At 34.3% G+C, this 212,057-nt stretch overlaps 5 protein-coding genes across 11 annotated transcripts; 3 read left to right on the forward strand and 2 right to left on the reverse strand.

The window, feature by feature from the left end:
- Positions 1 to 4,380: 4,380 nt before the first annotated feature.
- Positions 4,381 to 26,055, reverse strand: LOC111046220 (RNA-binding protein 45). Of its 2 annotated transcripts, none has more exons than XM_022331718.2 (11): positions 25,681 to 26,055; positions 21,599 to 21,713; positions 20,478 to 20,669; positions 19,165 to 19,346; positions 16,719 to 16,855; positions 15,933 to 16,114; positions 14,570 to 14,688; positions 12,498 to 12,594; positions 8,357 to 8,513; positions 7,386 to 7,505; positions 4,381 to 5,351 (listed from the first exon to the last, which is right to left on the reverse strand). In XM_022331718.2, the coding sequence occupies exons 1-10, from the start codon at positions 25,856 to 25,858 to the stop codon at positions 7,401 to 7,403; spliced, it is 1,464 nt and encodes a 487-aa protein (XP_022187410.1). In that variant the 5' UTR covers positions 25,859 to 26,055; the 3' UTR covers positions 4,381 to 5,351; positions 7,386 to 7,400. The 2 variants fall into 2 exon arrangements, with proteins under 2 accessions (XP_022187410.1, XP_039280984.1); XM_039425050.1 differs by having other exon boundaries at positions 4,381 to 5,353; positions 7,389 to 7,505; positions 25,681 to 26,042.
- A 1,874-nt stretch (positions 26,056 to 27,929) lies between these two features.
- Positions 27,930 to 35,295, forward strand: LOC111046211 (ribonuclease P protein subunit p30). Its single transcript, XM_022331707.2, has 8 exons — positions 27,930 to 28,123; positions 30,428 to 30,558; positions 31,108 to 31,182; positions 31,493 to 31,561; positions 32,858 to 33,061; positions 33,644 to 33,711; positions 34,789 to 34,868; positions 35,100 to 35,295. Exons 1-8 carry the CDS (start codon positions 28,039 to 28,041, stop codon positions 35,213 to 35,215), a joined length of 828 nt encoding a protein of 275 aa, XP_022187399.1. The 5' UTR covers positions 27,930 to 28,038; the 3' UTR covers positions 35,216 to 35,295.
- A 1,586-nt stretch (positions 35,296 to 36,881) lies between these two features.
- On the forward strand, positions 36,882 to 140,618 carry LOC111046209 (GTPase-activating protein skywalker). Of its 5 annotated transcripts, XM_039425051.1 has the most exons (11): positions 36,882 to 37,708; positions 101,998 to 102,186; positions 112,346 to 112,473; positions 113,613 to 113,723; positions 117,484 to 117,657; positions 122,328 to 122,549; positions 125,023 to 125,082; positions 128,373 to 128,465; positions 131,278 to 131,436; positions 133,377 to 133,594; positions 135,460 to 140,618. In XM_039425051.1, the coding sequence occupies exons 1-11, from the start codon at positions 37,393 to 37,395 to the stop codon at positions 135,599 to 135,601; spliced, it is 1,812 nt and encodes a 603-aa protein (XP_039280985.1). In that variant the 5' UTR covers positions 36,882 to 37,392; the 3' UTR covers positions 135,602 to 140,618. The 5 variants fall into 5 exon arrangements, with proteins under 5 accessions (XP_039280985.1, XP_039280988.1, XP_039280986.1 ...); XM_039425054.1 differs by lacking the exon at positions 128,373 to 128,465; XM_039425052.1 differs by lacking the exon at positions 125,023 to 125,082.
- Positions 140,619 to 143,921: 3,303 nt separating this feature from the next.
- LOC111055515 (uncharacterized protein C18orf19 homolog A) lies at positions 143,922 to 153,602 on the reverse strand. Of its 2 annotated transcripts, XM_022342732.2 has the most exons (5): positions 153,130 to 153,602; positions 150,860 to 151,115; positions 148,855 to 149,009; positions 146,485 to 146,662; positions 143,922 to 144,573 (listed from the first exon to the last, which is right to left on the reverse strand). In XM_022342732.2, the coding sequence occupies exons 1-5, from the start codon at positions 153,293 to 153,295 to the stop codon at positions 144,438 to 144,440; spliced, it is 891 nt and encodes a 296-aa protein (XP_022198424.2). In that variant the 5' UTR covers positions 153,296 to 153,602; the 3' UTR covers positions 143,922 to 144,437. The 2 variants fall into 2 exon arrangements, with proteins under 2 accessions (XP_022198424.2, XP_022198425.2); XM_022342733.2 differs by lacking the exon at positions 146,485 to 146,662.
- An 837-nt stretch (positions 153,603 to 154,439) lies between these two features.
- LOC111055522 (pre-mRNA-splicing factor ATP-dependent RNA helicase DHX16) lies at positions 154,440 to 191,897 on the forward strand. Its single transcript, XM_022342738.2, has 17 exons — positions 154,440 to 154,679; positions 157,002 to 157,132; positions 157,886 to 158,066; positions 159,623 to 159,749; positions 161,115 to 161,315; positions 162,653 to 162,769; positions 163,342 to 163,521; positions 165,540 to 165,655; positions 166,448 to 166,623; positions 168,516 to 168,802; positions 173,367 to 173,507; positions 174,587 to 174,805; positions 176,631 to 176,761; positions 184,474 to 184,692; positions 185,684 to 185,789; positions 187,175 to 187,351; positions 191,667 to 191,897. Exons 2-17 carry the CDS (start codon positions 157,009 to 157,011, stop codon positions 191,799 to 191,801), a joined length of 2,637 nt encoding a protein of 878 aa, XP_022198430.2. The 5' UTR covers positions 154,440 to 154,679; positions 157,002 to 157,008; the 3' UTR covers positions 191,802 to 191,897.
- Positions 191,898 to 212,057: the final 20,160 nt, after the last annotated feature.

A 212,057-nucleotide genomic window follows, 5' to 3' on the forward strand; every position in this document is an offset into this window, starting at 1 on the left:
AGCTGAGGGTCCAAGTGAAGCTGGAACATGAGTGCGATGAACTTGGGTACTTGCTGACGTATTTTTCTATGGTACATTTCCCGATCATGATTATATGGCGATTTGACATTGGTTTCCCTATGTCCCTCACCGTACTTGCTTTGGGGCCATGCAAGTGGTTGTGAGAGGATTATACTTCTTCAAAGAAGGTGGTAGATGGCCAATATCTGTTCAACTCATTTGTTCTTCCCGGAGGTCGGCTTCATAAACTTCAAGAAAAATACCAAATTCATGACCACTACACTAGGAGGCCACTCATGACTGGCCACATCAAACACCAGATACTCAATTCGTACCCTTGTGATATTCAACACGCTTCCACTGTATATTTGTGAATTGGAGGAAACCCCATTCAAAGTGATTTAAAAATTACACAACCTTCCAGTCTGATCCCTGTATGAGACAAGTGTCATCTGTCTCTTTGACTTGTAATGTTGATTTCTATGTAGATATTATAAACATTAGTGTTTTCTTGAATTCTATATGAAGAAATCCATCCAGTACAATGGATGACCATCCATGGCTGGTCATGGATTGAAATGAATTACGATCTTTGTCCAAGATCAGGAGCATGCTATTGTGCGTGTTGATGCTGAACACTCCCAGTCTTAGATGCGACAGTCTGAGAGTGTAAATTTATTGTAAGGTAATACTTTATCATAGCCAACTCCTTGCAACATAACAGTTGCATCTTGAGCACATTTCATGATAAAGATGAGCATTTGTTGAGATCTTGAGGCTATGCACAAGGAAGTGAATACCAAGAGACATTTTAGAAATGATACAAATCTAATCTGTAGATGTTGTTCGTTCTACCTCTAGTATGTGTACATATTCATTGAATTTTGTTTCTATTTATTGACATAATATAGCATTTATTGTAGCAGGAACAATACAATTACTTGATTACAAGTAACTTGAAATATTGCAAATTACTATCCTACAAAGATAGTCTGTACTCTATCTTACAATATTATTTTGCGTCTTAATATAATACATGGTTATGAATATGATTTCATATGATTATGTGTATAATTTACTTTTAAGAGTAAACGAGTTGGAAGTAATCAAGCAGAAAAATCTTCAACAAAGTCGACGATGCATTATTTTTTAAAAAAATAAAGCAAGATTAAAATAAAGCAACCAACTTGGTTGGTTTTAAAGACGAATGGTAGTTGGGTACTCAAAATTACAGATTCATTATTTGAGTTCTAGAATAAAGTGTTTGAAACTAACATTTTAAATGACAAAAATAAAAACAAAAACATGAACAAGGCAAGTCAATCTTAATAGAGTTAAGACTGTATTACGTTTGATTTAGTTTACAAAAATCACGGATGTAATTGACGTAGTAATTATTGATCAACAACAGATACTTGTATTTTCAAAATTAGACTTTGTTTATGAAAAAACAAGACTCAAATACGATCTTGGCAGAAGGTCAACTACAAAAAAAACAGAGATTTTCATAAAGTAGGTAGGTAGTCAGCTGGTTTCTGGCGCTATTTTTAAAAGAGAGTAGCCAGTTGTTCCAAGTACCGCGTTCTTTCAAGCTGAAGCTACTAAAACTAGTTTTAGCTTTTATTTCAGCATCTTAGCTTTATTACTATCTCATAGCATTTACATTCTCTCCAATTAATAAAACCAACTAGAATGCTTGTATTTGATCTCGGTAAATATGATTGTCTATAGAAAGAACTTTTACCACAGAACTCATAATGCCTGACCTCTGCACACATTCAGGTGCAATTACGGTATGTATATAGATACCTGTTGTTTCAATGTGATTGATAAGCGTCTCTATCTCTCTCTATCAATTCAATAATTAACTTTTTTCCAAGGACGCGGACTCCGTACGTCAGACCACTGTCTGTGTGTTCACTCACACACATGCCGCATCCACATGTTGGCCCAATAGAGGCCAATTTCGACCAGCGCCAGTGTGTGGATGGTTGGTTTGCTAACGTTCGCCTTCATTGGGTACTGTTTTATAAAAATTATTGCAGACTGGGCCAAAAAGTATATGCGACATAAGAAGTGTAGCAGTAGCGCAATTCCAATAGGACCTTCTATATAACTATACTTATGTCTTGAAGTTGATAATAGGATCAATAGTCACATCTATTAGCAGCATAATTCTGCCTTCAATGCAATAATTACTACTAGTTCTGTGAGCAGTGGACCTCACGTAGTTTTCTCATTCACAAGTAGTATCTGATGGCACCTGTTCTAGTTGATTCAGTTGAATCACAATTCACAGTTAAATCATAATTTACTCTTGAAAACTGTTATTTGTTTCCCCAAGATAAAAAAATTCACTTATGTTAATGAACTCAGTTCACGTTTGAATGTTTATCCCATAATATGATAATTTATCCAGTTCCGTGATAATCTTTCCATCTGATAAAAATATTTTTCAGATAGAATATAAAATAATGATAGAAATATTTTCAACTACTGAGGGGGTTAGCGTTGCCGTCTACAAACGGAGAGTGACCGGGTGGCTGCTCTGCATCGGTTCAGATGCTGCGGAGGCTCTTCTACATTCTCCATATAGATGAATATTTCTAGTTCTGAACACAGAATAACATTCAAATATTACACACAGTACCACGCTAATAAAGCTATATTACTCCCAACTCAGCCCTTTAAACGCCGTCGAGCTGACACTTTTATTTTATTTATTTATTGTTTTTTTCTATCTTTAGTTTTAAAATTTATTATTAAAATAAACTCTCTTATTATTCTTTCAAATTTATTTATTATTCATAGTTTGTAATTTATTTTATTATTGCTAGTGTTTGCTCTCTGTCTGATAATTTGCGACTCCTCCCTGCACACGGACAAATCATCCAGGCAGGGAGAATTTATTGATGTAATTTATAACACTTTTATATTTTGTGAATATGTAATATTTTATGAATAAAACAATTTGAATTTGAATTTGAATTTCTCAACTATTTTAAAATTAATTTTTTTCAATCAAGAATATTATAATTTCTCCAGCATTAAGTTCATTTAATCATTTTTTATTCTATTTTCAATCACCTATTAATTTTTTTAAATGTGAGATTATTGATACTGATGGGCACGCATCATAAAAAAAATATTGAAAACCTACCTTATAAAAATAGACACGGCCAGACATCTGTATAATGCAGGCAATGAATAATCCATTTGTCAGCTGATTGATTATGAATAATTCTAGAGTCTGATTGATCCTATCTTCAATGTAGATGATATATATAGTGATATCAAAGTATGGAGGAATTTCTTTTCTTTCCATATTATTCTTAAAATGCAAAATTGAAAAAAACCCTTGTGTATACATCGACGCGCAGTTGAAAAAGGAATATTCCTGCGAATAAATCTTATCGAATTCTATCAACGCGTTTGGCCGTAATCGCGTTACATACGGGCAGACAAAAGAAAATCCGAGTTAAAAAGATAAACCTTACTAGGTTCGGTCAATGAACTCGGCGACCCATACTAGGACTCACCATTACCACGTCGGTACTGAGACAAGCAGAACATCACGGTACACTTTTCTTTTAAATGTTTAAATATAGTCATCATATCAGTATTTGGTTCAGAAAAAATCCCATAATAGTTCTAATGGAACTATTCAGCTGTAATAAGATCCTATTATCTAGGTTTTCCGGGGTGATCCCTCTTGGGGGATACTTGGAATAAGATGAGCCTACTGAATAAGTACGGTACCTAAAATTTGTCCCTATCGTTTGGCCGGGCTGAGCCGCAGAGTGGGAATAGTTACATGTCCCATCAAAAATCATGAGAAGAATATCATTTTTACATAATCTCTAGACTCTGTATTCCAAATTAAGGTTAAAAGCAGTTTTGGGCGAATGTCTGTTGTTTTTACCTGAATAATTGTATTTATTGTCTATGAATAAATAAATAAAATATCTGTACTGAACCAGACACGGATACTGATAATGCTGGAATCCAGTTTTGATTAATAGCTTACAACTGAAACCAATTTACAAACTTGAAATATCGTTTTTGTCTATCAGTTTTGCTAATTGCAATCAGTTCAAATGATAGAACTTGTATTTCTAATGCATATGAACTATGGAAAGTGCAACGAAAACTGCAGTTGCAAAATGATACTGTGGACAAGATGGACCAGGTAATAGTTGACAATTAAATAATAATAAATTTGAATTTATTTCTGCGTAAAAATGGACGACTTTAAATTGAAAAGAAAAACATTTCAACAAGAGAGTGAGTTTTCGTCATTCTTTATATTTTACTAAATACTTGGGTCCAGGTAAACGGATGAATGAGTAATTGGTATAGAATGAATACTTCAAGGCATAAATTGTAAAGTAAATGTATTTAAAATCTGGCTTACAACAAATTGTAATAAACTATATTAAACAGAGAAAAACAGACAATTTCATTGTGATTTCAAAAATCAAAAATAAGGGACAAAAAATAAATTATAGACGAAATATTTCATATTTTGAACATTCTCAAGTAGAACATGGATAAAAAAACACATGCAAACACACATTTATAGAATATTCAAGTACAAATAATACAAATGAATAGGTACGTTAAATATTTTGAACGTAAGTACTGGACGTCTCACTAGTTGAACTGTTAGACCGTTGAGATGGTCTTCTCTTCAAGAGAATGATTAATACAAGATAAATAACGATTATAAAGAGAACATGAAAATGGAAGATAATTGATACCCTCATAGGTCTCATATCAATAAATAATAGGAATAGGATTTTCACCGCAGCTACCTACGTTTTCTTGAAGAAGGGATAGAAAACACGAATTTCAGACAAAGAAAGCAAATATTGATGAGAGGCCAATAGACTCAGTCATTAGTCATGGAGTCGTAACTGTATCAATGGTCAACTTACTTCTTGTCAAGGTATCGTATATATATTATAATAGTTTCAAGTTGTTAATAGTTGTTAGCTAAAAGTTTCAAGTTGTTAGCCCAGTAGTTGAAATACAAAGTTGATCTTGTAGTTTGAAGTCGAGTAGAATCGTAAAGTAATGAATGTTCTATGTGAAGTAACTTAATTTGAATAGAATATGCTTCGATCGATCTATGTTCAACAACGATAGTAAAACTTGTCTAGATAGTAAATAGTAAGAATATCATCTAGTCTTTTTTGTGATGTCACCTTTTAAAACTAGTAAAAAACTTGTCTAGATAGTAAACAGTAAAACTAGCATCTAGTCTTTTTGTAAAGTCACCTTTTTCGATATCGTCACACTGTATTATTAGTTTGTATCATTCGTTCTGTCACTGAAAGCAGTCAACGTCACTGTGAACAAAATTATAATTTGTCAGTTAATGAACAACAATCAAGTCAGTCAAAGTGATGATTGCCCAGTACCAGATGCTACTAAGAGTGTATAAGAAATAATGTGAATGAAGAGCTGCCAAATATCCAAAAGATCTACGAACATAACTCCTAATCAAGAGAAGAGAAATTGCTATTAGAATAAATAGAAATAGTGCAAGCAGTCGAAAAGAAGCAATATGACCGGACTATTCTGTGAATTAGTAGTGGAGTATTATTTTTTTATTGTTTTTAAAGGGTCGGATTCAAGGATCCAAAGGTTCAAAGAACCCCACACGTCAACCGAAGCTTATTGTGTTCCCAAGTAGTGTGTTAGTTAGGCAAACCAATACCTATATCCTTTACAAGAACCAGGAGTTTTTCACATTCCATTCATCACCTGGTTGCAATCCTTGTCGCAATACAGTGTGATATGCTTGGCAGTCTCTTCAGACTGAATGATACGTGAGTTCCACTCCTGGCCTTCTTTGTAGGTCCTTTGTAGGAAGGGGCGGCCAAGTTGCCTCTAGGGCGTCCGGCCACTCTTGACTCAGCCTCTTGACCCATATTTGTGCCTGGTTTTTCACCCATCACTGGTCTCTTGGGTTTTTCTTTTTGCCCCTCCGAAACTTCGCAGGGTCAAAAGCCTCACCTCTCCCAAGAATTTATGCCTAAATAACCACCCTTCTTTGAGCAGTGGTGAGTTTTGGCCTCTCCACCCACAAACTCGTGACCTACGTGAGTTCCACTCCTGGCTTTTTTGTAGATCCTTCTGCTGAGAGAGGGGACGCCAAACCGCCTCTAGGGCGCCCGGCCACCCTCGACTCAACCTCTTGACCCACATTTGTGCCTGGAGTTTCACTCATCTCTGGTCTCTTGAGTTTTCCTTTTTGCCCCTCCGAAACTGCCCTGGTGGGGCAGAGATCCCGTGGGTTTGAAGGCAAGGCAACTTCTGGAGTTGCCTTGAGGTCCATTTTAGTCGCAACCCACGACAAGCAAGGATACTGTGGGTGAATTCTGGTTTTCAACACATTCCTGAGTACGATGATCGACTCAAAGCTCCTCCCCCAATCTACAGGGGGCAGTAGTGGAGTAAGACCACTAAGCAAAAAAGGAAGCAGAATTAGTCGAACTAACCAATAATATTAGGTGCATAGCAATACACAATTTTGAAAAAAATTATAACGAGGGAAAACCACCGCTTCACAACATATCAAAACCAGCAACCATGTTCTTATTTACAAGCAAAAGCGTCCAACTTTCAGGTAAAGCCATTTACAAAGTTAAAAAAAATAATTGATGAGGTAAACTTGTGAGTAGATTAAGATCAGAGTAAACCTGGAAGAAAATCTATTAACAATCCAAAAATTATCGTAAAATAATCAATTGGAGAAATGAATACAGAACAAATTCATCAACAAAAGTGAGAACCATAGCATGACTAGAAACAAAGCATAGGTATCGATTTTACTACAGGGAGACTTCCAACCATTTTTACAATATTCTAAGCAATTATCCCTTGTAAATGACACCAATCTAAAAAGTCTACAAATATCACAATACCTAGCAAAGGAACAAGTTTATTCATTTATATGAAATTCTAAATGCGGAAGATAAATATCTCAAGGTTAAACTTTTTTTTCTCACAATCAAAATTATAAGTAGAATAATGATAAGTTTTGTTCGCGTAAAAAAATTATGAACCATTGAAACCTGTGACAGGTTTCTTCAACGGTCTCTGAAGATCTAAACAATACTTTTTCCAAAAATACGGAATGACAAGGAAAGAGAATTGAAGAGGTCTGGTATGACTTTCATCGATTGAAGAAGAAGACAAGTTACGGTATATTACAAGTATATAACATCAAACTCAATAAAACTTTCTTGCGCCAGTGGATCACTTTAATTGATCTATGATGAAAAGCAATGCTTGAAACTAATTTTAGTACTGTAGTAATCACCTCCGCTCTTTTGAATAACAAAGTATGTACAAGCACATGGGAAAAATGTACTTACCTAATTATAGTCTGCCTAGTTGTCATCAATCCTTTGCCGCTTTCTGCTTTCACGATTGGTAGGTGGATCAGCCAAAATCACTTTCAATCTTGAATTGCATAAAACTTGACCATGGAGGGTCTGGAAATAGTAAATAATTCATATTCAATTGAAAGAATAAATTATTCATGTCAAGAATATTAGAATTTACAATTATAATTTACTATCAGGTAACCCGTGCTCCGCAAGTTGTCAATTGAAAACTTGACCTACTGAAATCTTGGAGAATTTAAAATAAGCCTATAACCATCCTACAAAGTATCTATAGTATACAAAGTATCAATGTTATTGTATCCTTATTAAGTGACTTTTGCCAATGCAATTATTTTATTTGTGACAATAAAACATTCTTGATTCTTGATCCTCGGTAATTTAAAAATCTATATGCAAAATTTCAAGTTAATCAATTCAGTAGTTCAAACGTGATGATGCGTCATTCGTGAATTTCCTATCCCGTACGTGTATAAAAACTACAGTATAAAATTGAATAATACAATAAAAATAAGGAAGGTCCCCGCCAGGTTGAAAAACCTGTGCGCAGAGGCCGAGTGTTTAAAGAAGCTACAGTAGATATTTTAAAATTTCAGGTAAAAGATAGAATAATTCAATTCAGTGGAAGGAAAAATAAAACTGATAGAAAATTACTAAATTTGAAAAGAAACTTACTAAAACAATAAGCCAATTCTATCCTTTTTTATAATATTATAGATAATGTACTCACTGCTAGCGAACAAGCATACTTATGCCAGTAGTGTCATTTGTATGAGAATGTATTGTAAAGGCAATAACATAATTATCATTCTTATTACAACATTCTTTGCAGGCACTGTATTGGAAATTTTCAAGCATCAGAATAACCAAGAATATAATATACTGGTAGCTAACACACAAAAATACGACATTCAAGAGAAAACTTGAAAGATGGACCTTACATCAATAGCTTGTTGAGCGCTGGCTTTTGAAGCGTAGAGAACATAGCCGTAGTTTTTGCCATTGAGTACTGTGACGTCTATGAGGTCACCGAAGCGGCCAAATGCATCCCACAGAGCCTGAATGGGTGGCGCTGCTGGTTGACACACCACAAATAACCTGCGAAAAAAGCCAAAATTTTTCAAAAAACACAAAAATGTTTAATGATAAAAAGTTGTTCCAAGTTATTTTCACTTCAGCAATCATTGACTACCATTTGGGTTGAAACGAGATGGCAATCTAATAATTCAGCAAACATTGACTACCATTTGGGTTGAAACGAGATGGCGATCTAATAATTCAGCAAACATTGACTACCATTTGGTTGAAACGAGATGGTGATCTAATAATTCAGCAACCATTGACTACCATTGGCTTGAAACGAGATGGCAATCTAATAATTCAGCAACCATTGACTACCATTGGGTTGAAACGAGATGGTGATCTAATAATTCAGCAACAATTGACTACCATTTGGCTCGAAACGAGATGGCGATCTAATATTCAGCAAACATTGACTACCATTTGGCTTAAAACGAGATGGCGATCTAATAATTCAGCAAACATTGACTACCATTTGGTTGAAACGAGATGGTGATCTAATAATTCAGCAAACATTGACTACCATTTGGGTTGGAACTAGATGGCAATCTAATAATTCAGCAACAATTGACTACCATTTGGGTTGAAACGAGATGGCAATCTAATAATTCAGCAACCATTGACTACCATTTGGGTTGAAACGAGATGGCAATCTAATAATTCAGCAACCATTGACTACCATTTGGGTTGAAACGAGATGGCAATCTAATAATTCAGCAACCATTGACTACCATTTGGGTTGAAACGAGATGGCAATCTAATAATTCAGCAACCATTGACTACCATTTGGGTTGAAACGAGATGGAGATCTAATAATTCAGCAAACATTGACTACCATTTGGCTTGAAACGAGATGGCGATCTAATAATTCAGCAAACATTGACTACCATTTGGCTTGAAACGAGATGGCGATCTAATAATTCAGCAAACATTGACTACCATTTGGCTTGAAACGAGATGGCGATCTAATAATTCAGCAAACATTGACTACCATTTGGCTTGAAACGAGATGGCGATCTAATAATTCAGCAAACATTGACTACCATTTGGCTTGAAACGAGATGGCGATCTAATAATTCAGCAAACATTGACTACCATTTGGCTTGAAACGAGATGGCGATCTAATAATTCAGCAAACATTGACTACCATTTGGCTTGAAACGAGATGGCGATCTAATAATTCAGCAAACATTGACTACCATTTGGCTTGAAACGAGATGGTGATCTAATAATTCAGCAAACATTGACTACCATTTGGCTCGAAACGAGATGGCGATCTAATAATTCAGCAAACATTGACTACTATTTGGCTTGAAACAAGATGGCAAAATATGCTGTGAATATAGGCATTTACAGATCAAAAACGATTACAAGTTTTAATTTCAAAGTCTTGTGAAACATCCCAATGCTTTTTAAACAAGGAGAGTAACCAGAAGGCCGAACACCAAAGATGGACGAATTGAACAGTGAACCCATTTTTATAATTTATTTGTATGAAGGTGATAAGACTCAATTTATTTTTAATCTATTACAGAAGTCTCCCATGAATATTCACTATACCAAAGCGAGCAATCAAAGACACTGTCACTGTCAATATTGCAGCCACGATTTGGTGAAAATCGGTGAAATATAAATCAATAATCAGGATAGTTTGATGGAGGAAGAACAATTCGTTTCAATTATTCAATCAAAATATTTCAATTTCATTGGACTACTCCCTTAGAAGTGTTGAATGCTTGTTCAAAGATTGGAAGAATTCTAATACAAGTTATTCATGCTTGTAAAAATCTCTAAACAAGCATGAATAACTCGTATTGGAATTGAGAGTTTTTCATGCTTTGAAACGTGGAATGGAAAACATGAAATGCTTTAAAACAAGGGATTTATTTTAAAGATGAAAACATGAAATGCTTCGAAACATGGAATTTATTTTTCAAATTTTGCATGAGCAGTTTTAGGATGAAAGTTTACATGTATAATTATCAACAAAATTGACATATTATCCTACGAATTCTCGATAATATGGGAGTTCTCTAATATCCTCCCGATCCATTGTGTTCATATTCATGAAAGTAAACACCAGTTTACTGGTTTTGTATAAACCTAGTACATGGATTTGTATCTAGGGATTTTTACCGTGCTTTCCACATTTTTTCGATAGATTTGCAATGTTGCCAATGCAAATTAATCACCTTTTCAATTTTAATTGTGTGTTTGGCACAATGCGATTTTTCCCATTCCAGTTCAGTTGCCTGTCTGCATTGCCACGTTAAGCTAGTTACACACATATCGATTTTTGTTCGAACGATATTTTGCCGTCCTTATGAATTCTATCAGATTAAACGGAACTTGACAAGCAACATCTGTTTGAAATCATCTGTTTAATCTAATATAATTTATAAGGACGGTAAAATATCGTACGAACACAAATCGATGTGTGTGTAGCTAGCCTTAAGCCCTGCACACACACACACATCGATTTTTGTTCGTACAATATTTTGCCGTCCCTATAAATTCTATTAGATTAAACAGATGGTGTCAAACAGATTATGTTTGTCAAGCTCCATTTAATCTGCTGGAATTCATAAGAACGGCAAAATATCGTAAGAACAAAAATCGTTGTCTGTGTAGCTAGCATTACGGTTCGGGATTATGCTCGTGTGGAAATTTCTCATTACAGTGTTACAGTCTTATTAAACTGGTACAATTGTACCTTTCGGTGAATCCTCTTATGGATATTGGAGGTAAGCGAACGTTATCATGTATTTACTGCGAGACCTTCTTGTGTTGACTTGGACCAGGTCAAAACCCAGTGCAGAGCAAGCATGCAGTCAACGGTCAAAACTCATCGTGGTTAACATCCATTCAGGTCAGCTATTTCTATCCAGATCCAGTTCTCACAGATTTATCTTCCTTCAATCCAGCCGGCATTCCTGCTACAGCGATACAGTTCCTGCCACACTTCTAGTTGGGAAATAACGGTACATGCTTGAAACTAAAGTTAAGGACGAAGCCCGAATTTTAGGTCTAGAAATAAATGTGGAGAAGACCAAGTACATGAAAATGTCGACGAATGAGCGAAGAAGACAAGTGAACAACCTAAAAATATCTTATTGTGAAGTGGAAGGCGTCGGTGAATTCAAATACTTAGGTGTAACACTCACCAATGATAATAAAACCAGTCACGAAATATGCAATCGCATCATGATGGGCAACCGAGCTTATTTTGTCAACCAAAAAAATTTCAAGAGCAGACTTATCGCCCGTAAAACAAAAGAAAAAATAAACAAAACATTGGTAAAGCCGGTTTTAATATATGGGGCTGAAACTTTGGACGTTATTGAGCAAAGATGAAAGAGCACTGCGATGTTTCGAGAGAAAGATGTACAGAAGAATTTGGCGTCCAATATGTGACCAAGGTATATGGAGAGGCAGATATAATTCGATGAAAAAATTGGGAAAAAAATATTATACGCACCATAAAAGCAAGAAGAATCGAATGGCTGGGTCATGTAGTGAGAATGGCTGAAGAAAAAGAACCAGTTAGAATAATGGATGATATAGTGATTGGGACGAGAAGAGGAAGGCCAAGGAGAAGATGGATTAGTGACGTGATGGGTGATCTACGTGTGCTGGGAGTGACAAACTGGCGGCAGAGAGCACAATATAGAGAGCGACATGTTGAGGAGGCCAAAGTTCATCATGGACTGTAGAGCCACATAAAATAAGTAAGTAAGCTTGAAACTAAAACAAAAAATATTTAGGAACTTACAACTGCTAAAATTGTAGTTGCTTGGGCGTGTAGTCTCAACAATGAACCTGAGAAACCTTCTCATTGAATCTGTGATTGATGTGACGTAGCCTTACGTATACCTTCTGCTGAATACATTTATCCGATTTGATATTATCATAGATAAAGGATAAGCATAAGGTTATGCCTATATTTCTTGTCTCTACAGTCAACCTTCACGTATCTTATCAAATGCTGTGATGTAGGCCTACCTTTCATCAGCTTTGGTGTTGTGTGGGGTGACGGGCTTGGGTGATGGCAGCGCTACAGAGCAGTAGGGCGGGTCGCTGCTACTCTCCGCTCCCAAACCTGTCAAAATACAAAATTTCAACCATTCAATTACATTAAGAGGGTTACCTAAGAGATACAACAGTTCAAGTGTTGATTGAAACTTGATGATCGAAGAAAGAATAATATATTGAAATTTCATTGGAAAATATTATTGATGAGAATGAAAATTTCCTCCATTTGGTGATAGGCGAAAGCAAAAAAAAAAAAAAAAAAAAAAACATTTGTACACATAATTATATTTAAGGCTCAACTCACACTTACGCGACTCAGGTCGAGAAGAGACTCGACTCTAATCGAGAGCATTTGTTTCCAAATGGTGATACTCAGACCAGTCGGTTCAAGTCTCCACGACGTCACCATTTGAAAACACATGCTCTCAACTAGAGTCGAGTCTCTTCTCGACCTGAGTCGCGTAAGTGTGAGTATTCTTACGGTATTCTGTTATATTATACTGTATTGTAGTATTATGGTCTACTGTTAAAGAATTGCGAAAAAGTAAAATAAATAACATGATATTCGAATGATGTAGTGAAAAATTAGGTTATAAAATACCCCAGCATGTAATCAATAAGAATAAATAAATAATCATTTTATGAATACCTTAATATACTTAATTTTCCGTTAATTTTAATGCTATTGGTTTATTTATACTTTTGGCTTTAATTGCCTGAGAGATCCAAGGAAATGTTCAAGTTTAAGTTTCATTGTTTACATCAGCAATACAACAAAATACAAAACATCTCATCAGATACCTATACCCAACAATTTAAAGATACTAGATAGGAACTTCTGGCGGGTAAATTTGACACTATATTATAATGTATCAATAATACAGTAGAAATTAGCTTAATGTTGCGAGTTATATTATATATAGGCTTATAGTACTTTTATTGTAGCAGAAACTGTTTTTCCTAATGTCTATTAGTTTTAAAGCTTGATGAAATTTTTTTTGAACATGTAAAAATTGTTATCTGAAATTTTTGGATGGATATTGTAAGTTGTTTTTCCTACAGTTATGTTGAAAAGTGGCCATTGCTGCACTGATTACAGAACGCAAAGAATCACTTTTCCGCTCTAGTGCGGGAAAAATTTTTCTGCACTCCAGATTTGCAACATGGCAACGAAAAATACTTAGTAGGTTATATGGAGCAACAGTGCAGCAAAATCAAAATGAAGTTGGTAACAGTGACTGGGCTGCTATAGTGAGCAGAGGTGCAACGAAGCACAACGCGCTAATTATTACTATTATATATTATAACGAGGACAGCAACAGCACAGTGCCACCACAGCACACACCACACAGCCGCCTCGCCATTCAAACACTACTAAGTTATTTGATGGATTTCAGGCAATTTTACCCATAATTACCCACTTTTCATATTCAATGGTAACTGTAGGAAAAACTTAATGTGAAATACGTGCGCAAAGTTCCTCTGCTGCACTCAAGAAACCATTCCGCCCTCGCCTACGGCTCGGGCGTAAACGTTTCTTTCGGTGCAGCAAACTGTCACTTTGCGCACTAGTTGCACAAATAACTATTTAATGCTTTGTTTTTTTAATCAATAAAAAATATTTGATTTGAAATGTTCTGACTCGCCATAATACCAAATTTTACTTATTATAAACCCTCAAGTTTATATATTATATTGTGTAGTTATTCATAATATGTTAAAGTCAGTTCGTACGGCTTTTGTTGGTGGGGAGTCCCTTGCGGGAAGGTCCCATCGCTTGAATATATAATTTGCCGTCAATGGGCCTTACGGCTGTCATACCGACAGTTCAACGTGTCCATCCGATAACACGTTAATTATGTTATATTAATGCTATTAGTGGGGTTTGCTAAAATCAATACATGTTTGTATAATCTGCTTTTCAATTTCAAATTCCTTCTGAGCTTTTCAGCCCAGAAACAAACTGTTCAACTATCAACTAATCAAGTAAGATTAAATTTATTGGCAGTGAAAAACCAATAGGATTAAAGAAATATACTTGCCATTATTCAATAGACCAGCAGCTTTGATGATCTGGGTGGCTTCAGACAACGCCTTGGTCAGGGTAGCTATCTCACTGGACATTGGGCCACCAGGCGCACACTCATCACTCTTTACCAACCTGAAAAAAAACATATGCTAATATCACAATCTTATACTATTTATTGATTTATAATGGGCCGGTTTCTAGGACACTTATTAAATCCATATTAGATAAAAATTAAAAAGTTCACTCTCTTAAAATATTTTTTTATACAATGATATTTAGTTTCACAAGAAAGTGAACTTCAGATACAGTTTTTGATGAGATACAGTGATATTTATCCATAATAAAACACTAAAATATTGTCTAAAAATATCACGAATTTCGTAAAATAAATTCGTGAGATTTTTAAAAAATATTCTAGTGTTTTATGAAGAAAGTGAACATTGAAGATGGTGTATCATAATGAGATCAATACGTTTAATATTACAATATTACATATATTGTAATATATTACATTCGGGCCTTTAGTGAATAAGTCACTGGTTCAATTGTTATGACTTGTTTGCAACTTTAGAATAGGTTGCAGGGAGCGTCTCAGTCACATTATTTACTAAACATTTTTATTTGGAGCATTTTATTTTTCAAAATTCGGCGAGAAACAGTTTTGGACTGAGCCTGTCGTTCTCTCCCTTGATGCTTTTATTATTTTTTGCCTGTACAAAAAAAAATAAAGAAATAGATAAGCGAAGTAAATTTAAACAGAAATTGATACAAAAATTTAAAACTTGAAGAACATGCCGGCAGCATATTATGAAGATTAGGCAGAAAATGAAAAAAAATAATAAAACGCTTTGTTCTTCAAAGTGGATCGAGATAGAATGTTTGGAACTAGCTTAATTGAATGCAGAAAAATTATTATAAAGTACACACAAATGAATGGTTTAATAAAACGTTCTACGATATATTTTACATTACTACTTTATCATTTCAGTTCAATTGCCATACTGACACAAATTTGTCGAATTGAAATAACTTGTATTCGAAAAGCCTACCTACTTTTTGCTATATCATATTCATAGTTATATCATTTTCAAGTGTTCCATAAGTTACAATCTGCAATAAAATTTGACTCATAAGTACCAATTGAAAACAATATCACCAATATATTTTGCACTTCTTGTGAATTGCAATCTATCTACGGAGTGTTGTAGACCATCAGGTACACAATCATTTATCAGTAAACTATTCGACTTGTCAATAACGTGATTTCAAGGTAACGTTATTTGAAAAACATGCTTTTAAATAATAATTTTATGCGGTAACAATGTATTAAAACATATCTAAACTTTTAATTTTAATTTGGAAGTTGAAATACGAACATGCTATGATAAGGACCATGTGAGTCGGAATTGTAGAAAGGTGGTGAGCTATTGCAATCATTCTCAGGTTTGACCACCAGTGGATTGCCGGGAGGATACTCGAAGCCATTCAGCTTTTGCAGCGCATAAGCGGCAGATTGCGGACAACTGTATTGCACAACAAACAATTTTACTGAAGAGGCCTGTCAACAGAGAAAACATATTTTCAACTGTACATATTTTGCTCTGCAATCATTCAATAAATTCAACGCTTAGCTAAGCTAGAAAATCTATCATGACATGTTTAAGTGAACCCATAATCAAGTAAAGGATTTGAAGTATTATTACTAACTATTAAGAGATTCTGTAAATTATTCTTCCCACTTTAGCTCAATAGGCCTGTAAGGCCTGCCGCAAAGTAGACCCACGCTAATCCACGAAAAGCAACCCACGCCGTGGAATGTTTTGTAAACCATTGCTAGGATAGACATCTGTGTAATACATGCAATGAATAATACACTTGTCAGCTGATTGATTATGAATAAATTCTATAGCAATGGTTTACAAAACATCCCAAGGCGTGGGTTGCTTTTCGTGGATTAACGTGGGTCAACTTTTCGCTGGGCCTAATTTCGTTTTTATATAGTCTCTTCGTATTCTATTATTAGATGTCATTTGTAAAAATTACAGCTGTTCATGATGATTTTCTTTAAAAAAAAAATGTTGACATGCATAAAATATTCAAATTGATCTTTTTAAAATGGTTTAGGAATGCAAATAGTATCAGCCAGCAAAATTCTCAAATACCTTAACGTTGTAAATCCTTTCCATGCCTGGGACAGTGTTGAAAAGTTGTGAGATAAGATTTTGAGCAATATTAATTGGTGCAACCACTGATAGTTTCGTATATCCCTCAGGATTCGGGAAGTTGTTGATGATATCTCCTGTAAAGTAATGATTATGATATTAGTTACAAAATCAAAGTTCAATTAAAATTCACAGGAGCGAGAATCAAGTAGCTTACACTATTGTTGAATGTTCAAGTCATATCAAGAAAAATTGGAGAAACCTGGTATTATAAAATATTCAAATGTTATTCAGAGACCCTGAAATTGATCAGTTGAGATCTGAAAACTCTGACACCAGATCTGAGCCAGCCAGGTCACTCGATATTATTAATGATTATTGTACTTCTGCACTGCAAACTTGTTCCACGAACTAGATTATACTTTCTGAGTTCATTATCCAAATTATCGACTGAGATACTGCTGTGAAAAGCTTTCTTAATATTTGCATTAAGCATAGAACCCGCTGCACAATGGGAGACCACTAGACAAAACCGCCACTCAAGTTTTATCTATTGTCTCTTAGTGCAGGGGATCGGACGCGGAAACTGTAACTGCCCCCAGCAAGTTTTCTAGCCGCCACTAAAGATTATTATACAGTTGGAAATTACTGATATATTGCAATTATTCAAATGCTAATGAATAAATAATCATTATTAAACGAGAATCAAAATTAAATGCTGTAATTTGAATTTTCGTTTAATAATGATTATTTCAAGATAATCAGGTTTGTTTCTACTGGCCGCTAGGACGCCATTATGTGACAAGAGCAAGTGATCTAGTGGAAGCCATTAGAAGACGTTGCATATTCTCAAGTTATTCTTTACAATTTGCAAATGGTACAGTTTCTGATTCGGTTCACTTTTTATAATTTGTTGTAAATAGTTTCCAGTTTTTAGTTTTATTTCTAGTATCAAAGCATCGGTTTTTATAAATACTTTATCTTGGTTAGTTGTAAATGATCAGGAAATTAAAATACAGAGGGGTCCAAAAAATATATACACTCAGACAGTGAATATCTTGGTAAAGTACTAGCAGTTCTTTGCATGTGTACTACTACCTTTGATATTGTAGTTCGATGTCTTGTCAACAGGGTAGTGTGGCAGGAGTAGACCGCATGCAAACTGTAATAGCTGCCAGTGAATTACCTAGATATTCACTGTCAAAGAGTATATACATTTTTGGACCACTCTGTATGTTTAAAATCAAACCAAAAATAATAAAATATCAATATGAAAGCCATCCATTTCATATTTTCACTAACACATACATTTTCTTACGTTGAACTGAGCAGCGCTAGAAATACATAAAAAAATACACTGGCTGCCACTAATATCCTTGTATGATGGGGTTTTGTCCAAACACTAGCAGTGGCGGCAACTACTGGCGACTAGAAATATACACTATTTTCAATATATGAATATTTTTCTCGGGCCACTCCCGTGTTTCGGATGGACACTTTAAGCCGTAGGTCCCGGTTGCCTAAAAAACCAGTCGTTAAGCCATGTCAGAGGCCCTGAAATTGATTAGGTGCGACCTGAAAACTCTGACGCCAGGTCACTCTGCATTATTACTATATACGCTACTGTAGTAAACGGAAATTGGAGAGGCCAAGGTCTATAAAAATATTTTTATAGACCTTGGGACAGGCGGGTGATGGTGGAACCAGAGTGAAATTGGTAAATTTCAAGCTTTAAGGTGCGTACAGACTTTCGCTCTGCTCCGCAACCGAACGTCACTCCAGCAGAGCGATTGATGATCGACCGGCGAGCAAGAGTGGTTCGACCGGGGAACGCGAGAAGATCTTCCGTAACGTTCATGATGGGTGCGTGGGCGGAGCGACTGTGGTTCGATGGTGGTACGAGGGCGGTACGAGGGAGGAGCGTGCTCGGTGCGGGTTGGAAGCGCGAATATGTTTACGCAGCTTTAAATTGCATGTGTTATTTCAAATATTGGAAATGTGTCAATCATATAACAATTTTAAAATCAGGTTTTATTTATGTTTTAGAGAAAAACAAACAAATACTCGTCACTTGTCCAATTACAACGGTTCAGTGAAGGTTTGAATTGGTGCTACTTGTTTCTTATTTTTTGGTATATTCTTTTACTTAAATGTAAAATTTACAAAAATGTATGACTGAATTTGAAAAATCTTGAATAAACATATTTTTAATGAGAAGTCAGGTTATGATGAAATTTCAAATGTAAACAAACACAAAGCAGACGAACTTTTTTACTGCTTGAAATTTACCAATTTCACTCAGAGATGGTGCCACCATCACCCGCCTCTCCAATTTGCGTTTACTATAGTCCATTACAGTTTCCGTGTGCATGGAGCTTTGGAGATAATGGGACCAGGAGATCTGAGAATGCATACGAATACTATGGAAACCATTGCAATAATTCACCAGGTCGACTGGGGATTTGGTGGTGTTGGTATGCAGCAATGTGTCGGTCGTAGTAGGCTGACCCTGCAGGTGACTGGCTGTATCGCTCGTCAACCACTGACTTGTTCCACTCTTTGGGTCTGGCAAACACTGCTCGGAAACTGCGGTCACACTCTTCGAAGGCTTTTGCGGCAGAATACATTCTGTCAAAAATACACAAAAATTGTTAGTTTAAAAACTGTTAAGAATTCAACTAGATTTGACAAATCATAAATGAATTCACAATTAAAGATGTTCCTATTGAATTGAAGCACTTTTTTGCAAAACTTGTTTGAAATGCCATTTAAATAGAAGTAAAAAGTGTGAGGTCGTTTTTGCCACCTTCATCTTCACTAGAAGATTGGATACCAATGTTTATCAAACACAGCCATTATAACGTGTACCTCACTGTTGTGTGTCCTGTTTAAATTACTGTACCTACAAAGTACTGCCTTCATAATCAGCTATGTCCGGTTTCTAGGACACTCATTGAACTATTGAACGTAGAGGTTTAATGGTCCATTAGATTCAATAGGTATCCTAGAGACCAGGCCCAAGTTATTTATGTTATGACTAGCAGGTAACCCGTGCTCCGCAATGATCTAATTGAAGTCTTGACCTGCTGAAATCTTGAAGAATTCAAAATAGGGCTATAGCCATCCTCGGTAAATGAGAAATCTACAGTATTTGCAAAATTTCAAGTTAATCAGTTGAGTAGTTCAGACGTGGTGATGCGTCGTCATTCGTGAATTTCCTATCCCGTACCAGCCAGTTATTTTCTTTATTATTATACTATAGATTTATTTATTTATTTATACATTGGTACATACAATATCATTCTCAACTATGAATGATTGGGAAAGGACCGACAGGCTTAAAGCCCAAAACTGTTCCTTTCCCAAATTTAGATAGAAATTGTCCAAAAATAGGTTATGTTTACACTTCATGAATGGATTATAGTTGACATCGATCGACAGGTATGAGTGATGGAAGAAGAAGGTGTAAGGTATACAAAATAAACTTTCTGTGTTGTTATGGCGGTGATGTGGTAGATACCCTTATTGAATAGAGCCTAAAGCTGTATGTCTCACCTCTCATCATCAACCTCATTACTCAAGCACAAGCCTAGAGCTCATGTGAGCATGTGATAAAAAGACTTGTTATTGTCAAAGATATGCAGTTTTCACTCAGAATTGCCCTACGATTTGCTAATTCTTACCAACAGCTGATTCTCAGCCAATCAGATGACAATATGTGAGAGTGAAACTGTCATACATAAAGCCCGTGAAACATACCTGTGATATTTGACGTAGGCGAATCCTTTGCTCTCCCCGGTGGAATTATCTTTTACAAGTTTAACGTGAGCAATATCCCCAAACTTTACAAAATACTTTTTGATGTCCGCTTCGGTGTCCTTTTTCGGAACAACAATAAATAATCTCAGAAATCTGTCGTCATCATCATCTTTTTTCGAACCTTGTTCTCGGCTGGAATAAAAATAAATAATATGAATGAACAATTAAAATGAAACAATATCTACAATTTATCCATCAAGGTTTTTGAAATATCATTATTTCTTAATAAACTTCAACTTATTAATTCACGATCAGTTAACTTTCCTCACCACCACTTCCTTAAGTTCTGTGTACTTTACTTCAGATAATTTCTTACTAATAGTAATGATGTCGAAGAAAACAACATCTCTAACTAACAAGTTATTGCATCTAAAAAAATGACGATCACTTCATTTTTTCTACAATATCTCCCTGCCTTTACTCCTAGATTTTACACTAATCTAATAAAATACAGTTTACTATAATTCACACAACCTTTTCAATTTACTATTATTTCACGAATAAGTGGCCAATATTTTACATGGTAAAATATCTTTGACCAACGATTCAATTTCCTATAAGACTAACAAATGAGGCCTATTGACTCATCAAAGATAATTGGCCGAACATTTGCTCTTTGAGCATTAGGCTCAAATAACATGATATATGATACAAGTTTAATTCAAGAGAAACTGTTTAATAGTGCATGGCACAGCGTTTCGCTTCCCAGGATTTTTCAATTATGAGGCCCTAGTAAATTCTCCCAGAAATTAAAAATCACAATCCAACTCATAAGCTCTAGTTTTTCCAACATTTTACTACAGACTACATTTTTCAAGATTGTTGAAAGATTATAATAGGATTTTTACTGAAAAATTTACACTATTTTACTGACATAAGTTCGTATTCGAGTACAGAATTGCATGGGTCACCATAACAGCCAGTTATGATTGAAAAGTCTTACAAAATACCATCGTTTGTATCTGGTAACATCTGCTTATGAATGTTTCCAAAATCGACATAGAAGACTCACTTTTTTGTTAGACTGGATGAGGAAATAGAAAACTAAAAATTGAATTTACCTTGACGCAATCATGACTTTCAACGGTCGAGAACTACATGATAGAACTTCTCCATTCATATTTTCCCTAGCCAAGGCAGCTTCCGAAGTTTTGGAAAACTTGATGTAGGCGACACCTGGAAAAATAGTCACAATATAGAAAGAGTGGTGATAGCTTAATATGAAATATTTTTGTAGAGAATGCAAATAAATTAATAAGATACAAGTTTAATTCAAGAGAAACTGTTTCATCGTGCAGCGTTTCGCTTCCCTGGAATGCTTCTAATTATGATCCCCAGTGAGTATACACGACAAATGTTGAATGGTAAACAGATTTACAGTAAATATAGATCCACGCGAATGCAGCCAACATATTTTTTCTTTGAGACAAAAATTTGTCATGAGACAACGTTTTCATTTCCAAGGATGCTACCAATTATTACAGAAGTTTACAGGAGACTGTCAAGTGTAGAGGTAGGTAGCTGGAAGCTGAGACAAATCGCAAGCAGAGATTAGCTTATCAATCCCTTACAATATCACGATTCAGTAGCTGGACTGACCTTTCTGCAGCTTGATTCACTGGCAAGAAGTGTGGCAAAGAGAATGGAGCGATCGCTGTCAGGCAAGTCGTTGAGAACCCAACACAATCGAAATAAAGGATCACGCAGCTAAGAGGTTCAACTATTCAAGAAAGGCAAGGCCGGGTTCACAGCAAACTGGAGGAAGTTGATGACTTACTTGATTACTTTTTTCACTTCTTCGGTCCTCGCCAGCAGACCAAAAGCTGTGACTGGATCTTTGTATCAAGATTGGCCCCTGAAGTGACAAATGATGACCTACTTGATTTCCTGAAAAATCTTGAGTACAATGTTGAATGTGTGGAACTGAAAACTAACTTCAAGCACTACAAGTCGTTCAGGGTAGGTGTGTAGCAAAATAAAAAAGTCAATTATTGTCTTCTAAGTTATGGCCGGCTGGAACTTTTGTTAGGGAGTTTGTAAATAGAAAAGAGAAAAATAGGGAGTGTGAAATAGTGTCAAATCCTTCTGGCACTATTCAAGCAAATACCTCATCTTATAAATATGTTGAAATGGATGCTGGTAAGATTGGTATTGGCTACTTAAATGTTCAATGTTTGATGTCGAAACTTGGTCTGGTTGAACGTTTTTGTGCTGACACTAAACTAGACATTTTATGTATCAGCGAACACTGGTTAAGCAGTGAGGAATGTCCCCATTATTCCTTTATTTAGGAACTGGTGCTGTCTGCTTCCTATTGTAGAAAAGCTCATCGTGGGGGTGGTGTGTCAATCTATGTGCAGAGCAATATAAGGACTAAAGAAATAGACCTGGATGTTTTTTGTTTGGACTTGGATATTGAGGTGGCAGCTCTTGAACTGGTTGATGCATGTACTGTTGTTATTAGTGTCTACTGCTTTCCAAATGGAAACATTGAAAATTTCTTCTATAAGTTGGATGTGTGTCTGTCGAAATTCAGGTGTACGTCTGGGAATATTATTATTGGAGGTGACTTCAATGTAGCCTTGAACTGCAATGAACCGGCTACGAGAACTTTTGTGAATTTTCTGCGGACTCATGGACTCTATGTTGTATCTGAGGTGCCCACTAGAGGAGATCGCTGTTTAGATAGCATTGCAACAAATATGGATTCCTCGAGGTTCAGAGTACATGTTACAGATCCTCTTGTTGCTGATCATAGTGCAGTAATGATGACAGCCAACATCCATAAGGTGAGTGAATCTTTTCGGTTTCCCACTTGGTATTGCCATTATTCAAGAGGAGCTAGAAGGATTGATGAAGGTACCCTCCCTGGATTCAAAGATGCTGCTGTGTCTCAGGTCAACTGGGATAGAGAGTTCAACAAATTCTTGTGAGCTCCTGATGAGTTCAACAAATTTCTTATGTGGACTAATGAACAGATTGTTTCGGCTATACCAATTTGAGTCTAATAGAGAAATGATATATCGAGATATAATATCCAAAATGAGAATCTAATAGGTATTGTGAAGTCAAGAAGAGTGAGAAAACTTAATTGATAGGAAGTGACACCAACTGACATCATAAAAATTTTGTCCAACTTTAAAACTTCAAACAGCCAGAATATCTATGGAATAACTACTCTCATGTTGAAAGCCATTATTGATTTCATCGCCCGCCTTTTGTGTGAGATTATAAACAAGTGTTGGAGGACTGGAATTTTTCCTGATTTGTTGAAAACTGCGCGCACAGTATCTATCTATAACAAAGAAGATTCTTGCACCATGAATAGCTACAGACCTATCTGTCATTCCAGTGTTTACCAAGATCTTTGAGACGGTAATTTATTTATTTATTTATTTACAATAATGTGTGGAAGCAACAGATCAACAGAGATCCATTTTGCTTCCATTATACAAAATTAACAAACCAAAGTGAAATCAGAATAATAATAATAATACAATGAGAAAAAGAAATAAGAAAAGAATAAAAATATATCAATCGGAAAGAATAATATTATGATTACTTAATGTAGTTAATGTAGTTAAATATTATGTAATGTAGCTGGTAGTAATTTTTATGTAGCTGGTGGAGTTCTTTGAGACTAATGAGCTTTTCTCTGATCTGCAACATGGTTTCAGAAAGAATAGGTCGACCGTGGCAGCAGTTTCTGAGCTTGTCAAGAGGATTCAGGAAGCTTTCAAGGGAACCAACTGTCTGTCTCTGACATTATGTGATCTGAGTAAAGCGTTTGACTGAGTGTCTCATGAAATAGTGATTGGCAAGATCGAGCGATATGGTGTGAGTGGTGCTGTTCTTCGGGCTCTCAAATCGTACTTGAAGGATCGAAGACAGGTCATATCCATTGGAGGTGCAAATTCAAGGGCTCTGTCTATAAATCATGGTGTCCCTCAGGGCTCGGTTCTGGGACCTGTAGCCTATTATTCTTGATTACAATCAATGAATGACCTTGATATTGAGGGTAGGGCATTGAAGTTTGCTGATGATACCACATTGATTTCTTCTAGCCCAAATCTGGTCCAGGTACAGCAGGAGGCTGATTTGCGTTTTGATGCTGCTGGAGGGTGGTTGGAAGCAAATAAGTTGCAACTGAATGTGAAAAAAGACACAAAGATTAGTCTGTACACTGAGTCGCCGTCAGGCCATCAGTACTCACAGTGTGTCTCTCCTTGGATTCACCATTGATCCAAAGCTTACCTGGGAGGGCCATATTGAGGGCATCTGTAAGAGGTTGTCACGAGTCACCTATTTGCTTAGGAAGTTGACGCAGTTGGTGAGCAGGCCCTACATGCTGGTAGTGTACCATGCGCTTTTTCATAGCATCCTGAGCTATGTACTGCTGCTGTATGGTCATGCTTCTGCATGTGGAGATGTCTTCAAGGTTTAATGTCCATCTACAGTCATTACATTTACTTGTGTGTTGTGTATGTGCGAGCAAATCTTGAAAAGTTTAACACGGGGAGTGACTTCCATGGTCACGACACTAGAAGTCGAGGTCTCATAGATGTGCCATACCGCCGTTTGACAAAGAACTGTGATGCATTTTCTGCATTAGCCTTGCGGATCTTCAATAGGCTGCCGTAGGATTTGAAGAGGTTGAGCACACCAGCATTCAACCTGTTGGCTTAGAAGAAATCCGTTTTATTTCATTCAGGAATATTTTCTAAACGACTTGTTAGGCCTTGTCTGACCTGTACTGCCATCTCGATAGTTGCAAATAATGTGATAAATGATGGCTATATTTTCAACTCTTGACGTATTGGTAAAGAGGAAGGTAATAAAGGAAATTCATGACATAACGCCATCGATCATACTTGTGTGGGTAAAGACTAATGAATGAGGGAGAGGGTATAAGATGGCTATATCATTCGCAATAAAAAAGTAAAGATATGCAAGTATTGGCTGCAATCAACTAATTCCCAGTACCGTAATAGCCAAATGAAATAATACCTAACTTTCTTCACTCAAATTAAAGCAGTCATTGACAACAAAATACCTGCGGTGACGTTTGTCCATAATGTTTCGATCCTGTGTCTAATCTTTACATTTGCATCAGTAGTTTCTTCTTAAAATTACGGTAACTTACCTTTTGGATCTCCAGTTTGTTTGTCCTTAACAATCCATATTTCCTCAATATGTCCAAACTTTTCAAATGCTTCTTCAAAATGTTGTTTTGTAACATTTTTGCTACAAACTATAAACAATCTAGAATGAGGAGGTTCGTCTGATTTATATCGATTCTCGTTGGGGTCGTTATTTTTCATGTTCACTGTTATTTATTCAAATATAGCTCAACGAAACTGTTTATCCTAACAAACAACAAACTTTCAGTAAAAGGAACCAAATAAGGAATATGCAACAATTATAGATAGAATGGTATTCTTGTCGTCTGGTGATGACAACATAAAAAGTGAAAGTGAACAGTCAGTAAACGAGAAACCACAGAGTACAAGTGAGTGATAACCTTCGAAAAATGAAATTGGATTGAGACACACCTTTCAGAATTTCAGAAAGTTAAAATTGCTCGATCAGAGAGTGACAATTTTCTTACAGTTCTTCAATTTACTGAAGCCCAAGTCAGTGGAATAGATAGGAAACAGCAATGCAGATTTTTTGCCTTTTCACTGCCTTCCATAAAAAATAGCTGAAACTGACTGTTGAGAATACTTTTACTTATACCTATACTTTTACCAATACATTTTTATGAGAGATACAAAAGCATTTACTCAAATTAATAGACCTATATATATTTTTCAATTTTTTGGCGGTTCATTTTATCTTTTTTACATAGTCTTGAAACTATAAAGAGCTTGATAGAGCTGCTCTGTCTGTAGTCAACTACGCAATAATATTCAAAAGGAAAATAGTAATATTTGTGTTTAAAGGAAACTCCTTTTTCTTTTTTATTGAACGAGCGAAGTGAGGTCTAAGATTCAAGTCGACAGTTTACCATTTCTCTTAATGTTTATATGTTGCGCATTTACGGCGAAATGCAAAAATAGATTTTCATGAAATTTGACAGGTATGTTTCTTTTTAAATTGCGCGTCGACATAATATATACAAGGTTTTTGGAAATTTTATATATCAAGGATAATATAAAAGGAAAAAGGAGCCTCCTCCATACACCAATATTAAAGTAAAAATTAGACCATAGAATTATTCATCATAAATCAGCTGTCTAGTGGACTATAATACTACCCATTCAAAAACATTGAACATCTTGAAAATGTATCTTTCCATCAATGTTGTAGATATTTGCAGCCAGACCTGATAACAGTGCTCACACTCACATTCTGGGACGACATGTCACGGTACGATAGGACAGAGAGCTCTATATTTATTTAGGGATTTTTCTAGACATTTTAAATTGATTAATTATTTATTATTTCTTGAGAAAACATAACAACAGGTCATTGTAACCTACTGAGCGCGAGGTCTACTGTTCACAGAGCTACTAGTTATCCTTGAAATGAAAACTTTAAACATACATTGAGGCGCTATTTTAAAGGAACATACCTGCCAGATTTCATGAGAATCTATTGATGCGTTAATTGCGTTTCAACGTAAATGCGGGACATAAATATAAACATCCATACATAAAGAAAAATTGAAACCGTTGACTTGAATCTTATACCTCACTTCTCTCAGTCAATAATTAGACATCTTGGGAATTGGCAACGTCTATAGGTGTCATCAATTTCAATTTATTCCAGACAACTTATTTAACATAAGTATTTTAAGTCTATTATGAGCTGGATGATAATGATGATGGTGCTAGAGATGAAGAGTAAGTTATATTGCAATCAATATCACTGATGAAATTTAACATAAGTATTCTAATAAGTCTAGTATGAGCTGGTTGGTAATGACGATAGAATACATCTCTCCATACTTGGCTACGTTAAAATATGTCTATCTCCCAATATTAAATCCAGCAATGTATATGTCCCGTTCATATCAGTGCAGCATAGCTTTCAATATTTAGAGATAGGATGGCTACGTTTTCCAAAGACTTGATATATTTTTGTGAGTTAAGCATAGTCCAGTGTAAAGAGGTACTCAGCTATTCCAATATTTATTTTGAAATATCTTTGTTGGTTTGACGATTATGACATTCAAGGATAGCTAACCAATGTCAATAAGGTGCTGATTTTATAATGAGGAATGTATATCTCACTATAGTTGATATTATAGCTACCTACAGCTCTGCATGTAAATACACTTTCAAATATATTCATTTCTGTCTACCTCCATTTCGTAGGATTAACCAAACACTTCAACGAAGAATTTGCATGGATGATACAAAAGTGCTACTCATTGAAAATAATCGTGTTTGTTTATAAATGTAAGTTTGAGGTTATGTTAGCTTTTACGCACATGCTAGTTTGAATTTATTCGTCTCTTATTTTCTTTCATATAAAATTTATTTTATTATTAAAAAATATGAATACTTCCCCATTCCATGATCTGAATATATCTAGTGATGCGGTGGGTGATGGTATCAAGTTATTTAAACGATTATATGATTGTAAGTATGAACACAATTTTGTATGATGTATTATTTTGTGTAGAATACTTGCTATTATTTCATCTAAGTTATTCATATATATAAAGGATTTTTCGGCTCAACTTTGGACGTAGATGTATTAAATTCAAATAATCTTTACCTCGCAATTCTTTATCTATTCTCATTGGGTCTAACTAATGCTCAGCTCTGAAACTAAAACACAGGAGGATACCAGCAGAAAACATCGTTGACCAGCTTTCATGCTGTATATATTTTGTCCAAGTATTGAAAACATTCAATTAGTCAAGATGGCATTAGAACAGTTATAGTTTAAAATTACGCAAAGATACTGCCCATTTTGCAAACACTTGTGGAAACCCAAAAAGCTGAACTTCTTCACTTCAAAGATATGTGGATCATGCCTCTGTGTACCGTACATTAGTTCTGGATATTTTCAATATTTATGCACAGCTTGTTTAAAGAAAACAACAAGACGGCCTCCTCAAGCAACTAAGTAGATAGTCAACTGGGATTCTTATTTATTTTATGTTAAGTCCATAAGGTGGACACAAGACCCCCAGGGGCACGTCACGAAAGTACAAAAACAAGTAGGCCAGCTAACGTACTTGTAAAAAAACAAAAGCAAGCAAACAAAGAACAAAAGTAATAAAAAATAGGTGCTTACCAAGCTGGTGAGGCACACCACAGTTGACACAGTTCCTGATATGAGCCAGCTCATCATAAGCCAGTAACATCAACCTGTGACCCCCCCAGGTAGGATTGAATCAACTTAAGAGGGGATCCATTGACCCAATAGTGCTTGAGTTTAATCAAAAGGATTGCATGATCAAGCGTGTCAAAAACCTTGCTGAGCTCACATAATGTAAGCCCAGCAAGTCCATGCTTCTCTAAGCACTTATTAATATTACGCAGAAGGAAATCAACAGAATCAGCAGTCGATCTTCCTTTTCTAAAACAAAACTGCGTGGTCGCAAACTAGCTGCTCCGCTCACAATACTCAAGTACCTAACTGCTTAGCAATCACACTCTCAAGCCTTACGATACTGAAGGCAGAATAGAGATGGGTCTATAATTGAAAGTGTCAGGTTTGTCTCCCTTCTTGAAGACTAGTTCTGTGTTTGAAACCTTCAGCTCATCAGGAAATACATAGTGTAAGAGACACTGGTTAATACACACAGTTAATGGCTCAATAATAGACAATATGATATCCTTAATAAATAAGCCAGTCATATATTAAATGTCTTTACTTGTAGATTTGCTCAAGGTAGTCAAAATCCGCAAAACATTCTGACACATCCTCACAAGACACAAAGTCCGGAACTGATGAGTCCAGAGGCAGCCAGCAGATCAACTGCCTCTGAGGAGGAAGCTTGGATCCTTCCACGGATCCTATGAATAGAGTAAATTCAGGTAGGTGTCATGTAGATCATCCGCAAAAACAGGAATAGTAAATGGCACCAAAGAACCTTTAATTGCTCTGATGATACTCGAAGCAGCCTTGCACGTATTGGGAGACTGGTCAATAAGCGCCGAGTTGAACTACAATCTGGCCTTACTAACTACCTGCTGGTATGCCTTTTTTAGGCCAGAGTAAAAGATGGAATATTCTACTTGAAGATTAAAGTCTATCTGATCGAAATCTCTCATATACCACAAGCATCAGGTCACGCATATCAAGCAGTCCATCTGTGACCCAGGCCACCCCACGCCTCTTACTTTGCCCATGGACAACCCTCTTAAGAGGAAAACAGCCATTGGAGATGCACAGGAACTCATTGAAGAATACTGTAAAATTTAGCTCAGCACAGTGATAAACCAACAGGAGCTGGAGAAAACGTTGCTGTCCACACTGTGTAACGGGCCTCACCCAAATGTGCTGCTGATACCTAACAGGCTCAGACACCAGATTGAACAGTGCAACCAAGTGCAAGGTGGTCACTGAGTAAAGATTCAAGGGAGAGCACCTGGTGCAGTGATCAATCCTCAAGGTTGTAGTCACATTGTCCACACAAGCATCAAGTCTAGTGGGTTGCCAGTTGGCTAGATACATACGTCCAAAGATCAAAAGAGTTTGATAAAATCCTTAGCCCTATTGTCAGCCTTCTGAACATTTCCATTGAAGTCACCTCGAATCACAACCTCAAAGCCTGTGTTCACCCTGGTCAAGATTTCTCAGCAACTCCCTCCATTGTCTGCCTGCCTCTTATCACTTCATATCAAAATTTAAAAATCTGTAACTCTATTTGTTTTAGAACGAAATAATATTGATTCGAAACCAAAGTTATATGTATTAAACATTTTCAGTTGGCTACAGGACGATAGCAGTGAATCAGGTCGTAGATGAAGTTGCTACTGAACCGAAAGGAAAGAAAAGGAAAGGTGAAAAGAATGATGTAGATATTGTGCCGTTACCAGTCGTTGTAGATTTACCAGAGGTGAGACTCTCTTTATGTATTTTATCATTTTAACTGAATTCAATAATTTGGATCTTGATCAATATATCAAGCCGCAATCTCTGGGTTCCTGTCCATATGTGTTTCAAAAGTCATGACTAATTTACCGCAACTCCATGATAATGGAATTTCAATTTTTTAATAAAACTTCAACTCTGCAACTTTCGCCAGCATTGAAAGTATTCTGTTACATTGGCCGATTTCTCATACCGATTTCTTGCCAACACCACGCTCAGAATGCCCTCCAATTGGCTGAAAATCAGCAAAAAAATTGAAGTTCCTGAATTGAGATGATTATCTTTCTAATCGAAATTCATATCCTTATTTGATGACACGTCTTGGTGAGTTTTTCCAACCAAGCATTCTAACTATAGATATCTGAATTCTGATAATTACTTTAATCAAACCTGATTATTCATTGCAAAAAAGTAAGAGGCATCCTTTTCCTATCTATCTAGCAATATTTTACTGACATTTTTCTATTTATAAATAACTTATTATAATAGTAAGCTTTGTGTTTTTTTTCCACAGGAACTTGCTGGAAGATTAAAAGTACTGAATAGGCTAACTGTGAGGCTTTCTGATCCTTCACAATACGTTAAAGTGGTGAGTGTATTATTTGATACTAATTCATTACTATCATTTTACTTACTCATTTCTTATTCTCAACTTTTTTCCGTTGTAAAGAGGTTTGAAATATTAAAATTCATACTCATGTCTATTGTTCTCATCAAACTACTGTTTTGCATACAAAATACTCTCATGTAAAAAATATATCTATCAACGTCTAATGTATTGTGCTTTCATATTTCTACTACTGTTCAAATGCTTTCAAAACTACTGTTTTGCATACAAAATACTCTCATGTAAAAAATATATCTATCAACGACTAATGTATTGTGCTTTCATATTTCAGGCTCAGTCAGAAAATTTGAAAAAGTACCACTTATTAGCTGTTACGCCTTTAAATGAAAACACATTCCAGGTTAGTAATAGAATTTATTACATTGGTTGAAAAAAAAAGCAACCACTACAATTTGTAAATATGTTATTCTGATTAATGATACCACTTATTCATAAAATTAATACCACTTGAAATTGATTAGGCTAGAGAATTGCTTCAAAGGCAAGTGTTGAATAATCAGGAGGACATCACCAAAAGGATTACTTTTTAAAAATAATCTCACATTAGAGGAATTGTACTGACTAAAATAAATCTGACCATTTAAACTGGACATTGGATTATTATTTAATAAAGTAGTTCATTCCAAAGGTTATTATACAAGCAGGATCAATAATCAATATTATATACTTTTATACGGCTTTAACTATACCCATGAGCCACCATGATTTTCAAATAAGATTTAATATTGCAATCGAATGCAAGAAAATACTTTTGGATAGAATATTTTATAAAATAACCAGGTGCTCAGAAATTAGTTGAAATTTTGGTGGAGAGTGCAGAAAAGTCATTCATAACGCTCCCATTTCCCATATTACATATTAACTTATGTATCAGGGAAATAATTAAAGAATGTTTTCAATACTATGATGTAAATAAGTAACTGATAATTCAAGTAAAGGGTAAGAGAATGTTCTCAATACTTCTATTTAAATATACATAAACTCATGGGTTTAGTGGTTAGCACCCTCAACAAATAGAAAACTACCAAAGTTCCTAAGTTTATTATGAGAAAGTACTTTACATCGGAACAGATTTAAGGTCGGGATTGCTATGTTTATCTTGTATAACTGCTATTCATTCGGTATTTCTAATTTATTTATAATCTACATCAGCTCTATTTTCAAACAAATATTTTTTCAATAATTATCATGGAAATGCGAATAAAAGGATTTACTAAATATAAAAGTTAATGACTGATTTTTTGAAAATTTTTATTGGAATATAATTTTCGCACAGGCAGGGCAACCTCTAAACTTGATAAATGAATATCCTTATTGACATTAAAACGCCAGAGATGCAGGGAGTCTTCCAAGGCTGATGTCTCGTCATATTTTATATTAATTGATATAATACAATCGATTAATCATAATGATTAAGATAATATACAAATTATTTTAAAATGAATGTTTCAGGGCAACTTATTTTTATTTATTAGAAAATGATGTGGAACATCGAAACTAGTAGTTTTAATTTTTGTTTTTGATCTATTATTTTATATTAATTTCAAAAAAGGGTACTATAATGCTATTTTATTAAGTATTCAAATTATATAATAATATGTTTTTCACAAACTTATGTTGATCGTTTTTATTCCAGCATTTGTGTCATACTTTGGATGTCGACATAATTACATTGACCGCTGCAGAGAAAAATTTACGTTTCAATCGGAAGTTATACAACTTGGCAGTTTCGAAAAATATGTATTTCGAGTTGAGCTATGGACTGGCCTTGAACAGCTCAACAAATCGCAGGGATCTTATCCAGCTGAGTCACACTCTCCACGGAGTTGGCAAGTCCAAGGTAGCATAATTAAATTCTCAGAATGTTACTTGTAACTTCAACATGACACTGTTGAACTGCAGTTTGTTTGGATATTTTCAATTACTTGGAGGTTGCCTCTACCATTTCCAAGTTTATCGTATTACTGATTGCCAAAAATGTTACTAGATTCTGGAAAGTATGTTGATCACTTTGTGAATTTTAAATCCAGGATTTTTGTTAGTTGGATAATCATATCCAAGAGTATTTTTACGATTTCCAAGGGCACTCATTCATTTCCACTACAATATGGAAACATCTTAATTATAATTATGATTGAATAGTACAATAGATTTTGTATAATCAGATCAATTGATGAATATAAATATCCCCTTTGATCTTGGGCTCAATCCCAGTGTAGAGTTTCTTTGATCACACATGAGGAATTCCATAAACGCTTATTTCAATAGACTTATCCACTTCACAGTTTGAATACTTGCAGATAAATATATTTAAATCAATTTCTAATTTTCTTTTTGGTAGAACCATCTCTGAAATGTTTACTTTGCTGAAATTCTTCTATAAATGATGTAGGCCTAATTTAATTTGTTGATCTTTTTACAGAATATCATCATTACCAGCAGTGCTACCAGCTATTTACAGATTAGAGGACCTTATGAAGTGATGAACTTGTATCCTTTATCAATATTATTCTTTAATAATGATAATAATAATAATTTTTATCAATGGAGACAACAGGCTGAAACCCACTATCAGTATCTTATAAGATTTCTAATTCTACATTGATATGTCATAGAAATATTATCTATAAACCTATGACCATTTTAAATGGAAAAATAATTTGTGTTTTTAAGGAAATTGAAAATAAAAATGAATTTGATGATGTTTAAAACCCACCTAAAGCAGTAGATCCACTCATCTCTCATCATCATTAGTCTAATTAACCATGCACAAGCCTAGAGCTCGTATAGGTGAAAAAAATTAATACGTATCTCACAAACAAGTATTTATATGTAAGTATTTCATTTACTTAATTTGAGGCATAAAATATACAGGTGTACTGAGCATACAATTTCTAACAATAGTCAGAATCATTTTGACAAAAGTGTAGGGATGCGAGAAAGATTGGGAGAAAGAATTCCTGATTCTGGAGGTGGAGGAGTTTTTGTTGAGTACTAGATTGGAGGGATGATACGGGATGAAATAATGAGAAAAAATGAAGGTAGACTGTTATAGTAGAGATACCGTTCAATTAATCTAGATACCTCGTTTATTTGTATCTTGTTATAGTAATGAATGATTAGTAAGTAATGGGCTGGCAAAATGCTGATAGGAGCACTGAAAAGTTGGATTTCAAAAGATATTGGAGTGTGGCTTCCCCACACTGTGACGTTGTAGAGGAACAACGCTCAAAGGCCAACACAGCGAAAATACAGCATTTATCAGTATAAGGGCCAAGCCGCATGAGGCGTTTTTTCAGGCGTTTTTGCACTGGTGGCGGACGAGTCGGCAGGGCAGGAAGCTCTCCGATTGGCAGCTGATTCCCGAACGCTAACCCAATCAGCTGATATTCAGCCAATCGGAGAGCTTCCTGCCCTGCCGACTCGTCCGTCGCCATTGCAAAAACGCTTCAGGTGGCTTGACCCTTAGAGTTACAGTAATGAGCTAATGACTTACAGAAAGCCATTGCATACAGACAGTTTCAAGCTTGAAATATCAACATGTAAATTTCTTAATAATTTATTCAGAGGTTTACTTTTCGGATTAAGTCAGGATCAAGCAAAACGAGCAATTTCGAATCTACCTATGGATGTTATAAAAAAAAGAGGTGAGACAATTCTTGATAAATAGTTAATTTATACCGTACGGTTATTATTGATAATACGGTAATCAAATTCTGTTATATTTTTTTTCGGTCAACACTACTTATTTCTGCTAATTTATTTGTGAATTTATTACAATTAATTGAATTCGAATTTTTGTTATCCATAACGTAACCATTCATAAAAGTGCAAAATATTTCACCTTAGTTTATTTTTGAATTTTGTTTTTTTTTCAGATGGTCGAAGGTTCGGTAAGAATGTTGTTACTGTGATGAAAATAGACGATGATGGAAGTTTGGATGAGATCACTTCCAAAGCTAAGCGCTTGAAGAAAACTAATGAAATTTTTTAACCTAGAATAATTATAACTTGAGGTAAATTGTATGTTTTTGATGCTATTAAAATATATTGACCATTAATACGGATAGTGTATGCTTGTCCCTTACGATCTTAACTTGGACCATCTTAATTATTATTATTTATTTATTATTTTACAAAGGCGACTTTCTAGAAGTATTTTAAGCCTAGGTGATGATGATGGGATGAATGATAATACAATGAAGGTAGAGTTATGAATGAATAAAAATTATAGGTTATGCTATCCACTTGAATTGATATGAGTCCACTTTCCAGTCCATAAATAAATAAACTAGAAATTTTGAATTTCAGAACTTGAAAATATGACTCAATAGTGGCGTATCCAGGGGGTTGGCTCTGGGGATGTATACCTCCCCCCCCCCCTCCGAAATCAGACCTGAATATTTTTTGTGGCCAGATCAGCACTACCTCAAAGTTGGTCACTTTTATTACCTTTTATACCACATATTATTATGGAGAAATTCAATTTAGCTTTATATTGCTCAAGTAGATTATAGACTACTTAGTTTCATACATGTGACTAAAAAGTGTGACTGTCTATAATATAATAGTAGATCATATCCTTGAGCAATGCTCATGCAGCATTTTCTGGGGAGTAATCCCAAAATTCCCCAGTTGTAATCAACTGGCCTAGTTTTCAACGTGGACAGGTATTTTAAAAAAACGGTCTCTGAATTTATTGAAGTCCTTCGAAAACTTTAACCAATTTGAAAAAGAACTTGAAAACTTCCTTACAACAAGACCATATCATAGTTTACAAGAGTATTTAGAGGAAAGAATCTCACCACACTGAAACCAGGAAGCAAGATAATGAAATTGAGCTCTACTATGTTGAATAATCTGACGACCACGGCGCAAACGAGCTTCCAATGGGAGAATATCAAGTAAGTAAGTTACTTACTTACGTAAGTTTTTTACTCCGTTCTTACTTGTTACTTCTTTTGTCTTCTCCGTAGTCTGCTTGATCGGGGAATCGTCCTTTTTGTCCCATCGTGGGGGTGTCGGTGTTCACCTTTCAAGTATGAAGTAAGAGTTTTGTTCTTAATTCTTCTGTTGGAAGGGTGGCTGGACTTTTTTTAGGTGAACTCCATCATTGGATAGGAATAGAAAAAGTGATCACGACAAAATATTGCATATCGTTCTGAAGGAGATTACTCAGTAGGTACGGTTGTCAGTACATATGTTTTCTCTGCTATATGACTCCAATGTCACTACTTATGAGTTTTAATATCATTTCCTGTTAGTCCAGTATTTGAAAATACTAGGTAAATAATAAAGAAAATTGTAGGGAACAAAGTAATACGATGAAGGTTCTAAAACTCTAAACCAACAGAAAATGAAATACGAGTTTATGATTCACTCATTCACTAGTCTATGAAATCATATACTTTTAACGCTAGTTTTTTGTTGTAATCCATTTTTTTGAAAATTGCACAGTATTTTGATCCATACAAATATAAATTAACCGCCCTTAATCTTTATTTTTCTCATTTCATGAAAATTTCAAAAATCATGTTTAAATTTGGCGGCTAGTTACTAGTAGCGCTAGCATTGAGAATGGTGGTAAAGTGAACTATGATATTGCGCACGAAATTACGGTGGCACTGTAGTAAACAAATTATGCCAGAGAATACCCTTCCAGAAAAGATAGTCAGTCGTTCGATATCAGTACTTGAGATAGTATTTTGTGCGGTCAAATGGATGTTATGTGATTACAAACGATTAAAATTATTATCTTGAGTAGGCGTTATTGAATTTCTATAAATTCTAAACAGTTTTTCGTTTTTAATTTGGTTGAAAGAACTCCAGTTTTTGAGAAATACAAGTTTTATTTTGACAGCCTAGTTCATTGACATTTTCAGAGGAAGTGCAGCTCAAGTTTTTTGAAACTGTTGAACACTTGAGTTGAATTGTTAATGAAAACGTGTAATTTTTCAATTTCGTCAGTTAGTCATAGTTTTGGGTTGTGTTTAATCTGTGTGCGTGTGGTTGTCAATTTATTGTAGTTAATTTTTTATAGGTTATCAAACTAACCTAGTTCAGAGTATTTCATAATGCAGTTGATGCTACAGGATCAAACGTAATTCTTATTTATTTTGTATATTTGAGAAAATAATCATGATGCCAACAAGGAAAAAATAATCAGCAATAATGCTGTCAGTATTGGAAGAGGAAACTGACATCTACGAGGTATTCCCACCTCATGTTGACACCAGTGGAATCACAATTCACTGTGAGAGTCCCAGTGGGAAAAAGGTTCCGCTTAAAACTTACAACGAAATTCAAGTTCTACTTGAGTCTGGTAAGAAAAGAGAAGTGAAACAAATTTTGAGAGAGAATTGTTGGCCGACCAACAGCACCATTCGATCTCAATTGTGGCCGAGCCTTTGCCATCAACATGCTCTCGATAAGTCTATGCAGGAAGGATTCTACTGGGACCTCGTTAATCAACTATTTGGAACAACAGGTAAGAAGTTTGAATATTTAAATTACATTTAAGTTGTTTAGTAGGTAAATGGAATAGTCGTGAGAGTGTATAGAGGGTCTAGTGAATCTTTAGTAAATACTTGATCTTAGATAATACACAATAAGTTTTCAGGTCGCAACTGATTCAGGGCCCCTAACATAACCCAACAAATGCTTCTTAGGCAGACGGGACCGACGGTTACGGCTTAACGTGTCCATCCAAAAAATGGGAGTGGCCCGAGAAAAATATCTTGCCCCGGCCGGGATTTGAGCCCAGGCTTTTAAATTATAAAGCCAGAATCAAATCCACTTGACTACGACCACTTCACGGCCGTATATAAGATGATAAGAGGACATTTTTGAAAATAACAATAGGCTAGACAAGTTTTCATACGCTGTAATTTCTGCACATGTACCGTACTTAAATTCAAACGTCTCAAAATACCCTAAATCTAGTTTCCATCCAAGCTAGTTGAACTTGATAATTTTCTGACAAATTAATATCAATTTACTCCATAGAGTAAACCTATAAATTAACTTATAGAAATTCCTTGATTAGATATTTTTTAATAGTTAGACTGATCTTTATATAATCGATTTGAAATTGTACACAAATTGTGAAATATGCACAGCCACAACACAAGGAGGAGAAATGATATCAATTTGCTTTATGCCAGACTAATTCGATCGCTTAATAAAATCTTCTCTGTCCGAGCATTCAAGATTTTTAATATTATGATGCCTGTGATTTCCGTAAGCAGGAGGAGAAAGCACTTCGGGAGAGGCTTATGAGTCTGGCACTCTAATCCCTGGATGAAGAGGAAATACAATGTTTTCTGAGATCTATGACTAACCTCCCATCTCAATCTTAGATTTTGTTATCAAGTTTTACATTTTGACGCAATCTATCCAGCAATAATGGTTATGGATGGAAATTACTAAATTTTTGTGGAAATACGGTAGTTAATGAATGATGTTACCCACACAGGTTTTTGTAACCTTTGGGTTGAGTAGCCAAAAATGTGTATGTATTCTGTATGGAGAATTACAGTATTATCAGAAGCATAAGATATGTCAATGTCATCATATTTATGTTCAGATAATGGCCGTTTTATAATTACCCGATTCCTCGATGGCTCGACACGATAGGATGGGACAGGAAGCTCTCAGATTGGTTGATTCTCAATATATCAACCGAATCCGCCAATCAGAGAAATTCCTGTCGTGCCGAGCTATCGAGGAATCGGCCATTATATGAACATAAATAATGACATTGACATAATTCTTGAAACTTATATGATACTGTAATAATTTTTCATACAGAATACATAAACATTTTTGGCTACTAAACCCAAAGGTTACAAAAACCTGTGTGGTTAAGCATCACTCATTAGCTACCATATTTCCACACAAATTTATAAATCTCCATTCATGACCAGCATTTGCTGGATAGATTGCGTCAAAATGTAAAGCTTTCAAACAAAAACTTAGTTGGGAGGTCAGTCATAGATCTCAGAAAACATTGTATTTCCTCTTCATCCAGGGAGTAGAGTTCCATACTCACAAGCCTCTCCCGAGGTGCCCTCTCAAAGTCTCTCCTCCTGCTCACGGAAATCACAGGCATCATATTGAAAATCTTGAGTGCTCGGACAGGGAAGCTATTATGCGATTGAGTCAGTCTGGCATGAGGCACATTGATATCATTTCTCCTCCTTGTGTTGTGACTGTGTACATTTCACAGTTTCAAATCGATTATATATAGGCTAAAGATCAGTCTACCTTCAAAAATATTTCTAATCAAGAAATTTTTATAATTAATAGGTTTACTCTATGGAGTAAAAATGGATTCGGTAAATGTGAAAACGGGCAATATCAGAGATAGGATTCTTTGATAATAGTTTATAAGCTGAATATTATAGTAATAATAGGTAGGTACTAAAATACTAATAGTAATATTGAATTACTTATTGTGAACAGTTGTGGGCCAAGTCCTAATACTTCTCCAATGTACATTTACTGTGAAATGGATGATAAATTTAATATTGAATTTGAATTTAAAAGGCGGGTAAAGTTAGAAAAAAAATTAGCAGAAGTTGAAAATGAATTAGAAATTGAATTTGTTCAAATGCTAATTAATGAATAATTATTATTAAATGAAAATCCTAATTATATGCTGCAAATCACCCCAAAGAATTCTGCAACTGCAAATATTGACAACAGTGTTAACAGCTAGATGGCGTTTGGCTTGCCTTGTTTTGCAATTGCTCTTGATTCTAGATAGATAGCCTGCTTTGAATTGTATTACTTCCAGTATAGTAGTCAAGTTAGTCTTCTATTATCGAATAAATTAGATGATGAGGCTGTTGATGAAATTCTGAGTAATAAAATTATTCATGTGTTATATGTTGTGTCTTGTGACAAATATCAAATTGTAGTGTATAGCTAATTTGCCTTTTCCTACGGTACTGTAATTGGTTATTTATTCAACCTTGAGCAAAAGTATTCGTATTTGTAGTAAGATTAGCAATTTAATTACTAAAAATAATTCACATACTTCTGGAAATAGTTTTTCGGTTTCTTAATCCGTTTATAGGAAATTCTTATACAGCTATTACAAAAACCACAGACTGGAAGAGGAATAACGTAATTAATGAAGTTATTACTATACTGATTAATATTCTGCATATTGTGGAGCTTCAGTTATTTTCTTACCGTATTGGAAATGAAGGGTTTCAAATAAGGTCAGTAAATAGATGGTGCAGATATATTTTACAACTGGCGAATACTTGGATAATAATTTGTAATTTAGAGAAAAATTCGTCTGTATTGATTAAATGTTACATTATTACAAAAACCACAGACTGGAAGAGGAATAACGTAATTAATGAAGTTATTACTATACTGATTAATATTCTGCATATTGTGGAGCTTCAGTTATTTATCTTATTGGAAATGAAAGGTTTCATATCAGGTCAGTAAATAGATGTGCAGATAATTATATTTTACAACTGTGAATACTTGGATAATAATTTGTAATGCAGAGATATTCGTCTGTATTGATTAAATGTTGAATCGAAATGACTTTTTCCTTTTATGGGCCATCAGATTTTATGGGGTAAAACACTCTGGTCTGCCTTATTGGAGTGGGGACAAGTAGTATCAGGTCGGGTTTATAGCTACGTCAAATCTTTGACACGCAAGGGGTTAGACTGGGTCAATAACCAACAATAATTTCTTGCAATGTAGTACTATTCAAATCGTGAAATACTTGATGCTACTGTGTCATACCTGTAAGTGCCGTTTGCACAGTCACAGTTTAAACTAAATTTAATTTTAAACTTGATTAAATCCGTATCAAGTCTCGTTTGTTATAATGTGTTTAATTTTGAGTTAAAGCCACCAGCTGATTTATTTCGTTTAAGCTTTGACTGTGCAAACGGCCCTAAAAGTATAAAACCCCATCCCTGTGGCAGGAGCTGGCGAAAGGTCTTGTGTATCAAAATGCTTCATTATTGATTTATTTTGTTGAGGGTGGTGCCTACACATGCTACAGATTTGTGCATGGGTGATGATACGTATGATGCGATATGAACTCAAACCTTTTATTCAAATTTAAATATGATATATTTGTAATTTCTTATAACAAATAATCATTGTTATAGATTCGTGTAATTTTCCAATTGAGTATTGTACTCTATAGTGAGGTCCACGTTTTAATGACAGTATTTGATTAACATTGATGTTGTTATCCTTGTCTATCATTCCACAAAGCAGAAAGCGCTACCCTTTTTATAGTTCCGCAACGTTGCCAGCTCGTTTTTTAACAATGTAGAAATATAATTTACTGAATATTTATTTTATCTCATTATGAAATAATTTTATTCAATCATTGAAGAATTTTTTTCTGGACGAGTAAAATATGATTGATTAAGTTATTTTAAACAGGAATGAACATCTAGTATTACATCAGATATACCGGTATTAGCTATATATTTAAAACCGATATATATATATATATAAAAGCGAAATGGCACTCACTGACTGACTCACTCACTCACTCACTCGCAGAACTAAAAATCTACCGGACCAAAAACGTTCAAATTTGGTAGGTATGTTCAGTTGGCCCTTTAGAGACGCACTAAGAACGGATTTGGAAAAATTTCCAAAGATACGCCCAAAATCTGCGTTTTTCCAGCGTTTCTTAGCCTTTTCTCAGCTTTATCGAGAACAAATAAACAGAAAATGTTCAAATTTAGTACAGAAGCTCAGCTGGGGTGTAATAATGTTGTGTTAGAAGGAATTTGAAATAACGCCAAAGATACGCCCAAAATTAGCGTTTTTTTGCGTTTTCTCAGTTCTTTCATGAAGTAATAGACAGAAAATGTTCAAATTGCACTAAATAATTGAAATTAATCGGTGATTGAATCGAGCGAGGAAGTACTTTGTCTTTCTGATGGAATGAAGCATGCGTAAATGAAAAATGCAGGTGAGCGAAGCGAGCCCGCTGATCTCATTTTTGGACGATCCAGTCGGGGGTCCAGGGGGGCGGAGCCCTCTGGCTGCACGGATATTGCGAGCGAAGCGAGCCTGACGGCTAGTCCTATATAGAACAAGGCAGAGAATCGCTGTTCTTCTATCATTCTCCAGCTACTATCTACGTCTCCTTTCTTCAGCTCCACTAGTATTCTTTGAGTATTGAGTGTTATTGCTCTTTATTAACGGACATTGATGATTTTTGATGAATCTATATTATTGGTTTTGCTTCAATATATTTCATTACTAATTACTCAACATATTTATGTTTAACAGCATTGCTGTAAACTATAAACCAACTTAATACTAGCAGAGACAAGCAATATAGATGATGTCTTATCCTTGATAAGCTTATGCTTTTCCTTTATCTCTATGCTTATCCTTTGCTTACCCTAAATCTTTGATACTTGTTTTCAAATGGTTAAACTTATGAATTTATAAGAAATTCTTTGTTTTACACAACTACACAGGAGACAGTATATTTTCACCAATGATGTTTTCAGTATCTTTTAGAATTCAATATTCATTTCCAAGAACTTTTAAATATATCAATTAGAAGTTTGTCTCGATTATAATACCTACCGTATTCATTTGGATTTGTAGCTTTGATTGCATGATTGGATTTCCAACTATAGCCTAAAAAAATATCGATTGAATCTATTCGCCCCATCATCTTAGTCGTTGAAATAGACAGTAAATTGCTGACCTCATCGATTTGACTCATATAAAAAATTGAAAGCGTTATTCTATTTTTGGTGTTTGCGATCTATTTCTGGTTTGGATTCCATCAAATAGTAGTTGAGAAGTGATGGCAGGGCAGGCAGAGGGTCACTCAAACTATCGAGCGGTAAACGATTCATATAATGCTATCCTATGTTCAAACCTCAATTCAAGAATAAATGACAACCAATTCGCCCACTCGTGTGTCCAAGTCCAATGCTATTTTGCCTGAAACCGAAAAGTTTACAACATTTTAATCTTGAAGCTCTGTTTCCTTACATAATTTTTTTCCAACAGTAAGTTCAACATAATCACGTTTAAATTATAACATAGCCTTTTATTAGGCTATCACTGTTCAAAGGCACTACTCTTTGAGATTCATGGTTGAGGTTGAGAGGTTTTAATAACAGAGAACACTGTCGATTTATTACAGTAAATCACTTGTGCTTCAAGATGATATTCCTGCTGTAACCTGTAAGTTACGATTTAAAAAAAATACTATATTTCCAGGACTTTAATTTTAATAAAACACCAAGATAACTCTTCTATCTAAACTATAATGTGACTAACTTATATTTTCATCCTTGATGAAATATATTGATAAACATTCTCAAAATGAATTGTAACGACTCTTTCATTTCTCCAACTACAGAATCCTACAATACTAACCATTGTTGACCTCCGGAAATGCCATAAATTCCATTCAAAAACCGCTTATTTGCATTCTAGTGTTTTATTACACTGCGCACTTACAATCTTCATTGTTGATTGCATAATTTGTAGCTCACTAATTTGCATATTAAGTAGTATAATGTAATAATGATGATTACTGCTGTATTTGGAAATTCCCGTAAAGTTCCCCGATTTTTTCCCTGTTTTTTCTTCAAGTGGGATAAGAAATAAACTGTGAATGAACATAAAAATACTTGTATAAAGAAAAGTAATTCGAAAAAATAACTTCTCGTTTTATAATCTTGATTCACTTAATCAAAAGATTTAGTACGCTCTTGAAAAAAGTAATTGCAAAAGAATCAGTCCTTCAATTCATTTAAATATGATAATTTTGTCCCTAACATTGCCTCAACTTCAGAATCCGTTCTACAATTTATCCACATGGATAAGGAGTGAAAGATTTACAAATTTCAATTTTTCTCAAATATTTTTCCAATTAACTTGTTTAGAGCAAATTATTGTAAGGAATAATTTTTAAAGAATTGGTACAGTCCTGTTTTCAAATAGCCTACTGGACTCTAAACGTTATAACGATTGACATCGCGGGCCATAAAACCTGTTACATCATAATTTTATTTGCAAAATTCATTGAGTGAACCGAACTATTAATGCACATCCTAATTTTATTTGCAAAATTGGTTGAGTGAAACGAACTATCAATTAATTTTTCAAACAGAAAAGGTGATTTATTGAAACTTTCTATACTATTTTGTCTAATCCTTCGTAGGGGTTGGTGATTTCAATATTCATTTGACATTGACTTATCTTGAAAATGGTAAAATTTGACTTATTGTATTATTAATTTTCAACATTAGTCAGAAAGTACCTTACAGGATACTGGTTTATACTTCAAAGTTAATCTTCGTATAATAGATCCTGAAAATATTTTAGTTTTGTTTGTTCATCAAACAAGAAAGACAAATGATATCAGGGTAATCATCAATGTACAAAACTATTGTAATATTTGATAACGGAATTTCTTGCAAGTCATCTATGGAAATGGCTATCAGTGCTTACCATCCATTGCTATAAGGAAAATTGCTGAAAACACACCGAAAAGCAATTTTCACGCGCAATTAGAAGCTCTACTGAAGAATTGCATGTAATGAGCCGTCAATCTACAGCTCAGTTTTGACCTCACGTGATTTCATGTCACTGCTTTCTGTGGGTACTATGTACTTTGTAACTAAGAATAGATTGTCTTGTTTCACAATACAAACATATGCATTACTTACATATTTCATTCAAGGTCTCAACCGGACAATTGTTCTACGATTTGAGAATATTTTTTCTACACTCCACACTATTCAGAGTAGAGCTTGAAAATCTAATTCATGTGCTAATAACGGTTGTTTTTCAAAACTTGATTCCGTATTCGACTGATTTCATTCTCATTTGTATGAAATGAAACACACGAGTCTGACATATACTGTCTTGGAAATATTTTTCTGTGTATTTGAAAAATGATGTTTTCCAATCCAAGTCAAAGTAGAATTTTAAATTGGTTTATTACATTACTTATCTAATGCAGGATTATCACATACCAGTATCAGTGAACCTGTCCGGTATAGTGATAGTTTAATTCCCATGTATTCCAATAGAACTATTTCCACTCAGCCCGGCTAGTATGAAGAGTCTCATTAGAATGTATCGGAATAATAAATCATTCTCACTGTTGATACTTTCAGTGTCCATTGATATGTGGTAATCCGCATTTAAGATACTTTTATATAAGGATTACATCAAGTAATCCCTGTAGGTAATACATTTTAGTGAACCCAATGATCCTCATTTATTAGTTACTTGTAGCCATCTCATCCTAATAAGTAGTCAAATGTGATAGTCAATAGATGGTCTGACATTTTCTTACTTTCAATAATCATCAGATTTTAAACATCCTTGCTGGGGATTAAGGAGGAAAAATATGATTTAGGGGGAGACCAAGAAAAGGTCTGAAATTTTCTTACTGTCAATAATCAATAATCATCAGTTTTTAAACATCCTGTGGATTAAGGAGGAAAAATAGAATTTAGGGGGAGACCAACAAAAGGAAAACAAGGAAATAGGATGACCGTCCGACGAATGAATTGAATAAGTGGTGCCGCTCTGCAAACTATGGATAACCCAGTTCCAACGGAACAGCCATGCTTTAATAGGGAGAGTGGAAAATTATTTACAAGCCAGTAAGCTAAACGAATTTTGCAGACTAATGTGGGTTAAGAAAGGAAATTGACGAGTTTATTTATAATTATAGTGTTTTTAATGAATCTATTGACAATGTGTGGGTTGAAAAAGGGAATTGACGAGTTTATTCATATTTTATAGTGTTTTTAATGAGTCTATTGACAATGAGTTATGTTCCTGAAGATTACAATAAAAATTGTTCACTATTATCAAATAAAACAATAATAGCCTACGCATTTCCATTCTCTCATAACACTTCTACCTCTATAAAATTTTATTTGTGACTCAATTAGAAATTTCCCAAACAAGCACCAAATAATTGTACTATTTGTCAACTACAACATATCAATTTAATGTAGAATCTTTGAATATCTGGAATTAGATAGCCTACTGGAATCCATGGAATCCACTCCTCCCTCCCTATTAAAGCATGGCTGTTCCGTTGGAACTGGAATTATCCATATATCATGGAATTAGCTCTTGCGAGGTAGGATTTGGTTTGAGTTCCTTCTTATTTTTCCAAACCTTATCGAATTTTCGTTCAGAATTACTAGTTTGAGAGGTTCAATCGAAGAATGATATACTATTTTTCTTCCTTCGCCGAAGAAATCGGGGTTTTCTGCATCATGAGCAAGTTTATTGCTGCAAGTTTCTGATGATTAGGTTTCTTTGCGTTTAAAATTCTTCTGAGATAAGAGTGTTCAAATTAAATTCAACCATCAAACTTTAGATTTAGGGGTGAATTTTCAACCAATTAGAGTTCCTTGATTATTGAGGCGTGCTATGTTATTCATATTATTCTGTGACTGTAATGGATTTAGCATTAAATACAATTTTTATTGTTCATAGAAACAAGTTTGATAAATTTGCCTAAATAAGTCCTAGGAACGATTTTTAGTTGAACTATCAACTCTCCCAATTTCAAAGTTACTGACTGTGTGAGCTGTGAGAACCAACACTTGACGATTTGCCTATCATTTGAGCTGTTATCTCAAACTTCTGAAGTTTTTGAACCTTCAAGAGGAGATAAACCATAAAAGCACCTGCTCAATGATGGGCGTGACAAGCTCATCCAATACCTAAAAAATGAAGTGATCAAAAGTTATCGTTATATAATGAGTTTTATGTAATATTCAAACGAAGCTTCCAAATTACTTTTTTAATAAAATGCAAATCCCTAACCTATGCTTTATTAATGTATGACAGTCACAATAGAAATCAATGAAGTAATTGGAACTCAACTGTTCACCAGAAAGCAATATAAAATGAATTATGAAGCAAAATGGATCATTGATCTGTTGCTTCCACATATTCTTGTTTTTCAATAAATAAATAAATAAATACAAAAAAAACCATATTATAAACTAGCAGATAACCCGTGTTCCGCAAGATTCTAATCAAAAACTAGTCAAACTGAAAACATGACCTACTGAAATCTTGACGAATTTAAAATAGGCCTATAACCATGCCCGGTAAATTGAGAATCTATATGCAAAATTCCAAGTTAATCAGTCCAGTAGTTCAGACGTGATGATGCGTCGTCTTTCGTGAATTTCCCATCTCGTAAGTGTATAAGCCAATTCTTTCCTGTATTATATTATTATAGATGATTTGAAATTCACTTTCAGATTGTTGCTTTGCGCTTTTAGAATATGTTTTTTTTTTTTCGATGTACACGATTAGTAGACAGTAGGTTATTTAGACAGTAGAGAGTATAAGGCTTACTAGTAGCATCAATTTATAAAAATATAGTAGACAGTTGATCATTTAAATAATTCCGATAGTATATTGTGCTACTTTCAGGTATCATCATCACAAGCTAATTATCAAAAAGCTGAGAAAATTACTGATTCAGTATTCTATGAATTTTTAGCTAGGCTATAAACTATAGAATTATACAACTAGATGAAAAAATAATTTATACTAAAATATGGATGCAATATGATGATGATGGTGATATAATTTTTATATTGTTCCAAATAAAACGGCAAAGTTTATACAATTAAATATTGATGTTATTGTTAATGTCATCAAATAAATTTGTAATTCAAAATTTTGAGAAATGTAATTCGTCGAAATCCAAATCATGATTTGGTTAACCATGATTATTACCATTACCGTTAGAACCATTATTATTATTATTGAATGTCTGTTAGATGTATTACTATTATATTTTACGCTCTTATTTTATGTGACGTTTCCGATTGTGTAGATGTTATGCTTCAAGTAATAAAAATCTATTCTATCCTATTCTATTCTATTCATGAACACTCGTTGACCGTATGTGGTTAGGGCGAGTGAGAAGGAAAGAATTCTGAGAAGATTTTTCGATGGGATATTTTGGATTTTAATCTCGCAGACATGAATTTTAGTAGCAAACTTGACCAGTCTGTGACTGCGCATGCGCAGAGCTTGGAACCGCGCCAGTTTTCTCGGTTTTAATTAGAGCCAGTGAAAATTTTGACAAGTACAGTCGAAATCTATTTGCAGAGCTCGCTGTTGCGCTTGAAACTATCAGCAGTCCTTATGAATAACATCTACGTTTCCAATTCAACCAATGCTGACAGTATGGAGTGAATTCCTACCAATGCGAAAGTATTGTTGATAGAACTACGTTGAGCTGAAGAGCAGCGGCGGCCGCGGCGGGTCCCGACTTTTGAACGGTCACAGTTGACAGTTCAATGAGATTGACCGCTGAAAAACATTGCGATCTTGAATGTTATCCTGTTGACAGGAAAAAGGACGCGTAGATTTTCTCAACTCAATTGTATTCGGGAATCAATTTAGTCCAGTGCGAGATGGTCCAAAAATGAATAGAAAATTTTAAAAGTTTTGTTGAGATTTTTTTTTATTATTTATTATCTGTTCTGTTGATTATGTCTAATCTCTCACTACACCTAGTTTGTGATGATGGTCCTCGAAGTAATTGACTACAGAAGATCTATTTATAATGAGAGATAGTTCAAAGGTCAACAAAGACATAAATCTAACCCAGCGTTCTAAATCTATAACCAGTAGTTGGTTCCATAATACCCTGGGCTTGAAATGCTATATTTCTTGATTCAGGAAAAATGCAGTGTACTGCTATACTCGAATGTAGGAATGTAGGAATGTAGGAACGGAGAGCAGAAGGAAAGTTAGTTGTCTAGAACAAAACTATCCCTGAACAAAACTTTACAAAGAACAAGAACTCAACTTATCAAAAAACAAAACTTATCAAAATTTGTGTTGATTTTTGTGAAAATATAAATCTGTTTGAGTCGAAAAGGAAATTCGATTATAAGAATTAGGTTAAACGTCTTTCATGTTTTTCAATAAACTTCTGTGGTTTGATTTTCTTGGTTTTGAGAGGGTTTCCTCGATGGAAGACCATCTCATCGCACTGGTCGATGGAAGGGTGTGTGTGTTTGAGACCAAATTACCCAAGGCCCCTCCACTCGGAGTTTGGAGTTATGAGCTATGTAGTTATGAGCTCATATAGTTTTTATGACAGACAGCTATGAGCTGCAAAATACTTTCGGAACCCACCTAAGAAAATTAATTCTATTCCAGTCATCTTAACCTTCCCTCCATCTCTATCTGCAATCTTCCCTCTCATCTCAATCCCTCCCATCACCAGCCACAATCTGAGAGCTTATAATATATGCATCATCCTCAGCTAATAATAATAATAATTTGTTACTATTCTACTTAATTCAAATTACGTTTCTCATTGGATTTTTATGGTGTTTGATGAAATGAATCCTCAAATACAAAATCGTATCTGTTCTCTGTTTTGTGCTACAGAATAAGCTCATTATATCTTCAGTTATGTACAAGCAACTTGAACAACTGATGTGCTCAGTGTGAGCCGATGCATGTGTATTTGTTTTTTTAGAACAATTAGGTAGAAGCTGTTAATTGTAAGAACAGGGATACTGTAGGTCTATTGCATTTTCTCATCTGGTTTCGTATTGTTCTACCGCATTGTACTTTGAGGATTTGACATTTTGAAGTATTTCAAGTATTCAGTCCATCTTCAATTCGTAGAAATGATTATTGAATTTGGAAATCATTTCAATTTATTATCAAAATGGGTCATACTAAATGTGCTACATGCAGATCATTCCCAAAAACCGGGACACTTTTCATCTCCATCCCTCCCTGAAATTGTACTCCTACCTAATTGGAACAACCCGATTTTCCGGGACGTCAGGACACCCTATCAAATTTACATAATATAGAATAGACTCAAGAATTATCATTTTTCCATTCATCGGCTACTACAATAGTTGGTTTAAATCGTTAGGGAAAGCTCTATTTGTTGTTACATCATGCTCAGTTGGTACTTCACTTTTTGGTTTTTATTTTACAAAAAAAAGCTCACTAAATTATGAATTTACGACTTGTTGGTTCATGAACAGCCAGCAATAAATAAAGTGAAACGAGCAAGAAGCAATGAAACAAAAGAATTATGTGCCTCAGGAACAGACAGCGAGGCAAATCTAATTATAAAGTTGAGCTTTTCAAAGAGTTGCTCTTCTAAACAGTGGGAAACTACCTCAAAGGCAGTATGAAAATAAATCAATTTATTGTACACGCTAATGCGTTGAGACTTGAAAACATCTCTCTCAAAAGAACCAAACCAATCAATATTTCACACTCGAACAGCTCCGGCGGCGTCAGGCTATCTTTTACCAGAAATGTAAACAGAGTGTATATCTTGATTGTTCGACCCATTTTCAACAAGCAAAAATAGGTAATGTACTTCTATTTCCAATCTTCTCGGCAATAGAACTTTCCAGTCTAGCAGATATCAGAAGATCCCCAGCCAGTATTTTTATTTGAAGATTCTGTTTAATGTAGGCGAGAGGTTTGAGCAGCATGGAACCAGGTTTTTTATTGAGTCTGGATTTGAACACTTCTTTCATGTCGATTACTTTGTGGAAAATCTGCGGCTGTTTCAAAAGAAAACTTAATCTAAATTACCCTATTGAAATTTAAATGTAGGAGCATCTGTGAAATGAACTTTTCATCAATCACTGGTTGGCTTTTTTTTAATTTCTATTATTTATCAATGATGTTCAAAGTGAATTGATGAAAATAAGGTTTTTGCTGATAATTCATCAATAAAATGAAAAGAGTGCATTGCGATAGACTTAGGGTTTTTGGCGTTAGTGTGTCCGATGATAGATAGCTATCGAACGCTACGAACAATCAGGTGAATCAAGATACAGTATTTAATACACATTCTCGAAGCTTCTATACAGATCAAGCTCGTAGAACTATAAAAAATTGACTCACTCCTTCGTCCTTCTCAAGGAATGTCCATATTATAAGGTGGTTTAACACATTTTTTACTGGCATTCTTTTCCTTATCTCTTTTTGTATCCCTTCAGCATTTACTTGTGAAGTTTTTAGAGCTCACTCTATATATCTTGACAAACCACTGGCTGGTTAATTCACCAGTATCGATAATCACAGTATCGATAAACTTTCTTACCGTCTCTACTGCTAAATCATTTTAACTAGTTTTATGAGTAGCCTATTATTTTTGTCGAAGAACTTGATGCCATCGAACCGTTGAGCTAATCTTTTCTACAGCAACATAAGTTATGATATGTTTGTGAGTGCAGCTAAAAAAGCAAATTTTAGCTAGTAAACCAGACTGTTCAGCATACTTATTATTCACAATATAATACAGTAATTTTGAATAATGATTTTCCTGTCAATATGTTGTGAGTAACTTGACGCGTGGTCCCGTTTATCGATATTTTTGTCAAATTGCATTATTAACGTTTTCGGCAGTGATAAATGACTGAACATTAATAATTTAACTGCCAGTTGTCTGTCTGCATTTGTTTATGAAAAATTGACGATTGGACGATTTTAATGTGGTTTGAAAATTGATGGATTACTACGCACGCATAGGCTACGTTAGAACTGTTTTAGGTGGGATTGATTAGTGGTGAGTGGGGTGGGGGGTGGTGTAGTACAGCGTAAACGCATTACATTGGTTGCAGAAAACTGGGGCACAGTCGATACAAGGTCGTAGACCCCTGGCGGGGTTGTGAGGGGGGGGGGTGATTCGGCGGTCACCTGTTGTCGAATCAACATCGTCTCAAGACTACACCGCACTCACCATGCTTTCTAGGTTATTGTTTCTAGTTTTATCATTTTTTCGCTAAACCGTAGCTTTCCAAAAGATCGCTCATTACGGAGTCATGTGACAATAATTTCTTTCACACAAAAATTCCACTTTTCCTGTTAGTCCAGTTATTTGGTGTTTCTGTTTTATTTTGGGAGTGACACTTTTCCCACCGATGATTATCAAAATGTGTTCCAATATCAATGATTGAAACACTCCGGAAAACATCTAACAAAAATTTGGGTAGCTTAAAAACAATATTTGACGCTCTACAATCTCGAAGTATCGAAGTATGCTGTATCCAGAGAGTAGAGAATGTAACTAGTAGTTCTGTGAACAGTAGACCTCACGCAGTATTCTCATCCAAAAGTACCTGATGTCGACTGTTTTAAATGTTAACAAACTCAGTTCACGTTTGAATTTGTATTCCATATTATGATATAATTCATCCAGTTCCGTGATGATCTTTCTATCTGATGAGAATTATTTTTTTAGAATCAAAAATATTATAATTTCTCCAGCATTATTCAGTTCATTTGTTTATTTTTATTCACCTATTAAATTCGTTTTTTTTCGAATGTGAGAATATTGATACTGATGGGCACGCATAATAATACCATGACTGCAAAACAAAATATTGAAACCAAAGACCTTAAAGCTGCGATTAGACCAAATTTATTAAAAAAATGTTAATAACTCAATCCTTATAGATTATATTAGATTGAACATAACTTATCATACACATGATGAACATATGTGTTTGTCAACTTCCGTTCATCTAATAGAATCTATAAGGATTAAGTTATAACCATTTTGTTAATAACTTTGGTGTAAACCCAGCTTAAAGATGCATACCTCTTTAATGTCTTTGAAACTATAGACGTTGTACAAATACAGTAATAGACTGGCTTCTCCACACATCTGTGTAATCACTTGTCAGCTGATTTATGATGAATAATATTCTATAGTCTGATTTTTACTTTCCTTGCCCTACTACCATAGGTAAGGAAAGTATTGCTTTCCAAAAAAAATTAAGGTACCCCAATTTCAAGTTTTCTATACGTTTCAAGGTCCCCTGAGTCCAAAAACATGATTTTTGGGTATTGGTCTGTGTGTGTGTATGTGTGTATGTGTGTGTGTGTGTATGTCTGTGAACACGATAACTCCATTCCTAATTAACCGATCGACTTGAAATTTTAAACTTAAGGTCCCTATACCATGAGGACCCGACAATAAGAAATTCAATAAAATTCAATTCAAGATGGCGGAAAAAATGGCGGATAATTACTAAAAAACCATGTTTTTCACGGTTTTCTCGAAAACGGCTCCAACGATTTTCTTCAAATTTATACCATGGATAGCTATTTTTAAGCCCTATCAACTGGCATAAGTTTCATTCCTGGGAAAATTTCAGGAGCTCCGTAATATTCTTGAGAAAAATGGCGGATAATGACTAAAAATCCATGTTTTTCACGGTTTTCTCGAAAACGGCTCTAACGATTTTCTTCAAATTCAAGCCATGGGTAGCTATTCATAAGTCCTATCAAATGACATGAGTTTTTTCCTTGGAAAATTGCAGGAGCTCCGTAATATTCTTGAGAAAAATGGCGGATAATTACTAAAAAACCATGTTTTTCACGATTTTTTCAAAATAACTAGACCGATTTTTTTCAAAATTCATACTCTGTATAGTTATTTATCAGCTCTATTAACTGGCATGAGTCTCCTTTCTGGGAAACTAATGGGGGGTCCACCCCATCCTTGGGAAATGGACTTTGTAACCTCCTTCTCGTGCATGAGGTAGGTAGGTAGAGCAGTTCATAAAAAGAACACATAGTCGAGATATTTCATCTGTAGAACAGCTGTTTTGACGACTTTAAAAAAATGACGACTAGAAAAATCATTGAATTTCACAATTTACACAAAGGAAAAAGTACTCTGAAAACAATAATTATATATACACATATACAAAAGTCTGATCGTAGTTTCGAATATGAGCAAGGAAAGTTGTGTGAGTGTACCACACCAGATTTTTACTCTAATATTGGCGTATGAAGGAGGCTCCTTTTTCCTTTTATATTATCCTTGAAATGCAAAATTTCCAAAAACCTTGTATATGTCGACGCGCAATATAAAAAGGAACATACCTGTCAAATTTCATGAAAATCTATTACCGCGTTTCGCTGTAAATGCCCAACATATAAACATTTAAACATTAAGAGAAAAATCTGGTGTGGCGCACTCACACAACTTTCCTTGCCGTTATGAAAATTGATCACCTGACGCTAGTGTTCCCGCGCATCTCAAGTCTACTATTCAAAGATTTGAGCCAGCTGGTGACAGGGCAATAACGCTGGAGACACACATGAGGTCTGCTATCTCTTCATAGTGAATGATTTTAATAGAATCAACAATAAGTTGCAATTGAATAATCACATTTTCTCGAATTTAAAGCTTATTTTCAATTTTAGGTGAAAATGTTACTGAACATTAATTCTAGAGATTTCCATGCTCAATCTACTCCACTTGATTTTTTTTGTTTCAATTGTATCTAAAGCCTGATAATTGGGAATCTATCTGCATTGATGGGGCGGAGCTCCTGAAATTTTTACAGATATGGGACTTGTGGAAGTTGATAGAGCTTATCGATGACTATTGTAGGTATGAATTTGATCAAAATCGTTGGAGCCGTTTCCGAGAAAATCACGAAAAACCCTGTTTTTGACAACATTTTCGCCATTTTAGCCGCCATCTTGAATTGCATTTGATCGAAATTGTTCGTGTCGAATCCTTATAGTGAAAGGACCTTAAGTTCCAAAGTTCAAGTTATTCCGTTAATTGGGAAATGAGATATCGTTTACACACACACACACACACACACACACACACCACACACACAACACAACACACACACACACCACACACACACAACACACACACACACAACACACACACACACACACACCACACCACACACACACACAACACACACACACACACACACACACACACACACACACACACACACACACACAACACACACACACACACACACAACACACACACACACACACCACACACACACACACACACACACACACACACACACACACACACACACACACACACACACACACACACACACACACACACACACACACACACACACACACACACACACAGACCAATACCGAAAAACCAGTTTTTTGGACTCAGGGGACCTTGAAACGTATAGAAATTTAGAAATTGGGGTACCTTAATTTTTTTCGGAAAGCAATACTTTCCTTACCTATGGTAATAGGGCAAGAAAAGTAAAAATGCCAAACCGTCGACTTGAATCTTAGACCTCACTTCGTTCGGTCAATTATATATTCTGTATTATTATATTCAATGCTGGCTGTATCTGTGTATTTCTAGTGATTAACTTCTCGTTGATTGAGTCTAGGGTGTGCTTTATTTGATCAATATGATTTAATGTTCAATGTGACATGAATAGCTTTTGATCGAATTCCAGAACGACTGAGAATCCAAGCCGGGTTTGATTGTATCCAGGATAGGGAAAATAATAGAAGAAATTTATGGAAAAGTTTTATTAATTTGTTCAATTATTTTTGTGTACCACTCGTAAACGAATTGTTAGTACTTCATATTATTGTGATGCTTGTTAGTAAAGCTGAAAAGTGACGAATTTATGGCCATCACACACCAACCTGGCGCAGCTAAAAATACGACTTCGGGAGAGACGTAGCCGTCCTATCTCCTTATGTTAAATCTACGCTACGGTGGTTTGAGATAGACAGATTGATTAATATTGGGAGATACGTCGGCTAAGACGTTACGTCTTTCAAAGGACGTATTCCTACCTACGCCACGTTGGTATGTGATGGTCTTTAGAGTTAAGATGGTTGAAACATTGAAAAAATTAGAACTTCCGATTTTGTACAGTGCATCCTGAATGATTTCAAATTATCACGTTGTGAATTTATACACTTGCATAACATTCACTTTTTTCTTTTCTTTTCACAGGTATGTACATCCAGAGTTCAATCCATGTTCTGCTTGTTGCCGTTGGCAAATTTCTGACCTGGAGTGAGTATTATCAATCTACTTCTTGAATAAAATTCTTCAAATTCTTTGTAAATAATAGCTATTAAAAATAACTTAGTAACTGTAATCCTCTCATAAAAAATTTGGGTTTCAATTTATAAATCGACATTGGGACAAGATGATAAATTACAGAATGTGTGGTAAAGATTCTGAATTTTCTTGAAACAAATTATCTAAAAGAACAACCTTGTTATCACTGAAAAATGATTTATTTGCCATTTTTATAAGGAAATGTTGGGGTTTTCTCCAATAAAAAGTCTTTAAACTTAATAATAATAATAATATCGAGGGACCTGGCTGGCTCAGGTCTGCTGTCAGAGTTTTCAGGTCGCAGCTGATCAATTTCAGGGCCTCTGACATGACCTAACGACTGCTTTTTAGGCAGCCGGGACCGACGGCTTAACGTGTCCATCCGAAACACGGGAGTGGCCCGAGATAAATAATAAAAATAACATTTTATGCTTAAAGAAGCATTTAAACTTAATTATTTTATTATATTTGTTGACTGAAAAACTGCGAACAGGTTGTCGGACTTATGTCACACTTATATCATACAGTATTGAAAGAAATTCAATTTTTAGACTATATCAGAGAGAATCTGTACTCTCTGAGAATGACTTTAATGGTCCACTATTACTTTTCTTAGTGTTGTACTATATCTACTTCCATGCAGGCTCAAACTAGTTCAAGTGAGACAACCTTTTCAATTTTATGTTCTTGAAGACGTATCAAATAAAAGTTACCAAGGTTGTTGTGGGTGTAGCATTACCAACGTTACATCATTTCTATTCTTGCGTTTTTTAGAATTGACAATTTTATGCTCCAGTAATAGTATCGAAATCCAAATGAATCAAATTAATTTTCAGTAATATATCCCAGTTCCCTATTGATTCAAATTACTCTCAGTAATTGTTTACAATTCATCGCAACAAATTTCTATGGCCACTTGTTGACATAATTCAGTACCATTTGCCGTACATAGATTATCTTCTCACTTCAAAAACAATTTAATAATTTCCCATCTTCTCGATGATATTCTACTCTCAGTAACTGAGCCTCTTGTTATTTGAATTCTAGATTTAACAAAAACACTATACTAAGAAGCATAGATAATGTTGTCAATTGTGTTTTAAATCGTTGATACTTTCCTCATCTGATCTTTCACAAGACCTTGACTCAATCTAGATTTCTTTTGTTTCCACTTGATTGTTATTGACAGGAAACTTATGATAATAGAACACCTATTCAAAGAGCCCTTCCCAATTCAAGTAGTGTATACACTTGAGTTATTAATAACATAACAATAATCCAATAAGCAATTAGCTTAATCCTCTCAAAAAACCTCAGGCAACACTTGAATGCGAGCATTATGACCTCATGCATTCATCCATGGTCAATGAAAATTTTGTATACTTCTTTCAATGTAAATTTTTTACAGATCTTATATGAATTTTCTTCGATCCACAAATTATTTATTCTTACAAGTTCTATAGTCTCATTCCCAGTAATATGGCAATAAATGATTCCTCGTTTTTAGCATTAAATGAGCTTAAGATTCGATTTAGAATTCTATAGTGTTCATTTCACGACAACACGTTAAAAAAATAGGAAAACCATGACCTTCAAAAAAATCAATTTATTTGAGGCTGTGTTTGGATGATTTTATATCATTAATATTAGGGCTGTTCCCAGATTAGAGCCGACCATAGAGAGTCGATCTAGGAGATGCCGAAGTAGGAGAATCTATTATTGAATTATTAATCTTGAATAATTGAAATCACTAAATGAGGTCAGTAAGAATGAGAATATTTTTATGGAAAAAACAGTGCATTAGATTATCATACATTCAAATAACAAAATTAATAAATTAACTTAATTTATCACAGGTAAAGCTGTGACAGAATCTAGAATTAAGCTGTATATTTAGCAGCTGCAACCCTAGTAATTTTAATAAGTTTATCTCTCGTTCTGTAGTGTGAAGAACAGCATAACATTTTAGTAATTCTATTTTTCTTTACTTTTATGGAATATTCATTGAATATCATTATATACAAAAGATATCATTATATACGAAAGATATCATTATATACATTATAAGCCTCAATATAAGGACTAAGTCGAGTACATTGATCCAAACTTTTCGAGTTATCTTCAATATTTCTTTTGTTATGCTTGGCTAATAGAAAATCCGTGATCACTCGGATCTTGTTAAATGTCAGGAAGGCGCTGTCATGTAGTCTGTATGATATGGATCCTTCTTGACTCGTAAATTGAGTCAAGTTCCATGATCCCCTGGGAAATTACGATACAGAGACGTATAATAAAGCTGGAGCTCAAATCAAGCGACACTCTCCTTGGAGACGTCTCTACAGATGAAAATCTTTTATGAACTTTGCTGTCAAAATAACTGAGAACTCTTTGGAGAATTTATAGTGGTTGGTCGTTAATTATTAATGCAGATTATCAGGTCCTCATAATCTTGATAAGTAATCAACTCCTTTATCGTATCTCCTACTACAATCTGAAATATATCCTGAATTGTTATTATCATAAACATTTTCTCTCGCACGAGGAAGTTCCACCATTTGCAATAGGAATATTCAACTCAATAAATAATTACAACATGGTTTGAAACTCATTATGATTACGATCTTCGATAAATTTGTTTTTGTCTTTTTGATTGTTTGTAGGAGAGGAGCTTTGATGTTGTTTACAAAATTGCAGATGTCGATTGAATAAGTGAATAATATTATTATGACCACCAAAATAGAACATTGGCGGTAGGAGCATACGTAACATTAGATGCTAGTTGTCAAAATTGGCTGCTGACAATGAATTAATGGAGAACCTTAGATCTCAAACGATATATTATCATCGACCTTGCTATTATGAATATTTTTTTTTAAAATTTCGATATGACTAATAATATTGAGACTGAAGAGAATATTAGAAGGATTATAAATCATCATCTCTTGAATTGTCTTGAGTAATAATTGACGTTTAATAATATTCGAATATTTAGTTTTGAAAATTTAATACTTATTGCAGTATTGTAAATGGTTAGGTTTGTTTATGCTATTAGATTGATTGAATTATCGTAGTAGGTATTCAACTTGAAATACACAGGGGACTAGTTTTTCTAGTTTAGTGAAGCTTTTCATCTTTCAAAAATTTATTTGAATGAACGTTCCGATCCTCCATGCAAATTTTTCTATTCATAAGCATGAGGTATTTTTCAAGCTACTATTTCTATTTGCTTACCTTAAAACTTAATTTATTTCAAACAAACTAACATTCAAACACCCACATTCGTTAATGAAGTTGTATTCACCTCAATAAGTTCATGCGAGGTTTTTAGTCAATCCACTGAGTCTATATTTAAAGATACTGGTAAAGAAGTACTGTGCATAAATAGTAAATTGTACTAATTATCACTAATTGTGACGTTCCTACTCCAAAAGTTTTCTTCAACCGGTGATAGTTTCATGTTAGCTACGGACTGGGTTGATATGTCAATATGAAGTAGGCCTACTTATTGATTACTATGTGTGGAACATCGTTGATTACCCCTCCAGCCTATCTGTTTTGTACAAAATGTTGTTAACACATTCATCAAAATGATTTATCTGTTTGATCACCTGAACTTATTATTTTTATTCCCTGGTAATTATTACCAGATAGAGAATTTGTAATTAGCTTATTGTTAATTCTTTATAAAGTATATTCAAATTGTGTTTTTTTATTGGTTGGTTGTTTTGACGTTTTAACTCGTGTCACAATTCTATGTAATATTTCTTCAATACTTGTACGGTATAATATTTCAAACATTTGATATTTTTTATTAATTCAGTTGATCTACATATGGAAATAAATTGGAAAAGTCTTCGGGGTGATTTACAGCATTTAATTGGGATTTTCGTTTAATTCATTTAAACTAATTGATATAATATTGCGACACAAATACTCATACTTCTATTTACTGCTGAATGATAAATAACTAAAATATTCTTGATCACTCCCAATCTGAAAATACCAAATACAGTGAGAAATAATAATAATTCCATATTGTAAGATATTTGAAATTTTCATAGGATGAATGTAACCTATAGATTTGCAACCTGTAATATTCAGAAGATTTTTATAATTAAAAATGGGCACTAGCTAAGTTCAAAGGCATGTCGTGCCCTTTGGTTAGGTTCTGAATAGATGTAGCTGAGCTGAAAATTCCTTTGATGTTTTAAGGACTGAGAAGAACGCTAACATTTGGGAATTGCTCTGGCTTTATCGAAGTCTGTAGTTTGTATGCTGCAGCTCCTGGCTTCGTTGCTGAGAGCTGAATAGAAAGAAGTATGGCAGTGGTTGGATGGTTTGTTAGGGGGTGGGGGGGTATGAAGGAGCGGGTAAAAGGAAGGAAACGGGAAGAGAATCGCCATGATAACATGACTCGGCTGGTGGAATTTCAAGATCAGTGGGCAGACAACATTCCACCGCCTGTAATTTACGGCGAGTATGATTCTGAATCTCCTCTCCTCGACCCACACTTTCTCATCCTCCTCAACCATCTCGGCATCCAAATCTTCTTCCACTGTCGTTTGGAATCGCCAAGTATTATCGCATCCTCTTATTTATTGAATCATGATTCCTAGTGTACGAATATAGTTGTGACATCATAATTTTGTAGCTCCTCCAGTCATCTACTACAGTACTTCATAATCTTTTGGAATGTATGTCATGCTTTATATATTTCTTCTCGTGGAGAATTTGATATAATCTTACCGATTGCTACACATAGAGAAAATATAGCATAAGAAGATATCCCATGGTATAAGATAGTCGTCTATGTTCCAAATTACAAACATATTTTTGTTAAACTACCGATTACTGTTTTGCATAAGCCGATTACTGTTTTGGCCGAGTAAGGCCCGCCGCAAAGTAGACCCACGCTAATCCACGAAAAGCAACCCACGCCGTGGGATGTTGTGTAAACCATTGCTAGGATTCTCCAGACATCTGTGTAATGATAATAATACATGCAATGAATAATCCACTTGTCAGCTGATTGATTATGAATAATTCTATAGCAATGGTTTACAGAACATCCCACGGCGTGGGTTCCTTTTTGTGGATTAGCGTGGGTCTACTTTGCGGCGGGCCTAAGAATGTGTTAAGGTGCGTACAGATATACGCGCCGCGAACTTGAGCAATTCACTTTTAATCAGCTGACTATGTGGCGAATCATATGATTGCCACCGCCACCTGTGATGTTTTCAACTAGCATAGTTTGTTTATCACTTGTAACAGTTTTATTTTCATATTTATCAAAAGTTCAATTTTGTCATTCAACATTAAAATTAATTCCTCATTCATTTAGTTCCATTTAATCAATTTCAACATAGGACTCATCAAATTAAATTCCTTTATTGGTGACCCCGACGATTGGAAAGCAAGCATTTTTACAGATATTTCATGTGAGTAAAAGTTACCTAAAAATTACCTAGTTACTCAAGTTAAATTAAATTCCTTTAACTATATCTGTATTTTTACAGAAACGGTAAGATACAGATATAAAAAGCTTGGCATCAGCTGAATAAAAGTGAATTGCTCATGTTCGCGGCGCGGAAATCTGTACGCTCCTTAAGAATGGCACAGTATGAGCAGAGAGAAGTCAGTACTTCCCTTATCTCTTCAGATCTTCCCTTTATCTCTGGTATGAGACTACCAGTGTCACATAGCTACACGAGAAAGAAGTACTCGGACTATCGGCTTGAGTGAACAGAGAAATTTGAAACATAAACGAACCATTTGAACCATGGAATATCTTCTTATGCTATCTTTTCTCTATGTAAGTAGTATGAATTTCGAAGAGATAAGCCCTGAATTGCATCAGGCAGCATGCAATCCACAGCTCAGCTTATAATAGATGGACTGAAGTTCACATTTATAACTACACATATTTGTAGTGTTCACTGTTCTAGTTAGACGAATGATTTTCAGTTACAATATATCACACCATGAATTTCTCAAATGGGTTTTTCTAGGTGAGGGTGGGCTTCATGGTTTTTATTGTTTCATTCAACGCAAATATTGACATTTAGAGAAAGTAAATTAGATTATATTTCCATGAAAATACAAGCAAGCAAATTGATAAAATATACTTAATATTTAAAAATGCAATTTATAAAATTCACTACAAAATGTAGAGAAACATTTTTTTTTTTGAAATTAACCCACTCAACTATGGGAAACTAATGTATTAGAGCAGGTGTAGTTGTGGTAGATCCAGAGTGGGGGTGCAGATTAGGATTGATATTGACTGTATATGATTGTACTTATCCCGGAGTGCTCACACTGAATGCATACTTTGCTTTGTGACTAATTCTAGAATGAGATCTTCAAAAATACGAAATATACCCTTAATTATGAGTTATATACCGACACATAATACCAGCATTTTTCAATAATCACAGAAATTCCCCTATAAAATAATTTATTTCAAATTATTTGAGATATTACTATTGAACTCGATTTATCCAAATTGATGATCGTAATTTGAATGAGAAGATGGAGGAGGATGAGGAGGTTGGTGTACACTAGTCAATATGAATCGTTTCATTATTTTAGTCATCCATGAATGAGCACAACTCTCAATTAAATTACAGTAGATAATGATACTTTTACTGTAGCCTTAGTTAATGTCAATCTCGAATTGTTGTAAGGTACTCTTAGTCACTGGTACTTCGATATATATATATATATATATATATAATATATATATATATATATATATATATATATATATATATATATATATATATATATATAATATATATATATATATATATATATAAATCTGGGAAACTACGGGGAGATTCAATATTGTAAGTGTGCTGGAAATTTGAATTGGTAGATTGTGGACCGTAGTAAAGAAAGTTGGACCTGGTTGAATGTATTGTAGGAAAAAACATCTCGTAGTCTTATCTTATGTTGCCTCATCCATCATCAACATATAATTGATGATGACTGTCAGTGGATGAATCGAGTGGAAGGTGATGGAAGGTGGCTAGCTCATTTAGTTGAAAATATGGTCGTTCCCGAAGCATGGTTTAAGTCTACAAAAGTAAAAAGTTCACAGTCAAGTAGAGCCAAGTAAGTCTTGTATATTCCAGTTGATTTGAACCTGATATTATAAGAAAGATAAACTGGGATAGCACAATAAATAAACTATTAACCTATTACGAAGTTCAATTTTAATATTGACGGTAATATTAATAAGAGACCATCAGTACAATATGAATTTGAACATGAGTGTTATGAATTGAAAACTAAAATCTTGAAGACAAGTTTTTTTGAAGAAAATTCTGAAACTTAATGTGAATGGTAGAACTGTGATGAAAATTATTAGAGACTACAGTAGAACCACCACTGTTTGGTTTCAATGTTAATTTGAAGCAAAATTCATATTCGAATTAAGCTAATTGTTGTATTTGATGTTTGACAAAAATAGTGAGTCTCGGATTTTCAATGTTGTCAGAACTAAGAAGAAAGACAATCCTCACATTAATAAAAAAATGCGATTGCTGCGTTTATCTATCTTCAGGCTAGAAATTATACTTATCATTCCCATTCAATTTATTCAAGTTGAAGTGCAAACTAGGTCAAGATGACTGTATTTGATTCGAGTCGTTTATTGATGACAGGTATTCAACTAAAAAAGATGATTCTCATTATAACCTTTTTGCTGCTTACACTAATCATACATTATCTACTACTCAATTAAAATGTTTGCCACTTTGGTATTTGACGTAGGTTTTGCTGACTCAAATTCTTTTCAAATATATTTGGAAAATCTCCTTTGAAGGCCCTCTTTTTTTAAACAATTTTTTAAATGAGCAATATTATTTGTACTTACTGTTATTTTGTACTGTATTATTTGTATTTACTCCAGATGCGGTTTCGAATTATTGTATAAATTACTTTGACTTTCTCTAAAAGCTTCATAAACTATTTTAATCGTAATTCATCTACAGTGTTCATTTTGTTGAACGTTCCACTTCTGCTACATGCATACATAATTCAGTCGGGCAAAGTTTACAATTAAGTATACTCTCGTACAGAGCGAATACTATTGCGTCATAGTGTTTTAACGTCAATGTAAGAGAACCTTATTGGATTGAAGAATTGAATACTGATCACACAATTCATGTTAAAAATTTATGAAGCATATAATATTAATAAGTTGCGCAAATATTAGTGGATGTTTCATGCAAAGACAGACTGATGATTATGATGAATAATCGCTGAATACAATTTATTGATTGAGTAGAATCTCTGTTTAAAAAGGTTTGAATTTGCCATTACTTTGGACATCACCTATATAGAATCTCTTTGGAATAGGCTTGAATATGACATTACTTTGCACTCTATCGTCTATATAGAATCTCTGTGAAAAAGGCTTGAATATGACATTATTTTGGACTCTCTGTCGCCTATATGGAAATCTCTGTGAAAAAGTCTTCAACATGGCATTACTTTGAATGTCAATTGAAACTTTGGACTCTATTGCCTTTATTCTGTCCTATTATCGTTAAAGGTAGGCGCACACAGATCGTCATCGGACGGACGGCACGCATAGATTTGATACATTGTTTTCAATTGGAGTGCGCACTCCAATTGAAAACAATGCATCAAATCTAATCGTCCGATCCGTCCGATGCGTGCCGTCCGTCCGATGACGATCTGTGTGCGCCTCCTTAAGGGTCTATTAATGAGTAATGGGTAGTACATGAAAAGTTGTTAAGCCCTTCAAGTTCATTGCATTTCTCATCAATTTTAGAGAAATTATAACGTTTTAATAGCTACAGTGATTGCGATAGCTTTGTTATATTTCTTGTCGCATTTTTACTGATCTAGCTGCCATTTGATACTGATGTAAGGGGGCTTGCAACCAATAATTCTAGGCAGGAAGTTACAGCCTTTCTCTACTCACCAATATTTCTGGTCGACAGCTTTCACAAAGCAGTTCCTTCAGATCTTGTCAGCCGAAACGGCTTCTGTTACTAGGCAATACTAATTATACTCATTAAGAAGAGCTGAGGAACTGCTCACTATTTTTGGTTTAATAAGTCCTAATTATTAATTTCAAGTTATTTTGGAATTTGAAATACTGTTTATTCGAGTTATAGATGAAGATTTATTGAATTTGGGATATATTAGGTTGATTCGCCATCAAATTGTCGTTTTTTGTTAGGGCTACTCTTGAATAGAAATCAAAAATAAAAATCTAAGTACCCTTGTTTGCTCACGACATGTAAACAAAAATTGTTTACTTATGACATGTTTCGGCCATAATGCCATTATCAAGTCGACTGAGATGGCATCACGGCTGAAACATGTCGTAAGCAAACCATTTTTGTTTACATGTCGTAAGCAAACAAGGGTACTTAGATTTTTGATTTCTATTGAATTTGAGATATGATGGTACTTACTTGAAAACTGTCTAAGAAAACTCATATCCTAAAATTCTCTTTCATTGATATCATTGAGCTTGGGAAGAAGAAGAAGAAGAAAGAGATGTAGATTACAATATATACTGGCCTATACACTTATATAAAATAGCTTACAATACAGCAAAATTATAGATGAATTTACATAATATAGACTAAGAAAATAATTATTGAACTGTATATGATACGAAAAAAGCAATTTGTAATAATTAAAGAAAATATTGTTATGCATCTACATAAATTGGCGGAGCTTTGGACATATCAATGTCCACTCTTCGGAAAGAATATTCAAAATATCCTTCCCACTAACTCTCTACCAAAGAGAAGGAGAAAAAGAAGAAGAAGAAGAAGAAGAAGAAGAATTGGAGCTTTGAATTCATATTACTAGAATAATCATTCATTAATATTTGAAAAATTGTCTTTCACTAGAGCATTCTTGCTGTACAGTGAAGATAACAATGGTAATGATATACAAACTCGCTCATCAATTGTACTACCCTACTAACCTTGTAATTCTAGGAAGCATTGAAACAGTGGGAAAATCATTGTCACGGAACGAAGTATGTACACTTCTTGCTATTGCTATAAACTTTCAATATTTTCATACTATTCAATATCCAAACTGTCGGCCTTTGCTCTGAAAAACTATATTATTCAACAATTATGTGTCACTTGTGAAGGAAGACGATTTTTGTAAGTAAACAAAATATTCTGTGTCTCACAAACAGAGACAGAAACAATAAATCTCTCAATAAATCTTTATACTGTAATTTATTCCTTTTCACATAATTTTTGTGAATAAACATAGCTATATCGAGGCATCTCGTTGCCTATCTCGTTTTTGTCTTCATCGGTCATTCATTTAGACTCTTTACAGTTGTAGTTCTCCTTAAAGAACTCAACCTGTTCTAATTACTTGTTTAACTCTCGACTGGTGATGTGTCAAACTTGTAACATATCTGGTGATGTTGGGTCTGATAGACCCCTTTTGATAATTTCAATAAAACGATAATCCATTTGGAAAAACATGTTTTTTTGCAATTGTATGTTACAACAGACAACTGTAGGAAAGCAGCGTGATAGTTTTTGTAAGCTTAAACCCGTAATTGAATATTAATTTGTTTTTTGTTTTTATATCAACAATGCCCAATTTTAAAATAAGAAAAATGGATTCTTGTAAAAATTCATCATGATAATTGTTCAATTTCTCATTCTCATAAATGTATCAATCATTTAATTGGATGTATAAAGAATGAAAAAAAATGACATGGGCAATACAAACTCACGGAAATTTTCTGTGCAGGTTTGAACTTTGATGTTTCCTGAACATGTCTTCTAAGTTCTCGTAGTGCGCTGTCGAGCCCTCTTTGACCATTTGAAATCGCTTCTTCAGTGTTGAAGTGTTAATTTATTGTTCTTCAGGTGATTGGGAATCTTATCTTACTGCTCAGCATCTCCATTCAAAACTGCATCACCATTGTCATGTTCACTGATGTCGGAGTTTGTATGATAACTTAGTCACCGAGTACAAAATTCGGGCCATCAACAAAGTCAGAGTCGCTGTCATTTTCCTGTATAATATATCTAATAGTATCAGAGAAATGTGGATCATTTGTTGTTGTCAATTTTAGGAAAAATAACGAAATTTGTGACCATGGGTCTGTGAGACCCAAACAAAATTTTGATTTAGAATAAATGAAATCTGAAGAGAGGTAATAAATTGACAAGGCTTTTCAGGATACACTATCTTGAAGGTACTAGAATTAAGAAGATTGGGAAGAAGCAGGTTGCCGCTACAAGAAAACAAAAATTTCCATGGGTCTGTCAGACCCAGGGTCACCAGTTGAGGGTTAAGGCTACTACGGTACGAATTATTCTATAATATACTTGAGATGACTTGAATTACCGTTTCTACAAACTATAATTTATTGAAAATATACTATTATCGGATACATCCATTATGAGAGCTACTTATTGCCTTAGAGAGGGAAAAGGAAAGGAAAATCCTTTCTTCTCTGTTTCACTGCTTAGTTATTGTCAATAATCATAAGCTTTCGACTCTAAGAACATGGTGGTAGACTAATGGTTATTTATTCAGTTTTCTTCGATCCAAAGCCTGTTTAAACTTTTCGCTTGTTACATGCACTCTACGTCACAGCAATCAGTTTTTTCATAATACCAGTGATAGAGAAATTTGTAAATGATGAGTTTGCACAGACTTAGCCATTGGATTGACGTCAATCATATTGATCGGCCTGTATAATTTCTCTGTTCGAATGATCTTCATAGGCGAATCTCAGCGATAAAAAATTCATACACCGTAGGCTTATCATTCTGGAATAACAGGAAATAACGATGTGCTGACATCCTGATTTTCTTCATTTGTCTATAGTGTATTAAACGAAACTGAGGAGTTCTGTAAACAAAAGATTTAAATTTGATGATGAAATTATCAGGTGGCAGGTGGCGGTGGGCTTGATTACATTTGTTCAGATTTGTTGATTTCAATAATTGGACTCAAATACTCAAATTATAAAGTAACTTGATTGACAGTAGTATTTGAACAAATTTGAATCAACCCCAATAAATGGTAATCGTCTCTCAACATGGAGTGTCTAGATGTTTCCAGCAGCTTCTTATTCGATTAAGCTAGCTCGTCTCGTGACTGACTCCACGTAGCCAACTCAGTTTCAAAGGAAGTGGTCTGACTGACTCATTGCGGCCTTATAATGTAGTCGTAGAAGTAGTAAAGGTAGCTTTCTTGAGTCCAGTGCTCTCACTGCTACTAGGATACTAATAAGAATAGATTAGAATTAATCAATAATATAGAACAAAATAATATAGATATTATAAAATACATTCTGATGTGATTTATTCTAGTATCCGTGAGTGTGCTTCCATTGCTGAGTGCAATTTTCGTTCGAAACTCAATTCCTATCTTTTAAAACTGTTGATTACTGTTATTTGCCTGGTAAAAAATGAAACTCACTTCTGCCAATTTACTAATCTTTTAATGAATTTGATTTGATTTATAGAATTATTGTTCCGACGTACACTTCAATTTTTAAATTTACATTTATACTTGAAACTCGTTATTTGTTTGTAGAACAACCATTCAACTTGAACAATCCTACTAGTAAACTGAACAATTACATAAAACGTTACATTCAAAGTTTGAATGTTAACTTCATACTTCAACATTAAACTTTACAATTATTAAATAAAATTTGTTATTTGGTTGTAGAACAGCCATCCAACTTGAATTGAGATGAAGTTAGGTTTGAATCGACTGTACAATTTGCAATCTTCCAGTCCATCTATCAAACTGGAGAGCTTCCAGCGGCAATGCTGAAATTGAAAGCTCTTCAAACGTTGATTTCAATTTGCAAACCTATCAGTCGAGTGTGCATTTGACAGTTGATCGATGCCTATCTGTATGGAATCAATTGTAATCAAGGGGTTTCTGATTTATCTTTGGTGAAAAGTGATGTTTGCGTCCAGCGCCTGTCAGCTGCGGCGTCACTCTGTTATTTCCGACACTTTATGGCGACAGAAACTGAATGTGAGCGATTGAATTGAAGCTGTGCAGAACACAAGTTTTTGTTCAGCTGTCACTGAAGTCAATATTTCCGCCGTAAGCGGTGCAGTCAAACGCGCTTTTGAATAATATTGTCATACTGTCGTACAGTACATACTATATGTATATAGCTATCAACTTACCAACCAAATAGCTACTGGAATAAACATTACGCTTTACATTGAACACAAACAGAAGCTACTTCAGAAGTATGCGCAGGCGTTTTAATTACAATTAAACAGTTTTACCATGAGTGTAGTGGACTAACTCCAAATGGATTTCCAATCATGTCATTAATTTCTGCTTTAAAATTCATTACTAGTTGGCCGTATCTCAGGAAATTACTGACAGTTGGTGAACGGTGTTTCGATTGAAATTTCGATTTTGCAGATTGCATTTCACTTACGTCGCTACCCCTCTTGGTCTTCGAGAGTGTCTCTTTCTGTCACACATCAGTTATCGACTGAAAACTCAATTTACAACTCATTTAGTATCTGATGCTATCTTTGTACAAGTTGTTTTTATAGTTGAAGCTCTGAGTTTGTGTTTACAGAGAAGTTTGTGGGATTATATTTGGTTATAAAATTTGGAAATTACTCATCCTTTGTGATTGACTTCGAAGTTTTTGATTTAATTTATTCTCTCTTTGGTTAACTGCCGTTGGGCTGGTTGGCATCAATTCTCCATGCCTCTCTGCCATCCATCATCCTCTTGTGGTCTCTGTAGTTGGCACATCTCACATCCATCTTCAATTGTTCGGTGTAGTCCAGTCTTGGCCTTCCTCGCGAATTTTAATAAATTTAATTCCGTACATTTTCTAATTTCAAATCTATTTTTGAAACATACGTCCATATAACTTGTTATATCATTGGAAATTGGAATAGATGTTAATTTTACATAATTGAACACCATCTGATCTATTTCAAACTCATCATTCCGATTAATTTTTCTCCAGGTCAGTTTGACATAACAGTTTTGGGTTTAGCCGGTTTTCTTTTCTCGATCATATTATATTACTGATATTATGATTTGTGGCTCTGGTAACAAATGAATGAATAAACACATAAATAGGTTGGGCTGGAACCGAGGACTTACTCCATTCCTATGCTTCTCAAATCTCTACAATTTAATAATTGTCACAGACTTGAGTCCTCTTGCTCTTTTTTCTTTCCTCTTGTCCTCCTTTTTGTCCCCTTTGTCCCCTTCTTTTTTTTCCTCTGAGTCCTCTTGCTCTTTCTTTCCATTTGAGCACTCTTCACAAATGGGGACATAAACAGTGGTAGGGAAGTGCAATAGTCTGTAGATTGAACTCTATCATACTAGCATACATGTTAGTTTAACTTAGTATTATAAATATATTATTTTGCTTATAACTATTTCAAACTTACTTTTTGTTATTAGCTTGCTTATAGGAACTCTACCACATTCACAGACGTTAGTCTTCTTGGGGGATTCCACTTTTCAATAATGTTACAATTTTAAAGAAAATAGTAAAGTAATTTATCTTTATATTTATTAATTTATTGTCACTTAACTGTATTGTACAAATTTGTAATTTCATGTGGAAATAAACTGAATTGAATTGAAATACATCATATAATGTCTGATAAAGTTATTTCTATGAATTTTGTTCTAGTTTTGTTTGATATAATGCTAATTCTCACATTCTCAGTTGATGTAAACCTTCCTCATATTTCCTGTTGGGCGTTCTATTCGAGGAGGTATTGTTCGAGCGACCGTGAGTGCGATCAAACCGTTTTGTTGACAGACTGTGAGAATCTTCCTCTTCCACTGTCTATTCTGTACGCCTTGCCGCTATTATTTTGCACTCTTTGTTATGTAATTGGTAAAGTATGGGTCCACACTTCACTTCAGCGTCGCTTTTCTTTGCTCCGCTGGCCGGAGAGACTGCCTGCTTGCTCGTGGGAAACGCGCAACGTTCACTTTCAGCATTTCCACATTCCTGTTGCTTCGTATCGGTTCCACTTTCTTCCTTATTTACTTAATTTTTTCAGCAATAGATCAGATTTCCAGTTAGCGGAATGTCTCTATAGATCATGAGATTATTCTGTACTCTATTCTCTTGCAAGTTTCAGTTCGAAATACTAATATAAAATAAATTCTGAGTCGCACCAATGACACATTGAGCATTTGAAGACAACATGTCCTATTGTTCTGTAGTTGCACCAAACAAAATCACCTGTTGAATCAGGATTCTTTGTTTCTATTACTATAACTCAACCCTATCAATGTATGCTTTGAATCTGAATAAAATTTGAATGCTTTAATCCGAATAGTGAATTTGTCGTTACAGATTATTAAAGTCGTAACAGTAAGTAAAACAACCTATTTCATTTCCCTCCAGCAATCCATAAGTTTTATTTTATGTACTGGAGTTTATTTTCTCATAAGAATTGATATTATAGTGATATCATGAAAAAGTAATGCTTCAGTAACTATAGTCTGATGAAAAAATATATTACGTGATTTTCGAAGTATGTAATTCTATTGAATTTTACAATGAAATTAATATGCAAAGGATAAAAGTATAAAGTAGGTACTTCAAAAGTAAATCGTACTTCATTCATCAACTTAAGAATTATTTCAGAATGTGATTGGAATCTTCTCATCTATTTTTTCAAGTCCTTATTATTAGAATGAAACAGAAACAGGGAAAACAAATGCTTTATTCGCCTTCAATAATATTCATAATTTCATGTAGTATTTTAAATTTTACTAGATGTGATGATATTTCAGTATAATCATATCTTGTTCCATTTTTTTCATTTTTGAATTCCATTACCCAATATAGGAATTCGTGTCAGACAAAGCCTAGTTTTTGTAATTCATTACTTCGTATCTTAATGTTTTAATTGCTAGTGCTCTCAATTGATGAATTGCCTCTCCAACTACTTCAGAAAGTAGTAGAAACTTCTAGCTCAAAATTGTGAGTTTCGTCTAAAATCTCATGTTTTTATTGCTCTCATTTCCTTCAGCAAATATAAAATTAGATAAATATATATTAGATCAACTAAAGAACTTAACCTGATGTTAATTATGGCTCTTTTTTAAGTTTCAATAGGTAATTGATTGTTCTTGAAAATTTATTGATACACCATTTTTTATTGAACATTTCAATATTAGGGTCATGGCCTTTTTTTAGATTTCTGCTATTTGCTCTTCAACACTAAAATGACATTTGTTTATGCACTGATGCTAAGAAAAGTAGCTTGATAATTAGTTAGTCTCGATTTTAAACCTTCCATCGAAATTAAAAAATCTCGCCTCATTTACAAGCTCTGTTTTTTGTTTGGACTAACGTTTCTATTTTTGAACTGATAATTGAAGTGAGAGCATGAATGCAAATGAGAGAAGTGCTTCCTGCTACATTCATTTTGAAATCTTGATTATTTGCTTTTTCATGTTTTTCAACTGTGAGTTCCCTGAAAATAAAAATTTCAATAATGCTTTTAAGCTAATCAATCGCATCTTTATGAGAATAAAGACAAAAAATGTAAAATATTGAAGATTGTGTAAGAAGTTTAACCATTTTGAAATGTGTGTAAGAGAATAAAGACAAAAAATGTAAATTATTTAATATCATATAAGAAACTCAACCATTTTGAAATGTACTATTTTTAATAAAACGACAATTGCAATTGTCACAACCATTTTGGGTTATTTATTGATAAAATTCTCTTACTTTCGGTTGTTGAACGATTATCTAGTTAACTGAAAGCTTGAACATCGCGAGCAGCAGATAATTCAGTGTGAATGAAGCTGAAGCCATGTGATTGGTCGTTCGTCATTGGTTGACTTTTCAAGACGAAGCTCTGCCATTGGCCGAGTCCATTCTCTGAAAGGTCAGCCACTGCCCAATCATATGGCTTCTTCCTCTATTCTCTGCTCGATTCATTCACCGCCTAAGCTAGATGGTAGTAATAATAGTTTGTAGGTGTAACAGGCTGTCATCATTTCTTATGTTTATAAAACTGTTCATACAATTAGGTACAATTTCGTGGCTCTATATTTCAATTACGGTATTAGAATCAGTTCATTTGGAATTATTGTATTCAAAGGAGTTTACTATAAGTGCTTAGGCCTACATACTTAAGCGCCACGAACACGTGCATTTCGCTTTTCATCAGCTGATGCTATCCTGTTATATTAAGCGAGCAATTTCTGTATATATTTATTTGGGTATATGTTTATATGGGTATTTATGTCCAACAGATCTCGAAAACGGCTCTAACGATTTTGATGAAATATGGGAGGTTCTTGATATAAAAATTCGATTGCACATGTTCTCATTCCTGGGAAAACTCGTTGAAGGACATTAAAAGGATAATAATTATTCACCCTTGGAAAAACAGATGATTTCGTCGTCTGTTGATAACGGAAGATGCGAGTGCCTGTGTAGGACTACATAACTTACTTTTTGGACTACCGTATTTATAGTGTATACATAAAAATTCGGGGAAGAACAGTTTTGGGCTGTGCCTGTTGGTCCTTCCTCAATCAATTGAAAGAATTGTGTTCTTTGTATCAATAAATAAATGAATAAATATAAACTATGCTTCTATGCTTTTGTACTCCGGAGCGAAGCTCGGTGCCCCGATATTGAATATTATATATGTGTTTGTACAGTAAGATACAGATATAATAAACAGTTGATGAAAGGAGAAATGCTCTTGTTTGTGGCGCATAAGTTTGTACGCACCTTTTGATGTAATAGGGAAAATAGTAGCTTTGTATACGCAGACTGGGGACCTCAGTTTTCTGTCATTTTTTACTATCACACGCCAATCTTCGATTGGCTTGCATAACACTATCATTTTTCCCCAATAGCATTATGCATTTTATGATGTATTATGTATTGCGTTTGGGAGCATGTTGACTGCTTTCCATTGAGCTCGTTTGTTACTGTCGATGTGTTTTTGTGATGAATGGGGAAAGCCAGCAGCAATCCATCGCTGCGAAGCGTGAGGCATCGATCAACTAGAGCGGCAAGCTGTTTTTGCTCCGTGGAAAAACGCGGTCCGTTTATTTGTGGAAAGACAGAGACAGATATGCGGTAGATCAGCAGGTGGAAAATAGGCTACTCGTTGGCGACTAGGACGGAATATTAGAAGCGATGAACCGTGAGGTCAAGCACTATCGATCTTGCCTCCTCATTCAGGGCTGCGCTTGCCATTACAACTGATTCAACGCCCTTCAAAGAATAAGAGACAAATTTTATGTGGTCCACAGAACTACTCCGACAATTTCCACTAGTGTGAAATTGGGATAAGATGCTCACTTCTGAGAGGAGTAAATGGGCCAGTTCTGGGAACATAAAATGTGGTAAATTGTCTGATTCATAATTTACCCGGTAAAACGTTCCGCGTCCCATGGGAAGAATTTTGACAGATTCTGTACCAGGAACCAGTGCCAGTACCAAATTCCTGCCCCACAGTCGAAGCCTGGTAAGTTGTGGCAGTTCAAATTTGAAGAGCTCTCACTGGTCGATTGAATTGTAGTCTGCTTACTTCTTTGCGCATTCGCTGATAGCTTGTTTGTTGAGTTTGATTAACATAGCATAGCCATAGAATACATAACCAACAAAATTATGTTTGATAACCATTCGTTGAATGCATTTTTCTCTACAGAAAATTTGAGATTAATTAATGGAGTGAAAGAAATGCACACTTTTCTAGACGGTAAGTTTGTAAAGCAGCCTTTGTTCATTTACCCAGCTAGTAAACTACACATTTTGGTGTAAATCAATTTCATAAGTGCGCGCCAAAAGCTTTAACCAAAGATTTTGAAATGGTGTTCCATGGGAACATTTTGCACAAGTCACGTGATTTAACAATTTACCACTTTTTTGTGTTCCCAGACCGAGCCCAATAATTCTATGATAATGTGGAGTTACTTATTGACAAACTAGCTAAATTTATCGTTCAAAATCTCAAATTTAGGTGAAGATTTGTATTATTAATCAACGAAAAAGTACTGCCTCAATGTATCGGAGACAAACTATAGTGACATTTACTTCGAACTTTCAAATTGTTTGAATAGGTTTAGTGAGGTTTGGTGTTACTTATAAGGAATGCAGGTTTAGGGAGGTTTGGTGTTACTTATAAGGAATGCAGGTAGTTAATTTCACTATAAATAACTAAGTTTGAGGATTTTCACTGGACGCAAACGCCAACTAACTGACTGGCTTATGAGTCACAACACATTCCGTTTTTATCCAGTCATCTGATGTTCGCTTCCATACAACCGCAACGTTTCATTATGTTGGAATATCAAATTTTATATGAAACAAAGCCTGATAATCTTGGTTAAATTTATTGGAATTATTTCAAAATGTGAAATACTGGTATGTAGATTAATTTTTGGATTGGTTCTGAAATTGTGGGTGGTGTTTTTTTTTGTAAACAATTAGTTCCAACTTTTATACATCTTCCATTCAGTAATATCAATGCAAACCAGTTTCATAAAGCTGGTGAATCATTTTTTACATCTCATTGTTAAGAAACACTTTGAAAACCTGACCTTGACATTAGCTTCCCAAATCTTCTTTCAGCATTTGTTTTCCTCAAAGCTATGTGAAATAAATTTGGCTTAGAATCAAAGTTAGAAGCGTGTTTTCTGAAATTCTTGTAGATATTATATTAAGCTGGAGTATAGTTTTTGATAAATGTTCGAAGTACTATCTTAGTTGACTTTCTTGCAATAATTTTTGACACAATGCATTAAGACTTTGGAATTTGAAGAACGATTGTTTGGAAGAAAGTATATTTCTCATCTACAAACTTTATGTCTCAATTTTGCCAAGCTTTTGATATCTACTATAAAACTTGTCATATCATTCTATAAAACTTGTCATGGCATGAAAGTGAGAACTTCAAAATGTAAATAATTGTATGCTACTTGATGCTACCTTATTCGAGCATTTACATTATACTTATTGTTGTTTGGTACTCTGCTTCTCATAAAAATAGCCTAAAAATTGTGAAGTTATCTCTTGTCCTTTTGTGTCTTCTCCTTCTCTTAGTTATCTCTGTTGAGCTGCTTCATTCTATGCCTCATCAATCTATTTGCTGTGATAAAATGAGGAAGCACAGAAAATATTTCATTATTTTCTTTAAAATACATCTTCCCAATTTCAATTTCTCTGTTGAGTATTTCCTCATCCCTTTCTCCAATCATTTTTCTTTGAATCCTGTAATTCATTATCCAATTTTATTCAGTGTTAAATATAATAATAATACTCCTAAAGACCCGCGCTCACACATCAATTTTTGTTCGTACGATTTTTTTCCGTCCTTATAAATGCTATTAGATTAAACATATGATGTCAAACAGGTAATGTTTGTCAAGCTCCGTTTAATCTGATAGAATTCATAGGAACGGCAAAATATCGTACGACCAAATATCGATGTGTGTGTAACTGGCTCAACTATTTATAAAAGTACTTTTTGAAGTTCTTTTAAACGTTGGTAACAAAACAAACATTATTTTGTGAATAATCTTCGATCATTTTTATTGCGTCAATGCTCGACCCAAGATTGGAACTTTTTAGCCAAACTCCAAAGGACCTCATGGATTTATCTAGAACGTAAATACTTGTAGAGCTTGCCTAGCCTGCGATGCATGATAAATTGTTTTAAGGTCGAATAGAAGCTGTGGCTAGCTGAAGAGTGGTTTTTCTAGTCAGGCAACATTTTGGTGCTAGGAATGCAGCTCTACACGGTGTAATGCCCCCTGTGCTCTGCGTACTAGTTTTCGGAGAAAGAGTATTTAGGAAGTCGATGACCACTTTCTTCCGGTACTCTAGACTCTATTATTGAACTAGTTTCAATGATCTTTTCTAATATTACAGATTCACCCTCATTCTCCAAACGTTCTTGCTCGCAAAAGATGGGTTCTTCATACACTTTCTTCAACCTACTACTATTCGAACCTAATCAAATCGACATCTAAAAGATTTTTCAAATTTTGAAACTGATTCACGTCGAAAATCCATAGCTCTTATGAGTCTACCAGATTTGAGATTAAAGAAAGAAGATGTACAAGAATAAATAAGATTCATTCAGTTCACTACCAAACGAGATCAATAAACCTGTTTGGATTAGTTCTATCGTGCTTTAATAAAGTAGATTATGCTTGAAAACATCACTAATATCTTGTTTCTTAGACGGGTTAGTCATAACATTGACTCGTCCTGTGTTCGTTTGTATATCATTCACACATCGCAACTCACACCTACGTGTCAAGTATCAGAATGTGGTAATGTGGTTGCAATTGGATTCTCACACTTATTTTCTATTATCGTTACAAAAGTGTAGTAACTTTACAGCAAATAGTTTTAGATTGAAGAAGTGTCTCTCCTTTAAAACTCAAGCCTTGCAAACCTTCAGATTTTTAATAGTTATTAAAGGAAATCCAAATTAAATGCTGCCAATCGATTGGTTTTTCGTTTTTATGTTCAATCTCTCATTTCCATGTTTGGATTTCTAGTTTGTTATACTTTTAATTTTTCTGTTTTAATATTTCAAATAGGTTTTCACAATTTTATGTTCCGCTTTATCAGCCATTCGAATAGTGATGCAACTCAAACACGCCAAATAAATTTTAAATTACTTTACAAAGTACTTTTCGAATTGGTGTGGCCTGATGTGGCTTTTACGATTTTAGAAACCGGTTTATCCAATGCAACTGGACCATTCCTTAAAATGCTCCACCACTTGATCCGCATAAAGAGGTGTGTATCAACACACATTGCACCGATGTATTAATCGTTCGTTTTTATTAACTGTGCAATAAACTTGGACACATTGATAGTGTAGTTTGATTGGAAGTGGGCGTAATTTCAACTAATGAAGTCCGATACAAATTAGGAGTTATATCTCCTACATCGTTGGAACAATTAGGGAAAAATGTCTATAGTGTAATATGATAACAATCTGGATCTGGGTTGAAGTAATCCATGCTTGTTCCAAAGCAATTTGTCTAATCAGGGCCGACGGGACGTGACTGCAAACACTTCAATTGGTGAACTGCGTTCAACCAACAATGAATTCACCAGTGGGAGGGAGGATGACTGTCACCGTAGGCTACGTGTTACGCATTCCAAATACTCTTGTCCATCACCAAATCACAAAGTTGCATCCCATCTGAAGCTGGGAAAGCTCTGCTAATTATTTAAATTTCACTAATCCGGAACTTGGTCCTCAAGATCTGCATGAATAATCTACAGATTAGAACATATTAGAAAAATGCCGTGCATAAAATTTTTACTAGTAGTTCTGTGAACAGTAGACCTCGCGCACAGTAAGTTACATTGACCTGTTGTTATGTTTTCTCAAAAATTGATAAATAATTTATGAATTCAAAATGTCTAGAAAAAATCCTAAATAAACATAGAGCTTTTTGTTCTATCGTACCGTGACGTGTCGTCCCGGAATGTGTGTGTGAGACCTGTTATCAGGTCTGGCTGCAACTGTCTACAACGTTGATGGAAAGATAAATTTTCAAGATGTTCGATGTTTTTGAACGGGTAGTATTATAGTCCACTAGACAGCTGATTTATGATGAATAATTCTATAGTCTGATTTTTACTCTAATATTGGCGTATGAAGGAGGCTCCTTTTTCCTTTTATATTATCCTTGAAATGCAAAATTTCCAAAAACCTTGTATATACGTCGACGCGCAATTTAAAAAGGAACATACCTGTCAAATTTCATGAAAATCTATTACCGCGTTTCGCCGTAAATGCGCAACATAAAGACATAATCATTTAAACATTAAGAGAAATGCCAAACCGTCGACTTAAATCTTAGACCTCACTTCGCTCGGTCAATTTGGTTCTTCCTTTTCTTTCAAGCGCAGTTTTCTCTTAGCTGTGACAGACAAAATGATCTTGGTTAAACGGTATCATTACTCGATGGCTATGATCTCCTCACAAGCATGATGTTCGTGCAACGTACCTGACTTGACAAGGATTGGAAGTCTCCCATGATAAATGAATGAAAAATTCCTTATCAACTTATTGAAGTATATACTACGGTTAAATCACAAAAATGTAGATAGCTGGGTTCATAATAATAAAAAAACTACAGTAAGTCCGATTTTTGGACGTACGATTTTCTGCCGTCCTTATAAATTCTACCAGATTAAACGGAACTTGACAAAAATCTGTTCAATCTTATAGAATTCATAAGGACGGCAAAAAATCGTACGTCCAAAAATCGATGTGTGTGTAGCTAGCCATACGCTATCGATTTTTGGACGTACGTTTTTTGTCGTCCTTATAAATTCTATTAGATTGAACATAACTTGTCAAATATTATGTGTTTGTTAAATTCCATTCAATTCAGTAGAATTTACAATGACGGCGAAAAATCGTACGTCCAAAAATCGATGTGAGTGTAACTGGCTAAGAGCATTCAACTATTCAATACTTTTATAACATAATCACTATTTCTCCAACTTTGCAAGTGGTCCTATTGCGTTACCATGATACGATATTGCCTCCTTACTAAACATTGTGAGCCTTGGAAACGTTGGATTAATGATGTAATCTTTGTTGCAGGTGAATATAAAACGTTGTATCTCTACGTAAGAGTGCACCCTCGGTAAGCTTACTTCTATCTGATCATTCTACACGCATTCATGGATTCCAATTTCATATAGAAAAGACTAGAAATATATTGCTATTTTTTGGAATGAATTCAAAACTGTTGTTACAAGGTGCTTCCAATGACATGATATCTGTTTTCTCACCAGTTGAAACCATTTGTCTTTTGGGAAAAACCTCATGCATTGAAACTACTTGAAATATCATTATTGCTCTTTATATTTACTATCATATTACATTCACTCATAGTTCTCTTGGCAATTATTATCGTTCATTCCTTTTAATATAGTGAATTATAGGACCACTACCAGGCTCAAACATTCTAACTACATACTTTCAAACTCCATCCTTTACTATTTTTATCCATTATTTTCATTCTATCTTCCATGCACGACATTTTTTATTCGTAAGGGCTCAGGGTGATATACAAAGTTTTGCTATATTTACAAAATATTCTAAATTATCTAAATAAAAATGAATGTCTGTGTGTTTGTTTGTTCCCCTTGAGGAGCGTACAGATTTACGCGCCGCGAACATCAGCAATTCACTTTTAATCAGCTGATGCCAAGCTTTTTATATCTATATCTTACCGTTCCTGTAAAAATACAGATATAATCAGCTGATTAAAAGTGAATTGCTCATGTTCGCGGCGCGTGTATCTGTACGCACCTATAGACTTGAAAACTACTTGACAGAACGCCATGAAACTTTGGGAATATGTTGTAATAATATTTTAATTCTATAATATTTTATTATATATAGCTGGCCCGGCGAATTCCGTACCGCCAAAAAGTCAATGTATCACATGTCACGCTTGACTTTATTTGGTGAATTATGAAATTTATCTGACAATCAATAATTTCATTTACATCTCAATAAGGACTTCCTATGTGCTTAGTCATGCAAACGCCTCAAAAAAGGTGAATCTTTTCACTTTGCAGCTTTTCACTTTTGGTTCATAGTAAAATGGCTCAACTAATTCGTGTGAGGAAGAGGAAACTATACCAGATACGATCACAACCAATAGTTGAGAACTTTTGCTTTGTTATTTTGATTCTTTCAAGAAAGAGCAGATAGAACGCACAATATCTTGTACTTGAAGCTTTTTATAGCACGATTCGGTGGATTCCTTCAGTAGTACTGTATAGATCTCTGTGGACCATGCATTCCGATGTTAGCCAGTGTTGCATAAGCATGTGTAAGCATAGGCCCACTGGACCAGCGTCCGGCTATTCCTTTCACAACTTCTGCACACATCTTGATATAGTTTCATCACTCACTCAACCAGCTATTCAGTTTTCAACGTTTTAAAATTCTCATAACTATTATGAATCACGCATAGTCTTGTATAATGTCTTCCAGTGATTTTCTATAGGCTGATACCGTATTTCTGAATCAACTAGTCTGTCTATGAGCATGGGCAAACTAAATTTAATTAATTCTTGTAATTTTCGTGTGGACCACTTTTGACTTTCTGTAAAATGTCATTGGGTGTTCTAGATAACTTTCTACTGTCATAGTCATTAAAATTTATATACTCACTTTTATTCATTGAAAAATAACAAAATTAACAATCACTGTTGTTGGATTGGTCAAGTTCATCAACAATAAAACCACAAAATTCGATTCACTAATCGCATTTTTCACGAAGAAACGTCAGATCATGCATATCTACCATTTTATGGACTAACCTTATTGTTATTGTTGATAATTAGTTGAATAACAATGAAAAAATGTTGAAAGTGCTCCCGAATGCTTGTATCAGTAAAAAGCAGTTTACCATTTGCCCTTTGATCCTGGAAAGATTAGCCACCCGGTGGTAAATCTCGTTCTGAATGAAAACGACTGTCAAATTTCATTCATTCATAAAAAACCTACTCAGTGGATCAATATTCGTTTTATTTGCGTTCCGCCTGTGATAATGTATTAACTTGATTTTTGTGTTGACATTTTTCAAAAGTAAATATTAGTGATGAAGGATGGTTTCTTCCTCTTTCGATTAGCAGTATTGATGAATATATGCTTCAAGTTTTATTTTACTTTCTCCTATTCTGTCATATATGTTTTCTATCTTACATTCTATTGTTCAAGATACAAAGTAACTTCGATCTTACCGTCTGTAGTCAAGTTCAGTTTGAACTGGATTTTAATGAAAATTCTAGTTTAGTTTCTGATTTTGGGATTACTTTATTATATGAACTCATTGATAGATGAAATCTATTGAATATATTATAGTATAGTTCCTAATCTGATAGAATGTACACATTGATAGATTCTATTTATAAATATACTTCAAAAAATTTAATTCACTTGAATTTAATTTGGTTTTCTGAATCTTACGATTTTTTCAATGATTAATAGTGAAACATCGTGAAATGCAGTCTTTTGTTGATTTGGAATCATCTAGCGTCAATTAAACATTTATACGTCTTGTGTAGGAAATATAAAAAAATGGAAATAATTTAAATGATTAAAAATGTTTGGAAATCATCTCATCCCATCTCAAAAAATGATATAAATTCAAAGACCAACGACTAAAAATCCGACTCTTTTTCAGGCTTGTCATTCTCTGATATTTTTATAAACCTACATAGCTGAAACATTTCCGTATCAGATGCAATCTCACATGAAATTATAAAAAATGCCCCATTTATTTCAATTTCAATTTTTCAATTTATTCACAACACACAAAAATACAATTAGAAAAGGCAATATACAACAAAACAATAACAATATCAGTACCAATGATATTAACACATTAGAAGACAATATTGCTAAAATGATGTGTGCTGGAAGAAATAGGGGGAAAATACCTTGCCAACTAAGGTTTCCCATGTAATAGGCAGGTAAGGTATAACTGCAAGGGAAGGGTGTGTGATAGGGACGTGAAAGGAGGTAGTTAGATAGGCAGGGCTGAGGGAAGGGAAGATAGGATGTGAAATAAAAATACAGATAACGGTTACAATAATTTAAAGATTAAAAAATAATTGCTTTTTATCCAATTAATGATTTCTTGCTCCATTTTTTTGTAATTTTGGCATTGTTGAGATGATGATCCGGAATTTTATTAATTATTATAGTACTTGATAAATAAGTTGTCGTCTGATTGTTTCAATATTAGTATTATATATCAAATACTTATTTGAAGTAGGTCTCAAGCTGTAATGTCTATTTAATGAGTTGTTGGGGCATGGAAAATTGGTTCTATTTTTTATTTAAAATTTAATTACATTTTCAACATATAACTATCTAACTGTCAAAACCTTGAATTCATCAAATATAAGGTCAGTCGGGAAAAATCTGGGTTTGTTTTTTCATACTTCTTGGCATTCTTTCTTGAAAATATTGTTCAAATACTGTTTGTTTAAATGTCTGCTAGTTTCATTTTGCGCGGTAATTGAATGCCAATGTGAGTGGAAAACAGTTGGATTATTCAATACAGACCTTCAATTATTCAAACTCAGCTCTCCAATTCAAACTCAGGTGATTTATAGTCTGAACAATGAAGTAATGCTGCTATTATTCCCACATTTCCTTTCTATGTAGATCAGTACTCACAAGTAATCCTTAATTTATGTGTGGTACTGTATTTCTCTACTTGCCCTGTTACATTGTATTCATTCAGGTATAGTGCATTCGAAAATATGGAGGGGGAAATGGATATCAATGTTTTATCTAGAAAAGATTTTCTAAATTGATAACTTGAAAATCATTATTTAACTTGATTTCAAGTCCTAAACTCTCTTAATTCCCTACAATTTCTCTTATTTTGTCAAAAATCATATGAAAAGCAAACTGAATGATTCACGTACATCAATCAACCTCTGCTAATCATAAGACCTGGTGCTCAGTTGGGGTTTCTTGCAAGAGGAAGATTTCCCTTGCTAGACCATGGAGACAAATTCTCAATTAAAATCTTTCTAATGAACGGTTCCTGCTCCTCAATAACTCTGCTCCTTAACTCCACATTATTTCTCGTAGCAAAATTGTAGCCTATTACCATTGTATTAGAAGATTAATAATGATTAACTGTATATACAATCAAACCACTATGACTAAACGATATAGTGATGTCACTATAATAAAACTATTTAATTATTTTAAAATTTTTATATGAAACTATTTCATATCTCATTGAATTAGATTCAGTAATACTATCGAGAAAACATAACATAAAAAGATATCCCATGGCATTAGGCCGTTCATGTTCCAAATTTCAAGCCGATTTCTTGTAAAATCAAGCTGATTACTGTCGACTACTGTCTATTATTACTGTTTTGTTGGGCTGAGAATGTAAGAACGGCACAGTATGAGAGACTAAGTGTGGTCCACGTTATAATGACAGTATTTGATTAATATTGGTTTTGCTATCCTAATCTATCATTCGACAAAGCAGGTAGTACTATCCTTTTCTAGCTCCGCAACGATGCCAAATCTGTTTGTGACAATGTAGAAATATAATTAATAATGGCAGAGAATAGTCAACACTGTTCTTCTATCTTCATCCACTGCCATTATAATGTGGACCTCACTATACTAGCGTCTCATAGTTTCACGAAAAAGAACTACTAGGATTATAGGCTTGAGTTAACAGTGAAATTTGAAACATAAACGCCCTATACCATTGGATATCTTTTTGTTCTATCTTTTCTCTATGATAATCCCGTATACCTGAAATCTTTTTTAGATTCGTGATTATTTTTCAATTGAGAATTTTGGCAAATATGTGTGTTGTTCATACTTTTTATGAATGCTCAGAAATTATTAAAGGGAATCGCGTTGATGTGTATATGTTTGAGAAATTTCTTACATACAGAATAGTTTCTCTTCAAATATAGCTTGATGTGTTGGTATGAAAATATTCAATATGGAATTCAAAAAACAGATAGCAAATGTAGGTCGCAGGTCGTATACTTGTCAACAGTTGCTATTGTCAGCATAGTTGTTTTTCTTGCATTTTAATTGTGAGTTGTGTGCTGCAGAACCGCGGATGGCGATTGCCAACAAAACGTCGTTTCTTGTTTAGCGTCTAAATATGCCGATTGATAGTTCGGTCACTATTCTCGACATTAAGGTGCTTCAGAAGCGATGCGTGAGAAATCTGGCCACATGACAATAATAGCGATGGCCGGTTGATGGGGGGATTTATAGAGGGGGGGGTGTTCTAGCAACCCTCTCTCGGTCTGCTGATACACAGAACAGGGATCGTCTGCCAATCCACGATCAGTCTCTATCTCTTGTTTTCTCTCTTTCTCTCACTTCCATTTGAGAGTTGTGGCGGCTTTTCTCGCGCCTTGTTGCATGTGTCTGCCGAACCACATACATTCGAATATGACAGTGTGTTTTGGCAGTGTGCTGAGATGGGCGGTGGCTTTGACAATTATTGTGTTGTTCGGGCTACCGGCCAGTTTGGCCACTCTTCTGGCATTTCTTTTGTTATCTGTTTATTACTTAACGTCCCACGCGTACTTGATTGAAAGTTGTGTTATTTATTTAATCTATTTTTGAAGCAATCAGGTTCAGTAAAACTGTTGAACTTCCAAGCTTTCGACTAATGATATGACAAGTACCCTGACGTATCTGCATATCCATTTGTAATTAATTTAAAAGTATTATTCTAATTAAACTATTCGAAAAGTTCTGAATTGCTATTTGACAAAATTAGGAGAATTATTTTGCCATTATAGAACAGTGGATTTCGTTATCTAAAGGTTCCTTTTATACATTATTCAACATATGTATTACTATCTCTCCACTTGAATTTCTCAATAGAATGAGAATACATTCATTAAGTTATTTTTATTCATGGAATTCTCTTTTTCTTTCTTTCTCCTCCTCCTCCTCCTCCTCCTCCTTTTCCTCCTCCTCTTCAATGATTCTCCAGCTTCAATGCATGATTTCTTTAAATCAACTATTACATAGCAATGTAAGGGCGAGCTTATCTACAGGTGCGTACAGATATACGCGCCGCGAACATGAGCAAATCAGCTGACTATATCTCTATTTTTACAGTAGCTTTTTTATAAAAAGCTTGGCATCAGCTGATTAAAAGCGAATTGCTCATGTTCGCGGCGCGTATATCTGTACGCACCTTCAGAAGCACAATTTTTTCTACTTTTCCCAAAGGTATTAAAGACTCTCAATGAATTCACAAACCTATTCGAAATCCCTTTTAATTCAACTCATTACCCACCAATTGCTGCTCCCTGTTGAATTAGATAGAGAAATGATATATGAGTGTTGCAGAGTGTTGAATTAGATACAAACTGTCGACCAATCAGGTGAGAGGAGGCGGAGTTGAAAAGATTAGCTATCATTAGCTGCCATCTAGTGACTGAGTTAAGAGCTATGTTACAAACTGTCGCTCAATCAGAATAGAGTCCAGAATAAATGAGTTATCCAACAAGTGATGCCACCTATTAACAAAGTTTAATGATTCTTTGAATGAGAACGACTTGATATTATTAAAACCACTAATTTATTAAAACAATTTGAGAGACTTATTCCTGTTTTTACGTCATTATCAATCTCCAGTAAACAGAAATCTCTAACATTGAGAAGTAGAATGTATAGAGTGGTTGATGTTCTACGATTGGCCATTTGCTGTTGATCAATGAAGTTTGAGCTCTACTGTCATTGGCCGAGACTAGACACATATTATGTCCATAGATGGAATACTTGGGCGTGTCTAGTCTCAGGCCAATGACCGCAGAGCTCAACCTTCATTGGTTACCATCTAACGGCCAATCGTAAGATACTCACACTATTTATTCTGGTGCTCTGTTCAAGCTTTCAGTTTACTAGAAATTGATAATGGTTCATCAACTGACACTAGTATCTCAAATTGTTTCAATAAATCAGTGGTTTTCACAATATCAAGTCGATATGAATAATTCATTCAATATGGATATCTCATATCTATCTCAACATCACATTTTTAACAATATGGAGAGTTAATAATATTTTCTCTGGTGTATGGACTACACATCCAAAGGACTTTCTTATAAACTGCAAAGCATAACATATATAATTTCTTGAAGCACACTTTTACATTGCCTACCAATTTCTAGAAAAATAGCACCCCACTATTGAACCATGTGTCGGGGTGGTCAATGATGCTTATATCGGATTTTTTAAAATTCTTTTCAGTTTCAAATATCTCGTTTTTGCCATTATTTATTGAAATTAAATTTAGTTTCCTGAATTTTAGCGTTTATTCACTCCCATACTTTGTAGAACTCTTCCTTCTGCCTGTAATCACAAATTGGATTGGAACGAATCTAGAATTATGTGACTTACGGCTTATTCGGTGTTCTGTCAGGAGACTGAACGAGTCGCTAAATTAATGGCCAAAGCTATTAATTTTACAGAAAGTCAAGCGAGTATTCTGTCTCGAGCTGTGCACGAGGGCCAAAAGTAGGTTCTGAACTACTTATAGTATAAAGAGCAAAAGAGCTATTTTTATAATCACAATTACTCTATTTTATGTCTACGAAAATGTTGCAGTCCGTAAAATCTAAAGTGTAGAATTCCGAAGGACTTGCTTATATCAGATGCAAAAAGAGTAGAATTGAGATTAACAGTTTCTTGGATATTGTTAAAACATGAATAAACTTCATATTACAATAATTAAAACTAGGAAATCTAGTTCAGATTTATAATGGTTCTGGTCCAAAAGCGGACACCAATTCATGGTAGTTTCGAGTGCATCATTTTTTTTTAACTGAATGAGCATATAGATACAACGTTGATCAGTTAGTCAATATACTATACTTCACTATACTTGGTCAGCTATACTTTTCAATTCTAGGATTGGTTGAAGCTAGTTTACGCTGATACTGATGAGAGCATTGTAAACAGATCAATGCTTTCTGGTGTAAATAGTACATTTGAAAAGGCTTCATCCATCTCTAATGAGTTTTGACAGAATGGATTGCAGTCTTCAATTTAGAATGTCTAAACGACTTATAGCCTAATTGAAATATTCACACATTTGTCTTTAACTGCTCGAGGAATAACAGCTTTTTTGTCCATGGATTTGCTAAATGAAGTGTTGTCAATTATTTTGAAACAGTTCTCTCAATTACAATTGTGATAATTAAGATCAGCAGACGCGGTTCAAGTGAGCTATTCTGTTTTAATAATTACTAGTGATAACTAACTGTTTACAATGATAGGTTTTCAAGGTTACATTGTTGTTATCAGAGCCTGGCTTCAACCTATGAAGTTGAAAGAATAATCTATGCAGTTCTTCCTGGTTGAGTATTTCTTTCTCCAATATGTTTGATTTTTTTCAATGATTTACTTGTTTATTTGTTTACTCGTGTATGTAACTTTTGCATTAAATAAACACAATAAATGTTTCGTTTGGTTTTACTTTACTTATGAGAGGGGCTTTTATCTCTTCTTCCAATTCACGCTTACATGAATCTGTTTTCATAAAGCCCTCTCCCCGATGAATAATTCAGTGAAGATAATTGAAAAATATTCATAATAATTAATATATTTATGTTCTTGTGTGGTGTGTGTCTTCACCTCTACATTATTTGTGCCACTTATTGTGTTTCATATTCTTTCGTTGTGTTTCTTTCATATTGCTCTCTTGTGATCTTCTTTTGCTTGGCTGTATTGCTTGTGTCGACGTTTGATTTTGTTGTGACAAAAAATGATGTATGTCATAGAAATGACTTATTCATGAGAGATGGCTGTGTGACAAGTTAACCTTCAGCTGGAGTCTTTGGTCTGTCACTTGTCAGTGAGACAAATTTAATATCCTTATGAGTTCTCATCCTTTTCACCTGTTTCTTCTATCCTGTATTATATGTTCAAATCCAAATTCATTTGAAAATAAAAGTTATGTGTAAAATATAATTTCAAGATTACAAAACACACTACAACATCTTTGGAATTCTCATACCAAATGTATGTAATAGGACTGAACTACTTCTTCTTGTAACTTGGGGATTTGTACTTGTTACTTCAAGAGATGAAATAATATAAAACTACATGAACTATTTCGATCATGTGATTATATTTCATTTTCATTATACTAGTTCCATTTCAATACTCATAAAAGAACCTTTATTTGACAATTCTGTTTGAAAACTTCATGCATCTTGAAATATTATTAGTTACAAAAATTGGATGCAAAAGATCACTCAGCATAAATCGCTAGTTGTGATTGACAAATGAATCACTCATTTGTAATGCTTGTTTAGGATAGAATGTATTTGTTGCCCTTTGTTTCACATTTGAAGCGTCACGAATGCTAACGAGATTCAGAAACAACAATTTTTGAAATATTTTATCCATAAAATATTTGTTTTAAATCTATCATATTGTTCACACAATATTTTGTCATTTTCTCTAAAACAGCATCCTAAACTTTCTCCTCTCTCCAATTGCTGAACTTTGAACATGAGATACACGCATAGAATTGTGATCCAATTATCATATTCTGAACAGTTACATTTTCCTTAAATTTTCTGATACGTTTATGTTGCGTAATTAAATTTGAGGTGTTGGATGTACTAATGGATTGAAGTTGGAATTTTTGGAATTCTGCAATCGGAACTCTTCAGCTCGTGGTAGATAGGCAGTAACCGCAGTTTTTTAGCATGAGGTCAATGTCACAGCTTATTTGAAAATAAATAGTTTCTCAATATTTGTTTACACCGATCTATGTCATAATCAAACTATTCCACAATATCCGCAAAACTGAATTGGGGTTTTCTTGGTCTTTTGTTCGTATTCGAGTTAGCGGCTTGTTTGGAGGAGTAGGTCTGTCAGCATGTGTTAAATGGGGAGCGTTAGTGTGATTTTGAGACTGAACGAGTCGCTAAATTAATGGCCAAAGCTATTAATTTTACAGAAAGTCAAGCGAGTATTCTGTCTCGAGCTGTGCACGAGGGCCAAAAGTAGGTTCTGAACTACTTATAGTATAAAGAGCAAAAGAGCTATTTTTATAATCACAATTACTCTATTTTATGTCTACGAAAATGTTGCAGTCCGTAAAATCTAATAAAAGTGTAGAATTCCGAAGGACTTGCTTTTATCAGATGCAAAAAGAGTAGAGTTGAGATTAACAGTTTCTTGAATATTGTTAAAACATGAATAAACTTCATATTACAATAATTAAAACTAGGAAATCTAGTTCAGATTTATAATGGTTCTGGTCCAAAAGCGGACACCAATTCATGGTAGTTTCGAGTGCATCATTTTTTTTTAACTGAATGAGCAGATAGATACAACGTTGATCAGTTAGTCAATTATACTTCACTATACTTGGTCAGCTATACTTTTCAATTCTAGGATTGGTTGAAGCTAGTTTAAGCTGATACTGATGAGAGCATTGTAAACAGATGAATGCTTTCTGGTGTAAATAGTACATTTGAAAAGGCTTCATCCATCTCTAATGAGTTTTGACAGAATGGATTGCAGTCTTCAATTTAGAATGTCTAAACGACTTATAGCCTAATTGAAATATTCACACATTTGTCTTTAACTGCTCGAGGAACAACAGCTTTTTCGTCCATGGATTTGCTAAATGAAGTGTTGTCAATTATTTTGAAACAGTTCTCTCAATTACAATTGTGATAATTAAGATCAGCAGACGCGGTTCAAGTGAGCTATTCTGTTTTAATAATTACTAGTGATAACTAACTGTTTACAATGATAGGTTTTCAAGGTTACATTGTTGTTATCAGAGCCTGGCTTCAACCTATGAAGTTGAAAGAATAATCTATGCAGTTCTTCCTGGTTGAGTATTTCTTTCTCCAATATATTTGATTTTTTTTCAATGATTTACTTGTTTATTTGTTTACTCGTGTATGTGACTTTTGCATTAAATAAACACAATAAATGTTTCGTTTGGTTTTACTTTACTTATGAGAGGGGCTTTTATCTCTTCTTCCAATTCACGCTTACGTGAATCTGTTTTTATAAAGCCCTCTCCCCGATGAATAATTCAGTGAAGATAATTGAAAAATATTCATAATAATTAATATATTTATGTTCTTGTGTGGTGTGTGTCTTCACCTCTACATTATTTGTGCCACTTCTTGTGTTTCATATTCTTTCGTTGTGTTTCTTTCATATTGCTCTCTTGTGATCTTCTTTTGCTTGGCTGTATTGCTTGTGTCGACGTTTGATTTTGTTGTGACAAAAAATGATGTATGTGACATAGAAATGACTTATTCATGAGAGATGGCTGTGTGACAAGTTAACCTTCAGCTGGAGTCTTTGGTCTGTCACTTGTCAGTGAGACAAATTTAATATCCTTATGAGTTCTCATCCTTTTCACCTGTTTCTTCTATCCTGTATTATATGTTCAAATCCAAATTCATTTGAAAATAAAAGTTATGTGTAAAATATAATTTCAAGATTACAAAACACACAATACAACATCTTTGGAATTCTCATACCAAATGTATGTAATAGGACTGAACTACTTCTTCTTGTAACTTGGGGATTTGTACTTGTTACTTCAAGAGATGAAATAATATAAAACTACATGAACTATTTCGATCATGTGATTATATTTCATTTTCATTATACTAGTTCCATTTCAATACTCATAAAAGAACCTTTATTTGACAATTCTGTTTGAAAACTTCATGCATCTTGAAATATTATTAGTTACAAAAATTGGATGCAAAAGATCACTCAGCATAAATCGCTAGTTGTGATTGACAAATGAATCACTCATTTGTAATGCTTGTTTAGGATAGAATGTATTTGTTGCCCTTTGTTTCACATTTGAAGCGTCACGAATGCTAACGAGATTCAGAAACAACAATTTTTGAAATATTTTATCCATAAAATAGCTGTTTTAAATCTATCATATTGTTCACACATATTTTGTCATTTTCTCTAAAACAGCATCCTAAACTCTCTCCTCTCTCCAATTGCTGAACTTTGAACATGAGATACACGCATAGAATTATTGTGATCCAATTATTATATTCTGAACAGTTACATTTTCCTTAAATTTTCTGATACGTTTATGTTGCGTAATTAAATTTGAGGTGTTGGATGTACTAATGGATTGAAGGTGGAATTTTTGGAATTCTGCAATCGGAACTCTTCAGCTCGTGGTAGATAGGCAGTAACCGCAGTTTTTTAGCATGAGGTCAATGTCACAGCTTATTTGAAAATAAATAGTTTCCCAATATTTGTTTACACCGATCTATGTCATAATCAAACTATTCCACCATATCCGCAAAACTGAAATTGGGGTTTTCTTGGTCTTTTGTTCGTATTCGAGTTAGCGGCTTGGTTGGAGGAGTAGGTCTGTCAGCATGTGTTAAATGGGGAGCGTTAGTGTTATTTTGTAAAAAATGCTGACAGTTTGTGGTGAATTTCTCATTTAAGAAACGGATGTAGTAGCGGCTGGCTTGGATTGTCACTTTCGTCGGAGTTCACTTTTCACGCACGTTGCCGTATTACCGATCGTTCACGGTGTTGCGTCACTGCGTGAGTGAGAGAGAATTATTTTAGCCCGAGGTTGATTATGAGTCAGGTATTACCTGTTGGAACGTGCTGTCACCGGCGTAGACGCTTTTACGCGGGAAACGCGCCTTCCAAAGTAAATGACGACCAACCAATAGATGATGAACGATCACATCGCTTCGAGCAATCCGCGCACCTCAAACCGGTTCCCAATCCAACTGAAGGACTACCAACTCATTACTTGGCATTACTGGGCGATAACTCATTTCATTCACCCAATACCCACCCGCGCATCTTTCCTATTGTATTTAGTACCTATTGTACATACTTTTTTCATGTCTAAATCATCTAGTATTAAATAGTATTTCTCGTTATAAATTTTAGGAACGATGATGTAACAGTGTCAACCAATCTAATTAATTCATTCATGCCAGAATCACTTCAGACTGCACTGACTGTTGAAAAATGTCAAATTAAATTCAGTACTGAAATTCACAATAATAGATTCAATATACATCGAAGTGAAAACTTATTGGTAATAGAATATAAAAACTTGAAATAATAGAATGAGTACTGAAGTACAATAGACAATATTGTTTTAAACGTGAGCGATGATTAGTAAAGGATTACTATATTGCACTTATTAATTTATACTGCTTCTAAGATTAGTTTGAAAATGTGGTAACATTTTATTCATGTTTGGGAGCAAACACTTGTTTCAGGTGAAGTGACTCCACCTGGTATGTGGAGAATTTCTACTCATTCCACTCAAACTTAGTTTCATTTTATTATGAAGGAAGGATTAAATGAAATGGAACTTACGTGTGGGGTTTCCTTCGATACCCCAAACCTGGAATATGGTAATCCTCACCGTACCCCTCAAGAGGTGCTTGATGATATTATAGTGACTCGGAAGAGAGAAAATCAATAGCCAAAGACAAGGATTACGTGCTACGAGAATGCTACAGTGTGAACTATGCTACGGCTTACGGCGTCAATGTGAATTTATCACCTTCAGAAACTCGTGTGCTTGCTCTAGTGACAAAACATCAAGTATTAATGATACGCTATCATTCAAAATACTATGGTATTATCAGTCAAAATTACCCACCACATTATTAGAATTAACATCGGTCGAATATTAGTAACCAGAAAATCAACTGAGTTGTTATGAATTTATCATAAATATAAATACACCTGAATTTTAAATACATCGTTCCTGACTGTAGGGACGAGGATTTTGAATATCTGATCTATTTTTATAGTTTTTCATCGGTTCCATCACTATTTTCAAATCTGTTACTGATAATAATAATAATATCGAGTGACCTGGCTGGCTCAGGTCTGGTGTCAGAGTTTTCAGGTCGCAACTGATCAATTTCAGGGCTCTGGCATGACCTAACGACTGCTTTTTAGGCAGCCGGGACAGACGGTTTAACGTGTCCATCCGAAACGCGGGAGTGGCCCGAGATAAATATCTTTGCCCGGGGTGGTATTTGAACCCGGGCCTCTGATACTGATAATTTCTCCATATGATTGTTTATTTTCTTATTTAATCATCTTCATAGAGTTAGGCATTCCATGTCTCTCTACCCATCCCATTCATATACTCCACTGCAATAATTCAAGATCACTGAAAACATAATTTAGCATCTACTCTGAAATGAATGAAAATTCATTACATTGAGCCTAATGATGAATTGGTACACACACTTTCAACTAATCCTACCGTCTGGCCATGTGAAATAGTGCCTAAACGCCTCTGGACATGACATAGGTTGGCCTTGGTTTCAAATTTACGAGCACAGTGGCATAGCTGCAGACAACACAACATTGTTGTTTCCCTGTATACTCCAGGCGTGTCATACATTATTTGATGGTTAGCTGAAGTGTCCAGCTGACATGAGAAAAGCATCAGCTTAGCTTTTACAGTGCCCAAGCTCCATGGATCAATAACTGTAAAACAAGGAAAGCTCTTCGGATAATTTGAACATCCAATTTATTTTGATGAATTGAAGATTCCTACGACGTTTCCTATTCTCGAGCTTGAACATTTTCATTCTCCCTCTGGAAATAGTTTGTATTTCGTTTCAAGTTTTCAAAGAAAGATAAGTAACTTTCATATGAGCTTATTGTTAACTAGCAGGTAACCCGTGCTCCGCAAGGGTCCATTTTAAAACTTGACATACTGAAAATTTGACTTAATGAAATCTTGAAGAATTGAATAATAGGCCTATAACCATCCTCGGTTAATTAAGAATCTATATGCAAAATTTCAAGTTAATCAGTCCAATAGTTCAGACGTGATGATGCGTCAAACATAATGTTCCTATCCCGTACGTGAATAAGTCAGATCTTTTCTTTATTATAGTATCGATTAACAGTTTTTTTTTCAATGACGTGAAAGACTCAACAAACAATCGCCTATGTATGGAAATTAGTGAGAAATTGCATTCATTCAAAATGATAATCAATGAATTATTATTATTAAACGAAAATTGCCTATTTCTTGGGTGTGGCCTTTGAAGTCTTTTGAAAACAAAGGAAGAAGGTAATTATTTAGAGTGTGATCTATGTTTGATTTAAATTTTACAAACTTCTGATTTCTTATTTTACAAACTTATTGATTTCTAGTAATTAAGGGCAAATTCATTTCAATTCAATTTTAGCACGTTATGAACTTAATTGCGACATGTATCCTTGGCTATTCAAACACAGGATCTCATCAAATCAGAGGGTTTTGCAGCAAAGCTCTGACAACAAACTGTTGAAGACCAAACGTGCTCTTGGTCCGCGGTTTGGGATCCACATCAAGCTCTGTTTTCCTACAATGTGGTTATTCAGATTTGAGATTCAAATCACAGGCTTCAGCGTGAAACCATATTATGCAAATTCGTCGTTCAAACTAATTTCAAGAACATTTCATCATTTCATGTCATTCCTCTGTATATCTCACAGAACTATTCAGTATTGTCCATGACTATTGCCTATGACCTATGACTCTTGACTATTGCATGATTATTGACTTTAGTCTATGACTATTAACTATTAATTGTCGATGACTATTATTGACTATAGCCTATGATGATTGCCTATCGACTACAAATAATTATGATTCAGTGTATTGATGATTCAAGTATAGTATTACGATTGAAATATTAACAGTTATTGACTGTACTTACTATCTCACTATTGATTTACTGTAGTCAGCGTTTTCCACTAACACAAGCAGAAAGAATACGATATTTATTTATCCATTTTCATTACATACAAAGACTCACAGAAATCCAAGAAGAGCATTTTTTACTTTCCTTGCCCTATTACCATAGGTAAGGAAAGTATTGCTTTCCGAAAAAAATTAAGGTATCCCAATTTCTAAATTTCTATACGTTTTAAGGTCCCCTGAATCCAAAAAAGTGGTTTTTGGGTATTGGTCTGTATGTGTGTGTGTGTGTATATGAGTGTATGTGCGTCTGTGTACACGATATCTCATCTCCCAATTAACGGAATGACTTGAAATTAGGAACTTAAGGTCCTTACACTATAAGGATCCGACACGAACAATTTCGATCAAATGCGATTCAAGATGGCGGCTAAAATGGCGAAAATGTTGTCAAAAACAGGGTTTTTCGCGATTTTCTCGAAAATGGCTCCAACGATTTTGATCAAATTTATACCTAAAATAGTCATTGATAAGCTATATCAACTGGCGAAAATGTTGTCAAAAACAGGGTTTTTCGCGATTTTCTCGAAAATGGCTCCAACGATTTTGATCAAATTTATACCTAAAATAGTCATTGATAAGCTATATCAACTGCCACAAGTCCCATATCTGTAAAAATTTCAGGAGCTCCGCCCCATCTATGCAAAGTTTGATTTTAGATTTCCAATTATCAGATCTCAGATATAATTTAAACGAAAAATTTCGAGTGGAAAAGATTGAGCATGGAAATCTCTTCAATTAATGTCCAGTAAAATTTTCACCTAAAATTGAAAATAAGCTTGAAATTTGAGAAAATGTAATTATTCAATTGCAAACTGTTGGCAACTGTTGATTCTATTAAATCATTCACTATGAAGAGATAGCAGATCTCGTGTGTATCCAGCGTTATTGAACTGTCACCAGCTGGCTCAGATCTTTGACTTGAGATGCGCGTTTACACTAGCGTCAGGTGATCAATTTTCATAACGGCAAGGAAAGTTGTGTGAGTGAGCCACACCAGATTTTTACCCAAGTAACTGAAACAACAATTTTACTTATCTACATTATGAAATGAGGTAAAAAAAGAAAATCGACAATCAAAATGCATTTATATTCTATACTCTCTGATACAACTCTGATGTCCAAAGCTCCGCCAATTTATGTAGATGCATAACAATATTATCTATAGCTATTACCAATTGATTTTCATATCATATGCAGTTCAATAATTATTTTCTTAGTTTATATTATGTAAATTCATCTATAATTTTGCTGTATTGTAAGCTATTGTATATATAAGTGTAAAAGCCAGTATATATTGTAATCTACATAAATAAAGTACTCAATCAATCAATCAAGTCGCTTTTCATTATTTGCTCTCATTGCCTCAACTTTGCCCACAACACTTATAATATTTTAAATTGTAAAAAATAAAGGTGATTTATTCATCTATCTTTTCTGCATTGATAGACACTTCCCGCTTTTCTTTTAGTATTCCTGGCTGTTGAGAAGCTTGTAACACATCATCGTCTGTCGGGATTTCGGTGATATCAGAATAGATCTAGATGTTCACAAATTGAGTAGATGATTTAAGGATGATCGCGTGACGTGACTTATGTAAACTGCCAACAATAGAAGTTGTGCAATCGACTGAGGAAGAATAATTACGGAAACTTGCAACGAAGAATTCTGGCTTAGTTTGGATTGTTTACATTTTAGTGTGCTCATTCATCTTTGAAGCACTTCTTTTAATATTCAATCGTAAATACTCTCATAGATTATTGCTATAATACTCTATGAGAGTATTTACGATTGAAGAAGAAGAAGATTGCTATAATAGTCTATGAGAGTATTTACGATTGAATATTAAAAGAAGTGCTTCAAAGATGAATGAGCACACTAAAATGTAAACAATCTAAACTAAGCCAGAATTCTTCGTTGCAAGTTTCCGTAATTATTCTTCCTATAATATTAAAGGAGTATTAACTTTGTTGAATGTTTTGTTCAAAGAACTTCAATGTTCAAAGGATGAATAAAAACTAAAATTTTTTGATAAGTCTGGTTAATGCCATTGGGCATCCTATTGAACATAAATAACTACATAATAATTATGTATATCCCTAACAACTTGATACTGGATATTATTGGTACAGTACTCGGTAATCTTCTCAATTTTTAGCCTACCCTTTACTTATGTTTGTATTCATTTAATATGTTTGTATTTCTAAATAATAAATAATGCTGAAGTAGAACTCTGAATTATATTAATTTTTCTATCAAGATGATGATGCAATTAAAAAGTACAACTTTTTGTCTCAATCTCCAGTAAACTGAAAGTAGAATAAATGGTTTGAGTAAGGTAAGGTGTCCAAGGGCTCTAGGATGATCACCTATAATCACCCTTAATAAACAAAAACATTTTTTGTAATAATGACCACATCAAATAGTAACCTATTTGAAAAATATCATAGATACAGGATACAGATATTATAACGCTATATTGTACAATAACAAAATTTGGCAGAGGAACTGTTTTCGGATGAGCTTTTGTTCCTGCGGATAGTTGTATACTTATGAAGTTGTATCAACAAATAAATGAATTAATGAAATTTTAGTAAAGTTCAATTAAAAGTTCATTCTGAAACAATTCATAGCGTATTAACCAAATTTGGTAAGCAGTGATGAACAAATTTCGGCACAATAAGATGACGTTAGTGGATAAAAGTAATAATATTCGATGATGGAGAACATAAGGAATGTGAGTCATTGACTATTTTTAACCACTAACTCAGTTACGGAAATAATTCTATTAGTGTCTGACAAAATTTTATCACTTATCAACCTTCACGCATAATTTCCGACAATGCCATTGAATTCCTGTAAATTTTCTCTTAATTGAATTTTCATAAAAACTAAAATTTACAAGTAATTCGTGCTAGTATATCATAAACAGCAATCTTTCTAATAAACAGAACCGATTCACTGATTACATGGAGTAGAATTCCAGCACACTAGAAATAGATGGAACATAGGAAAACCATTATAAACTGAATACTGTATGAAGTATTTCTTTAGCTTTATACGTTTATACGTCGTTTATTCCTAAAAATTCCAGAGCTTCTATTCCAAATATCCTAAACTAGCGTTAAACTTTGAATGTGCATCTGGCCCTATGTCAATTTCTGCTCTTTGGACAAAAAAATTGTCATTTCTTCTTATAAAAGTCTTCACACAATTTTAATCAGTCATTGTGAAACACTATCATAAGATCCAATGGTATTCTTTAATTTCTGTACTGAGCAGAAATTCATTGGAAAGCAGGGCTCAAGAGTGTACCTTAGTTTTTCTTTGATTTTTCCAATGTATGTTGAGTGTATTCTATTTATTCTTTTTTATGAAATAATTTATTTACTCACATACAAATACAATCCAGGTAAAAACAACTGGCATTCGCCCAAAACTGCTCTAAACCTCAATTTGGAATACACAGTCTAGAGGTTATGTAAAAATGATAACTTAATTCACACACTATTTTGAGTCCAAAAAATGTATCTACTACAATTTTTAATTCATCAGATTAATTAGTTTCAGAATACAAATCAAAACAAGAATCTTCCTTCTCAATTGCCAAAAATATTAATAATTTCACTTGAATCTACAATTAATTATAATCATCTAAACATTGAAACATCTCTTAAGCTGGTTTTTCTCTGTGTAGACAGTGAATAAGTCAGTGCAAGAGCCACTACATGTTTATAGCAGTAGAATCCAAATAACATATATAGGTTCATTAATTTCAAAATAACCTATTTATAGTACTGTTAACATGTCCACCATTATTTGAAAGTTGAACTCAATTCCAGTTTTCCAATTTATCTAAAAGTTGGACTTAAGTGTACGAAGTCAAAGTGCTAGGTTACTCTGGGTTAACTACCCAGGAAGTAGTTAACTGGGAGTTATTACCGGAACTCTGGGTTTTTTATTCATTCCAAAATATTTCTTGTCATCTTATTTTATTTAGGGTGCGTGTCTCTGTTTAGGCGTTTAGAGTATCGCGTTCTTGAAAACTGAATACAACATGGAAACTGAAGTTTATTATTGAATTATTACGAGAGAGAGAGAGAGAGAGAGAGAGAGAGAGAGAGAGAGAGAGAGAGAGAGAGAGAGAGAGAGGGAGAGAGACGCTTATCAATATTATTAAATTGATTCTGAAGCTACAGATATTAGCTCTCTGTCTGATTGTAACTTGTATTTATTCAATTCATCTCCAATTATCGAGAAATTCAACTAGAACGCTTGTATTCGACCGCCACCATTTTGTCTACAGAAAGAATGTGGACCGCAGAACTCAGAACGCCTCACTGCTCTCTGTGTGCACACACCCTTGATGATTTATATAAAAGAATTCCCTATGTATTACCAAAGACAGTAGAAGAGCATTCGTTGTTGTTGAGCAGAGAGAGATAGTTCAGAATAAAGACATGTTGATTGCAAAAAGCATATAAGCACGATTATTTACAAAGTAATGATACAATAGATTGATTATGTGCTAATTTAAGAAAATTTGGCCCCCACTATATATGAATATGTGCTGGATGCCACTATTTTATAACAGTTGTTGTTTCAACTGTCATATTGAGGAATTATTCGTGGATCAAAAACTAATCATTAAAATTATTTTAAACAAACCTAGATTGTACCATACCGAGATGGTTCTTTTTAGTGACTTAAAGGTAATGATAAAACGACAATTATATATTAAAACCGTAATTGTATACTTCATAAAATATAAATCCCTTTTTCCTCGCACTTTAAGAGTAAAACCTATCTGGATGGAATGGTCAAGAGAGAACAATACCCCTCCTCCAACGCTGGTTGAATGGGAAACAATAACTGTCAACCCATGTCAATGCTCAACCAATATTAAACAATAGATCTCTTAATGCCCCCATCCAGATAGGTTTATCAGCATAAAATATATTTTGAAAACCTACTTCAAAATCCACCACTCTGGTCCGCAACTTACAACTCGACATAATTATGTACATCGTTTAAAAATATCAATTAGCACAAGGAAATTAGTTCTTTGATAATATTAGAATAGGCTCAAAATTGTGTTCCATAATGATGGAATTCAACTATTTTTCCAAATTTAATAAGGATGACTTGAAAATTCTGTTTTGAAACAATACCTATGTACATCTCCGATAACCTTATACGAGTTCTAAAATCGTTATATAATAAAATCATTTATTGCGTGAAACACACCATTTCATTGCAGGGTTTGTTTTTACCACACGACGAACATAATTGATTCGCAATTCGATGTAGATTTAGATATTTGTCGCATCTTGATAAGCTCTGCAGGAGCTCCATGTTGCACCAAAAGCTACAGAGTATAGACTGTCTAATAGTTGGAAATTATAACTTTGATGGACCTGTACAGAACACGGAAATGGAAATCCCAGAGTAAAATTCTGGAATAACGAGTAAAATTCTCGAGTAAAAGTGTGGAATAACGTCACTAAACTTAAAAGGATGGGGGCATACGCTTCATTGCACAATGGTCGAAAATGTGCTAAATCTACCTGCCAAAGGGTCACATATTTGTATTGTTCTAGCTTGACCGTCTCATGCCCCCATTGAGATAGGTTTTACCCCACTTTAAATTCAATTGTAAAAATTATCATTTAAGGCCCACTGCAAATAGATATGTCACATATCACACCAATATTGAATGTTTAAGGAAACAGTTGATCTATATAAGCACTAAACTAATAAACCTTCCGGACCACTTCCTCATAGACTTTAAGATTAGTAGAAAACTAAACTAGAAATAAAAACCTGGACATACAGTAACTTTTTCTTCCATATCGACGTATGAATCTCGGGATTACTGCTCAAACTACTGTTTGCAAGGCCAATTCTTTTAGATACATTAGTTGAAAGTGGACTCGCTTACAATTTTTGCACATTTTTTTCTCTTTTTTCCTACTTTCTTCTCCAATACTTCCCTTTTCTTCTCCTCTTCACCCTTCATTCTTTAATTTTATATCCTCTTACTGCCTATTACATGGGAAACCATAGTTGGCTAGGTATTTTTCCTCCTTTCTTTCTTTTCAGCACACCCCGCCATGAAGCCTGTTTTTGTATTTTATTAGAAATTTATTTTTGATTGTGGTTTTTTTGTGTTTTGATTTCTTTTATGTATATTGTATATTGTATTTTTATTCTTCTTCTTAGAAAGTACAAACAATACACAATATACAAATACAAAACTTGAAGAAGGTTCCTCACATAGGCAAAGCCTGTGTGCGAGGAACGAATTGATTAATTGATATATTTATGTGTTTCTGACAATAGAAAATTTACTGGTTTGAGAATCACTCATGTTCTCAGGGATACTTATTCGACTTTTTATTGGATAAACTAGTACCCTTCTTTCTGTTATTTTTTACTAAGGAGAATTATTACTTCTGTATGTGAGTAGTGTGAAGTATTAATTTGTGGTTTGAATTTGTTTGCAGAGCTGCCGGAAAAGCCGATCCTGCTGCCGCCTTTTGTGGACGCGACTCGCAAGCTGAGCTACCACCTGAACCGCAAGGGACGCAATGTCACCGACCGCGTCGTCTGTGTGTTGGGCTTCGCCTGCCCCGACATCACCTACTCGCCCGCCGTCTATCCCATTGCCGCACTCCTGCTCCACTTCATGTCAGGTAGGCCACTGCTCATCCACTTGCATGCATGCACCCTGCACTTGCTACACTACTAACAAATATTGACAGGACAACTAATAAACATGAATAGAATAGAATGAATAAAAATTAATAAAATGAAATAGATGAAATTAATAAAATGAATGAGTAAAGTAAATAAATAGAATAAATTAATAGTTAATATATAATCTAGGGTACTTTCTTACTAACACTAAAAATATTGGAAGTAGAACGAATGATGAAGTAAATGAATGTGTAATGTAAATAAATGAAATATATATTTAGCCCGCCGTCTATCCCATTGCCGCACTCCTGCTCCACTTCATGTCAGTTAGAACACTGCTCATCCACTTGCATGCATGCACCCTGCTCTTTGCAACACTACTAGCAGAAATACTGGCAGAGGAACTGATGACATGAATAGAATAGAATAAATAAAATTGATAAAATGAAATAGATGGAATGAATTGAATACTAAATGGAATAAATGAGTAAATAATAAAATGAATAGAATACTATTCATAAAATACTTATAAAATGGAATAAATGAGTAAATAATAAAGTGAAATAGATGGAATGAATTAAATACTAAATGGAATAACTAGAATGAATGATTAAAGTAAAGAAAAAATAGAATAAATTAATAGTTCATAAATAATTTAAGGTTAATAAAAACAATATAAAAACTTTTAGTACCCTTTACTATTAAAAACTTTAAAATATTTCAACGGCTAGTTTCGACCATAACTTAGGTCATTTTCAAGTTGAACTTCAATTTTCAAGTTGACCTAAGTTATGTTCGAAACTAGTCGTTGAAATATTTTAAAGTTTTTTAATATAAAGGGTACTAAAAGTTTTTATATTGTTTTATTAATTTGTACAAAAGTAGCCCATTTAAGTGAAGTGTTTTTATAATTTAAGGTACTTTCCTACTAACACTAAAAATATTGACAGTAGAGCGAATGATATAAATAAATAAATCAGTAAAATAAAATGAATGAGTAAACAGTAAAGTAAATAAATAAAATATGTAATATGAATAGATTTGGTTGATCCGCCGTCAAAGTTGGACTCAAGTGTACGAAGTGCACATTTTTTATTCATTCACTTGATAAAACGTAAGTAAACAATTTTCAAAGAAGGTACTTAGATTTTTAATTCTTAATAACATGAATAGAATAAAGAAAAAAAATTTTTTTCCTTGATTTTTATAGCACCTAGTTAAAGACTAATAAGCTATTCTATTTTGACATAAATTGATAAGAATATTGTTTGTGAAGGTAAAACCCATTGGTTAAGCCTTCTATATTGGTCAAGGATTAAATAAATATTATTTTTAGCATAAAATGATACAGTATTCTGCCTTTGCACTTCCAATTGAACACTTTAGCACTAAACTAATTTGTGTGGCTTTCTGCGTTGCAGTCTTCTTACTCCATGCACATTGAGCAGCTGGATTGCTTCCACGTTCACATGTTGATGAAGTCTTTTCTCATGTTTTTCTGCAAATCTTTGGATTTCACTGATGACTGTCGCCACTCCCAGGTCGCGGTGGAGATCAGAGTTCCTGATGTACCAAGGAGCGTCTACACAACTTCTGAGTACTTTGTTCTGGAAGCGCTGGATGATGTCGATATTGGATGGTCGGGTGCAGCCCCAGAGTTGAATTCCGTAGGTTCACACCGGCTTGAGAATCTGCTTGTAGAGAAGCAATTTGTTATAATTTGACAACTTTGATGTCCTCCCAAGTAGCCAGTACATTTTCTTGAATTTTATGCCAAGTTGTTCTCTTTTCTTCTTCACATGCTCCTTCCATCTAAGCTTGGCATCCAGTGTCATGCCTAGATACTTTGCAGTGTTGGAGTAGGGTACAATATTCCCATTGAGTGTTAAGGGGATATATTGAACTCTTCTGTTTGTAAAGTTGACTTGAACTGATTTTGCTTCATTCAATTTTATAAGCCAGTGTTTTGTCCAAACATTGATTCTGTTGACTGCCACCTGCAATTTCTCTGTAGAAGCTTCAACAGTTTCACCAACTGATAAAACTGCTGTGTCATCAGCAAATGTTGCTACTGTTACGTTTTTGGGTTGAGGTATATCAGATGTGTATAGGAGGTACAAGATGGGACCCAGCACACTTCCTTGAGGAACTCCAGCCCTGATTTCTCTGAGAGATGAAAAAGCATCATCTTGTTTTATCCTGAAATAACGGTCTTGAAGATATGATTTCAGTATCAGACTGTATTCTGTTGGTAAGAACTGGTTCATTTTGTAGCACAATCCTGAATGCCATACTTTGTCGAAAGCCTGTGCTACATCAAGGAAAATTGCAGAGCAAACTTTCTTTTCCTCAAATGTATTTTCAATAATATTTGTTATTCTGTGCACCTGATCTATTGTACTATGTTTATCTCGAAATCCGAATTGATGGGTTGGTATTAATCCATTATCGTCCAGATAAGGCTTTAATCTTTTCAGTAGAAGTTTCTCAAATAATTTTGATATTACTGGCAGTAGTGAAATTGGCCTATACGAGGTTACAACATGTGGTGGCTTTCCAGGTTTTGGTATCATGATGACATTGGCTACCTTCCAGAAACTTGGCACATATTTCAAACGGAATGAAGCGTTGAAGAGATGGCATAGCTTCACAATTGCTTTTCTTGGGAGCTCCTGTAGAATCTCTCCAGTTATTAAGTCGAAACCTGGCGTTTTCTTTCTGCTCAAATTTTTAATCTCATATTCTACCTCCCTTGGCGATGTTGGAGTGATAACTCCTGCTCCAAGATGATGAGGATTCTCATCTATAATTGTTTCCTCATGAGGTGAGAAAACCTTTTCCAGATGATCAGCAAACAAATCGGCTTTCTCTTTATTGCTCCTTGCCCAGCAATCTTGATTCTTCCTTATCGGTGTAACTTGTTCAAGAGGTCTCTTCAGTTTCCTGGTTGATCTCCATAATGAAAAATTTGTAGTAGACTCATTGGTTAACTCTTCTAAGTATTTATTGATATCATGTTGTTTTACATCCTGTATCATCTTTCTCAGTTCATTAGTAATTCTATTAAGTTCTGTTTTAATTCTTGGATTTCTTGTTGATTGCCATGATCTTCTTCTTTTTTCTATCAACTCTCTTACCGCTACAGGATAGCATTTACCTTTGAAAATCCTGCTTTGAAGTAGTGGTGTATTTTCCCAGGCACATTGTTGGAAAATAACAGAATAAATTAATAGCTCATAAATAAATTGGGTAATTTCCTACTACTACCTACTAATAAAATAGTGGCGGTAGAACGAATTGGATAAATAAAATAGAATAAATGGAAAATCAATGGAATAAAATAAATGGAATTAATGAAATACTTGATTGAATAAAATGGATTAGTAAAGTAAATAAATAAAATAACATGAATTGAATAAATAAAAATAATAGAATAAATTGATAGTTCATAAATAGATACTTTCCTCTCATGAAGAACTTCTATGAATGTCGACATTTTCATCAAAATATTGATATATTCTCTCTCTCGATAGTCGATACATCAAATATTGACAAATTAATAGATTAGTTGGTACGGTACGGTAACTAACTATGATAGAGGAAAATGGTACATGGTAAAAGGCAAGAGCTCGCCTTTTAAAGGGTACAGACTCATGCGCCACAAACAGGCGCATTTCATTTTTCATCAGCTCATCATCATCATCATCATCATCACTAGTGCTCTGCCCTTGGGCAGGTCCATACAAGATTCCTCCTTCTCCATTCTACTCTGTCCTGTGCTATTCTCTTCAGCATAAAGTATTTTCCCTCCTCCTCCCTAACATCATCCACTCTCCTCCGCCCCAGCACCCTCACACCCCCCACAGCCCTTCCATTGCCGTCAAAAGTAATCAGCTTATGCTATGTTTATTATATCTGTATTTGTAGAGAAACAGTTAGATACAGATATAATAAGTTCAGCATTAGCTAATGAAAAGTGAAATGGCGCATAAGTCTGTATGCAAATATTGTTTGCCTTCATTAATTATGTTTTGTTATCAAATTATCAATGCAGATTGAGCACAACCCCTTCTCACCATATTTACAATAACAAAACTAGTCCTCTTAATCTATACTTGTTGGGCTTGAGTGGGTTATTTTGAAGAGGGAGATATAATTACCTCAAGTTGGCTCACAGCACGTTTGTATCCTGTATCCTGCAAGGGGAGAAATAATAACTATTATTTATCTCTGAAAATGAAAATTAGTTCTATTCTGCCTACAACAAATTACAAATAATACAAAAACCATAATTCTCTTTTATTAGAATCATTATTACAGGAATTATCAATTGAGTCTCCCGTTTGATTTATCTAGATTATCTAATTTATCTACTGTTACAGTAGCAAATACTGCTACAATATTTTTATAAAAGATGAGAGCTTCTTGTTTTCTTGAAAATTTGGTTTGGTATAATTCCGGGAGTGTCAAGAATTTTTTTCATTAGTAAATCTAAAAAAAAGATAAATTATGATAATTAAATTTAACAAGATATCATTTAAAAAATTTTTTGTATCCAAAACTCATGATTTTACTACACTAACCACGGTTCCAAGTAGTAGTAGAAGTTGGTAAGTAGTCATCATCTGATAAAAGGGCTATTCTCAATTTTCAATAAATGTAAAGATAGAAACTCAAAATGTACAAAAAAATGGAGTTTCAAAACGTACATTTGCATATAATTAACATATAAACATATTGCATTTGTAGACGATACATGTAGCCTATAATCTAGTTGTACAAGAATGCTTTGTTGTCTATGTATTTTAAGAGCATGTCGATCTATATTTATATGCATAAATGTTTGAATTTTGCACTACGCATTTATCAACCAGTACAAACGATATAAGTACAATAAAAGTGGTTTTCGACAAATACGTGAGTTTCAAATGTAATTTTTCTCTATTTTTTCGAATTTCGTAGTTTTGCTTTTTTGAAAAAAACTGTAACATAATCACTCAAAGTTGGTCTCTTGTTGGATCTTTCGGTTTGATGTCCTTTCCATTCCAGTTCATTTTCTCTTCACGATCGATCATCATCATCATCTTTGCTCCTCTTTTTATTTTGCCAAGGTTCCAATCCAGGGCAAGAAATATTAATCATTCATGTTCTAGTATCTTTGGCTCAGCATACTTATTTAATGGAGACACAGGTCGTATTTTTAAATTCCCTGACGAAATTTTCCAATCTGGAACTGAGTGTGTATCTTATAAGAATAACAAATTCTGTTTTACAAATAAACGAAATAAACTTTTCTAGTTTATGTGCAAAGCCAAAATTGTTATAATGGTTTAGTTTTAGTTAGTTTATTTTGTAATACCTTTAGTTTAGTTTGTAATCTGGAACTGAGTATGTATCTTATATGAATAACAAATTTTGGTTTCACAAATAAACTCATGTTGTAATAGTGTTAATCTTGCGACTGATGAATGATTCATTTCCAACCTAGTAATTTGCTAATCAGTGACCTAGGATCACTTAGTTGAGTCTATGCTCACCTTTTTTGTGCGTGAATGTTAGATGTTAGTTTAGGAAAATTGAGTTCCATGTGATTATTGTGACTGTGGTTATTCATGAATGTTAAAATTTTCTTTTTTCGTAGTATGTCATTTTAAATTGACTATTTCAACTAGTTGAATGCTTCTAATAACGTTATTATTTGGCTCAATTCTAGTAGAATATAACAGCATCAAGAATTACGTCAACCAATATTCAGTAATGAAGCTATAATGATTGAAAAATAGCTGGTGACGAAAAATTTGATTTTACTTTATTTCCAATATCAAACTCATACAATAACAATATCAAACTCTTACCAAACAACAATATAATTTTATATGAGACTTGTACTTTGAATTGAAATTTCTCAACCATGAACAAACTTAACTTGACATAGCTTATCTAGTAAACCATTTAAAATTTGAAATCCATGAGCTAATTTTTCATTGAGAATAATAATGTTTGAACGTTCTCCGATTACTATCCTTGATGCGCTTCAATATTTCAACTTAAAGCTTGATTTTAAAATCAACTATACGCAATTGGTTATTTTGAAATCGTCATCTCTAGTTGCCTTTCAAAATCGATAGAATTGAAGATTCAGTTCAATCAAATAATGCATTTTTAATTCCGAGCGATATCTTTTCAAATTTTAGTGAATTCAATTATAGTTCCGATTCATAAAATGTATATATGGCTCTTCCAAGAAATCATGCACCATGTAGATTGCTTATGTAATATACTTTTTCTATCTCAAAATCCAAATTTCCTTAATCCGGATTTTTCTTGTGATTTGACATTGCTACATTTCTTCATTCAGATATTTTAAGAAGTTACACACACATGTGAAGTATGTATTTGCTTTTCAAATCTATAACCTCTTTCATTTCTGTCACGAAATTTCCCTCCTATCTATCCTTCCCGCTCCTGACAGCTGACAGATTATGAAGTCCCACTTGCTCCCTAATAATTTTTCGTTTTTTTTTGTGAACAGATCGACAATGTTCTCCGAACGTAATTATGGTCATGAACTTGAATCAGAATTATTTTAACGCTTTAATCTTGGATATTTATTATCCAGTACCTGCCTGAAGTTTTTATTTCATTTTAAACCAATTGCATGTTACTTTGATAGCTTTTCTATCCTTGTCCTTGAAATAATGTTATTGCACTATTTTCCTATTATATCTCCTGCTTTTTTATTCTTCATTATGTTTACTAACTTACTGTTACTATTCTACTCAATATGATTCCCAATTTATAGTTTGAAGTATTAGGAAGATGTAATTTTTGTTAATTGTTTTTTAGAACGTTTCCTACTATATTTATTTCAAGCGGAAGAACGTTTGAAATTATGCAGTATTTCCCAGGGCTTTTGTTTCCCCTCCCTATCCATTATCATTAGTATAATTTCATATTTTTGCATTTATGTGGATGTGACTATATTTCTAAAGCTGGCAGTGAATGTGAACGAGTGGTCTATTTATTAGATATAATTATTACTTATATTTAAAAGTGGTCTTTTTTAAATATACAGAGTGTCCCACGAAAAGCTCAACAGCCGAAGACCTGAAATTTACAGCAAATAATGACCAGTAAATTTTCTTATACCCACCTTAAGTTTCAAGATATATAGATTTTTCGATATTTTTTAAAAACCTCAGTAACTAGAAAACCATCAGTCAAAATCTAATTCTAAAGATATGTTAGGAATGAGGAAGAAATTTCCAATAAGATTCATATAATTTGTTCCTTTGTTTGACGTTTTTGAACTTTTTATTCTAAGGTCTTCAGCTGTTACACGTTACGTGGGACACCCTGTCCTTTATATAGTTGCATATAATTTTATCAAGTAGACAGCACCTTCAGAAATATAAGTCTTTTTGAAGATAAATCAACAACGGATCAGGTGTGTCTCTTACCTAAGTCAATGTCATATTTTGAAAATATATACAGTATCGTGATACGGTATCCTACAGGATTTGAACTTACAAATCAAAAATCTAATTCAGTGGTTCAATTGTAATAAATGTTTAATAATAATGATACTTATAAACAGAGGCTACTACCCCAAATATTGATACATTTTTTTAAATTATGCAAGTGTAAAGTACCGTAACTTGATTTTAAATGAAACCTATAATATTACTCAGCAATTGAGTTTGCAAAATACTCTGTAACTCAATAATGGGTAGAAAATATAAAATAAATTAGAATTTATTCAAATTGGGTAATAATAGGCTTCCACTGTTAACAGAGCAAGTTTGTATAAAGATTTTCATTTGTGATTTCAATCAGTTACTGAATTTACTGTACCTGTAATCGGGTAACTGTTATTAGCACTCCTGAATCTTGGACCCAGGCTTTTAAAAATGATGTATGATAAAGTATTATATCGCAGACTGTTGACTGATTCAATAGTGGTCAATGATCGATTGTGGTGAAGACTTGGGACCTGAGACCTTGCTGCGTGCTTTCCACGTTTACAGTGGAAGCCGAGATTAAGATACCACGAATAATTAATCATGCTAGTATGACCTACGACAAATTTTCCGCCAACTCCCCGACATGACCCTCTGGTTAGAAGTCACGTAGCAACCTCTAGACCGTAATCATTGACACAATATTTCAATTGTTAATAATGTGAAGATTTATCAGGGTCATACTCAAATTAAATAAGACAAGGAAGAGTGATTGAGCAAATACGTAATTACTCCACTAAAATTGTAATCTTGTATTAGCATACCACTTGCAGAGTTAATTGATGAATAACTTGAAAAGGTTATAATTCAAGTCATTAATCTCATTAATCTTTTCTCTACTGCAAATGGAATGAACTACTAGTACATTATTAAAGATTCTTATTAAAAATTGACTCATTATTAAAAATTCTATTTGAATTCTTATCATCTATTCACTTTCATAATTCCGTCTTTTTGAATCATCTCATATTTTATTTATTTTGTTTCACTCCAATTAGATGTAGAGCATTATTTTGTAAGACTACGTCCCATAAAAACTTACAAGCTCATTGAGTACTTCAATTTAATTTAATTGATATCCCACTATGACTCTACTCTCTCAAAGAATTGATGTATAAAAGTGGAATAGATTTGAAGATGTCATCTTCAATTTCTCGTTTGAGATTGGAATGACACATCTCTTTTTAGTGTGTTACTTGTACCAAAGTCTGTTGAGGCTGCTCACCTAGACTATTTATCTGACAGATTGGCTGAGGGAATTTAAATTATTTGTAGAATTTAGTGTTGTGGATGTTTCTGTATTGCTGAAAGTATATTTTACATTCATTCAAATTCTCATCGTGTATGGTTTCATTTTCTGGTAAAATAAATCCATAGAGCTAAATCCATCTAAATTCATTGAATTGTGAGAATCAAATCCATGAAGATAATTAATCAATAAAGCTAAATCCATAGAATCAATAATAGAATTAAATCCATGAAGCTAAATCCATAGAGCCAAATCCTCATCATGTATGGTATCGTTTTTTTGTGAAATATTGTAAGAGCTAAATCCATATTGTTTTTAAAAAGGCAACATGGATAGTTGGAAAAATTCGATTAAAGAAACATTAGTCAACTTAAAATTTTTAACTGTGTCTCGATATAAGCGTTTTATGTTTTGTGTGTGCAAATTAATTTAAAGAAGTATGATAGTAGTAGTAATTCTCACAATTCCAATTCAACAAAAATGCATTTTTATTTATTTATTCTTATGGGTTTTATCGGCAGAGAGATCCTTTCGGAATTTCTGCCTTTCCGTATTACCCAATGTCATTTCCTATCAACTCTCATATAGTTCATGTAGGTTATGTTTTGGGTTCTTCATGTTTCCTCACTAAAAATTTTTACTTTGACTTTCTGAGTTTTTAACAAAAATGTATATACTTAGTAGTGAACAATTTATCTATCCGTAATCTCAGAAAAATTTCCTTTACATTGACATTGTGCATTATTTCTCCTGAGCATTATTGATAGTATCTTATTCAATTTTATCACTTACTTTCAAGGCCAGCGCACAAAGCAACAGGCAGACGTATGCAGAAAGACATATGCATGCTGACAGATGTTTTTGTTCAACGCACATAACCGCATACGTCGGCGGACAAAATCAACGTTCAACCGAAAACAAATTTCAGATTTGTTCACATTTGTGAATAAATCGCTCAAGATCTATAGATGACCTTTATTTCTATAGAAAGCTCTTTATATAGACCTTGAAACCGTGTAATAAAACCCAGTGCCCCTTGCGATACTGTTGATAAAGAAGAGTTAGCGCATTTGCTATCTGAAACGTAGGTAGGCATGCAGACGTTAGAAAATCGCCCTTGGAGCAATTCAAAAAAAATACGCAGACAGACGGACGGCTGTGTGTGCTGCAACATTTGATAACCTGGGGATGGTTTTCCCTCCGTCTGTTGCTGTGTAACTCTAGGCTATTTTTTCAATTCCTTCAGTTCACGAGATATAAGAAATAATAAGGATAAACTCAATATTTTGTTCACTTTTCACCAGTGATGATCGTGCATTTTTCTCCAGTTAAATCTGACGGTTCCATATGATGTTGAATAATAATAGGTGATTGCGTTTGTTTCAGAGGAGGAATGCTACAACAGTTTGGCCACTCTTGTTGCTTCCAACAAAGACAAAGTCTTTGTTACTCAAACCAAACTACTATACGAAGTTACTTGGAAGACTGTCATGCATATTGCCAAAAAACATGTGGTGAGTCATTTATTTTCACTTGATTATCTAACATTATTACACAAATGTTTTGAATAATTCTTCTTTAAAATCTTTTCAATTCCTAAATTATAAATCAAATCAAATTGGTTTTTATTATCATGATTTCAGGGTACAAATATTCATATCATACAACAACGTTACATCTCCTGCAACCAAACAATCATAAATAAAACTTACAGTTGAACTAAAAAATTAATCATTATAACTAAATCTAGTTGCTATTATATCGTAGCTACAGAAAATACAACATTATATTTTAAAGAACTTCATGAAAACTCTCCACAAAGGCAAAGCCTGTGTGTGGAAGATGGTCTTGGCGATGATTGGCTAACGTCGGACTGTCCCCATACTTGCATCAATCACATTCTTGGGTAAACCAGGTATTAATATCAGAGAAAATTTGAAGTATTAGAAATAATTCCTTATTCCTTATTTCTTCGTTTATAGTATTAGTCATTTTTCTCAAACTGCGGATCGTTTTTCTATCTACTTTATTATTTTGTCAATAATCTTAATATTCATATTTTCATTAGTATTATCATTAATAATTTTTTTATTCAATTTTTTCTCACTGGACATAATATGACAGTTTACAAATTCGAGTGATCATAAAATAGTATTATCTTATATTTATTACATAGGTCGTGAGAATCTATTTATATCTCCATAATATAATAATAACAATAATAATGACAATTGTATGAACTGAAAGAATTAATGATTAATAATGATAATAATAATTTACATTTGTCTTATGTATCTTGTATTTTGACGAAATAAATATTCTATTTTATTATTATCTATAATACTTTAAATTTCTTACTTCTCAAGTCTCATTGATGAATTTTCACTGAAGGTCAAATTTACGATATAATATTTCCTTACAGTGTCTTATATATTATTGATAGACTTAATAGTTTAATACAAATAATCAGAATATGAATGATCACGGTCAATTTACAGTGCTAGTGCATGTGTTTCAGAGAATCATCTCGAAAGTGAAGTATTATAAATTATTTCCACTTTTATCTTTAAAGATAGCCTATGATACTCTCAAGCATAGTGGATGTTTCAATTTCAAATGTTGGTTGCAATAAATAATGTTGATATGATTACAGAAATCTGCAACCAATCACCTGCTGAGGTCCTGTTCCCCATCTTCCAAGGCTGAGAGAATTTTTTGTGATTGGATGTGGTGGATTCTTCAGGGCTTACCATTTACTCATCTAGTAAGTTGAATGCATCGTAACGATACATATAAAGTGTTATATCCCAAGAAACTGTAGTTTCTATTTATATTGCTATGAATATTCAACAAATCATTCCATCTAATCAAAGATTGAAACAGTGTTTCAATGCTTACGTAGAGGATTGAAACACTAGCAAAGAGTTTGAGAATTTGATAATTTGAAGCTATAACTATATTCATACAGAAGCTAAACCATGCAGTAAATTACTGAAAAAATGTTACTTATTCCCTCATAACAATATGAGTTTATGATCTAGTATCATATAATTCTCGAGTTAAGCAACAGTTAAATCAGAAAGACCGTTTTGTGGAAACTGAGTGTATCTTATGCCACAGTCAAGGCTCTTCACAAAAGTAGACTCTTCTATTATCTTTTAAATCATTGGAAAAATGATGATTGAACTGTCTTCTTCTTGTAAAATTCAACTAGGAAATATGCCAATGAACATAATGGATGAGCGTTTGACAACTAATGAAAATTCTTGCAAAGTTGCCAAGAAAAACCAATTATAGACTTGAGAATGCATTTTTCTCTTTTCTTGAAGTATTGTGTATAGACAAACTCAATTCAATTCAATTCGTTTATTTCCACTTGGTATACCATACATGTACATATTTATATTTGATATTCAACAAAATAAGAATCACATTTTTACAAAAACAGTAGAAAGAACATATTGATTGAGTGGAATTCCCCCAGTAAGACTATGCGTCTGAGATTGGGGGACAGTTCCTGCAAGCAGTATTATTCAATAAGTAGTTATATGATATTATATTTACTATAAATTACAATATGTGTGATTAAAATTACACAACTAAGATTCAGATAACAGTAGGTGAATTATAAGTGATAACATAGTATAGTGTTGGGTGTAGCTTGATATCTAGAGTGGGAGAGCAAGAGGACCCAAAAATCGGAGGTAATTTATTGTTTTATAAGCCTCTATTATGTTTTGAAACTCTAAATACTTGAACGTAAGGTATGAGTGTATAAATGAATTTACCATTTCGAAATATCAATGTATAAAGTTATTCCCCAATGCATTTACTCTTCCTAGGTGTAAGGTGAGTGAATTAGCCTCTCAGCTCCAATCCAGCCTATGCTGAAGAGCCATTTCTTCAACGAGCTTTTAAAAATCACATTGCTGCTGCTCTCGGCCTCCCTCACATTATCTGGAACATTCCTGTATAAAATCTGAGCTAAATAGTATGGTGATTTGAGTTCAGTTCCGTGTATCAATCTAGGTATATAATATCCATGGTTGTTCCTATGTCGTGTTTGATAATTATGTTCGATATTGATGAATAGATCTGCTTTATGTTTCCTAATATAACTGAGTAATGTTTTGATGTATAGTTGTCTGATGTTGAGCACAGGGAAGTCCGAGAACAGCAGCGCTGTGGGGTATCTTGATTCCTTTTTCAAAATTGTTTTTAAAATTGTTCTCTGGGTGACAGCAAAAGGTTTAAGACCTGCAGATGACACTCCCCCTTAAACAATAATGCCATACTCCAATACTGACTGTGCATAGGCATGATAGATCCTCCAGCACATGGCTCAATTGGGAAAACCCATACCACAATCTTCTCAGTCTGTGTTTTGAACACTGAATATGGGGAACCCAACTCAGACGATAATCAAACATGACCCCAAGATACTTATACTGGTCCACTCTATTAATAGATCCACAAGAGCAGGTTGATGATACTATATTTCTAAAGGAGTGCATCTTGATTTGCCTTGAGCCTGGGTCTGGTTGATTCCTGGTCACAATGGGCATATATTTGGTTTTGCTCAAGTTTACTGATAGACTATTGTGGTCAAACCAATTTTTAATTTTTGATAGGTCAGAACAGGCATTCTCATAGGCTTCTTCCCACTCTCTACCTGCTGAAATGACAATTGTATCATCAGCAAATAGGAGTACTTTGCTTCTTGTGTTCAGTTGGGAAATGTTGTTAATGTAAATCAGGAACAATATTGGGCCCAGGGTGCTGCCCTGAATGACACCGTATTCAACACTATCCCTCTCACTAAATTCCCCTTCAATCTGCGCAAATTGTAAACGCTTGTCAAAGTAACTAGTGAACCAATGGAGTGCAGAGTTTTTAATTCCCACAGCTTCAAGTTTTTTCAATAGCTTTCCCCTATCGACCGAATCAAATGCTTCAGCCAAGTCAAGGAAAGAAATAATTACTTTATTTTTCGATTTTATTGATTCTATTACGTATCTAGTTACCTCAAAAAGGGCATCATTAGTATTTTTGGATTTTTGAAAGCCATATTCTCTTTGCTAGAATATCATTACTATAAACTATAAACTGGTCGTGGTTCAAATGTTAAGATATTGAATATTATTTGGATTTTTTCCAGTTATAGAATAATTTCAATTTAGTAAAAAATGGAATATATTTTTTGAATTTATGCAGCTGGTACCGTATTCTTTATAGACATTTTTAGTGCATATGAACAAACTAAGTGAAGGTTATCCATGCTTGTCAATCAGGCAGGGTGGTTTCATAACAACCCAGTTGACATCTAGCGTTGCAGTGTTTTACGGGTTCAGAAGTCTCTGTACTCTGAATGATTCAGGGTGGCCACCTACCGGGAATACCTTGAATTCATCATGATTTTACCAGAGAGAAACAATAGCTTGGGTAGATATCCCATGGTATAGGGCGTGTATGTCGCAACTTTTTCTGTTATCTCAAGCCGATAGGCCACGTATTTCTTTCCAAAAAAGGTGTGTGACGCTGGTAGTCTCTCATATTGTGCCGTTCATACACTCTCACCCCATCAAAACAGTAAAAATCTACAATAATCGATACCTAGTAATCGACTTGAGATAACAATAAAAGTTGCGACATAAACGCACTATACCATGGGATATCTACTTACGTTATTGTTTCTCTATGATTTTACTAACTGGGAAAAATACATTGTATTCCTCATGAATTTTTGCTATCACTCATTAATTTTTCCATAAATTTCTATTAATTTAGTAAAGAAGTGTACAGTAACAATAAACATAAATAAATAAAAAAATACTTGATGGCTAGCAATAATAATTGGCAATGGTTTTGAACTACCTAACCTAAAAAAATATCTAAAAACATAGATATTCTTGTCATGTCAAAATTATCAATATATTTGGTAATTTAAATATGCTATTCGCAATTCGTCATGGAAGATGAAACTGAAGATTTCCATAATAAATTCTTTACGAATGTATCTTGATCCTCAAATAGCGCTGATACTCTACCTGGAAAATTTAAAATTTTATTCTGGAAAACCGGGAATTACTCATGAATTGTTTATTTTAAAATGGGTGGCCACCCTGATGATTGTAAGAAATGTTGATTTTTCATTTAATAATCATAATCATAATAATTCAATTTTAGAATCTCAGCCTGGGGTCCCTCAACCATCAGTCAAATATTTTGAAATGATTACTGGCAAAGATTATGGGTACAAAATTTGTTTTGTTCGATTCATTTGACTAGAAGGATGAGAAGATTTTCTGTTGCTGTTTATAACAAAATATATTTTTATAATTTTAAATATGTATTTGATGCCAAAAATTCAATCCTTGAAGATAACGAAAAATGTGTAGCAAACTATAAACTGAAATTATTATATTCTATTAAAATCTATTGAACTCGATTGTCTTCAATATTGTGAGCAATTTTAGTTATGTGAAGCTAAATTTGATTTAGATAGAGGTGATTTTTGGTTGCAGGTGAGGGTGATGGACTGCTACCTGCACGAGGGCATCAAAGTGTTCTACCGGGTAGCCATGGCCATTCTCAACCTGTTCTACAAGTACTCGTCCAACCAGAACTCCGAGTGGATGAAGGAGATTGTCAGTCATGGATATGACGCTACGCTGGCCAAATTCTGTCGGCAAATTCCAGTATGTTTTCTCTGTGGTCAGCAATGCATACACAATTATTATTTCATTTTTCTATTTTGTTGATAGAGCCAGCATTAGATTACATTTTTGCATTAAGGTGTCTTACCACTGCACCGTATCATCACAGAATAGATACAGAATGGAAACTCGGCTAGTACCCTGGCACAAATATCCGCCATCTTGTTAGAAAGTTCAGCATTGTAATAGTATATAAATGGGAGGTTCGGATCACTTAATTGATCCGGATCAATTGATCTCGTTCATTGCCGCTAGCCATTCAAAAGACCAGGATTTCGATTTCCAACAAGATGGCGCAGTCACGTGACGTGTTTTGGTGCACCCAAGTATTTGTGACATGTAAAAAGCATTGGTTGGATAGGCGTTTGATTGCTAGTTTCCATTCTGTATCTATTCTGTGGCATCATCCTTGGATAGGTAAAGGAACATGATCGGAACGTAACATGCATAGCAATGCCCACTGCTACGTATCGACAACGTTACATACACGTTATATCCGCGTTTATAACTGGTAGACAACGCGTATGATGATCTTGCATACCCCTTCCACATGTGCTACACATAGCACATACACGCATACGCTATACTAGTTTTAACCGGGTCTACAACGCGGTACATACGGTATATGTACATACGTACATATACGGTACGGTTACGGACCGGTCTATTGGGCATTGCCAGGCAATAATACACGTGAACTATTCTTTATTGCATGGACCGGTCCTAATATGATACGGTGCAGTGGGCAGAGACCTTTAGAGTCGAACAATAGTAGTCGAGTGTTTTGTAGAGGAGGTAGCTGAGAGTGTTGAGAGTAACGCATGCGCATTCAAATGTGTTAAAACGTATTGGAGCGGCGAAGGTGGATTGTATCAGAGAAGGTAGCTGAGAGTTAAAAATAGTGCATGTATTCTAATGTGACTGAACATGTTGAAGTAGCAAATGTAGCTTAGAAGGTGGAGATAAGCGGAGACATTTAGATCAAAATCAAAAAAAATCTTTATTGGTTCTTCAACAACAATAAATGTACAAAAAAACTTTCAGCAAAAATAAAAGATACATGTGTTATGTGAACACTTTGCTACATTGTCTGATATACTCCAACCTCACCGCTCCACTATTATTTGACTCTTACAAACGTTCTGTTATACAAATAGTAATTGCTGGATGCAAGTAGAAGCCAAAGCTTGAAACAAAATATCGCAAATACAGGCTAGAAACAATAGCTTAGAGCGAAATGTAAATAATTGATTTTTCTCATTATGGGATATTAGCTAGGTTTTGAAGTCAGGGTTAGATTAGATTAGATTAGATTTCTTTATTTATGTATGTTACAGTAGGGTGTTGAAAATATGTCACCCAATAGGGTGGAAGAGTAGGAAAACTATATTTTCTAAATAAAACATCATAAATTCGCATTCATCTTCAATATTCAGTAAAATGTAGCGGTTACAGTTTGTTCTGCGAATAAATGTTATGGTTGGGCTGTAATAAATATTAATTTTAACTGTAAGGAACTATGTTTTGTCTACTCTTGTCAAGGTTTTATCTTCTATATACCAAAAATAAGACATTATATTTGAAGACATTTGTTTAGTACCATCATCGCTGCCTCAAAAAATAAATTTGAATTTATCTTCAATCAAAATATAAACTTACTAGAAGACAGATTCCTGTAAGTCTCTTCAATAGTCCCTCTTATTTGAGACATGATCAATTGCGTCAACCGTTTATTATATAATTTTGAGTGTAGGATTCTTGAATTCTTTGAGAAGAGCTGTGAGATGTTTCTAAAAATGGGGAAGAGAAGATTTGGATTTGTAGACTATTATCACTTACCTTATTGTATTGTCGTTCAGAAACGGTTGAATATCCAATTAACCTGTACAAAATTATAGTAAACTAAAAGTAAGTGCCGGTTGCACAACAGCCGGTTAAATTTTAACCGTGATTAATTCCACGAGAACCAATCAGATAAGCCATCTTTTCAAAAAAAAACCCTTCTCTGATTGGTTCTCGTGAAATTAATCACGGTTAAAATTTAACCGGCTGTTGTGCAACCAGGCCTAAAACTTTAAGATAATGACAATTTAGGATGTACGTGACAATAGTATGTGCCGGATATCGTGTGATGTTTGTTGTCTGAAAGAGATTAGTTTGTTTATTAACTTCGTTCATCATCTAAATAAAACTCTGTACACTTCATAATATTTATTATACTGTTATTGAATTTCCTCATAGTATGCCCTCAATAATATTTATTCAAATTCAAAGGCAAAGTTTGTTTGATCTATGATCTAGGTATATTGTTTGGTTTTCATCGCACTTGTCAAATAGTCTTATCTTCTCGATGTTTGATCTTGCATGAGAGATGGAATTGAATCAACTAATTGTTTTTATATCGTGACTTCATTTCTTGAAGGCAAATTTCCCTCATACGTCACACAAAAAACATAGATTATATTGGATTTGAGATAATACTCTTATTTATGAGGTGCAAGTAGATTATTGTTCATATCGGCATTCGACTAGCTAGTTTGTATCGAAATTGTTGTGAACCGAATTTGTGATTTTGAAGAGCATCTACAAGCTTATTTCATCAACGAATACATCCTAGTACATTGAGAAATTGTGAATTAGTTGCTTTCTTTACTACTGCCAACTCTACTTGGAATGTTCAAAGCTCTACTGACCTTATTCTTGGTCAGTTAACATTCATCAATCAATTCTCTTACTACTCTTACTACAACAACTTTATTCAACACATTTCTTATTCATCTGAAAATTCTATATGTGAGATCGATTCATACTTGAAAACTCTATTTTTCTTCAATAATATTTCTTGAAATTGTCATAACCAGTTATTAAAAAAAACTAACATTTTTCAAAAACTAAAGTTTTGGTTGTCACTCCACTATCAATATTCAGTGAACTGAAAACTTGACTTCTAGCAGCAGAGTATACAATAATTTAGTGTGTATATTTCGTGTAACATTTGTTTAGTGTGCATGATTCATCATTTTTGTTGTTGTCAATGGCCGTTTCACACTTACCGATTGTCGGCAGATACAATTGTTCTCCAATTGGTCATTTCTCACCAACAGCTGATTCTTAGCCAATCGAAGAACAATAATTGACCACGACAAGTCGACGGTTTTGCATTTCTCTTAATGTTTAAATGTTTGAATGTTTAAATGTTTATATGTTGCGCATTTACGGCGAAACGCGGTAATAGATTTTCATGAAATATGACAGGTATGTTCCTTTTTTAATTGCGCGTCGACGTATATACAAGGTTTTTGGAAATTTTGCATTTCAAGGATAGTATAAAAGTAAAAAGGAGCCTCCTTCATACGTCAATATTAGAGAAAAAACAGACTATAGAATTATTCATCATAAATCAGCTGACAAGTGATTACACAGATGTGTGGAGAAGCGAGTCTAATCACTACCTCCGTAAACAAAGCCATAGTGCATTCTGGTGACGTCAGCACAGGTAGGGCTCCTTCACCAATAAAAATATTGTTGATTTCAGCTGATCTATATCAGCTAGTGTTTTTATTGGTGTAGGAGCCCTACCTGTGCTGACGTCACCAGAATGCACTATGGCTTTGTTTACGGAGGTAGTGGTCTAATGCTGTATTTCCATAAGGTCTATACTTGTGGATGAGAATACTGCGTGAGGTCTACTGTTCACAGAACTAATAGTTATTCTGAGTATCGGAATAAGTTGTGAGAATGAAGCCATATAATTGGCCGAGGGTTGATTGGAATTTACTCACCCGGTTGCATAAGTCTATTAACTTTTAATCGATCGCGATTGAAAACCACGAGAGCCAATCAGAGAAGTCTTCTTCTAAAAAAAAGATTCCTGTAAATTTTAATTATGATTAGATTACATGAGAACCAATCAGAGAAGGTTTTTCTTAGAATAAGACTTCTCTGATTGGCTCTCGTGGTTTTCAATCGCGATTTAAAGTTAACAGACTTGTACAATCGAGTGAGTAAATGCCAATCAATCGGCCAATTGGCTTCTTTAATATGGCTTCTTTCTTACAACTCATTCTGCTGCTTTATGTTTGAGTTTTCGGTTACTAGAGATTCATAATGTTTTAACAACCGAAACTAGTTTATCAAATATTTTTTTGTAATCAAAACCAAATTCAAATGATCTTTATTCACAAAAAAAGTAATACAGCAGCAGAAACATTATATAAATAGTGAATATTCCCCACAAAGACAACAAGTCTGGGTGTGGGGAATGAGCACCGTGAACTGCATTACAACAACCTGACAGTTGAAGATTTACAATAAAAAAAACAACAGAAACAATAGAATAAGTAAAGCAGAATAAATAAATAAAAAAGCATCTTTAGAGGATGTGGAGAGCACTTAATGTTGTTGAACCCAAAGTAATTGGGTAAAAATCAGTAGTTGTGACAATTTCAAGACGAAAGTTTTATTCATTAAAGACGTCTACCTCAACAGTATGACAGTCGTAAGGCCCATTGACGGCTGAAATGATATATTCAAGCCAGATGGAACCTCCCCGCAATGGACTCCCCATAAAAAAACCACATTTACCTCAATTTCACATTGACTGTAACACACGCAGTTGCTGATCTATCATATTGTTGATTTCTATTTGACAGGTTAGTCCAAGAAAAGTGCTGCGGGCAGCGTTTGGGATCCGAGCGCTGTCGACCGCCTACATTCAGCGGGTTTTCCTGAAGACTGAAATGACGCTGAAGAGTCAGCAGAACATAATGGGCAGCCAGCGTCAGCTGTCGCGATCGCGCTCCAGCGAGAATCTGCCGACGTCGCAGTCGCAGGCCGACATATCCATGATGTCACACACCCTCACCATCAGAGAGGTAACTGTCGCATCAATTCGCAATGTATCTTACAACTCTGGATGATGTAAAGCGATACTTTCGCCACTTTTCAACTTGGTCTGTGAAAGCAGATTTCAAATTTCATTGCATGGCGGGTCGCTTGTTCATCGCTTCTATCATCTTGATTTCCTTCTCTTATCTATCTGAAAGGAGATAATAATAATAAAAGTATTTATAATAATTTTACTTATCATCATCTCAAAAGAGCTACAACATGGATTATATCGTATCGTATGGGTTACAACAATATCAATAACACATGAATTTGTCCACTTTTTTAGAACTGGTGTAGTTTCATGTCTTCAAGAATGAAATGTTCTTGTCTATAGTATTAATTACTATTCCTTCAATAGCTCCTTTCACATTGGCAGCAGTAACGTTTTCTATCATTTCAATCTATCGTAATATGTACTCGTGCTTACTGATTATCCTGAACTAAACTTTTTTCTCTTGTATAAAACTGCTCGATGATAATTAGCAGAGATGACAGAAATAATTTTATTTCTTTACTTTATGATAATTAGGCTCCTTCAATTGCTATCTATGTATGTGATGTATCTGAATTGGAGTAATCCATACTTTCTCCCCATCTATATAATAAATCATGGTTACTTATTATCTCTCTTCACATTTTAATCTTCAAAGTTATAAATGGTTAAAGGGCAAATTTCAATATTTCAGTTTTTGAGTTTCTCTGAAAATGAAAAACTTATTAAATTAATGTTGTATTAATATTATTTTTAATACTTGGGTGACGGGCAAACCCCGATCCATCATTATTATTGAACATTTTTAGCTTCATCAATCTTATGTCAACATCATTATGTGCTCAATAACAAATCCTATACTCAAGGAAAACAAGCAGATAATTTGAGAAGATTTCTGTGCAATGTACAGTTTTAAAACTGTAATTTTATGTAGTTTAATATCGTTCTATTATAATTAATTGAGTTGTCAATATTTAGTAATACTACCTGATCAAAATCTAATCAATCAATAATGTTATTCAATTCAACACAATATACTAAAAGAAAAAATATAATAAAAGAAATAAAAAATACATTTTTGTAATGTAAATTTTTCTCAGTAGTAATACTACTGAATATTACTTATGTGCACATTTCAAATTATGTCGATATTCAAATAAATATGACATGGGGTTGAACAGTTTAGAAATCATGTCCAAATTAAGAATTCACTATAACGATAATTACAAAATTATTATGCAGTTGGAGCTATCGCATCATCCTATTTTTTTTTTTTTTTTTTTTTTTTGCAATACTGGAATATTAGGCTCAACTAATTATGAAAATAATTGCGATATTATTGTGAAATGATTAAGGCTCAACTCACACTTTCGCGACTCAGGTCGAGAAAAGACTCGACTCTAGTCGACAGCATGTGTTTACAAATGGTGACATCGCGGAGACTAGAGTCGACTGGTCTGAGTGTCACTATTTGGAAACACATGCTCTCGACTAGAGTCGAGTCTTTTCTCGACCTGAGTCGCGTAAGTGTGAGTTGAGCCTTAATCATTTCACAATAATATCGCAATTATTTCCATTAATGATTTTTAGCTACAAATTTAATTTGATTGAAGGATACTTTTCAATGTTTCTTCCCATTACAAACTGCTTGTTAATATAATCATTTTTGAATACTTAAATTACAACATTGCAGTCTGATTTTTATAAATAAATGCTATTAGTATATATACGTTTGTGGAGCGGAGCGCTTACATAAGGAAAGCGTTCCACAAACGTGAATAGAAACTGGTAGCTTTTATTTATAAAAATCAGATTGCTATGTCGTAATTCAAGTACTCAAAAGTGATTGATTGAAGGCATGGAAAACATGAGAATTTGTGCTCACTGCATTTTTAGATGAAAACAGTAGGCGTCATGAAATGTGAGCGCAGTAGCCAGCCAGCTAGATTGCGTCATCGCCACCAACCGAAGTTTTTAACACCTATTGGCAAATTATGAAACTCATTCGTTAAAAACGGATGATTGGATATAAAATGACGTCAGCTACATCGGAAAATTTAGCACAAAAATGGGCGTGACCACTACCTCTGTAAACAAAGCCGTAGTGCATTCGTGTGACGACAGCACAGGTAAGGCTCCTACACCAATAAAAATTTGTTGATTTCAGCTGATCTATATCAGCTAGTGTTTTTATTGGTGTAGGAGCCCTACCTGTGCTGTCGTCACACGAATGCACTACGGCTTTGTTTACGGATGTAGTGGCGTGACACCTACCGTCTTCTTCTGTGTACCGTGGTAGTGCTGTAGGGGTAGGGTTTACACTGTATAAATTACAGTGTAATTTGATGATGTTATGCCTAAGCACTAGGATTTACTGTATGCTGATACGCCGATGTTGACATAAGATTGATGGTTGTACCCTCTCTGGTGGCGGGTCTGATGTAACGGTAGGAGCATTCTTCTAGGAATCTCCGAGGAGCCTGAAAGCCAGGTTGAGGACACGGACTGGCGCTTTGAGTTCATTGGTATGTCACCTATCTTGGCAGGCTGATGCTGATGCGATCTAACTGTTCTGTCCGTTCATCTGCTTTAAATGTTCGTTCACGTCTGTCTTAATCCAGCTTACATCTTGGTAAACCTTGCCTTTAACCGCCAAACCAATTATCCGAAAATAATTTATTTCACATCCAATGATACTCAATAATTGTTTCATTTTCAACGAACTCTTTAATGATTTAATCATGAAATACTTGAGTTCGGACTATTACAAAACTAGATAATAATGGGCAGTATATAAATCAAAATTCGGGGGAGGAACAGTGCTTGGGCTGAGCCTGTTGATACTCCCCCAGTCATCTTGATGATTTCTGAATCAATAAATGAATGCGGAAATAATTTTGAGCACTGAAACAACATGATTGGGTTTCTTGCAAGCTCTGCTATTTGCGTTGATGTTCTTCACTCTAATCTTGAAAAACGAGTACGGTATGCAAATTAGGGAAGTTTTTCTTCCAATGAATTATGAAAATATTGAGTGAATGGCTATGAATTTACTAATACTGCCAATGCCCAATTTGTTACTATTAAAATTTATAATCGCATAATATCACGGAAAGCTAACGCTTTTTGAGTTTTCTGACTGAGTTTAGTTTAACAGAGGAAGGGGACCGTGTCGGCGGGTGGTTTAGATTAGTGAAATAGAGACTCAGCCAAAATGAAATGTCACCTACCACGTAATTTTCTTCGATTCTCTGACATCTGATCATTTATTAATGTTTGTGTGAAATGTAAAATATACTCATCATTTATGCACAATGTCACTAAATTGCGTTTGTTGGTTGTTGTAACTCTATTGCATCATGTGATTTGATGTGTGACCACTTTTCATTTCAAAATTCACTGTTAGTAATCTTATTGTTGAAGGGAGTTTTTCCAGTTATGTTTCGGCTAATTCTTTACAGTTAATAGAGCTCTATACTTGATGATAAATATTGATCACAGACCAACGTAAGGAACATTTTTTTTAAATAATCACAGTGCCTTCTTATTTCTTTGTAGTTGTTAGCCAAAAAAGTGTAAGTTTCTTAAATTTCAATCAAGTTTCTCCATATTAATGTATATAAATTGATCAAATTCATTCGCAGCAAATTTTCAAATCAACTTAACATAATGCAGTTGTTAATTTACCAGTGTTCTATAATTATACAGTGATCTAAGACATGAACATAAATATAAACTTTATTTTATTAAGGAACTTGATAACCCATTTTCTGAGCTTCTCATAAAGACATCCCTTTAAAAATGTCAATAACTTTAAAAAATCAACAAATTCCTTAAATAACCAACTATATTTTAAAACGTCTTGCAACGCACATTTATTGATTGAGTTATGAACCATTATGCACTGACTGTATCTTTGAATTGCATACAATTTTATTCGAATCGTGGAATAATTATTGTATTTTACTTGCAGTTGAAAAAAAGTAATCGTCACATTTCTTAATTTATTGTAATTTTTCAATCTATAAAATATAAATTTACTTCTTTATCTACTAATAATTTATTATCAAGATTTCTCATGAATTTATAGATTGGTATTAAATAGTAACAGCTGTATTGCTTCTCATACTGAATATTGATAAAATACTCCACATAGTAATATTCAATTAATTGTGGTTATTTTTAACAGCAAGCTACATTTTGACATTTGTGAAACTGAACCTGTGCCCTGTTGATAATTTCTGAATAAGTGAATTAACCTTTTTTATGCGAAGAAGTAGTTTTCTAAACTGAAGCTTCCATTTCTATTCATTCAGTTCAAGGGAAAGAGTTTATAAAAATATCAAACATTAGAATATGACTGTGAGCTTTTCAAGTATTTTCTAAATTGGATAGTTATTTAATAATTGCTATAGCCTAATAAAGACATTACTTGGTAAATGTAAACAAACTTGGTATTGGTCATTATTATTTGAGGTGTAATTTCATAGAGTGTAACATCAAAAGAAAGTAAAGGTTCAGTATGAAACAGAGTTTACAGAGTTTCAGAATAAAATCTATGATTAAAGCTAGTTGCATCAATAAATTTAACATCAAAACAAATAATAAATAAAAGTTGGGATAAAATTTATGATTGGTGCTAGTTATAATATAAATGAATTAAACATCAAAACAATATTAAAAAATTGAAATTTTACGATAAGAGCTAACTGCATCAATGAATTGAACAGTTGAATGCAAAGGGTGCAGTGAGTTGATTAGTGGTGAAATGCGGCGCTAAAGGCAAGGTTGCTTCTTGTACTTGTGTCTAAATGGTTTGGATGTTGTTCTGTCTCGCTGCCGGACAATAGGGCCAACACTCGCCCGAGCCCAGAGTGGCATCAATGGGAAGTTATCTCATCAATAACATCAAATCGCGCATTGTCGAGCAGAATGACGTAAGTGCCTAACCTAACCTAACTCTGCTCTACACCTCCACCTCCTTTTTCAGCATTCGTCATGTCTACATTGTCTCCCACGTGTCTTGCTATGTTGCTACTCTATAACCACTACAATTTATATGTTGAATGATGAATGTTTTATGTTCTATGCACCACAGCAATCATTGTCGTATTAATAGGCCTATTATTTGTTGTTTAGAACCAGAGTTTCAATATTTATTTGAAGAATGTAAATAATAAAACCATCTTTGCTATGGTTTGAATTCAAAATTTTTTATAGATGTTAGCAATGTTATTTTGATTAAAGGTAGATGAGCAAAGTATTTTTTTTATATTGAAATTTGTTTATTCCATTCACGCTTGTAAAGTTGGAAATATTAGTAAGCTTTGTAATTTGTATTTGATGATTTAGGTCAGGTTTCTATGAAACTTATAAAATCTAATAGATTGTTAAATCTATATGTTTAATGGTTCATAGGCCCGTTTTCTAATGGAATCTAAAGGACCGTTAAATCTATAATTTTAATGATCCATTAGATTTTCTAAGTTTTATAGAAATTGGGCCTTACTTGATAGAAAATCACTTACTCTAATAAGTAGGAGTAATTAATATAGTTTCTCCTAATATCGTTCTTCAAATATAGAAAATCACTTACTTTGATAGTTAGGTAGGTTATAGTTTCTTCTAATATCGTCCTTTAAATATCAATGATCATGAAGTGTTATTTTTGTTTCTATTCGATCCACTTAAAAACTGAGCGTATTGTTTTTGGTAGCATTATTTCTTGCAGAATAAAACCTTCAATTTAAATTTTTAAATTATTAAAGATAAAATGATTATTTGTTGAAATTAACATTTGGGGTAATTTTTTAAGTATTACCCAGAGCTGTACTACTCTCATTACGCGTCAGAAGGAGCTGATATGGCTGAGTGGGCTAAGGCGTTGGTCCACTGGGGTAAGACCGAGGTAAATGCCTTGTGGCTCTGAGCAAAATGCATGGCTCCCAATTGTAATTTACAGTTTTTACTAACCTTCCTTGAATTCAGGAGCAAACTATCAAATCTTCCCGGTTTTTGTTGTTTTCTTTTTCTATTTATACTGTTATCAAATCTTACTATTTTTTAAAGAGTGGTTTGTGCGTAAGGAATGATAAAGAGAGGTCTCCAGTGGGCTCCGAATCTCCATGAAGAGAGTATCTGAAGGAACCTAGTTCACTGGTCCAATGGAATTACGACCACTTGTATAATCTGAATGAAGTGTTGTTCAGAAACTTGGGCGGCCGCTCATCTAACCACTGACCAATGCAAAATGTGTGCTTTTTTTCTGTGACTCTTCAAAACTGCGTAGCATAAAATAATGATTCCAACCATATCTCTATAATACCTCTAGTATCCTTTCAAAAATTCATTTTGATAACGTTTAAAATATTAATCTATTCAATAAGTTATCTTCCAACACTTCAATCACATTATATAATATATTTCTAAGACATTATAGGTCTCTGTTTCGAATACGAATAAAACTTCTCTAGAGTATACTTTATACTTGTCAGGGCTCTAATCCATTTCCATGTGAAATAAAAATACATTTAAATATAATCAACCTTCCTGGCATCATTGTTTGGTATCAAAATTCTTCTAGAACTCAGGCCATTAATTTTTTCCTCTCCGTGAATAATAAATGCTTTACCACCAAATTGAGCTTTCATCCTATTTCAACTGACCATTGTTGTGTCAGAGTAGACAGTTGTGTTGTGTGTACTTATTTTTTCAAAATTTGGAAACTATACTTATTAATGACCTTTATTACGTTTTCCACGCTATAAATGTGAGTTTAACCACCACTTCAACTGAGTGTAATTTCTTTAGAATTGAATCGATTTAGTTTTACAGTTGAGAAACAATGAGTGCTGTGGTTCATTTAAAAACTTTTATTTAGCTTGTCTGTTTTTATGTTTTAATTTTAAGGTATCTTGCAAGTGTTATGCTTGGGTTTAATAGCATATTATGATTTATGTTCTTTGATTATTTGCTTGAATTCATATTTTGTAATTTATTTAATTTCTTATTGTTTTACATGTTGCGTTTCAAAGTGTGTTATTTCATTTTCTCTATATTTCGAGCTAGCCTAGAAATTAATGTGAGAATTCTTTATGTATTTTTTATTAGTGTTGGAACTGCAATGAGTCTTGTTGCCAGAAGTGTAATTATTACTTTGTACTTTTGAATATGGCTCCTTCATTATGGATGATTTTGTTATCATACTTCATAATTCTAAAAAATATTTTTTTAACTATACTAAATTTGATCAAAGAGAAAACGGGCAATCACCCACAATCTCTTCTATTCATTCATGTTAGTGTCACTTAATAAATAACAACAATCCCAAATAAGCTTTTGACATTTATATAGTTATGAAAGCATTTAAAATTTGAGGAAATTCTAGTAGAGCAGTCTGCAATGTATATGCATTATCAACATAATTATGTTAGATGTTGCAAAAATAAAATTTTCCACTTTTTCTTATTGAAATTAATGTTCTTATTGAAGTACTGTTCTTTCCGGTGTTGCTTTCAACACCTTTAACGCATTTAGAAACCTTCTGCTTCACCAATACCGCTGAAGATGTGTTGGTTTCAACAGGAAACTATTAATAGTCCTGTATTTTCTATTGCATACTTTGTGCATTAATATTCAAATAGTAGTTTATACATCAGTTTTACAATGATGGTCTTTAACGCACTGGTTAGATGTAGAGTTAAGTGTCTTAAACATCTAACGAGTGCTTTAAATACCTTATAAAACTGTTGCATACAGTATTTTATCTACGAACATTCAAGCAAAGTATCTCATTGCTGAATAAATTGTTGTAAAGTTGCGATTACACCAAATTTATTAACAAAATGTTAATAACTTAATCCGTATGGATTAAACATAACTTATCATACACATGATGAACATATGTGTTTGTCAAGTTCTGTTCAATCTAATAGAATCTATAAGGATTAAGTTATTAACATTATGTCAATAACTTTGGTGTAAACGCAGTTTTAGGCTAGCAATCAACCAACTTGCATAAATTTATGGTGAAAAGATTGAAATAACAATCATTGATAAAATGGTACTCAGAGAGAGTGAACATTAGACTTGAAATACTGAAAACAAGACACAAACTGAAAACTTGACAAACTGGAAACATGACGTACTGAAAACTTGATAGACTGAAACCTGCTGCTAGAATCAGAAACCGTGTTTTAATGTTGATGCCACCAGCATCGAAAACTGTGTTATAATGTTCAAGTGGTTGCATTAAGTCCTCATTTTAGTATAGTTTTAAAAATCCATTGCGAAAAGACCCCTGGTATGGTATTGGTTGTGATGTTGTTGTAATGTTTATATTATAACATGGTCGTAGATAAATAATTTAGTTGATACTTAATAATAGGTTAGTATTATATTAACAAAATGTTAATAACTTAATCCTTATAGATTCTATTAGATTGAACGGAACTTGACAAACACATATCATCATGTGTATGATAAGTTATGTTCAATCTAATAGAATCTATGAAGATTAAGTTATTAACATTTTATTAATAACTTTGGTGTGAACGCAGCTTTATTCCTCGTTTAGAATAAGAGATGAATATTATAGACCTTCTAGGGGTCTTCAGAAACTACAGATACTAGGGGTACAGTAGCCTATAGAAAAGCAAAAATCCTTGATTGCTTTTTGTAAATTTGAATCTATGTTAAATGAGTGATATGTTGTTTTGCAGCTGTTTACACTGTGGTCATGGCTACCCGAACGCATCACCATGTACCAGCCTGTGCTGCTCTACACCACCGAGGAGCATGGTTGTAGTCTGACCACCTTCTATTTGCGCGTTGAACAGCACGAGCCTACTTTGCTCATGATCAAGACTTGCAGCAACGAGGTAAACAGCATTACTTCTTATCGCACCGTTCACACTCAATCCAATAACAGAATACATTGGTTCTTATGGAACTGTTCACACTGAACTCATTCATTAGTACTAAATTCCAAGTTCCAAATTCCAAGTAGGTTTTTTGATAGCTTTATCCGATTACTGTCGACTATTACTGTATTGGCTGGGTAGAAAACAGATCCACACTCAATCCAATAACATAATACATTAGATCTTATGGAACTGTTCAACCTGAACTCATTCATTAGTACTATCATAGAAAAAAGATAGCATACAAAGATATCGCATGTTATAGGTCGGTTTTGTTCCAAATTACAAGCCAATTTTTTATTAGTAACTCAATCCGATAACTGTCGACTATTACCGTATTGGCTGGGTAGAAAATAGATAGCATACGAAGGTATTGCATGGTATAGGTCGTTTTTGTTCCGAATTCCAAGCCGATTTTTTATTAGTAACTCAATCCGATTACTGTGGACCACTGTCAATTATTTTGATATTGGCTGGGCAAGAGTATAAGAACGGCACAGTATGAGAGACTGCCAGCGTCACATAGCTCCACTAAAAATAACTACTTGAAGTTAACGGTGTAATAATAATATTTTCTTGTCAGTAGACCACGAAGGCAAGAGACAACGTTAACGAATGTACATTAAAATAGATAAACAGTACCTGACAGTTACGTGATACTATAATATTCTCTAATAACACTATAATCTCCGACAAGAAGATGAATCAAGAAAAACTCATTTTTCTCTCAAAGAACTCGTCCATCTTATAAAGTGGGTTCTGTACCAGCCAATCATATATCTTTGCCTTGAATATATTGAGAGGTGCAGTTCGGAGTCAGTTGGTAGCTTATTAATTTTTTTTTGGCCAACAATCTCAAAACTATTCAATGACCGACAGTCATTTGGAATATAAATGCCCTAGCTCTTTTGTCAATTATTATAGAAATAACTAGTACAGTTTTTAAACATTTTTACATAAACACTACTAGTTTCAGCGCTCATGCCATTCTCAAGTGTCAAAATGATATAGTGAGGTCCACATTATAATGACAGTGTACGATTGACAATACTGTTGCTGTCCTTTTCTATCATACAACAAAACAGATAGCACTATCTCTCTCTCGCTTTGCAATGTCTATTTGCCAGAATATTTTATATTCACTTTTGACAGTGACTGTACAAAACTGACCAAACAATTCTCAGCCGCCATTTTTTTTCTTCATTCTATCAAAATACTTGAGTACACAAGTCGTATAATTGATTTAAAATGTATTTTTGAAACAATGAAATAATTTTTAAACATTACTGTATGAGAAACACAAATTAAAATACCTGAAATGACATTTTAAAAGTTGATAACTAACCATCCTAGACTTCATCCATGCTTCAGTTAGCCTACCCGTATAGGTTAGACCTACTCGTACCGGTATAAATAATATTGAAAAGTTATTTAAGAATTAATTCATTGAAATTACTTATTTTTGAATAGGATTTCTATTTTTCTATTATTTTTAAAAGAAATTGGAGTAGTATATCTACCAAATAACTTAATTTCTGTTATTTGTTGTTTCTGTTATTTCTTTTGTTTTGAAATTCAGATTGTTGTGTCACAGCTTTTTAAATTAGCCGCTATTTCAGGTTTGTATAAAAATAAAAATCTGATCTCAGTTATGAAAGCAAATTTTTGAATCAAATTATGAAAAAATATATTTCCTTGATTAATTTGACATTAAATTAATCATTTTATCAAGGAAATTATAATTATTATTAGATTAAATTTAATGGGATGAATTGAGTAACAGCTGTGTACAGTCAGTGGCAAAATGGAGAGACTTGGCAACGTTTTTCTCCTATCTTTCTTCACTGCCATTATAACGTGGACCTCACTATAGAATGCAATATTGATGGTTGGTTCAGGTGTTCGGGGCGTACTGTTCAACCCGGTGGCAGGAGCGCAACGTGAAGGACGAGCGAGGCAACCGCATGGCCTACTTCGGCACGGGCGAGACCTTCCTGTTCAGCCTCTACCCCGAGCGCAACAAATACCCCTGGGTGGGCATCCAAGAGAATTCCGTTAACCATTCCGCTGAGCTGTTCATGGCTGCTGATTCAAAGATGATAACCATTGGAGGAGGGTGAGTACGCATCTAATATGTTACTGTAGTCATTTTACTATTTAGATTTAGTTATTCGTCAATGATAAAAACACATAATCATAGAATTTGACTGAGTCACTGTCAATGTTGTAGAACCGTTCCATAATGAAATGAAAACATATATAATCAAATTCTACAGTTTTATTTGGTACAGGACCATTGTTTCGTTACCACACAGATCACAGCTTGAAAATGTGACCTGTGTGGTCACGCAACCATGGTCTAAAACTGTAGAATTTGATTATATATGTGTTTTTATTTCATTAATCATAGAATGTTTGCTGATTCAAAGAAGTTAACCATTGGAGGAAGTTGAGTGGGATATATCACTCTAGTAATATGTTGCTATTTTACTATCCAACTATCTCATCTATTTATTAATTCGTTAATCTTAAAAATACATAATCATAGAATGTTTGGGAATGGGAAAACCAGGCTTAGCCCATACTATATTATCCCCGAATTTTGATTTAAAATTAGTCCAAAAAAGGTTATGTTTCGTCAGCACTTGACACTTTTAAACGAAAATATGAATTAACATTATCATTTGAACAACTACATTCTCTCATTTATTTCCTTCTAATCAAATGAGATGAAAGTATTCTTTATCAGGCTAATCATGGATTAAGCCAAATCTACGGTTGGAAACTAGAAAGGAAAACTGATAGGAGATTTTCTAGTCCTCAAAGTATTGTACTTTATAAATATTATTTTTCTTGGTTAAGTGGTAGAGTGAACATTACTGTCCAATTTTCGCTAGGTCATTATATTTACAAATATTGTTTGTTTTTCAGTTTTGTGTGTAATGTGCACTGTGGTTTGAACAGCTATGTCTTAAAAAGGATCGACATTCAGTAATTCATGATTATTTAATAGAATGAGAATTTGCATTTTATTTCTGACTAATTGTGCTGTCTGCTTATTTATTTATTTATTCGAGTAGAGGTTTTAATATTAGTACTGCACAATGTCAATAGTTGTCAGTGTAGATCATAGTTCTTGTTGAACCCAGGTTTCGGAAATCCAAGACATAGACGTTTTTTGTACGAGGTCCCTAGTTTTCTCGTAGGTCCCTTGAGCCGGGGTCACACCTATCATGCAGCTTTCCAATCCTACTCATTACCGATGTTTTTGTGGAGGGTTGGTGATAGAACAGATCACATGTGTAGCATGCAGCATTCTAGGCTGTTGTCATCCATGAACGGACAGGAACGCTGCATGACGGCTACTCTATAAAATGATTGCACATTGCATTTTATGTTCTTGTTGACGACTGTATTAAAATTGTTATTACTTTTTAAAATGATTTCACATTTATCTATTCAATCAGTTATTCAGTATTATTACATAACTTTCAGAAAATACCACAGAAGACAGGCTCAATCCCAAAGCTGTTTCAATTATAATTTATACAACAGCCTAGATGTAGCAGCTAGGATATGTGTCACTTTGGCATTTTTGAACTACAGATTCCAATTTACAATCCGAAAGAAACAAGAAACTTTTTTATTTAAAAAAATACTTCTAAAAAGAATTAATAAATTAAAAACAATTAAAAAAGTTCAAACTCTGAAGAAACTGTAATATTTTAAGACGAATAAGACACACACAAGATTAATTGCGTTTATCTCTTTTCTGTATAGGGCTACTTGTAATAAAAATAGAAAGAAAAATAAAAAATCTCAGTACCCTTTTTGAATTATTTAATCACAACATGTTTTGGACATTGACGTGGGTGATTATACATTCAATGTCCAAAACATGTTGTGATTAAATAATTCAAAAAGGGTACTGAGATTTTTTATTTTTCTTTCTATTAATTGCGTTGTATGTTGGTGTTACAGAGAAGGGCAAGCCATCTGGATGGATGAGAACATCAGGTTTGGGAAGAGTGATCACTGCCTGACGTTCAACAACCCGCCACTCTGCTCCGGCCGCGACTTCGAGATCAGGGTGCTCGAGGTCTACGGATTCGGTGGCGTCTGATCTCATCCCATCTGCCACCGCCTGCGGCTGCGTCTGCGTCTGCGGCTGCGTCTCCGTCTGCGGCTGCGGCTGAACTTATCTTCTGTTCTCCTTATTGTAGCTTCTACAGCCATTACATCAACTGGTTCATAGGTCAACATTGTTTCAAAAACATTCAATAAATCTTTTGAATTCCCAATAGAAATTTCTACCTTGTATCCGAACTACTATTGATTGGTTGGTGTTAATGTCGGAGACTGTGTAATTGTTTTTTTTCAAATTGAAGAGAATTAGCAAAAATATCAAGGTGAAGCTTTTGATGTATCATATTATATTCAATATAATGGAAATCTCCACTCATACTATGCTTTATATTAGTCAAATATTTTGTAAATAATGTGGTCTACATTCCAAGAATGAGGAGCACGTTTTTAAAGTTTAAATTAACATACTTTTTACTATCGATAAGGTTGGAACGGTTTATTCAATTCTATTACAAATTAGTAACCAGTTTTGTTGAAGAAGTGATGGCTGTTGAAAATGGCTGATCAGCACCTACAGAATCGTCGAACATGAGTTTAGTTCCTTCCTCAATATTTTTATCCCAAAGATTCGCTTTTATTCTATTATATGCATCGTAATCGTAATGTGTTGACATTTATATTATATTAAAACTATTGTTATCGTTGTTGTTCTAATTTTGATGTAATGGGGGGCTCAAATGTTTCTCTTTTCCACATGAAAATCTATTCTTCATCTATTCTTCATCTTTCAATATCTATGTATAACTTTTCTACCGGTTTGATTATTTTACTTCACATCAGATTTCACAATGTATTATTAATATCTATTAATTTCCAATATCGAGTTTTTAGTAAAATATTATGAAACTCTGTTGTCTATGGTATTTGGTATGTTATTTTAGTTTGGCTGATAGTTTTAGATGGCCGTATTAGTAGTTACCCGAAGTTGCTTTCCAAGTTACCATTATTTTGTGAAAGCTCCAAGTGAAGACAAGTCACATTATCAACTGCCTGTGAATAATTCTCTGCTATTGATACACGTTTCTTTTTCTTGAACTTGAGTATACGCTTTAGTTATCTTATGTTGATTTTATAAATCTTTATATTGTTATTATTTTTCACATCTCTTGTTACAGAATATATTTCTTCTCAACTATATTCTCAAATCAGAAGATAAAAATGTAGATTTTGTGAATCTATTACGAAGTTCAGCTAGATCATGTGATGATTATATCTTGGAAGATTTTTGTTACTAGCTTACAATCTTAGAATTTATTTTTCTATTTTGTTTCATTAATATGAGCATTATTCGTGATTGTTATTTCTTAGGTTTATCAATTCAGATAATAATAATTATCAATTGAACAGTATTGTAATTGTAAATGTATGCATGCAAATTTATTTCATTAATGAAAAGTGTTAGTTAGGCTCTCATATATTCATCGAGTCTTCCCAAATTAATTGTAAATAAATCAAGTTTTATACTTATTATTTAGTATTTTGTAAATATATTTTGTATTATTTAGTGATTAAATTGTATAAAGACTTATTGAAAGAATTTTGAGCTTTACAGTCGCCAAGCTCCATCAGAACTAAAAGAGGATTTATTAGTGAGATATTAGTAGAATTGAGGTGGAAACTGCACAATTATTTTCCTTGATGCAAGCAAGCATGGAAAAATGTACGTTTTTTTTATTAAACTATGGCTTTAATTTGAAAACAATTGTTACAATTTTTATTTTTCAAGATAAAAGAGAATATTTTTCATTATTTTCAATTAAAAATAATCTTCTCTGGTGTCCCTAAATAACATTAGATTGCTTTAAAATTATGTACATCCACGAAAAGGTTATAAAAATGAATTTCAACTCATGCAATAATTTTTCATTTGATTTCCTTTCCTAAAGAATTTCTTCAAGGAATTGATTATACACTATTAACTATTAATTAAGTAAGGTAATATTATATTTCGAATTCTTCATTGAAATGCTTATCCGATAAATTAAGTTGAATTATACAGACAACTCAAATTATTGATGTTTGATCCTATTAAATTTCAAAACATATCATAAAAGCTAGTATTTTATAGATGTTTTACATAAAAAAATTTTCAGTAGTTAATAAAAATTCCAAGCATTTCACGCCAAGAAGCATTTACTGATTCTATTTTTCAATCGAACCTAAGTTTTAGTTTGAAACATTTTACTATTTCATGATACTTTTCAAACTTGGGATGAAGTTTGATGTATCATCAGCGAAATGATATGATTCTGCAGGAGTGAAACTGACGACTATTTTTAAATGCTATCAACTCACAGATAACATAATTACTTCATAACTCATGTTCGTTGTGATCCTCTAGAAAAACTGTTTCACTCTTCTTAAAGTTCTATAAAATAATATAAAAGAGCAATACAAGATTTCAATCATTATTGGTGTTATCATCATGGCACTTGAATCCTTGTTAGCGTGGCACTTGGTGTTTTCATTGCGATGATTTGAATCCTCTAATAAACCAACGAAGGTAAATGTAATAGAAGCTTATGAGTTGGTAAGTAAACTCTTATTAATCTACTTTTATTCAATAATCTTGATATCACAAATTTTATGGTCAGTCAATAATAATATTCTCTACAAATGTATTATTCAATGGTAATTATGTCTCAATATATTCTATTTGCAACTGTCCATCAAAATCAATTTCTCTAGCATTATGAATTTCCATTTACTATGGTTTTGAGATCAGTATATAATATAATATTATCTTTTTGAATGTATCAATTAGAAACACCAAATAAACGTTATTAGTATAATATTGTTGATGTTGTTTGATGTTTAGATAGTCGTGAATAACGTAGTTATCAATATAGAGCGAATCTTAGAGTATGTAGTTTTGAAATTAATTAGACCTTTTAGGTAAATGATAATAATAATTATATAAATAATTATAATATTATAATATTCAATGTGATTCCAGTTCAATGATTTTGCCATTGAGAAGTAATGAATTAGCCATTTGTGGTAACTTATCGTTCAACTATTGAATGATATTCAATTGATCTTATCTTGAATATTAAACTCGATTGACTCGATTCACCGATCTTAAGCTGCATCACAAAATAATTAGCAAGCCATGATTGCATTATCATGGATTGATTAGCATTATCATGATTAGTGAAACAGAATTACATAAAAGTGTGGCAAACATACACTAATTACCGTACAGGTACTAGCTTTACGGCCCACAGTATAATGGTGAGTTCTGGTGACATTTTTTTTTTAATTCACGAAAGATTCATTGTTATCACTTAGATATAACAAGAATAATGATTATAAAAATAAGCAAATGTGTACATTCAATTCTGGAAACGCAACCATAACATTCCAAAATCCAAACTTCTACATTTCTGGAGCATACCATTTCCAACTCTCTCCTATTCACTCTTTCTTTTCCTCTACATTTCATTTGTGGATCGCCATCTTCATCTCAATAATTATGTAGAAATAATGTCCATGATTCATGTAAAACATAGAAGTATTGCAGTAAGAAACTTACAATAAAATGTGCAGTCTTACAGAAAGCAAATGTTTTGAAATATGTTGGACTATTTTCCGTATCAATTACCTATCAATGACAAACTCCTGTATTTCGATCTGAATGCAAATGATAATCTGGGTTTGCTGCCAAATTTATAATAATTAAACATTTTAATGAACAGGTAGGCCTGTAGGACTTAGTCCCGGATTGACCATGAATCTTTGATCATTTCCCCAACCTTTGCTTTGTGAGAAAACTATCTGTAAAAATAATGATAAATGGATTCAAGTATTTAGTGAATATCACTCTCTCTATACTGTATCTATAATGTTAATTCAAAGAAATTAGAAATATACTGAAATACTAGAAATTGTGCAATGATGTTTGTAAGAGTAGAATTTTATGTACGAAAAATTTGGTGATGAACTTTATACCATCTTCAATAAATTATCTTACTATTTTATAACAATGTTCAAAAACTTATATTATCTGAATTTCATACTGATGCTACATAGCTGTCTCTAGTTTAATAAAAAACTTAACCTGGATAATATTCTACAAATGGATAGAAACTGTAAAAACTTGTTCTCTAGTAGATTTTATGACTGCTATTATTATTTCTACTGTATTGAATAAATTAATTATTTTTCAAAATTACTCTAATTGGGTTATTTTTTGTAATTATTAAAATAATATTAAATCCATAAAGTTTTGTATGCATTGGTATAGATCACATTAGATAAACTTAGAAGAATGAATAGGGTAAAGTCTACCATCTTTATGACAATAGAAATTTATACACTGCCGAATGTGTTAAGATTGATATTGATCTTTTGCGATCGCATAATAATGGTATTAATTAGAAAATAATGAGTGAGTTTTCTGATTTTTGAGAATGTTTTTTCAATTGCATAATATGATACTTTGTATGTTATTATTATTGAAAATTAAAACTACTATTATCTATCAATTAACTCGAAATATGATTTCAACTTCGCAAATTTTGTATTGCTTATATTTTGGAAATTACTAGATAATACTTTTTTGAATGGTTTAAATTCAGAGTTTTTAAAAAGTCTTTCAACCTTAAATTTAATGCTCTTAGCAGGGAACAATTGCATTGTAGTTGAAAATATCTAGCGAAATTATTCATAATTGTTAGTAAGTGTGTGGTAAGTGATTTAGAATTACTGTATTGTAGTTTCATTCAAAGTATTTATGTATCAATCTCCATGAAAATGCAATGGAGTTATTTATTGAAAATACTTTCATCGAATTATTGTGAAATGTCATTTTTATGTTACAACAGTTGCAATATATAGCTATTCATAATGCGAGTATAACCCAATTTTCAGGAATAGATTGTATAAAATTCTTGAAAGACAGAAATCATTAAGCTTAAGATGGAAAGATGAGTCAAATGTTTGTTGTATCCTATTCAATGTGTAATCTTGAAAATAAACGTGTAATTACAATACATATAAGTTTTATATTTCCCAAGACTAAACATTATTCTAACTTGAACGTATTATTTTATTGAAACAAGAGAAAAGAGCTTCTAGATTAAGGATTAGTATCTTACTTCACATGGACGGGAAGGCGCCTTTTGCAGGCGAGAATGATGTTTCTAGTCGAGGCGTTAGCCGAGACTAGAATTTCATTCGAGCACTGCAAAAGATATTCACGTCCAAGTAACGTACACTATTTTTTGTCATAATCTAAAGAAAAATAATTTCGAAATAGAAATCATTATTCTGCTTGTGCTGGAGTTACTGCATGCATTCTATAAACATAACCTAGTTTACAAATTTCGAATCAGGAATTTTGTGGAAGTTGACAAAACTTCCACCTGGAGTGCTGAAGGTGGTATTTTTGTAACAGTTTTGCTGTTCCTATTTCGGAACTAGGAAACATACTTGACTATAAAGAAAAAAAATAGTTTCATTATAGTTGACCGAGCGAAGTGAGGTCTAAGATTCAAGTCGACGGTTTGGCATTTCTCTTAATATTTAAATGTTTATATGTTGCGCATTTACGGCGAAACGCGTTAATAGATTTTCATGAAATTTGACAGGTATGTTCCTTTTTAAATTGCGCGTCGACGTATATACAAGGTTTTTGGAAATTTTGCATTTCAAGGATAATATAAAAGGAAAAAGGAGCCTCCTTCATACGTCAATATTTATTTATTTATTTATTCCATTGTCATTACAGATCATAATTATAATAAATATAATATGATTGGGAGAAGACAACAGGCATAGCCCAAAACTGTCTTCTCCCAATTTTTTACAAATACAAGTTTCAAAAAAGAATAAGGTTAAGATTTAACTTTCCCTTCAAAAAGTCCAATTTTCACTTCAAAACTAAAGACTAAACTAAAAATTTTGATATTTAAAAACTGATTAAAAACAAAAATATTTCACTCAAATCTCTACAGATTGGAAATTTTAGAGTGAAAATCAGACTATAGAATTATTCATCATAAATCAGCTGTCGAGTTGACTATAAAATGCATGCCATGACGCATGCAATTCAATATCTCAATGTAACTTGGTAAAAAATTAGCAGCTGTGTAGACTATAAATTGCATGCAATTTTTATGCACTATTAAATAGGTAGGATGCAAAGAACTTATAACAGCTCGTCTGGGCGCCTAGATGTCTTCTGGTTTTCTCGCGCTAAATTCCGGAAAGCGTTATATGATAATTAAATCTTGTGTAAGCATGATCTGATCAAATAAATAGTTAGTGTATCAGTGTGGATGTGCTTATGGTTTGGGACGTCGTTATAACTGCGCGAGGTCTACTGTTCACAGAACTACTAGTAGAGTGTTGTAATGAGAATCATATGTTCATTTGTTCTGCAAACAGCTGTTTAACGGCTTGATTTCATGCATGGAAAATAGTTGAGATTGAATGACTATGACAAAAAAGTATTTACTTGGATTTATGAGCATTATTTTGCACTTGAATAGTGAGATATGATATTGGCCTATGGTAGTAGACTCGGCCACCATGTTGGAGCCACCAAGCAATATCATAGAATCAAATGGGAGCAAGTCACACTACGTTTTGGAAGCGCGACCGAACGCACCACCAAACGTGTGGTCGTAGTGAGCACCGACCTCTTGACCCACCAGCGGGTGGCGAGACCAAGTAATCCCATAGAATCATACGGAGCATGTACCATTGCGCTTCCAAAATCGCAAACACTCAGTTCACAAGCACTACCATATGATCTCTGATTGTTTGAAATATCATTTTTATAGTCTTCTCTGCTTGGTGGCAATGTTTGTGGAGTGTTCTGAATATTTTTCAACCAGAATCGAGTTCTGGTGGAGCGTCCATGGTGGCTGAGTGTGCCATAGGCCTAAACAGCCGTGCGCTTGCCTAGATCGAACCATAACTGTTTTTCGGCGCATCAACAGTAGTTGATGATGCTTTATGCAAGTACACTATTGCCACAGAATATATACAGAAAGGAAACTTGTAATCAAACGCCTATCTAACCAATGCTTTTTACATGACGCCAATACTAAACACGTCACGTGACCTTGGGAAGTTCCAATCCTGGTATTCTGATTGGCTCGTGGCAGTGAAGAGAGATCAATTGATCCGGATCATTAAAGTGATCCGAACCTACCACCATACTATTACAATGCGGCGCTTCCTAACAAGATGGCGGATTTTGGCGTCAGGGACTAGCCAAGTTTCCATACTGTATGTATACTGTGCTATTGCAGTACACCTATTCAGCTATTCTTTCCTCTCGAGGAAAAAAATACACCAAAGTTCATAGAAGTAGCCTACAGCTGTACAGTATAAAAACACTTAAAATATGGGATGTGAACTACATAGAAAGGCGAGTTGATATGCTATGGACCAATCACAGTGTAATAATAGAAATACAAAAATGTGTTTCATAAAATCACTTATGGGCTACTTTATTCAAATTAATAGACAATATAAAACTTGTAGGACCCTTTTATTAAAAAAAATTAAGGACTTATTTCGACCTACTTTGGCAATTTTCAAATTAAAATGTCTATAAGGTGAAATATTTCAACTTGAAAATGGTCAAAGTAGGTTGAAATATAGGTTGAAAGTAGGTGGTTGAAAATGTCTATAAGTTGAAATATTTTAACTTGAAAATGGTCAAAGTAGGTCGAAACTAGTCGTTAAAATTTTTTTATTAAAAATGTGTTGTATATTTGTCTGGATCACTCGTCAAAGAACAAGTGGTGAACTTGCTACCACATCCTATCTTGCGAACGTTTTTCTTCTCTGCTCATTTTATGGATAGATTCAATAAATTTCCAAGGAAACGTATATTTTCACATTGAATTATTTTAATGTACTGTACATTTGGGACAGTAATGATAGTTTATTTCTCTCTTGGGGAATCTAGTCAATTTATTGGAACTTCATTCAACAATAAGTTTACTTTCGGCCGAATGGATTTACCGTATAAATGCCTTTATGGTTGGATTTCAGTATCTTTAAAAAGATGATTTTTTTCATTTCCATTCAAAAAAGTTTACAATGCTACATTTTGTGGCATCACTTTCATCGCATGATTTTGTCGATAGTTTGCTGTAGGTTTGCTTTCCAAGATCAGCTCAATTCTTGAATAGGGTTGAAATTGATAATACTATCGAATTCTTCATCGCGATAATTTAGAGTAGAATTCCATCTTTAAGTCTGCGAATAGAAATTATAGAACTTGAACAGTATTCTAAAATCTTGAAAAGGAAATGAGATAAATCACAACACCTTCATAGTTGTATATTACTATAATATTATATTGATACCAAGAATCTTCAACTTGGAGAGAATGAAACATTATTCAGCACATTTTACTAGTAGCTAGTAAATCAATAAGCTAATCATCTTTCAGTATTTGACCTATGAACGATGTAGTAGTGAAAAATTATTAGTGGAAGAAGTTTTGGAATATAATCATAAATTGCACTAGAATATAAGGTGAACAGTTTATTGATCAACAATCGATATAATTTTCTATGAAACATGGCCACCTTGAACTAAATACCACATAAAATTCAAAATGTTCAACACAATAGCTCTATGTTACACACTACGATCATAGAAGCGTATAATGTACATACTGACGCATGTTACATACTTGCATATTCATTGACAACAGAAATAATCTGTACTTCCATTATTTTATTTTTCCCTGAGTTGGTACTCTCTCCAAGGGATTCAAGACATTGTCTTTGATTTTCGACAGTTGATTCTTCGTTTCAATCAGTGAGTTCTTTTTAATCAGGACGTTATTTTTTATTTGATCCTTTTTGTCCATTAGAATCCTTTTTTGTTCGAGACACATTTCTTTTAGCTGCTCTTTTGGAGGAATCGGCTTCAGGTAGCCCCACGTTTTTAAGTGCCTTATGAACACGGTTGTTCCACCTGAAATACAAACAAACCGCGAAATTAAGAAGACTCACAGTTTTTTTAAGGGGATGCATATAAAAACATTCGAATGTCAACATATCCTAAATTTTTTCATACCGTCAATCCAAGAGAATAATACGTATTTTTTAATTTTGGATCTTTGAATGTAAAAATCAGGAATCAGGTCATACCTTCAATTAGGTATGACAAATCTTGTCTTTGAGAATGAATCTAACGATTATACTACAATTTAATATAAATTTATCCCTTATGCGATCAAGCTCGAAAAGAATATAATAAAATTTATCAATATTAAATTTTTTCGCAACACATCGGCATTAATAATATAAATTGTTCAATACAAAAGTGAATTATGTTTTGAATCAGGAGAGGAAAAATCCCACAAAAAAGGAATATATCTTAATATTATTTTGATGATGAAATAGTAATACTATAGCCCTTTATTGAAAAGTTTACAATTATTTACACCTATTCGCTTCTTTTCTGTACGATAATTTTGTTGTATTGTAATTTTATTTATTTGCTGTAATTTTTTCATTTTATTTATTGTAATTTGCTGTATTATAATTTTGCTGTATTGTATATAAGTGTATAAGACAGTATATATTGTAATCTACAATTTTGTTCTATGCACTTCTTTCTGTGAGCTGAATGAGAAAACTTGGATTTTCCATAGAATTTCAATTGAATCATGACTTTTCAGCATGATAACATTATTATATTTTTCATCATTTTTCAGTGGACTAAAAAATTATACATTCTTTACATACAATAATTAATTGGATCCAAATAAACTAATAATTTGGAGCTGATACAGATAAATTCACAATGGGTTAACACACAATTAGCAGTAATCATTTAGTAATTCAACTGAGAGATTGTTAGTAAATATTTACATCAACCAGGAAATGTTTTGAAAAATGTATACCAGAAGAAGTTTTATCATAAGTTCAATACGAATAAAAAATATGAGTTCCAAAATGATGTTATATGTAGTTTTTCAAGAAGGTTGGTGTTGGTGTTGACCAAAATGTTGTAAGTTATTCTGTATTTATTTGATGAATACTGAATTTTGAAAAAAGTCTTAAAAATAAGGATTGATGTAGGTATCTAACATTCTTCTCCCAAACAATCATCTACACTCCTCAGACAAAAAAGTGCAGAATCGTCAATACTCAAACAAAATGCAATAATACGTATTGATCGCTTCAAACACCTTTTTTATTTAAAATTTGGATCTTTTTAGTAATTATTTCAACTTCAGTGCAGAAAGGTAAAAAAGTGCATAAAACTACTTACATTAGGATTAGAATACTCTATGAGAAGAAAGAAAAATAAAGAGCAAAATTTGACGAAAAAAGGTTGGGGAAAACAACTTGGTTGTAAAAATTTAACCAAACAAGAATACAAAATCAAACCCAAATGCCAATTTTTACAGGATTATTATGGAGTAGACAAAATTTGAAACAAAATTAAGGGGATTAAAAGAAATTAATAGTAATCTTAGAATATTGAGATGGAAGGAATAACGGATAGGGGAAAAGAGAAATCGAAAATCGAGCAAGAATTGCTGAAAGTTTATAGGATTTGGCTAACCAATTCTACTGGAATTTTGTATTTCATAGACCAATTTTGATTTTTGTAGAATTTTGAATTTGGGTGGGCTTTTGTAGACAATGTTTTGTTTCTTTTCAAACACAACATGCAGCTTAATCAGTCCATTACTGTATGGATCAGTCCATTACTGTATGGATCAGTCCATTAATGTATGAAGAAAAAAATCAAGAACATACGGTAATATAAGAGAGGGAAATGCAGATGACTGGGAACCATTTATTTTGAAATAACAATAATGTTGCAATGTTAATAGGTCATTAAAGAATCATGATTTTTAAAAATATTTACCGATTCTTTTTCTCAATGAGTGAGAGTTTGTTTTTAATCACATTGTCTTTTAATTGGTTCTTTCTATCAATTAAAACCTGTTTCTGTTCCATACACATTTCTTTCAGCTTTTGATTGGAAGGGATAGGTTTAATAAAGCCCCATTTTTTCAAATAATTTATAGCCACGGTTGTTCCACCTGCAAAATAAAATGTCTAAATCATCAAAAAGCTTTCCACTTATCGTCAAGGCAATGAATAGTGAAGAGAATGTCTCGAAACAACTTTGAGCGAGTTCCTTGAAGAAAGCATGTTGAAACCCCAGAAATGGTCAGGTATATTAGAAATGAGATACTATGGTTTTCCAATAAAGACTAAGAAATAATTATCAAACAGAAAAAGACACTGATAAATTTTGGAAAATTGAAAGACACTGACAGGACCAAAAGAAAGAGGAATATTACATTTGAAAGGGGCCAAAATAAAAAGAAACACATTAGGGAAATAACTGAAACATTCTCACAATATGAGCGTTTATAAAAAGCTTTCCAAAAACAAAATGTAAAATTAGAATGTAATACAAAAACATAATTATAAGATGGGGTGAGATGGACTAAATCATGCACAAAATATTCCATGGATTTGTGAAATAAAATCAAGATAATTTCGCAGAAGAAATAAATTAAAACTCTACTTCAAGCATCAATCATCCTCAGAAATAATAAGAAAACATTCAGAAGAAGAAATATCTGTACAGGAAATGTCAGCTTTAAGATAAATTTGCCAGAGAAATATTAAGCTTTTAAAAAATTGATAAATATGGAACATGATGCTAGTAATGCTCAGCTTTTGCATGATTACACGCATCCAACAAACTTCAAAAGCAGTCATGCAAGTTCATATTCACATCTTGTGTAAGAATGTATACAAACGTCTATTGAAGATTTATCGGATAGAGAGATCACTGGTAGGATGAGACAACGTGATTGCAATATTGACGAGGGAGATATGAGATAAGAGTAATAATAGCAATGCCATTTATGAAACACCAATTATTAAACCAATTAATCCGAGCTACGATAGAAATTGTGTAAGGTTTAAATGATATCTGAAAAAAATTGCAATAGGATGGAAATAGAAACAGTTTTGGGCTTTAAGCCTGTCTTTCCTTTCCCAATCATTCATAGTTGAGAATATGAAATTGAACTATAAATGTATAAATAAAAATACCATTTTGTTTCTCATAATATAGAGTACTACGAAACCCCATATAATGATTTCAATGGCCTACTATGGAAAATCCAAGTTTTCGATTTCGATACTCACAATCTTATTTATTCTTAATAACTATAAGCTAAAATGTATTTTTCAACAGGGTGTATGAAGTCAGCTCCTATAAAACAACGCCTAAGAAATATTCTATCACCATTCTATCAGCATTGAGCCAAATTACAGTACTATTGCTGGACGAGGTCTAAAGTTTCAAACCATCAAATGAGTCAATATATTTTTCTAATTGAGCTACAGAAATCGGCAAACATAATTTTTTATTGGCAATTCATCTAGTCATTATTTTTTTATATGCCACATTTATTTTGATTGCATAGTTTTTTAGTCCTATATAATTATCATTACATGTACTTAGAACAATACAACAAGCGACTTCAATTTCCAAGGTGGTTTGATGACATGGCTTATGCGGCTACATATAATTCTTATTTAAAACTTTCATTTCATTTTTTATTGTATTGCGAATGATGCCTACATAATATTTTTGTCTGTTTGTGGGTAATGGAAAGTGTGTGGGTGATTGATGAGATAATGATCAACCGTCACTGTTTAAAACCTCAACTTTAATCCACTATAAAGTTTTAATTGTAGTTTCAATTGTGAAGTTGTAATTTAATTTTTATTAGATTATCATGCACCGGCAAGATAAGAACCCACGAACTAGGCGGTACTAGCAGACTGAAAGTTTTGACGCCCCAGACATCTAGACCAACCTTGCCGGCTTTTTTATTCAAAACTAACAATTTATGAGTTGAAATTCAAATTATTTTTTTATTCCTCAAAACAAGTACATAATATACAGTATACAAGTACAAGTATATAAGCATTTGGTTTAATAACCCATATGGACCTCTAAGGTATGTATTTGGGTTGAGGTAAGATCTTGAAGAATTGAGAATGGTATAATAACTAAATTTACAATATGAAAAAGTGCAATTCTGAACTTGATTCTTATCGGGCTGATTCGATAAATGAATAATAAATTATTATTTTGGATGCATATATGTTCTAAGTTGACTATATTTAATAAAAGGTGGACAAAAAAGTATAAATAATAATTTTTATAGTAGCTCTGAATACTTGATATAAAGATTCAACTCACCCAATGTAGATGCATAGCGTAGGGGCGTGGCCAATTTGTAGAATGCAAAAGCCAGAGCAACGTATCCGGCTTTTTCAAAATGTTCACTGCGAAATTTATCAATTATCGTGTCACTGACTCTCAGGAACTCCAATATTGGGATTATGTCCACACCACTACCAAAAACAAACAAATATTTCAAGATTTGACTTATGTGGAGGGCCTAGGTATCATAATAAAATGTAGACATTTACATCACCAATACTAGTTTGGAAGTTGTAAACGCAACAGGTTGACCCTTCGCAGCAGAACCTTCTCAAAGGATCGCACAGATCAGGTAATTTTTATGAATCGTAATTATTATGTTCATTTATTTTTATTATCCTACGGCTACTACTTGAAGAGAGACCTGAAGGTTGATAGAACCACTCTGCTTTCTAACCCCCCTTGGAAGGCTGCTTGAGGCTTGAAGCTTTATCCACATATAATAATTCCTCGTAGAACCTACTGCTTACAATATCAGTCGCATCTATTGGAGTTATTCTTTTCCACTTGGAGAATGATCATGTACAGGATCATGGTCTATAGCACTCTTTATAGATTCTGTAAATGCCTCCACTTTAGCCCTAATATTTGAACTATTGATGATGCCCCAAACAGCCTTTCAGGGGTTTGAAGCACTGTTTACCAACCCCTCATTGTTAGCCTTTATGGCACAGCTAACTTCCTGGTAAAAGATCCTCTTGAGCCGAAGGTAAGCAGAGTAGTAATTTTCACTTGTTTCAATTTCAGCACATGAACTATTCTTGTGAAGAGTATTGGCAATGACAACCAGAGTTCTGATCTTATCAAGCTAATTTGTGTACCAGGATTTATCAACTTTCTTCCTGGAGCCTCTCATCTTCACTGCAGGCTACTTTGATTTTGATGCGAATAAATCATTGAAGAACTCTAAAAACTTATTGAAAATTGACAAAAAGTATTTTTGGGTCGTCACAGTTGATAACAAGGTACCAGTCCACTCTTTCTGTGCTCCAGAAAAGAGAATCAAATTATAATTATCAATCCTTCGATTACGAAATTTGTAGTCTCCAAACCATTTGGAATGTCCAAAATCATCCTGATGGTAATAAATCATAGCCTGATGGTCAGCTACAATTGTATCCAGCACACAGCACCTTCACATATAATCCCATGGTTTTTGCTATTGTATTCAAGCAAACATATTTTCTAGTTCCACTGGATGTAGACAAATTGGTCCGTTCCAATGGACCAATTCAGATGTGGCTTATAACAAAACAACGGTTAACGATCCAATACAGGGTACCTTTATTAATTGAGAAAATAAAATAGGGTGAACATAAAACATAAACATTGAACAAGGTCCCATGTTTGTCAGGTACAATAATGAAGGCGTTTCACGTTTCATATGGTCAACTTTGTACGATTAGAATTCAATAATAGGGCGAGTAAGATACATACAAAATTACAATGAAGAACAAAACATATTTGCTGTTTACAAATAATCAACTTGGATTGAATTACCGTGTAAGAAACGAACATGTGGGCATCATTTTCTCTTTCTTCACCTTAATATGAATAAAATCCACAACATTCCTGTATCTAATGTAGATTTAATACTTGAATATGCCTAATTACAGTTACTAAGTTGAATTCTTATGGAGATAATGACATAATATAATATATTCTTAATATGGCAGTTGATTTATTTTAATATTACTCCTCTAGACAAGCCAATTTAATAATCAATCAGTATAAATTTAGTAATCCATATATTACGACATACTTTGAAGGCATTGAAATGAGACCAAGATCATATAGGCCCAACTATACGAGCGTCATAGACTCGTTAAATTTTTTCAGCTTTTTACAAGATAAATTTCTTTTATGAGGTCAACTATACTAGCTTAATAGATGCGCCCCATAAGAGATCATTCATTCTGAAGACGAGCCAAATAAATTCAACGCGTCTATGACGCTCCTATAGTTAGGGAAATAGACATACCTTTTCGCCATGTAATAGAATCCTCCAAACCACACAGCCGATGTTGCCATGTGCACTGGAACCAGAACGTACCAATAATCTCTGTACAACGCCTTGAACTTTTGAAATATTGAAAGTGGCTTCTGTTCTTCATCCTTCCTGGGGCTTGTGCAGTAGCATTTCAAGTTCGCTGCTGGTTTTGATGCGTTTATCAGAGTATTCGGTCCAGAATAAACGTCTCTCTTCAGAAGATTATCAAGAGAATTTTGCAATAAAGCTGTAAAATGAAAGTTCAAACTATTACACAGAGTGTCCTACGAAAGGTATAACAATCGAAAACCATACATTCTTCATGAAATTTGCGACAAAAATTTCGAATGGTTATTTATTTAGCATATGGCGCCATGACACACAAATCTTTATGTTATCTAACACAAGTCACACATGTCAACAATGAAGTTATCTTAGTCACAAGTTTTAAAAAATCATGTTTTGGACTCAGGGTACCTTGAAACGTATAGAAAACTTGAAATTAGGGTACCTTAATTTTTTTTGGAAAGCAATACTTTCCTTACCTATGGTAATAGGGCAAGGAAAGTAAAAAAGGTGGAGCACAAATAAAAAGGAAAATTTTTAAATGTTATATATCTAGTCTATTTAAATATGTTACTTCATCTGGCGTAGCTACCAGGAAGCAGGAAGTTATCCAGCCTGCCTCATAAGCTGTTCTTGTGCACTGTTCTACAATGTGCCTTATAGTTTGAACAGCGCCACACTCACAAAAAGGTATTGGAGCTTTTCCCCACTTGTGCAACGCATAGGTTGCGCATCTTCCATGCTGAGTTCTGATCCTGTTAAGAACTGACCACAGTTTGCGTGACAAATCAAAACCTGGTGGCTTTTGGGTGATACATAGGACAAGATCGATTTGCCTTGCATGTCACTCTTGTTGCCAGGTGTCTGTTGAACTGAAAACACCATACAGAGCATGTAATGCTGTTCTGGTGGGAGACGCCAGACGGATTTGATTGGCATGTTCTATATCCTCATGTATTTGCAAGTTTTGATTTTGCAGGATCTTATTGAACTCTCTTGTTAGAGCATTCATGCGTCGGAGGTTGGGGGGTGGAATGTGACTTGGCACCGGGAGCCATTCTGAGGCGTTGATTTTATGACACCAGCAACCACCCTCATTCAAATCAGCATCAACTCTGCGCACATGTGAGCTATTTAGCCACGCGGGCGCACAAACTCAGCAGTTGAAAACACGAAACTCGTTCTTTTATCGGCCTTAGTTTCTAAGATACATAGATTTTTCGATATTTTCGAAAAATGGTAATAGCTAGAAAACTATTAGTCAAAATCCAAGAAGAAATTTCTAATAATATTCATATATTTGTTCCTTGTTCAACGTTTTTGAACTTCTTATGATCGTTCAAACAGTTTGAAATTTCACTTTGAACTCGACGAATGTACTTTTTTAACTTTGAGCGTTCATAAAAAGTTCAATAACGTCAAACAAAAAAACAAATTAGACCTATATGAATCTTATTGGAAATTTCTTCCTCCTTCGAACCTCATTAGAATTAGATTTTGGCCCAGTTGCACAAAAGCCGGTTAAAATTTGAATCGAGAATAATTTAACAAGAGCCAATCAGAGAAACGTTCTTTTCAAAAAAGCATTCTCTGATTGATTCTTGTAAAATTAATCATGATAAAAATTTAACCGGATTTTGTGCAACTGGGCCTTTGATAGTTTTATAGTTGATGACTAGTTTCAAAAATATCGTTAGCCTATATCTTAAAAACTATTATTGATATAGGCCTTAGAAAATTTTACTGAACACTATTTTATGTAAGAATCTATGGACTTCGACTTTTACACCTTTTGTTAATTAAACAATATTGTTTTATTAAACATGAATAATAATGCAGTACGGTAATGCAGATTATACATTTTTTCTGTAAATCAAATTGGTTATTGCCCTTGCCAATCACTTTTACAGTTAATTGAGGATTCAAGATAGGCCTACCTACTTAATTGGGTATCTATTAATAACAAAAATAATGGCATTTCAATTTTAATTATTTGCACTATTATTTAACTCAAGTTTTCTTTGAAATATACTATTGGTGAATGGAATACAATGCAAAATGTGTAAGCTAACGATTTCTTCAGAATAATAGGCGTATGGTACGAAATCGACAGCAAGAAATTTAGATAAATCTGTATTGACAAGTGAATCATAACTTAGCAAAAAAGTATTTATATTCTATAATCAATCACTCACCTTTATTTTGACAGGAAAATACTCTCTTTTGAATTACGATGGTGAAATTTGTGGAACAACGTTCGGCTGACAAAGAGATATTGAATCCTTGAGATGGTCGAATTTTACTACTTTTACAAAGGCAATTTCTCATATTATCTAAAACATTTCTAGCTATTGAATTCATTTTGAGTTGATAAATTTATCTTGGAAAAATCTTTACATTACAGGATTATCAAATAACATAACCTTCAAAAAAAGATGGAGTGGATTCATTTCAAAATAAAATGTTTCGTAACAGATTCCTTGAATATGATTACATCAAATTCAACTTTAGAAAGAAATAACTTTGAATCAGATTATAAAATATTCAATCTCTGGAGAGTAAACTATTTAATTCTGATACAACGTAGGAAAATAGATTCGACTGCTCGTTGACGAGTGTCGACTGTATTTCTGTTTCTTGATTCTTGTACCAAATCAATCAGCTGCTTTTCTTTTGTGATTGGGATACCACAGAATACATACAGAACGGAAAATCGGTTAGTAGCCTGACACCAAAATTTGCCATCTTGAAAGAAAGTCTATAGTTAGGTCCACGTTATAATGGTAGTGGCTAAAAAGAATAGCAATGCCGATTCTCTGTATTAATTAATTATATTTTTACATCGTCAAAAACATAATTGGCATCGTTGTGGACCTAGAAAATGATATAACCACCGGCTTTGTCAAATGATAGACAAGGATAGCAAAACCAAAGTTGATAAAATACTGTCATTATAACGTGGACCTCACTATATTTATAATGAGTGCCGTCTACATTGAGGTCCACGTTATAAAGGTAGTAGTGAAAGATAGGAGAAAAAGGAGCCGATCCTCTGTCTTGTCATTTCCTTATATAGACAGAACAGCTGATACAGGTTTATTAATGTAATATTAACTGTCTATTCTCGTTAAAAATAATCACACATATTTTATTGAGCAAAAAATTATATTTTTAAATAATTTTATAATGAATTTACATAATTAAAATTGAATATTTTGTTAATTAATTATCAATTCCACATTGTTGAAAGACGATCTGGCAACAGAGCATAGCGAGTAAGAAATAGCGCTATCCGCTTTGTTGAATGATAGACAAGGATAGCATTACTATTGTAAATCAAACACTGTCATTATTATTATTATAACGTAGACTTTACTGAAGCAACAATTGATTTATTTATATTAGCAGTTCTTCAGTCTTCAGTTTAAGCTGTTCCACAAAGTAGAAGGAATACTTTTCTTTCTCTGTGGCTGTTCTGAATACCCAAGTAGCGGTAATTTTAATTTCTTACAAGATGGCGCAGCCACATACATTCATTGTTTTCCAATAGTAAATTATTATCATTGCAATTGCTCACTTTGGTAACAAATAGGATTCTTGAATGGCTGACATACAGTTTGTTCGTATTAATCATCATTCTTTCTTGCTTTTTTCCTCTGTGGATTCTGCATACTGGATTATTGTAATTTCTGTATTTGTGGTTATGTTTATATTGTTTGTGGATCGTTGCTTGGCCTATTAAAAGGTAAGTTATATTTTATAATTTTATTTCAATGTAAATATTAAAAAATTATAATGATAAATAACTTATTTATGCTTAATTTCTGATATTTCATGAACTATGCTCCTTTATTTGTAATTAAATCTGTTGTATTTTGCTAGGTACCGAATCCATTGCCCAAGTAAAACAATTCAATTAAATTATAACGAAACAGAATAATAAATTGTCCGATTTTTAATGTTATAAAAATTCAAATTATTCTTTGGTAAATTTTTTTAAGAACTTAACTTAGCATTTCAATGTATCTGCTGAAACTTGATAATGACAATGGTCAAGTCAATGATATGTTTGTGATAAGTTTGATATGATATGCAATATTTTGAACGTGTACCCATTTCTGGGTAGATCTTGTCAGTAAAAAAAAAACCTGAATATTTTATCATTCATCATAAAAACGTTTATTATTCATATCAAAATTTTTAAATGGAACAATAAATTTTGGGCTTTAAACCTGTTTGTCCTTTCTCAATCATTTATAATAAGTTAAGAATGATATTGTATTTATGAATGTATAAATAAATATCTTTTTAAACACTTCAGCTTTGAATCAACCCCAAATTCTAGAAATATTAAAGCCTTTGGCACACAGAAACAATATTGCCGTTCACTAGTAGACGTTGTACAGGACCAATTTACCATTGTGATTATCCAAAACGCATCTAGTGTGTGTGCGAACTAAAGCTACCCTACAGTTGATTCATAAACTGTTTATTTTAAATTATCTACCCTCATTGTAATTGGCCTATTGACATAAAAATATGAATAGATGTTAAATTAATTCCTTGATTCCTTCTTCAGATCCATGACCAATTTACTGGATAGATGGCGTCAAAAAAGCAAGATTGCAGGTAAAACTAAATTGCTCTTGTGCGCATCAAAATTTTTCTTCAGCCAGATCTCAATTTTGTTTCTAAAAGCAATACGATATCCCCATGTCTCGATTTTTATAGAATTTTTATAAAATGCTTTTACGGCATAAGCACGCTGTGCTCCTGTCCACTGCTCCATTGCTACTAAAATGCTTTCAAGTTTTCTACACGATGGGCGTAGCATCGTTCTCCCCACTCCAGCCAAACGAACACAAGCGCTGTTGCAAAATCACCCGATTGACTGCCGCACCTGTTACATAGTTAGAGGAGTCGTTTCTCTTGTTGGTATGTCAATTTCAAGTTTCCTTCTTGTAATATGTGAATGAAGATCAGCTCTCAGCATATGACAGTCTCGGTGCTCTTGACATGCAGCAGATTGGACTTTATATACTGGTTGAAGACCGTAAGGATGTTCAGTTCAACAAAGATTGGTCTACAGTGCTCACGATGCCCTGCTGAGGTGATCACTCGAAGTGCTTTCTTCTGGAGCATCAGAACACTCTTACAACTCGCCGCATGCCCCCACAGCAGGAGTTCATACAGATGATGGGAATGAAAAAGGTCGGAGTACACCATCACTAAATCTTTTCTGCTGAGGAGGGCTCTGAGCCTACGCAGCAAGTACAGTTGCCCGCGCAAGCCTGGTGCAAACTCCATCGATGTGGTCTGCCCATGCTAACTTCAATGACAAATCCCAGGAGTCTTACTGCTGATTTATGAGCTAACTCAGCAACGCTGCAAAGCCCACAGACTAGATGCTGAGCCTTCTTCCCATTCATGCAGAGTCTTTTTCTCTCAAGCCACTGCTTGGCATTATCAAAATGCTGAGCCCGTAAACCAGCCTATTCAACCGTTTGCCCTCTGGAGAAGATTGTGGTGTCATCCGCAAACATCAGCGTCGCTCCAAGGAGCCCAAGATCATTGATCATGGCCAAGAAGAGGGCCCATCACCGATCCCTGTGGTACGCTATGATCAACCTGCATCGGCTGTGGGAGAGCTTCTCCAATGGATATGATCTGCTTTCTTCCAGTCAAGTTGGACTTGAGGGTCACAAGCACCTCAACACCAAGTCCATACTTGGCAAGCTTCTCAGGAAGGATTCCATGAGGTACGCAATGTGAGGCCTTGCTCAGATCAGCAAGGACCAGGTGCACAAGATCCCTCTTCTCAAAGTCTTTAACGATATAATCAATCATTTCTGAGACAGCTGTAAACGTAGATTTTCCGCTACTAAAGCCATGCTGTGCATCAGAGAAAAGGGGATTTCAAAGTGTAAGACACTTATGAGCTGTTATGTGAATTTCAAAGGCTTGCTTTGGACAATGTACATTGGCAATTTCAGTTTTAAGATGTGAATTACTATTTTATGTAATTATTCCTATTTGGTTATAAAATCATCATTTCAAAATTTTTCAGATAAAAAATGGGTAAATCAAGCGCTGAGAGTACCAGTGATAGTGAGGATGACAGACGAAAACGAGATGAATTTGCAGAGAGGCTTAAAAAGAAAGATAAAGAGAAGACAAGGAACATCAACTCACGCTCAGGTATACTTTGCCCCATACTTAACATAATATAAACACTAGATGATCGTTTGCACTTGTCATTTTATAAAATTCATTCATAGGAATGGTCGTAGTCGAATGGATCAGATGCTGGCTTTATGATTCAGAGGCCCGGGTTCAAATCCCGGCCCGGGCAAAATCTCGGGCCACTCCCGTGTTTCGAATGGACACGTTAAGCCGTCGGTCCCGGCTGCCTAAATAGCAGTCGTTAGGTCATGTCAGAGGGCCTGAAATTGATCAGTTGCGGCCTAAAAACTCTCACACCAGACCTGAGCCAGTCAGGTCCCTCGATATTATTATTATTTTGTAAAAAAAATAAATTGATAGACATGAATCATCTATCTACTTAAAAAATATTTTTTATTGTAATAGACTAAATTAGAAATAAATCATATACGTTTTGAAAATTACAACAGGTTAAATGATCGGATATTATCTAGCTTTATTCAAAATCATGATTAGCGTCCCATTCAAAATAATATGGATATTGATCATTCATAAAGGCTAAATTAGTATTGCATGCATACAGACTAGTGCTAATAAAAGTGATGAAGGATAGGCATTTTTCCTTTACAATTTTACTGTATTATTTAAAAATAATGTAAATTGTATTGTAGACCTTTTTTATTGTAAGAAACTTTCAAGTCTATAAAAAATCTATCAGAAGTATCTATGTTCATGTCATATTATTCCGAAATGAATTATTTCATGACATGGTTTTGATTTATTTTACAGATAAGAGGGCGTATGAAGAAGCCGCCAAGAGGCTAAAATTGGAAAATGAGAGCCGGGAAAAAATAGTGCCACACCTGCGTTTAGAATCACGAAGAAAATACTTGGAAAAAAGAAAAGATGACAAAGTAGCAGAACTAGAAGCCGATATCATCGATGATGAATATCTTTTCAATGAACAAGAGTGAGTAGGTGGAACCACCGTTCTACTATTTGTCTTTGTTTACTAGTTGATAAATGATTCGGATCAGTTTGAATGACACAAGAGGTATAATAAAGGTGGGGAAAAGTGTAAGTGAGGTATTTCAATTCAATGGTGGAGTGAAACATGGAGATAGCTTGTCGGCGACTCTTTTCAATATTGCTCTGCACAGTGTATTGAAGAATGTAGACCAGGGGGGCACCCTCTTCCACAAAGCAACTCAAATATGCGCCTATGCTGATGATGTAGCAATATTAGCTAGAGACGCCACAGTACTAAAGAAAACCTTCAGGAAGGTGGAACAAGAGGCATAAAAGGAATTTAGTTATAGATAGGAATGAAATAGAAGGAGTAGTCAAGTATCTCGGGTTAACACTGATTAAGAAAAACGAAATGAGTGAGACCATCTGTGAAAGGATCCAAGCTGGAAATAGAGCATTTTACGCGAATGCAAGCCTATTCAGGAGCCGTCTGATTAGCAGAGAGGCGAAAGTAAAATTATATCTCAGCTTATTACGCCCTGTAGTGACCTATGGCTCGGAGACATGAACAATGACTGAGAAAGATAAAAACAAACTCCATGTCTTTGAAAGAAAAGTACTGCGGAAAATTTATGGCCCATTACGACAGGGGTTGAAAGACCTGAGGGAAGGACAGACCATGGTTCGATTTATAAAGGCTCAATGAATCAGGTGGTTGGGTCATGTGGAAAGAATGACTTCGGGCAGAATCCCTAAAATTATGATGCGGGAAAGGCTTCACAATAGGAGACAGAGAGGGAGACCCAGGAAAAGATGGCTGGATGAGGTGCTAATTGATGTTAGGAGTTTGTGAGTGAGGGGATGGAGAGGCATAGTCAACGATAGAGATGCATGGAGGTTGATAGTTGTGGAGGCCAAGGCTCACCATGGGCTGTAGCGACATACAAGAATTTGATAAATTAATTTTAATTATAAAAATGATTGAATTATCAAAAAAGTATTAAAAAGTAAATTCGTATGGCTTTTGTTGGTGGGGAGTCCCTTGCGGGAAGGTCCCACCGCCTGAATATATAATTTAAGCCGTCAATGGGCCTTACGACTGTCATACTTGAAAAAAAAGTATTAGTAGGATATTATTCTAATACTAGTTTAGAATTCAAATGTTTTTCCGAATCATTACAATTGATCTCTATTGTTGGTATAGTAATTTTTCCTGAGCTTACTTCTCATTTCTCCATTAACTTTAACTTTATTTTTCACTTTCAATTCACTAAATCACTGTACATGTTGATCGCTTATATAATCTTATGTTACACACTATTTTATTTCTATGAATAAAACATCAAATTGGAAATGTTTTTATATGAGACTCAGTGCTCTACTCAGAAGCATTGATTAGCAGATTGAAAGTGCTCGAAAGTTGGGAATCTTTTGGATTTCATCTTTTAATGGACACTCGACTCCGGACCACTTCTTTTTGAATTTCCTTATCAATTTTTTAATTTTCAAGTTTTCTGATTTGAATTATTGTTTAGTTTCAACTGTATTTGTTTGCAGTTTAACTGAGCGGGAACGTCGGGACAGAGAGCATAAGAAAAATATTCTGTCACTAGCTAAGGAACATGAAAAGGCAAGAGAGCTGGAAAGGGTACAGAGGTACCATATGCCTCAAGACAGCAAGGAAGTAAGTCATTTTTACTCATTAAGCTCATTGACTATCATAAATCATTCAATTACAACACACAATTCTAACAACTATAATACAAAATTCGAATTAAACAGTTTTTTGTAGTGGAAACACTTACTTTTCAGCACTGACGATGTTTTGGCCTGTTAAACATTTTCAGATTGAGGGAAAATTCAAAAGGAATAATTTGAGTTCTCCCAGTCTGAAGATGACCAACAACAGGTCGAAACTTCGTCACTTCTAAAAAGTAAGGCTGGTCACACACCGATTAGTCAAGACAAGACTAGTCACGTTTAGTCACAATACTTCACATAGTTGCTTATGGAGTCATGTCTAATTGCAATGACTAACCATTGTGTTGCGTCAAGCAGCAATGTGAAGTATTGTGACTAAACGTGACTAGTCTTGTCTTGACTAATCGGTGTGTGACCAGCCTAAGTGTTTCTACTACAAAACTGTTTAATTCGAAGTTTAAATTAATTGTGGGAAAGGAAGTGGATTCACAACACAGCAACTATAATATAAACGTATTTTATTCACTTGAAAATAGAAACCATCATAATAAATAAATTCCTGTTTCAATCAGTGTGTCGTGAGTTGTTGTTATTTGCCTTCTTTCGTAACACATAATGATAGCAATTTTGAAAAGAAATGACTGGGGTTTTAAAAAATAAAATGAATAATCTATTAGGTTTCCACCACCCTCAGAAACCTTTCCGTACTTGTCAAGTTTTTATTGCCGAGAAAAAATGACTTGGCTGAGTTTTCCATGTCTGCACGTTTTATTAGTATTATTATTGTTGTAACCTTTTTGTAAATCAGATCAATTAGCAGATTAATAACAAATATAACTTAATTTGCATGTGTTTCATTACACAACCAACACCACATAATATAATCAGATAAATTTCAATTAATTTTCCTCATCATTAAAGTATTTCTTTGTATTCGGATTCACAATATTTTGTTTCCTAACTTACATACAATTCTTTGATTGTAAATATGTTGAATAAAATTGCATCAAACTAAATGAAATAAACCTATAGTGAGGTCCACGTTATAATGGCAGTGGATAAAGATAGAAGAGCAGCGTTGCCTGTTCTCTGCCTTAATTAATTATATTTCCATATTGTCAAAAACATATTTGGCATCTTTATGCAGCTAAAAAATGATAGTACCACCTATTTTGTGGAATGATAGACAAGGATAGCAAAATCAAAGTTGATCAAATACTGCCATTATAACGTGGACCGCAGTACAGTATATGTGTTTGTATTTTATCTTGTCCAAGTTTTGAACTGTTTATTGAATATTCAATAGTTGTCCATGCTTCACTTGTTAACATAAAATGTCTTTTTCCAGTCCAAAGATCAGTACAGTGAACTCGACGATAAAGAAAAAGTTCCATACTATGAACAGCGAAAATGGGAGGAAGAGCAGATGTCTTCGGCAGTGTTCCACTTTGGAGCTAAGCATAGGGAAATCAAGGAGGAATATGACTTGGTGCTTGATAATCAAATAGAATTTATCCAAGCTTTGAGTTTGCCTGGAAATAAAGAGAAGGTAAGTTATTGAAAATGTTTCATTTTCCCCCCTTTTTCATGGAAATTCTTCTTGATTTTTATCAAGATACCTCGTTATCAATGAAAATCAATATAGCTCAAAATGTTATGAACAAAGAATCAATAGCTGTGTTTACATATTTCGAACCAGATACTAAGTACGATTCTAAAATCGATTAAAACAGAAGTATTCAATATCCAGAGGTATTTTCAGAGAGCTTCGCTCGCCATATCCGGCTAGCCAGGGAGCTCCGCCCCCTCGACCCCCGACTGGATCGTCCAAAAATGGGATCAGCGGGCTCGCTTCGCTCGCCTGCATTTTTCATTTCAGCATACTTGAAAACGCTGATTTTGGGCGTATCTTAAATGAAATATTGAAGTCACCTCATCACTACATTTTTAGACCCTAGCTGTACCAACTTTGAACATTTTCTGTCTATTGATGACACTTGATGAAAGAACTGAGAAAACGCAAAAAACATTAATTTTGGGCGTATCTTTGGCGTTATTTAAAATTCCTCCTAACATAACATTATTACTCCCCAGCTGAGCTACTGTAGTATATTTGAACATGTTCTGTTCATTTGTTCTCGATAAAGCTGAGAAAGCGCAAAAAACGCTGGAAAATCGCAGATTTTGGGCGTATCTTTGGCGTTATTTCAAATTCCTTCTAACACAACATTATTACACCCTAGCTTAGCTTCTGTTCTAAATTTGAACGATTTCTGTTTATTTGTTCTCGATAAATCTGAGAAAAAGCAAAAAAACGCTGGAAACACGCTAATTTTGGGCGTATATTTGACGTTATTGCAAATACCTTTTAACACAACATTATTACACCCTAGCTGAGCTTCTGTACTAAGTTTGAACATTTTCTGTTCATTTGTTTTCGATGAAGCTGAGAAAACGCTGGAAAAACGCAAATTTTTGGCGTATCTTTGGAAATTTTTCCAAATCCGTTCTTAGTGCGCCTCTAAAGGGCCAACTGAATATACCTACCAAATTTGAACGTTTTTGGTCCGGTAGATTTTAAGTTCTGCGAGTGAGTGAGTCAGTCAGTCAGTTAGTCTGTGAGTGAGTGCCATTTCGCTTTTATATATATAGATCTAGAGGTATTTTCAGAGAGTTATTTCTTATCTAGTATCATCAATAGAATTTTTTTTGTCACCATCAACTTCAATAAAATATTTCAAAAACTACTCTCTGCTATTCCAACGAGATAATTTTCAAATACTTGATTTATTTCAGAACACCCATTAAAATTAGACTGAAGCTTTGAAGCCTCCATTTGAAAACCAGATTTATGTTCAATTTAAACGTGGTGTTTTTGTTATGTAGGACCAACCAGAGATTTCTGAAGCCCAGAGGAGGAAAATGAATATTGAAGAAACTCAGAAGAGCCTTCCAATTTACCCATTCAAAGAAGACCTCATTGAAGCAATCAGGAATCATCAAGTACGGTTTATATGGTTATCATTATTCGTAAGATTCTTCCAATTATAATTAAACAACTCATTCAAACTGAATAAATTATTGTATGATTTTAAATATCTAATAAGCACTCTTATCGTCATGAGATATTTGTTGGAAAATAATTTCCTCAACTTTTGACTATAAACTTGAAACACGGTAGTATTTTTCTTGAATAATAAAGCTATCACAAGTTTGCATCTTATTTCTCTGTATATGATTGAAGAAATCGAAATTATTGACCTCTAAAAGAGTTGTATCTTGTCTTTTTTTCCTTAGGGCTACTTTTAATATAAATACAAATATAAATCTTGAAATCATTTGAAAATGGCTTTAGTGTCCGAAACATGTTGTGGCAAAATAATTAAAAAGGGTACTGAGATTTATATTTTTATTTGAGTTGTATCTTGTATGCTCTTGTATACCCTCATTGCTATTGTATCTGTCACACAAAATAATCCATTTGATGATTTATTTATGACCATTTGATGATCAATTTGATGACCCATTTTTAAACTAAGTATGCATGTTTTACTAATAATTGTTATTTTTCCCAGGTGTTGATCATTGAAGGGGAAACAGGGTCAGGAAAAACCACCCAGATCCCGCAGTATTTGCACCAAGCCGGGTTCACAAAAGACAAGAAGAAGATAGGCTGCACTCAGCCGAGGAGAGTGGCGGCCATGTCAGTGTCGGCTCGTGTAGCTGAGGAGATGGGTGTCAAGTTAGGAAATGAGGTGAGTGATGACAAAAATTGAAATATTATACCATCTCGTTTGCTATCAATTTATAGTCAAGTATCAAACCATGCATGCAATTCAGATAAAACACTGCATATTGTACATCGGATCTCAAAAGGGTAAATTCGTTTTGTTCTGAATTTAAATAGTCCTTTAAAACAATTGATGTACAAAGCTAAAATGGAAGTTATTGATATAGTATACACCGTGTCCCACGAAGAGGTTTACACGTTTAATTTTATATTACGTGCCCATTCATGCCCCGAACTTTTTCAAATTTTACACAGTTTACAAAGTAGGTTCTAAAAATATTCTGGGAAAATATAAGCTCCCTAACCTTTGTAGAAAAAAATGGCGGTATATTGAAAATTTTAATGAATTGGTAAAATTTTCAATATGCCGCCATTTTGTTTCTATAAAGGTTAGGGAGCTGAAATTTCCCCAGAATATTTTTAGAACCTACTTTGTAAACTGTGTAAAGTTTAAAAAAGTCCTGTGCATGAATGAATGGGCACTAGTCCAGTCAATATAGACATAAAAAAGGGGGTGTGCTTGCAATTTATATTGTAGTTCTGATTTTCTAATATATTTTTTGGGTATATAAGAGAAGTCCAGAACCAATTTCGTCATGCAAAATTTCCTTGTGCTAGATTCAGGGTGGCTCAAAAACCTCGTATTTTCGGCTGATTTTCCAGTTTTCAGCTATTTCCGCCAAGTCTCGTAATCGGACAGAAAAATTGGCTCTCGCCTTTTTTTAGATTATAAAATTATGAATAAAATGAGATCATTCGGAACTCTCTATCTCCAATGAGTACTGAGTTATGATTTTTCAAAAATGAGTGAAATTTGAAGAAAAATTCAATTATGATGAATTTTAGTTTTTGATCAACAATATCTTCCGATTGTTACCATTTAGATGTATAATTAAAAATCACTCTGGGCGTATTTTTGAGCTCTACTATCTGAGATCAGGTAGAGCGCTCTATCTCATATAGATTTCCAGGTACACCTGATAATGCTCCTTGTATTGTGAAAAACACCTAATTTTCAGCTTCCACCATCATCACCAACTACATTGTCCTCACATTGATATTTCGCACAATGAAATATGTTCATGAGATTATGTTCTATGAAGATCACCCGTTAGATGCACTCCATTTCAGTATTTCCTAGTGGAGGGGCGCGCTTAAGGACACCTCAAGGATCAAAATTTCAAACACTTATAACTCTTGACACAATGCTCAGATTTCATTCTCATTTCATTCTACTACACTTCATTCTACTACACTTCATTCTTCTCGGCTCGTCAAGGCGGTTCAAAACCATTCATCATAAGTCAAATTCGGTCGAAAAATGAAAAATTTATTGTTGAGTGTACTTAAGCCCATATCCCAATACACAAAACATGGCCAATTTCTATATTCGGGGCGTAGTCGCAGCTTTTATAACAGTAGTCGCAGTTTTTATTTTCTCATTTCTATAATTGAAAACCTTTTTCCTTGACGAAATTAAACATTCCTAAATAATTCAAAATAACTGAAACTTCATACTATTTTCTCTTTATTCTATTTTGTGTTCAATTTTCTAGTTTTTCGAAATATAATTCAAACGTGACTATGACAATGACTGCGACTACGCCCCGTTTCGGAAAGCCAATTTTCTGATTCCAGCTGTTCAAAGTCTAGAACTTAGCCAAATCCGGAGCTCGGAAACCGGACCTAAATGCTACCTAAATTTGGGAGAGAAATAGATCAAATCTTAGTTTTTCTCTCCCAATCTGTGCTTCATTGTAGAAAAAAGAATAAATTAACAGTTCAGTTGTTATGAAATAATATTGCAAAAAATTGGCTACTAGTGAATCCAAGCGATTATGTGATAACGTCGACAATCCGACAAATATTGTAAAAAGAATTCAGTTTTCATTGAGGACATAAGGTCTTCTCAATAATATTTAATTGCAATCAGTATGACCTTGTCTTTGGGATCTAAATACTGCTCTAATTATATGTTTCAAGGTTGGATACACTATTAGGTTTGAAGACTGTACATCAGAAAGAACGTTTTTGAAATACATGACGGATGGTACTTTACACAGAGAATTCCTTTCCGAGCCAGATCTGCAATCTTACAGGTGAGTGAATTGAGTTTGTTGGAAAACAATAATTTTAGCAAGTTTGTATTGATTTACACTAGAATACAATTCACTGAAGTCACTAGAATACAATTGAAATAATAGTAGGCCTTGTTATTCTACTCATCACAATTTCCTTCACAGGTTTTGTCAAGTAAGAGCTTTTGACGGCAGGTAACATATTTAAATTCAATCGTAGCAGGCAGACTGAATGTGATGTGGAAATTATATAAGGATATTATAGATGATAATTTAATACAAAATCAGAATCAGTCTGCTAATTTAAGTATTTGTGATCATTAAGTATTTAAGTATTTGTGAAGTCCGTTCTGCTTCTTTCCAGCAATGTACTAAATACTAAAAATGCTACTATATTCCCCATTTATGCCCCTGTCATTGCTAGAGAAAGAACAATGCTGTTCTTGTTGCATAATATAGATTCTATCAATATTCCCGTGTGGCTTATTACAGCGACCGGACTATTAGGCTCAACTTATACTTACGCTACTCAGGTCGAGAAGAGACTCGACTCTAGTGGAGAGCGTGTGTTTCCAAATGGTGACACTCTCAGACCAGTCGATTCTAGTCTCCACGACGTCACCATTTGAAAACACATGCTCTCGACTAGAGTCGAGTTTCTTCTCGACCTGAGTCGCGTAAGTGTGAGTTGAGCCTTATAGTTGGATTGATGCTAGAAAAATCGCTGCATGCTAGTACAGTAATGTTTTCATGTAAACAGTTGAACCGATTCATTGTACAGATTATATAAACTATGATGTTTGTGTTTTGCAGTGTTATGATAATTGATGAAGCTCACGAGAGGACGCTGCACACTGATATACTGTTCGGTTTGGTGAAAGATGTAGCCCGATTCAGACCAGACTTGAAGCTGCTCATATCAAGCGCCACACTGGATGCTCAGAAATTCTCCGAGTTTTTCGACGATGCACCCATCTTCAGGATTCCGGGTAATTATTGGCTTTCAATCGCCATTTTTTCTAAAGTTGATACATGTCTCTTCCCTCAAATACAATATTTTAGTATAATTCTATCAATATTAATAAAAATGTTGTTGATGAGGTCTGAAAACAAATTCAAATTCATCAAAAATCGTATAATAAAGAAAACATGGGTGCCGTGCTTTATTCTTATTCTTTTATGTTAGGCAATGATTTTTTTTCATTGAGTAAGTTACATCTGAGAACAAAGTTTTGAAAATCTTTTTCAAGGATGATTCATTGAGAAGATCCTGCTCAAATTCAATTTGAACTCAATCATAGCATCTACGATATACTTGAGAAATAATGGAAAATAGAATATTCAAAAGATTGGAGTTATAATGAGTGCACATAAATTGACATTTTAATTTTAATGAATGACAAAGTAAACACCATAATTCAGTATAGAATAAAAATTCTTTTTCATAAAAAAATCAGTGCTTCCAAACGCTGCAACCCTTCGTAGTACAGTATTTCGATCAGTTACTGCACTTCAACGTCCAACTCTAAAATATTGATGGAAAAGACTTTGCACTGTGACTACAGATTCATTGTTTCTAAAAAAACTGATCGACAGCGAACATACTATGTAGTACGTTCCAATGCTCCATAGCGACTGAAATGTGAAATGGCATTGTATGTGTCGTCTGCCAACATTTGTTCAAGGTCAATACCCCCTCCCGTCACCGATTACTAGCAGTTCGAAAATCATGCGTTTCACTCTGTATTAAAGCACATGATATTTGGTAATTGTTGGACTGATGGTATAAGTAAAACTTTGTTTTGATTATCATCACAACTTTTAACCACCTCCAGTAGAAAGCCAAGTCCAACGGATTGACAACACTGTCTAGAACCAGGACCTCCTATTCATATCAGGTCCAGCTAGAACACTGTTGGTAATACCATAGAGAAACAATAGCTTGAGTAGCTTGAGTAGATATCCCATGGTATAGGGCGTTTATGTCGCAACTTTTACTGTTATCTCAAGCCTATAGTCCACGTATTTCTTTCCCAAAAAGTGACGCTGGTAGTCTCTCATATTGTGCCATTCATACACTCTCACCCGGCCAAAACAGTAAGAATCTACAATAATCTATAGTAATCGACTTGAGATAACAGTAAAATTTGCGACATAAACGCCCTATACCATGGGATATCTACTCAAGCTATTGTTTCTCTATGGTAATACTGTCTAAAATCAGCTGGCAGCTGCAGCATACAATGCATAAAGGTCATAACATCACACACCCGGCTACGTGTAGCTAGAAATACGTCTTTAGAAGACGTAGCCGTCCTTTCTTTCCAATGTTAATTCACACTACGCAATCTGTTCCGTTCTCACCAGCGTAGCGTAGCTGGGAAGATATAACGGCTACGTCTTCCGCCGTATTTCTAGCTAAGTGTGTGACAACCTTAACTCAATATATTTCAACATTTATAAAATAGAATACTATAGTACCCTTTTTTGAAGTTAATGAAATAATAGATTTATTAATAATTATAAAATTTTATAATTATATTTATAAAATAATTATTATCCTGAAGATGGTATGAATACTGAAACTAGTTGTTAGAATCTGTATTATTAATCTATTATTTTATTAATATAAAAAAGGTACTATAATTCTATTTTATAAATAAAAACAAGTAGCCCAGATTTCATACAATTTAAGAAGATATTTCAACATATTTTGGAATTTCCTCTCGCTTTTCTCTGCTTTCAACTCGGGCTGACAGGTTGGCAAAATAAATACATGCGACGTTGCCCTTCTCCCTAGGCGGGACATCCTATTAGAGTTGATTGTGATAACATGCATTACACTAATATCATAATTTGATAATGCTTGTTCTCCTTGTAGGCCGTAGATTTCCGGTGGATATCTACTACACAAAGGCGCCCGAGGCTGACTACGTGGACGCATGTGTCGTTTCGATCCTGCAGATCCACGCCACTCAGCCGCTGGGAGACATCCTGGTCTTCCTCACCGGTCAGGAGGAGATCGAAACCTGCCAGGAGCTGCTGCAGGACAGAGTGCGCAGGCTCGGGTCTCGTATCAAGGAGCTGCTCATATTGCCTGTCTATTCCAACCTACCCAGTGATATGCAGGCAAAGATTTTCCTGCCCACGCCACCAAATGCTAGAAAGGTAACGCCTAATGGTCTCTACGACTAGTAGTTCCTTCTAGATAGGTGGCTTGAATAGGGCCTACTCATTATCTCAATAATATATTTTTTATCAGTGACTACATAGAAAATTTTTAGAACAATACAATTACGCATACAAATGTATATCAAACATCTGGAGGAGACAGTTTGAAAGAATTATTTTTCCAAACAACTCACTAAAATAGTTTTTCCTTGACGAATAATTGGATAGGACAATTGATTGAATTGTTGTAAAGCTAACATATTGAGATATTTTCAATTGAAATTTTATTGATTCCTTTCACAAAAAACATAGCAAATTACAATTTAAAAAAGTAGGAACTAAGTTGACCACTCTAACCAGTATTCATGGTCAACTTACAGAAAAAAAATAATAATAATAGTTGGCCTCCACATCACCCCTTACAGCCAACCCGTTCCACCTTATGGCGCCAAGTGACTAGTGAGTATATGCTTAGGCAATTTGCGTGCAATAGAACGGCACAAGTGGCCTTTATTTATTCCAACTGTCATAAAAAATGTGTTTTGAAACTCATAACTGTTGGATAGGTTCCTGGAAGGATCTTATTCTCCTTTTAAAAATTCTCGACACTTCAAAAAAATCGATTTGATTTGACAGTTTATTACCAATTGCAACGCATCTTTCTAATGGAGCAGTGCAGCTTCTAAGAACGGCATGAAATTGATGGTACTGTCTCAAGTTCCGCGCCGGTACAATGACACCAACACCTCGGTCGCCAACTTCTATACGTCCATGTAGACAGTCATGCAAAAAAAATTGCAAGTTTCATTCTTCACCATTCCAAAGATTCAATTTTCACCTCGTTGCAAAACTGTTTATAAGGCAGCTGCTCCAAATCCGGCATGAGCCTCTTCAACACCAGACGTACAAACCTTCTTTGCACAGATTCTATTTTATTTGTTGTGCATATTCTGTCTCTATTCCAAACGATGGACGCGTACTCCAAGTGACATCGGACGATGGAACAAAAGAGTGTCTTCAATGTTTGAGGATTTTTGAAGTTTCTGCCAATCCACCTTATTACACCAAGCTGTCTACTCACTTTAGCTACTACATCATCAATTTGCGCGTTAAAAAGTAGTTTACTATCAAATATGACACCCAGATCCTTCACACAGGCCACACGTTGAATTTATCTGTCAGCAATGTTATACTGAAATCTCAAGGTATTCGTTTTTCTTGAAAAGCTCATTACAAATGTTTTGCTTACGTTGATGGGCATGCCATTTTTCATGGACCAATTCAAAGCTTGATCAAGATTTCTCTGCAATGACATTGAGTCTTCTTTAGAGCTAATTTTCCTGAATATTTTCAGATCATCAGCGTACATCAGCACATGACAATCAAGATTCTCTACAATGTCATTCATGAATATACTGAATAGTAACGGTCCAAGATTAGAGCCCTGAGGAACGCCAGATGTTGCTAGAAAGTTCTTAGAAGTAGCTCCTCTGAATCGGACTTGGAATGTTCTATTGAAGAGATTTGATGTTATCCAGTTGACTAACTGTTGATTGAAGCCGATGTTGGAGAGCTTCTTGAGTAGTATGGAGTGAGGCATCTTATCAAAAGCTTTTTCAAAATCCAAGTAGATTACATCAATCTGTTCCTGATTCTCTACACAAGGTCCAACTACAGAAAGAAAGTTTGACAGATTGGTTGCAGTGGATTTACCCGGCATGAATCCATGTTGACATTCTGTGAAGGTGGTTATTACATTCCTGAAGATCTGTCTGTGAACGACTCTTTCAATTATCTTTGCAAATAGGTTTAGAATGGAAATAGGTCTGAAATCTTGTATATTGTTGGATCTAGACTTCTTGGGGATTGGAACAACAATGGAGTGTTTCCAGACACTAGGGAATATTCCCATTAGAAAACTGTTCCTGATGATTGGTGTCAATACTGGAGCAATGACTCGGCTTATCCCTTTTATTATGAAGACAGGTATTCCATCTGGTCCTGAAGATGAATCATTCAAACAGTCAATCTCCCTAATAATAACTTCTTCATTAACATCAGGTATGCCAAATGATAGATTCCTATTAGTGTCATCATCAACATCTATTGGAGCAATGTTCATCTGATACAATGAGGAGAAGTAATGACCGAAATTCTCACAAATTTCATCTGGTTGATATATTATAGCATCATTAACGATAATGGAGGATGGACAATTGTTGGCTTCTGTTCGGTTCTGCCTCACATATCTCCAAAAGCTTCTTGGTTCAGCTTGCAAGTGAGTTTCTGTGTTTTCTATCATAACTTGCCTGTCCCATTTCAGTTGACTTTTCACTTGAGAACGCAGGGTGGCGAATTTGACATAATCCCTGTTGAGGAGACTTCTCTTATATAACTTATGTGCTTTCTTTTTTGCCTTAATCAGCCGTATCAATCTGAAAGAGAACCACTTGGGGGATATGGTGACTCCTTAGGTGTTATTTTCGGGATGCAATTATCCATTGCTCTTTTGATCACACCAGACAGTGTTTTAGCAGCATCATCAGGGTTACTATAATTCATAACGGTACACCAACTGGTATCTTGGATTTCATTATACAGTCTACAGTAATCACCATTCTTGAAGTTGTAAACTGCACTGGTTGGAGCAGTAGGTACACTTGGAGAGACACCCCTTATCTTCACTGAAAAAGGGGGATGATAGACGTCAGGTGTTACTAAAAATATAAATGATAATTTAGTAAATGATAATCTTCATTACTAAAAAATTACATAATGATTATAACTTGATTCAAAATTATACAAGAATAAAATTCTTTGATTTTTGAGTTCAGCATTAATTAAAAATCTCTTGCACTCCGTGACGTCTGCAAACCAATGTGAACAAAAATATACAAACAGTACAATTTATCTTGAATATTCAAAAAATATAGTCTATCATTATTATTTTATATGAATGTATTAAAAAACCATTACTACTCTACGATATATTTCTCACGATTCTAATTATCGAAAAGAGAAAAAAAAGTATATAATGTTTGATCTGTATATTATTAGTACCTGCTTCTTTATAAACATATTCATACTTATGTCAGTGTTGCATCAAGAGAAACTAATTCTTGGAAAGACATTAGCCAAGCTCTTAAAAGTTTAAAAAAATACTTAATATTTTCAGATTATTTTATTTCGTATGGTAATTGATTGAAGTATTTTGGAGCTACATATTGGAACGATTGTTTGAAAATTGATTTATTGACTTTTGGTAAACGAAACATTCTTTTTCTACAACTGCGCGTAAAGAAAGAATCTACATACTCAATTCTCCTCGTAAAACAGCTTATTTCTGAGGAGAATCTACTTTTTCGCTCGCTAACCATCTGCGCATGCGCAGTAGATTTTCTTTACGCTCGCAAATCATTCGCGCATGCGCAGAAGAGTTTCTTTACGCTCGCAAATCAGCTGATGATAAACAGCTCGCCAAAGACAAACCACTCTCGGTCAGATCTTAACCTAAAAAGTCGGTAATTGTACCGATTCTACAGCCATGAAGGGTATCAGTGTAGACGAATTATTATAAACTCCGCCAGATATAAGTGATTTAACAGGTTTGTGCAGTTGTAGAAAAAATGTTGTATGTAATTCGCGCGTAATGCTTCTTTATCGCTCTTGCAAAATTATCATGCTCCGCTTCGCGTCGCGTGATGACTGTTTTGCGCGAGCGATAAAGTCGCGCATTACGCTCTTAATACATAAATAGCTATTGTGTGATTCTTCTAGTATTGTAATATAAATTCTCTGTACCAGTATTGCCAGCTCTGACATAGAATAGCTTTAAGACTTTATATACAAAAAGATGTTGTAGAGATAATGCTCTTATGAAAGAATATAATGGAAAAGAACTCTCTCTTCTAGTACTGTGGCACATTATACGAATTATATTATTCTGAGATACTCTCAGCTTTTCAAGACAAGCTTGTCATAGCAATTTACTCGCTAGTATTCGCACTTATTTAATACAAGAGAAAATTTGACATGATATCACGGTTGTGTAGATATGGATTGCACTGACTAATTTCATGCTAATGTGATGGATGGATTGAGGTCTATTTTTGATTTCCAGATCATATTAATTTTCAATGAGACTTGAGTTTATTAAGGTGCGTACAGACTTTTGCACTGCTCTGCAATCGAACATCACTCGAGCAGATCGATTGATGATCGACCGAGGAGCAAGAGTGGAACGCGAGAAGAGCTAACATCTCCTGTAACGTTCATGATCGGAGCGATTGCGGAGCGAAGGCGGAGCGTGTTGGAGGCGCGTATATCTGTACGCACCTTTAGGCATACGATTTAATTTTTTTATAATTTTCGCATTGTATGCAACCCACTAAATAATTACAGTGATTTCTTTTTCTAAATTCATGATGACAACTAAAACTTCAATACAGTGGTTATAATGTTCATAGCAATTTTTATTATTCCATATTTATTTATTCATTATTTTATATTTTCATGTTATAAGAAAATTATCTCATATTTTCCAAATTTTTATTGATTTTAGGTAGTATTGGCCACAAATATTGCAGAAACCTCATTGACCATCGACAATATAATCTACGTGATTGATCCTGGTTTTTGTAAGCAGAATAACTTCAATTCAAGGACTGGAATGGAATCGCTTGTTGTAGTGCCTGTTTCAAAGGTATGGTTGGTTATTCACTCTAAAAAATAAGAAATTATCTTATCATCTAGTACAGTACCATCTTCTTTTTGCTGATTGTGATAAAATTAAAAAATTGCTCGTAGAAATCGATGCATAAATTTTAGAATTAACTCTCTGTATCTATGTAGTTGATAGATGTCGCTAATTGAAATAGAATACGTCCTATCGTCACAACCACTTATTTCTTTCGAATAAGAAGAAACAAGTTACGATTATTACATCAACAAAAATCTTAATTAAATTGAGATTAATAATGTTTTAAAACCGAAACTGTATTTTCCTTATTTTACTTCAATAAATGAGTAATTGTGCTAAAGCACTGGCCACACCAACGTCTGCTAGAGGTAGCGAGCTCGCTCCCGCGGCGGTAGTTCAGGCCACATCAAAAAACGTCCGCTAGCGGTAGTTTGTTTTTTTTTTTTGTTTTGATGAGTGTGGTTCTCTAGTAGCATGCGCTACCGAACTTTTAAAACTCGCTTTCCATGTTATTCAATCGTGCAGGCCAGACCGAGCTCGCTACCTTGGCGGTAGTACTACTAGCAGACGTTTCAAAAATTCGCCTGGCACGGCGAAGTGAAACTACCGCCGAGGTAATCCCTCTGCGGAAGCGAGCTCGGTGTGGCCTGCTCAATTCAATAACATGGAAAGTCATTTAACTTCGCTACCGCCGCGGGAGCGAGTTTGGTGTGGCCTGGGCTTAAGGGTTGTATCAATCTGTACTGAATTGAGGTGACGGGGTAAAACTGAAGATAGTTTCTCAACATTCAAAAGAATTAGTGGTGGTGACATATTCAAGCTATTTTATTCAAATCAATATTTTTTATTCAACTATCATTGTATCTGTATAATTTAAACAGTGTAAAGAAAGTTTCAATAAACATCAACAATTGGGTGACATTCATTCCATCAAGATCTCAGTTGATCAAGAATCTACCCGGGCAACTTCAGAATGTCCAGTGGTTACAGTATCATAGTGCGCGAGGTCTACTATCCACAGAACTACTAGTATTTATGGTTTTACACTGTTTGTTTGATTAGTGTGATGTGATTGGTTGCAGGCATCGGCCAATCAGCGAGCAGGGCGGGCGGGACGGGTGGCGGCCGGCAAGTGCTTCCGCCTGTACACGGCGTGGGCCTACAAGCACGAGTTGGAGGACAACACTGTGCCCGAGATTCAGCGCATCAACCTCGGCAACGCTGTGCTCATGCTCAAGGCACTCGGCATCAACGACCTCATTCATTTCGACTTCCTCGATCCGCCACCGCACGAGACACTTGTAAGTGCAGCAATAGATCTATTAAATCATATTATCTATCCCGTGTTATCGGATGGGCACGTTAAACTGTCGGTCCCGGCTGAAGTATGACAGTCGTAAGGCCCATTGACGGCTTAAATTATATATTCAGGCGGTGGAACATTCCCGAAAGGAACTCCCCACCAACAAAGCCATACGAATTTATTTATTTATATTTATCTATACTATAATAAAGGAAATAACTGGCTTATACACGTACGGGGTAGGAAAATTATGTTTTCCTACAGTTACCTTGAAAAGTGACCATTCCTGCACTGATTACAGAACGCAAAGAATAACTTTTCCGCTCTAGAGCGCAAAGTATTACTTTGCGTACTCTTTGCGTATTATCTTGCAGCCATCCCAATCAGCTGTTGACATTGTTGGCGTGTATTTTGAATGTGAATTTGTTCTATCTATATTTTTTCTGATTTTTAAATAAATAAAAATGAGAACTCATTAAATTATACATTTTGAATATTATTAATTATTCATTATTTCAAATGATATTTATTTCATTCATAAATTGATTGGTTCAAAATTTTTTAGAAATAAGGATTTACTCAAAATTATTCAAATTTTCAAATTAATTTAATTTTTAATTTGAATAAATTATTGATTATTAATTTTCAATTGGATTATCAAGTTTTAAATAAATTGAAGTTGTTATTGATATCAAAACAGGTTCAGTAACCTTTGGGTTTATTTTCCAGTGTAAAGATCTTTTGTATTTTTCTTTTCAGGGTATGTTAGATATTTCAAGCGATTTTTTTGTAATCAGAAGTTAATGCATGCTCTGAAAGATGTACGTAAGTTATGTTAAAAATGGAAAATAAATTTGATTTGATTTGATTTGATTTGATTTGATTTGAAATTATACAGACAAACATTTGATGGATTTCAGCCATCATTTTACCCATAATCAACCACTTCTCATATTCAATGGTAACTGTAGGAAAAATTTAATGTGAAATACGTGCGCAAAGTTCCTCTGCTGCACTCAAGAAACCATTCCGCCCTCGCCTACGGCTCGTGCGTAAACGTTTCTTTCGGTGCAGCAAACTGTCACTTTGCGCACTAGTTGCACAAATAACTATTGACAAATAACTACTGTACTGATTAACTTGAAAATTTTTAACCTATATATATTCTTAATTAACCAGGGATGGTTTCAGCCTATTTTGAATTCTTCAAGATTTCATTACGTCAAGTTATCAGTTGGTCAAGTTTTTTATTAGACCCTTGCGGAGCACGGGTTACCTGCTAGTCCATCATAAGTTGCGCAACTCCTGTCAGGTTTGCAAAAGGAATGATGGGCTACACCAAATCAAAACTATATTATTCACAAAACCTATTACCAAGATTATTTTAATGTTTCTAATAACATTTTTTTACCAAATCGATCAATAAAAAAATAACTAAGGTCTTATGCCTTCATATGAAATCTAATTAAATGTTAATGCCAAGTCACCAAATTTTGTCCGAGTGAGACACCGCTGGAACAGCAAAATCTAGTGTATCTAGTTTAATTCGTGCCCTGTAAATTTCAGATACTATTAGGGTTGTGTGGCAGAGAGGACCTGGAGTCCTAACTCCGCCCTTAATAAAGGCAATCCAATCAATTGAACTATAAAAATTAAATACCAAGAGTGGGGGATTCAAGTAGCGTCGGCTTCTCTCCTGTGATCTCCCTGGTATCCAAGCCTGATGTCCGAGTATAATACGAGCATTATCGATTCAACGTTTCATGTGTTCAAATTTTCAATAATTGTCTTGTTTTACTTTATTTTTGCTCCTTTGCTGACAGGTTTTGGCTCTGGAGCAGTTGTATGCGTTGGGAGCACTCAATCACCATGGAGAACTCACAAAACTGGGAAGACGAATGGCTGAGTTCCCTCTCAATCCAATGATGGGCAAAATGCTTCTAGCTTCTGAAAAGTATGTTTCATCCATTTATCAACCTCATTTAGAACATTTCTGTAATCTTTCATAGTGTTTTCAGTGAACAGTCATGATGTGTGTTAGAGTTTAATCCATGCATTCTATTTACCTGAAACAATATTCCAATGGGAAACATCATACAATATGTATTTGCGTATATGGAATTGTATATAATGTATATTGTTATTATTATGTATATGGAATAATAGTCTATTCCACAATAGTCTTCAGAAGAATGTATTGAGAAGTTGATTTTCTACTAGAAGATGTGATAAAGGCAGATAAGGAACGAAAGATCCAGTAAACATTTTGAATATTTGAATAACAGTATATGTAAAAACAAACGCTCTTGAGCTGTAAAAAGTTGAGTAGCCTATTTCTGAAACTCCATTAATTATTGGAAAACATTTTTATTTTTATTAAAAGTACTATAAAAGTATTAAAAATCCCAAATATTTTTCATTTTCAATCAACTAGTATACCACTCACAAAGAGTGAGAGAAATAAATATCATCTACTAGTGTTCTGAACAAAGCTCAGGCTAGAGCTACCAGAGGACTGTAATTTACTATTCAAATAATCAAATACAAACAAGGGGCAAAATTTAATCTTCAATTTGAGCCAGGTTATTTGTACAGTTAAACTCTGCATTAATGAACAATAAAAAAGAGCAAAAACTCACCAGATTTAATCCAATCTTAACTACTTGCCCCTTCGAAGCCTTTATTAGGTGTTTTGGTCAGGTTCAGGGTGGGATGAAATCGGGGAAAAAGACAGGTTCTCGCTTCCGGGCAGCCTTTTCACGTTCAACTTGCAGGCTCTGCACTGTGTTTTGAACAAAGCTCAAACTGGATTCTTTATAAATTCAAATCCGATTCAAATTAATTCAATTTAACACTATTTACGCTGTTATATTCATAATTCACACACACTACACTCAAACAATCATTTACAAGAAATTTCCGATCGAAATTACATGACAAAACACAAACTCGGTCTTGCACCAAGACAACGGGCTGACAAGACAAGACAAAATGGACTGATGAAACAAAACTAACTGAAAACTAGGATGACAAGGCAAAACAGCTGGACGGTCTGCGCTGGCGCAACACAAGCCTACTATTGGCAGAACTGCAGTCTGGGATTTTGGCGCTACAGTTTGAATTCTCTGGCCAGACGATACCCCCGCCTCTGAAAAACTATTTTTCAGCCAAGTTACAAAAACTGAAAAAAACACAGAAAGGAAAAAAATCCAGACATGCCAAAAAGAACAAAAAACACCAACACCAAAAAACAACACAAAGAAAAAATGCAACAAGCACAACAACTATTGAGTTGGGAGTGGATATAATTTTGTTACTGGTCTTTTATAAATACCAGTTTTTAGGCGAACACTCGCCACTCGAACCTCGCCGTCACTTCCCGGAAACACTTGTTCAATGACACCCAGTGGCCACTGCAATGGAGGTGTGTTTGGTTGGTCTACTACCACAAACGTTCCCACACTGATAGAAGTGGGTGATTTCAACCATTTTTTACGACTTTGAAGTTCGTGCAGGTACTCTCTTCTCCATCGGTTCCAGAACGATTGAATAAGTTGACCAATCAATTCATACCTGGTGAGACGATTCACAGGGACACTGTCCACGTCCCGCATGGGAAACGATTTCAACGGTGTTAGAGTCAAAAAGTGCGCTGGGGTTAAAGCCAGCGGTTCACACGGATCCTCACTCAGTACACACAGTGGGCGGGAATTCAGGACACCTTCAATCTGCACCAATACAGTGTTCATTTCCTCATAGGTGAGAAGTTGATTGCCAATTACTCGGAACAGATGCAACTTTACAGATTTGACATTTGCCTCCCACAGACCTCCAAAATGCGGTGAACCAGGGGGAATGAATTTCCAATCAATTTTGTGTTCGGCGAGTTGACTAGTCAATGTGGTTTGAAACTTGGACGAGTTCAAAAGTTGAGATATTTTTCGCAACTGTTCCTTGGCACCTACAAAATTAGTACCACAATCGGAATACATCACACGACAGGGTCCATGACGTGACAAAAAACGACGAAACGCAGCTAAAAACATGGGCGTTGATAGATCCGATACCAACTCAATATGTACCGCCTTTGTTGCCATACACACAACAGACAAATGTAGGCTTTCAAAACACAAGGATTACGACGTCTCGTCATAGTAATACGCAGAGGACCAGCGTAATCCACACCACAATTTTCAAATGGTTTGCATTTTGACACTCGACAAGCAGGCAGGTCACCCATTTTTGGAATAATTGCATTATTACTAGGTCGAACACGGAAACAACGATTACACTTAAATACACAAATACGAATAATAGAGCGAGCAGACAGTATCCAGAATTTCTGTCTGATCAAGGACAACAATAACGAAGGTCCAGCATGACAATTCTTCTTGTGATGATAATCAATCAACATCGATACGAAAGCGTCGGATTTTGGTAAGATCATCTGATGACAAGTCTCAAATTCCAGTCCAGCATGAGACAAACGACCGCCGACGCGAATCACACCTCTATCAATGAATGGAGACAGGCGACGTAGGCGCATAGAACAATCCTCTTCCTTCTCTAATTGCACAAATTCAGATGAAAAATGTATCTTCTGTACCACTTTACATAGATACCTCTCAGCAACATCGAAATCTGATTCTTCTGATTGGGGTAAAATTCGTAAGAATTTGAGAACAAGAATTACAATTCTCAAAAGACGACCATAATCCGAACAACGACCAATCAATGAATATATTGCATTGCTGTTACAATCAGGAGATTTTGTGACTGTCAACACTGACGGTTTTTTCGCCTCCGGTGGATCCACTATCTCTTCCATTTGGGTTTGGACGGGCCAATCGCATTCGTCCTCTGCTATCCATGATGGACCTGAGAGCCACAACGGAAAGTTCACAAGCTCAACTGGTGATAAACCTCTAGACAAACAGTCAGCGGGATTTTCAATTCCGGCAACATGCATCCACTCCTGTATACAAGAATCCTGTATTTTTGCGACGCGATTACCAACAAAAGTTTGCCATTTCGCGGATGGAGCATTAATCCAACACAAGGTGACTGTAGAATCAGAGAGTGCGACAATACGAGACACATGATGACATTCACTAATAATAGTGACTACTGAATTCATGAGTTCTGCCAACAAGAGGGCCGCACACAACTCCAAACGAGGTATTGAAACAACTTTAGATGGTGCTACCTTGGACTTTGAACACAATAATACAACTCTTGGCTCCTCGCTCTCCTTCTGCGACTTCACATAGATAACTGCACCATAACCAGACAGACAATGATGTGTCACAAAAACCAATCAAACTGATGTGAGAATTCTGAAACAAACCAACGTGACGTGGAACAGCAAATTTCAACAATAGAGGCAACTCTTTTTGACAATTCTCCCAAAGAGTGCAGATAGACTCAGGCGGCTTCTCGTCCCAATCCACTCCTAATTTCCACAATTTCTGGACAAGACATTTTAGAAATAATGTAAACGGTGACAAGAGACCAAGTGGATCATAGATACGAGCCATCACTGACAGAATAGAACGCTTAGTAGCAACGACCTCACCACTCTTGACTGAAAACTGAAACAGATCAGTACTAGGTTGCCAATTCAATCCCAAGATAGCCAAGGAGTTGTCTGCTTCGAAATCCTTGTACGAAAACGATTTCTCTTCCTCCGAGAATTTTTCCAACATTGATGGTGAATTTGAAGTCCACTTTGTGAGCGAGAAACCTCCTCCCTCAAACAGCTGCTTGGACTGACGATACAGCTCCGCGGCCTCTGACTCTGTGGCGACAGATGTGACTAAGTCGTCCATGAACATGTCTCTTGGTATTCTCGCCTTGGCTGCTGGAAAACGATTTCCATCCTCCTCTACAAGCTGGTGGACGGTGCGAAGCGCCAAATATGGAGAGCTTGAAACACCAAAAACAACACAATTGAGCTGATAAATTTCGATCGGATCCTCCGGCGAAAATCTCCACAATACACGCTGATAACGACGGCAGGAATCCTCCACTAATATCTGTCGATACATTTGTTTAATGTCGGCAGTTAGTGCGATTGGGAACAAACGAAAATTAACTAACAAAACAAAGATGTCAGTCTGCAATTGGGACCAGCATGAAGAACCTGGTTCAATGACAACCCGATGATGTTCTGGAACCAGCATCAAATACAATTCGGATGGGCGTGGTAGTGCTGCTTGCTTTCACGATGGCGTGATGCGGTATGTAGTAACCACCTCGGTCTGTCTGATCTGCTACAAACGACATGTGACCCTGACGTAGGTAATCGATCAATATTTCATGATATGAAATACGAGTATTGCTGTCAAGCTCTAGTCGTCTCTCCAAAGTCAGCAGTCTGCGTTCGGCGACAGCATACGAATCTCCCAAGCTGCTGGGCGGCTCCGCAAATGACAAGGCAACAACAAAACGACCAGAATTCACACGATGTACAGACTTCCGAAAATTTACCTCACACTCCAACTCTTCCGGTTTCAGTTGACAGCTTGGTGCAGGGCATGATTCCAACTCCCAAAAACGTTCCACAAAACTATCCAACGATGGACTACTAACGAATGGACTACAGATGGCTGTAAAACAATTCGACACATTCTTTGTTGAAGTGAGAATCGGCGCTCTCCCCATCAGAATGTGACCAAAGACACTATTAACAGTCATCAATTCGTGCGATTCACCTATACTAGGACTCCCACGTAGCAAGTGAGGAACTAACTCCGCACCAATGATGCCATCTATTCTACTAGGAAGGTAGAATTTGTCGTCAGCCAGTGTGAGATTTTCAAGATCTGTCGATTTCACAAGAAGGCAACTTGTCGATGATTTTATCTACCACTGTGGCATCCATCGAAAACTTGACGGTAGGATCCAACTTCGACTGAATCGACACACAAGTACGACCTCGAACTTCACTAGTACCACCACCGAATCCACGAACAACGGTTTTCATGGGCTGGAATGGTAGTCTCAAACGCCGACATAATTTGGCTGTAACAAAATGACACTGACTCCCGGTGTCAACCAAGAAACGAACATCACAAAGCTGATCATTACAATCTCGAACATGTGCAGTGACGGTCGACAACACAACGGTCGAATTTTCTACATCGTTGGATGTAGAACAACAACTAATAGGTGATGTGCCACCTGCCTTGGAGTTCGACGAGGACGCAGCACCTTCATTGGAACTTGATCTGGAAAAGTGCAATAAAGAATGATGAGATTCTCGACATTGAGCACACTGCATTTTACTACGACAATCTCTACAATGACGACAAATATTTGCTGCTTGTCCAGTAAGTCTACTTACAAGATATTGGACCTTCTGCTGATCGTTCAAACTCTTGTTGTCATGTACCAATGCCTTAAATAGTTCATAAAACACCGACCATTGAGTCTGGTTCCCATCAAATTTCGGAAGGTCGATTTTAGGCAGTACCGACTCGGACACGACCAGCTGTGCACTAGCTGCTGCAGCTGCCGAAGATTGAGCAATAGCATCAGTCGCCTCTTTCTGTTTGAGAGTGTTAGCCGCTACTTCAATATACTGAAACAGATCTAGGTGTGAGTCGTTGAATGCTACAACATGATCTTTATTCAACTCAAGTTCCAACTCATTAACCACTAATTCTGTCTTTTCATAATCCGAAATGGTCTGAGACACCCGAGGATACAAGATTGAAAATTGCTCAGCAACTTTTGGATCAGAGACATTTTTAGACAGTTCATAAATTCTTTGCAATCTGGCATACAATTGTTCCAGTTTAGCGCGATGAACCCTGATTTGTTTCTGTAATTTTTCCTCCATCTTGAACTCATACACAAAACAATTCAGCCCCGACAATACATACAACAGACAATAAAACAAGAATGAGTTCAAAACTAGATGAAAGGAAGAATCACGACTAGTAAGTTATCAAAGTTAAACTTTGATTATCAATTCACAAGATAAGTTACTGCTGAAGACAAAACTATATGATTAGATAATGTTCTTCCAACAACTCACAAACAAACAATAACTTGTTGAATTGAACAAACAAAATCATGCTGTGATTAACCTTCACTAACATGTATAACAAAATGGACAATACAAATTCCCGAAAAAGAGCACAATGAGCCTAGTTTCAGGAAAATTACAATTTTAACTGAAATAAATTTAATTTCAGACAAATACAAATTGACAAGAAACCTTGCTCTAGAACAAGGCTACAACAAACTTAAGTTGAGCATAGATCAGACCATCCTCAACATGCCAACATTGGACAAATACAAAACTGCTTAAATCCAATGTGTGTGAATTAATCAACAAATTACAAATTTAAATTCATCACGGCCTGGTGGACCAGAAATGTTCTGAACAAAGCTCAGGCTAGAGCTACCAGAGGACTGTAATTTACTATTCAAATAATCAAATACAAACAAGGGGCAAAATTTAATCTTCAATTTGAGCCAGGTTATTTGTACAGTTAAACTCTGCATTAATGAACAATAAAAAAGAGCAAAAACTCACCAGATTTAATCCAATCTTGACTACTTGCCCCTTCAAAGCCTTTATTAGGTGTTTTGGTCAGGTTCAGGGTGGGATGAAATCGGGGAAAAAGACAGGTTCTCGCTTCCTTTCTTTTCACGTTCAACTTGCAGGCTCTGCACTGTGTTTTGAACAAAGCTCAAACTGGATTCTTTATAAATTCAAATCCGATTCAAATTAATTCAATTTAACACTATTTACGCTGTTATATTCATAATTCACACACTACACTCAAACAATCATTTACAAGAAATTTCCGATCGAAATTACATGACAAAACACAAACTCGGTCTTGCACCAAGACAACGGGCTGACAAGACAAGACAAAATGGACTGATGAAACAAAACTAACTGAAAACTAGGATGACAAGGCAAAACAGCTAGACGGTCTGCGCTGGCGCAACACAAGCCTACTATTGGCAGAACTGCAGTCTGGGATTTTGGCGCTACAGTTCGAATTCTCTGGCCAGACCAACTAGATTTTGTTGAACTGAAAAGCATTTTCTTGAAAAAATATCTATTTTTGATGACAAGAATTTGTATTGAGCAAAAATTGAGTAGATCAACTTACCTTCAATTGCAAAACTGTGAGAAACCTTTTTTTGGTTCCTTATTGAAGTATCAGAAGTGACTCGGCGTTTCTTGGATTGTTTTTATGTAACAAGTATGATTTGGAGATTTGCGTGAAGGAAATTGGTGAAGATCTTTTGATATCAGTTACAATATTAATACGTACATCACTGTATATAGTTCTTCATATATTAATTATAATTATACGAAAATCCCGATTAAATGCTGTAAATCACCCCGATGATTTCTGCTACTGCAAATATAGGGTAAACAGCCAGATGGAAATTCGATGAGAGCTACCATTCAAACATTATTTTTTAATAACAGTTTACCCTGTTGTCAATATTTGCAGTATCAGAGGTCTTCGGGGTGATTTACAGCATTTAATTTGGATTTTCGTTTAATAATAATTGATTCACAAGCATTTGAATAAATGCAATATCTGAGTAATCTCCATCCGCCTTCGTGTATTTTTTCAACATCTCTATTCTACTTTGTTCTGAGAAAAATTAATATTTACTGTATGCTTTCAGGTACAAGTGCAGCGAAGAAATTGTTACAATAGCTGCCATGTTATCCGTAAATAGCGCCATTTTCTACCGTCCCAAGGACAAAATAATTCATGCTGACACAGCAAGAAAGAATTTCTTCGTACCTGGAGGTGACCATCTAACTCTTCTCAATGTCTACAGACAGTGGACAGATTCAGATCACAGTACGCAGTGGTGTTATGAAAATTATATTCAATATAGGTAAGATATTTTTATCTTAGCTTGCTAAGTTCAAATCTGTGCCGTAAATGTATTTTGTCGTTCTATATGGAAAAACATATTTTCCATGCAATAAATCTGAAATTTGTGTGTATGCCTACAATTAAATTATCATTAATACTCTCAGATTCCATTTTGAAATTTATAATTTAGGATTTTTAACAATCAATTGTGATGATTTTAGTTTCATCAAGTTTGTAATAAGTTAGAATGATATCATTGGTTATTTAATCACACAAATATTAGGGTTTAAAATTGTTAAACTAGTACAGTTGATTTTTGACAACTCCAAATTGATCACACATTACTCCATAGATTACTGTTCAAGTGTTGTGGTACAACATCTATAATCTTTTGGAAAATAATCTAATCACTCATTAAGATTTTTTTAATTGCCTGCTTGGTTGGTCTAGTGGTCTGAGGAGTTACAACCTTCAGTCTGATGGCGCTGCCTGATCGTGTCATGTCATTATCACCGCCTTTATTCCATATTGCCCCCGCACAGTGGTCATCATCCCTATCAAACAGATTATTAAAAAGAAGAGCATCATTTGAATTTTAACATTTAGAGTATAAATTCAGATTCAATAGAATATTGACGAATGCAGATAAAGTCAAAACTGATGAAATAGAGGAAACTTTAACTGTAGAGAAAAGACCATAAATTATTCCATATTTTTCTTAGAATTTTATATTTTTTTAGAATTCTTCTAATTCTAAAATTCTATGAATTGAATTGAAATTGAATTATAAAGCGTAGATAAGAAGAGTACGCGTGAATAGAGAAAATTTGATCTTTGAAACAATGTGTGGTATTTGCCCTGATATGATACTGAGTGGACAACCTTGTGTTTGAGATGCATGTAATAAGAGAGTGTAGGTTTTCCATAACAAGTATTCGGTTTATCGTAGATTCTTACATCAATAAAATAGTGTTTTATTATTGTCTTCATATGTGTTTTTTGATTCATAGATCAATGAAGAGAGCTAGAGATGTACGAGAGCAACTGATTGGATTAATGCAGCGCGTTGAAATTGATCTAGTATCAAATCCCCTGGAGACCATAAACATTAGAAAGGTTTGTAAAGTTACTATATCAATAAAATAATTATAGAAAGGTTTGTAAAGTTAAAAGACTATATCAATAAAATAATTATAATAGAATAATTATTGTCAATGAAGGATTCAATCGATTGTTCAAACTGTCTCTCTTTTAAATTTTTTAGTGAGATATTTTAAGGAAGTAAGCCCTCCCTCCTCTTACTTTCATTACGGGTGATACTCTTGCAAGTTAATTTATTACACTCTTTTCCTATTATATTGATAGGCATTTTGCAGTGGAATCGGCTTTCAAGTGGCCACCCATCCAACGGGAGTTTCGGGCGCATGGTCAATCCCGTGTTTTCAGATGGGCATGTTAAACTCTCGGTCCCGGCTGATATATAACAGTCTTGAGGCCCATTGACGTAATGCATTTGTTGTCTAATTGTATTTATATAATATTTTATACTCGCCGTTATTGAATTCTTGTCCGTTAATGATTCATATGCAATTACAATATTATAATACAAATTTTGTACAGAGTGACACAGAATAACGGAATCTCTTAGAAACGCCATAAAACATTAGTGGGACTGGCAAAAATTATTTTATTCAAACTAATGTAAAGTTCAAGACTTGCCATTGGAGAATAATTATTAATAACATCTATCACCTTTTGACAATTACTTCTTTAAGATGGCTTCCTTTTGAACGAATATACCATTGAAATCTGTGTTGACGATTCCTCATTGATCGCTACAACATCTGCGTTTCTTGGTCCCATGATCTGTCCACCTGCGATTTTATGTTTGTGGAGCAAACAAACGTTTTCACAACTTGACAAATAACTGTGGTTGAATCATAACAGACAATTCAAAGTGAAATTAACAATATCCCAGCTGAAATGTTGCAGCAATAGTTCAGGAATCTCAACACAGATTTTCAAGAGTGTATTCGTGCAGGAGGAAGCCATCTTGAAGAAGTAATTGTCAAAAAGTGATAGATGTTATTAATAATTCTCAAATGGCAAGTCTTGAACTTTACATTAGTTTAAATAAAGTCATTTTTGCCCCTCCCACTAATGTTTCATGGCGTTTTTAAAAGTTCCCGTTATTCTGTGTCACTCTGTACAAATGTATTATAATATTGTGATTGCATTATGAATCATTAACAGACAAGAATTCAATAACGGTGAGTGGAAAATATTGAATTATTATATAAATACAATTAGACAACAAATACATCACGTCAATGGGCCTCAAGACTGTTATATATCAGCCGGGACCGAGAGTTGTTCTTCCGAAAACACGGGATTGACCGAAAACATGTTCTTCCGAAATGTATTATAATATTGTAATTGCATATGAATCATTAACGGTGAGTAGAAGAAGCCATTCAATAATTATCATTTTTATATTGCAGGCTATAACTGCAGGATACTTCTACCACATAGCAAGGCTATCGAAAGGTGGACATTACAAAACGGTGAAACACAACCAAACAGTGATGATTCATCCAAACTCTTGTCTTTTCGAGGAACTTCCCAGATGGGTGCTCTACCATGAACTCGTATTCACTACAAAAGAATTCATGAGACAGGTGAGTCTTCAATATATAAAAATATGAATGCAATATTAATAAATTACTAAATTAAAAAATCGGAATAGAAGTGTACTGTTTTTTAACTAAAATGATGATTAGATTGTACAGTAATTCAAATCTTTGAAAAATTCTATTATTCCAGATTTATTATAGTTATTTGTGCAACTAGTGCGCAAAGTGACAGTTTGCTGCACCGAAAGAAACGTTTACGCCCGAGCGGTAGGCGAGGGCGGAATGGTTTCTTGAGTGCAGCAGAGGAACTTTGCGCACGTATTTCACATTAAGTTTTTCCTACAGTTACCATTGAATATGAAAAGTGGGTAATTATGGGTAAAATTGCCTGAAATGCATCAAATGTTTTTCTGTGTAATTTTATTATTGATAAAAACCTTAATTTATTGTCAAATTGAATAAAAATGTTGTCCGTGGTTATAATAATAATAGTAATAATTAGCGCGTTGTGCTTGGTTGCACCTCTGCTCACTATAGCAGCCACAGCAGTCACTGTTACCAACTTCATTTTGATTTTGCTGCACTGTTGCTCCATATAACCTACTAAGTATTTTGTGTTGCCATGTTGCAAATCTGGAGTGCAGAAAAATTTTTCCCGCACTAGAGCGGAAAAGTGATTCTTTGCGTTCTGTAATCAGTGCAGCAATGGCCACTTTTCAACGTAACTGTAGGAAAAAAATATTTCTATTGTATTAGTAGACATAGTAGAGTGGCTAAGGTAGAGGTCAGCAGCGAAGGTAGCTGAGAGTGTTAGGAAGTAAAGTACAGCTGTCCCTCGATAATCCGACAGTTAAGGTAGGCGCACACAGATCGTTGTCGGACGGACGGCACGCATCGGACGATTAGATTCGAAGCATTGTTTTCAATTGGAGTGCGCATACCTATCCGCATCGTATAGGTATGCGCACTCCAATTGAAAACAATGCATCAAATCTAATCGTCCGATGCGTGCCGTCCGTCCGATGACGATCTGTTTCGCGTCTACCTTTAAGGGACCGAGAGAGTGTCGGATTACCAAAAATGTCATATTATCAAAGATGTATTATTCTTAATGTGTTTGAACACAATGAAGTTAAAAAAATGAAAGAAAAAGTAAAGGTACATGTAATTTATTAATACCAGGATACAAAATGACAGTACATGTAAATTTTTAAAAGAAAATACGGAAATAATTTCAAGTAAATATACAATATGTACATACATGTTACACATTGAAGAAGTGTGTGATTTGAGATTGAGTCAACCGGCAGCGCGTCGGACTACCGGGCACGTCGGATTAAAAAGTGTCGGATTATTGAGGGACAGCTGTAATGTATTCAAATGTGACAACACTAAGTGTTGCGGCGAAAGTAGGGTAGAAAGTTGAAGGAAGCGGCGACATTTAGATACATACATTACTTTTCGACACTCTCATCCACCTCCTGCGCTTCCCTCTACCTTCGTCGCTCAAGTATGTATTGACCCTTACAATGAGTTATAGAAGGAGTATACATTTATAATAAGTATAATCTGAGTACAATGTAATGTAGATTTATTAGAGTATAGTTTTTTAAAATGATGATATGAGTTGTCCATGCCCTGTGTTAGAGAGGGTAACTGAAACAAAGTATTTAGGTGTCACTTTGGACCCAAATCTAAGATGGAATAAGCATATAGATAAGATGTGTAGCAGGATGAAATTCATGATTCATAAATTCTATAAACTAAGCTTACTAAAAGAGAAATCTTTAAGTAAAATGGTCTATCTTGCATACGCCCAATCAGTTTTTCAGTATGGAATTAGGGTCTGGGGTGGTGCTTTTAATGCTCATTTCAATAAACTAAATATTATTCAAAAGAGTATACTCAAGGCAGCACTAGGAGTGCATAGAAGGTACCCTAGCCAGCAACTTTTTATGGAGTTCGGAGTTCTGTCAGTTAGGCAACTGTATATCAGAAATCTTGTTAAATATATCAGCAACCATATACATCTTTTTACACCTCATTCAACTAATTATAGTTTTAGATCAGTAAATAGATGCTTTGTTCCTCGAACAGATCTAACTATATGCAGAAGACAATTCAACTATACAACAAAAAAGCTTATTAATTTTATGCCAGAACATTTCATTGCAGGAAAACCTACAAAAGCACTTAAATTAAAAATTGAAAGCTGGATAAAGACAGAAGATATTATACCTAAAATATTTTAATTTGATGTACATATACTATCTTCCTCAGTTCCTCTGAATTTATTATTAGTAGGGCTATACTCCCAGATTAATTTTTCTCTCTCTGAGTTTAAGTTTTATTTTTTGTGTCATGTGTACTGTATTGTATTGTTTTCCTCTTTTTGCTTACAAAAGGAATTGCATATATGCTACAAATGAATTACATTATGTTACTAAATGTTACTATAATTACATATGTACAGTGAATTGTAGATTAATAATTACATGAATCATCTCTTTTTCTTTTGAGTTTTTAAATTATTATGAATTCATTCTAGTTTTTCTACTCTCTTAGTATTTCACTCTTAGTACTTCTTCTTTTCGGATTGAAATTTTATTATTTTTTTTTCTAGTTTTTCATACATTCCATATGTTTCTTTTTTCTTTATTATATTTTTTCTATTTTCGACTGAATCTCAAGCCACTAATTATAGCCAACTGATTACTCGTTGCCATCGCTCAAACTATTTAGTTTTGCTGGTAACGCCAATGATAATATTATAATCGATGTTTAAATGAAAAATATTTTAATTTTAAGTTTTTCTAATGTATTGTATATGAAAATTTTTATATTTTTCACATTTGTAAAGTTGTGTTTAATGATTTTGGCAATAAATATTTCTTTCTTTCTTTCTTTCTTTTCTTTCTTTACTTTTCTTGTTCGTCACAATTATTAAACTGCATTAAGGGAGCAACGATCCCGCAGTATATGACACGTCAAAGTAATATAATCTAATTTTAATGAAAAACTGAATTTATTCAATAAAAGTTTAGATTCGATTGTGTTGGATTATTCTATTTTTAAAATTCACTTGGAATCTACCATAAAAAAATTGGACTAGTTCTATCATCCTGACTCCATGTTAGGCTGGGCACACTCCAGTTAGTCAAGACAAGACATGATCAGACACAATACTTGCTTATGACGCAACACACGCGATTAGTCATTGCAATTAGACATGTCTTCATAAGCAACTATGTGAAGTATTGTGACTAAACGTGTCTGATCATGTCTTGTCTTGACTAACTGGTGTGTGCCTAGCCTTATTGTTTGTGGGAGAGTCCCTTGATAAAACTTCTAGTTACAGTGCTGTATTTAATCTTCACACTCAACCCATTCAATTCAGCATGATCGTAATCAAAGATCACCCATTCTGAGTTTTCAAAAAAATTCTTGTTACAAATTTTTGAAAGTGTCGTAGCAAGTGATATTAAAACTGTAATCTTACGGAGCTCTGACTATTTTGTTTTAGTGAATAATCAGTTTAAATACTAAATATAATCACCAATACATAAATAAAAGAGGTGGCACTTCGCTACCCACTTGAATAACTCGGCATTTTACCTCTATAATTAATGTATGTATGATAATATTATTATACAAGAATCGTACTATATGAGTAGAACATTCTTCAAATTCAAATTTATTTCCGCAAAGTAGGTTTCATTTAACTATGAAAAACAATTGCAATTCACCACAATCAATTCAAATAAATAACATTCCTTACTAAAAAATAATACATTGAACAATAATAGCATTAATACTTCTATTCCTAACTAGTAGAGTTATAATGCACAATCAAACTGAATGGATTGATGATTATCATTACATTATTATTCAATACTTCAAATAGCATAAGCTTGGTGGGAATCTACTTCTTGATTCTAAAGTGATTGTAATGAAGATAGTTAGTAACAATATCGCAATACCATCACTTGAACAGTAAAGCATCAGGGAATAGGAACATCCTCATTCGAATTCTGTTATTGATCTTGGAATGTGAGGAAGTAATGTCTTTGAAGCTACAATCCTTATTCTATCAGGTCTATCAATTATAATTACGAAACCTTTACTAAAATTTATAATTAATCACTAATTTCCATTCCTGTCTATTTGGTTTGGGTCTTGCAAATATTTGTTGTAAATGTGGACATGAACTTCTCATATCATCAAGCTTACTGTGATAACCGCTATCTTATTACACATAAAAAAATGAACAAAGTTTATACTTTTGTAATGTTTGTATAGGATGTTGAAATTTCAAGTAGAAAATCCATATTGGTAATTATGTTGTTATTCTTTATTTTAGGTTACAGAAATAGAGAGCAAGTGGCTACTTGAGGTTGCTCCGCATTATTATAAGCCAAAGGAACTGGATGACTCTACCAACAAGAAAATGCCCAAGAATATGGGCAAATCTCGAGCTGAGTTGGGTGAACATTGATACACATTTCTAGGTTTCTGTTTTATGTGTATTTTATCTCTGTATTATAAATGTAATTTAAGACTGAATTTTATTAAATGTAAATGTTTAGAAAAATATGAATAATTATTTAAGCAACTAAACGTTTTGTTTGCCCGTTCCATTCTATTCCTATTTTCAAAGTTTTCTGATTTGACTGATTCTATTGGAATCGAATTCTTATATTGTGCGTTTGTAGATGCAGATAGAAATCTATTATTGCGTTTTACAAACTTGAAATGTAAATTTCAGATATATTTCATTTGAGGGAATCGGCATCAACAGTTGATGCACAAAATTCCGTGCAATGAATTAGGAAATGACATAAAACCGTTGGTGGTTATGGTTATTAGGGGTGTGATGCAACTGGACTAGATAGAAAAAAACAGGTTTGCAAAAGACAGCTCTTAATATCGATGATTCTATTTCTGCTTTGATGTGCATCCCAAGGGTAGTTTCCTGATTTTCACCGTGTTTTTTAGGTTTGAACTGGTTCCTATGCATTTTGTTTGGGTGGGTGGACACAAAGGGTGAAAACGGAAATGTGAACGAACTTGCATTCTTTTGAGTTGAATGCACTCCCCATCAGTTTTTTTCGTTGTTTGCTAATGCATTTCCAGTTGGCTTTCTCCTATCACTCTGCTGTAGGCCTACAATCCAGCCTGCATTGTTAAGTCCATTGCATCCCGCCCTGTATGCATTTCCAGTTGGGGTTTTTTATAATTGTTCCTTGACCTGGTAAATCTCGTTCTTGTTGGAACTTTTTTTTCGCAACTGAATAAACAGAAACCTAATATATCAGATTCATTCATCTGCCCCAAAATAATAGGCCTACAGGCCTTAAATGAGTTCAACTAATCATAACTATTTCCGGATGTTTCCTTCCTGCAGAAACAAAAAAGAAGAGATTTCTGTTAACAATATTCATTCTTCTAGAAGAATTTCAAACAACCTCTACCTGACCAATTGTGACTCATTTTCAGTGAATTTAAACATCAAAGAAATCAATTGCATGGTAGCATTCGGTTTTAGAAGAGATTTTAGAAATTTTCTAGAAAAAAAATGTTATTTGCGTTTGAATCCAAGACCATAATTCCACTTGATTAGAGTAGTTGAATACAATTTTCTCAAAAATAAACGTACTCAGGATAATAAAGTTTGTTCACTTTGATTTTGAATTTATCGATATCACAAAATGTCTAACGGTTATATTCCTGTATTGTTAGGTCAATCAAACAAAAATGATCCAAACAAGAAATTGTTATTTTCCACATAGATCTCCCTTTCTTGTTAGTGTTTTCAAATGGTTTATTATATTTATCTAGCGAATGAGTCAACATTTCAACTTTAAGGTTACCGTACTTAAACATATTTCGAGTTATCAAAAAATGAATGATGGAAAAACTGAAGTGAAAGGACATTATGTCATTTTTGTTTGTGTAAGCATGTAGAATACCGTACTGAGAGGATGGTCACTATTTTCAAAGAAAATAGGGCCCCCAGCACATTTTATTGCATTTGTTTCTACTAGATTATGTATTTCTAATTGGTATTATTTATATATTCTGATTGTTACCTTCATTTTTTTTACTTGACAGAACAAAACGGGTTTTTAGACACTACGTGATTAAAGTATTGTATTTTTTGTACTACAACACGGGTGTTCAGCTCTTATCATTGCTCTGTCAACAAGGCGTAACAAATAAAAAGTATGTGATAAACAATCTCCATAAATTATTATTTGGACAACTGCATTTCCAAAGTGTGAAGAAAAGTCCACCTATTGACAAAAGCGTTTCTGCTTGTATGATTCATTACTTGCTTCCTTATTTACTGTTTCAGTTACAGTTTATACTGGTTTTATACAGTTTATTTTTACTATAATAATAATAAGACATATCTGAGAATTTATTCAGATTAACTCGTAAGAGCAGCTGGCAATGTTTTTTCTGTTATATTATTAATTTCTTTAGCCCTTTATATCCAATACCTTTGTTTGACTAACTTTGAACCTCTGATCTTTCCAATTCAATTATTGAATGTCACTGACCACTGGATAAAGCTGGATGATATTATCCCTATGAGTTCTAATAAGACTATTCCCACTCAGCCCGGCCGAGCGTGTATGAATAGTCGCATTAGAACGCATGAGAATCATATTTTCACTGTACCGGACACGTACACTGTTACCGATAGGTGGAAATCCAGCTAGAAAGCACTAAAATGTTTCCCCCAAAATTTATTTGTTTCCGTGAGGTAGATCAGATGATGTGGATTGTGAAAGAATGTGAGCGATAAATCTATCTTTATTTATTAATAGAATTCTGCTTTCGTTTCAACTGTCTAAACTCAGCTAATGTTTAATAGTTGATTCAGATTTATTGATGTTATTGTATTTCGGAAACATTTTTATGAATTATTTAATTGATGACATGTCGACTGTTATAATCTACCACAAGCCTGGCAGTGTTTTGCCTCACCGATGAGAATATGGATGGAAGCCAGCGACTTGAAACGTTACAGACTCATAACTGTCGGTCAAATGGTCGATTTCAAAATAAAAGTCATCGTTATCTCGTTTCCTCGGATCATTTATATATTTTATAGCTGACAAGAGCATTATTTACTACGTATAAATTGTTTTGTCAAACATGTTTATAAAATGCCATAAATATTATTTTTCTCATAGCAAAACAAGACTCATTCTTTGGATGCTGTTGACAAACCTTTTTTCAAATATTTGTTTCAAAATTTGTCAATGAGAAAATATTCACAATATAAATAAAAATTTAAATCCAAGTACCCTTTTACTTTCCTTGCCCTATTACCGTATGGAAAGTATTACTTTCCGAAAAAATAAGGTTAATTAAGGTACAATAAAATTGTGAGTAAACAATTTTAAAAAGGGTACTTAGATTTCTATTTTAGTTATATTAAATAGTAACCCTAACGGGGAAAAATACAACATGTATGTGATGTAGTGTGAAATCATACTGGTTTAGATTTTGATTAGATGCAGGATGAGGTTTCGATTCAAAGTATTTTTGATGAAGCTAATCAAATTAGTTGTATACTAGCTGTGAAGAGGGGAAAAATCTTTCTCATCTAATATAATATCTTATGAGACATTTAAATACATTTGATTATTGTTGTTTTACATTTGCATCATTTTCAAATCAAGCTCATCAAAGAAGAAAAACATATTTACTGCTAAATCTGATAGGATTTAGGAAATTTAATTTTACTTGACAGATCATAGACCTCTCAATCATAAAGAAGTTTTAACGATGCTGTATTCTAAACGGTGGTCAACTATGCATGGTCACGTGCCATGTTATTTTGATCAAATAAAGTTCATTGCTATCGATTCAACCGTTAACTTCCCTGGGGTCAATAGTTCAAAGTCAGCTACTGGAAAATTTTCTAAATTATATCAAATAAGAAAAGCTTTATTACACTTGACAATTAAATAGTTTTCAAAAATTGATTATGATAATTCGTTATGTGCTGATGATGATCAGTAAAAATGCAATAATTGATGTAGATCTTTCATCTCAACTTTTTCATCACAAATATATGTTTAGTTCTGTTGAGAATATAGTTTTGCGATTTCCATGACAGATTTTCTTCAGATTAGAGTCTTTGAGCCAACGTTTCTAGCATGATTTTTGTGTCTGATCAGTTTTGTCCGTTTTACATACTTTCAAATGATCAGCTACTTCGACGGGTCCATGTCTTGAAATTTTCATGATTTAGTTCAGTGTTGTAAAATTTCATGGGTTATTCTCGGCCGATTTTTTTCAGATTAGTGCCGTTTAGTCTAAATTTCTGACTAGGCTTTTGTGTTTGATCAGTTTTGAGCGTTTTCTCTCTTTTTGGTTAACATTTGTTGACAGCAACTCTCCATGCCTCTCTGTCATCCGCCATCCTTTTGAGGTGTCTGTAGTTGACACATCTCAGATCATCCTATGTAATATGTACATTTGAGCGTTTTAATATGATCAAATGATTATCTACTTGGACGAGTCGATGTCTTCTTGTTCAACTCGAAATGGATTAGTTGTGTTTTGTGGAGTTTCATGCGATTTTCTCCACCGATTCTCTTCAGATTAGAGCCGTTTGGTCTAGGGTTCTGACTCGATTTTTGTGTTTGATCAGTTTATGTGGTCTGTATTATCAGATGCACAGACAATTATTGATAGAAGTAGGCTCGAGCAGAGTGTAGAGAGTAGGTATTTTCGGTGCGGGCACGTCTAAATGGGTTGCGCGCTAAGTTGGGGCACATGACACGTGGGGTGGGGGCAATGGCCTCTAGGCCGAGTGAGTTCAGCGACCCTCGCGCGGAGGCGACCTCTCCACGTGGCCAATCGGATCGATGGTTGGTAGGTTCAGGCCGGGTTGGTCATGCCACGTGCAAGTTTCCGACCTTGAGCTTGGTTCAACGACCCGCTCCACCGAAAATCGCTTGCTCCACGTGGCTACACGTGTCCTAGCCGCCCGGTCGACAACCCCACTGGCCCGGCCCCGGGACAACCCCAATCGTCAACCCCAAACGCTGGCCCCGGCCCCGGCCCATGCGTGTTGTGTAATCACAATAATCATCCCTCTCTCTTTTTCCACCCTCTCCTTTTCCTCCTTTGTTTACGATCCATCTCCGAGTACAACGCCTTTTGTTTTTCTCCACATGAGAGAATGTGGATAGGAAACTTAAGTACTGTCGAAACGCCAACTCTCAAATAATGAATATTTAAGAGGTTACCTCTCCATAATCAAATTACATGTTGATGAATACGACTGAAAACTAAACACCTACTGTTACAAGGCTGACTTTGTATTAAGAATCTTATTCAAGGCGTGTTTTTCCTCACTTTTGTTAGTGAGCATCCTCCATCAAGAATCAGGCTAAATTAGCATTACTCTGATTTCTAGCGTGGGAATTTTATGGAAAATTAATTAAAGAGCAATGTTTTCAATCATCAATGTACATTGAAAATTCATGACTGAAATAAAAATGTTTTTAAAATGTGATTTACTTGAAGCAAGTACTACTAGTTTGCTGAATTATTAGAATACTTGATCAAGACAGTGAAATCTTTCAGCGTCAAGAATGAATACATTATGGATCTACTTCCATCATTTCTACTACTTGGAGGTCATTAGCTACTATATGGCGATATTCAATGCGTTGTGAGCTTTCAGTACGGTAGGGAAATGAAATAAACATTGGAATTTCTCTAAAATATCCTTCAAATTTGCTTTTTGAACGTTTTTTACTACTTTTTCCAAATATAAAATTCTAGCATCAAAGAAAATTTATAAAAGTGGAAATTTCACTTTCTATCACTGATTCCTATAATATTTCTTTGTTGGAAATTATACTTTGTATCATTAGGAGTTGTTTTTCAGTTAGAAGAAATCAGCTCTGATATGAGTTATCAGTGATTAGAGCGATCAGTCTGCTAGAGTTCACTGTTGGCGATGAACTCTACGAAACGTTGTTGAACTGCGCGCCACGTCATTGGTCTAGCTTTAGCAGCGCAAGTGCTTAAATATTCGGCCTACGTGTCAGAACACACTCAATATTGAGAAAACGGCATTCCGTCGAGTAAACAAATGTGCGGTTAAATGGGTCAACAAACTCGTCGAAAACATTTTTCGACTTGCGAGTTCAGAAGGACATGGGTTGAAATAGTGGCACAGCTCGACGCCATTTCGCAATCGGTTTGGCTCTGCGTCCGCCATGTTCAGTTCAACTCGGACTCAGTTAACCTCGACTGCTTTAACCTCATTTCCACTCATATTCAATTCCCTCCATCGCCCGAATCGATGCCCAACCATGACTTACTGTTATCTCATCCTAAATCGGCAACCAGTTCAAAACCCAACACAACTGTTATCCACTTGATCCTATCACAAGAACTGGTCTCTAATATCATAGATAATTTTTCAGTTGTTGGGAAGACCTACTATTGGAGAGTAATGTAATGCCTTCAATCGTCGATGAACAATAAAACTTCATTCCTCTATGCTAATATCCATCTCAACTTCAGCTGTACATTGCAATTAGACTTAAACTTCATTCCTCTATTCTATTCATCTATGCTAATATCTATCCAACTTCAGCTGTACATTGCAATTAGACTTAAACTTCATTCCTCTATTCTATTCATCTATGCTAATATCTATCCAACTTCAGCTATACATTGAAATAAAACTTAATTCCTCCATGCTAATATCCATCTGAACTTCAGCTATACATTGCAATTAGATTTAACTTCATTCCTCTATTCTATTCATCTATACTAATATCCATCCAACTTTAGCTATACATTGAAATTAAACTTCATTCCTCCATTTTATTCCTCTATGCTAATATCTATCTCAACTTCAGCTATACATTGCACTTGACTTATAATTTTACAAGTATTTTTGAACAATATAGAAAGTGTATTAATTAGATTTGAGTGGGTAGTCTTGGCAAGTGGCTAAGAAGTTTCCAACCTCTATAAACGTGAGGTGGTTCAAATTCTCACACAATAGTATTATTGATAGATATTTTTGAGATCTTGTTGTCTGTGTGATGGTTGAATCTTGCTAAACACAAAAATAAATGGACATGAAGAACGTTGAACCTATACGTGACGTAGGCCTGCATTATTATCACAGTTTTTCATGAGCTGTAAAAGCAGTACTCGAAAACTTAGCTGGTGGAGCCCATATCAGTTGATCGATTTGGAATCTGTGCTTCTTCCTTTCAAAGTTGAATGCCATATTATTTATAAAATAATATTCTATTATTATCATCATCATTTTGTAATTTCCTAGAAAAATACTTATTGAATGTTGGTGTTTTTTGATATAATACTCGTCAATCATGTCCATACCAACTAGATTATTTTTGCCAAACAACAAACACCACAATTTATAAATATTTTTTCAATAATTTTAATGTGTAAAGAATAAGTAGTGAATATCTATATTTGATTTTAAAGGAAAGAGGGATCCAGTTATGACAAATTATGCTTAAAATATTTACAGAATATTTCAATTGAATAGCTTTTTTTATCTCTTTACTTCTATTTATTGAATTTTTTGTGGTAAGAGAAATATGATTTCATTTCAATATTCATGATCTACATATTCACACTATATTAATCATATTAATCGATCATCGATGAAAAAACATCAACATTTTCTAGTTGTTCTGATAAATCTAAACATGCCATACAAAATATTTTGATAATTTTGTAATCTCATGACACGACAGCTGAAAATCTCTAAAATCATTCTTCTACGGTCAATTAGATAAACCAATAATTAGCGTTTCCAATCACATTTTATTCAGTTTGATGGGGTTGACGGAAACGTTTCTGGATGAATGTCTTTATAGTCCTCTATAAATATAATCAGTGATTTGTTTGGAAAGAGAATATCCCTATTGATAGCAATACTAGCATTAATAGTATTGAATCGGGTAACATAAGAAAGTAAGTGTTCTATCACCATCGAGCTTGAACTATATCTAGAAGATTGGATGATCTAAGGGGTCTCTCTGCTCTGATACTTTCTTCCCAGCTCTCCTTCTTCGACCAACCCATCATAACGTTCGAGATACGATTTGTCTAAATTGGATATATCTCGATGTCATGCTGGGGGAGGGTTGCTTTAATTTTGTTCATTGGGGGAAGACACTCGCAAAGATGAATTCGAAGGAACCCCATCTTCACAGCCGTTAGATTTCTTGTGTGTTGTCTGGTTACAGGGGATCCTCCCCAACAACAACGCTGTCGAGACGCGACAAGGAAAGGAAAACTAAATTCTTATAAGTGACTGGAGAACAATGGACAACATTTTCATACTAGTATTTTCATAGTTACTGTGATGCAGTTTCCACTGTATTTCAATTTCTTGAAAATTCTATATTTATTTTATTTTACTATATGTATTTTGAATGTATGTGGTTTCAGTTCAAGCTTATCCAATGATAATGATTCCTGAATCCTCATTGAAAATGTTTCCAGTTTTACGATGGGCAAAAAATTTCTTTAAAAGTAGGGCAATTTATTTTTTAATCCACGACTCTGTACTGAAATTCATTATCAAAATTTAGGAATGGAATAGTTTTGGGCCAAGCCTGTTGTTCCTTCCCAATCATATTTATATGATTTGTGATTGTATCCACAAATAAATAAATAATTCATAATGTGACTCAAAAAAAATTCAAAAATTCTTTATTGGTTCTTCAACAACAATAAATATAGAAAAAAATTCAGCAAAAATAAAAGAAACCAATCACCTGAAGGAAAATCCTGTGCGCAGGTGAGAGTTGCTAATACAAATTCAATATGAGTCATTAAGAACTTACAAAAGATGAAAAAATAGAAATTATATAATATAATATTTAATAAAAGAAGACGATGAATTAGTGGAATAAGGGTGAAAGACAGAGAGAAAGAAAGAGAAGAGAAAGAATGAAAAGAGAAAGAAAGAGAGATGGCAAACAAACGGTACTATTGATACTATTGAGATAAGTCACTCAAAAAGTACCTATGTCCTCGATTTTACTGGTAATTATCCATATACAATAGTTCTTTTAGTAAGCAATGTAACAGAATTTCGATTAATATGCTCCATAAGGTAATCTGGAATTTCATTGATTAATTTATTAGCTAGGTAAATTAGGCATATTGACTAATCAATATGTTGTGTCAATTTATATTCATCAGTTACTTTGGAGTTTTCATATGGGTACTAGAAAAGGAACACTGTCGATTCTTTTTACGTAACTCAATTTCGGTTCGAAATCATTGATCTGATTCATGGATCCGATTCTCATTGTATTGAACCCACTCACAAGTATTGTACAAATGTGGACATCATCAGCAACAAAGCATCATCAATCTTTGAAAAAACGTTTAGTTTAAATGTTGCCATAAAACTCCTCTGTCGATTCACGATAATAAATTGCTCACACTATCGATCAAATAATGCTCTAGCGATCCATCTCCTCACGTACTCTCTCTCCCTCTCTTCTCTCTCCCACCCGTGTAAGATGACACCCCTTTCTCTGATTCTCCAACAATGGCCATGCTAAAATAATTATTGTTTACAGTGAGGGCACGCTTTGGACTTGGCCTACCCTCGACTAACCTCCACTACCCCACTGGTCACTTGTGCAATTACACAACGGCAGCAGCAGGATGTGTTCACAGCTGGAATGCATCTCATGCATGGCTTCCAAAAAATAATTCATCCCCAACCCAGCTGACCAAACGGGTTTAAGGTTTAGGGTTTAGGGTCAATGGCATTCACAATGTCCAAATGATTCCTTCTGCTTCCGTTGCAGCTATTCTACCCTTGATTACTTAAGTAATATTGTAATGATCAATAATTTTATTCAAGTTTGAAACTGTGGATGCATTTTTCAAAGACTTACTTGGAATGATGGTTAGCCATGATACCACTACATCTACTCCCGAATCGGCATATCACTAATAAAATATTAATATCATTATGATTTCGTAGTTAGCAGTTTCAAAGAATTTAACACTGAGAATCTCCGATAAAACAAATATCTCATTCATTTCTAAAACTCTTGAACGTATTCTCATATAAGATTCAATTGAAAGCACTCTAATCGTTATTAAGAAATGCCGATACAAGTGATTTGTCTAATTTTTTTAGACTATTTGTGTCGGGGTTTCATTGTATCACTCATCACTGTATCACTTTTTGCATCTCTTTCATTGTACTCTGTTACTGTTCTCAGATGCCGTTTGCAATGGAGTCTGTTCGAACGTTTCGTAATGAAGTCTGACAATAATTGCAATGAGAGCAAACAGGTGTATTTTAGTCTATACGATATTTAATAGTTCTCGATTCAAAATATATTAACGATAGAAATTATATAATGATAATGAAATAATAATAACTCTCGGAAATCATTATCAGGAATATTTGAGATTGCCTCTAATCTGTCATAGAACAGCTCATTTGCTAGAGCAACACTCTCGTAGTATAATATGGCTACAGCATATTGATGTAGCCGAAAACAAGTACTTTGGTTATTATAGAACAAACACAACATCTTATATTTCAAACTTCGGATTGGATCGATATTTTTTACAGCAGATTATTTATTTGTTTATTATGAATGAATATAAGAAAGAATGTATTATTATTAGATGAAAATATAATAATACAACTCAAAGAGGTATTATGTTGTTGGTATTTTGAATTTTATTTCAGCAGTTATTTTAATCTTTCCCTTTATTTGTGTAATTGCCTATATACAGAGTGAGTCATATGACATGGTAACCCTTCAATAAGTTGGAGACTGTTGTAGATAATACTGTTACTTTCAGGATAAGTTATTGGTCAAATACTCTACCTTTTGACGTACAACTGAATTCAACTTTCTAAAACAAGTGAGATGATATCAATATAAATGTTCTATGAAACTTTTATTCAAAATGGCGGCTGCATAAACTTTATCAATTATTTCTTTAAAAACTAAAACTTCAATCAACCGCCATTTTGGATAAAAGTATCATAGAACATTTTTATCGATGCCATCTTTCTTGTTCTAAAAAGGCCTTTTAAATGATGTACCACACAATACATTTAAAATATTCGAGTTACAACCCTTAAGTCGAGTTACCCCTTTAAGAGGGGTTTAAATTCAGTTGTACGTCAAAAGGTAGAGTATTTGACCAATAACTTATCCTGAAAGTAACAGTAATATATATCTAAAACACTCTTCAATTTATTGATGGGTTCCCATACATATCACTCACTCTGTAATCTGACTACATAAATAAATATATGTGTACTGTAGGCTACCTAGTATATAATACCAGATTAAATAATGTCGATCTTCATTGGATTGTGGCAAATAAGTTTGAGACAATAGAGATATTGCTATAGAACGGGCACGGGCAGGGGCACGTGTGGCTGTGCAGTGCATGCTCGTGTACATTTCCACCAAAGTTGGCATCAGAAGCTCTCGCTTCCGAAAATAAGCTGTGAGATTATTTTTTAGAGCAGTGTTTAAATGCTGTATGTGGCAGCTGAAAGGCTCGGTGGCAGATCGCTTTTATGGCTCTTTCAAAGATTCTTCTCATGAACAGCTGCAGAGTTCTTTGAACTTCCTCCATGCTTGTGCTTATCATACGCTAGGCTATGCTATGCTACAGCTCTATTGGTTGCCTTGGACTCAATTGGATGTGATGCTATTGGCTAAACAGCAGCACACTACTCAACAATCAATGTATAGCAGGCCTATAATAGTAGTCAACTGATGTTATTGATTCGTTTTTCGCGGCCTGAACATTAATTTCAACCACATTTAGTTTATGTTCATTGTTTATCGTTTATCAAAATGAGATAAACTTCAATGAAAATAGCTCTCAATCTGTATTGAACGTATTTGAAAGGAAAAACAATTAATAATTGTTCTTAAAATAATCAAGAACTACTAAATCAAATTTCTGGTATTGTACTGGAAAAATGTACTGCAATATTATTTGAATTTTCTACATCACAATACAAGTTTAAAATTTGTTGTTAGTAATTATAAATTCAGATTGTTGTGGTCTATTCATCAAGCCTGAAGTGGAAATTCTACCATTCAGCAAGGAAAGAGTTGAAAGGGAAATTTAGGAATCTTGACTGCTCACATTCATTTTATGTAGATCGGAATAAACACGTGATATTTAGTTGTTCAACTAATTGAGAAGTTTCATGATTTCAGTACGGTTTTGGTTGAGAGATTTTTTATTGAATTCACATGAATTTTGTTCAAGTTTTGATTGATTTACACTTTAAATAACACCTAGTTCAAGTCGACAAAAATTGAATATCGAAAAGCTATGGATAGCGATTAGCTACCACTAGTTGATCCATGATGGAAGTCAGAGAAGAGAGATAATAATCAAACAACAAATATCCTTAATGATTCTCAAACATTCTGATTATAGTATGATAATTTCATAATAAATTGATGTCCATTGACTGCTTAAATGATACATTCAGGCGAGGTGGAATTTCTGTCAGGAACTCCCCACAATTAAAAGCCATACCATTACTATTATTATTATTTCATGATTCTATAATAATTTCAAGTAGGCCTACTTTTGATGCATCATTATCAAATTATTAACCGTTCACTTAAACTATGAGTTATTGATAAAATTAAACAAGTTCGTTAAAATAATTGGGAAAGGTGGAAAATTTACAATGATATTTATTGTATTGAACATCACTATAATATTCATATCCTCTAAAAAATGCTCCCCTCTCTTATTTCAATAATTCAATTCAGTTTAAAATAATGAAATTCTTGATTCTCATTCTTTATTTTGCAGTCCAGGCATTAGTTGAGTCTTTTGAAACCAAGCTAATCAAAAAACAAAGCAAAACCAAAACTAAAGAATTCCACTGCCTGCACCTTCTTGAAGACAAGTTTCAAGGAAGAGGTAAAAAGGAGCAAAAGTGATTTTAGATGGAGGAAGAGCAGAACAGAGCAACGACTTAACAAGTCAAGTGTGTAAGTTAGAAGTTGGCAGGGCAATGCTAGGCCTAGGCCTCAGTCTTACTAATAGTGGGACGATTGTACGAGTATGTGTAGGTAGGTAGGCCTATCCAACGATGCAACTCAAACTGCACGTGGCCTTCCCCTCTCCCCACCACTACTATGTTATCTTTCTCTCCATTCTCTATCCTCTTTCTCTCTATCATTCGCTCGCTCAATATTTTTGGAGCTGAGCTGCTATTTTATTCCCCTCCACACCGCACTTTTCCTAGTGATTAATTATTGTGAACATCCACATTCATTGGTTCTTTTTCGTTTTATTGCTTACGACATCAACAGAAGATTATCTACTGTCTCTTCACCTCAAGTATTTCCTTGTTTCTTCCCTTTTCCTTTGATCTTTCTGATTGGATTTCATTTAACTTGAAAAGTCTTTGAATTATCACTCATAACACTCGTAAGGTAATGAATTACAGAAAGATGCATTCTAGTTAAAGAGAATCAGTTAAATTGGTTTTTTATGTTGCTAATCAGAAATAGATTTAAGCTTTTTGAATGCTTGAGGGTGTTGATTTGAAGCAGTGTTGGAAATTGCTTGTGTAAGAAATACTGTGCATAATCAAACACGAAAGAAATATTTTGAGCTACAATAGTTTACATTTTTGTATATCTTTCCAATCTATTCTTGTAGAGTGTGGACTTTCTCATCAACTTTAATTATTAGAATAGTGTGTAATGTAACAGTGTAAATGATTTACAAAATCACTTCACTTATATAGGCTACTTTTGGCCAATATTATGGCAGATACCCCCAAAAATGTAGCTCATGAGTCTCAAATGCCTAGGTATTCAATACACTGTATATTTCCAATTTCCAATTTTAGATGTTGTGTAGTTTTCGGTCAGGAGAACATAAGTTTGTCTGACCGCCATTATTTCTAGTTCATTTAGCTTCACCCAATGTGCACCATGGAGGCGAACTATAGTGAGATCCACGTTATCAGCGTTGCCGATTCTCTGCCTTGATTAATTATCTTCCTACATAGTCAAAAACAGATTTGGCATCGTTGTGGAGCAAGAAAAGGATAGTACTACCTGCTTTGTCAAATAATAGACAAGGATAGCAACACCAAAGTTGATCAAATACTGTCATTATAACGTGGACCTTACTATAGCGAAACTACTTTTGGCCAAAGTAGGTCGAAACTAGTCGTTAAAATGTTTTAATAAAAGGGCACTTTAGTTTTATATTGTTTTTATTAATTTAAATTATTAATCTATAACATAATAAAGGAGACAATTGGCTTGTACACGTAAGGGATAGGAAATTCACGAATGACGCATCATCACGGCTGAACTACAGTAACTTTATAACCAAAATATATAATAGTTATAATATAGTGACTGTAGTCTGAACTACTGGACTGATTGACTTGAAATTATTTCGCTTTCGCATATACATTCTCAATTTACCGAGGATAATTTCCTACAGGCCCATTTTTAATTCTTCAAGATTTCAATAGGTCAAGTGTTCAGTTTGTCAATTTTTAATTAGACTCTTGCGAACCACGGGTTACCCGCTTGTTACAAAATATAATACACCGCACACCTTTTGATTTATACATTTATTTTATCAAGTCACGTTTTAAGTTATTTGAGATCTTGCTAATTTCTTCTCAATCTGCATCATGAGTATATTATTAAGGTACATTTTCATTATCGAAGTCACCTTCAACAAAATCTCAAAATCACGAATTTTCCTACTCCCAACATTTTTTTTTTGTACAACAAACGCTCTCATTTGATTGTTATGCCTCCCATCAAGGACAGTAGCCCTGCTTTAGCTTCTATCAAGGCTCCTTCATGTACTACCACTAATTTCACTCGAAATTACAATAATCATAGGCCTCTTTGATCTGTAGGCCTACGTTAACTTGTTTTCTTCTCTCATAACCTTGTTCTGATATCAGCTACATCAACAAGCTACTACATTCTATGAAATTTTCATTCTCTTATCAATATGGAGATGTAAACAGCTACCAGTCTTCTCTTATTGACTTTACAGAATCATATCGACGTAAACAAGGAGCTATATAAATGAGAGATCTACAGAACATGCAGCGTGAAGTTTATGATGCAGCCTGTTGTGTGTCTGTAATATATTTTGTGTGAATTCTAAATATTCATGTTGTATAATGTTCAACTGTCGGGTTCAAAATTGTCTGAAAACTGTACTACTGCAACGACATTCTTCTACTCTACTGATACTGTTTCGTTCATAAAATTGTTTCATTTATCATATTTTTATGAAATTTATTTTTTGCATCATATTATTATTTTCTGTCATGATATGCAACATATGTATCGATATTGGCCTTTATTTGATTTTTACTTTCCTTGCCCTATTACCATAGGTAAGTAAAGTATGGTTTTCCGAAAAAAATTAAGGTACCCCAATTTCTAAATTTCTATACGTTTCAAGGTCCCCTGAGTCCAAAAAAGTGTGTGTGTGTGTGTTGTGTGTGTGTGTGTGTGTGTGTGTGTGTGTGTGTGTGTGTGTGTGTGTGTGTGTGTGTGTGTGTGTTGTGTGTGTGTGTGTGGTGTGTGTGTGTGTGTATGAGTGTATGTGCGTCTGTGTACACAATATCTCATCTCCCAATCAACAGAATGACTTGAAATTTGGAACTTGAGGTCCTTACAATATAAGGATCCGACACGAACAATTTCGATCAAATGCGATTCAAGATGGCGGCTAAAATGGCGAAAATTTTGTCAAAAACAGGGTTTTTCGCGATTTTCTCGAAAACGGCTCCAACGATTTTGATCAAAGTTATACCGGAAATAGTCATCGATAAGTATCAACTGCCACAAGTCCCTGTAAAAATTTCAGGAGCTCCGCCCCATCTATGCAAAGTTTGATTTTAGATTCTCAATTATCAGGCTTCAGATACAATTTTAACAGAACATTTCGGGTGGAAAAGTTTGAGCGTGAGAATCTCTACAATTAATGTTCAGTAACTTTTTCACCTAAAATTGAAAATAAGCTCGAAATTCGAGAAAATGTGATTATCCAATTGCAAACTGTTGGCAACAGTTGATTCTATTAAATGATTCACTATGAAGAGATAGCAGACCTCGTGTTTCTCCAGCGTTATTGCCCTGTCATCAGCTGGCTCAAATCTTTGAATAGTAGACTTGTGATGCGCGGGAACACTAGCGTCAGGTGATTAATTTCCATAACGGCAAGGAAAGTTGTGTGAGTGCGCCACGCCAGATTTTTTAAATGTCAACATGGTAGAATGAATATTTCCTGATAAGCAATTTTACAATAAATAAAAACAAAAATAATAATACTCTTCTCATACGACAATATTAAGAGAAAATTAAAATGATTATTGATGTATTTTTTGCTGGATTGGCTATTTGAATACTGTAGATAAGTAATTAATATAATAGAGATATAATAATAATAATAATAATATCGTGTGACCTGGCTGGCTCAGGTCTGGTGTCAGAGTTTTCAGGTCGCAACTGATCAATTTCAGGTCCTCTGACATGACCTAACGATTGCTTTTTAGGCAGCCGGGACCGATGGCTTAACGTGTCCATCCGAAACACGTTAAATGTTGTGTATCAACAGAGTGGAGGGTATTATAATAGAGAAAAGATAGCATGAGATAGATGTGTTACCTTTTCTCTATGGTGATATCCACACACTTCTGATACATTGTCTACTACTTCAAATACTCATCCAAACTATTTATTTATTGGATAGAGGAAACAATACAATAGTCGAAGAAGAAAAAACAGGCTATTGCCCAAAACTTCTTCTATTTCAATAGTATAGGATAAATTTTGCAGGTTAATCAGCATACAGGACTAGGGTTCATTTATGATAACTACAATATTGTTTCATTCCGCATTCTCTTAGCAATGATCAATAGCTGCGACACTAAGGGCCGTTCGCACAGTAACAGTTTAAACTAAATTTCATTTTAAACTGGATTAAATCCGTATCAAGTATCGTATGTTATAATGTGTTTCATTTTGAGTTCAAGCCAACAGCTGATTAAATTCAGTTTAAGCTTTGACTGTGCAAACGGCCCTAATAGGACAAAAATGTCTTTCAGATGTACAGTTTAATTGAAGTTGGGAAGTGACCCACTATAGCACAAGGTTTTACAACAGTAAGATGAAAGTTCGAGTTATTGCTGAATCGATAAAATAAGTTGTGTATCAACAGAGTGGAGGATGTTAGTGTTTCATCTGTGATAACAATAATTTCCAAAATTTCGATCGAGTAAGGGATGTACTCATGGAAGCATTGTGCGGGCTTTCGGGGATGAGGGAAATGATCACCGCCTACGAGCTACAAGGGAGATTGAGAGAGCCCTATTGTGTGGGATGCGTCAGTGGACCTATGGTGTCGAGTCAGCAGGTCGGGTCGGGGTTTTGGACTCGACACAGCAGAGAGAGAGTGAGAGAGAGTGAGAGAGTGAGAGAGCACAAGTCTGCAGAGAGGACTAGGACTGCACAGGTCGAGTTCACCCAGCCGACAAAATCGCCTGACTATCCGCCGGTCGATAGCATCCCTTCTTCATCTTCACTGTTTCATCTTTCCTCTTCATCTCCTCTGCTTCTTTGTCTTCTGTGCTTCATCACTTCTTCTTTCTTCTTCTTTTCTTCTGCTTTTCCTTCTTTTTCTTGTTTTTTTTTCTTCTTTTTTCTTCCTTTTCTTCTTCTTCTTCTTCTTCTTCTTCTTCTTCTTCTTCTTCTTCTTCTTCTTTTCTATCCTTTGTCCTTTTTTTCATCTTATGATTTTTATCTTCTCAGCTCCATCTTAACTTTCTCCAACTTTTCTTCTTCTTCTTCTTCTCTTCTTGATCTTCTCTTTTTCATATTCTGTTCTTCATCTTCTTTTATTTATTTTCTCAGATCATCTTCACTCTCTTCATCTAGTCTTATTCTTCCCATCTTCTCTTCTTCATTCTCTCTGATTCATCTTCACTTCTTCTTATTCTCTACTCATTTCCTCTTTTCTATCTTCTCTGCTCCACCTTTCCTTCTTCATCTTCTCTCATTCATCTCTTCTGGATCTTCTTTGTCTTCTCCTCTTTCCTTTCTCTTCTTTGTATTTTTTCATCTTCTGTTCTTTATCTTCTCAGCTCCATCTTCACTTTCTCCAACTTGTCTTCTTCTTCTCCACTTCGTCATCTCTCCTTCATCTTCTCTGTTCCATTTTCTCTGCTTCATCTTCTCCTCTTTACAATCTTTGTTTCATCTTCTCTTCTTTATTTTCTCTGTTTCATCTTCCCTCCTTCTTATTCTCTGCTCATTTCTCTTCTTTATCTTCTCTATTCCATCCTCTCTTCTTCATTTTCTCTGCTTCATCTTCTCTTCTTCTTCTTCTTCATCTTCTCTCATTCATCTCTTCTGGATCTTCTTTGTCTTCTCCTCTTTTATTTCCTTTGTCTTTTTTTTCATCTTCTGTTTTTTATCTTCTCAGCTCGATATTAACTTTCTCCAACTTTTCTTCTTCTTCTTCTTCATCTTCTTCTTCTTCTTTTCTATCCTTTGTCCTTTTTTTAATCTTATGATTTTTATCTTCTCAGCTCCATCTTCACTTTCTCCAACTTTTCTTCTTCTTCTTCTCTTCTTGGTCTTCTCTTTTTTATATTCTGTTCTTCATCTTCTTTTATTTATTCTCTCAGATCATCTTCACTCTCTTCATCTAGTTTTCTTCTTCCCATCTTCTCTTCTTCTCTTCTTCTTCTTCTCTTCTTCTTCTTCTTTCTTCTTCTTCTTCTTCTTCATCTTCTTCTTCTTCTTCATCTTCTCTTCTCCATTTCTCTCTTATTCATCTTCTCTGCTCCATCTTTTCTTCTTCATCTTCTTCTTCTTCTCTTCTTCTTCTTCTTTCTTCTTCTTCTTCTTTCTTCTTCTTCTTCTTCTTCATCTTCTCTTCTCCATTTCTCTCTTATTCATCTTCTCTGCTCCACCTTTCCTTCTTCATCTTCTCTTCTTCATTTTCTCTGCTTCATCTTCTCTTCTCCATTTCTCTCTTATTCATCTTCTCTGCTCCATCTCCTCCTCTTCACCATCTTTGTATCATCTTCTCTTCTTCATTTTCTCTGTTTCATCTCCCCTCCTTCTTATTCTCTGCTCAATTCTCTTCTTTATCTTCTCTATTCCATCCTCTCTTCTTCATTTTCTCTGCTTCATCTTCTCTTCTCCATTTCTCTCTTATTCATCTTCTCTGCTCCATCTTTTCTTCTCAATTTTCTCTTATTCATCTCTTCTTAATCTTCTCTCCTCAATCTTTTATACTCTATGTCTCATTCCTCATCTTCTTTACTTCATTCTCTATGCTTCATTTTTTCTATCTTAGCTGAACTTTGTCCACTACCAGCAAATCTACCATCCAATCACAAAGATCGCTCACAAACTCCCTCTCAATACATAGATTTCCATCCTGCTAGAGTGCACCAACAAAGAACGTTTGTACAGCATCACGCTGCTCGGGTGGCACCAAGTAGCAAAGCGCAGGTTATCAAATTCCCATCTCCAAATGCATTTTCTGGGAGCAAATTTTTGTTAACCCATTTTAGTTCCGTTCTTGGTTTGCCGATAATACTTAAAATAGTCGACGAAAACGATTACATAGTTTTATCTAAATACCGGGCACCGAGCTTCCCTCGTTATTTATTTATTGACTTTTGATAAACCGAACACAATTCTTCAAAATGATTGGGGAAGTACTAACAGGCACAGCCCAAAACTGTTTCTTTCCCGAATTTTGATTTATACACTATAAATAATCCAGAAAGTAGGTTATGTTCCATACACTTGAATTCAGGTTCAATTTTCTGTTCAAACATTTGAAAACAAAATATTTATAATTAAGATTATATACAAACCAAATTGAATAACAAAATAACACTCACTAATCACTTGAAATTTTCAAATAATGATCAACTTTGAAAATTATGATATACTCTAGTTCAGGAGGATTATCATGTCATGTCAACAAATCAGATTATGTTGATCAAATCGATTAACTTGTCTAGCTAGATAAAATAATGTCTATAATATCCTTTTAATGTCGTTCAGCGAGTTTTCCAAAGAATGAGACCTAGTACAATCGAATCTTTATATCTATGTTCCAAATTTCGTAAAAATCGTTAGAGCCGTTTTCGAGATCCGTAAAACATAAATAACCAGATATAAAAATAACCAGATATATAAATTCAAATTTATCATAATTGAAGTTCTTCTATATAAGAAAAAATGAAAACTTCGAGTATAAATGATTGTTTAAGAATCACAGAATGTTCTTTGATGGCTTATTGGTTTGGATTATCAACAATTAGAACTATTTCCAACTGCATGAGGTCTACTGTTAACAGAACTACAAAAATAACATCAGGGGATTAGAAGTTGTTTAGAATTTATAGTTATATAATGTGGAGAGAGATTTAGAATTTCTAATTGATTTCTCTATTACGGTATTACATCCATACTACGATATCTACTGAAATGTATTGAAAATCTCTCTTGTTTTTGGAATATCTAAAATTACATTCCGAGTTTAACGACCTACAGTTGTGTATTTTTGAAGGCTTATTAAATTTTAAGCTCTATTTTTGGACAAAATTCTGTCAATCCTACTTCATCAATCGCACAAAAAAACCTAGTTTGAATTCATC

This window comes from Nilaparvata lugens, chromosome 3 (assembly GCF_014356525.2).
Source record: "Nilaparvata lugens isolate BPH chromosome 3, ASM1435652v1, whole genome shotgun sequence".
NCBI lineage: Eukaryota > Metazoa > Arthropoda > Insecta > Hemiptera > Delphacidae > Nilaparvata > Nilaparvata lugens.

What these genes read in the sequence shown, in the direction of transcription:
- LOC111046209 (XM_039425051.1), top strand. Translation starts at nt 37,393, where the DNA reads ATGCTGTCAGTATTGGAAGAGGAAACTGACATCTACGAGGTATTCCCA. An exon ending in GCTTACCATTTACTCATCTA is followed by an intron (nt 113,724 to 117,483) that starts GTAAGTTGAATG and finishes TTTTGGTTGCAG; the next exon opens with GTGAGGGTGATGGACTGCTA. An exon ending in ATGATAACCATTGGAGGAGG is followed by an intron (nt 133,595 to 135,459) that starts GTGAGTACGCAT and finishes TTGGTGTTACAG; the next exon opens with AGAAGGGCAAGCCATCTGGA.
- LOC111046220 (XM_022331718.2), bottom strand. Translation starts at nt 25,858, where the DNA reads ATGAAAAATAACGACCCCAACGAGAATCGATATAAATCAGACGAACCT. An exon ending in AAAGTCATGATTGCGTCAAG is followed by an intron (nt 20,670 to 21,598) that starts GTAAATTCAATT and finishes TTTTTATTCCAG; the next exon opens with CCGAGAACAAGGTTCGAAAA. An exon ending in AAAGGATTTACAACGTTAAG is followed by an intron (nt 16,115 to 16,718) that starts GTATTTGAGAAT and finishes CTCTGTTGACAG; the next exon opens with GCCTCTTCAGTAAAATTGTT.
- LOC111055522 (XM_022342738.2), top strand. Translation starts at nt 157,009, where the DNA reads ATGGGTAAATCAAGCGCTGAGAGTACCAGTGATAGTGAGGATGACAGA. An exon ending in TATCTTTTCAATGAACAAGA is followed by an intron (nt 158,067 to 159,622) that starts GTGAGTAGGTGG and finishes ATTTGTTTGCAG; the next exon opens with TTTAACTGAGCGGGAACGTC. An exon ending in GAAAATTATATTCAATATAG is followed by an intron (nt 184,693 to 185,683) that starts GTAAGATATTTT and finishes TTTGATTCATAG; the next exon opens with ATCAATGAAGAGAGCTAGAG.
- LOC111046211 (XM_022331707.2), top strand. Translation starts at nt 28,039, where the DNA reads ATGAATACTTCCCCATTCCATGATCTGAATATATCTAGTGATGCGGTG. An exon ending in TCGTTGTAGATTTACCAGAG is followed by an intron (nt 30,559 to 31,107) that starts GTGAGACTCTCT and finishes TTTTTTCCACAG; the next exon opens with GAACTTGCTGGAAGATTAAA. An exon ending in GGATGTTATAAAAAAAAGAG is followed by an intron (nt 34,869 to 35,099) that starts GTGAGACAATTC and finishes TTTTTTTTTCAG; the next exon opens with ATGGTCGAAGGTTCGGTAAG.
- LOC111055515 (XM_022342732.2), bottom strand. Translation starts at nt 153,295, where the DNA reads ATGAATTCAATAGCTAGAAATGTTTTAGATAATATGAGAAATTGCCTT. An exon ending in ACGCTATGCATCTACATTGG is followed by an intron (nt 146,663 to 148,854) that starts GTGAGTTGAATC and finishes TTTATTTTGCAG; the next exon opens with GTGGAACAACCGTGGCTATA. An exon ending in CTCATTGAGAAAAAGAATCG is followed by an intron (nt 144,574 to 146,484) that starts GTAAATATTTTT and finishes TTTGTATTTCAG; the next exon opens with GTGGAACAACCGTGTTCATA.